Source organism: Schistocerca nitens, chromosome 9 (assembly GCF_023898315.1).
Source record: "Schistocerca nitens isolate TAMUIC-IGC-003100 chromosome 9, iqSchNite1.1, whole genome shotgun sequence".
Lineage (NCBI taxonomy): Eukaryota > Metazoa > Arthropoda > Insecta > Orthoptera > Acrididae > Schistocerca > Schistocerca nitens.
In genome coordinates, this window is record NC_064622.1 from 208,170,438 (window position 1) to 208,458,795 (window position 288,358).

The 288,358-nt window shown below is 40.5% G+C and overlaps 1 protein-coding gene and 1 non-coding gene across 3 annotated transcripts; both read right to left on the reverse strand.

Moving 5' to 3' along the window:
• Nucleotides 1–35,386: 35,386 nt before the first annotated feature.
• Nucleotides 35,387–148,893, reverse strand: LOC126203876 (uncharacterized). 2 transcript variants are annotated; one of them, XR_007540402.1, is made up of 7 exons: nucleotides 148,698–148,893; nucleotides 134,734–134,953; nucleotides 98,138–98,267; nucleotides 77,842–77,977; nucleotides 44,289–44,467; nucleotides 39,008–39,064; nucleotides 35,387–36,291 (listed from the first exon to the last, which is right to left on the reverse strand). XR_007540402.1 is itself a non-coding variant. In XM_049938256.1 (6 exons), the coding sequence occupies exons 1-6, from the start codon at nucleotides 148,698–148,700 to the stop codon at nucleotides 36,142–36,144; spliced, it is 696 nt and encodes a 231-aa protein (XP_049794213.1). In that variant the 5' UTR covers nucleotides 148,701–148,893; the 3' UTR covers nucleotides 35,389–36,141. The 2 variants fall into 2 exon arrangements, 1 of the variants encoding a protein (XP_049794213.1); XM_049938256.1 differs by lacking the exon at nucleotides 44,289–44,467 and having other exon boundaries at nucleotides 35,389–36,291.
• Nucleotides 148,894–176,712: 27,819 nt separating this feature from the next.
• On the reverse strand, nucleotides 176,713–176,787 carry Trnas-uga (transfer RNA serine (anticodon UGA)). The gene has a single exon. It is a non-coding gene; the product is annotated as a tRNA-Ser (tRNA).
• Nucleotides 176,788–288,358: the final 111,571 nt, after the last annotated feature.

Sequence of the window (288,358 nt, forward strand, 5' to 3'; positions counted from 1 at the left end):
TTAGCTATGATTAAGTTATGTTCTGTGCAAAATTCTACAAGGCGGCTTCCTCTTTCATTTCTTACAAGGGAACCTCCCCATCGTACCCCCCTCAGATTTAGTTATAAGTTGGCACAGTGGATAGGCCTGGAAAAACTGAACACAGATCAATTAAGAAAACAGGAAGAAGTTGTGTGGAACTGTGTAAAAATAAGCCAAATTTACAAACTGCGTAGTCCATGGGTTAGATATGTAACATCTATGACACTACCAGCTCAGGAGCGCCGTGGTCTCGTGGTAACGTAAGCAGCTGCAGAACGAGAGGTCCTTGGTTCAAAACTTCCAGCGAGTGAAAAGTTTAATTTTTTATTTTCAGTTTATGTGACAAACTCTTATGTTTTCATCACTTTTTTGGGAGTGATTATCACATCCACAAGAAAACCTAAATCGGGCAAGGTAGAAGAATCTTTTTACCCATTCGCCAAGTGTACAAGTTAGGTGGGTCGACAACATATTCCTGTCATGTGACGCACATGCCGTCACCAATGTCGTATAGAATATATCAGATGTGTTTTCCTGTGGAGGAATCGGTTGACCTATGACCTTGCGATCAAATGTTTTCGGTTCCCATTGGAGAGGCACGTCCTTTCGTCTACTAATGGCACGGTTTTGCGATGCGATCGCAAAACACAGACACTAAAGTTATTACAGTGAACAGAGACGTCAATGAACGAACGGACAGGTCATAACTATGCAAAAATAAAGTAAACTTTTCACTCGAGGGAAGACTTGAACCAAGGACCTCTCGTTCTGTAGCTGCTCACGCTACCACGGGACCACGGCGCTTCTGAGCTTACGCTATCCATGATGTTGCCTATGTTGCCCATGGACTACTCAGTTTGTATATTTTGCTTATTTTTTCACAGTTCCACACAACTTCTTCCTGTTTTCTCAATTGATCTGTGTTCAGTTTTTCAAGGCCTATCCACTGTGCCAACTTATAACTAAATCTGAGGGGGGTGCGATGGGGAGGTTCCCTTGTTAGCCCCAATCCATATTCACCTACTGCTTTTCCTTCTCTTCCTTTTCCTACTGTCGAATTCCAGTCACCCATGACTATTAAATTTTCGTCTCCCTTCACTACCTGAATAATTTCTTTTATCTCATCATACATTTCATCAATTTCTTCATCATCTGCAGAGCTAGTTGGCATATAAACTTGTACTACTGTAGTAGGCGTGGGCTTCGTGTCTATCTTGGCTACAATAATGCGTTCACTATACTGTTTGTAGTAGCTTACCCGCACTCCTATTTTTTTATTCATTATTAAACCTACTCCTGCATTATCCCTATTTGATTTCGTATTTATAACTCTGTATTCACCTGACCAAAAGTCTTGTTCCTCCTGCCACCGAACTTCACTAATTCGCACTATATCTAGCTTTAACCTATCCACTTCCCTTTTTAAATTTTCTAACCTACCTGCCCGATTAAGGGATCTGAAATTCCACGCTCCGATCCGTAGAACGCTAGTTTTCTTTCTCTTGATAACGACGTCCTCTTGAGTAGTGCCCGCCCGGAGATCCGAATGGGGGACTATTTTACCTCCGGAATATTTTACCCAAGAGGACGCCATCATCATTTAATCATACAGTAAAGCTCCATGCCCTTGAGAAAAATTACGGCTGTAGTTTCCCCCAGCCGGCCGAAGTGGCCGCGCGGTTCTGGCGCTGCAGTCTGGATCCGCGAGACCGCTACGGTCGCAGGTTCGAATCCTGCCTCGGGCATGGATGTGTGTGATGTCCTTAGGTTAGTTAGGTTTAACTAGTTCTAAGTTCTAGGGGACTAATGACCTCAGCAGTTGAGTCCCATAGTGCTCAGAGCCATTTTGTAGTTTCCCCTTGCTTTCAGCCGTTAGCAGTACCAACACAGCAAGGCCGTTTCGGTTAGTGTTCCAAGGCCAGATCAGTCAGTCATCCAGACTGTTGTCCCTGCAACTACTGGAAAGGCTGCTGCCCCTCTTCAGGAACCACACATTTGTCTGGCCTCTCAACAGATACTCCGTTGTGGTTGCACGTACGGTACGGCTATCTGTATCGTTGAGGCACGCAAGCCTCCCCACCAACGGCAAGGTCCATGGTTCATGGGGGGGAGGGGGGGGTGAGAGATATATACCACATAAATTAATAAGTGATGGTATTGATCCCCCATGGTGCACAAAACGGGTCAGATCGCTGTTGCAGAAGCAAGGGAAAAAAAGCATGCCAAATGTAAAAAATGCAAAATACCCAAGATTGGCAAAGTTTTGCAGAAGTTCGAAATATGGCGCGTACTTCAATGCGAGATGCTTTTAATAATTTCCGCAACGAAATTCTGTCTCGAAATCTGGCAGAAAACCCAAAGAGATTCTCGTCATACATAAAGCACGCCAGGGGCAAGACGCAATCAATACCTTCACTGGGCGATAACAACGGTCAAGTCACTGATGACAGTGCCACTAAAGCAGAGTTATTAAACACGGTTTTCGGAAACTCCATCACCAAAGAAGACGAACAAGACATTCCTAAATTTCAATCAAGAACAACTGCCAAGATGAGAAACATAGAAGTAGATATCCTCGGAGTAACGAAGCAGCTTAAATCACTTAATAAAGGAAAAAGAAAGGCCTCCGGTCCAGATTGCATACCAGTCAGGTTCCTCTCACAGTATGCTGATAAAATAGCTCCATATTTAACAATTATATACAACCACTCGCTCACAGAAAGATCCGTACCTGAAGACTGGAAAATTGCTCAAGTCACACCAATACCCAAAAAGGGAAGTAGGAGTAATCCGCTGAAATACAGGTCTATATCGCTAACGTCGTTTTGCAGTAGGGTTTTAGAACATATACTGTATTCGAACATTATGAAGTACCTCGAAGAAAACGATTTACTGACATATAGTCAGCACGGATTCAGAAAATATCGTTCTTGTGAAACTCAACTAGCTCATTATACTCAAGAAGTAATAAGTGCTATCGACAGAGGATGTCAAACTGATTCCATATTTTTAGATTTCCATAAGGCTTTCGACACCGTTCCCCACAAGCGTCTTCTAACCAAACTGCGCGCCTACGGAGTATCGCCTCAGTTGTGCGACGGGATTCGTGATTTCCTGTCAGAAAGGTCCCAGTTCGTAGTAATAGACGGAAAGTCATCGAGTAAAACAGAAGTAATATTCGGCTTTCCCCGAGGAAGTGTTATAGGCCATCTATTGTTCCTGATCTATATTAACGACATAGGAGACAATCTGAGTAGTCGTCTTAGATTGTTTGCAGATGATGCTGTCATTTACCGTCTTGTAAAGTCATCAGATGATGAAAACGACTTGTAAAATGATTTAGATAAGATATCTGTATGGTGCGAAAAGTGGCAATTGACCCTGAATAAAGAAAAGTGTGAAGTTATTCACATGAGTACTAATAGAAATCAGCTAAATTTCGATTACGCGATAAGTCACACAAACCTGAGGGCTGTAAATTCAACTAAATACTTAGGGATTACAATTACAAATAACCTAAATTGGGAAAATCATATAGATAATTTTGTGGGTAGAGCAAATCAAGGACTGCGATTAATTGGCTGAACACTTACAAGGTGCAACAGGCCTACCAAGGAGGCTGCTTAAACTACGCTTGTCCGCCCTATTCTGGAGTATTGCTGTGCGGTGTGGGATCTGTATCAGGAGGGACTGATGGGTGACATCGAAAAAGTACAAAGAAAGGGAGTTCGTTTTGTATTATCGCGAAATAGGGATGATAGTGTCACATACATGATACGTGAATTGGAGTGGCAATCATTAAAACAGAGGCGTTTTTCGTTGCGATGGGATCTTCTCATGAAATTTCAATCACCAGTTTTCTCCTCCGATTGCGAAAACATTCTGTTGGCACCCACCTACATAGGGCGAAATGATCATCACGATAAAATAAGAGAAATCGGGGCTCGCACAGAAAAATTTAAGTGCTCGTTTTTCTCCCGTGCCCTTCGAGAGTGGAACGGTAGAGAGACAGCATGAAGGTGGTTCATTGAACCCTCTGCCAGGCACTTTATTGTGAATAGCAACGTAATCACGTAGATGTAGATGTATCATGTTTTGTGGTTTAGATATATATTCAAGATTTCCCTTTTTTGCACGAATGATCATTTTAACAATCTAATTATGAAGGTTGATATATTTGATTTCTAGCGATATTGGTTTTTTAAAAAAAATGTATATGCAAAAATCTCTGTGAAATCTTTTCATTGTACTGGTGAAGAGGGCTAATGACACCACTGTTGGGCACTCCAGATCCAGAAACGCAGATACATATTGTACTGTAGGTTTTTATACTAAAGTAAATCAATTATTATTATCAGATGGTTTTAACTGGGCAAGTTAGGTCAAAAATGTACTGGCACACACCACAAGATTTCTTGAAACGTTATACACCACCCATTTGTCTCATTAAATCCAACATGTTTCCTATATTAATAGAAGGATGAATTTTTACAATATCACCGTCCTGAAGAGCCCTCCAATTATAGTGATGGGTGATCTTTAATACTCAATGTGTTTATAATGTTAGTTGTGCCCCATTCTCCCTATAGCTCATATCATAAGACTTTAAAATAAAACAGTTTTATTAAATATAAATCAGACCTAACATAGATAGGTCTAATTTCTCTAGAGAGAGATTATTTACTGTGAGGATAAAACTATAACTCTCCCATGTACAGTAATCCATCTCCAAAGCTTGGTATTTCCAAGGAATCAATATTCAGATTCCTACATAAGATTCTTCTTTGTCAGTTGTAAGGTTATTATTAACATTTAATATTTAATCATTTAGTGCTGGTGACAGATTCACAGTGTGACCTCAACTGGTATGCAAACTTTTCATGCAAACAAGCTCTGTTGTACATGGAAGTAAAGATTGGACATAGTAAAACTTACAGTATTTAGTCAAATTTCCTATACTCATCACTCGAAAAATACTGGGGTGTGTTACATTTGCAGACTATTGCTGCTGAGGTCAACATTTTTATGTAGCGTAACGGCTTAATATAGAGATCATATTTCATTTAAATATGAAGTTCTGGCAACTGAGACCACATGAAGATTTGAGGAATTCATAGGATTGAGAGGGGAAACAGTGATACCTGGGTAGGATGAATGTGAGGACGGGAATGGTGAGCGGTCAGCATATTTTGTTGTCTTGCCAATCATGGGAATATATACCACGCGCCTTTGAGTTTAATGTATGGTACATCTACCATGTTTAAATTGCAGTTGGCCTGAATCCATCTATACTCTTAATTGAACTGACTTTAAAATTGGACACACACACAAAAACAGTGTAATTTCTACAAGAGGCTAATTAATAGTAACAAGTACGTTTTTGCAAAGAGTAGGGGAAGGCAAGGTAAAAAGACAAACTTAAGCTTCAGAATTTTTCCCACCGTTTAGTAATCGGTTTAAAAACATGAAATTTAAAGGGACATTTATTTTAATCCTTTATGCTCAATAAAAAAAAACATTTAAACACTCTTATCCCTTCTCAAATTATGAAAAATATTTTTCAAAAATATAAGTTTAATTTTCGTCTCTTATCCATCTAGTGGGTAAGATGACGAATGGTGGTGGGTACAATTATGAATATTTAAACGTTTGCATTAAGACAGAAAATTTTTATTTTAAAAATTCAGAGAAACCATTTTTCTTACTACCCCGTGGCATGAGGTTAAAATTCGCAGCTGAAACACCACAAATACAATAACAGATTGCTCATAATGAAATTCAGTTGCGAAATATTAATCACAACAAAAATTTAGAATCGCATTAATTAGGTAGGCAATACACTTTATACACAAAAATCACATTTCCATTGTGTGTCTTTCGCTTCATCATCATCATCCCAGTAATAACAAGCACCATGTGCCTAGATGATTAGTCCAGTTGATACTTTTTAATTTTCTTTTGTTTTTTAGCTGTTTTCGACACTTTGGAACACTTGGATTTCTGTGAAGCCAATGTTTCAGATTTTCTTTTCAGTCTTTCCTCTCTTTTCAGTTCTGGGAATTCTTTTTCTTCCTTCTTGATTTCAAGAACTCGTTTCACAGGACTTCCAGTAATGTGGTAAGAAGGTAGTTCCTTCCTTGGTTTCCTGGTTGTTTTCCTGCTGGCCATTTGAAGAGGAGCTGAGGCAGTGGGGAGCTGTGGAGGGAGTGTCGAAGAATCTGATGGCTGTGGAGAGGAACAGTTGAGGAACTGCTGACATTGTGGGGTCTGGAAGAAGGGCTGAGGAAATGAGTTGCTAATCTGCGGCAGGAGCAACCTGTAGATTGTTTTCAACAAAATCAGTTGTGTATGAGAATTGAAAGCCTTCATTTGAAAAAAATGTGGCTGTCCAGAAGGTCAATGTTAGTAGCTCTGAACCTGATCACAGAAGTCTGGATAGCACTCACTCCGAGGTATGCTTTGTCAAATATTTTAGTTACCTCTCTGACTAATCATGGCTCCTTGGTTAGGCACTAAATATTCTTTGCAGCCTTGACATTAGACAATCTTCAATGGATCATAGACAGACACCATGAGTGGAAAGCCTAATAGGCATTTCCCATTATTCCTATAAAAGTCAATGGACTCCAGAGTGACTGTACATTATAATTAAGACTGGATTTTGCTTGCCTGGATGAGCAAGGTTAGTCAAGTGTTCAAGAGCTTCTGTAAATTTTGAGCAGTCATCCATCAAGATTCATGATCCACTCCAATGGTGCTCAGGCGGTGCCCCACTGAAAAAGTTAGGATTCATCATTGCCCTGGGAAAGATTAGAAAAGGTGGAATGTAAGTCCTGGTAGCACTAATACCGCATAAAGCCGTGAGTATTACTCTTCCTTCAGCAGAAAAAACTTTTATCACATGGCAAGAACCAATAGGTGAGACCACTTTAAGAGTTTTCGTTGACACTGTGGAAAACCCCATTTCATCAATGCTGTAGATGCTCTGGGCTGTCAACGATCACTTCAGTCTGAGTTCTTTAAATGTTTCGTAAAATTTCCCTACTTTAACTGGACTGAAGGCCATGAGTCGAGCTACCGACATTGCCTGTGGCTTTCTCAGAGTTAGATTGCAGATGTTTCAAAAATATATTATTAAGTCTTTTCCAGTGGCTTTCTTATCTTTATCGAACCCATGGCTTAATCCTAGTTTTTCTGGATACGAAAAGCACAGTTTCCCAAACTGTTCGTTATCCTAAACACACTTTTTTCCAAGTCTCTTACACATAATGTCCGCTATTCTGTTTGATGGCAAATGTGTGTTTAAACTCTAAGTTTCGAGGATACTCCTAAAACATAAGCTTTATCCATGAATTTAAGGATTTTTTTTTCGGCACTTTCAATTTTTTTTAATTCAATTGCCCACTTACAACTTCCCCATTGAGGCCACATCTCTGTTTCAAATAACTTAAATTAAAAATTTCCATTGTAAATCTCGGCTTAAATATAGGGGTCTCAGAGACCCCATGCTCGTAGTACATAAGGTGTAGTGAAATTCGCGCACTAGGGCTTCACATAGCAACATGTTACATACCAGCGACAAAAAGAATGTCTCCAAAATTTTCGTCTGGCGAGTACATCCGGCATAAAAAGGACGTTAAAGAGTGACAATCCGGCAACACTGTACCCACATGTATGGTGACTACCCCTGTCAGCACACATTGGTTGTACTGTGCAGTTGGTGCAGAGTATAAAGTTTTGGGTTGGCATGCAGGAGGTCGAGGGTTAGATCCTGGGTTCAGGCACATGTTTTTTTTTTTTTTTTTTTTTTGGTAAATGTAGTCCAGGTGGTACAGTATCTGGCATCTTAATTGTCAACAGCGATTTCAGCGAGTCCTCTACAAAACATATGCACTTACGTACTACAATCGTAGAAATGGAGCACTGGTCAGCTTTGGAAGAAGCCCTTTCCACATCGTGAGTGTGAACTTATTCGCACCCCTTCATCTACTAGGTGCGACACCTGTTTTCCCTTGTACCTTCCTCCAATGGTCCCATAGATTAGTTCCAAATATTATTCTTATCTCGTTCCAGTCCATTACATTTCGTTAGGGCCTTACGTTACCAGTAGGAGTAGCAACATGCTTTGTGAATAATGTCCAAACTGGGTTACTATTTGTATGTGTTATCACCATGGTCTCACTAATTATGCCTTTCAACACTGAGTCCGATAACCGCATGCTGTTTAGTACATATCTAAATGCGTTATTATTACTATATCAATAGGATTGTAGAAACATCAAGTCTATTACCATTAGGAAAACAGTGTAATTCGAAACTGAACATTTCACAATTAGCGGTGTCGGGATAAATCATGCAGAACAATATCTGTCAGAAGGGTAATGTGAATTAAGTGGAAAAGCGCACAGGACTGATGGCGTGTTTATACTGTGTGCGCTGTCCACCAGACAGGGACTGGTTGCGAGCAGAGTAACGCACCCGTGACAGACTCCAATGTACAGTGCGGCAGACATATGGCACAGACAAACGATGTATATGTGGATATGCTTCTGGTCCTTGGTGCATCTGATAACTGGGCTGCTGTTGCCGCTTGTGAATATGCTGCTAGATATCCTCGTCGACGCCATCCAGAAAAAATGCGTTTTGTCATCTGGAGCCGGGCCTTCGGGAGGCAGGTTGTTTCCTTCCACCATCGTGTGACAGAGGTCGTCCATCAGCTGCTGATGAAGCTATTCTGGAGGTCATACACCAAGACCCTCTGCTAAGTACACACAGCATAGCAAGGCAGCTGCGTATCTTGCAAAGCACGGCCGTTAACATGCTGCACGAGCTGCATCCCTATCATCATGCTTTCAGGCAATATCTGCAGCCTGCACAATGCCATCAGAGAATGCGATTCTGTGAATGGTTCCAACAACAACAGGAAGCCAACAATGACTTTGTTAACGCCGTAATTGTGATCAGATGAAACAGCTATAACTCATGAGGGTGTCTTCAATATGCACAATGCCCACCATTGGTGTGATGTTAACGCACACATCACCTGCGACCGTGGATACCGAGTTTGCTTTGGTATCAACATATGGGCCGGAATATTGGGTGACAGGTGGTTGGGTCCTATATGTTGCCTGACCAGTTGACTGCATGAAGGTGTCATGCATTACTCTCGAACTATCTGCCTGATGCACTGGAAGATTTTCCACTACATGTTTGGCAGAGGATATGGTTCCAATGTGATGGTGCAACTCCACACTGTGGAATTAATGTGTGACAGTACTTGGACAGAACATTTCCAAGGAAACGGCTCGGATGAGGAGGTCCAGTTGTATGGCCACCGCTTTCACCTGACCTAAATCACCTGGATTTCTTCCTGTGGGGACACCTGTATGAGCGCATATACTCTATTCCCCAGGCGAATGTGGAAGAATTGGTAGCACTTGTTCATGCTGCTCATGTTACTGCGGATGTACCTTTGGTGTGAAGGGACCGGAACTGTATGATAAAGCGAGTTCTGCAATGTTTGAACGTGGAGGGTGATCACTTTGAGCATCTGTTGTTCTGAGGACAACGTATTCTGTTGTGAAGGTCATGAAGTCATTAATATGCACATTATTATTGTCACTGGTTGCTAATGTGCAACGTCTGAGCTTATATATTACATGTAGTATAAATGACAAGTAGATGTTGTGTTCTTGTACCGTGCTGTCATCTTTAGCATTTCGAAACTGATATTGTTTTTGTAGTTATTGTCCTATGACAGGTTATTTGTTTCAACTGCCTATTTCTTACTTGTCTAACGATGTATTGGTTACGTTCAGCGTTACAAAATGTTGTAAATATAGGATACGCGTGACCTAAGAAATGGTGTATATTACAGAATAAAATGTCAGAATGAAATCAGCGAATAAAAAAAAAAAAAAAAAAATGGAACCTAACACAGGATTGAACCCTCGACTTCCCGCATGCTAACCCAAAACTTTATACACTGCACCAACTGCACAGTACAACCAATATGTACTGACAGAGGTAGTCGCCATACATGTGGTTACAGTGTTGCCAGAATCACTCTTTAACGTCCTTGTCCGCAGCTCGTGGTCGTGCGGTAGCGTTCTCGCTTCCCACGCCCGGGTTCCCGGGTTCGATTCCCGGCAGGGTCAGGGATTTTCTCTGCCTCGTGATGACTGGGTGTTGTGTGCTGTCCTTAGGTTAGTTAGGTTTAAGTAGTTCTAAGTTCTAGGGGACTGATGACCATAGATGTTAAGTCCCATAGTGCTCAGAGCCATTTGAACCATTTAACGTCCTTTTTCTGCCGGATGTACTCGCCAAACGAAATTTTGGGACAGACATTTTTTATCGCTGGCATGTGAGGAGTCACACTGCGAAGCCCGAGTGCGCGAATTTCGCTTCACCCTGTAAATTACAAGAAAGTCACTTTGTGAGTTAAATGTTCATACGAATTGTTACGATTTCTGCCGCTTCAGATGTAGCAGACAACGTATTGTTCTCAATGAATTTTCTTATATTGTGTGCGCTGTAAAAATGCTGTAATTTTGTTGCAATCAGAAATGGATGAAAATACAGCCGTGAACCTGTTCAGAAATATCGATCTACGAGTTAGCGGTTCAGAATTGGTTCACGCTGACAATACAATACTAATTTTAAGTTAATGGCGATTCATGAAGCAAAGGTAACAAACAGCTGCATAACAGGAAGAAAATTTGATGTTACAGCAGTGAATATTAGTAGATGGCATCAGGTGAATAATAAATTAAATAATGTCAGTTCTAGATACCAAACTTTTGCTGGACCAAAGCAGGGATGGTTTCACGAAATGGAGCAGCAGGTTGTTCAGTGTGTGCAAAAGAAGCACAATGAAAGCTCCCCGAATACTCGAGAAATTATCCGAATAAAGGGTAACGAGAAAATTTCCAACAACATGCGTCACGGAATTCAAAGCAGGAACTGGAATAAAAGGTGTGGTTAAGAAGTGGTTTAAGTCCTACCTGCAAAACCGGATGCAGCATGTTAAGATTTCACATACTTCAGGATTTCTAGTAAAACACTTAGCAGATCCAAAAAATATTAATATAGCATCCCGCAAGGTAGTATATTAGGCCCAATCCTTTTTCTTATTTACATTAATGATATTCTACAGAGTATTAGATGTGAGGAGAAAATAGTATTTGCTGATGACAGCAACATGGTGATCACAGCCAAAACTCCAACACAATTGACAGAGAAGTCAAATACTGCCCTCAAAGATGTTCACAAGTGATCACTGAAAAATAAAGTAACTTTAAACGTAAGGAAAACTAACTGTATGTACTTTCAGTTGAATAAAAGACACAGTGATGCTAAATTAACAACTAATGATAATGTAATAGAATCTGTAATGGATACCAGATTTTTGGGGTTGGGGTTCGCAAAACATGTTGCGAATAGAGTTAATAGTAAGGTAATAATAATAACTTTTTTTCCTTTCCTTATTTGGTGTGTGGGGGGGAGATAGTCAATGAAAAAGTGTTTCATGAAACTTTGAATGATTGTTTAAAGTTCATTGGAAGTCGCTAAGTGCTCTCATGTTCAAATACTGGATATATATGTTTCTCATGGAGTAAATTACTACATCATTTTAAATTCGGTCGGAAATTATATGAAGTACTGGAAATCAAATTTTTCTTGTATTTGTAAACCATTCAATACATAACCTCCAACTGCGATGAATGACTTAATTAATTACATGTTCCATAGATTATTTGAACCATTCTTTTGTTGTAATGATGTGCAATTAATCAGTTAATAGGACGTGTATTTGATTAGTGTTAAACTTAATGAACATGTTTTTTAATCCTACTCATGCCATGTTTATACTTAAAAACTAGATTTTTCGCCCAACAACCAGTTTTTAATTAAACATTCGTCCAGAGAAATTATTTTATGTTAGCATTTAAACTTGCTTTGCTGTCAGACATTTTAAGTTGTCAGGTAAATAATCAAAAAAATTTTGTTGTTGGAGCTGCTGAGAACTTTAATAATGGGTAATAAATCTAATTTCTTCCTCTAGTGCTGTAGGTATCACTGGTCTTCTCTGTGATGGATTATTTATGACGAATTTCATTAGCGATCGCATGTACTGTGAGGGTGCAGGTAAAATGTGTAATTCCTTGAAGAGATGCATACACATCTACTGTGAGTAGACGTAAATTATTTTTAGAGTTCGCTTTGGTACAATCAAAACTTTCTTTCTAAGTAATTAGTCTTCCTTATAGCACAATGCTCGCTGAAACGCGGGACTTTGAAATTTTTCGGCCTTCCACTCCCTGTTATAGGGATAGGCCACGACCATTAAAAATTTTCTAAGACTTTTGGTCAGGTGATTACAGGGTTATAATACAAAATCAAATAGGGGTAATGCAGGAGTAGGTTTAATAATGAATAAAAAAATAGGAGTGCGGGTTAGCTACTACAAACAGCATAGTGAACGCACTATTGCGGCCAAGATAGACACAAAGCCCATGCCTACTACAGTAGTACAAGTTTATATGCCAACTAGCTCTGCAGATGATGAAGAAATTGATGAAATGTATGACGAGATAAAAGCAATTATTCAGGTAGTGAAGGGAGACGAAAATTTAATAGTCATGGGTGACTGGAATTCGTCAGTAGGAAAAGGGAGAGAAGGAAACATAGTAGGTGAATATGGATTGGGGGGAAGAAATGAAAGAGGAAGCCGCCTTGTAGAATTTTGCACAGAGCATAACTTAATCACAGCTAACACTTGGTTCAAGAATCATAAAAGAAGGTTGTATACCTGGAAGAATCCTGGAGATACTAAAAGGTATCAGATAGATTATATAATGGTAAGACAGAGATTTAGGAACCAGGTTCTAAATTGTAAGACATTTACAGGGGCAGATGTGGATTCTGACCACAATCTATTGGTTATGAACTGCAGATTGAAACTGAAGAAACTGCAAAAAGGTGGGAATTTAAGGAGATGGGACCTGGATAAAATGACTAAACCAGAGGTTGTACAGAGTTTCAGGGAGACCATAAGGGAACAATTGACAAGAATGGGGGAAAGAAATACAGTAGAAGAAGAATGGGTAGCTCTGAGGGATGAAGTAGTGAAGGCAGCAGAGGATCAAGTAGGTAAAAAGACGAGGGCTAATAGAAATCCTTGGGTAACAGAAGAAATATTGAATTTAATTGATGAAAGGAGAAAATATAAAAATGCAGTAAATGAAGCAGGCAAAAAGGAATACAAACGTCTCAAAAATGAGATCGACAGGAAGTGCAAAATGGCTAAGCAGGCATGGCTAGGGACAAATGTAAGGATGTAGAGACTTGTCTCACTTGGGGTAAGATAGATACTGCCTACAGGAAAATTAAAGAGACCTTTGGAGAGAAGAGAACCACTTGTATGAATATCAAGAGCTCAGATGGCAACCCAGTTTTAAGCAAAGAAGGGAAGGCAGAAAGGTGGAAGGAGTATATAGAGGGTTTATACAAGGGCGATGTACTTGAGGACAATATTATGGAAATGGAAGAGCATGTAGATGAAGATGAAATGGGAGATAAGATACTGCGTGAAGAGTTTGACAGAGCACTGAAAGACCTGAGTCGAAACAAGGCCCCGGGAGTAGACAACATTCCATTAGAACTACTGATGGCCTTGGGAGAGCCAGTCATGACAAAACTCTACCATCTGGTGAGCAAGATGTATGAGACAGGCGAAATACCCTCAGACTTCAAGAAGAATATAATAATTCCAATCCCAAAGAAAGCAGGTGTTGACAGATGTGAAAATTACCGAACTATCAGTTTAAAAAGTCACAGCTGCAAAATACTAACGCGAATTCTTTACAGACGAATGGAAAAACTGGTAGAAGCGGACCTCGGGGAAGATCAGTTTGGATTCCGTAGAAATGTTGGAACACGTGAGGCAATATTAACCTTACGACTTATCTTAGAAGAAAGATTAAGAAAAGGCAAACCTACGTTTCTAGCATTTGTAGACTTAGAGAAAGCTTTTGACAACGTTAACTGGAATACTCTCTTTCAAATTCTGAAGGTGGCAGGGGTAAAATACAAGGAGCGAAAGGCTATTTACAATTTGTACAGAAACCAGATGGCAGTTATAAGAGTCGTGGGGCATGAAAGGGCAGCAGTGGTTGGGAAAGGAGTGAGACAGGGATGTAGCCTCTCCCCGATGTTATTCAATCTGTATATTGAGCAAGCAGTAAAGGAAACAAAAGAAAAATTCGGAGTAGGTATCAAAATTCATGGAGAAGAAGTAAAAACTTTTGAGGTTCGCCGATGACATTGTAATTCTGTCAGAGACAGCAAAGGACTTGGAAGAGCAGTTGAACGGAATGGACAGTGTCTTGAAAGGAGGATATAAGATGAACATCAACAAAAGCAAAACGAGGATAATGGAATGTAGTCAAATTAAATCGGGTGATGCTGAGGGGATTAGATTAGGAAATGAGACACTTAAAGTAGTAAAGGAGTTTTGCTATTTAGGGAGTAAAATAACTGATGATGGTCGAAGTAGAGAGGATATAAAATGTAGACTGGCAATGGCAAGGAAATAGTTTCTGAAGAAGAGAAATTTGTTAACATCTAGTCGTTTCTGAAAGTATTTGTCACTGTCTTCTAGATAAAACAAAACAGGCCTTTCTAATATTGCAGCAATTTTGTAACACACACCAAATAAACGAAACTGTTTTAGCGCAAATGGCCATTCTTATAACACGACGGAATACAATTCACGATGTACCAATATCAAATGCCTATTAGGCCTTCTACAAGCAAAAAGCTTTATGTTAGGAAATAGTTTCACATTCCATTCAAACGCACCTGTTTCTCAAGCATGAGATCGAAAAGCAGTATTACGAAATTTTTATGTAAATTTAGAATCATCTTATTCTTCCATAATTTGCGTGCTGTCCCCGTTTCTTCTCCTTCCTCATTCTAACAAACGATCTTGTCATCACCAATTCTGTAGCTATTCCTACCATTGTCAATATTTGTTCGCCGATTAACTTCACTAACCCTGCCAGAATCACAGGTTCGGTTATTCCGCGATTATTTTCCGGTTAGGCGCTATTACCTGTTCGTACAACTCGTTTTCTGCGTAACTTCCAGAATAGAACTTAAGCGGCTGCTAGCCGTGGACTGTACAACTGGTCCTTACTAGTGTAGCTATCTGGACAAACATTTTCTGTCAAAATTTCATTTTCTTGGATAGACTGAGAAGATAACACGCCATCTTTCTCACCTGTTATTCCTGCCAGTCGTTTATTTCCATTCTGGTAGTCTGAATCTATGGATTTCGCTAGTAATTATAACAATCCTGGTCATTCGCAAACCCAGTCAACCACATAATCAAGATAGCGATTAGGCACTCATCCGTTCGGCTTTACTCCGCTCCGCTCGTATAGTCCCGCCCCCTTTTGTCTGCGGGAAGTTTATTTCTAGATGCGACGAGGATTCTCCTGACAGAGACATCACGTACACTATGCACGCATTCAAAAATCAACTTAAAATGTGTTCAAAAACCAACAAGGAAGCGTTTCAAATTCATGTGAATAAACGATAGGCAAACGCGCGTTGGATGCTACGCAAGAATATGAATTTGGCGCCCCCTTTTCCCGGTGGCATCTAACTGCTTGCACAGCCAACAGTCACATTCCTGTAGCCAGAAGTGGGAGAATCTACTACTTAAACGCGGCTCAACTGCGCATGCGCATGAGCCCGTTCGTAACTGCTAAAACTAATCAAATGTAAGCAGTTATGACTTCACGCTTATCGGAGGAACTTTGTTGTTATGAACAATTGCATAGTCTCCCTAAAGCATTTGACACATTTTGCTGTTGGCAGACGCTTGCATGAGCAGTGTGTGTCGTTGTAGTAAATGGCGCATTTCCTTTGCAACGTAGGTTAGTTTCGTTTTTTCTCTCTTTTATGTTTTATTGTTGAAGTATTATTCTGCAGTAGCGGGATACAGTAATATCCTCTGTTAGAGTATCGATTCTTTACATGTGGCAAGGGCCTTATCGACCATACGCATGCTCTATGAGCCTCTTCCACTTCTGCCTGTCTAATGCGCTGTTTGTCCAGTTGCTGTTCATCCTAGTTGTGTCCTCCCGAATGTTACCCCGTCATCTGATTCTCGGTCGTCCTCTTCCTCTCGTTCTGCTGAATTCCATTCTAGGTAGTCTATTTTCTGTCATTCTTGCTATATGGCCTGCCCAATTCAACCTTCTGCTCTAGAGCACTTCGACGATGTTACGGTGTTTGTACAGCCCTCTTAATTCTTCATTTCTTCTTATTCTCCATTCCATGTTATTTTCGTCGTATACAGGTCCAAAAATTTTCCTTGGTACTTTTCTTTCGAATATTAACAGTTTTTCTTCATCTTTCTTTCTAAATATTAATGTTTCACATCCATATAACACCACAAGTATAATGGTCAATTGATATAAGCAGATTTTGAAGTTACTCTTAAGTGCCTTTTTCTTAGAATTTTGATGAAACTAAAAAGTGTCCTATTTGCTTTTGATAAATGGGCATCTATTTCTATATCTGTTCTGTTATTACTAAAAAGACTTCCTAGGTACTTGAAGTGGTCAACAGTCTTGAAATTGAATCCATCTACTGTCAGAGGTGCATCTTTTCTGGTTTTCTTACTTATGAGCAGGTATTCTGTCTTTTCTTCAAATCCTGTTTTCTCAGCAATTTTGTAGTAATTTTGCATCATTCTGATTAATTCTCTTTTGGAACTACTTATTAGTGCTACAAAATCTGCATAGGCAAGTCTTGTAATGTTCACATCCTGTAGCTGGATCCCTTGTGGACTGGTTTTAGAAAATTCTCTATCGATCTTCTGTAGGACAAGGTTAAATAAAATAGGTGAAATGGCATCCCCTTGTCTCAGTCATGTGTACACCTTAAAATCTTCAGTTTCTCCTACTGGTGTCTTTATGTGACAAAGTTAAAACTATACACATTTTAACTAATCTGATTAATTTTGAAGGTATTTTAAATTCTTTCATTATACTTAGGTGTGTCTGTCGGTGTATGCTATCATAGGCCTTCTTAAAATGTATGAATAATATGTGAACATATACATTGAATTCCCACACCTTCTCAGTTACTTGTCTTAGGGTGAATAAGTGATCTAATGTGGGTCTGCTTCTGCGGAAACTGCATTGGTAGTCCCCAATCAATTCTTCTGATATTGGTATCAGCCTGTTTAATAGGCAGCTCGAAAGATTTTGTAGGTGACATCCAGTAACGCAATTCCTCTGTAGTTATCACAAACAAGTGGATCATTCTTCTTAAATATGGGACACACAATTGCAGTTTTCCAATCTGCGGGAATGGTTTCTGTCTCCCAAATTGTTTCTATTAACGCCTGTATTTCTAATTCCAGTTGTGGGCCTCCATTCTTTAATAATTCAGCGTATATCTTTTCCTCGCCACAAGCCTCAATTCTTTATTGCTTGCTGTATTTCATTTACTGATGGGGTAGTAACTGTATCAGGTTCTTCCAATTTAAAGTGAGAGTGTGGTCATTGCAGTTGAGAAGTTGTGAAAAGTATGTCTTCCACCTTTTTGTATGTCACTTTTGTCTGTCAATATTTTTCCATACTGATCCTTTATAAACTGTTCCCTTTTATCGAATTTACCAAAGGATTTTTTTTTAATATTTTGATACATCTGCCTTGTCCTGTGATGTTTGAGATCATCCTCTGCTTCTCTGATCATATTGTTAGAGTATTCCCTTTTCTCTTGTCTTAGGGTTCTTTGCGTTTCTTGGCAGAGTTTATAGTCTCTTCCCTTCAATGTCATATTGTCCGTTTCTTTAATCCATGCATTCCTCACATTTCTTCTTTCCAGCATTTTTTCATGACACTGTGTTAAACCAATTTTTATTTAGTCGTTTTCTTTCACCTATGATTTTGGAAGCTGCTTCTTGAATACAGCCATTCAGGTGTCTTCATCTGCTTTCGACATCTTGTGGTTCTGCATTGGTCAGTCTCGGTTTTGTTAGATTGCTTTTAATTTCTTTTGTAAAATTTACTTTTATATCTACTTTCGCCATGTTTCCTATGTTATATCTTGTAATTTCTTCTCTATTTCTATTTACTTTCCTTTTGAGTTTCACTTTCATTTTTGATACAGGGTGTTTCAAAAATGACCGGTATATTTGAAACGGCAATAAAAACTAAACGAGCAGCGATAGAAATACACCATTTGTTGCAATATGCTTGGAACAACAGTACATTTTCAGGCGGACAAACTTTCGAAATTACAGTAGTTACAATTTTCAACAACAGATGGCGCTGCAAGTGATGTGAAAGATATAGAAGACAACGCAGTCTGTGGGTGCGCCATTCTGTACGTTGTCTTTCTGCTGTAAGCATATGCTGTTCACAACGTGCAAGTGTGCTGTAGACAACATGGTTTATTCCTTAGAACAGAGGATTTTTCTGGTGTTGGAATTCCACCGCCTAGAACACAGTCTTGTTGCAACAAGACGAAGTTTTCAACGGAGGTTTAATGTAACCAAAGGACCGAAAAGCGATACAATAAAGGATCTGTTTGAAAAATTTCAACGGACTGGGAACGTGTCGGATGAACGTGCTGGAAAGGTAGGGCGACCGCGTACGGCAACCACAGAGGGCAACGCGCAGCTAGTGCAGCAGGTGATCCAACAGCGGCCTCGGGTTTCCGTTCGCCATGTTGCACCTGCGGTCCAAATGACGCCAACGTCCACGTATCGTCTCATGCGCCAGAGTTTACACCTCTATCCATAGAAAATTCAAACACGGCAACCCCTCAGCACCGCTACCATTGCTGCACGAGAGACATTCGCTAACGATATAGTGCACAGGATTGATGACGGCGATATGCATGTGGGCAGCATTTAGTTTACTGACGAAGCTTATTTTTACCTGGACAGCTTCGTCAATAAACAGAACTGGCGCATATGGGGAACCGAAAAGCCCCATGTTGCAGTCCCATCGTCCCTGCATCCTCAAAAAGTACTGGTCTTGGCCGCCATTTCATCCAAAGGAATCATTGGCCCATTTTTCAGATCCGAAACGATTACTGCATCACGCTATCTGGACATTCTTCGTGAATTTGTGGCGGTACAAACTGCCTTAGATGACACTGCGAACACCTCGTGGTTTTTGCAAGATGGTGCCCAGCCACATCGCACGGCCGACATCTTTAATTTCCTGAATGAATATTTCGACGATCGTGTGATTGCTTTGGGCTATCCGAAACATACAGGAGGCGGCGTGCATTGGCCTCCCTATTCGCCAGACATGAACCCCTGTGACTTCTTTCTGTGGGGACACTTGAAAGACCAGGTGTACCGCCAGAATCCAGAAACAATTGAACAGCTGAAGCAGTACATCTCATCTGCATGTGAAGCCATTCCGCCAGACACGTTGTCAAAGGTTTCGGGTAATTTCATTCAGAGACTACGCCATATTATTGCTACGCATGGTGGATATGTGGAAAATATCGTACTATAGAGTTTCCCAGACCGCAGCGCCATCTGTTGTTGAAAATTGTAACAACTGTAATTTCGAAAGTTTGTCTGCCTGAGAATGTACTGTTGTCCCAAGCATATTGCAACAAACGGTGTATTTCTATCGCTGCTCGTTTAGTTTTTATTGCCGTTTGAAATATACCGGTCATTTTTGAAACACCCTGTATGATTAACATGTGGTCTGTGTCACAATCTGCTCCCCTAAAGTTTCTGACATCTTTAATACTGTTTTGGAATTGTTTCTGGATAGCTACATGATCTATTTGATTGACTACCTTTCCATCTGGTGATATCCATGTTCCGAAATGAATGCGTGTATGTTGAGATTTTGTGCTGCTTATTGTGAGACCATTTGACATTGCAAAGCTTATAAGTCAAGCCCCATTATCTGAACTTTCCTCGTGTAAGCTAAAATTGCCAATGGTTGATTTGTAGATTTCTTTCTTTCCTACTTTGGCATTAAAATCTGCTAACACTATTTTCACATTGTGCCTACTTAAGGGGCTCCGGAAAGGCTCAAAATCATAAAAAGTTCAATTTTTACTTTTTTGCGTTTTCTGAATATGCAGACTATTACCTTTTAATAGATATACAATTTATTCAGTTCCGAAGACTACCACTATTTTTAAATTTTTTTTGAAATGTGTTCTACATGGGCGTGACCCACTGTGGCGCTGTTAAACTGCTGTCAAATGGTGTTATTATTAACGTCCGTGTTCATCAGGTACATTTTAGTGATGTGAGATAAAGTATGTGTTGTGGCTAACCTGTGATAGTTCAATATATATCGCTGGTGTGATTGTCGATTGTTTCATGTTTATTTACTCTGTCGTTATCTCGAAGATATTCGTAATTAATTCTGTTTCTTGAGTCTGTTTTGTTGAAGTATAATAATGAGTAAAAGTAAAGTTATTAGAAATCCTCTGAAGGCTTTTAAGAAAAGGAGAAATGTTGGAAAGCCAAAGGTATTTAGAAATATGGGAATGAAGATAGGTTCTAACATGGTACGAGCGATGCTTGCTTTAGACAAGGAACGCCTTCGGGCTGCAGACAGGGCTGTAAAGAGTCTAGAAATACAAGCAAGAGCAAACAGGAGGAGGAACAAGAGGAAGCTGGAGGAGGAGTTTGCAGAGGATGAAGATAATCCATCCTATGGACCTGGAATGCACTAAAAAGTTAATCCAATCTTTGTCGCTCGATTCCCAAAACTTTTATTTTCTCATACTAATTACACGTTTTCTAAGGATCTTCCAAACATATTTGTTTCAAACTTTCAGTAAATGTTACACAGTACCTTCTGCATCATTTAACACAGCCTTTTTCCAAAACAACGTATATTTTTGAATATATAAATAAAAAATTGCAAAAAAAATGTTGTGAATTTTCATTACAATTGAAAAAATCATCTTTAATAACTGAACTAAAATTTTGTAAAATCCCTGTGTTAAGTTGTAGCCCATATTCCAATAAATAATCTGTAAAAAGTTCAACTTCCTACCTCGAATACTTTGTGAGGAAAGATGTAATTTATAAGCGTTATTTTAACATTGCAAGTATAGGGCGTTCCGGAGCCCCTTAATAAGTTGTACATTTGTTCCAGATGGCTGTAGAATTCTTCTTTCGTGTTGTCATTCTTAACTTCTATGGGTGCATGTGAATTTAGAAATGTAATGTCTAACCACTGCGTCTGAATAGTTATATATGATATACGGTTACTAACATGTTTGAACTCCCTTACTGTGTCATCTATTGATTTATGAATGTACAAACCGGTTCCAAATTCGTGGTGCTGACCGCAGTCTCCATGCATTATTGTCCTGTCTGCTATTTTCAGTGAACCTGTTCCCTGCCATCTTGCTTCTTTGAGAGCTACCAGTTGCAATCTATATTTTCTTAATTTGTTTGCTAGTATTTGGGCAGTTCCAGGACGATACAGGATTCTAATATTCCATGCTCTTAGTTTTTGTTCCAGTAAATCCTGTCCTGTTTCTGAGGCTGGCATTGAGTATCCTGACCGTTTCGTATTTTTACATGAGTGGGTTGGTAGCGCTCTGCACAACCCCCAAGCTGAAGGACCAGGAGCCTTGATTTTGGGGTACTCTATCCCTAGGAGGGTTGCCTTCACCGCAGCTGAGCGAGCCTCTCCTGCCCGTGCTAGTTTTGGTCCACCCGGGTATTTTATTTCCCCGGTACCCCTCTATATCTAGAGAGCATTCCCCTATCCGCCACCTGGGGAGGTGCCCGATGGGGGACTAGCAAGCCCCACAAGGGTTTACCAGTCAAAATTAGAAAAATTTAACTGAAAACTAAAACAATGAAAAATTGCTGGAATTCTAAAAAAATTCTCGGGTTTTTCCCGGATGAATATATTCCCGTGTTTTCCCGTGTCGTATACACCCTGTACAATATGAAGAACAAAATTGCACCACACACATTACGAACTGATTCACCACAAACAATCTTATTGTTAACACAGAGAAAACTGTTGCAATGCACCTTCATACCACATACAATAAACATCCACTAACCTCACCATAAATCTATTTCATAATAAATTAGAAACTGTAAACCCAACAAAATTTCTGGCATTATGGATGCAAGACAACATGAAGAGGGACACACGCACGCACGCACGCACGCACGCACGCACACACACACACACACACACACACACACACAAGCACACAAGCACAAGCAAAAAGCTTAGCACAATATGCTATACCATAAAAATACTTGCTAGGTGTACAAGAACAGAAACACTACAAAAGGTGTATTATGCCCAAGCAGAAACACTGCTGCGGTATGGGATAATATTTTGGGAAAATTCACCAATACACAAAAGCTGTTTCGTAGCACAGAAGAGGATCATTAGATGAACTGGAAATGCCACACCCAGAAATCCTTGAAAACCCCTTTTTCAAAGCACTCCAGATACTGCTGCTACCATGCCTGTACATTCTTGAGATAATTACATATATGAAGAAAATTTCTGAAACTAAAAACCACTTAGTGTGTACAAATCAAGCAGTTCACACACAACACCAGGTAAAAATCGGTTTCACAGCAAACCTGCATGCACAACTCTGACAAAATAGCCCACTGCTAACTGGCAAAAAACTTTACAATAAACTTGTCCACCACATCATGGAAATAAAAGAATCACAAAAATTCATCGTGGCTTTGAAAACATATTTGCAAGACGGATGCTATTATACTGTAAATGAATATCTGTTAACATAAATCTAAGTTATTTCCTTTCTTGTATTATGTATCTGAAACTGCTTTTGTTATCTATTGTACTATATATTAGATTGTAGTATTATATTAATTATTGTATTTTAGTGATTTACTGTACTCTATCATTTGCTTAAATTATTTATGTCACTGAATCAATGTTAATGTTACACAGCATGTATTTCAAATTGTGTACTAATTTACAAAGTAAGCTATATCGCATATCAAATGTTTGATGAATGGCTTTGAATTACTCAGCCCAATTTTCTGCATTGTGTCTGTCATATATAAATTAAACCAATCGTGAGTAAAGCCACGAATTCCACAAAACTTTAATTTTTCTAAACCAGTACCTTGATATACACAATTAAACGCTTGTAAAGATTGCAAAAAATGCCAAATGGCAATATTTTATTATTTAATGCTTGTCATATTTCGTGAGAGAATGTGTAAGTAGCATTCCCAGTCTAACAACTCTTCTGGAGTCCTAACTGTTAAGTGGTAAGTAAATTGTTTCTACTTAAATACAAGACTACTTTGAGTACACTACTTTTTTGAATATTTTAGAAAAAGATGCCAGTAAGGAAACTGGGCAGTAATTATTTGTCCTCCTTGTCACTTTTCTTTTAAAGATGTTTGACAGTTGTATATTTTAAACTGTTTGAAAAGGCAGTGATGATATATCACTAAGAACATTACTTATTAAGTTAGAACAAATCTTCAGAATGCTGTCAGAAATTCCATCAACACCACATAAAGCTTTTGTTATTTAGAATTTTTACAATTCTATTAATTTCAATGAAGGATTTTGGTGCTAATTCCAGCTGCTTAAAGTTTTGTCGAACGACATTTGTAATATTTGCTTGTGTTTCTGCAACTGAACCATTTAATGCCATTCTTGCTGCTACATTTAGAAACTGATTATTAAAAGTACTTGCAGCTTGTGAATTATAAGTCACAACACTGTCATTTAGTTTAACGGTTGTGGTGTCTTGTGCTCTGACTGCTTATTCTTCCTCTGATTGTAATATTTAAATCAGTCTTATTATCTGTATTAATTTCTGTAAGAACATGTATATATTTGGACACTTAAAATTCAACATTATTTTTATAGGTAACGAGCAACATCAGATTTTTACTAATTATAGCCCCTTTATAAATTTTCCGCTTCCTCTTCTGCGAAGCTTTCATCCCTTCAGCTACCCATGGCTTGGTTGATTTTTTTAAGATCTTTCTGAGTAATTTTTGGCAGTATGACCTCACAGCTTCAAGTACTAAACTTTTTTAAGGCTCACCTGTGACAGCTTTACAGCAAGTGGCCTCTTCAACAGACCATATACTTATTCTACGAAACAGGTGGTTGGGGAGGGGGAAATGGGAATTACAGAAATTCTCAGTATTCTTGTTAGGCCAGTGGATCCTTACGGCATGGGACAAAACCTCAAGTGAATCTATTATTAAAGGATTCAGAAAGTGTTGCATAGCCAATGCCATGGCTAGTTCAGAATATGACATATGGCAGGAATTTACGCAATTAATTTGCAACTTCAGAATCTTTCTGACATTAGCCATGTTATGTATGAAGGTATTCCCTATTGGTGACATACAGAAATTTGTACCGGACCCAGACTCGAACACAAAATTTCCCACTTGTTGCAAGTGGTTATCTAACCGCTTCAGCTCTCCATGAACACTTCCAGGACTGACCCAGACTTGCATATGTAATACAGTCTATGACCACATCACTCTCAACTTTAAATGAATTCCCACCACAAGGTTTCATGGAATCTAGGAGAGACATATATTCATCATTAGTATTATTATCATCAGGCCTGTATTGCAGGTTCATCTTACAGTAGGATAAATAATGTATTTCCCATCCGTATTTTTGATCCAGACCTTGGACTGCTGTTGTGTACGTTATAAGACTTAACTGAAATGTGTACTTCTGTTTTAAATTATTGCATATTATTCCTTCCACAAGAAAACAAAAACATTATTAATTTCACAAAACGAAGGATAGTAGAAGTTACAACATCTCTAGTCTGGAGAGGAACCATTCAGTGAAGCTCAGTAACAAACAATGATTTTCCATATTAAAGGAGGGGTGGTTTTATTCATTATTACTGATATTCAGTGCAATTTTATATGTGTATTAAATTGTTGGATGATTTATTATAGCTACAATATTATGATTTCATTTCTTTATCAACAGAAATCAATGGAAGAACTGTTAATCTGATTGGCTGGGTTGTATTTTATAACTGAAATGTGTACTTATGAACAGTTATAAAATACTTCTGAACAGTTTAAAAATGTCAGTTTCATGTCTTAGTGAGGCCACACATTTATTGCTCCAACATGTAGAGGGCTTCACTGTGAGAGCACACTTTCACTGCGACAGGCTTCATAGTCAGGAAATACACACTCGTTTATTCATCATACGATGAATTTTGATGTTGAAGGGCATCTGCTGAGTAACTAGGAACTTGAAAAATATGTCTGTCAAACCTACAAAAGTAATATTCATTTACCAGGATTCCAGTGTAATGTTCTTAAGGGAATGTGACAATGTGGGATCTAGAGATGCTAGTAGCCACTTTTCATTTAGTATTAGTCATGTATCTCCCTCTTTGACAAGCTCAAGGCTGTAGCACCCAAAAAGTTGAGTTCCATAAAAGTGAAGTAGGCAGCCAGTGATAAACAGGTTGCCAAATCATACTGTGCAATTAATCATATTGCACGTATAATTGTCTAAACTTCATGGGAAAAAAAAGTGGAAGGTTGTAGAGAAACCTTAAAAAATGGTGCTTCTAATCTACATCTCAAGCTACATCTATACTCTGCAAACCACCCTGAGGTGCATGGCGGAGAGTACTTCCCACTGTCCAGTAATTAGGGCTTCTTCCTGTTCCATTCACATATGCAGCATGGGAAGAACGATTGTCTGAGTGCCTCTGTGTGCACAGTAATTATTCTAATATAATCCTCTAGATTCCTATGTGACCTATATGTAGAGAGTGGTAGTATATTCCTAGAGTAACCATTTAAAGCCGGTTCTTGAAACTTTGATTTAGGCTTTCTTTTGATAGTTTACTTCTATCTTCAAATGTCTTCCAGTTCAGTATCTTTGGTATCTCTGACACACTCCCACAGATTACAGAAACCTGTGACCATTCATGCTACCCATTTCTCTATACATTCAATATCCACTGTTAGTCCTATCTGGTACGAGCTCCACACACTTTAAGAATATTCTAGAACCAGTCGCATGAGTGATCACACTTCCCCAGTATTTTACCAATAAAGCAAAGTCTGCTGCCTGCTTTACCCATGGCTGAACCTATGTGATCATTCCATTGCATATCCCTACGAAGTGTTACACCCAGATATTTGAAGAGTTGGCCGTTTCCAGCAGTGACTCATTGATATTATAGTCATAGGGTACTACTTGTTTCATTTTGTGAAATGCAAAATTTTACATTTATGAACATTTAAAGCAAGATGCCAATCTCTGCACCACTTTGAATTCTTATCACGATCTGATTGACTGTTTATGAACCTTGTTTCGGATAGTACTTGATTATACATAACTGGATCATTAGCAAAAAGCCAGATTTTACTATTTTCTGCAAAATCATTAATATACAACATGAACAGCAATGGTCCCAATACACTTCCTTGGGAAATAACTGAAGTTACCTCTACAACTGACGATGACTCTCCATCCAAGATAACGTGCTGTGTCCTCCCTACCAAGAAGTCCTTAAGCCAGTCACAAATTACACTTGGCACCAGATGTGATCAAACTTTTGTCAATAAGAGTAGGCCTGGTACCCGAGTCAAATGCTTTTTGGAAATCAAGAAGTACAGCATCTACCTAACTGCCTTGATATAAAGCTTTCAGTACATCATGTGAGAATAGTGCAAGTTGGGTTTCACATGATTGATGCTGATTGGCATTGGTTCAAGGATTCTATGAGAAATCGATATCAAGGATAGTGGATGGTAATTTTGTGGATCACTTCCAATAAACTTCCTGTAGACAGATGAGACCTGTGCTTTTTCCAAGAACCGGGCATAGTTTTTTGTTCATGGGTTCTACGATAGATTATATTTAGAAGAGAGGCTAACTCAGCAACAAATTCAGTATAGAATCTGACAGGGACTTCTGGGCCCTGGAGCTTCGTTCGACTTTAATGATTTCAGATGTTTCTCAACACCACTGACACTTATACTTATTTCAGTCATCTTTTCAGTGGTATGAGGGTTAAACTGGGGCAATTTTCCTGAGTTTTCCTCTGTAAAGGAATATTTGTAAATCGAGTTAAGCATTTCAGCTTTTGCTTTGCTACCCTCAATTTCAGTTCCCGTCTCGTTCACTAGGGACTGGACACAAACTTTGGTATCACTAACAGCCTTTACAGATGACCAGAATTTCTTGTGGTTCTGTGGAAGATAACGGTAGTCATTGAACGCATCACACACTGCTCTCTTGACAGACAAATGTATTTCATTCAGCATCTCTTTATCTGTAGCCCTACTCTCTGTTTTACAACTATTGTGCAGTAATCTCCATTTCTTTAGAAGTTTCTTTACAGTAACTGTATACCATGGATGTTCCCTCTCATTGTGAACTGTTCTACTGGGTACATCTCTATCTAGTCCGTGGTCAACTATTCTTTTAAACTTGAGCTAGAGTTCCTCTACATGCTCCTGCCCTGTAACGATAGTTTCAAGTGCCTCACTGACATATGATACTACTGATTTTTTAAAATCTAGTTTACTGAACATATATATCTTTCTGCTTGTTTTATTTGTCCTTTGTACTTTGGTAATCATTGCTGCCACAATGGTCAATGATACCAGTTTTGCTGTGGGCTTCCTCAAAGAGGTGGTTACATCACAAGATGAGTCTTGTGGGTGACGGAAGAATCGAATTATCATTTTTTGCCCACTCGTGATACTGCGTCTTGCCCAAACCCTCTCACATGCAGCTTCAGTTTCTACCTCAGTGGATTCGAGTTTGTCTACTGCAACAACATTCTTAAAAGCAACTTTTTCATGAAGATAATTAAATGAAAGGAGTTGCCAAAGAAATCTTGCATACAGGTATCCAAATATCTTCAAAATGAAAAAGGTATATCTACAAAATAACAATAGTGAGTACTGAGTAATGATTCGTAAGTAATTTTACATCATGAAGAGTGCTACAGCATATTAAGGAAAAGAATTTGATAAGTACCCCATTATATACTATTCGAACAATAGAAACTCCACATAGGAGTATCAACAATGTAGGAAAAGATAGATTGCTAATTACTGTAAAAGAACCGTGTCAAGTTGCAGACAGGCACAATTAAACACATACTTTTTCCTACATTGTTGCCAGCAAATGCTAACTCCACTGTTGCTAACAAATCATAACATAGCTGTTGTAGTACTGGAAATAACAAAACATTTTTGTACACAATTAACTGATGCTTATACTCAATAGTTCTGTATAGCAATAATAATTTATTTTCTAATTGTAAGTTACAGAGGACCAGTACACATACATAGAATATTAAACTTCCTGGCGGATTAAAACTGTGTGCCAGACAGATTCGAACTCAGGACCTCTGCCTTTCTAGGGCAAGTGCTCTACTGACTGAGCATCTAAGCACATCTCATGACCCATCCTCACAGCTCTGCTTCTGTCAGTACCTCACCTCTTACCTTCCAAACTTCACAGAAGTTATTCTACAAGATTAGCACTCCTGGAAGGAAGGGCATTGTGGTAACAGGGCTTAGCTACAGCATGAGGGGCTCTCCAGAACGAATTTTCACTCTGCAGAGGAGTGTACACTGATATCTAACTGAATATTAATTGTTGCAAAAGTGAGTACTACTAAACAATTTAGAACAATCAAGGAAGGAAACTTCTGCCTTCCAGCTTTGTAAACTTGTCGGTAATGATTAATATACATACAGAGGCTTGTATTGTGGTAAAGCATAAATGTATTACCACAGTAAATGCTTATCCAGTACAAACACACCTTTTTAGTTCCAGATTTCGTACTTCCACTGACAGTTACCTGTCTTGCCTTCTGTCACGCATCTTATTAGCTTCCCTACAAACTCCTTGTCCCAATTGCCAAATGCCTTTCTTTTCCTTCCACTCATCAGGCCTAAGCAACCACTCATAAGCAATTAGTGTCAACTGCAGCTGTAAATGTGTGCCTTTGGATGGTGGGTATATGTGCAGAAGTATGCACATACATGGTAGTTTAGAAGCCATGTTTATGAATGCACTGTCACTGTGTTTGTCAACCACATATCAACCAGCTGTGGGTAAGTTGTCACCATCCATCTTTCCTTACTGGACAATTTATATGATTCTTACATCTCAGAAGCAACGTTATATTATAGTTCTCCCTATGACTGGCTCCAGGTTCACAAGTTTAATAAGCACTCTCCAATAAGACTGTGGAGACCAAAACAGTTTTCTAGTTGACAGCAGCTTTACTATTAAGAGAATTATGTATACGCTGTGTTACCTAAAAAGGTGTAATAGTTACTTGTTGATACAATTCTACAGCAAGAAACAGAGAGGTATAAACTGAAACCTTTCAGTGAAATCTGTTACTGTTTCAATCTTTTTCAGATACCAATTAACTGGTTATTCTAAGACGACACTCGGCATGATGGTTGGTGAAAGTAGCTGTTTTGATGTAAGTTTAAAGACTATATGACTGCAGATCACTATCAACATTATATTTCAAAACTGTTTTCTGTTACACTGAAATTGGTATTGCCATGATGTTTCTGTGCAAACATTGCCCTGTGATTAGGATCATGTACAGAGGTTATGCACTTCCTACTATTTGAAACTAATAATATAGTTTAGTTTCATGTATGAATATATACACACACTGAATACAGTGTTGCCCGATATGTAAAGCAAACTAGGTTGGCTGCACCAAGAAAGCTGTGAATTGTAAACAAGGCCATTCTATTAAAACACCTGTCCCACAAGTTTCACAGGAGAGCTTCTGCGAAGTTGGGAAGGTAGGTGATAAGGTACTGGCAGAAGCAAAGCTGTGAGCATGGTTCATGACTTGTTCTCAGGTAGCTCAGATTATTGAACACTTGCCTGTGGGTTCGGGACCCGGTCCAGCTCACAATTTTAATAAGCCTTGAACTTCCATTACAGCTACACCTGTCAAACGCAGAAATTTCAGGAAGCTATTTTTTTGTCATTTCCTGAACTTCTGATAACATTTAAGATTGGATTTGATTGATGGTTTTAAGGGACCAAACTACTAGGTCATCAGTACCTTGATCCTGGGAGTGTTAAAGCAGTAACAGGAATGAAATGGAAACAAAACACTACCAATATTATCAATTGCAGCACTTAAAAAACTGCATTTTGCAAGCTGCAAATGTAAAAGCCATTTTTCTTTTGAACTTCTACGACTGATACACAGCAGTGGTGAAAATGATGACCATAAGAAACTTTACTATTACTATGTTTGTACGGGATGGAAAAAATAGAAGGGAAGTTAAAAACACTTCTAAAGAAAGTATACAGTAACTTGTAGTAGAGGAAGAAAGTCAGCCAAGGTCCCCAGGATATGTGAAGTAGTGACACACACATCTGGCTAACACACTGCCAATCATTTTTAGATTAAGACAATGGGGAATGTAGAAGAATAAATGAATTAAATGGTGGAATACCACCAACCAAAGGTTCTCCGTGACAGACTGTAGCAGTAACTGACTTTCTGCACTAGGTGGACAGTGTGTCCAAGGCATTCAGCCTGACCGGGTTACCTCAATACATGTCTCCTATGATTGTCTGATTGATTGATTGAAGGCATATGCGACCCTCATCGGTGAAGAGAACGTGATGCCAATCACAAGTGGTCCATTAGGTATGTTGTTGGGCCAATCTGTACCACGCTGTATGGTATTGTGGTCGCAAAGGTGGACCTTGCCATGGACATCCGGAGTGAAGTTGCGCATCATGCAGCCTATTGCGCACAGTTTGCGTCTTAAGAAGACATCCTGTGGTTGCACGAAAAGCATTAGTCAACATGGTGGCTTTCCTGTCAGGGTTCCTCCGAGCCATAATCAGTAGGTAGCGGTCATCCACTGCAGTAGTCCCTTGGGTGGCATGAGTGAGGCATGTCATCGACAGATCCTGTCTCTCCTCCATGTCTGAACATCTTCACTCCGAGATGCCTGGAGACTTCCCTTGTTGAGTCCTTCCTGGCACAAAGTAACAATGCGGATGCGATCGAACTGCAGTATTGACCTTCTAGGCATGTTTGAACTACAGACAACACGAGCTGTCTACCTCCTTCCTGGTGGAATGATAAACTGATCAGCTGTCGGACCCCATCTGTCTAACAGGTGCTGCTCAGTCATGGTTGTTTACCTCTTTGGGCAGGTTTAGTGACATCTCTGAACAGTCAAAGGAACTGTGTCTGTGATACAATATCCACAGTCAACATCTATCTTCAGGAGTGCTGGGACCTGGGGTGATGCAAAATTTTTTTGATGTGTGTACTACAATTTCTTGCATAGTAAGAATGGTCTGCAGGATTTACAACACACCAGTACATTAGCAGTTGTATTGTTAACTAAAATGCTAATATACTAAGTTTTGATGATTTTGTTGGTATGACTGAGTGGTGATGGAGTGGGGTAGTTAAGAACAAATGTTCTTGGTTTTACTATAAGTCTGCAGGAGGGGTGGGAGGCAGAAGGTTAACAATGTAATGGCGTGTGACAACTTGTAATGGAAACAAAGATTTCCTAGTAAGTTGTCTGGGAACACGGAGCCACATGAATTTCTATTACTTGAAAACGTTTGCAGGCAGGAAAATTTTGAAATCATTGATTGGCTGTCAAAGGGCTTAGATACTGAACACTTGATCAACCTGGCACGCAGAATCAGGTTTCCTTGGAAAAAAGGTCACTGGGGGAAAAAAGGACATGATGTGGTAGCTCCATACCTGGAAATCAATATGCAGTCTTTGAAAACAGAAAGTGAACTCTTACATCTACGATACAATGAAACACCTGAAGGACATAAAATGCATTTTGGTTTCTATGACAAAAGACATTCAAGAATTATTGGCTAACATTTAAGCTTTGCCAGCTGTGAAGCACAATGCAATATTATTCCTCTACAATGAATGATGAACTGTGTGTGTTTGACAGTGACACAGCAGAGGCCAAATCACATAGCATTTTGCAGAGTGCACAGCTTGCTGTTTGATCAAACAGACTTAATGAATGTTGCTAGAATATTTATATTCAATTTCGACAAAAAAGGAGGAATGTATTAGGATCACTACAGGACGAACTTTGTAAGATTATCTTATGTTGTGCTCTTAACATGTGTTGTTGTGGTCTTCAGTCCAGAGACTGGTTTGAAGCAGCTCTCCATGGTACTCTATCCTGTGCAAGCCTCTTCATCTCCAAGTATTACTGCAACCTACATCCTTCTGAATCTGCTTAGTGTGTCCATCTCTTGGTCTCCCTCTACGGTTTTTACTCTATACCCTTCTGTCTAATACTGAATTGGTGATCCCTTGATGCCTCAGAATGTGGCCTACCAGCTGACCCGTTTTTCTAGTCAGGTTGTGCCACAAGTTCCTTTTCTCCCCAATTCTACTCAGTACCTCTTCATTAGTTTCATGATATAGCCGTCTAATTCTTCTGTAGCACCACATATCCAATGCTTCTATTCTCATCTTGTCTAAACTATTTATCATTGCATGTTTCACTTCCATACATGGCTACACTCCATACAAATACTTTCAGAAAGGACTTCCTGACACTTAAATCTATACTTGATGTTAATAAATTTCTCTTCTTCAGAAACGCTTTCTTTGCCATAGCCAATCTACATTTTATATCCTCTCTACTTTGACCATCATCAGTTATTTTCCTTCCCAAATAGCCAAATTCATCTACTGCTTTAAGTATCACATTTCCTAATCTCATTTTCTCAGCATCATCTGATTTAATTCGACTATGTTCCATTATCCTCGTTTTGCTTTGGTTAATGTTCATCTCATATTCTCCTTCCAAGACACTTTCTGTTCAACTGCTCTTCCAGGTACTTTGCTCTGTCTGACAGAATTACAATGTTGTCAGCAAATGTCAAAGTTTTTATTTCTCCTACATGGATTTTAATTCCTACTCAAAATTTTTCTTTTGTTTTCCTTTACTTCTTGCTCAATATTCTCAGATTGAATAATATCGAAGATAGGCTACAACCCTGTCTCACTCTCTTCTTAACCACTGCTTCCCTTTTGTACCCCTCAACTCATAACTGCCTTATGGTTTCTGTCGAACTTGTAAACAGCCTCTCTCTCCCTGTATTTTACCCCTGCTACCTTCAGAATGTGAGAGTATTCCAGTCACCATTGTCAAAAGCTTTCTCTAAGTCTACAAATGCTACAAACATAGGTTTGCCTTTCCTTAACCTATATTCTAAGGTAAGTTGTAGGGTCAAGTATTGCCTCGCGTGTTCCAATATTTCTAAGGAATCCAAACTGATCTTCCCAGAGGTCAGCTTCTACCAGTTCTTTCATTCGTCTGTAAAGAATTCATGTCAGTATTTTGCAACCTTGACTTATCAAACCAATAGTTCGGTAATTTTCACACCTGTCAACACTTGCTTTTTTTGGGATTGGAATTATTATATTATTATTTAATCTAGGGTATTTCGCCTGTCTCATACATCTTGCTCACCAGATGAAAAAGATTTTTCTTTCAGGGCTATATGTAGCTCTTATGGAATGTTGTCTACACCTGGGGCCTTGTTTTGACTTAGGTCTTTCAGTGTTCTGTCAAATTTTTTACGCAGTATCATATCTCCCATTTCATCTTCATCTGCATCCTCTTCCATTTCCATAAAATTACCCTAAAGTAGATCACCCTTGTATAGATCCTTTATATACTCCTTCCACCTTTCTGCTTAGGACTGGTTTTCCATCTGAGCTCTTGATATTCATGCTAGTGGTTCTCTTAGCTCCAAAGGTCTCTTTAATTTTCCTGTAGGCAGTATCTACAGTTATGCTTCTACATCCTTACATTTGTCCTCTACCCATCCCTGCTTAGCCATTTTGCACTTCCTATCGATCTCATTTTTGAGACGTCTGTATTCCTTTTTGCCTGCTTCATTTACTGCATTTTTATATTTTCTCCTTTCGTCAATTAAGTTCAATATTTCTTCTGTTACCCAAGGAGTTCTACTAGTCCTCGTCTTTTTACCTACTTGATCCTCTGCTACCTTCTCTATTTCCATCTCTCAAAGCTACCCATTCTTCTTCTAACGTATTTCTTTCCCCCATTCCTGTCAATTGCTCCCTAATGCTCTCTCTGAAACTCTCTACAACCTCTAGTTCTTCCAGTTTATCCACGTCCCATCTCCGCAACTTCCTACCTTTTTGCAGTTTCTTCAGTTTTATAATCTACAGTTTATAACCAATAAATCGTGGTCACGGTTAACATCTGCCCCTGGAAAAATCTTACAATTTAAAACCTAGTTCCTAAATCTCTGTCTTACTATTATAAAAGATATCTGAAACCTTCCAATGTCTCCAAGCCTCATCCATGTACACAACCTTCTTTCATGATTCTTAAACCTAATGTTAGCTATGATTAAATTACGTTACGTGCAAAATTCTACCAGGTGGCTTCCTCTCATTCCTTACCCTCTGTTCATATTCACCTATGACTTTTCCTTCTCTGCCTTTTCCTACAATCTAATTCCAGTCCCCCATGACTACTAAATTTTCGTCTCCCGTAACTATCCGAATAATTTCTTTCATTGCACCATATATTTATCCAATTTCTTCATCATCTGCGGAACTTGTTGGTATATAAACTTTTATTACTGTGGAAAGTGTGGGCTTCATGTCTATCTTGGCTACAATAATGTGTTCATTATGCTGTTCATAGTAGCTTATCCCTGTTTCTATTTTTTAATTTCCTTATTAAACCTACTCCTGAATTACCCATATTTGATTTTGTGTTCACCTGACCAGAACTCTTGTTTCTCCTGCCACCAAACTTCACTAATTCCTCATTTATTTTTAACCTATCCACTTCCCTTTTTAAATTTCTATTCTACCTGCCCAATTAAGGGATCTGACATTCCATGCTCCAATCCATAGAATGCCAGTTTTGTTTTTCCTGATAGCAGTGCCCTTATGAGTAGTAGTCTCTTCCTGGAGATCTGATTGGGGGACTATTTTACCTCTGGAATATTTTACCCAAGACAACCCATCATCATTTGGCCATACAGTAAAGCTGCATGTCCTCAGGAAAAATTACGGCTGTAGTTTCCCCTTGATTTCACCTCTGTTAATGTGACAACTGAACAGTTGCACTCTGGCTTGAAATTTACATTAAATTGTATATCTGCCAACAACTGACAGATTAAGTCAATTCAAAGGCTGGAGGAAGGGTACCACTAATAGAACCAATCTTAGTGTAGCACTTTAGTGGTCATATAAGCCTTCAGATAGAGGAAAGCATTTTTAATATCACAACAGGTACAAAAATAAATGTAACTTAACTATGTAAGTACACGGTGAACTATACCATATAGGAACACAAAGCAATGTTTTTACATGAAGTTGTTGGACTTTCATACTGCCAACTAAAGAAATTACATAAATGGTAATATATTAAGTTACAGATGAGTTATGTTTCATCATCTTGCATTTGATCACACTCAGTAATATAACTCACTAATCTGAACAACAGCAAAAGTTAATACTATACAGGTGACATGACCAGTGCATTTCGCATTGTAATTCCTACACAACTGTTGACCTTTGTGGTAGGCTTGCACAAAGTAATACTAACATTTCCAATTTCACAAAAATCAAAGATAACATTGAGTCTTTCCATATGCTGAGCTTTAAAATGAAGGAAAGAACACCTACCATCTTTGTTGAAATCAACTATTGTTTGAACTACTGTGATTTGGCCTCTATTAAAACACAAGATATCTCGTGTCCATAGGGCATTCATTAATTCATTGACATTATACTCTTATTACATCATGAAAGAAAACAGAAGCAGCTACAATCCAAGTACAGATGCACAGTAATCAGCTTATCTTTTCAAAAAAGTGATCACTAATTATGTTTATGAAGAAACCTCACTTCTTTTCTGAGAGGTACACAGTAAACTGTCTTTCACAAAACATGGATGTGATGTGTAAGACCTATTATGGAAACGGCAGGTCGAAATTTTCTTATACCTGTGAACCTTATCAGTGTTTGTCGCTTGCAATTGAATTACTGGCAATAAGACAATCTCACTTTCATTGGATCATATGGATGTCGAGTAATAATTCCAATTTGAAAAAATCTTGAAATTCTGCCATGGTCTTCCTCTGATAATTCAATATATTCGCTTGGGTTATCAATGTACAACTGCATCAAGTTCTGGAAATAATTGAAGAGCACAGCATTAGCAACAGATTACGCAAACTTGTTTTCAAAAACAAAAAAAATACAATAAACATATTGTTAATGTTGCAGTTGTTCTAAATGACAAGCCAAAACATTATGACCACTGCCAAGCACAAGACTAATTGCTATCTAATGGCCATGCAGCGACACAATGCAGTAAGGAAAGTATAAAAACAAAGCTGAGATGAACAGGGAATCATTTTAAAGACTACCGTATTTACTCGAATCTAAGCCGCACTTTTTTTCCGGTTTTTGTAATCCAAAAAACCGCCTGCGGCTTAGAATCGAGTGCAAAGCAAGCGGAAGTTCTGAAAAATGTTGATGGGTGCCGCCACAACTAACTTCTGCCGTCGAATATATGTAGCGCTACACAAGCATGCTTTGTGGGCACAAAGATAAATACTGGCACCAAAACCTCTGCATCAGTAAATAAATTTAAAAAAAGGTAGGAGACGAGCTTTTTTTCTCTCCGCCCCGAGTTTCGACCACTGCATTTTCATACATTATCCAACGAAGTAAATACAAATTCCGTATTGTTCATCTTCGAATGTAGCAGAATTTCAATGTACTACGAAAATCCGACTGGCAAGACTGTTAGGGATGTTTGTCAATATGGCCAACTCTACGTTCCGAGTTTTTTCCTACCTGTGAGAAGAGATGGTTGCTAATAGGAACCTGATGAAATGTGAATCACATGCAGTATTCTCTTCACCATAAGAATAATACGAATATAAACATTTTGCCATGTATTCTTTCGTGTTTGTTGCTATCTCATTTAAATCCTGTCTGTGTAATAAACTACGAAACTAGAGTGAGACAACAGCAAACGCGGAAGAATATACGTATCGTGTCATGTTTACATTTGTATTATTCTTATGCCTAATAATGATACAGTCAGAAATGAAGCACGGCAACTGACTAGATTTTAAATGTAAGATGACTAATTTCTGTGCAGAATTTGATGTACTAAAGAAGCGGCCGCAAAGATTTTCAAACGGAGGAAAATTTTCGCAAAACTCTCGTTCAGAACATGTTCTATCATACGCATGTTCTATCATACGCATTTGGTTCTTGTTGATCATTATCAAAGAAAGCAGCAGTGTAAGTAACAACAAATAGCAGTCTCTTGCCATTGTTTCGCTCATGAGACGATTCCTCTTTTTTTTTTTTTTTTTTTTTTTTAAGCGGCGGTAGCGCGCACAAAAGCAAGTCATGCCGCGAGCGGCGACAGGCCGTAAACACGCACTATCAAAATGCGACAAACAATGCATTACACAGTACAGTAACGCATTTTCAGCTTAGAGTGACGTAAACACCTATAACAAAGAAAACGGCACTTATCAGATCAAAGCAAAATAAGCAATCGATTCAAACCAGACGAAGCACGTGAAAAAGGAAGGGTACCCGTATAAATACGGACGGAGCGCCCGACGCATAGCAATGGCTACCTGGTAAAGCTTAACTACTAAGCTTACGACTCGAACCAAACTACTGTAGCTGTATCGTCTTTCATTCGACCTAAATTGTGTCTCATATTACAATGGACCAACTTTGTTTCGATTTGGAGGTGCGGCCTAAAACTTTTCTCTCCCCTTGAATTTCGAGTCTCAAATTTCAAGTGCGGCTTTGATTCGGGAATTTTTTTTTTCCTTTATTTCGAGTCTCATTTTTCAGATGCGGCTTAGATTTGAGTGCGGCTTAGATTCGAGTAAATACGGTATACAGGCTGCAAGTGGGGAGATCCACTGACTGCACCTAGTAATAAGCTTTTGAGAAATGGCGAAGTCACTTGGCTGTTCACATAGTACTGCAGTCAGCATCTATGGAAAGGTGTTAAAGGACAATGAAACCACAGGTAGGTGACAAAGTGTTGGGCATCCATGCCTCATCACATAATGTGGTGGTTGGAGGCTTGCTTGCTCTGCAAAGCAGTGATTTGGTCATCTGTGGCAGGTCTGATGACACAGTACAGTGTCAGTGAAGGCACAAGTGTCCTGAAACACATCATTCAGCACACTTTCTTCAACATGGGTCTCCAAAGCAGATTACCCCTACACTTTCCCATGCTCACCAGTGACGTTAATTACGACTGCAGTGGGATATGAGAAAAGCTGCTCAAAACATGCATTGCGCCATGGATGCTGGCCAGTGGAGGTAGTATTATGTGATGGCTATCATTCCCCCCTGGACTTCCATGGGACCTGTGGGAATAATCTAATACACCAGTTACATACTATGTTAATGTTACTGTGGAACACCTCCATCTATTCAAACTTTATGTCTTCTCTAATGGTGAGGATGTGTCTTCCAACAGGACAACTGTCCATATCACAAGACCAAAATCATGCTACAGTCACTTTGACGAGGTTTATAATGAACTCACACTGAAGTCTTCGTCACCAAATTTGCGTGATCTGAACCCAACGGAACACATTCGGGACGTTACAGTGTGCCAACTCCATGCCCACAAATGAGCACTCTGTACTTTCAGGGAACTGTCTGACCAGTGCATAGAGAAATGGTGCCACATACCTGTGGAAATCTTCCAAGAACTTCCTGAATCCATGCCATGCAGAGCTGCTGCTGAATGAGGTCCAAAAGTGAACCAACAGGCTATTAAGCAGGTCCTTATAATGTTTTGGCTTATCAGTGTAAATTAACTGAAACTGGTAAAGTGGGAGTCACATACCATTATTATTCGTCGCACGTCCTGATCCCCAGGATAATTTTTGTCAACCATGTACTTCTGAAACAGATTGCACACATACATTGTAATTTATGACTTATAGGGCATGTCTGATGCTTGTATGGAATGTAAACATTCACTTACAAGGAAAAAGATGAATATTTACCAATCACTTCTACTATTATTTATGTCCAGTTTTGCAACATCTTTTTATGGGTGTGCTATCCGCACTTATCACAGTGCCTATTTTATCTCTATCTCTATCTCTCTCTCTCTCTCTCTCTCTCTCTCTCTCTCTCTCTCTCTCTCTCTCTCTCTCTCTCTCTGTGTGTGTGTGTGTGTGTGTGTGTGTGTGTGTGTGTTTTTGCAGCAGACTGATGAGTGAAGCACAGACACATGTAACAGAAAAGTGTTCACTAGCTTTTAGTTCTGGCTCTGTTTCTAGTAGAAAGTAACACATTCACACAGTGCACATTGCAATAGCCATGACTGTGTGTGTTTCGCTGCCTATATGTACTACTTCTAGAAAAAGAAGTCAAACCACAAAATATAGTGAACACTGTAACTCTTCAGGCTTTCCCAGCGATCTAATGACATCTTGGGTTGTCAGGTGTTCTGCCAGATATCAGCGTCGTACTTGCACGATATTTCGGTCACGTAGCTCGTAACCTTCATCAGGTGCGACCTGAGACTGCTCCTCGAGTGGACCTGGTCCAGTATTTATGCCTGTGGCCTTCCCCCCTCCACCAACGGCTGCAGGCGCTTCCTCTGTGGTCCGCACCCATTCCCTGCGACCTGCTGGAGCGTTGCCGCTCCGTTTTTCATCCGCTGCGGCTCTGGATGTTCCCTCTGCGGTCCGCGCCCAGCAGTCCCACTTCTGGGTGTTCCGTCTTCGGTCTGGTGCGCCTGGCAGTCCGTCAGGGGCTCGTTTTCTATCTCCATGTCTCTGGTTCTTCTGTTTGTGTAGTGTTGCAGCTGGCCCCGTTGCTCCTTTAACAAGTCCAGAGCCGGATTCCAGGCTCTGCTTAGCTGGTACCCTGTGTCACGGTTCATAAGATCGTCAGACATTTTAATTTCTATCGATTCTCTTATAACACTGTCCCAAAATCTGGGTGTTTGTGCTAGAATCTTGGTATCCTCATACTTCATGGCATGATCTAGTTCTAGACAGTGTTCAGCAATGGCTGACTTAGTCACCTGTCTTAATCTAGTGTGCCTCTGATGTTCTTTGCACCTGATATCCACAGTTCTTGTCGTCTGGCCACTGTAGGACATGCCACATTGACAAGGGATATTGTAAATCCCTGGTTTTCGTAACCCCAGGTCGTCTTTGACACTCCCCAGCAGTCCCCCGATCTTGTTGGATGGACAGAAAACACACTTGATATTGTGTTTACGGAGGATCCTACTGATTCTGGCAGAAATAGAGCCAGCACAGGGCAGATATGCCACCTTCTTTGCTTCATCTTGGTCTTCTTCGGGAACCTGTGGTATAGTGGCTGGTTGGAGTGCCCTCTCAATTTGTCTGTCCGTGTATCCATTCTTGGAGAAAACTGTTTTGAGACGTTCTATCTCTATAGGCAGATTCTCTTGGTCTGACAGGGCACGTGCTCTGTGGACCAAAGTCTTCAGAACCCCATTCTTCTGTGCAGGGTGGTGACAGCTGCTGGCCTGCAGATATCGTGCAAGTACGACGCTGATATCCGGCAGAACACCCGACAACCCATGATGTCATAGTGAACACTGTTTTGTTATGTGTACCTTTGTGCAACATATCAGTGGGGTACAGGTGGGTTGTTTTCTTTCCCTTGTTTTGCATATTGTTCCAACCAGGAATTTCCATTATTGCTATCCTATTTTCTTTTCTTTAACTCTTTATGTGAACACTTAATAATAAAAAGATCAATATCTACTACTTATATATTCCCGTAATTTTTATATTGTTGTCCTACATTCTGACCACCACAAAAGTGAAGTCTTTATTAGGAAGATTTTTCATTTCTTCTTTCTTTTTAATAAAAGTTTTGGATGAAGGATGTGCAAGGAAGTAACAATGTCTTTCTTAATCATTACTGACGTTTCCCTACCTTCTGTGACTCTGCAGTCATGTGACAGATATCCTTCTTCTAACAACACAGTTAAAAAGCTTCGTAATGCTACCTATTGAGGTTAAAAGAAAGTTTTTAATGTATGCTGAATCCATTCCACCTTACCTTTCTGTTCCTTGTGCGAGTCTGTGGACCAACATAACAGCTTTTCATTAAAGTTTAACACATAATATGTTCAAACTGTTCACATGCAAGAGGACAGAAGATCTGATCAACTGCTGAACAGAAACTATCAACTGTCATAGTAAAATCTGACCAGAAAGGAAGATAGAAAAAGAAATACATTTTGTAGAAAAGAACTTTGTTAATGAAGACAGGATTATCACCAAATTATTCCAAATATAGGGAAAAAATTTTCAATTTAGCCAGAAGGAACCACAACAATAAATCTAGCAAAACAATTTCCTCATCATGTATGGGTTAAAATTAATTGTTTACATTATGAAATAGCAGTAATTGGTTCTAATGTATTAACAGGATACTATAATCTGGCATTCTAACTTTCCCAAGTTGTCATATGTGTTAGAAAACAGTTAAACAATGTGCACAATACCACTGAAATACCAATCACAATTTGATGAGCATTTCCTCTGTCCAATCCATCCCTGTCTTTCCTCACTCCCCCCCCCCCCCCCCCCCCACACTTATCACAGTGCCTATTTTCTCTCTCTCTCTCTCTCTCTCTCTCTCTCTCTCTCTCTCTCTCTCTCTCTCTCTCTCTCTCTCACACACACACACACACACACTCACACACAAATCATTTCATAGTTGACAACACTCACAACGTGAATAAAAACAAACAAATAGGCAGAAACGCTGTGGCAGTGACGAATGAAAAATAGTTAAGAAAGTCAACTGTAAATCTGTAAATAGTGCAGTGTAGGAAATAATGCAAAATGCCAAAAACTGCCAAGGACAGATGTGAAAGAAAGCCTGTTGGCACCAACCACTGCTAGCAAGAAGAGACGGAGCAGATTATGTAAACAAACTCAGTAAGTAACTTACAAACCAACTTTATAAAAGAAAACACTGTTTATGACCTACAACAAGCACAAAATGTACAAATGTGTGTATCCAATTTATACAATACCACAGAAGATGCTTTGTAAAAGTGAAACGCGTCTGCTGTAAATCTTTTTAATTAGACTGCAGCCAGCTCAAGACAGAAACCTATAATATAGGTGTTAACTGCTGCTGTGGAAGATGGCCACACAAGCAAATGTATTATGATGAGAATGAGCTTGTAATCAATAAAGAATGCTAATGTATGGTGTTGGTGATGTTGTCAGTCCAACCCCCCCCCCCCCCCCCAATCCTTCATACACATTGCTGTGACGTGATCAAATATTCCACACTCTCATTAATAATGGCAAAAATTGTCAAACATGTCAAAGATAGCATTTATTCAAACATATCACTGATTAAAAATTTTTCTGTGAACAATTGTAGTGACACTGCATGATTTTCAGATCCCGAGTTCTAACTTTAGGATCTTCTTGCGCAAACTTTAAGCTATGTTCACTGTTACATTTTCTCAGCTCTGCATCACAGTAGCAGGTCAGGATATTGTAACTGTGAGGAAGGGCATCATCCAGAAGCCCAGAAACAATTTCAGCCTAATTTATGCCTTCATGCACTCGAACCCTTAACTACACAATCTGCTGTTACCTTGGCTCACTATTTGTATCCCAGCCAAAAACTTCCACTATTAATTCTGACCAGGAGCAGATACTGAATACAGGGATGTATGGGGATTTTATGAGGTGCTTTGAAGACATGACTGGCCCCGAGAGCTGCGGGTGGGTAAACATGGAGCTGAACTGACTTGGCTGACTCAGACAGCTACAAAATCCCATCAAGTTACTGGGATGCAATAAGAATTTGGGGATATATTTGTCAAGACCTATGTCTCAGTAAGAGGGATGAGCAAAATTTAGATCTGTGTGTCTGGCAAAAAGTATAAAAAGGAGGAAAGGCAAATTCCTGTGCTCATTGGACTATATATAACATCTTTTTGTGGACTAAATTCAAAGTTGTATCAAAGAAAAACTAAATTAAAATCATACAGAAATAGAAGGAAGGATAAAATAGACTTGGTTATTGGAATAATTATGATGATGATGATCATTAAGTTTGAGATTATCTTTCCCTCCATCCCTTTGAAATCTGTTTCCAATTTCGCTAGTATTACCAATTTGGTTAATATGTACATAGGGCATTCAAAAAGTTTTGCACACTTGTCCCTAATTTTTTTTTGCAGGAGGAGAAAGAAAGTTTTTGTGAACATACTTTGAACATTTAGCTATACGTCAAGCCTACTCAATGTAGCCTCCATCAGCTGTGGCACATCTGGCCCAATATTCTTTCCATGATGTAAATGCACTTTGGTAAAATTCTAGGGATTGACTTTTAAACCATCACTTGACACAGGAAATAAGGTCTTTCTCATTATCAAATGTTTTATCGCACAGGTGGGCCTTCAAATTACCAAAGAGGTAAAAATCAGACGGAGGATGAGGAACAATTTTCCAACCCATTTTCCTGATTTTCTCCTGCATCATAAGGGCTGTATGGAGTTTGGCATTGTCATGGTGTAGTCTGATGAGCTGACCCTGAAGCTGTGGCCTGTGAGTATTGATGGCAAGTCGCAGCTTGTCCTATGACAAACCGTAACGGTCCTGGTTAAATGTGGAGGCAGGTTCCAAAAAGTCAATGAAAATGACAACACCGATCCCAGAAGAAGGAGGCCATCATTTTTTGGCCTGCTGTTTGTGAAAGTCTTGGTTTCTTCTTCCGAGGGGTACCTGGATGACACCGCTCCATGCATGGGTTTTGCTCTCAGGTTCGGACAAAAACAACCATGTTTCATCTTGGGTAATGACACCGTCAAAACATGTTTCAACTCTTCAGTAAAAGTCTTCACGAGACCCTCGTACACATTCTTCCTTATAGTTTTCATTTCTCTTGTTAATAATCTAGGCACCCAACATGCACAAATTTTTCTGTACCCTTGTGACTGTACCAGTGATACCACACTAGCCAATGACAAACAAGTCATTTCAGCAAGCTGTCACGTCTGTCATTTTGGATGATTTGATCAGTGGTCTCCTTATTCACATCACTCATTGCTGCCGATGGTCTACCGCATTGTGGATTGTCCAGTAGAGAGAAATCACCTTCTTTAAACCTCTGCAACCACTGCTGGATACTGCTGCGATCCACTGTGTCCTCACCATAAACAGGGAGCAACTTCCTGTGAATGGATGTGGCAGAGTCATTGCTGGTCTTGAAGAGGAACTCCATCACTGACTATTGTCGCAACCTGACATCTACTTCACAGTCCATTATGGCTCACCTGTAAATAAAAGACAATACTTTTATATATTAATTTACGGCTAAATGTTCCAAGTATGTTAAGAAAAAATTTCATTCTCCTCCAGTAAAAATTACAAAAATTAGAGACGACTGAGCAAAACTTTTTGAACGCCCTTTATATCATGTGCCCTTATGTGAGAGAGATGAAGAGGACGAGAGAAATATCTTGCAATAGTGAAGACAGTGGTAGGGTTATAGGACAGAGTGGGGTGGTATGTAAGCATGAAGATTTGTAACTTTACATTCTGTGTTGAGAAGCACACCCTTTGTGCCTGCCTTGCACTGGACATCAGTATATAAAATACCTTGAGAAGTGGTCATGAAACTGCTGTTTAATATGTCAGAAGGGTAAAGACTTGTGTTTTCCTCGATTGATAGCAGTATCAAGGAACTGCCCAATTGTGTTGGCTCAGGGCAAAGTAAATTTGGAGAGCTTTTGGGATCAGGATCACTGTGAAAGGCTGCCTAGGATGATACAGAAACACCATTACATATAAATCGACACTTGTAAAAAGTACAATACAGTCAGCAGCCATTGCACAATCGGGTAGTATTCTGGGTAAAGCTACAGCGAGGTTCAGGTTACACCACAGTTCAGTCAGAGCAATGCACACTCTTTGAAGTTACGATGAATGATGATCACAACAGTTAAAACTACTTTTATTAGTTAATTAGTTCAGAATCTTAAACTGTTAAGTTTTATTGTTGTTTGTAAGAAAGGCCTATGACTGTTTCGTCAGTTCCACAACAACACACTAGCAGCCAACAATCACATCTGCTGCTCATCAACCTACAGCAACGCAGTGCAGCCAGCACAGCAATCCAGTTTCCTGCATCATTGCAATGCATTGAGACACACAAGCATTGTTTGGAGAGCTATGTTAAAGCCAATTTGAATGTCTTTTCTTTTCTTTTGGTTGTCATGACTGTGTTGTGGGGTAATTGAAGTGTATATGTTCAGAAGAATATTTGGTTAATGAAATTACCCACTCTGTGTAATTGTTAGTAATTGGAAAAGTTTAGTTGCTAGTTAATAACTGTAATTGCAGTGTTTGCCAGTGAGAACCACTGAAATGATATAGGTGTGGAAAGCTATTGATAACTTAGCTGTTATATTAGACACTTCTAACAGAAATATAAAGGCTCAAGGTGATGAGCTAAATGCAAAAATAGATGCAAAAGGTGTTTGATTTGAAAAAGTACTACATGAGGTAAATGCTCAGATGATCTCTGAATTAAACAGTAAGACAGATAAAATTAATACTAACATAAAATTAGAATTCAAGGCATCTACAAGCAGTTGATCAGCAATTATATGAACATATAAGATCCATAAATGGAGTAGTTAAAATTAAATAATACGATATGTGAACTACAATCCACTAAAACGACTTTAACAGTGGAGTTAATTTCTGAGATTATTAAACAACGTGACTTCATCAGAAACAAAGTTAACAAAGCGTCCAGAGACTTGAATAAGCATCTACAAGAGAATAAAGATTTTACCGAACAAGAATTTACAGATGTACATAGGTAATTGTTTTAAATGTTTTAGAACAAAATAAGGATTCCAAAGGAACTGCAATCTCGGACTCCACCCTTGAAACTTTTAAAGAGCATATTACTGAATTAACTGAACAAAAAGTACAGGAGAAGATTGAATTATCTGTCAATACACCTCATTCAACAGCTGAGACAGATAGCGCAGAGGATGAATTACAAAGCTCTTGGATGAACTAATCAAAACAAAGAGGGTGGTAAAAAAATAAGACTTATGGATAATAGTTGGTTCCCTGTAGCATTGACAAAGGAAACTCTTCTTGAAAGGGGAACGAACTTCTCCAAACAATTTTCCAAATCTAAACCTGAGGGAGATGTTAATCCTACTTATTTTTTAAGGGCGTTTTCTATATTCCTGCCTACGCACTGGGATGATTCCAAGAAAACTGATGGACGCAGCTGAATGGGTCACAGCTCATTCAGACGATTTGTCTTCTTGGAATGATTTTGAAGACTTTAAAAAGAATTACTGGTCGTCAAGTATGCGTGAGAAGTTAGCAATTGCATTATTCAATCCTAGGTATAACATGTGTAATTAATGTCACTACACAAGATCTAAGTACTTCGACAATTCCCCTGACGAAAATCATTTGGTGACAGCGTTGGTCCATAGGCTACCCTACCATGTAACAAAAGAAATATGTTATCGTGGGTGGTTGTGTGTAAAAGAACTCTGGACTTCCATAAAAAGGATAAGACACACTAAATAAAGAAAAAGGAGATTATAATCATGAGGAAAATCGTAATCTGACAATAACAATGGAAGTATCGTTCTCGTTTCCAATGTAAGACTGAATCAAAATACTGTAAAATATGAAGACAAAATAATAAAAATAGAATGATTAATCATGGAAGAGATAAAAATGTTGTGTACAATTCTAATTAGGAAAATGGAGGTTCTATAGAGCTGGGGAGGATCAATTTGTGTATCGAAGCCCAGAAAACTCTGCATCTTCTGGAGCAGGGGCTAGGCTTCATGACTTCACAACAGAATAATATGTCCATAGGTAGAAAAAGTGGTAGCCCTCACACATTCAATGTCTGCACATGAGTGGCTACTGGAAGTAATACAGAACAAATAAAACATAGTATTTGGTAGGTGTGCTCAACACTCCCTGCAAGCAGAGTTTATGCCATAGGTACAACAGAAAGTAAAGAGAAGCCTCTAAAACGAATAGATGAGATTATCAATAATAATTCATACTCTCACCTTTTATCAGACTTTATTAATTATACTGTATCTTAACTCAGATGAACTTCTAGGTGTAGACTGTATAACTTTTCCTGGTAAAACATGCTTTATAACTATGCAGTTACTAGAATAGAGAATTATGTTATATTTTGTATTTGTAAAGGATTAAATACTGGATTTGTGAAATACGAGGGCAGTTCAATGAGTAATGCAACACATTTTTTTCCTCGGCCAATTTTGGTTGAAAAAACCGGAAATTTCTTGTGGAATATTTTCAAACATTCCTGCTTCGTCTCGTATAGTTTCATTGACTTCCGACAGGTGGCAGCGCTGTACGGAGCTGTTAAAATGGCGTCTGTAACGGATGTGCGTTGCAAACAACAGGCAGTGATCGAGTTTCTTTTGGCGGAAAACCAGGGCATCTCAGATATTCATAGGCGCTCGCAGAATGTCTACGGTGATCTGGCAGTGGACAAAAGCACGGTGAGTCGTTGGGCAAAGCGTGTGTCATCATCGCCGCAAGGTCAAGCAAGACTGACTGATCTCCCGCGTGCGGGCCGGCCGTGCACAGCTGTGACTTCTGCAATGGCGGAGCGTGCGAACACACTCGTTCGAGATGATTGACGGATCACTATCAAACAACTCAGTGCTCAACTTGACATCTCTGTTGGTAGTGCTGTCACAATTGTTCACGAGATGGGATATTCAAAGGTTTGTTCCCGCTGGGTCCCTCGTTGTCTAACCGAACACCATAAAGAGCAAAGGAGAACCATCTGTGCGGAATTGCTTGCTCGTCATGTGGCTGAGGGTGACAATTTCTTGTCAAAGATTGTTACAGGCGATGAAACATGGGTTCATCACTTCGAACCTGAAACAAAACGGCGATCAATGGAGTGGCGCCACACCCACTCCCCTACCAAGAAAAAGTTTAAAGCCATACCCTCAGCCGGTAAAGTCATGGTTACAGTCTTCTGGGACGCTGAAGGGGTTATTCTGTTTGATGTCCTTCCCCATGGTCAAACGATCAACTCTGAAGTGTATTGTGCTACTCTTCAGAAATTGAAGAAACGACTTCAGCGTGTTCGTAGGCACAAAAATCTGAACGAACTTCTCCTTCTTCATGACAACGCAAGACCTCACACAAGCCTTCGCACCCAAGAGGAGCTCACAAAACTTCAGTGGACTGTTCTTCCTCATGCACCCTACAGCCCCGATCTCGCACCGTCGGATTTCCGTATGTTTGGCCCAATGAAGGACGCAATCCGTGGGAGGCACTACGCGGATGATGAAGTTATTGATGCAGTACGACGTTGGCTCCGACATCAACCAGTGGAATGGTACCGTGCAGGCATACAGGCCCTCATTTCAAGGTGGCGTAAGGCCGTAGCATTGAATGGAGATTACGTTGAAAAATAGTGTTGTGTAGCTAAAAGATTGGGGAATAACCTGGTGTATTTCAATGCTGAATAAAACAACCCCTGTTTCAGAGAAAAAATTTGTTACATTACTTATTGAACTGCCCTCGTAATATTTGTGTTGGTGAGTTCTGAAACCGCTACAGAAAAGAATTAGTAAAGAAAAACTCAGAGATTTCATGACACTCAGCCATTGTATAAATAGTAGTGTAAGAATAATAATGTCGCTGTCGTCGTCTTCTTGGAGTCACGTAGAGAGGAGGAACCTGTGATGCTATGTTTAACGCATTGGTAGCTTTCATTTGTCTAGGTTTTAAGCAGGATGTCATTAGTCACAGATTATAAAGAAAGGTGTGTGAACTTCATTATTCTAGTTTTAAATAGAGTTATTTAATGATAACTCACATGTTATTATTAGAAAGCTTACCTGATATTGCACCCATTTATTTAAGACATTTTCAGTTTTTTAAGTAGTGTGCATGGTGCAGAGCTTCGACACGGCGGAACGAGCTGCCGCCGCGGCAGATTCAAATCTGATAATGGCAATCATACCGCAATAAACAATCAGGTAAAAATTGAATTTAAAATTATTTCTTACAGCAGTTTGAGATTGGAGTACAAAGCAGCAGATTTAACATTGTGTTTCACAGGCAGACGCGGGCTGCTAATGTTGTAAACTTTAACAGTGTCAAAGTTAAAATACTTTCATGTTTCAAAAGGAAATCTTGCTAAGCAAAAATTATGGACTGGTAAAAGTTATAGAAAAATCATTTTCTGGTTAATAATGATGGTCTCATGCTCTAGCGTTAGCCGTGGCACTGATTAATAATTAATGCTGACGAAAAATCCACTGCAAGGTTAGAGGTTCTTTAAGCATTGCGTACAGTAACTTCATTATTTTTGATAACAGAAATAATTTCAGAACATTTTTATGATAGTTGTAGCAGAGATGGATATGTTGTGCATTCTACTGAGTTACAGTAACAAAACGATTCATTTAATAAGAAGCCAATTCCAGTACAATAATAATTAATCTCACTTGTTCGCAACATACAACAAACCAAAGTAAATCAGTGTACAGAAAAAATAGTGGAGCGTGAAATTGTTGCCCAAAAGTGTGGGGGCAAGAACGTGCAGTGGCCACGAGAGTTAATAACTATTTAATGTATTTTCTTTAATTTCGTATTGTTGTATGGATATATTTAGTGATAAATGTGTGTATGTGTTGTATAATTTATGCCATGTATTAATGAGTGTAAATAACTTTTTCATGAGAAGATCCTGGCACTACTAAGAAACTGTAACAACTATATAAGCTGGGGGCAGTGGAACCCCAAGTCAAATCAGTTCAAGGTAAGACTATGGTGTAGTTGTCCTGTTTGTAGAAGCTCAACTCCAGTGAAGTGATCTTGTATTGCTAGTGTGCACATGATTTGTTAATAGTATATATAACAGGTCAAGGTTGAACGTAGTTAATCATTTTCATTGTGTAGTATATTGTAGATAAACTATCATATTTTGTGTGCAAATTTCAATTTTCAAAACTGTAGGCATAGCAGATTAGTTATTGGTTTCTGAATATGGTAAAATTGCATAGCCAAAGCACTATCAATATGGATTCTGAATAACAACAATTAGTTAGTGATGTCGATGTAGGAGCAGGAGCTTAAGTACCACCAGTAGCCTCTTTGAGGATGTTGTTGTGGTCTTCAGTCCTGAGACTGGTTTGATGCAGCTCTCCATGCTACCCTATCCTGTGCAAGCTTCTTCATCTCCCAGTACTTACTGCAACCCACATCCTTCTGAATCTGCTTAGTGTATTCATCTCTTGGTCTCCCCCTCTACGATTTTTACCCTCCACGCTGACCTCCAATGCTAAATTTGTGATCCCTTGATGCCTCAGAACATGTCCTACTAACCGGTCCCTTCTTTTTGTCAAGTTGTGCCACATACTCCTCTTCTCCCCAATTCTATTCAATACTTCATCATTGGTTATGTGGTCTACCCATCTGATCTTCAGCATTCTTCTGTAGCACCACATTTCGAAAGGTTCTATTCTCTTCTTGTCTGAACTATTTATCGGACATGTTTCACTTCCATACATGGCTACACTCCATACAAATACTTTCAGAAACGACTTCCTGACACTTAAATCTATACTCAATGTTAACAAATTTCTCTTCTTCAGAAACGCTTTCCTTGCCATTGCCAGTCTACATTTTATATCCTCTACTTCGACCATCATCAGTTATTTTGCTCCCCAAATAGCAAAACTCCTTTACTACTTTAAGTGTCTCATTTCCTAATCTAATACCCTCAGCATCACCCGACTTAATTCGACTACATTCCATTATACTCGTTTTGCTTTTGATGATGCTCATCTTATATCCTCCTTTCAAGACACTGTCCATTCCGTTCAACTGCTCTTCCAAGTCCTTTGCTGTCTCTGACAGAATTACAATGTCATCGGTGAACCTCAACGTTTTTATTTCTTCTCCATGGATTTTAATACCTACTCCAAATTTTTCTTTTGTTTCCTTTACTGCTTGCTCAATATACAGACTGAATAACATCGGGGAGAGGCTACAACCCTGTCTCACTCCCTTCCCAACCACTGCTTCCCTTTCATGCCCCTAGACTCTTCTAACTGCCATCTGGTTTCTGTACAAATTGTAAATCGCCTTTCGCTCCCTGTATTTTACCCCTGCCACCTTTAGAATTTGAAAGAGAGTATTCCAGTCAACATTGTCAAAAGCTTTCTCTAAGTCTACAAATGCTAGAAACTTAGGTTTGCCTTTCCTTAATCTTTCTTCTAAGATAAGTCGTAAGGTCAGTATTGCCTCACGTGTTCCAATATTTCTACGGAATCCAAACTGATCTTCCCCGAGGTGGGTTTCTACCAGTTTTTCCATTCGTCTGTAAAGAATTCGCATTAGTATTTTGCAGCTGTGACTTATTAAACTGATAGTTCGGTAATTTTCACAACTGTCAACACCTGCTTTCTTTGGGATTGGAATTATTATATTCTTCTTGAAGTCTGAGGGTATTTCGCCTGTCTCATACATCTTGCTCACCAGATGGTAGAGTTTTGTCAGGACTGGCTCTCCCAAGGCCATCAGTAGTTCTAATGGAATGTTGTCTACTCCCGGGGCCTAGTTTCGACTCAGGTCTTTCAGTGCTCTGTCAAACTATTCACGCAGTATCATATCTCCCATTTCGTCTTCATCTACATTCTCTTCCATTTACAGAATATTGTCCTCAAGTACATCGCCCTTGTATAGACCCTCTATATACTCCTTCCACCTTTCTGCTTTCCCTTCTTTGCTTACAACTGGGTTTCCATCTGAGCTCTTGATATTCATACTAGTGGTTCTCTTTTCTCCAAAGGTCTCTTTAATTTTCCTGTAGGCAGTATCTATCTTACCCCTAGTGAGATAAGCCTCTACATCCTTACATTTGTCCTCTACCCATCCCTGCTTAGCCATTTTGCACTTCCTATCGATCTCATTTTTGAGACGTCTGAATTCCTTTTTGCCTGCTTCATTTACTGCATTTTTATATTTTCTCCTTTCATCAATTAAGTTCAATATTTCTTCTGTTACCCAAGGATTTCTATTAGCCCTCGTCATTTTACCTACTTGATCCTCTGCTGCCTTCACTACTTCATCCCTCAGAGCTACCCATTCTTCTTCTACTGTACTTCTTTCCCCCATTCCTGTCAATTGTTCCCTTATGCTCTCCGTGAAACTCTGTACAGCCTCTGGTTCTTTCAGTTTATCCAGGTCCCATCTCCTTAAATTCCCACCTTTTTGCAGCTTCTTCAGTTTTAATCTACAGTTCATAACCAATAGATTGTGGTCAGAGTCCACATCTGCCCCTGGAAATGTCTTAGAATTTAAAACCTGGTTCCTAAATCTCTGTCTTACCATTATGTAATCTATCTGATACCTTCTAGTATCTCCAGGATTCTTCCATGTATACAACCTTCTTCCATGATTCTTGAACCAAGTGTTACCTATGATTAAGTTATGCTCGGTGCAAAATTCTACCAGGCAGCTTCCTCTTTCATTTCTTAGCCCCAATCCATATTCACCTACTATGTTTCCTTCTCTCCCTTTTCCTACTCTCGAATTCCAGTCACCCATAACTATTAAATTTTCGTTTCCCTTCACTACCTGAATAATTTCTTTTATCTCATCATACATGTCTTCAATTTCTTCATCATCTGCAAAGCTAGTTGGCATATAAACCTGTACTACTGTAGTAGGCGTGGGCTTCGTATCTATCTTGGCCACAATAATGCGTTCACTATGCTGTTTGTAGTAGCTTACCTGCATTCCTATTTTCCTATTCACTATTAAACCTACTCCTGCATTACCCCTATTTGATTTTGTGTTTATAACCCTGTATTCACCTGACCAAAAGTCTTGTTCCTCCTGCCACCGAACTTCACTAATTCCCACTATATCTAACTTCGACCTATCCATTTCCCTTTTTAAATTTTCTAATCTACCTGCCCGGTTAAGGGATCTGACATTCCACGCTCTGATCCGTAGAACGCCAGTTTTCTTTTTCCTGATAACGACGTCGTCTTGAGTAGTCCCTGCCCGGAGATCCGAATGGGGGACTCTTTTACCTCCGAAATATTTTACCCAAGAGGACGCCATCATCATGTATCCATACAGTAAAGCTGCATGCCCTCGGGAAAAATTACGGCCATAGTTTCCCCTTGCTTTCAGCCGTTCGCAGTACCAGCACAGCAAGGCCGTTTTGGTTAATGTTGCAAGGCCAGGTCAGTCAATCATCCAGACTGTTACCCCTGCAACTACTGAAAAGGCTGCTGCCCCTCTTCAGGAACCACACGTTTGTCTGGCCTCTCAACAGATACCCCTCCGTTGTGGTTGCACCTACAGTACGGCCATCTGTATCGCTGAGGCACGCAAGCCTCCCCACCAACGGCAAGGTCCATGGTTCATGGGGAAGGCTTTGAGGACATACAGTGTGAAAATGCAGGGGCGGCGGCACAAGAAGTAGTGCCACCGTCTACCAATGCTCAACTAGAGGTAGCTAAAGAAAATGTACCACCACCAAAAGGGCATGAACCAGAGAGTGGCAAAGTGCCTGGTGGGTATTCACTGCAAGCAATATTAGAGTGCATGCTTGACTACCAGGCGAAATTTGTGCAACAACAAAAGGAAAGAGACGAGGAAATTAAAAACTTCCTTGTCCAACAAGCTGAACATGAACGTCAGCGAACGGACCGTGACTAGCAACTTATCCAGTCACTATAAATTACGCAGAAAGAGATTGCCTATATAAAGCAAAATCACGAATCACTACCTAAGGCCGCGCAGCAGCTAAGTGTACAGGTCAATAACCTGCAAGTGGCGAATATCAATGTAATAGATGAAATAGGTGTTCTGGCAAACCGACTAGAAAAGCTCGAAATAGATGCTACACAACTGGTAGAACAGAGGTTAAATGAATACGCTACCAAGATCGAAACTGAATTCAACTTCTGGTTAGGGTCAAAAGATAGTGAGATAGACAAAAAGATCGATTCCAGGGTTCAAACAACTATGGCAGAGAGAGACTCTGAATCACTCACTGCCACAACGAGTAGTCAAGTACAAAATGAAATGCAAACTATCAGACAGATACTCAATGACGGTATTTCGCAGTGGCAAGTAAGTGTCAAGAAGTGAATATCTGATTTAGAGGAAGGATTAGCACTGAGCGGCAGGCTGCTGAACATGAAGCGATGTCGCCAACAGCCAATGTTTTTGGCAATGCACAGGCTTTTGCGTGACACAACAATAGTGAATCTTTAGGCGATAATGCAAAGAGCTGCAGTATCAGATCGGAGCACACAGCCTACATGCAAGGAGCAAACAAGTACGTTGTTGTTGTTGTGGTCTTCAGTCCTGAGACTGGTTTGATGCAGCTCTCCATGCTACTCTATCCTGTGCAAGCTTCTTCATCTCCCAGTACCTACTGCAACCTACATCCTTCTGAATCTGCTTAGTGTATGCATCTCTTGGTCTCCCTCTCCGATTTTTACCCTCCACGCTGCCCTCCAATACTAAATTGGTGATCCCTTGATGCCTCAGAACATGTCCTACCAACCGATCCCTTCTTCTGGTCAAGTTGTGCCACAAACTTCTCTTCTCCCCAATCCTATTCAGTACCTCCTCATTAGTTATGTGATCTACCCATCTAATCTTCAGCATTCTTCTGTAGCACCACATTTCGAAAGCTTCTATTCTCTTCTTGTCCAAACTATTTATCGTCCATGTTTCACTTCCATACATGGCTACACTCCATACAAATACTTTCAGAAACGACTTCCTGACACTTAAATCTATACTCGATGTTAACAAATTTCTCTTCTTCAGAAACGCTTTCCTTGCCATTGCCAGTCTACATTTTATATCCTCTCTACTTCGACCATCATCAGTTATTTTGCTCCCCAAATAGCAAAACTCCTTTACTACTTTAAGTGTCTCATTTCCTAATCTAATACCTTCAACATCACCCGACTTAATTCGACTACATTCCATTATCCTCGTTTTGCTTTTGTTGATGTTCATCTTATACCCTCCTTTCAAGACACTGTCCATTCCGTTCAACTGCTCTTCCAAGTCCTTTGCTGTCTCTGACAGAATTACAATGTCATCGGCGAACCTCAAAGTTTTTATTTCTTCTCCATGGATTTTAATACCTACTCCGAATTTTTCTTTTGTTTCCTTTACTGCTTGCTCAATATACAGATTGAATAACATCGGGGAGAGGCTACAACCCTGTCTTACTCCCTTCCCAACCACTGCTTCCCTTTCATGCCCCTCGACTCTTCTAACTGCCATCTGGTTTCTGTACAAATTGTAAATCGCCTTTCGCTCCCTGTATTTTACCCCTGCCACCTTTAGAATTTGAAAGAGAGTATTCCAGTCAACATTGTCAAAAGCTTTCTCTAAGTCTACAAATGCTAGAAACTTAGGTTTGCCTTTCCTTAATCTTTCTTCTAAGATAAGTCGTAAGGTCAGTATTGCCTCACGTGTTCCAATATTTCTACGGAATCCAAACTGATCTTCCCCGAGGTCGGCTTCTACTAGTTTTTCCATTCGTCTGTAAAGAATTCGTGTTAGTATTTTGCAGCTGTGGCTTATTAAACTGATTGTCCGGTAATTCTCACATCTGTCAACACCTGCTTTCTTTGGAATTGGAATTATTATATTCTTCTTGAAGTCTGAGGGTATTTCGCCTGTTTCATACATCTTGCTTACCAGATGGTAGAGTTTCGTCAGGGCTGGCTCTCCCAAAGCCGTCAGTAGTTCCAATGGAATGTTGTCTACTCCGGGGGCCTTGTTTCGACTCAGGTCTTTCAGTGCTCTGTCAAATTCTTCACGCAGTATCGTATCTCCCATTTCATCTTCATCTACATCCTCTTCCATTTCCATAATATTGTCCTCAAGTACATCGCCCTTGTATAGACCCTCTATATACTCCTTCCACCTTTCTGCTTTCCCTTCTTTGCTTAGAACTGGGTTGCCATCTGAGCTCTTGATGTTCATACAAGTGGTTCTCTTATCTCCAAAGGTCTCTTTAATTTTCCTGTAGGCAGTATCTATCTTACCCCTAGTGAGATGAGCCTCTACATCCTTACATTTGTCCTCTAGCCATCCCTGCTTAGCCATTTTGCACTTTTTGTCGATCTCATTTTTGAGACGTTTGTATTCCTTTTTGCCTGCTTCATTTACTGCATTTTTATATTTTCTCCTTTCATCAATTAAATTCAATATTTCTTCTGTTACCCAAGGATTTCTACTAGCCCTCGTCTTTTTACCTACTTGATCCTCTGCTGCCTTCACTACTTCATCCCTCAAAGCTATCCATTCTTCTTCTACTGTATTTCTTTCCCCCATTCCCGTCAATTGTTCCCTTATGCTCTCCCTGAAACTCTGTACAACCTCTGGTTCTTTCAGTTTATCCAGGTCCCATCTCATTAAATTCCCACCTTTTTGCAGTTTCTTCAGTTTTAATCTACAGGTCATAACCAATAGATTGTGGTCAGAGTCCACATCTGCCCCTGGAAATGTCTTAGAATTTAAAACCTGGTTCCTAAATCTCTGTCTTACCATTATATAATCTATCTGATACCTTTTAGTATCTCCAGGGTTCTTCCATGTATACAACCTTCTATCATGATTCTTAAACCAAGTATTAGCTATGATTAAGTTGTGCTCTGTGCAAAATTCTACCAGGCGGCTTCCTCTTTCATTTCTTAGCCCCAATCCATATTCACCTACTACGTTTCCTTCTCTCCCTTTCCCTACACTCGAATTCCAGTCACCCATGACTATTAAATTTTCGTCTCCCTTCACTATCTGAATAATTTCTTTTATTTCATCATACATTTCTTCAATTTCTTCGTCATCTGCAGAGCTAGTTGGCATATAAACTTGTACTACTGTAGTAGGTGTGGGCTTTGTATCTATCTTTGCCACAATAATGCGTTCGCTAAGCTGTTTGTAGTAGCTTACCCGCGTTCCTATTTTCCTATTCATTATTAAACCTACTCCTGCAATACCCCTATTTGACTTTGTGTTTATAACCCTGTAGTCACCTGACCAGAAGTCTTGTTCCTCCTGCCACCGAACTTCACTAATTCCCACTATATCTAACTGTAACCTATCCATTTCCCTTTTCAAATTTTCTAACCTACCTGCCCGATTAAGGGACCTGACATTCCACGCTCCGATCCGTAGAACGCCAGTTTTCTTTCTCCTGATAATGACATCCTCTTGAGTAGTCCCCGCCCGGAGATCCGAATGGGGGACTATTTTACCTCCGGAATATTTTACCCAAGAGGACGCCATCATCATTTAATCATACAGTAAAGCTGCATGCCCTCGGGAAAAATTACGGCCGTAGTTTCCCCTTGCTTTCAGCCGTTCGCAGTACCAGCACAGCAAGGCCGTTTTGGTTATTGTTACAAGGCCAGATCAGTCAATCATCCAGACTGTTGCCCTTGCAACTACTGAAAAGGCTGCTGCCCCTCTTCAGGAACCACACGTTTGTCTGGCCTCTCAACAGATACCCCTCCGTTGTGGTTGTACCTACGGTGCGGCTATCTGTATCGCTGAGGCACGCAAGCCTCCCCACCAACGGCAAGGTCCATGGTTCATGGGGGGGGCAAACAAGTACAATCCAAAAATATTGGTTGAAGAGAGCTTAATTAAAAATAGGCAGTTTCAAACCTTTACTACCGAGTGAAAATCAGTACACTCCGTAGTATTTATAAAAAGCCTCAGAAATATCCTATCTTGTGTGTGGAACGAGGCACGAAAGATCCAATACGTAATGCCGTACATTCAGGGCGATGCATGTGGGCTACAGAAGTAGACGACAGCTGCATTATGTATGATTAGTTTGAGAAGGCATTCTTGTCTAAGTACTGGATGCCGTGCGTACAAGAACGACTAAGAAAGGAAGTGTATAATCCGGAACCGTACTCTGCCCATCTTGGGAACCTGAGGCAGTATTTAGAGAAATATATAAATAAGACTCGTTCCTGTTGAACCGATCTCACCCAGAAATATAATAAGGCTATTAAAATCTCACCTGCCCACCCATATCAAAGAAAAACTGATACACCTACCTGGGAACAATATGGAACACTTCCTATCGGTTCTCAATTCCATAAACTTGATACAGGAAGACGCGAAGGCAGCATTTGATCATGCCCGTAATAATGTGTCAGGATATAAGAATGATAGAAACGATAGTACGCCAAACCACAACCGTGGTAATGGCAGGGGCAATAACAAACGACAAGAGTACGACTATGGTCAGCCATCTAACAATAAATAGCGTAGGTTCGATGACAGGTATGACTCCGGACCGGTAGGGACCAATTGATGGAAAAATCAGAGAGGTCAATGGCATAACAATTACAACAATGGAAATCGCAACTGGAATCAAAATCGCAGACTGAGCCCGGAGAGGCAAGGTAGTGACCATTATGACAATACCAGGCCGCCACCGCAAGAGGCGCCAATCGCGCAGTCGTGGCGACCGGTGAACCAGAATGTGCATACAATTGAGGTCACGGACACAAACCGTCCAAGTACCTCACAGGCAAGCCATCCAACAAACTAGATGCGGCCACGATACGCTCTCTGTCGCTGGCCGAGGGATGGAGTAGGAGCAACATGAACAATAACAACGTACCTGAAATTCATATGCTGCGATGTAATTATGGGATCCGTATGAAGAAAGAATTCCTTACCGAACCACACGTGTGCTCTAAAGTAAATAATGAAAATGTGCAGGCTATAAGAGGGACTAAGATCAGTGATAGTAAGGTGAACATGATTATCGACACAGGTGCTTCAGTAGGTGTTATGAGTATGGAGTTGTTTAAAGCGCTCGGCGACTTTCCCTGTTAATAACTGTAAGGTTTCTGGAGCCGTTAGTGCACAGAGCGGCTGGAGATAAGGAAGGAGGGCGAAGCCATAGTGTGCTCGTTTTTCATTGTGAAAGGATTAAAAGTGGCCTGCATTCTGGGTGTCTATTTTCTACGAGAAAGGGATGCAATAATTGACCTTTCTTCGGGCAAACTGAGTATACTAAATGAAGGTAGAAGAGTTGTATTACCTATGTTGAAATCAAAGGAAGTACTTGTGCTGTATTGCAATAGAATTAATATTAAACGTACAAATCCTCAGGTACTACATTTAGATGATTATTCACCTGTAAAAGATCTCTATTATCCTAATGTTGAAAATGAAGATTTCGATACTAATGTAGAAGCATTACAGACTAAAGTACAGCAATCTGAGACTGAGCAACGCACATAAACAGGAATTAATGCAGCTGCTATCGGATTATGCGAGGGTATTTTCCGATCGTCCAGGGATAATAAAGGGGTACCACTATCACAATGAGGTGATGCTAGTACGGAAATTTCATGAAGTAATTTAGTAAATATAATTGTGTTAGTATTAAGAAACCTGAGAGAGTGTCTATAAATTGAGAGTGATTATGTAGCACACAACAATGACGTATAGCCATGTGGTTACCAGTAGTGATCTGAGCACGACACTGGAGCCGATTTAATTAAAGACGAACCCCATTTCAAGCAACATACACTCTGTATGTGATAAAGCTTCAATTGGAGCCCATGTAATTGGTACACATACCAGTGACTATCCGGGTTAGCAACCAAACTCTCTCCACACGGAAGCTACACTGTAATCCCGTAGGAAAGAATATATATGAGAAATTATAACGCCCAAGTCCGGCCGTCATGCACATAGTAAAATCTGTTTACTAAAGGGTGATAACCGGGCAAGCTACACCAAAAGGAGAGAAGTAAACCATGTATCAATATTCACACACTTTTTTGTATTTGCAGTCATGTTTCAGCTGTAACAGTACTAAATTGGTATAATGAATATTGTAATCCAGTGGACACGGACACAATGTATGAATAAGAATGATTATGCAGTAACAGTTGATATGTATTTAAAAAGGGTAAACTATGGGCATAAACATTTAGGAAAGATGGAATATTGTGTAGCTGGGACAGGAAATGACTGTTGAGACTACATCAACATAGGTCAGGAGCACCCAAGTGTTGAGTGAACAACTGTTTTAGTGCAGTGCTCATCAGATAATAAAGTTACTGTATACAAAAAAAGGGAGAAAAAGTGATCCGTTCAGAGACGATCCAAACAAACAATCATTGCTTGTCAGAATCACTTGCAGTGTGTGTGATTCAAAACATCTTCGCATGTTGAGGGACGCTTTGGAAGCGCATCGGCCGTGGGGATAAATGAAGTGTGTAGTACAGCTTGCGTGTGATGAACTCCACAGTAGTGCCACGGGGCAATATAGTTGTGAAGCCATGGAAAACCTTTTATCACACCAAACCATACTGTGCAGATCGGCTAAACAAAGGCTTACTGAACATAAACACTATAGACCAAGTGCATTCCTTCCACAGCTAATAACCTGTACTAATAAAGGCAGTACATTGTTACGTAATATTTGTTTCATGTATTTGACGAAGTTCCATGCGAAGAGCCATGCTGGAATGCTGTGCCGCCAGTCTGCTGTTCGTGGGAAACATCAGCAACACGATGCTATAGCTGTCAGCTTCTGCGCAGGGCGCAACCGCGCAGGCGCCACACCCCACCGTGCGGCTGCTGTTATGACACACAGGACATTGACCCCAGTGGGCATTCACACACAGCAATCCAGCCGACGCCACGCAACAATTACTTCATGATGCCTGTTGAATCCGCCATTGTCAATGTTCAGCTGGACATTTTTAACTACGTTTCCAATGAACTAACATAAAAACATTTTTCTAAACACGTAAATACATGTAAGACATTTTCTTATGGTTATCTGTAAATTCAGAACATTTATAGTATATGTTGTATATCTCTATTACATTGGTGAAACAAATTGAAATGAATAATGTATTATGATAGAACATTCATAGTGAACAATCTTAAAGCCAGTCATTTTGTGACTATAAAACTATTTAATGAGTGACTTTAGGTTGCAGAAAACACAAACTCAAACGTTATCACTGATATAGTGAAGCGTATAAGGTGCATTTTGACAAAATGACCAAAGTTTCAACATTTCTTAACAAATAATTTTTTTGTGTGACATTTATGAACATCTGACATATATCAGACTTATTTGTATGAAACGATCAGACTGCTTTTAATAACGAACCAGGCGGGATGACCATGGCTCCGGTGCAGTTTTCCCAGGTTTCCTATAATGACCCTGTGAGTAGATTGAGGTCACCTCGCGAAGTGTTAGCGAACATAAACAGTGTAAATCAAACTATTGTGCAAATGAGTGGACAAAGTGAATGATAAATGTTCCCAAAATAAAGTGGAAAACAATTATGTAATGAACGTTGGTGGCAGTATATTGCCGAACATTTCTAAACGTTAGTCAAATGCTGCCAGGGGTATTATACCGTCTCCTGTAAAACATGCTTTATAACTATGCCATTACAATTGTTTATATATGCAGGGTGGTCCACTGATCGTGACCGGGCCAAATATCTCATGAAATAAGTGTCAAAAGAAAGAACTACAAAGAACAAAACTCGTCTAGCTTGAAGGGGGAAACCAGATGGTGCTATGGTTGGCATGCTAGATGGCGCTGCCATAGGTCAAACGGATATCAACTGCATTTTTTAAAATAGGAACCCCCATTTTTATTACATATTTGTGTAGTACATAAAGAAATATGAATGTTTTAGTTGGACCACTTTTTCACTTTGTGATAGATGGCGCTGTAATAGTCGCAAACATATGGCTCACAATTTTAGACGAACTGTTGGTAACAGTTAGGTTTTTTAAATTAAAATACAGAACGTAGGTACGTCTGAACCTTTTTATTTTGGTTTTTCCAATGTGATGCATGTACCTTTGTGAACTTGTCATTTCTGAGAACGCATGCTGTTACAGCGTGATTACCTGTGAATATCACATTAATGCAATAAATGCTCAAAATATTGTCCGTCGACCTCAACGCATTTGGCAACACGTGTAACGACATTCCTCTCAACAGCAAGCAGTTCGCCTTCCGTAATGTTCGCACATGCATTGACAATGCGCTAACGCATATTGTCAGGCGTTGAGAATGAGATTTTCACTCTGCAGCAGAGAGTGCGCTGATATGAAACTTCCTGGCAGATTAAAACTGTGTGCCGGACCGAGACTTTAACTCGGGTAGAGCACTTGCTCACGAAAGGCAAAGGTCCCGAGATCGAGTCTTGGTCCACCACACAGTTTTAATCTGGCAGGAAGTTTCATATCAGCGCACACTCCGCTGCAGAGTGAAAATCTCATTCTGGAAACATCCCCTAGGCTGTGGCTAAGCCATGTTTCTGCAATATCCTTTCTTTCAGGAGTGCTAGTCCTGCATGGTTCACAGGAGAGCCTCTGTAAAGTTTGGAAGGTAGGAGACGAGGTACTGGCAGAAGTAAAGCTGTGAGGACAGGGCATCAGTCATGCTTGGGTAGCTCAGTTGGTAGAGCACTTGCCTGCGAAAGGCATATGTCCCAAGTTAGAGTCTCGGTCCGGCACAAAGTTTTAATCTGCCAGGAAGTTTCATTGTCAGGCGTTGTCGGTGGATCAAGATAACAAATATCCTTCAGCTTTGCCTACAGAAATAAATCCGGGGACGTCAGATCCGGTAAACGTGCGGGCCATGGTATGGTGCTTTGACGACCAATCCACCTGTCATGAAATATTCTATTCAATACCGCTTCAACCGCACGCAAGCTATGTGCTGGACATCCATTATGTTGGAAGTACATCGCCATTCTGTCATGCAGTGAAACATCTTGTAGTAACATTGGTAGAACATTATGTAGGAAATCAGCATACATTGCACCATTTAGATTGCCATCATAAAATGGGGGACAATTACCCTTCCTCCCATAAGGCTGTACCATACATTAACTCGCTAAGGTCGCTGATGTTCCACTCGTCGCAGCCATCGTGGATTTTTCGTTGACCAATAGCGCATATTATGCCGGTTCACGTTACCGCTGTTGGTGAATGATGCTTCATCGCTAGATAGAACGTGTACAAAAAACTGTCATCGTCCCGTAATTTCTCTTGTGCCCAGTGGCAGAACCGTACCCAATGTTCAAAGTCGTCGCCGTGCAATTCCTGATGCATAGAAATATGGTATGTGTGCAATTGATGTTTATGTAGCATTATCAACACCAACGTTTTTGAGATTCCCGATTCTCATGCAATTTGTCTGCTACTGATGTGCACCTACTTGGGCATCATCATTTGTTGCCGGTCGTGGTTGACGTTTCACATGTGGCTGAACACTTCCTGTTTCCTTAAATAACTCAACTATCTGCTGAACGGTCTGGACACTTTGTGATGTTGTCCAGGATACAGAGCAGCATACATAGCACACGCCCGTTGGGCATTTTGATCACAACAGCCATACATCAACACAATATCTACCTTTTCCGCAATTGGTTAACAGTCCATTTTAATAAGGGTAATGTATCATGAAGCAAATACCATCCGCACTGGTGGAACGTTACGTGATACCACGTACTTATACGTTTGTGACTATTACAGCGCCATGTATCACAAAGGGAAAAAAGTTGTCCAACTAAGACAATCAAATTTCTTTACGTACTACATGAATACGTAATAAAAATGGGGGTTCCTATTTAAAAAAAACGTAGTTGATATCCATTTGACCTATGGCAGCGCCATCTAGCGGGCCAACCATAGCGCCATCTGGTTTCCCCCTTCAAGATAGACGAGTTTCGTTCTTTGTAGTTTTTTTCATTTGACACTTATTTCATGAGATATTTGGACCGGCCACTATCAATGGATCATACATTGATTACGTCTGTGGACTCTGAATAATAATAATAATAATAATAATAATAATAATAATAATAGAAGAGAGACAATTGTTATATTTTGTATTTGTAAAGTACTGGATTTGTGAAATAATATCTCTGTCGGCTAGTTCTGAAACCACTACAGAAAAGAATTAGTAAAGAAATACTCAGAGATTTCATGACAATCAGCCATTGTATAAATAGTAGTGTAAGAATAATAATGCCGTTGTCTTCTTGGAGTCACATAGAGAGGAGGAAACTGTGACACTACGTTTAATGCATTGGTAGCTTTCATTTGTCTAGATTGTAAGCAGGACGCCATTAGCCGCTGATGATAAAGAAAGGTGTGTGAACTTGTTATTATTCTAGTTTTAAATATAGTTATTTAATGAGAACTCGCAAGTTATTATTAGAAAGCTTGCCTGGTATTATACCCATTTATTTAAGACATTTTCAGTTTTTTAAGTAGTGTTCATGGTGCAGAGCTTTGACACAGCGGACAATCATACCACAATAAACGGTCAGGTAAAAAGTGAATTTAAAATTATTTCTTACAGCAGTTAGAGATTGGAGTACAAAGCAGCAGATTTTACATTGTGTCACAGGCAGACGTGGGTTGCTAATATTGTAAACTTTAACACTGTCAAAGTTAAAATATTTTCCTGTTTCAAAAGGAGATCTCACTAAGCAAAAATTATGGACTGGTAAAAGCTATAGAAAAATCATTTTCTGGTTAGTAATGATAGTCTCATGCTCTTGTGTTAGCCGTGGCACTGATTAATAATTAATGTTGACGAAAAATCCACTGCAAGGTTACAGGTTCTTTAAGCATTGCATCCAGTAACTTCATTATTTTTGGTAACAGAAATAATTTCAGAACATTTTTACCATAGTTGTAGCAGAGATGGATATGTTGTGCATTCTATTGAGTTACAGTAACAAAACTATTGATTTAATAAGAATTCAATTCTACTATAGTAATAATTAATCTCACTTGTTCTAACATACAACTAACCAAAGTAAACTAGTGTACAGAAAAAAATAGTGACGCGCAAAAACTGACCACTTGACAATAAGTACCACTGGATTTTAATAAGGATAGACTAATACAGAAAAGAGAAGACAATACCCACAGAGTTAAAAATAATGTAATAGTTTTTAAAAAAGAATTTAAAATGGTGAAATGTGAGCATCTAGTGGATACAGCTAATTAGAGAATCAGAATCCAACAAGGAAAATTATTAACACGTATAAAATTAAAATCCCAAAAATCAAATATACTGACAAGAGCACAAGACGTAATTTGCAAAACATCTTACTAACACATAAAGAAGGGGCTTTCTGATAAATCAAGTGTTATTAATGAGTATGTCTGCAAGTTTAAAGTAAAAGAGCGAAAACCTTTCTTCTGTACACTGTATCAAATATCCATAATTCTTTGATCTGCAATACAAGAAGAGATACAAATGATGATCAATAATGGTAACTCAAGCATATAAAATTATCCTTTGTTGTTATTAGTGGTGGAAACACCTGCAAGAAGTGTTTGGGTGGTGTCAGACGAGCAGACTATAATAATCAGATTGAAGTGAAGTGACATAAGCTTGTCAGTATAGAAGAATTCTCAAAATTTGAAGAGTCAAATTTCTTTAGCTGAGTGGGCTTAATCAGACGCTACAGGCAAGTATTCTCACATGAAGAATCCAGACCTTAAACGGTATTCCCATTTGAAGGGAAATATTGTCAGTTTAAAGTAATACCTATTGGGTTGAACATGCCTGCAGCATGTTTTTATCCACACTATGGAAAAGTTTTTAGGTAGTGAATTACTAGACCTACTAATTATAAATGCCGATGATTTACTACTAGTTTCTAAGACCTGTAAGGATGATTGTGTATTATTGATTAGGACTTTAAGAAGGTTGCAAGGAAAACAAATAACAACAAAGCTGGCAGGAAGGCACGAATTCAAAGTTGCTGGAGTATATGGTGGGTATAAAGGAGATTCAACCCAATCCGGAAAGAAACCAAGAAATAAACTAAGTCCCTTATCCATGGAATGAGAAACAATTATATTAGTTTTTGGGTTTAGTCAGTTTCTATACTTGTTATTTAAGTGAAGAAGCCATCAACAATTTGTGACTACTATGCCTACTGAAACTAAGGTCTAAGTGGATTTGGGATAACGCCACAGCGGAAATGGCAAGCCCTATCAATGCCAAGATTTTAACGTGTCTAAAGATGCATTAAGCCTTTAATTTACCCATGGATGCATCAGAATATCAGTTAGGTTATGAATTACTTCAAAGAGAAGGGCCATGAACAAGAACACAGAGCTACAGCTTTTGCCAGTAGAGGCCTTAGCAAACTTTAACTAAATTATACAGCTATTGAAAAGGAATTATTGTCTATAGTTTGGCGTTTGCAAGAATTCCCAATTTTAATCTGCAGTTCAAAGATAATAATATGTACAGATCACCAAGCATTTGCGTTCTTGGTGGAGAATAGGCTACTCTACAGGAGTCTGATGTGATAGGTCTCCTTTCTACAGGATTTTAAGATAGAAATAAATTATGTTAAAGTTTTACTGAACATAGTGCTTGATGCTTTTTCTAAATTATATATAGGCATGAATAAGGAAAGAAGAATGGTAGGCCCTGGAGCTAGATTTAAACCTATTGTCTATTACTTAGACTAATATATGCAAAATAAGGATAGGCAGCCACTCTCCAATACTGAGGTGACAAAAGTCATTGGACAGCCAAGTGCACATGTACAGACTGAGGTAGTATAACATACACAAGGTACAAGAGAACAGTACATTGGTGGAGCTGTCATTTCTCAGGTGATTCATCTGAAAAGGTTGTCGACATGATTATTGCTGCACAGCGGGAATTAACTGACTTGGAACACAGAATGGTAGTTGGAGATAGATGCCTAGGACATTCCATTTTGGAAATCATTAGAGAATTCAAAACTCCAAGATCCACAGTGTCAACATGCCGAGAATATAAAATTTCAGGCGTTACCTCTCACCACAGACAATGCACTGGCCAACACTCTTCGTTTTATGACCAAGTCCAGTGGTGTTTGCATAATTGTCAACGCTAACAGTGTGTGTGCTTTGGGATCTTATGGGTACCCAAAAGTGAGGTTATCAGTGCCGTCAGTGCTAACAGACAAGCAACACTGAGGAAATAACTGCACAAATAAATGTGGGACATACAATGAATGTATCAATTAGGACAGACTGGTGAAATGGAAATGGGCTATGGCAGCAGATGACCAACACGAATGCCTTTGCTGACAGCACGTCACCTGCAGTACCTCTCCTGGGCTTGTGACCCCAATGGTCTGACCCTAGACAACTGGAAAACTGTGGCCTGTTCAAACAAATCCTGATTTCAGTTGGTAAGAGCTGATGGTAGTCTTTGAGTGTGGTGCAGACCCAGAAAAGCCATGGACCCAAGTTGTTAACAAGGCCCTGTGCAAGCTGGTGGTGGCTCCATAGTGGTGTGGGCTATGATTACATGGAACGGACTGGATCCTGCCTATGTTCAGCTTCTTGGAAACCATTTGCAACTGTTTATGGATTTCTTGTTCGAACATAATGATGGAATTTCTACGGATCACACTGCGCCATGTCAGTGGGCAACAATTGTTTGCGATATGTTTGAAGAACATTCTGGAAAATTCTAGCAAATCATTTGGCCACCCAGGTCAACAGACATTAATTCCATTGAACATTTCTGGGACATAACAGAGAGGTCACTTTGTGCACGACATCCTGCAACGACAACATCTTCACAATTTATTATGGTCAGCTATAGAGGCAGCATGGCTCAATGTTTCTGCAAGGGAGTTCCAAAGACTTCTTGAGTCCATGCAATGTCAAGTCGCTGCACTACGCCACGCAAAAGGACGTCCGACACAATATTAGAAGGTAACCCATGGTTTTTGTCACCTCGGTATATAGAGAACTGATGTGTGGAGCACAGAAACATGTAACAGGAAACAGTATTCACAATCGCTTTTTCTAGTAAAAGTACACACATTCAAGCTCACAATCACAATCACAGACACCCACACACACACACACACACACACACACACACACACACACACACACACACACACACACACACACACACGACTGTCAGTTATACTAATAATAATATGAGGGTACTGTCTAGAAATATAAAACAAGGATTGAGTGCTGGTACATATTTTGGAGGTATTATCAGTTTCTATGAATAAGAAATATTATTGGAGACATAAGAAGAGTTGGTTAGTGAGTGAAAATACTTTGTTTCAGAGCGTGAACAAGGAGTCATCTCACTGGAAGTTACATATCCCCAGAATAGTGTCACAGGATGTGTTTTGGTTTTTACATGAGGGATATTGATATTTCAATATACGAAAACATTAAATGTATGATAAAATTTTATAACTTTAAGAATTTAAGTAGAGAAGTAAAGAGAGTTTTAAGAATGCGTGAATTATGTTAGAAGGTTAAAGAAGATAATAGTCAAGAGAGTTCTCAAAGGTGTCCTGTAACACCAAAAGCTTTAAATGATTTAACAGCAACGGATGTATTCAGAGCTTTAGTGAGGGTAGAGGTGGAGTATCATGTATTTTTAGCAGTTGAATGTTGGTCAAAATATGTAAAACTATGTTCTTTAACAGTGGTAAACGCTGCGACTGTAATTAACTGTGTAAGGAATATTTTGTGGATGTAGGCATGCCAAACAGATAGCTGTCTGATAATGGAAAACCATGTCAGTAGTAGTTTTAAAGAGTTTATGGTGGTGGTGGTGGTTAGTGTTTAACGTCCCGTCGACAACGAGGTCATTAGAGACGGAGCGCAAGCTCGGGTTAGGGAAGGATTGGGAAGGAAAGCGGCCGTGCCCTTTCAAAGGAACCATCCCGGCATTGGCCTGAAACGATTTAGGGAAATCACGGAAAACCTAAATCAGGATGGCCGGAGACGGGATTGAACCGTCGTCAAAGAGTTTATGGCATGGGAAAATGTTGGAGAACCTTTACTAAAATTAATAACCTGGCTTATAGCAGAATTAAGAGACAAAGACAGTGTGTGTGTGTGTGTGTGTGTGTGTGTGTGTGTGTGTGTGTGTGTGGAATGAGTTGAAGGAACAAGCACAATTTAGGATGTAATGCTGCTGTAGACAGTGTGTGTGTGTGTGTGTGTGTGTGTGTGTGTGTGTGTGTGGAATGAGTTGAAGGAACAAGCACAATTTAGGATGTAATGCTGCTGTGTCTATTTTCCAAGTGGATGATACGGTTTTCATCAAAGCTTACCATTCTAGTTCCAATATAATGAAAGAGATCAACAACTACTTTCACCAATATGGAAGTCTACAGTAGGTAACAGGTGTCCCACATGCAAATCAGTAGTTCTTATAGACTCACGAAATGGTAAAGAAAAGGGGTTATACACCACGTGATAAAAAGGTATTTAACGTAACCTCGAGACCTCAGAGAGCTCAAAATAAATGTGAATTTTTTTTTGTAGTAAGTATAAGGCCTTAAAGGTTCTTTACATTACTTCTTCTCCTGCTACTCTATCTTCTTTAAATTATACTTTCTTTCACTATCTTAACTAAAATGGTTAATTAAATGGACACTCGTTAACACTCCAGTATGCAAAGCTGTTGTGCCCTCTCTTGCAGATGTTTTTAACGTACTGCACATATCAATATACATATTAAATATCGATGACAATGTCACATTTTGTGTTGGACTAGTGATCATGAATCGAACAGTCTGTAATGATAACTGATGAAGTTATGAACAGAACTGTATTTCTTAAAATATATTAGCACTGTACATGATGAGAATAAATAGTTATAAATAACATTAACTGTTTGAGGTACTTGTATTATACAGGGTGATCAATCTTTCATGCACCCCACCTTTCAGGGATATTTTGCCCCATTGGCAGCTAGCCAGCAGTGGTGCTGGTGGGGAGTAAATTTCCCATTCACTGTGAGGCCTTAATGTAGAACTGTTTCGTAGGTACCATGTGTGTGTTAGGTGATGCAATGCAGTGCACTGAGTGAAAGTTTTTCCAAGTGAATTACGAAGTACACTTATTCTATTCACCAAAGAGTGTTCATGTAGAATTCATACATATGTTACATACCTACATACAGAATCAGTATATGCAGTAAGGAGATTACTTCAAGAGCAATTTCCTGATGCTCAAGTTCCTGATCGTATGATTCATCCATTGATAAATAAATTTCATGAAATTGGAATTTTCTTGACAGGAAACACACAACCACATAAAGTACTCACACAAGAAACTTGGGATAACATTGGGCATTCTCTGAAAGGCTTCCTAGAAAATCAGTTCGACATTTTTGTCACAAAATGGGAATTTCCAATGGCTAAGTTATAGTCCTATAAAATAACAGCAGTGCAAGAACATAAACTGGATGACCATGCAAAAAGGTTATGGAATGGTGAATGAATTTTGAATAGGGTTCATGACGGAGAAATTGACCCGCACCTAACTTTCTTTTCGGAAAAAATCATAGTTCCCTCCAAGTGGAAATGTTAATTCACAAAATAACCATTACTGGAGTTCTGGAAAGCCTAACATAATACACGAGAAACCCTTGCACAGCCAAAAAATGTACGTGTGGTGCACTATTAGCGGTGAGAGAATAATAGTCCCCTTTTTTCCAGGAAAATGAACACTTTGTGGCCTTATTTCGTCTAATTAACAGAGGGAATGCACTTTCATGATCTTTCATAAGGATTCTGTGACAAAAAATATAGCCAATGTCTCATTACAGGAAATTCATGAGATGTTTCACGGTAGAGTTATTACTAACAACTAGGCCTCTTCGTTATCCCTGCGATTTTTATCTCTGGGGGCATTAAAAAAGGAAGTGCACAAATCAGATCCACACACTTAAGATAAATTTAAAACTAACATTTCTGAAGAAACTGCTGCTTTTTAGAGGCAACTACAGAGTGTAAAAAGTAATAACCTAAGCAGGTGACATATGCTGGAGGCAGTTCCAGCATCTCCTCTCTTAATATACTTAAGAAATTTACCTTTCCTTTTTGTGTTTTTGTTACGTACATTAGAAGTAACTTATGCAACAGATCATAATACATTTAGTGCGGAACTCCAGTCACCCGCACCACGGGCACAGCAGTTGGCCTTGCTAGTCAACCACATGCCATGAAAGCAGTTGTATTAACGACTGATTACCCTGTACATACATGTATTACATTGGCAATCAGCTGAATTGGAGCTTAAAATATACCAACAAATATTTATGTCAGGTGAAGAAATTATACATACTGATGCATGTGTAATAACACTTGCACAGTTTGCAATGCTGTTGCAGTTCCCTTGCAACAATGGAAAATTTCAGAGTAACAACAAAATTATTTGGTTTCTGTTTTAAGGTAGTCATACCTATATGAAAGATATTTGCAAATACAGGATGTTACCATATTTCTTACTAAGGACTTAACTGTGTAATACTTGCGGGTAATAACTTTATGAATAATACTTCACTGCATATACTTAAGTAGCAATATAATGAGGATATAAGATCCCACTTACACCTGAGAGACTGTCCTTTCCTCACAGACAATCTCATAATTATCAATCTTAGCGTAAATAGTCTGCAGAATATTAACATCTGCAATCAGTATTTGGACAAATGGGTTGTAAGATATGGGTGGTTAATGTGACTATGAAACCAGAGAAAGTCTACATTAGAAGTAATTTTTCCCCTGGTCCAAATCTAACTACATGGATGATGCATGTTAGTGCTATCATGTTGAAGAGTGGCAGAGAGAAGAGGATGGGTGAAAAGCATCAAATTTAAAGTGTTGAATGACCTGCTTACATCGAGGTGAGATCCACATAGTCATTAAGAACCATAGCAACACAATATGCTTGAAATTGGCAAAAATATGCTTTGTTAACGCTTGTGAAAAGAAGAGGAGCATGAAACACCGAATGTCACGAGGCCACAGCAGAGCCTCACATTTGACAGCAAAGCATCCATCAATACTTATGTGGCATCCAATGTCTTAACAGGCAGCATGTGAGGAATTTAATAATCAGGTATAGATCTTCAATAATGCAGGAGTAAATTAAGTCATAATACAGGAGGAAAGAGGGGGGATAACAGTGAGCAAGACGATGTGCCCTTACACATATACTGTGTAACGCATAGGGTAGGTGCAGAAAGGAAGGAAGACCTACACTTAAATGCAAGTATATATACGGACACTATTGCTGTGAAAAGTGGATAGTTGTTAGGAAGTAGCTTTGTGAGGAAGGAGGTGCAATTGATAGTTTCTACACAAGTAGAATACTGTTCATTTTCGGACTGACTCCAAAGATGCAAAACATTTTGAACCTCTCTGATTTACTAGTGGTTCTGTTTATTTACTAAGTTGTTTGTTGTTGTTGTGGTCTTCAGTCCTGAGACTGGTTTGATGCAGCTCTCCATGCTACTCTATCTTGTGCAACCTTCTTCATCTCCCAGTACCTACTGCAGCCTACATCCTTCTGAATCTGCTTAGTGTATTCATCTCTTGGTCTCCCTCTATGATTTTTACCCTCCATGCTGCCCTCCAATACTAAATTGGTGATCCCTCGATGTCTCAGAACACGTCCTACCAACCGATCTCTTCTTCTAATCAAGTTGTGCAACAAGCTCCTTTCCTCCCCAATTCTATTCAATACCTCCTCATTAGTTATGTGATCTACCCATCTAATCTTCAGCATTCTTCTGTAGCACCACATTTCGAAAGGTTCTGTTCTCTTCTTGTCTAAACCATATATCGTCCATGTTTCACTTCCGTACATGGCCACACTCCATACAAATACTTTCAGAAACGACTTCCTGACAATTAAATCTATACTCGATGTTAACAAATTTCTCTTCTTCAGAAACACTTTCCTTGCCATTGCCACTCTACATTTTATATCCTCTCTACTTCGACCATCGTCAGTTATTTTGTTCCCCAAATAGCAAAACTCCTTTACTACTTTGAGTGTCTCATTTCCTAATCTAATTCCCTCAGCATCACCCAATTTAATTCGACTACATTCCATTATCCTCGTTTTGCTTTTATTGATGTTCATCTTATATCCTCCTTTCAAGACACTGTCCATTCCATTCAACTGCTCTTCCAAGTCCTTTGCTGTCTCTGACAGAATTACAATGTCATCGGTGAACCTCAACGTTTTTATTTCTTCTCCATGGATTTTAATACCTACTCCAAACTTTTCTTTTGTTTCCTTTATTGCTTGCTCAATATACAGATTGAACCACTGCTTCCCTTTCATACCCCTCGACTCTTATACCTGCCATCTGGTTTCTGTACAAATTGTAAATACCCTTTCGCTCCCCGTATTTTACCCCTGCCACCTTCAGAATTTGAAAGAGAGTATTCCAATCAACATTGTCAAAAGCTTTCTCTAAGTCTACAAATGCTAGAAACGTAGGTTTGCCTTTCCATTATCTAGCTTCTAAGGTAAATCGTAGGGTCAGTATTGCCTCACGTGTTCCAATATTTCTACGGAATCCAAACTGATCTTCCCCGAGGTCGGCTTCTACCAGTTTTTCCATTCGTCTGTAAAGAATTCGTGTTAGTATTTTGCAGCTGTGACTTATTAAACTGATAGTTCGGTAATTTTCACAACTGTCAACACCTGCTTTCTTTGGGATTGGAATTATTATATTCTTCTTGAAGTCTGAGGGTATTTCACCTGTCTCATACATTTTGCTCACCAGATGGTAGAGTTTTGTCAGCACTGGCTCTGCAAAGGCTGCCAGTAGTTCTAATGGAATGATGTCTACTCCCGGGGCCTTGTTTCGATTTAGGTCTTTCAGTGCTCTGTCAAACTCTTCAAGCAGCATCGTATCTCCCATTTCATCTTCATCTACATTCTCTTCCATTTCCATAGTATTGTCCTCAAGTACATCGCCCTTGTATAGACCCTCTATACAGGGTGTTACAAAAAGGTACGGCCAAACTTTCAGGAAACATTCCTCACACACAAAGAGAGAAAATACGTTATGTGGACATGTGTCTGGAAACGCTTACTTTCCATGTTAGAGCTCATTTTATTACTTCTCTTCAAATCACATTAATCATGGAATGGAAACACACAGAAACAGAACGTACCAGCATGACTTCAAACACTTTGTTACACGAAATGTTCAAAAAGTCCTCCGTTAGCGAGGATACATGCATCCACCCTCCGTCGCATGGAATCCCTCATGCGCTGATGCAGCCCTGGAGAATGGCGTATCACAGCCGTCCACAATATGAGCACGAAGAGTCTCTACATTTGGTACCGGGGTTGCGTAGACAAGAGCTTTCAAATGCCCCCATAAATGAAAGTCAAGAGGGTTGAGGTCAGGAGAGCGTGGAGGCCATGGAATTGGCCCACCTCTACCAATCCATCGGTCACCGAATCTGTTGTTGAGAAGCGTACGAACACTTCGACTGAAATGTGCAGGAGCTCCATCGTGCATGAATCACATGTTGTGTCGTACTTGTAAAGGCACGTGTTCTAGCAGCACAGGTAGAGTATCCTGCATGAAATCATGATAACGTGCTCCGTTGAGTGTAGGTGGAAGAACATGGGGCCCAATCAAGACATCACTAACAATGCCTGCCCAAACGTTCACAGAAAATCTGTGTTGATGATGTGATTGCACAATTGCGTGTGGGTTCTCGTCAGCCCACACATGTTGATTGTGAAAATTTACAATTTGATCACGTTGGAATGAGGCCTCATCCGTAAAGAGAACATTTGCACTGAAATGAGGATTGACACATTGTTGGATGAACCATTCGCAGAAGTGTACCCATGGAGGCCAACCAGCTGCAGATAGTGCCTGCACACACTGTACATGGTACAGAAACAACTGGTTCTCCCGTAACACTCTCCATACAGTGACGTGATCAACGTTACCTTGTACAGTATCAACTTCTCTGACGCTGACATTAGGGTTATCGTCAACTGCACGAAGAATTGCCTCATCCATTGCAGGTGTCCTCGTCGTTCTAGGTCTTCCCCAGTCGCGAGTCATAGGCTGGAATGTTCCGTGCTCCCTAAGAAGCTGATCAATTGCTTCGAACGTCTTGCTGTCGGGACACCTTCGTTCTGGAAATCTGTCTCGATACAAACATACTGTGCCACGGCTATTGCCTCGTGCTAATCCATACATCAAATGGGCATCTGCCAACTCCGCATATGTAAACACTGCACTGACTGCAAAACCACGTTCGTGATGAACACTAACCTGTTGATACTACATACTGATGTGCTTGATGCTAGTACTGTAGAGCAATGAGTCGCATGACAACACAAGCACCAAAGTCAACATTACCTTCCTTCAATTGGGCCAACTGGCGGTGAATCGAGAAAGTACAGTACATACTGACAAAACTAAAATGAGCTCTAACATGGAAATTAACAGTTTCCGGACACATGTCCACATAACATCTCTTCTTTATTTGTGTGTGAGGAATGTTTCCTGAAAGTTTGGCCATACCTTTTTGTAACACCCTGTATACTCCTTCCACCTTTCTGTTTTCCCTTCTTTGCTTAGAACTGGGTTTCCATCTGAGCTCTTGATGTTCATACAAGTGGTTCTCTTATCTCCAAAGGTCTCTCTAATTTTCCTGTAGGCAGTATCTATCTTACCCCTAGTGAGATAAGCCTCTACATCCTTACATTTGTCCTCTACCCATCCCTGCTTAGCCATTTTGCACTTTCTGTCGATATCATTTTTGAGACGTTTGTATTCCTTTTTGCCTGCTTCATTTACTGCATTTTTATATTTTCTCCTTCATCAATTAAATTCAATATTTCTTCTGTTACCCAAGGGTTTCTACTAGCCCTCATCTTTTTACCTATTTGGTCCTCTGCTGCCTTCACTATTTCACCCCTCAAAGCTACCCATTCTTCTTCTACTGTATTTCTTTCCCGCATTCCTGTCAATTGTTCCCTTATGCTCTTCCTGAAGCTCTGTACAACCTCTGGTTCTTTCAGTTTATCGAAGTCCCCTCTCCTTAAATTCCCACCTTTTTGCAGTTTCTTCAGTTTTAATCTAAAGTTCATAACCATTAGATTGTGGTCAGAGTCTACATCTGCCCCTGGAAATGTCTTAGAATTTAAAACCTGGTTCCTAAATCTCTGTCTTACCATTATATAATCTATCTGATACCTTTTAGTATCTCCAGGGTTCTTCCATGCATATAACCTTCTTTCATGATTCTTAAACCAAGTGTAAGCTACGATTAAGTTATGCTCTGCGCAAAATTCTACCAGGCGGCTTCCTCTTTCATTTCTTAGCCTCAATCCATATTCACCTGTAATGTTTCCGTCTCTCCCTTTTCCTACTCTTGAATTCCAGTCACCCATGACTATTAAATTTTCGTCTCCCTTCACCACCTGAATAATTTCTTTTACCTCATCATACATTTCATCAATTTCTTCGTCATCTACAGAGCTTGTTGGCATATAAACTTGTACTACTGTAGTAGGCGTGGGCTTCGTGTCTATCTTGGCCACAATAATGCGTTCACTATGCTGTTCGTAGTAGCTTACCCTTACTCCTATTTTTTTATTCATTATTAAACCTACTCCTGCATTATTCCCTTTTTAAATTTTCTAACCTACCTGCCCGATTAAGGGATCTGACATTCCAAGCTCCAAACTGTAGAACGCCAGTTTTCTTTCTCCTGATAACGACATCCTCTTGAGTAGTCCCCGGCCGGAGATCCGAATGGGGGACTACTTTGCCTCCGGAATATTTTACCCAAGAGGACGCCATCATCATTTAATCGTACAGTAAAGTTGCATGCCTCGGGAAAAATTAGGCTGTAGTTTCCCCTTGCTTTCAGCTTTCTTACTAGGTTAATAAATGAATAAATAATAAGTATAGGAGTATCCAAATTGAGTGCTGTTCCTAATCTAGATAACAACAAGTAAAGGAGAATGGCAGACAGTGCTGCAAAACGTTACTATTTGGCCTACTATTGTAACTCCTCTTGCTTCAAAGCAGTTACACAATCAGTAAATATGTGCTTTGGTCAAGGAATAAAAAAGCCTGTTGAGCAATATGATAAGATATAACAACAATTGGACCCATCTAAAGAATCATTATGGGTGAAATCAAACAATGGGAAATTCAGGATGGAAATTAACATTGTAATGAAATGGATAATTGCTATTCACCATCCCATAGTGAAGATGCTGAGTTGCAGAAAGCCACAAGACAAAACATGCGCGCGAGTTTTGTGTGTGTGTGTGTGTGTGTGTGTGTGTGTTTTGACAAAGGTGGTGTTGACCGAAAGCTAATGTTCCAAGTGTCTTTTTGTATTGTGTGTATTTTGCAAATTTTCACCCTACATTTCTAGCTCAAATAGGAAATGAGCACCAAGATACCCCCAAATCGTTAATCTGTGCATGGCCCTCTGAAATAGTTTAGCACTTCTGTACAGCAGTGATGATGATGATGATGATGATGATGATGATTTAAAGAGAAAATAGGTATGATACAAAACTGATCATTGTTAATTAATTATAAGTACTGGACAGAATTGAAATCCTCTTTGTCAAGTGACTGCTTAATGAAATTGCTTCTACTCTACTTTTACTCTGCATTCTACACCATATTATCCTTATCTGTAAATAGCTCAGTGCAGATTCAAATAACTAATGAAGTATTTTCAGAATATATTACCAGTGCCTCCCTGTGTTTCTGTAACTCCGAGTTCAGATGTTTTTCAATTTTATCAAGATTCTCTGCCTGTCTCATTTCACCTGATTCAAGCCTTGTAGTCGTGATGGTGTCAAATGATTCCGATAGTGCCTGCAAACTAAAGATAATTTAGATGGCATTATTTTAGTGATGTTAAATTTTAACACTAAAAATAAAATGTCAACTATAATTATTCACATAGTGTCCACAGAGCCAAATTTTATTATAGCCAAAATTCATTTGTGAATAAAAAATTGTTCTCATTGTTTTAGATAGTTAAAAGCTTGCCAACATAGCCAAAGTCTCACTCTGGCAGGGGAGAGAGAAATAAATAAATAAATAAATAAATTTTATTATATACAGGATGATTATAATTTAAGATCTAGTTTTGAAACACTGCAAAATAAAGAAGCTCTGCTCAGAATGATGTCAAAAGTGAACGGAATATTGCTAAAGACTGGAGAACATTATGGGTGAAGGTGTAGATGTAGAAGAAGAAGAAGAAGAAAGAGAGAGAGAGAGAGAGAGAGAGAGAGAGAGAGAGAGAATTTCACACTGAGGTCACTGTTAGTGTCATATTGTAAATGGGTTAGGCAACAAATGACAGATGAATTGCAATACGATGGCTATGGTGTGAATTTCACATTAAACCAACTGTAGTGCGTAATGTGCATAGCAATGATGGCCAGGCAAATGCCCAGTGGAATGGATATTTATTAATGGACATTTCCACAGTAATTTGCCCAAAGCAGTTTTAAATGACCAAAATCTGGTAATTTATGACAAAAGTACTTTTTAAATTTTTTACTGCTAGAATGTGCAATTTACCAATTAAAGTAAGGAATGGGATGATAATCCTGTTATTAAAAATTAGTAAATGCTCACACTTAAACCTACATATATCATTCATTGCCATTAATACTGAGAAATTACTTAAGAACAGATAGAGAGAAGAGAGCAGCAGCTCATTTCCAGCTACAGTTCCAACTTGCTGTTCCAACGAAGGACACATGTTGGTGACATGCTGCTTCTCTCTCTCTCTCTCTCTCTCTCTCTCTCTCTCTCACACACACACACACACACACACACACACACACACACACACACACACACACACACACACACACACACGTGCACACCATTTAATTCCACTGTTATTGATAATCCGGTATAAAAACAGTGTCCTTATGCCATCACTTTGTAACACTTTATGGTCCTTGTCAAGTCTCTAAATATTATTAAAGAATCCGTATTGATAAAATGATTACTGAATGTAGGACTATCAAACACCTGGCATGTGTTTCTTGATGATTAACATATTTTTAAATGTTAAACTGTTTTCGCAAGGAGGTGGTTTTATCATCAGCTGAAGCGATATGGGACAGCTTGTAGTTTTCTATTTTGCCCCTTTCTTTACATACTTCTGCATGACTGCATTGCTGTGAAGATAAATGAGAAAAAAAAAAAAAAAAAAGATTTAACAACAAAGAATCAATGCCCAAGATGCTGGAATTGTTCAATTCCGATACTAGTTGATTCCCAGAGAATCTGTGATTCTTGGAATCATGGAATCTGAATCAGCACACGAAACATCCCCAATTAAAATAATCATGGATAAACTTTTTTTACTGTAATTCCAATTACTACAAATAAACAGTGCTATTGTTGTAACTGCAAATAATAGATGGAATTTTGAGTAAGTGGCTGGTAATTACACGTAATTCATGCAATTGTGTGTGTTAATTAGTTAATTGGAATTTGCAACACTGGTTGGTTGGTTGAGTCAGGGGAGGGGAACAAACAGTTAGGTCATCAGTCCCATTGGATTAGAAAAGGCTGGGGAAGGAAGTTGATCTTGCCCTTTCAAAGGAACCATTCTGGCTTTTGCCTGGTGTTATTTAGAGAAATTACAGGAAACTTAACTCAGGATGACCAGACATGGGTTGGCAACACTGGTCTGACTGTCCAACAGCCGTTCAAGTCTGTGATTGAGTGAGGAGCAACGTAACCTTGTCTTTGAGTTATTTAAAGTGTTGTAGACAATAGGCTATTGACCAATTGCAAGATTGTTAAGAAACAAAGGACCTGACTGGAATTTTTCAGTTTAAAAGGGAAAGGAGTATCCTGAAAATATTGCTTTAAGGAATGCAAACACTCACATTCCAACAAAATGGGAAAGCATATGAAAAAGTGTTTCGAGAGCTCTCTGTATTTGAAAAAGTGTGTAAGTTTGTTGGTAGAACTGTCTTGCGTTGCCATACATTGGATTATATCGATTAAAATTCCTATTGTTCCTAAAATAGCCCCTCGCTGCACCATTACTAAAGTTCCCATTATGGTAATAATTATTGTTTGCATTTTGTCCATTTCTAAGTCTCCTGGTACAGGGGCTGAAAAACCTATTCAGAGAAACAGCACTTACAAACTCTTGTTGGCTGAAATGGAAGATTTTAACATGTCAGGGCCAAGCTCAGTAACATCATTTATATCAAGTTCATCTAGTGAGCTCGTCCATAACATGCTTCACCCTCAACTCCAAAGAGAATCTCATCCTATGTTCACTGCACTAGAAGAAATGTAAGTACAAATATTTAAAACACACTAATATTAGTAGGCTAGGGTGGAGTTTTAAGAAATTAGGCTACTTTAGCCTCATTAGGCCTACTACTATCCATCCAAATGATTTTTTGAGTTTAAAATAGCAAAATATGAGGTTTACTTTAAACAGATAATTTTTAATTAATACTGCAGATTAAACATTATATTTTTTTTCTGGTATTCTCAAAAATAATGTTGACCTTGCGATACTTTTATTTTCTTTTCCAGACAGCTGTAATTTTTTTAATATTAGTTTTTTGGGGTGGTGTACAGGCAAGATTTTTAGCGAATTGTTTGATTTTTCAGCTGTATGCTTTTTAGTTTTAGCTTGACAGTTTACTTAGCTATATGGCATTTTACATATTTTTTTCCAGGATATAATAAGTCAAAGCCTCACCAAGGCCATACTTGTCATTGGATCTCTCTTATCTATGGTGGAACATCCACTTTGGGTAGATTTTTTCGAAAGAATCAGACTTTCCTCCCAGTTACCTCCAAGATACTGGCTATTCTCTACTTACTTAGAGGCGCAGAAATGCACTGTCATATAAATAAGCAACTAGAGGAGCAAGAAATCTTGATCTGCAGTATGATCATTGGAGCAATCTCAAAAATAAATCTATTAAGTAGTTCATACTTTCAAAGCCTGAAACACTTTGTGAGAGTTTGTAACTGGCTAAAAGCGACAGCAACAAGGGCGAGTACCTTGCTCAACTTATCACAAATGTTTTGGAGAAGTATGGACCAGAGAAGTTTCTGGTGGTGAAAGGTGACAATGCTGTAAATATTAAAGTTATATTTAATTTGGTAAAGGGTAAGTTCCCTCACATTGCTCCACTTGGGTGCCTAGCAGCTATTAAACTTGTTGTGTTTAGAATTTTAGACTGTCAAAACAATCAAAACTTTCATGGTAAATGTTAAAGAAGTTGTGAAAACAGCAAAAAATAGCCACAGTTAACAAGTGGTGTTTGATGAAATATCAGCTGAAAAAAATATTCAAAGATAGGATTTCACTGTAGTTTCCAGGAAAGACAAGCTGGAGTGCCATCTTTTTGGTCTGGAAAGTTTGCACTCAAACGAAGTTGACTTACAAACCTTAGCTGAAAACAAAAAGGCACAGTCACACCTGCAGCCGAAATAAAGAAGAGTGTTCTGATGATGATGATTTCTGGGTGAGAGTAGAGAAGTGACAGAGCTCATTAACCTAATCATTCATTTGATTACAGCTTTACAGTTAATGAAGCCCCAAGTTAAAAAAATAGTCACGCAGTTCAACAAGTTTGAAGAAGTACTCATTGAGGAACTACCAACCTCTGCATTGCAATCTGCAGAAGAGAAGTCAGTGTTATCTAAATTTCAAGCTAGGACGGAATTCATTGTGTCTTCTATTCACCTTTCAGCTAATCATCTTGATCCAGTAGTACAAGGCAGTAAACTGAACCCTACTGAGATGCTTGATCCAACAAGTTTTGTTTGTGGCACGGCTAAGAACACTGGACTAAATGTTATTCAGGTTAGAGAGAACATGGCTGATTATAGATAAACAAGGAATTTGGTCCAGACAATGTGTGAGAAGGAGTGGGGGGGACACACCCTCAGGGAGACTAAAGTCATTGTGTAAATCCTTTTTGTGGCGGAAAAGTTTAAGAGTAACATGAATTTGCACAAGTTGCCATAAAAATTCTGGGCACGCCACTTATATCTTCTGCTACAGAGCATTCCTTCAGTATTTTTGGATGCGTCCACAGTAAAGAAAGAAATGATGTGAATCAGAGAGAAATGCAAACCTAAGCTGTTGATCCCAAAGAAAAACCCATAGTGAACAGTCCAATCAAAGACAAAATGGAAAGGAACTCAGTAGTCAGCAAGGAGTTGTAAGGCAGAGTTGGAACTTCATAATTCTTCTTCATCTTACGAAGATCAAGAATCTAATCGAGAACATTTTTTTTAATTTGCAGTAGTATAGTATAATAATACTACCTACCTACAGGCTAACTACTTACAATAAAATATAATTTATTTCAAAAATTAGTTTTAAACTTGAGCGTTTTCTTTTTTCATTATGTACTAACCCAAGAACTGACCTTATTGAAGATGTAAAAGGTTATGTTTACAGTCAAATTTATTTCACCTAATAACTATCCCTTAACCCTCAAAGCAGCTTTTTCAACTTGGTTACACAACCACTAACGAAGAAGTGTTACAAAACACCTTTTTCGATACAAAATATCAGCATTATATATATATATATATATATATATATATATATATATATATATATATATATATATATATATATATATATATATATATAATAGAGGGAAACATTCCACATGGGAAAAATATATCTAAAAACAAAGATGATGTGACTTACCGAACGAAAGCGCTGGCAGGTCGATAGACACACAAACAAACACAAACACACACAAAATTCAAGCTTTCGCAACAAACTGTTGCCTCATCAGGAAAGAGGGAAGGAGAGGGAAAGACGAAAGGATATGGGTTTTAGGGGAGAGGGTAAGGAGTCTTTCCAATCCCAGGAGCGGAAAGACTTACCTTAGGGGGAAAAAAGGACGGGTATACACTCGCACACACACACATATCCATCCACACATATACAGACACAAGCAGACATCTCACAAGCAGACATATTTAAAGACAAAGAGTTTGGGCAGAGATGTCAGTCAAGGCAGAAGTGAAGAGGCAAAGATGATGTTGAATGACAGGTGAGGTATGAGTGGCGGCAACTTGAAATTAGCGGAGATTGAGGCCTGGTGGGTAACGGGAAGAGAGGATATATTGAAGAGCAAGTTCCCATCTCCGGAGTTCGGATAGGTTGGTGTTGGTGGGAAGTATCCAGATAACCCGGACGGTGTAACACTGTGCCAAGATGTGCTGGCCATGCACCAAGGCATGTTTAGCCACAGGGTGATCCTCATTACCAACAAACACTGTCTGCCTGTGTCCATTCATGCGAATGGACAGTTTGTTGCTGGTCATTCCCACATAGAATGCATCACAGTGTAGGCAGGTCAGTTGGTAAATCACGTGGGTGCTTTCACATGTGGCTCTGCCTTTGATCGTGTACACCTTCCGGGTTACAGGACTGGAGTAGGTGGTGGTGGGAGGGTGCATGGGACAGGTTTTACACCGGGGGCAGTTACAAGGATAGGAGCCAGAGGGTAGGGAAGGTGGTTTGGGGATTTCATAGGGATGAACTAACAGGTTACGAAGGTTAGGTGGACGGCGGAAAGACACTCTTGGTGGAGTGGGGAGGATTTCATGAAGGATGGATCTCATTTCAGGGCGGGATTTGAGGAAGTCGTATCCCTGCTGGAGAGCCACATTCAGAGTCTGGTCCAGTCCCGGAAAGTATCCTGTCACAAGTGGGGCACTTTTGTGGTTCTTCTGTGGGGGATTCTGGGTTCGAGGGGATGAGGAGGTGGCTCTGGTTATTTGCTTCTGTACCAGGTCGGGAGGGTAGTTGCGAGATGCGAAAGCTGTTGTCAGGTTGTGGGTGTAATGGTTCAGGGATTCCGGACTGGAGCAGATTCGTTTGCCACGAAGACCTAGGCTGTAGGGAAGGGACCGTTTGATGTGGAATGGGTGGCAGCTGTCATAATGGAGGTACTGTTGCTTGTTGGTGGGTTTGATGTGGACGGACGTGTGAAGCTGGCCATTGGACAGGTGGAGGTCAACGTCAAGGAAAGTGGCATGGGATTTGGAGTAGGACCAGGTGAATCTGATGGAACCAAAGGAGTTGAGGTTGGAGAGGAAATTCTGGAGTTGTTCTTCACTGTGAGTCCAGATCATGAAGATGTCATCAATAAATCTGTACCAAACTTTGGGTTGGCAGGCCTGGGTAACCAAGAAGGCTTCCTCTAAGCGACCCATGAATAGGTTGGCGTACGAGGGGGCCATCCTGGTACCCATGGCTGTTCCCTTTAATTGTTGGTGTGTCTGGCCTTCAAAAGTGAAGAAGTTGTGGGTCAGGATGAAGCTGGCTAAGGTGATGAGGAAAGAGGTTTTAGGTAGGGTGGCAGGTGATCGGCGTGAAAGGAAATGCTCCATCGCAGCGAGGCCCTGGACGTGCGGGATATTTGTGTATAAGGAAGTGGCATCAATGGTGACAAGGATGGTTTCCGGGGGTAACAGATTGGGTAAGGATTCCAGGCGTTCGAGAAAGTGGTTGGTCTCTTTGATGAAGGATGGGAGACTGCACGTAATGGGTTGAAGGTGTTGATCTACGTAGGCAGAGATACATTCTGTGGGGGCTTGGTAACCAGCTACAATGGGGCGGCCGGGATGATTGGGTTTGTGGATTTTAGGAAGAAGGTAGAAGGTAGGGGTGCGGGGTGTCGGTGGGTTCAGGAGGTTGATGGAGTCCGGTGAAAGGTTTTGCAGGGGGCCTAAGGTTCTGAGGATTCCTTGAAGCTCCGCCTGGACATCGGGAATGGGGTTACCTTGGCAAACTTTGTATGTGGTGTTGTCTGAAAGCTGACGCAGTCCCTCAGCCACATACTCCCGACGATCAAGTACCACGGTCGTGGAACCCTTGTCCGCCGGAAGAATGACGATGGATCGGTCAGCCTTCAGATCACGGATAGGATGGGCTTCAGCAGTGGTGATGTTGGGAGTAGGATTAAGGTTTTTTAAAGGTTTTTTAAAGGTTTTTTTTAAGGTTTTTTTTACGCTCCCATATTCTATTTTCTCAGGCTTGTCTGACATTTGGCATTACCCCCAAAGGCCTCACACTTAAAGTTCCCATCTCTGGCTGCAACCCCTCTTTCCATCAGTCCCTATACTAGTTCCAAAACGAACAATCCATTGCCCTCACCCACCTAATCCTTCACCTACACATCAACTCAGCCAATCAACACACCCGTCAACTCCTATCCTTAATAAAAGTCCTTAATCTTTCCTCTCCCACATCCACACCGGCTGTTCAGAGCATCCTCCTACAGGCCAACCGTAAATTAGAACAGCATGCCACCCTCCACCTCAAAAAACTATCCAATCTCCTGGTTTCCCACCTCCGGAAAGGCAACTCACTCACCCTTCACAACCTTTCCAGCAAACCTCAACCTCCTCTCATTGCACACAAACCCAGTCTCTCCCATCTACTCAATCTCCCACTTCCAGCTCCACTCCCTCCAAAACCTCAAAATTCCAATCAACACAATCTGGAACCACAACACCCTAATTCAGTAGTTAACCTTTCCTCCAAACCTCTCTCCCAATCCGAAACCTCTGTCCTATCCAAAGGCCTCACCTTCAGCCCCACTCCCAGATTCAACCAAACAGCCCTCGTCAAAGATTTACTGTCCTACACTCGTACTCTCTGCTGGAAGTATCACTTTGCCACGGAGAAAAATGATCCTAATCCTACTCCTAATGATCCAACTCCCCAAGACACCATCCAAATTGAACCCTGCCTGGAACAGTTCCGTCCTCCGTCGCAGCGGGACCCACCTCCTCTTCCTCAAAATCACCCTCTCCAAACCTTCCAGGAATTTCTGACTTCCAGCCTTGCATCTCAATCCTTCTTAAAAAACCTTAATCCTACTCCCAATATCACCACTGCTGAAGCCCAGGCTATCCGTGATCTGAAGGCTGACCGATCCATCGTCATTCTTCCGGCGGACAAGGGTTCCACGACCGTGGTACTTGATCGTCGGGAGTATGTGGCTGAGGGACTGCGTCAGCTTTCAGACAACACCACATACAAAGTTTGCCAAGGTAACCCCATTCCCGATGTCCAGGCGGAGCTTCAAGGAATCCTCAGAACCTTAGGCCCCCTGCAAAACCTTTCACCGGACTCCATCAACCTCCTGAACCCACCGACACCCCGCACCCCTACCTTCTACCTTCTTCCTAAAATCCACAAACCCAATCATCCCGGCCGCCCCATTGTAGCTGGTTACCAAGCCCCCACAGAATGTATCTCTGCCTACGTAGATCAACACCTTCAACCCATTACGTGCAGTCTCCCATCCTTCATCAAAGAGACCAACCACTTTCTCGAACGCCTGGAATCCTTACCCAATCTGTTACCCCCGGAAACCATCCTTGTCACCATTGATGCCACTTCCTTATACACAAATATCCCGCACGTCCAGGGCCTCGCTGCGATGGAGCATTTCCTTTCACGCCGATCACCTGCCACCCTACCTAAAACCTCTTTCCTCATCACCTTAGCCAGCTTCATCCTGACCCACAACTTCTTCACTTTTGAAGGCCAGACACACCAACAATTAAAGGGAACAGCCATGGGTACCAGGATGGCCCCCTCGTACGCCAACCTATTCATGGGTCGCTTAGAGGAAGCCTTCTTGGTTACCCAGGCCTGCCAACCCAAAGTTTGGTACAGATTTATTGATGACATCTTCATGATCTGGACTCACAGTGAAGAACAACTCCAGAATTTCCTCTCCAACCTCAACTCCTTTGGTTCCATCAGATTCACCTGGTCCTACTCCAAATCCCATGCCACTTTCCTTGACGTTGACCTCCACCTGTCCAATGGCCAGCTTCACACGTCCGTCCACATCAAACCCACCAACAAGCAACAGTACCTCCATTATGACAGCTGCCACCCATTCCACATCAAACGGTCCCTTCCCTACAGCCTAGGTCTTCGTGGCAAACGAATCTGCTCCAGTCCGGAATCCCTGAACCATTACACCCACAACCTGACAACAGCTTTCGCATCTCGCAACTACCCTCCTGACCTGGTACAGAAGCAAATAACCAGAGCCACCTCCTCATCCCCTCGAACCCAGAATCCCCCACAGAAGAACCACAAAAGTGCCCCACTTGTGACAGGATACTTTCCGGGACTGGACCAGACTCTGAATGTGGCTCTCCAGCAGGGATACGACTTCCTCAAATCCTGCCCTGAAATGAGATCCATCCTTCATGAAATCCTCCCCACTCCACCAAGAGTGTCTTTCCGCCGTCCACCTAACCTTCGTAACCTGTTAGTTCATCCCTATGAAATCCCCAAACCACCTTCCCTACCCTCTGGCTCCTATCCTTGTAACCGCCCCCGGTGTAAAACCTGTCCCATGCACCCTCCCACCACCACCTACTCCAGTCCTGTAACCCGGAAGGTGTACACGATCAAAGGCAGAGCCACATGTGAAAGCACCCACGTGATTTACCAACTGACCTGCCTACACTGTGATGCATTCTATGTGGGAATGACCAGCAACAAACTGTCCATTCACATGAATGGACACAGGCAGACAGTGTTTGTTGGTAATGAGGATCACCCTGTAGCTAAACATGCCTTGGTGCACGGCCAGCACATCTTGGCACAGTGTTACACTGTCCGGGTTATCTGGATACTTCCCACCAACACCAACCTATCCGAACTCCGGAGATGGGAACTTGCTCTTCAATATATCCTCTCTTCCCGTTACCCACCAGGCCTCAATCTCCGCTAATTTCAAGTTGCCGCCACTCATACCTCACCTGTCATTCAACATCATCTTTGCCTCTGCACTTCTGCCTCGACTGACATCTCTGCCCAAACTCTTTGTCTCTAAATATGTCTGCTTGTGTCTGTATATATATATGTGCGTGTGCGTGTGCGCGCGAGCGAGTGTGTATACCCATCCTTTTTCCCCCTAAGGTAAGTCTTTCCGCTCCCGGGATTGGAATGACTCCTTACCCTCTCCCTTAAAACCTACATCCTTTCATCTTTCCCTCTCCTTCCCTCTTTCCTGACGAGGCAACCGCTGGTTGCGAAAGCTTGAATTTTGTGTGTATGTTTGTGTTTGTTTGTGTGTCTGTCGACCTGCCAGCACTTTCATTTGGTAAGTCACATCATCTTAGTTTTTAGATATATTTTTCCTACCTGGAATGTTTCCCTATAAGTGCCACTTATCAATTAATCTTTAAAATGCATAAATGCCCAGGCATTTATGAATGTCGAGCATTTAACCAGGCGTTTATCCTGCTTGCCTTCAATTTGGCTACAATTGTAATTGGAGCACTGAACACAGCATCTTCCAAATAACCATCTCAACCAGAAGTCACATATATTAAAATCATGTCATCTGTATGGCCAGGATGTATGGAAGTAATAGCTGGTAATTCTAGCATTTCTGAAATGCCTCTGCAGCTGCTGCTTCACTGGTTCTGCGATGTTCCGAGCACCATCTTGCATAAAAATAATGCTACCCACACATCCACACTGTTGAAAGGTTGGGATGACTGGTGTGCGATACTCTTAGCATTTACCAGTGTTGGTACAGGTAACTGGACCTACCTCCTTTAAAAAAAGAAAAAACACACACACATGGCTCTGCAATAAATGATGCTGTCAACCTACACCTTTGCAGAATGAAGCAGTACCAGTTGATGTGCAAGTGAATTTTCTGTTACCCTTACTCTGCAGTTATATGTATTGACATGTCATTGGAGATGGAAATGGGCTTCACCAGTCCATAGAACATTCCATCGGCATTCACTGTCCACTTCCATGCAAGCAGGAAATTAATGAGCAAATGTTTGTCTTACTGGCCGGTCTGCATGAAGCAACTCTTGAACGAGAGTAATTTTGTGGGGTCTGCAATGTAGGATGTTTATAGAATTTTATGAACCATGTTCACAATCATGTCCAAAGTTCGGGCAGTTCTGTGAGAACTGCCTGTTTACACACCACCGCATGATCCTTCATATAATGCTGCAGGGTCAGGGCATCTTATACTGACATCGGATCAACTGTTTTCCTCATCCTGCCACATTGCACGTCAAAAGACCTGCCATTCTGAGTTTCATAATCTTTTCTCCTGACACTTGACAGACACTGGAACAATGCCTTCTTTCACACCATGGAGTGTCCAAAGCCTCTGCAGAGCTACTGGTATACAGTCACTGCTCATTTAAAGAGCTTTACCAGCAGCACATTATCACACATTGAGACAGTCGTGCCAAGTGTCAAAGCAAACTGAGAAACTGCCATGTACCGCATGTCTTATTTTGAATATTCTGCCACTTACAGCACCATTTAGTGGTAAAATTTTTGTTAATTTTTTTCCATTACATTCCCCCCCTCCTCTGACAATATTCCATTCAAATTTGACACCATTCTGAGTAGTGGTCCATATCTTCTTTCAGCTTTTTAAAACTGGGCTTTAGTTCTACATATGCACATGGCCAATGTAATTTGCTAAGCTGATTTATCATGCCTAACAGCTGAAGATGAAAAGGTTGAACTGTTCAGACAATGAACTTGTGCAGAGTACTGTGGATGCTTGTCCTATATTTCCTGTCTTCTGAGAAGCAACAGGTGCGTGTGGTCCTCATGACAGCAGATCGACTCTTATGATTGTGTTTTGTTGTTTGTGCCACCAGAAAAGGTTAAAATTATAAAACAAAGTGAGACGAATTGATATGCAGGTAGCACTATTGTAAAAATATGAATACAAAATAAGCTGAGGACAATGGTTTCTGAGCCAAGCGGGAAATGAAGAAAAACAACTGTACAAGAAACGCTGCTGGATTCTAGACAGATCAATCATCATCACTAGTATAGCAGTGTGTGGTGAACTCTGTGTAGTGGTAGAAATGTATTTGAAGAAATGGATGAAGCCCATAAGCCCATTACAAGGTACGTCCTGAAGTATCCATCCCAGCTTCATTCAGCTGCTCATTTATAATTAAGTGGAATTTAGCTCTTAGATCTCTTTTACACCTGTCATAATGTTTCCTGAAATCAGGAGGTATAGACTGAAAAACATCCAGTCAGCATCATCAGCTCCCGACGTCTTTTCATTTCAGTGTTTCTCCCCCCCCCCCCCCCCCCCAAAAAAAAAAGATTAAGTGAGGTGTGCAATCTGACAGAGTCTCAATAAGAAGAATGCTTGTCCCTGACCTTTGTTGTAAACTAGCAAGCACTTTACTTGTATTACAATTATGTTATTTACTTATTACTTATAAAAAAGTATGAAGAAAATTTACACAATAGTTTATTATCCTTTCCCAAATGCACAAAAATTAGTGTTTCTATATGTTGGGAGAATATACACTGCCTAGGTTCACATCCTCTTCTTTGGGTAACATTACCATCAATAGGTGTGAAGTGATTACTGTTTTACAGGTGCTTGTTGTGTGGCGCATGGTTGATTCGCCAGACCATCTGCACGTTGTAGTGCAGTCTCACATCAGTGATATCACACTACTGTGCTATAGTACATTTGAAGACCCTAAACTAAGGTAATATATTTTCTGCGTAACACTCCATCTGGGTGTGGGAAGGAGCAAACTATGCCATGAATATATCTGTATTCATATATTTATACGGTTGTTTACTTGCAACAAAAGAGCAAAAAGAAAAAGAAAACTGTTCAAATAATTCACAGATGTCCGGTGCGTATGTAGTACAGTCTCTGATAAGAAGAAAGGTGTGCACCTTTCTGAGTAATATTCTCTTAGGTTCCATGATAGAATTTTAAAACAACAGTTAAATGTGAACTGTAGCCTCAGCTGCTCATCGAAATAGCTGTTGACGAATTTCTTGTCAACCAACATGTTCATTGTACTGAAACTGGAGCTTGCTCATTTTGCACACACCCGATTAATGGAAATAAGGAATTAAAAACAAAGGTACAGATCCCACAGCATGCACTTATGGTTTCTTTTCCATCAGTATGTTCCTATGTTCCTCCACACCAAGCTGATCACATCTGCCCTGGAATACGATGTCATCAATCAGTCCTCCCATGTGAACGACATTTTGGCTACATGCAGCACAGTAGTTGTGAAAGGCACAGGAACAGGCATCTTTTCAGCTTGAAAGCCCATATGGATGGGAATGCTTCAGCTTGTATCAGCAGCATACACAAAGAAAAACACAAGGCAGCACTGCATAAGCAGGCAATATTAGCCTCACGTGGGGCACATCACTATCAACTGTGTTGCAGACGACCCCCAACATATTTCACCCATTACTTGAGACTTAAAAAGGTGTGGCTCTCTTTCCATCTTCACAATTCCATTATGTTAGCTGCACTTCACATGAAGAAAAGTGTGATCTAAAGTGTGTCCAACATTAAATGGTTGGATACTATATTTTTTCACTGACTTTCCAAAATATGCACAGTGGGTTACTTAACTTTGAAGTATTGCAATAACTACGGTCAACAGTGAAAAGAAAACCATTTCATTATGATGATGATTATGATGATGATATGATGATGATATGAGACTAAAAGATGTAAAAAAATCTGTATTTTTACCTAATAGTTTCCTTAATTTTTTATGCACAAAACACAAGCTTTAATGAGAAATTAAATATGGAGGTAGATGTAGCTTCCCTTCATTTACTAAAGCAATTTTTTTCGAGGTACATCAGGTGACACTAAATTTGGCTTTCTCCTGCCATTCCATGTACCATATGACATTTTTATGTGAAGCAACCAGCACTCTGCATTGCACTGGGTGGTATGACATAGATAGGTGTCAGTATTGTATTGCTATGATTCCTGTGTGAACCTGATGATTCGCTTAAACTACTTTACCATGCACTCCAATATTGCAGGTTGCTCCTTGTCATGTAAATGATTTGCATCGCTTATTGTCTTGCATATCATGCTGACTCAGTGGGAACCATGTCCTATAGTGCTTCTGATTGTATCTGATAAATTGTTTGTGTTTATTGAAAACATTAAAGGTACTATTACGCTTCTTTGGGCAGACCCAATAGTATTTTTGTTCCTGCGGAGCATTCATCATCCAGTGTATCACACTGGGATCAATTCATCAAATTTTGCCTTCAGCAAACCACACACTTACCCATTACTCTGTATGACTATCTTTATTATTAACTGATGATGTGGTGCAGAGCAGAACACCCATAGGAAATCTAGCAACATACAACCTATCAGTTCAAATGCATCTATTGTTTGCGAGATGTCCTGTACAAATAAAGCAAGCTGTGTTTCGCAGAAGTGCTGGTTTTTCTTTGTGAATCTGTGCAGATTGTAAACTGCAATGACCTGTGCTCTTTTCCCTCACACGACTGCTTGTCACATAAGTGATTCTTGATCATATTCAGAGCTCGAATTCTGTCAGAGCCTGGTGCCTTGTTCACTATATATAGCTTTGGAAAAAAAAAAAAAAAAATTATGTTAGGGGTGTTAATATCAATATTGCTCATTTGTGAATCTGTGTGGGTCTCGAACATTGGTACAGAAGTATTCACTTTCATGAATACATTTTTAAATGCAGAACTAAAATATGTCTTCAGTTTCGAACCAAAACAAGTTCATGAGAAACTGAACAGAAATTTTGTATCTGTTCACTGACTTTATGACCAGAACTTCCTAGGTTTTTCTGGTAATATCCAGGATATGACTGAAAATTATTGTAGGCTTCACAAATGGTCTTCTTAACAAGCTTTTCTCTATCAGCATCCCTGAAATCTCTCTTGTAGAGACAGTGTTGCAGTCGCTGTTTTCATTGTTCTACAGATTACCACTACGCCATTCATCTTATTACATTATTTGGAACATACAGTAATTATACACATTACAATTTGTAACATCTCAACTTTAACACTGTCTTTCTGAGTTTGCAAAGTGTGGAGTAAATATTCTCAGTTCATCTTGTACGATAGTTGATGGTGACTATCCCTTTGACAAAACACAGACACTCTCACAGCTTTCTTGATGACCTGTTTGCCTTTGAAAACAACTGTTCCTGTCAAAGCATAAGGATCACTAATTCCTCTCACTGGTGAAAACAGATTGGTCTTTTTGTAATTAGGTCCAGAATATTTCTTTCACTTGTGGGTTGTTGGACTATCTGTTTGAGGCATCTGTCAAAGTTTGCAGTATTACTTTGTGAAACTGTTTGTCCTTACCGCTATTAACATATGCATAGTTTTCTCAACAGATTTTGGGCACGTTAAAATCACCAACTTCTTCTAGCACCATAAGCTTGGTATTTTTTCATGCTATCACATTTAGGTTATCTTTGAATGATTATGACCAATGTGTCTGTATCTGGTAGTCAGAAGAAACACTAATTATTAATCTTAGTCCAAGTCCTTTACTACTTTAAGTGTCTCATTTCCTAATCTAATCCCCTCAGCATCACCCGATTTAATTTGACTACATTCCATTATCCTCGTTTTGCTTTTGTTGATGTTCATCTTATATCCTCCTTTCAAGACACTGTCCATTCCGTTCAACTGCTCTTCCAAGTCCTTTGCTGTCTCTGACAGAATTACAATGTCATCGGCAAACCTCAAAGTTTTTATTTCTTCTCCATGGATTTTAATACCTAGTCCAAATTTTTCTTTTGTTTCCTTTACTGCTTCCTCAATATACAGATTGAATAACATCGGGGAGAGGCTACAACCCTGTCTCACTCCCTCCCCAACCACTGCTTCCATTTCATGTTCCTCAACTCTTGTAACTGCCATCTGGTTTCTGTACAAATTGTAAATAGCCTTTTGCTCCCTGTATTTTACCCCTGCCATCTTCAGAATTTGAAAGAGAGTATTTCAGTCAAAATTGTCAAAAGCTTTCTCCAAGTCAACAAATGTTAGAGACGTAGGTTTGCCTTTTCTTAACCTTTTTCTAACATGAGTCGTAGGGTCAGTATCGCCTCACGTGTTCCAACATTTCTTCGGAATCCAAAGTGATCTTCCCCGAGGTCGGCTTTTACTAGTTTTTCCATTCGTCTGTAAAGAATTCACGTTAGTATTTTGCAGCTATGACTTATTAGACTGATAGTTCGGCAATTTTCAATTTTCACATCTGTCAACACCTGCTTTCTTTGGGATTTGAATTATTATATTCTTCTTGAAGTCTGAGGGTATTTCACCTGTCTCATAGATTTTGCTCACTAGATGGTAGAGTTTTGTCAGGACTGGCTCTCCCAAGGCTGTAAGTAGTTCTAATGGAATGTTGTCAACTCCGGGGGCATTGTTTCGACTCAGGTTTTTCAGTGCTCTATCAAACTCTTCACACAGTATCATATCTCCCATTTCATCTTCATCCTATTTCCTTTCTATAACATTGCCCTCAAGTACATCGCCCTTGTATAGTCCCTCTATATACTCCTTCCACCTTTCTGCTTTCCCTTCTTTGCTTACAACTGGGTTTCCATCTGAGCTCTTGATATTCATACAAGTGGTTCTCTTTTCTCCAAAGGTCTCTCTAATCTTTCTGTAGGCAGTATCTATCTTACCCCTAGTGAGATAAGCCTCTACATCCTTATATTTGTCCTCTAGCCATGCCTGCTTAGCCATTTTGTACTTCCTGTCGATCTCATTTTTGAGACGTTTGTATTCCTTTTTGCCTGCTTCATTTACTGCATTTTTATATTTTATCCTCTCATCAATTAAATTCAGTATTTCTTCTGTCACCCAAGGATTTCTACTAGCCCCCCGTCTTTTTACCTACTTGATCCTCTGCTGCCTTCACTACTTCATCCCTCAAAGCTACCCATTCTTCTTCTACTGTATTTCTTTCCCCCATTCCTGTCAATTGTTCCCTTATGCTATCCCTGAAGCTCTGTACAACATCTGGTTTAGCCAGTTTATCCAAGTCCCATCTCCTTAAATTCCCACCTTTTTGTAGGTTCTTCAGTTTTAATCTACAATTCATAACCAATAGATTGTGGTCAGAGTCCACATCTGCCCCTGGAAATGTCTTAGAATTTAAAACCCGGTTCCTAAATCTCTGTCTTACCATTGTATAATCTATCCAAAACCTGTCAGTATCTCCCGGCTTCTTCCATGTATACCACCTTCTTTTATGATTCTTGAACCAAGTGTTAGCTATGATTAAGTTGTGCTCTGTGCAAAATTCTACGAGGCAGCTTCCTCATTGATTTCTTACCTCCAATCCATATTCACCTGGTACGTTTCCTTCTCTTCCTTTTCCTACTCTCGAATTCCAGTCACCCATGACTATTAAATTTTCATCTCCCTTCACTATCTGAGTAATTTCTTTTATCTTATCATACATTTTTTCAATTTCTTCGTAATCTGCAGAGCTAGTTGGCATATAGACTTTTACTATTGTCATAAGCGTGGGCTTCGTGTCTATCTTGGCCACAATAATGCGTTCACTATGTTGTTTGTAGTAGCTTACCCGCACTCCTATTTTTTAATTCATTATTAAACCTACTCCTGCATTACCCCTATTTGATTTTGTATTTATAACCCTGTATTTACCTGAGCAGAAGTCTTGTTCCTCCTGCCACCGAACTTCGCTAATTCCCACTATATCTATCTTTAACCTAGCCATTTCCCTTTTTAAATTTTCTAACCTACCTGTGCAATTAAGGGATCTGACATTCCACGCTCCGATCCGTAGAATGCCAGTTTTCTTTTCTTCAGTTTTCAGTGCCCAACATAGTCTATGGCAATAAGATCAGCTGATTTAGCTGGCTGGTCAATGTGTGATGTGGTGCCTCCAGGAATGCATAAATGCAACCCTGCAAAAACAACTGTGTCTCAGAAGACAGATGTGTCCACAGCATTTTCATCATGGATAGTTTAAAGAACTGGTAACATTTGGTCACTGAGAATAAAGTAATAAACATGCTCGTTCATATCCGCATTACTCTGATTTTGTATTTTGTGTTATTGTTTTGTTTTAGCGCACAAAAACAGCTAGGCCATACACACCGAAGTCAAAACTGTAGAACACGAAGACAAAGAGAGGAGTTAAAGGCAAATACTTGTTAATCCGAAACGATGGAAGAGAAGACAGCTAAAAACAGGGATGTGGAAGAAGGTCTGTAAAATATCCACAGAGAAACTGAGGTCCTGAGCTAAAGATTAAATGTCCTTCACCATATTGCTATGACGGATAAAAAGTAAAATGCCGTCGATAGCCAGCACGTCGTTTCCTAAAATGGCTGATAACTCCAATGGCAAATGCAAATGAGAATGTAAGTGGTTAAAAAGGGTATCCCGTCAGAAAATCGCGGACCACCAATGGTTGAGCGCAATGAGCACAAAATGGTGGGGGAGCACCACTTAACAAATGGTGATGATTAGAAAAAACAGTGCCCAATATGTAACCTAGCTAAAATGATCTCGTGAAGAGAGGGCCAAGAGGAGTTCGTCCAAGCTACTGGGAGAGGCTTAATAACCTGGAGCTTGTTCCCATGAAGGGAGGACCAGTGGTGATGCCAAACCAAAGTGACACCAAAGTGACACCACAGTGACGGATGGAAACACAGGGATCATCAGAGGGAATGTAAGAACTAGGGGGCTTAGGTACAAGGACTGCATCTTCTGCAGATGAAAGGTTGTTTGTGTTTATTTCAAAAGCTGATCCCTATACGTTACGGCAGCAAAATCCCTTTAAGTATTTTATCCCAATTTGATTCATGTGATGTGCTTTGCTCATGGAGTACATCGCCTTGCTGAAGAAGTACATTCCAAGTTTGTGAATGTAAATGAACTGATTTCATCCACAGAGAAAGTGTTTCTAAAGGCTCATATTCGCATCAACACTACAAAGATAAACTACAAAATGCATGTTTAACTCCTGAATCAGTAGTCACTTATTGGGGTATGTGGGCCAAAGCTGTGTTGTTTTAAAATGAACATTTTGAGGCCATTAGGGCGGTACTAAACGACTTTGATAGTGCAGAGACTTTGGCAGTTTGCCAGTGCAAAGAAGCGTTTAATGATTCTGGTATTAAAAAAAGACGTTGCTGTGATTAGCACTCATTTATCCCATATTCCTGCAAGTGTTAAAAAGCTTGAAACTCAAAGTCTGGCATCGAATGTATCTAATCAATTAGTGAATAAAATTATTCTAGTGAACTACTCATTTCCAGAAGTATTCCTAACAAAGCTGAAAGAAAAGTTTGGAAACATTTTAAACAATAACCCAGGCTTTGAGCCCTTATGCCAGATTGATAGTTTTATTAATGGGACAGGTGAACTTTTACCTGAAGTAATAAGTGCCAACATAGCACCCAAACTCAAATACTGCCTAGTTACCTCAGTTAATGTAGAATGGTCCTTTTCTGCTTATAAAAATGTTCTGAGTGATCTAACACACAATCTTACTACCGAACATTTGGAACAGTTTTGCGTTGTTTATGTTTACAATAGTAGAAAAATGTAAAATAATTTGTAAATGATACTTTGGTTCAATAGTATTAATAAAAAGTCAATGCTGTTCAAAAAATTCATGATTGTATGTTGCCTTTTAAATAAAATATTACGGAGTTTCTTAGCATGCCGCTCTGCCTGTGATAAATCTCGAAGTTCGTCCTGTACGTATAGAGTATTTCGTTGCGACTCCCTCGCATCGCATCTGCTTGTTACCAACACAAACATGCATATTTTAAGGTTTTTATGATGCATATAATCTTGTCTCAAGTTATGACATTTCCTGAATTACAAACTGTTGCAACGTAACAGTAAAAATGCAAAAAAGACTGACATTTAAACCAAAAACATGTGACATGTTTCTTTTATATGTGATAAATTGAAATCTACTCTGTTGCTATACACGTAAGATTGCAAAGTAAGGACATTATACACAGCCAAACCACAACAGCACTGAACAATGGATTCAGCTGTATTAAGAACAAACAGAAAGATGGCAATAATAAAAGAGTGAAATAACATAAAGCATAATTACACTCAGGTAGCATGGAGTTAATCCTCTAATATGTGACAACCAAATACCTTTGTAGTTTTTTATTTAATTTATTCAATGCTCTCTTCTCACTGTCAATCATCCTGGTAGTTTCTTTTAGTTGGATTTCCAATTTTTCAAGTACTGCTTTAAACATAAGTTCTCCAGTTCTGAAAAAATCTGAGAAATGGGAAATATGCATTACATACCAGTGAGGTTCGTACCATGAGTAACACAATGAACAGTGGCAGAGTTCACATACAGAAGAGAAGGAATCGTAGGGACATTGCATTTAGATAAAGAATTTAAAATCCCTCACAACAGAACACGATACAAAATTTACCTCATATCCAATTATGTTTGAAGAATCTTTAGTAGATTAATAATCTGAAACCTCACACAGTTATTTCTGGAAAGATAGTTTTTGGACTAGCAACTGATAAAATATGTGGGGTAATTTGTAGTGGTGAGTACGCGTACTAATTTGCGGGCAATGTTACCACAAATTGTACCATTCTCTTACGTAAGTGAATCCGCAATGTGTGACATGCTTTAGCAACAGAAGTAAATGGCACGACATTAATGAAGAGAGGAGAACAAAGACATTCAAAGTACAAACATATATACTTTTAAATTGTTCTTAGTTTCAATTTTGTATATCCATATTGAGATCTTGCCAGAGACCTCCCCACCCCTCCCCCTTTAAGTGTTGAGCACAGGGGATAGGACAGGTTTGGGTCACTACTGCTGAACATAATATCATAGGAAAGAGTAATTGGGGGGCAGGGGGGGGACAAAAGTTAGGTCTTAGCAAGAATAGCGTGGTCTGCCATTGGCGATATGTGGCGATTGTGACAGGGTGTCGAAGTCGAATTCTTCTCAGAGGGGAGAACAGTCAGACCAAAGACCCATGTCAGTTGTAGTACATGCAGATGTAGAATCTTCTAGTGATGGCAAGTTGCCCTCCTCTTCCTGGTATTGCAGCTTTCAAGTTAGCTTGAGGTGCTGGATGGAGACTGTTGTTGGTTTACCATTAAATAGGGTAGAGGATGTTTGTTCCCCCCATCTGAGCACCTTGTGGAGGCCTGAATATGATTGTTGAAACTCTGCTCAAATGGTGTCATCAAGGAGCAACTACACTGGTACAGTCACTTAATGCTTTGTCCAAAACATAAACTCTTTCTTGGAAAATTCATGTTGCCACATAAAACTTTCACAAAGCTCAGACATACATGACAGGCAACTGGTTCATCAACGGAAGATCGTACTGTACTGTAATTAATGTTTCCCAGCCCCTAAGATGCATAAGAATATAGTATTTACAGTAGAGCATGAGTGCCATAACTTTTTAAATAATCTTGATTTGATGATCAGGAACAAGAATAACATACTTGAAATAGGAGTAGCAAACCTCCACTTACAAGTGCAGTAACTTGTAAGATGACATCCACACCCATAGACATAGAACAACTAATGCCTAAGAACAAGGACAAAGAAATGAAAACATTTAAACAGAGTGGTAGAAAACAGGTTTGGTGAGCATGTGATAGATAGGTTTGAGGCAGCGGTAGGACACAAATCAACAAAACGAGGCAAGTCTACAGAAATATAGTGATGCCATATTAGGAAGTTATCTCATACATTTAACAACAAAGCAGTTAATATTGCATTCAGGACTGACAACCAACTACAGCTGAGGTTGAAGCATCAGACTGGCACAAGTGGGAACTAGATTGGGAAAGCACTTTACAAAATAAATTGTCAGGACTGTGAGATGAAGTATGTGGGTCAAGGTTGGTTGGTTGTTTGAGGTTTAAGGGACCAAACAGCAAGGTCATCAGTCCCTTGTTTCAAATATGGTCAATTCCGCTAATGGGACATCTCAGAAAAGTCAGAACAATAAAATGGAAAAAGGTAAAAACGTAAAAGGGCAGTCATGTTGTCAATGGTAAAAAACAAAATGAGGGAAGTCGGCAAGAGAACGAACCCAACGCTATGCTGAAGCAGCATAGGCAAGACCACCTGTGACTTAAAAGGTGCAACCGCTAGAATGTAGAAATACGTATGGGAAAAGGAGACTAACCAGTACTAAAAAAAAAAGGTAAAAACAGAGTAAAATGGGAAGAAAAGAGGATCTCAGTCAGGGAGGTGAATCAGGAATCTCCAAACACGGCTTACAGTGGGAGACACCCTAACACTCACCGCCCTGCCCCAACACCAGAGAGAAATTAAAAACCTTAAAACTGAGAATAAAAACCACTTTCCCGGAAGAAACCGAGAACCAGAGAGACCATCCGGGAATCGTCAGCCAACATCAAAGGTAAAGTGTGGGGGAGTCTGTACTTAGCACGCAGAGCCAAAAGAAGGGGGCATTCAACCAAAATGTAGGCTACTGACTGGAAGGCTCCACAACCACAAAGTGGGGGTGGCTCATCACGCAAAATAAAACCATGTGTCAGCCTGGTATGGCCAATGCAGAGACAACACAGTGTGGTTGAGTCCTTTCGGGAGAGGCAAAAGGAAGAACGCCACGGGCCTGGTGTCACCTTAATCGCACGAAGTTTATTAGACAGGGGAGTAGCCTCCCAAGAATTGGCCCATGACTGTGAGAAGTGGGATTTGATGTGAAGCCGTAAATCCGCTGCAGGAGGGGTTACAAAAAACGGGGAGTAAGTGACTGCTCCCCCAGCCAAACGATCAGCGAGCTCATTACCCGGGATACCCACATGGCCAGGGACCCAAAGGAAGTCAATGGAACAAGCAGCATGGTGAATATCAGCGAGATGGTCATGGATGGCAAAGACCAAGGGATGGCGCGAAAAACACCGGTCAATAGCAAGAAGGCCACTCATCGAGTCCGTACATAACAAAACGCGGTTGTGTTGGGACTGTTTAATAAAGATAAGGGCCTGGGAAATTGCCATCAATTCCGCAGAAAACACCCCACATGTAGGTGGCAGCAGATGATTTTCCGTTCCAACAGAGGACGTGAAGGCATACCCAACATGACCAGCAGATTTAGAGCCATCAGTGTAAAAAACCAACAGAATCCCGAAACTCCCATAAAATTTGGCGGAAAAAGGAACGGAACACCACCGGGGGGATGGAATCTTTCGGACCTCGGTGGAGATCCATCCGAATTCGTGGCCGAGGAACTAACCAAGGGGGGGTGGAGGGGAGGGAGCGAGGAAGACAGGACAAAGAAGGAAGCTGAAAATCACGGCAAAGAGAGACAAGGCGGAGCCCAACCGGAAAACCCGCCCGTGGGCGGGAGTCGGGTGGGCGATGTCCATGGTCTAGGAACAGGATAGAATAGGAAGGATGAGTGGGAGAGGAACGGATAGCGAGTGCATAAGACACCAGAAGCTGGGATCGCCGAACAGAAAGGGGGGGGGGGGGATCCCAGCTTCAACCAGGAGACTATCAACAGGGCTAGTAGGGAAGGCACCGGTGGCCAAACGGATACCACAATGGTGGACTGGATCCAGCATGTGCAGTGTGGAAGGAGCAGCTGAACCATAAACTTGACAACCATAGTCCAAACGAGACAGAACTAGAGCACGATAAAGACGGAGGGAACAGTCCGCACCCCAACAGGAGTGGGCAAGGAAGCGAAGGACATTGAGTTTACGGAAACATCCTACCTTCAGGAGTCTGATATGGGGGAGCCAAGTGAGCTTGCTGTCGAAAAGAAGACCCAGGAAACGAAACTGTGGGATCACAGGCAATCGTTGTGCAGCGAGATAGAGCTCTGGATCAGGGTGGATCGTAGTACGGCGACAGAAGTGGACCACCCACGATTTTAAAGGAGAGAATTGCAACCCGTGTGAGAGGGTCCATGCAGAGGCACGCCGTATAGCTACCTGGAGCTGCCGTTTTGCAGATGCCATCGAGGAGGAACTAACCCAAATGCAGGAATCATCCACATACAGGGCAGGGGCGACCAAGGGACCGACAGAGGCCACAAGTCCATCGATAGCAATGAGGGAAAGAAGGACACTCAAGACAGAACCCTGTGGGATGCCCGTCTCCTGGGTCCGTGGAGAACTAAAAACAGTACCAACTCGAACTCTGAATGACCGATGGAACAGGAACTGGCGGATAAAAATCGGGAGTGGGCCCCGAAGACCCCACTGATGAAGGCTAAGTGAGATGTGATGGCACCAGGCCATGTCATAGGCCTTGCGAAGGTCAAAAAACACTGCAACCAAATGGCGGCGCTGGGAAAAAGCCTGCCAAACTGCGGATTCCAAGCGAAGTAAATGATCGATTGAAGACCGCCCCTCGCGAAAGCCACACTGGTAAGGGGACAATAGATCCCGAGATTCGAGGACTCAATTGAGCCGACGGGCTACCATCCGTTCAAGTAACTTACAAACAACATTGGTCAAACTAATTGGCCGATAGCTGTCAACAGATAGGGGGTTCTTACCAGGCTTAAGGACAGGAACCACGATGCTATCCCTCCACTGAGAAGGGAAGTCACCCTGGAACCAGATACGATTAAACACCCGAAGAAGATGTTGCCATTGTGGAGCACCGAGATGTTGAAGCAGTTGGTTATGAATGGAATCTGGGCCAGGGGCCGTATCATGAGAAGAAGATAGAGCAGAAAGAAATTCCCATTCAGTAAAAGGTTCGTTGTAAGATTCTGACTCACAAGGGGTGAAACATAAGGTGGAAGCTTCAGCCCGCTGTTTTTGGGGAAGGAAAGCAGCTGGATAGGAGGCTGACGCTGATGCCACTGCAAAATGGTTCGCAAGATGTTCTGCACGAACTAATGGGTCCGTACAAAGGCCATCTGGGAGGTGAAGGCCTGGGAGGGTGGACTGCCGGCATGTGGGTCAAACAGAAAGAACTTAAACTAAGGTTTAAAGAGCATAATGTTTGGATTCATCAGCAGTGGTGAAGCACCCCAAGAATTGAACAGCATTCATTAGGAAGCATCACAGACAGCCTCAATGCAATACACTTCGAAGAAAAAATGTGATTGCTGTCTAATTTTGAGAAAATACAGTGCTTGCATTTTATGAGAGGAGTGAATCAGCATGTTAAATTAAGTGACTGAAGTGTGCAAGGTCCATTTCTGAGCCCATTTTAGTGACCACCTCATTGAGAAGCAGGCACCAACCTAATCTGCTAAGTCGACGTAAGTCTTTAAGGCACAATATTCATTTTTAAGACTGGTAGGGCTTCACATAAAAACAGTCAAAGATTTTACTGAAAACAGTAGCATCAGTGACAGATGGGATACATACATTCCAGTACCATATGGGATTAAACTAGATGGAAACTACCCCCTCTGTTATGTTTTATACCCCCAACGAATAACAACTTTTTCCCTGATTTTTCGTTCTATGAGGGGCAGTAAGTAAATAATGCAACACTTTCTTCTTGGCCAATTCTGATTGAAAAAATGTAGAATTTCTTGTGGAACATTGTGGAATACTTCAGCTCCTACAGTTTCATGAAGTTCCAATAGACAGCGGCACTATACGTAGCCTTCAAAATGGATTCTGTGGTGGAGATGCGTTCCTAGCAGAGAGCTGTCACTGAGATCCTTTTGGCGTAAAACCAGAGCATCATAGATATTAACAGGTTCTTCCAGAACGTTTACAGAGACCCGGCAGTGAAAAAATAAAACATGGTGAGGCATCCGACATCAATGCAACAAGGTCATACAAACCTGTCAAATCTCCTATGTGCCGGCCAGCAGCGCACAGCAGAAACTCCTGCAAGGACACACTCATTCAAGATGGTCCATGGATCACAATCAAACACCTCTGTTGGTGGTGCTGACACACTTGTCCACCAGTTGGGATATTCAAAGGTGTGTGACCACTGGGTTCCTCACCGCCTAATGGAAGGCCATAAGGAGCTTCCACCTTTTGGCCCAACAAAGGATGCACTCCACAGGGAGCAATACATGGATCGTAGGGAGCTTATTGATGCAGCTAGACATTGGCACCGTCATCAACCATTAGAGTGGTACCATGCAGGTATGCACGCCCTCCCAGTAAGGTAGCATAAGGCCGTCATACTGAATGGAAATTATGTTGAAAAATAGAAATTTGTAGCCAAAAGAATGGGGAATAACATGGTGAACTGGAATCCTAAATAAAACCAACCTGCTTTCAGAAAAAAATTGTTACATTGTGTATTGAATACCCCTCATATTTGCAATACAGGTGTATATGTGGCAAGAAAAGTATAGGAATATGTCAAGATGTTATTGAAGTAAAGGTCCATTTAAATTTATTATCCGGTTGATTATAATGGACTTACTGATTTCAATAATGCAATTAAATTTTACTATGAACTTAAGTAAAAGTTATGGCTAACTAAAAAATCATGCTATAGTATGTAAAGGAAAAACATTTCTAGTTAACAGGAAAAATATGATGTGTTATCATTCATTTGAAAGTAGACATTTTACTCGTTCTGAGAACATACTTTACATTACCTGGAGCTTACTAACTTATTTCATAACTGACTTGAAAGTTTGGACCCTCAATTTCTGTTGCATTTTTTTGCCTCAGTGCTTCCTAGATTCTGAACTAACTCTGTACTTTTGTTACCATATTTTTTTTACAAATCTGATAATACCCATTATTAATTAATTAGGCCATTAGTTAAGATGTTGCATAATTTATCATAACATAAAATTATTTTAAAGATAGATGTCATCCTTGTAGTTAAGTTATTCCCAACACAGAAGCAAAACAGTGTTCCATATACTTTTATAATTTACTTACCTTCAACATTTTTCATAAATCAGAAAACAGTTAAGTAACATAGTCCACTCAAAACAGCAAAATCTAAACTAGCCAAATATCAAAACATTATGTATTTTCCAAGATCACATTACGGTCTTGCGCAAGGCTGTAACTAGTCCATCTCACTCTAAAATTGTCAGTCCCGGGCGCAGTATTGAATAAGTAACATCTATGTATTTAAGAATTTTGGGTGAGCTAGTAATGATGCAACAAAATCTTAAACATAGCTGCAAATCAGCAACTGTATAAATCTGAAGAGGCTGAAAGAAAAAAATTCAGCCAACTAGTTGCAAAACAAAGGTTTATTAGCCCTTGATCTAGGTTTCCATACTTCTAAAAATATCTTTGTCAGAAGGAATGGGCCTTGTTACATTACACAGTGGTAAATTACGTTAGCTGAAGCCGAGCAGCTCGTCACACGTAAAATTGATATAAAAACCAGAAACATCACATGCCATGGCTTAAGACAGCAGCCAGATTACATTCAGCACATGCCAGAACAAATGCACAATTGTATTTGCCCACTGCTAATGACTCTTGTCAAACTAATATTATAACAGGAGTCAAACAATACTTGCATAATTTAATTATACACCATGCCAGAGACAGAGGCTGTTGTCTCTGGCATGGTGTATACTTAAGTTATGCAAATACTTCATCCTTTTGATGCTTTTTATGATTTTATGTTGGCAAGAGCCTTGACCAGTGGGCAAACAGATTTGTGCATTTGTTCTGATGTACGTTGAATCTGGCTGTTGTCTTAAGCCATGGCATGTGATGTCATTTGGTCTATGTACGCAGTGCAAAAAAAAACAACAGCATCCCGAAACTCCCATAAAATTTGGCGGAAAAAGGAACGGAACACCACCGGGGGGATGCAATCTTTCGGACCTCGGCGGAGATCCATCCGAATTCGAGGCCGAGGAACTAACCAAGGAGGGGTGGAGGGGAGGGAGCGAGGAAGACAGGACAAAGAAGGAAGCTGAAAATCACGGATAAGAGACGCAAGGCGCAGCCCAACCGGTAAACCCGCCCGAGGGCGGGAGTCGGGTGGGCGACGTCCTTGGTCTGGGAACAGGATAGAATAGGAAGGATGAGTGGGAGAAGAACGGATAGTGAGGGCATAAGACACCAGCAGCTGGGACCGCCGAACAGAAAGGGGGGGGATCCCAGCTTCAACCAGGAGACTATCAACAGGGCTAGTAGGGAAGGCACCGGTGGCCAAACGGATACCACGATGGTGGACTGGATCCAGCACGTGCAGTGTGGAGGGAGCAGCTGAACCATAAACTTGACAACCATAGTCCAACCGCGACAGAACGAGAGCACGGTAAAGACGGAGGAGGAGGGAACGGTCCGCACCCCAAGAGGAGTGGGCAAGGAAGCGAAGGACATTGAGTTTACGGAAACATCCTACCTTCAGGAGTCTGATATGGGGCAGCCAAGTGAGCTTGTTGTCGAAAAGAAGACCCAGGAAACGAAACCGTGGAACCACAGGCAATTGTTGTGCAGTGAGATAGAGCTCTGGATCAGGGTGGACCGTAGTACGGCGACAGAAGTGGACCACCCGCGATTTTAAAGGAGAGAATTGAAACCCGTGTGAGAGGGTCCATGCAGAGGCACGCCGTATAGCTCATAAACCTTTGTTTTGCAATTGTTTGGCTTTCTTTTCCCTTCCCAACCTCTAATGACACAACATTTCATATAAAACGTCTGCAGTTAGTATTCACACATGCAACCAATGTCGGTTGATATGGGAAAGTTTGCCGTAGCTAGTCCACTAGAGACTGTGTTAATGAGTGCAAACTTACTTCCACTGTACAATCTTAATTAACTGTGGTGTTTTTTGCTCAGTCTAAAAAATAGTCTGTTGCTGTGGTGAAATTATTCTGCCACCCAATGTACGTTCTGCAATAATACTGCAATTGTTATGTCAATTGTCCTTTTGCCATACTAAACATTTGCTCATTTTCTCAGCGAATGTAGGTCTACTGCTATAAAACTGGATAGAAAGAACTGCAACCAAGTGCAGAATGTAATGTTTAATCACCTGCCATCAGAATTTAATTATGAAACCTACACTGGCCATCAACTGCTATTATCTCAAAAGCAATATTGAAAGTGAGTACAGTAATATGGGACATTATGTACTATGTGGGCCACATTATTACTATCCTTCTGCCACCTGCTGTTTTCAGCCCATTACAGTGATCGAGAGAAGAGACACCAGCTACAAGAGGAAAATTCAGGTGAAGGGAATTAGTTAAAATTACTGTCTTTGGCACATGAAGGCGATTACCTTTAGTGTATAAGTGAATTTTCTTAAGTGTTATGTGCCAACACAAGATGTTCAAGGAAGCATGTTGCATTTTTGACAAGCAATGTTTGATGCTGGATTTTTACTTTTGATGATGCCTAGTGATAAAGTAACTTTAGACTATCTTATAAATAATACCAGAGGACAATATATACAGATTCACTTGACTGTCAATATATGGAGTATAGCGGAGAGACGATTTGTTTCCTTGTTTTACAGCCTTGTTAATGGGATAATGTAGTCCCAAAATGTGCTGTTGTACATACGTCACATTTTCAAAAAATGGGCGTATTCACAAGTACTGGCCTTTATTTCTGTGACCCCTACACTGTTGACACTTCCTGTATGTCACTCTTTCACACTATGCTCTATGACATGACAGCTTCTCATTACATCCTTAAAGAAATAGTTTAAGAGCGATTGACTGACTGGAGGAATTGGGAGTAATCATCTGAGTAAATCTCAATTTGTTGATTGCTGCACAAGATCAATGTAGCATAATGCTTTTCACTCAGCCATCAGAAAGACTTCTTTATGGCAGTGATGTCATCTGCATAATGATTAAACAGACTTCGAATCAGCGAGTATTGTGAAAGCCAAGAAAGCGTGTTTTGAGAGCTGCGAGGCCATGCTGGGCCGACTGAGCTCTGTGGCAGTGACAGTAGGTGGCAGCACCTTCGTGGTGTGATGACCTCAATGTGTTAGAAATCTTGAGTGCACGTGAGCTAGCTGGAGGCTCTGAACACACGGTGGGAAAGCTAGGCAATTTGAATGGAGCTAAAAGGGTAGCTACCATGGCTGAACTGAGTGAATGTAGTAGTAGTAGTAGTAGTAGTAGTAGTAGTAGTAGTAGTAGTTGTTGTTGTTGTTGTTGTGGTCCTCAGTCCTGTGACTGGTTTGATGTAGCTCTCCATGCTACTCTATCCTGTGCAAGCTTCTTCATCTCCCAGTACCTACTGCAACCTACATCCTTCTGAATCTGCTTAGTGTATGCATCTCTTGGTCTCCCTCTACGATTTTTACCCTCCACACTGACCTCCAATGCTGAATTTGTGATCCCTTGATGCCTCAAAACATGTCCTACCAACCGATCCCTTCTTCGAGTCAAGTTGTGCCACAAACTTCTCTTCTCCCCAATCCTATTCAATACCTCCTCATTAGTTACGTGATCTACCCACCTTATCTTCAGCATTCTTCTGTAGCACCACATTTCGAAAGCTTCTATTCTCTTCTTGTCCAAACTGGTTATCGTCCATGTTTCACTTCCATACATGACTACACTCCATACAAATACTTACAGAAACGACTTCCTGACACTTAAATCTATATTCGATGTTAACAAATTTCTCTTCTTCAGAAACGATTTCCTTGCCATTGCCAGTCTACATTTTATATCCTCTCTACTTCGACCATCATCAGTTATTTTGCTCCACAAATAGCAAAACTCCTTTACTACTTTAAGTGTCTCATTTCCTAATCTAATCCCCTCAGCATCACCCGATTTAATTCGACTACATTCCATTATCCTCGTTTTGCTTTTGTTGATGTTCATCTTATATCCTCCTTTCAAGACACTGTCCATTCCATTCAACTGCTCTTCCAAGTCCTTTGCTGTCTCTGACAGAATTACAATGTCATCGGCAAACCTCAAAGTTCTTACTTCTTCTCCATGAATTTTAATACCTACTCCGAATTTTTCTTTTGTTTCCTTTACTGCTTGCTCAATATACAGATTGAATAACATCGGGGAGAGGCTACAACCCTGTCTCACTCCTTTCCCAACCAGTGCTTCCCTTTCATGCCCCTCGACTCTTATAACTGCCATCTGGTTTCTGTACAAATTGTAAATAGCCTTTTGCTCCTTGTATTTTACCCCTGCCACCTTCAGAATTTGAAAGAGAGTATTCCAGTTAACGTTGTCAAAAGCTTTCTCTAAGTCTACAAATGCTAGAAACGTAGGTTTGCCTTTCCTTAATCTTTCTTCTAAGATAAGTCGTAAGGTTAGTATTGCCTCACGTGTTCCAACGTTTCTACGGAATCCAAACTGATCTTCCCCGAGGTCCGCTTCTAGCAGTTTTTCCATTCGTCTGTAAAGAATTCGCGTTAGTATTTTACAGCTGTGACTTATTAAACTGATAGTTCGGTAATTTTCACATCTGTCAACACCTGCTTTCTTTGGGATTGGAATTATTATATTCTTCTTGAAGTCTGAGGGTATTTCGCCTGTCTCATACATCTTGCTCACCAGATGGTAGAGTTTTGTCATGACTGGCTCTCCCAAGGCCATCAGTAGTTCTAATGGAATGTTGTCTACTCCCGGGGCCTTGTTTCGACTCAGGTCTTTCAGTGCTCTGTCAAACTCTTCACGCAGTATCTTATCTCCCATTTCATCTTCATCTACATCCTCTTCCATTTCCATAATATTGTCCTCAAGTACATTGCCCTTGTATAAACCCTCTATATACTCCTTCCACCTTTCTGCCTTCCCTTCTTTGCTTAGAACTGGGTTGCCATCTGAGCTCTTGATATTCATACAAGTGGTTCTCTTCTCTCCAAAGGTCTCTTTAATTTTCCTGTAGGCCGTATCTATCTTACCCCTAGTGAGACAAGCCTCTACATCCTTACATTTGTCCTCTAGTCATCCCTGCTTAGCCATTTTGCACTTCCTGTCGATCTCATTTTTGAGACGTTTGTATTCCTTTTTGCCTGCTTCATTTACTGCATTTTTATATTTTCTCCTTTCATCAATTAAATTCAATATTTCTTCTGTTACCCAAGGATTTCTACTAGCCCTCGTCTTTTTACCTATTTGATCGTCTGCTGCCTTCACTACTTCATCCCTCAGAGCTACCCATTCTTCTTCTACTGTACTTCTTTCCCCCATTCCTGTCAGTTGTTCCCTTATGCTCTCCCTGAAACTCTCTACAACCTCTGGTTCTTTCAGTTTATCCAGGTCCCATCTCCTTAAATTCCCACCTTTTTGCAGTTTCTTCAGTTTCAATCTGCAGTTCATAACCAATAGATTGTGGTCAGAATCCACATCTGCCCCTGGAAATGTCTTAGAATTTAAAACCTGGTTCCTAAATCTCTGTCTTACCGTTATATAATCTATCTGATACCTTTTAGTATCTCCAGGATTCTTCCAGGTATACAACCTTCTTTTATGATTCTTGAACCAAGTGTTAGCTATGATTACGTTATGCTCGGTGCAAAATTCTACAAGGCGGCTTCCTCTTTCATTTCTCCCCCCTCCCCCCCCCCCCCCCCTCCAATCCATATTCACCTACTATGTTTCCTTCTCTCCCTTTTCCTACTGACGAATGAAGTAAATATTAAAAAATGTAAACTCTAAACAAAAACTAAATGAAACAGGCTGCATGAGTAAAGAAGTGCCCTCGAATGTTTTAGACACAAAAGATTTTTAAAAGGTAATAAGCCCGTAACACCTTGATCAATTCATTCATAGTGTCAATGGACAGATTCAGTGAGTACTGCCAAATTGTTATGGTTTTGTGAATACTTAGTATTTTAAGTAACAATTCAGTATATATATCAAACATATGAAAAACTGATTTTTTCATAAATAAAACATGAAATGTGAAAGCAGTGGTATCAATAGTAAATATATGTAATTAGGAATGTACGACTGTAATTAATTTGCTTGTCTTATATGCATTAATGACGTAATACAAAATAGCATCCGTGTCCACTAATACACTATTTGTGACCAAACCATTGAAGTCACAGAAAATTATGAGCAGCATTGGAAAGCAGATGAAATTTGTGTCTAGATCCATGCATAATATGTATATAAAAAATTAAACTTATATATGCGTTTGGAAGCATGAAGCATGCAATTTTTGGCTCACGTCAGAGCGAGGATGTAGGTTTTGAAATTTTTGCTAATTGACAGCAGCATATGTTTTTGTCTGCAGTTTTATATCTTGTTTCAATTAAGGCCAAATGAAATGCTGTCAGATCAGGTCTACCATAACTTTGATGCCACAGTGTGCCAAGACATGTAGTCATGGAAGACTTCTTGTTGGTAGGACAGAGGAACATATGGCCTGAGTCTAGGTGTAGAATTATCATGAGGTAGTTGTGATTCATCTGGCAACATTACTGTTACAAACATTAAGGAACAGAAGTCCGAATTTTTCACTTTGGTCAGTTCCTGGGTTTCTGCTTTGCATCTATGCAATATCTTCATGCAAAATTCTCGCTGGTAACAATGTCCACCACTCTGAAACACATATCAGCAGCCATGTTCTGTCCTCCAGGAAGGTATTGAATATCTGTGGTGAACAGACTGAGAAATTCCAGATGGCACAGTTGATAGGGCATTACCTTTTCTGGGTACTGTTTAAAGGCAAATGTTAATGACTTGTGGTCTGAGAATATTTAAATTTTCTGCCTTCCAAAACATAATGGTAACGTTTGAATGCCGAATATGTTGCCAACAACTCACGGTCATAGGTACTACAGTTATGTTTTGTGTCACTGAGAGACCTGCAGGAAAACTGACATGGTTCAGATGTTCTTTCTTGCGACTAGTGTAAAGAAGCACCTGTAGAATAATCCAAATCATCAACCATCATTACTATGGGAAGATCTGTTGAGGGATGTGTAAGCCGCATTGCATTAGCTTGTTCTTTAAACTTCTTGAATTATTATCTGCTTCATCATTCCACGTAACAGCGTGATTATCCTTCCTCTTGGTCTTTTTGCTCAAATTAAATAAATGTGATTGGATTCCTGCTATATATGTGACAGCATATGTCTGTAGAAATTCACCACTCCTAAAAAATGACAGTTCTGCTGCTGTTTTAGAATGTGGGAAGTCCTTGACTATTTTCACTTTTTCTATCAATGGCGAAATTCCTTGAAGTGACACACCGTAACTCCAGAATGATCGCTCGATCTCTCTCTCTCTCTCTCTCTCTCTCTCTCTCTCTCTCTCTCTCTCTCTCTCTCTCTCCCCCCCTCCCTCCAAAAACACATTTTCCCACATTAATGATTATCCACCTGTTGGAGATGTGTTATATGTCGTCGTTCTGACGCTGAAGCAACAAGAATATCATCCAAATAGGAGTACACAAAAGGAAAATCATTCGAAACGCTATGAATAAATCATTGGAATGTTTGCACTGCGTGCATCGACTAAATGGCATCTTCAAACATTTGAAAAATCCAAACACTGTGAAACAGCTGTTTTAGGCATATCTTGTGTCAGAACAGGAATGAATGGTAATCTCAGATAAAGTCAATATTAGAGAATATCTTTCTGTCGAAGAGTTGAAAGCTGAAATCTTTTAACTGCAGAATTGGATAGAGGTCTGGCACTGTGACAGCATTTAAAGCTCTATAGTCTTCACAGGGAAGCCAAGCTCAATCTTTCTTTGGAACGAAATGCAGAGAACTAGACCAACGCCTTTTAACAGGACAACGTATGCCAAAGTTGATCATCTCTTGAAATTAAAATTTTGTTTCCGCGAATTTTTCTGGTGACGAGCATCTGGCACATGCATGTATTGGAAGTCTCACTGTAACTGTGTGCTTCACATTAATTTCAGGAAAAACATAATTAGGTTTCTCTGTAAGAATGTTATATCTTTTTAGCAAGTGTCTATATTTATGCTGTGGATCAACAACAAAAACTAAATTGTCAGTAGATACATCTGAAGAGTCTGTACTAGTGGCTGAAGTTTCTCGATTGAGTAACTTTGACTTAACGTCAAAAAACAGACCATAATGTCTCAAGAAATTGGCACCAATACGTGGGTGGCGAACACCTATAAAAACAAATGGCCTTGGACTGCTTCATCGAAGGCCTCAAAGCCTATTTCTAAGTTCAGTGGTTGTTCATGATACACTTGTATTATGGAACCATTTGCAGCGTAGAGTTGCTGTTTCTGAAAGTTTCTTTGGCCTGATACTGTTGCTGATAGCACAGAAAGATCTACTTCAGAATATACCAAAAATCAAAGATGTGTGCCATAATTTATTGTGAATAGGAAGCCAGCTGATTCAGCCTCCTCATCCTGTACTGTGCCAAGTGAATTGTGTAATGGTTTTCAGTTTGACCATTAGTGGTATCTTCAGAAATAAATGAGTAATGTGATGTTCTTTTCTTCACATGCTGTTTTAATTTATAATGATACCAGAACATAGAATTTTCTGTGCATGTCACAGTAATTTTGATCTGCTTCTTGACTGTGTCCCTCCCAGTTTTTACTTCCTGAATCTGGATCATTAATTAAGAAAGCTGTCTTTTCAGATGGGGAAAGTCTGTCATAGTGAGATGCAGAGGAAACAGTTTCTATACTATACATAAATTGACAGGGTGTCATAATCTCTACGATTCTGCCGCCTATAAAAGCCACTGCTCAAGATTTACATCTTGAGTAGCTGCTAGTGTACAATGTGCATTGGTTGGTAGTAGTTGTTGAAATACAGTTCTTAAAAAATCATTGGTTAACAATTCTTTAACATCGCATGACTGATTCTTCAAATTCTGTGGTGAGACATGTCTTTAATGTGGTGAGGCATGTCTGTATACAGGGAAGCTGATAATGGCTTGGGCAGGTAATCTGAAATTAGCTCAGCAACTTAGTTATCCAGCAATTCCAAAACAATGATACTTTGTCATCTCATTGCTAATATTTGCGGTAATAAATTGGGATTCCACTTGCAAAACACCATATGTTTACATTTCTACACATGATATATCATTATCAATGTTGTCTAATGCTGCATTTGCCATAAAAAATAAGATAGCAAAATTAAATTGCTGCAGTAAAATTCTTGTGTACTCACTATCATGTCGGGCTCACCAGTGTGGGTTCTACAATGATTGATTGATTGATTGATTGATTGATTGATTGATTGATTGATTGAGAGACTATGGGGCCAAATGGCGAGGTCATCAGTCCCGCCATTCCGAAGTGGATTACGTAAGAAAGAGGGCCTGCTAAAAGTGGACGGATTCAGTCAGACGAGTCAAGTTGTAAAAGAATGAACATTAAACATACACAGTAAAAACATAAAAGAAGAGATCAAATATAAAAACTGGGGGGAAAAAAAGGGGGTGGTCATGGGGTCACAGACCGTAAAGACTGCAAAAGGAGACCCAACCACAACCAACCCGCCCTTGCTCCAAGACTAAAGGAGAACCTTATACTTGGAAATAAAAACCACTTTCACGGAGGAAACCATCTGTGGATCATCTGCTAATATTAAATTTAAGGAAGCAGGAAGACTATACTTAGCACAAAGGGGCGAAAGAAGGGGACATGCCACCAAAACGTGAGATATCACCAGTCTAGCGCCACAGCTACATTGTAGGGGTGGGTCGTTGCATAGGAGGAAACAATGGGTGAGCCGGGTATGGCCAATGCATTAACGGCATAAAACAGTGAACTCCCGAAAGTGGCAGAAAGAAGTGCCCCAAACTGCAGTAGACTTCTGATTGTGTGGAGTTTATTATTATGAGCCATAGCACTCCAGATGGCATTCCACAGTTGGGCAAAGAGAGATTTGACATAGATCTGCATATCCGCAGCTGGAATCGTGAAAGGAAATGGGGGTAAGTATCTGCTTCTCTAGCCAAACAATCAGCCAATTCATTCCCAGGGATTCCCACATGACTTGGGACCCAGAGAAAGATGACTGAACAGGCAGCACACTCAAGGGTAGAGAGGTGGTCATGGATGGCATAGACCAAGGGGTGACGAGAGTAGCATCGATCGATAGCCTGCAGGCTATTCATGGAGTCGGAACAAATTAAAACACTATGGAGGGAGGCCTGAGAAACAAAAAGGAGGGCCCTGTGAATGACTAGAAGCTCTGCTGTAAATGCACTACAAGATCCTGGCAACAAATGGTGCTCATAGGCGGTAGGAGACTTTAAAGCATATTCCACATCTACATCTACGTGATTACTCTGCTATTCAAAATAAAATGCCTGGCAGAGGGTTCAATGAACCACCTTCAAGCTGTCTCTCTACCGTTCCACTCTCGAACGGCACACGGGAAAAACGAGCACTTAAATTTTTCCGTGCGAGCCCTGATTTCTCTTATTTTATTGTGATGATTATTTCTCCCTATGTAGGTGGGTGGCAACAGAATGTTTTCGCAATCAGTAGTCTTAGAACCATCAGTGTAAAAGATGGTGGCACCCCAGAATACAAACTAATTAAGAAAACTGTTGCCTTCGACAGTTTTTAGAGACCTTCATAAGTGGTCACTGAAAGCAGTAACACACCAGCATCTGAAGAAATTGCAACAACACATTCCAGAAGTGAAAGGGTGTGTACAGGAGTGACATTTTCAAAACAAAACCACAAATGTTGCAGTTATAAGTGATGACACGGAACATTACTCAGCACATGCTTTGCTAGCAAAGTGGAAAATTCTTCAACAGCAAACAGGGACAGAGAAGATCATCATTTCTAATGGCACTTCTAGTAATTTTAAAAATTGTTGCCAGCTGTTTGAATTGAGTAAGTCGCTTGTGCCAACTAACTGAGTATACAGTGCTACTGGTCTCAGGAAGGGACCTTGTGATGGTGTGGGAGGCCTGCTGAAGCACCATGCTACAAAACAATCTTTCCAGACCAAATACAGATGTCATTCAGAATGCTGAGGATTTTATGAGAGTTGTGAAATCTTACACATCCACAGCCCTCATTCTTTTGTCCAAAGAGGAAATCGAAGAATTCCGTGAGCAGAAAAAAGAAGAATGGTTGAAACAAACTACTCCTGTGAAAGGGTTCCAGAAGACACATTTTTGGATTCAAAGAGATGGGCAAACTCATATTGCATGCACTTTAAAGAGCAAGAAAGAAGAAATTTCGTTCGTTCGGCCAACACCTAGAAACAGCACGATAATATTAAGATTCACAACCTGAGATGAGGGATGTTTGTGGCATGTGTGTATGACTTACTGGTGGATTTCAGAGATTATAGACACCAGTTATGAGTTAAACGAAATTGTAGTGAACTTTATGCTACCACATGGACCAGCTGCTGGATATAGGTTTCCAGCTGCAGGACAGAAACAAAGCCATCAGTGCTCACTTCCTGTTCACAATGTTTTGAAGATTACAAGTGCTCTAGTTCCTGCTGGTTCAACAGGACGGAAGATACTGAAGCAGTAAAACAAGTTTTTAGTTCATTGACTGTCTAATTTCAGTACAAAACAGAGTGCACAGAAATCGTATAAATGGAAACCTTCAAGTCTTTGGACCTTTCACAAACAATTTGGAACCATTTAAAATGCTTGAAAAATAGTCTCTTAGTCATCTTTCAAAACTAAAATTATGTTAAATAAGACTAGGTTTTGATTTTTATGAGCCTGGTATGTGATAATGTGGTAATAAAACAGGTTTTATGTATGACAAAAATTTCGGTCATTTATAAAACCTGATCAACCTAAAAGTAGAACTATATAGTACTAATCAACAGAAAAAAAATCAAAATTATATGGATTGGCATTTTAAAAAAAAATCCATAAATTATAAAAAGTTCACAACACTATATTAAAATCTTTGACAGGCAAGTCCAAACGAAGGATTTCTTTGTAATCATAAAGCAATTATCTTTATGTGTGATTACTAGTGCTGTCACTTTGTGAGTAGACTTTATCTATACAATTACATTATACTTCCAAAAAATGATTATTTTCATTGTTATAACATATCCTATGCTACACATATAATAAGAAGTTCCAGAAAATGGCTGTAAGTGTCACTTGATGTGACTTCAGCCAATCGAGAAATGCAGATGGCAGCATGCAAAGGTGAATAGTACGACCATACTTTCCCCATATGAAGATTCACTAGAAAAGAACACCTGACAAATGGGAGGCAGAGGCAGTAGGCGTACAGGATAGGAATGTGGCACTGGTGAAGTGGTCATATGCAGGGGGATTTGTGTTCAATGCACAATGGCATGAAGGAGTGGATTCTAAGTAGGAGATAGAACAGAGGAAGAGAGAGACTGCGAGAGGTGGGTCTGAGTACAGAGTGAAAAGTTAGGATCATATGATAGGGGTAGAGATGAGTGTCTGCCTTTGACAGAAGTGAAGTAGGATGTGATGTGTGGGTGGACTGGACAAGTCTATCACTGGGTCATCCATAGAATGTGTGTCACTGTATGGCCACTTTGGGCAGAGTGAGGAGGATTATGGATACAGTCAGAGCCCAGGTAAGTTATTTCACTTTGGGATGATATGAGCTGATAAGGTAGGAAAAATGGGGAATGTTGATGTCTAGGTAGTTGTGCTAACAGTGACACAGTGATTCAGGTGGTAATGGGATGGGGATGGTTGAGAGACAGTGAAAGAAATGGTCTGTGTCCTTGAAATGTCTGAGTCCATCCTTACACCTCACATTTCCTTCTCCTTGCGACATGGGTGGCACACCTGTGGAAGACTCAGGTCCAAGTCATGTCCAATACAACCATGCAAAACATCCTACGCTAGTCCCATCACAGGCACAGCCTTTCTTATTAGTGGCAGGCCACCTCTGAAAGCAGTCTTATCATGTAACAGTTGCTGTTACTACTGCACAGCATTGTATGTGAACATGATGATCACCAACTGCCCACTCAAGTGAAAGATCAGTACCAAACTTTGACTAAAAGCAGAGTGACCATCCAGTGCCGGAACATGCTGCTGGGTATAATCTTCTGAATTTTAATGGCTGTTTAACAACTAACGTCACCTACTGCCCCCCTCCCCCCATACACTATTATATTTAAATTAAATAAACTGAAATTATATCCTTTGCTCCCGTAATCATCCTGGTCTCTTTCTGCTAGTTCCTATCCATCACCACTCTGGCCCCAAGAAACCTAACTTCACTCATCCTGGACACATCGTCTACTCTCAGTAGTCTTCCTCTTGCTAGGTTTTATTTCATTCTCCCAATTCACTCTGCCACATCCTTGTGCGATGCATACAACTCCCACTACTTCTAGCTACTGCAATCTTCCCTCTAGACCCCACCTCCTTCCTTCCTCCACACAATACAGACCCTCACCAGGAGAGATGCAGTACCGGCACAAGGTCATCAGGAATTACAATGTTACCGTGCTGCTGTATGTGTATTCAATTCATCTACTCCTAAACCTACATCATACTCCGCAAGTCATCTCATGGTGTGTGGCGGAGGATACTTTTGGTACCACTATCTGATCCCTCCAACCCTGATCCACTCACAAATAGTGTGCGGGAAGAATGAGTGTCGGTAAGCCTCTGTATTGGCTCTAATCTCTCGAATTTTCTCCTCATGGTCAATATGCAAGATGTATGTGGGGGGAAGTAATATGTTGTCTGACTACTCCTCAAAAGTGCTGTCCTGAAATTTCATAAGTAAATCTCTCTGTGATGCACAATGTCTCTCTTGTAACGGCTGCCAGTGGAGTTTGTTCAGCATCTCCATATTGCTCCCTCACCAGTTAAACAATCCCATGATGAAACGCACTAATCTTCGTTGGATCTTCTCTGTCTCCTCTATCAGTCCTACCTGATAGGAATCCCAGATAGATGTCCAATACTCAAGAATCGGACGAACAAGCGCCTTATAAGCCATTTCTTTTGTGGATGGGTTACATTTCCTTAGGATTCTTCCAATGAATCTGAGTTTCGTGTCTGCTTTTCCCACTGTTTTATATTGTCATTCCACTTAAGGTCATTCTGGATAGTTACGCCTACATATTTTTCGGCAGACACTGTCTCCAGCTGTTTGTCATCAATAGTGTAGCTGTACAGTAGTGGATTTATTTTCCTATGTATTCGCAATATGTTGCATTAATTTACACTCAAGGTCAACTGCCAGAGTCTGCACCATTCATCAATTCTCTGCAGGTCGTTCTGCAAATTCTTACTATCTTCTGGTGTTGCGACTTTGGTATAAACAACTGCATCATCAGTGACTAGCCTTAAAAAGCATCCAACACTTTCTACTAGATCATTTAAATATATTGTGAACAGCAACGGTCCTACAACACTTCCCTGTGATACTCCGGATACTACCTTTGCATCTGTTGATTTAGTTCCGTAAAGAGCAACGTGTTGAGTTCTATTTGCAATAAAGTCTTAAATCCAATGGCAGGTCTGCTCCAATACACCGCAAGCATGTATTTTTTTGATTAAACGGCAATGCAGGATGGTGTCAACTGCCTTACTGAAATCAAGGAACACGGCATCAACCTGAGCGCCATTGTCCACTACGCAGTGGATCTCGTGGAGGAACAGAGCGAGCCGAGTTTTGCAGGATCTCTGTTTGTGGAATCCATGTTGATTTTCATAGAGGAGCTGTTCATTTTCCAAGAACGTCATAATTATTGAACACAAAACCTGTTCCATAATTCTACAACAGATTGACGTCAACAATATAGGTCTATAATTGTGTGGATCTGTCTTAGGGCCTTTCTAAAAACAAGAATGACCTGCACTTTTTTCCAGCTGTCAGGTACTTTTCATTGCTCAAGCGATCTACGATAAATTACTGCTAGATGGGGAGCAAGTTCTTTTGCACATCTTTACAGACTCTTACAGGTATCTCATCTGGTCCTGAAGCCTTTCCAATACTAGCAATTATAGCTGCTTTTCAATTCCATGATCAGTTATCTCAATATCTGCCATTTTGACATTCACAAGGTGACAGCGAATTCAGTGTTTCGGTCTTCTCTGTGTTATCTTACATTTCGGTGCTGGTGTGGTCGCTGAGAGAATGAATAGATGACTGACACACTTACTGATATTACACAAGGCCAAAATCTGTTAGGGTTTTTACTCAGGTCGGTTAACAACGTCTTACTTTCCAAATCACTGAACGCTTCTCTCATTGCTCTCCTTACGCTCATTTTCACTTCGTTCAGCCTTTCTTTGTCAGCTAGGTTTTTACTTCCCTTGGATCTGAGATGCAGTGCTCTTTGTTTACGTAGAGCTTTACTAACATGGCTATTAAACCACGGTGGATCTTTCCCATCCCTTAAAGCCTTACTCAAAACATACTTGTCTAGGGCATATTGAATGATGTCTTGACTTTTTTCCATTTGTTCTCCACATATTTGTCGTCACTGAATATTTAATGCTGATTGCTGAAATAGTCTGAAATTTGTATCCTGTCACCCTTTATGAGGAAATACCTTTCTAACATTCCTCGTAGGACCCATCATCATAGATGCTGTCACAGCCTTATGAACACTGATACCTTCCTATACATTAACTGATTCGATAAGTTCAGGTCTGTCTGATGCCATGAGGTCTAAGATGTTACCCTCACGAGTTGATTCTCTACGTATCTGCTCAAAGTAATTTTTGGACAAGACATCCAGAACAATGCCACACGATTCCCTGTCTCTGGCACCAGTTTTGATGGCATAACACTCCGAATCTATACCTGGTAGGTTGAAGTCACCCCCTATCACAACGGCGTGATCAGGAAGATTAACAACGATATTCTGCAAGCTCTGTCTGAAGCACTCTACAACTACAGATCCTGATTCAGGTGGTCTATAAATGCATCTGATCACCATTTTTAACCGTTATATGGTACTCTATTTCACGTAGATTAATTCACATTCAGAATTCATGATAACCTTGCTAGATTTTATAGAATTTTTTACTGCAATAAACACGCTGCCACCACTGGCGACTAACCTATCCTTACGATAAACATTCCAGTCTGAACTTTGGATTTCATTGTCGCTGACGTCTGGCTTCAACCAGCTTTCTGTTCCGAATACTATCTGTGCATTATAACCTTCAATAAGCGATATTAATTCTGGGAGCTCTCCTTGGATGCTCCTGCAATTTACTAAAATCACATTAATCTTTCCTATTTTTGATATGGGAGGATCAAGATACTCTGAGGTCGCTGTGGCTGATATAACAGGCAAATCGTGTTTGCTCCCAAGAGAGGGGTCCTCTAACCTAAAGAAACCCCATGTGCACACCACACACACTCCACTACCATAGTAGCCGCTTACTGCATGTAGTGTACACCTGACCTATTAAGGGGAACCCTACAATTCTGCTCCCAACACAACTTCCAGCTGATTACGGACTGCAGCCAACTCTCCTTGTGTCCGCTCACAACAAGCACAGTTCCTAGCCATATTGTACTGTGTATAAGATAGATACGAGGTCTCTTATGGCGTTACTGAGTTTCAAAATATGCCAAAGGAGAATAAAGTAACACTAAAAATTGGTGTGCAGATTTCTCGCTTAACTCTGAGACCAAAAGCTATTAAACAGAAATAAGTTTCTCTGCAAGGAAAATTTAAACTACGAAGCCGCCCTATACAATGATATTCACAAGACTTACACAAAAACAAAAACTACAATTAATTTTCTAACCACTAGTCTACACAGTAAAATACACACGTACAGTTCACTTCTTTGCAGAAGCACATGAACAAAAAACAAATACTAAATTAATTTACAGTGTAACACACAAGTGCTGCTGCTGCTGCTGCTCTGCTGCGTGTCCTCTCGGTTCAGCAGGTGCTGAGTTCTGAAGAAGAATTTGTTCGAAAGCTAGCAATGTTCTCACTCCTGTTTACATTCCAGTCAATGACTCAACAGCTAAACTATATGGTGAGTTGTTACCTTTCTGCTTTAATTATTAACAACACGCTATTTTTTAATAGATGGAAATATGTCCAAATAATGAAACAACTGAGGAAGGCAATATTATTCGTATAGTTGAACTATGGCCATGAAACTATCACTGTTGACGACAAAATGTAACATTTCTTTGAGAGTACACAACTGCTACAGTCTAGCTTTAAAAGTAAAATTATCTTGTTGATGTATAAGGTGTACAACTTTGCTTCCACCATTTGCCGATAGGTGGCGATGACGGTAAGCAGAGGTCAAAAGAAACAGATTGCAGATGCCAGGCAGTTAGCTTGGACCTCAGTCAACATAACTTCATTCAAACATTAGTCGATTTGAGTCTGCATCATAAAGTTGTTCTTGATTGAGAACGTCAGTTTACGGGCCTAATTCTCATCATTTGCGGGAGGTGTTACGGTTTTGTTTCAATATGAAGAAAACAGCGGCTGAGTCAAATCGAATGCTGTCAAGTATGTATGGTAAGGACGCTATTAGTGAAAGAACATGTCATGAGTGGTTTCAACGCTTCAAGAATGGTGATTTTAACGTCTTAGACCGGCATAGTAGTAGAAGATAGAATTGGAGACATTGCTGTGTGAAGACTCGCGTCAAACTCAAGAAGAACTGGCGCAATTAGTGGGAGTGACACAGTAAGTCATTTAAAAATGTCTCAAGGCTATGGGCGTGAGACAGAAAGAAGGATCTTGGGTCCCGTGTGAGCTGAAACCAAGAGACATTGAACAGCATTCGCTTGTTTGTGAACAGTTGCTTCAGTGGCAAAAACGGAAGGGATTTCTGCATCGCATTGTGACCGGGGACGAAAAATGGGATCATTACGATAACCCTAAATGCAAAAAATCATAGGGATATCCCGGCCATGCTTCCACGTCGACAGCCAAACCGAATATTCACGGCTCTGAGATCATGTTCTGCATTTGGTGGGATCAGTTTGGCGTCGTGTACTATGAGGTGTTAAAACCAAGTGAAACAATCACAGGTGCTCATTATCGAATGCAATTAATGCATATGAGCAGAGCATTAAAAGACAAACGGCCGCAATACAGCGAGAGGCACGATAAAATGATTTTGCAGCACGACGACACTCGACCCCAAGGTGCAAAAGAGGTCAAAACATACTTGGAAACATTAAAATGGGAAGTCCTACCCTACCCGCCACATTATCCAGACATTGCTCCCTCTGATTATCACCTGTTTTGATCAATGGCGCATGGCCTGGCAGACCAACACTTCCGATCTCATGAAGAAGTCACAAATTGGCTAGATTCAAAAGATGAACAATTTTTTTGACGCAGGATTCGTACACTGCCTGAAAGATGAGAGAAAGTAGTGGCCAGCGATGAAAAATACTTTGAATGATACATGTGTAATCAATTTGTTTCATTAAAGCCTCAAATGTTGGGGAAAAAAACGGCAGAAGCAAAGTTTTACACCTTGTAAAATATGGTATTTCTCTTAAGACTACTAAATTAAACATAATTGTCTTTATAGCTACACCCATTCTTACAAATAAATATTTTTCTTTATACGAATTATGAATAGGTGGGATGACTAGTTTAATTATCCTGCAATTGTGCTTACAGCAATGCAAAAAGAGGTAATGAAGCACAAGGTCAAATTTCCTGGGGGGGAAAAACTGCTGAGTGACTGAGGATTGTTGGCACTCACCATATAGCAGAGATTTTGAGCTGCAGATAGGCACAACAGAAAGACTATCAGAAACTGAACTTTCGGCTAATTAGGCCTTCGTTAGAAATAGACAAAGAGTTTGGGCAGAGATGTTGCCTTTACAAATGTCTGCTTGTGTGTGTGTGTGTGTGTGTGTGTGTGTGTGTGTGTGTGTGTGTATAGCTGTCCTTTTTTTCCCCTAAGGTAAGTCTTTCCACTCCCGGGATTGGAATGACTCCTTACCCTCTCCCTTAAAACCCACATCCTTTCGTCTTTCCCTCTCCTTCCCTCTTTCCTGATGAAGCAACCGTTGGTTGCGAAAGCTTGAATTTTGTGTGTATGTTTGTGTTTGTTTGTGTGTCTATCTACCTGCCAGCACTTTCGTTTGGTAAGTCACATCATCTTTGTTTTTAGATATATTTTTCCCACGTGGAATGTTTCCCTCTATTATATTCATATCATTAATTTGAACCCAACAATTACGTTTGTTATTGTCACTGTTGCATTTCGAAATCTTTCCTATCATCTTATTTTCTCTTTCTGTTTTTGCAAATAGTTTCACTTTGTATTCACCTTCTCCTCTTTACCGAATCTACCATACAATTTTATCCCGCCTTTATATACTCAATAACTTCCAAACCATAACAAAAAAAAAAATTTTCCGCTTTCAACACTACCGCTGCTATAAAATCTACCGTTTCCAGTTCACAAACAGTTCCTTTCAGCTATTAAACAGCCATTTTGGCTAGTTCTAATAACTTTCGCTTTTTTTCCATTTCCGTTTTTCCCACATCACTGATCTTTTTTAGCCGCTTCCCACAGGTTTTAACGTCATTATTTCTTTGTCAGACAATTGTTAGCCTCATTTTCACTATCTGCCACCACAAAACCACTCCTTTTAATACATTTACACGCAGTTTTTTCGAAATTTTCCCGAATTGCTCCACCCTTTAACGTGTTTTGGCGGCAACACAACCACCTAACCTTTGTGCACATCGTTGTCTACCAACCCAAGTTCACCACAGGATCAACATAGCCCAGCTATAACCAACACTTTTTCGCCTTTTTTCACACCAGATCTCCAGTTGCTTTCTAGTTCACCTTTATCTCTCCCCATATATTTTTATTTTCATTTTCATTTCAGCCTCATTTTACACTTTCCACCTTCTAATACCATGTCACCCTCACAACATCCCCACAACGACCTCATTAAGTTTTATTTACATTCTCTCCGCAAACATGCCTTCGCCCTAGCCAGATTACACTCCCATATTTTATTTTCTCAGGCTTGTCTGACATTTGGCATTATCCCCAAAGGCCTCACACTTGAAGTTCCCATCTCTGGCTGTAACCCTTCTTTCCATCAGTCCCTATACCAGTTCCAAACTGAACAATCCATTGCCCTCACCCACCTAATCCTTCACCTACACATCAACTCAGCCAATGAACACAACCGTCAACTCCTACCCTTAATAAAAGTCCTCAATCTTTCCTCCCCCACATCCACACTGGCTGTTCAGAGCATCCTCCTACAGGTCAACCGCAAATTAGAACAGCATGCCACCCTCCACCTCAAAAAACTATCCAATCTCCTGGTTTCCCACCTCTGGAAAGGCAACTCACTCACCCTTCACAACCTTTCCAGCAAACCTCAACCTCCTCTCATTGCACACAGACTCAGTCTCTCCCATCTACTTAATCTCCCACTTCCATCTCCACTCCCCCCCAAAACCTCAAAATTCCAATCAACACAATCTGGAACCACAACACCCTAATTCAGTAGTTAACCTTTCCTCCAAACCTCTCTCCCAATCCGAAACCTCTGTCCTATCCAAAGGCCTCACCTTCAGTCCCACTCCCAGATTCAACCAAACAGCCCTTGTCAAAGATTTACTGTCCTACACTCGTACTCTCTGCTGGAAATATCACTTTGCCACGAAGAAAAATGATCCTAATCCTACTCCTAATGATCCAACTCCCCAAGACACTATCCAAATTGAACCCTGCCTGGAACAGTTCTGTCCTCCGTCACAGCAGGACCCACCTCCTCCTCCTCAAAATCACCCTCTTCAAACCTTCCAGGAATTTCTGACTTCCAGCCTTGCCTCTCAATCCTTCTTAAAAACCTTAATCCTACTCCCAACATCACCACTGCTGAAGCCCAGGCTATCCGTGATCTGAAGGCTGACCGATCCATCGTCATTCTTCCGGCGGACAAGGGTTCCACGACTGTGGTACCTGATCGTCGGGAGTATTTGGCTGAGGGACTGCGTCAGCTTTCAGACAACACTACATACAAAGTTTGCCAAGGTAACCCCATTCCCGATGTCCAGGCGGAGCTTCAAGGAATCCTCAGAACCTTAGGCCCCCTGCAAAACCTTTCACCTGACTCCATCAACCTCCTGACCCCACCAACACCCCGCACCCCTACCTTCTACTTTCTTCCTAAAATTCACAAACCCAATCATCCCGGCCGTCCCATTGTAGCTGGTTACCAAGCCCCCACAGAACGTATCTCTGCCTACGTAGATCAACACCTTCAACCCATTACATGCAGTCTCCCATCCTTCATCAAAGACACCAACCACTTTCTCGAACGCCTGGAATCCTTACCCCCCCCCCTCCCACACACACACACACACACACACACACACACACACACACACACACACACAGTCTCTGGCTACTGAAGTCAGTCTGGTTTCAATAGTCAGAGACTGTGGTCATGTGTGTGCGGGCTGCATTTGCATTTGTGGATGTGTATGTGAAGTCTACATTCACCATCACCTATTTATGAACACCGATTTTTCTCATTTTGGTATCCTTTTCAGATAGCTGGCGCAGCAGCCACTCTTAACATATTGAACATCACAACTCGCTTCTTGGCAAAACACTCAACATTGGTATGCACATTCAGTCCTCTGAACTAGCCCACAGTTTACCTCAACAGCAGCAATTTTCCATTTAGTCAAAACACTGCTACACTTGTCCAATGCTGACCAAGGAAGCTTCCTAGCTGTTATAATGTGGAAAGCATGTTGGCAAGCTCTCTCTGAAAGCGACTCACCAGCCACGCACAATAGTAAATCTCATTGTCATTGGCTCTCAGGTGATAAGTACTGGTAAGTGCCTGTATATCCACCATACTTAAGATAATGCCCTTATACATTTGAGAACCACGACAAACAGTTATGCAGTTGGGCAGGCCAAAAATTTGGCCATATGAAAAAAATCAATTTAAAGTGATGATGATGACTGTGATGATTTGGGGTTGAGGGGATGCTCGACATCATGGTCATCAGCACCCTGACGAAAAGTAAACATGCTAATCTCATGGGTGGGGACAAAGGCTGTCCCCACATGCGAAGCAGTTTATAATGTGTTAAAGTCTGCCGCCCTTCCCTACCAGTTTAGGGATGAGGCCTGACAGTTCACAAAATTTCATCACTCTTGTAACACTGAATTGGTACCTTCAAGGATGGTGGGCACATCTCCAGCGAGACCGAGGGCTGCCCTAATACCATTATACAGGACACAAGGAGCCACAATATGCTGAACTGAAAGCGGCATGCCACGAACTTCACAGAATGGTGGATCCTCCCACTGGAAGAGGAAGCCATATGTGAAAGGGCTATGCCCAATGTGCAATCTGGTAAGCAAACCTCCTTCCAGCGGTGAGGCTAACATGAAGTCCACCAAGCCTTTGTGGTCGATTAGAGCGACTACAGTTTTTTGTCTGTCACATGCAACCATTCAGTCTCCCACTGACGCATAATGCATCTTTCAGAAAATGAGATAATGGCATGCAATGGGATGGGACACTGATGGACAGCACCATCCCAACATGCTTCCTTGGCAGCTTTGTCAGCCACGTTGTTACCCTGTATCCCAATGTGGCCAGGTACCAAGCAAAAGATCACCTCCTTGCCACGGTGTTGGAGCAGCTGTAAGGAGTCGTGGATGAGCTGAATCAGCGGGTCTACCGGATACATTTGGTGAAGTGCCTGCAGCACACTAAGAGATCAGAAACAGACAAGAAAACTCATATGGTGATGTCTGTGAACCCTCTCCAGTACCATCAGAATAACTCTGCACCATAATTTGTAAATTGTTTTGGAAGACGCACTTAAAAATCCTATCAGGGAAAACTGCAGAACAACCGACAGCATTCCCCTGCTTGGATCCATCTGTATAAGTAACGATAAACCACCCCTGAGACAGTCTGTAGCATGTATACCAAATGGCTGGGTCGCTTAGGGCCAATTCCTGACAAGTCGTTCGAAGGTGGGTGGGATCACTGAACTAAATGTCAATGACTGAGGTGACGCTGTGATTTTCACCACCTGTCGAGCCAAAAGGATACACAGCTGAATCCAGAGTGGTGGTTCACCAGCCTCTGCACACAGACTCTGAACTGGGCTGGTCCAAAAGGCTCTAGCTGATATCCGAATTCCCTCGTGGTGGACAGCATCTAACATCCAGAGGTAGGAACGATGGACCTATCTGTAGGGCACGCTGCCATAGTCTAAGTGGGATCGAACAAATGTCCCATAAAACTGCAGGAGGTGGGACCTAAGAGCTCCCCATGTTTTTCCACAAAGGCATTTCAAAATGTTCAACAACTGGAAGCCCTTTGGTTGTAGGTCTTTCAGGTGTGGGATCCATGTTAATTTCAAGTCAAACAAGACACTAAGGACACCGCCCTGGGGTACACCATTCTCCTGAACATAGCAATCAGACATGGCATCGCCAATGCAATAACGAAAACGCCAGTACTCGAGAAAGGATTGGATCAGAAGTGGCAGGCATACATGTAGTTCCCATTCATGAAGTTGGCGAAGGGTGTTGTACCTCCAAGTAGTGTCATATGCTGTTTCGAGGTCAAAAAACACATGAACTAAATGTGTTTCTACGTAAGGAGGACTCCTGTATCACCATATCCAGTAGAATTAAGTTGTCAAGAGTGGAACAGTAGCGCCTGAAACTGCACTGGGAGTGGCTCAGGTGACCTCGGGACACGAGCAGCCAGATGAGGCAGCGGTTGACCATGCGTTCAAGACTCTTACCCATACAACTGGCTAGGCCAACACTCCAATAACTGTTAGGGTTGCTACGGTTTCCAGAATGGAATTAATATTGCCTCCTTCCAAGTCATGGGGTGCTGTCCATCAAACCAGATCTGACTGAACAAGATGAGCTGACCTTCTGCTTCAGCGTACAGATGACAAAGCATGGTATAATGGATCTCATCAGACCAAGTCCTAGCACAGTGTGTCTGGCTGCAGATAAAGCTGATTCCAGTTCCCACATGGAGAATGGAAGGTTGTAGGCTTCCTCATTACATGAGAAGAAATTGAGCTTCCTCATCTCTGCTGAACAGCAGGAGCTTGTCTGGATGACTTAGTAACAGTAAAGAAGCATCCAGCTGAAACATGAACCATGTCTTCTTGCGTGTCCACCAAGACCCCATTATTTGACAAGTCCATAAGGCAATGTGGATTACCCTTGCCTGAAATCTGTCTTATGGATTCCCAAATGTGCACAGCAGAAATGGATCGATTAATGGAAGTTGTGCATTCCCTCCAGGAAGCCCTCTTCCATTCTTTGATTACTCGCCTTGCATGTGATCTCACAACCTGAAGACATGACGATTGTCTGTAGTCTAACACTGAAGTTCCACAGAGCTGTCCGTTTGGCCCTAATGGTCAATCAACAGTCGTCATTCCACCAAGGTACAGGCTGTCGTCTGAGGTGGTTACTAGACCTTGGGATGGACTCTGTGGCAGCCCTTTTGATCTCAAGAGTGATAATGGGCCTCCTGTGCACAATCCTTTTGTTCAAAAATAGCCTGTCAATTGAACTGTAACCAATTTGCCCTTTGTACCATCCATATGCATGAACTCCTGTTGGCCACCATCCTAGTCAGCAGACGTATCCACACTGGGAAGTGGTCCCTAGAATGTAAATCTGGAGCCACTTCCCACTGAACTGTGTCTGCAATAGCTGGGGAACAAACACAATGATCAATAGCTGAAAAAGACCCTATAGCTGTGGAAAACTGAGCCGTCTGACCCGTGTTCAGAAGGCAGATATTCTCAGAATGGACGAGTCGCTCCTCATCCGGCCTATGGAGTAAGTAGTAGCCGAGCCCCACAGCACATTGTGGGCATTGAAGTCCCCATAAGGACAAATGAGTGTGGGAGTGCCTGGAAGAGGTCTGCATCCAAAGCTTCATTGGGGGGCAGGTACAAAGAACACACTGTGATAGTAAAGGGTGCCAGAACTTTCACAGCAATTTCTTGTGTGGACGTGGTAAGAGGGACAGAACAGGAGTGGCATCTGTCATCCACCTTTTGCCCTGTCTCCGGTAGTATCGTCCTTCCTGTATATGTGGTTGCCCTGTAATGCAGGTGTGTCTGTGACTAAGATGCGTTTCTTGTATCCTGGACCAGCAGCTGCAATTCTTCCACATGTGAGCGATATCCATTCAAATTCCACTGCAACCCAGAAGTCCCTGTGGAAGACACTGGTTAGCGAGAAGTGGTGATTTACCGGGGGATCAGGGGTAATATTAGCTGGTTCCATGCTCTCTGGTTCCTCCGATTGGAAGTCCATATCTACAAGAGCATAGTCTCCATCAGAAGATGAGAGTTCATCGATCCAAAAGTTTAGCTACCGTTTTCTTGGACTTAGAACTACTTTTCGAAGGACGTTTTTCTTTACTGACAGGAGGAGGCGGTTGTCTGGTTTGCAGGGATGGCTTACTTGGTTTCTGATGTTGGGGAATGGTGTGTGGCGTAGGTAGTAAGCCTACTGCTGATTGCTTCCGAACGAAGTCAGTTGCAAGTGGAGTGTTTTCCCCACAGGTACATCGACAAGTGCATGTGCTCGTACTTGAATCTGTGGACCGAGTTTGCGTGGAGGCATCACACTTAGTGACTGGTGCCTTAAGGGCTGATGCAAAAGTCGCAGCAAAAGCCGGTGGTTGCATGGCATTGAAAGCCTTTTTAGCTTCACCATAGGGTATGCATCTCTTTACTTTCAACTCTTGAATTTTCCTTTCCTTGTTGTAAACCCCACACTTTCTGCTCCACACTGGGTGATCCCCAGAGCAGTTTACATATTTCGGAGGAAGTGTACAAAAAGTCCCTGACTCTTGAGCGGAGCCTCCACAATTGCCACATGCAGCCTTCCCGTTACATCCCATAGTGGTATGGCCAAATCTTTGACATTTATAGCATAAAATGGGATTAAGAACAAAAGGGCAAACCTTAAGGTGGATATAGCCTGCAAGGATATGTTACGGTAATTCTGGAGTACTAAACATTACAATAAATGTTGCTGATTTTTCCAATTTGCCATTGACTCTTCTCATATAATTTTGCACCTCCGTGACGCCCACATTCTTCCACTCTTCACATAACTCCGCAGGATCCACCTCCATTATATCACAGCAGGTAACCATGCCCTTACTAAAGTTAAGGCTGTTATGAAACTCAGGCTCTACAGGGTAGTCACTTAAGGCCTAATATCCCAGAATCTTAGCTATTTGGTTGGAATGAACAGTTTCAACTAAAAGCTTTCCATTACAAAGCCATTTGACACTTTTCAGAGACCCAGCAATACCTTCCAAAGATTTGTGAATATCAGAAAGGGATATCTTCTCAAAGCTTCCCCCATTTCGCTTGATAACAATGGAAGTGTTCTGGCACACTAATGCCCTGTCACTATTACTCTGACGTTTCTTTTCGGGAGGACTCACCAACCAAGTTCTCTTTGAGGAGTGGGTGTAGGTGCTGCCTTATGGTACACCTGTCCCATTAGGAGTAGTAATTTCATGAGACATATCCATAGGGATCCCACGAGACGCTAGGGAAACAACCGTCAACCCAGGCAGAGCTGTACATGCCTGGGCAAGCCTTACAAAACTGCGGGGAGGGGGGGCGCCGCAGGTGCCCCAGAGGTTGCCTGCTAAAGACTGTTTTACCTCAACAGCCATTCACGTCCTCAGCACGTAGCACAACTTGAGGTTGAGGTTTTTTTATAGAGGTGTGAACCTTCCTCACGGTCCAGGGGGTGAAGCCAAGACCTCCGTTCTCTGAAACACACAACATTCCACCACTGCGCTGCACGATGGTCACTGAATTATGACCAGAGCTTACGGTGACAGAGGACTGGTGGCACTTATCAGTCCCCAGCTCAGTAACCCCGGGGTCACCAAACCTGTACTCAGCAAACAAATGCTGAGGTTCTGAGGGGAATTTAAAGTGAAGTCCAAAAGAAAAGTAAAGATAAAGACCAAAATTTGGGAAATAAGTAACTGATAACATCTGAACAGATTTGCAAACATACACTGCTTGGATAGACGGACGTCCAGCAAATAGTGTCTATGATGATGCTGAAACAATGTTCTAGGCAAATGAGTAAAGAAAATTACTTTCAGCATAAAAAGGCATTTTACAGACATAAAATGTGTTGGTTACCATTAAGTATTTGAAACTACTTATTTCAAACAATATCTATTTTCCCCCAGGCTGTGGCTAAGCCATGTCTCCGCAATATCCTTTCTTTCAGGAGTGCTAGTTCTGCAGGGTTCGCAGGAGAGCTTCTGTAAAGTTTGGAAGGTAGAAGACGAGGAACTAGCAGAAGTAAAGCTGTGAGGACGGGGCGTGAATCATGCTTGGGTAGCTCAGTTGGTAGAGCACTTGCCCGCGAAAGGCAAAGGTCCCGAGTTCGAGTCTCGGTCCGGCACACAGTTTTAATCTGCCAGGAAGTTTAATATCTATTTTCATGTCTTACAACATAATTCAAGGATTATGCCCACCATTCAGGACCTACGAGGGTATTTCGGAAAGTAAAGATACACCGTACGTCAGAGGAACAGAAGAGTTTTGGCGAGCAAGTTGGCTACACTGATGTTAACCTTGAACCGTTAGCTTTCTCCTCGCGGTCGTTCGGCAGTTGAACGTTGCTTCTGGTTGGAGTAGGTCGTGTTTAAAATGGCTGCGCCGATTCAGAATCCCGCCAAATGCGAAGTGCGCTCAGTCATACGTTTTCTTCAAGCAAAAGGTCAGCAACCAGCGGATATTCACAAAGAAATTGTTTCTGTTTATGGGAACATTATGAATCAACAAAATGTAATGAAATGGTGTCATCATTTCTCTGAAAGTAGGACCAATGTTCATGACAAACAAAGAACAGGTCGGCCATCTGTGATCTCTGATGCCCTTCTTCAGAGAACGGAGGAAGCACTTCGTGCGAATAGACGTCTCACATTGAAAGAATTGCTTCAGATCATACCGGACGTCTCAATGACAAGTCTTTATGATGTTGTGATGGTCAAGTTATGGTACAGGAAATTGTGTGTGCACTGGGTTCCAAAACTGTTAACGGAAGAACACAAAAAGAAGAGGATGGGCTTTGCACTCTACTTCCTCACATGCTATGCTGAAGCAGGTGAGGAGTTTCTTGATCACATTGTGACAAGAGACGAGACGTGGGTTTATCACCATACACCTGAATCCAAGCAACAACCGATGCAATGGCGCCATTCAAATTCACCAAAAGCCAAGAAATGCAAAACATCGATTTCAGCGAAGAAAATCATGGCTTCTGTTTTTTTGGGACAGACAAGGCATTCTTCTGTTGGAATTTATGCCTCCTGGAAAGACAATTAATGCTGCTGCATATTGCCAGACTTTGAAACGTCTTCGAAGGGCAATTCAAAACAAACGCATGGGAATGCTGACAAGTGGAGTCCGCTTGCTTCATGAAAACACTTGGCCTCACACAGCACTCGTAACCAAAGCACTACTCAAACAATTCAAACGGGACGTATTGGACCATCCGCCATACAGCCCGGAACTTGCACCCACCGGCTTCCATGTCTTCCGTTACTTGAAGTCACATCTTGGTGGAAAATCATTCCACGACAATGAAGAGATCAAAGATGAAGTAGAAATGTGGTTCCGACAACAGGCGGCAACCTTCTATGACTGTGGGATACAAAAGCTTGTGCACCGACTTAACAAATGTTTGGATAACGGGGATCGAAAAATAACAAATAATCCAGTTAATAAGATGTAACTGACGTTTTCTAAATAAATGTTCTATTTAAGGACTGCGAGCCATTGTATCTTTACTTTTCAAAATGCCCTCGTACATAATAATACAAAATATTAACCAAACGATGGCAAACCCAGACTGGTGTAACTATGTTGTCCTATGTTCTCCACACCGATATAACACCCTTGCCCATGGTTCACAAACCTAAAAAAAGACCTAGACACAATAACTATCCCATGCATCCCCCTGCTCCCACATACTCTAATCTTACCACAGGTGTTTCCTACTTGTGAAAATCACCCATGTGGTCTACAAACCTATCTGCAACCACTGTGTGGCATTCCACATGGGCATGACCACCAACAAGTTGTCCACCTGAATGAATGGCCCGCACTAAACCGTGGCCAAAGAGAGATTTGCACCACCCAATTGCTATGCATGCTGCCCAAAATGGTGTGCCTGACATCAATTACTGCTTCATAGCCTGGCCCTTCTAAATTCTTGCAATCCACACCAGTTTTTCTGAATTGCACAGGTGGGAAATCGCTTCTAACCTTTCAGTCCTTGATATTCACTAATCCCCGTCCTCCACCTGCTTCTATACTATTCTGTGCTCCCACTCCAGCCTCACCTATTATCCTCTAGCATAACTGCAAGGACTTTTCCCCTTTCTGCTCTCTCTCTCTCTCTCTCTCTCTCTCTCTCTCTCTCTCTCTCTCTCTCTCTCCCTCCCCCCCCCCTCCCCTATTTTCCCTGGCTAGCAGACCACCATAATGTCCCCACCATGTCGCTACATATTCCCACAGACAGAAAACCACATCTTACCTCCCCCTACTCTGCCAACCCTCCCCCATCCAACCCATGTCTCTTTTGTATCTCCCACTACTTACTCCAGACAAGATTGCTACTCACAGCAGCTGTGCCTCAGCAGTTCAGGCTACTTTTAAATGTGCCTGTCTGTTGCACAATCCCTCTGCTGTCGTAAATAGGATGCTAACTAAAGTAAGGTGTTAACAGATTAGTTTGCAAATCAAGAATCAGATTACATTTAGCATAAATACTGTCTTTCAAAACACATCTTAGCAAAACTGTACTACATTTCACATAAATAAGCAGCATTTCAATTATTAAGGAGTTTTGGTCACACTAGTGCCATAATAAGCTATATTTTACCTGGAGATTGAGGTGTTAGTCTCTCTATCAAATATTGAATCAAAAGCTTCTTAGTCTGCTCTAAATTTTTACTTGGCAGCCGGCCAAGTCGATTATTATCTTCAGTGTCACGAAGTTGCTGGAGCTCTGTTCGTATATCTGAGAGCTTTGATTCAAGTAATACTTTTATTTCCTCCAATTCTTGTTGAGAGGTCTGTGGAACACTGGGATTCCATGCAGCCTGGAAAAAAATCATTGATGTACACGTAATGAGACAAGAAGTACAAGCTAGTTACTAATGATAATCAAGTAAATCTATCAGCATTCCTTTGGCTATGGCAGTACTAACAGATTTAATGGGGGCTGAAACAACGGTCCTCACTCAGAAGGACAAAGTACAGTCGAAACCTCTGAAATGTGATTTCTTCCGTTAAGTTGTAAAGGTGACAAAGTGAGACAGGAAGAGCAATGAAGAGAAACAACAGAAAACTTAAGAGACAGCATAAATGACAAAATCTCAGCTTCTTCTTGTTGATTATGATGATGTTTTGGTTGTTGGTTTTGTTTTATTTTAGGGCGCAAAAACAATTGGGGTCATATGCACCCAAGTCAAAACTGTAGAACATGAACACAGAGGGGTGAAACGACTACATGCCATTCCCAATTGACAGAACAGAAGACAGCTAAAAACAGGCATGTGGAAAAAGGGTTAAAGACACCGTACAGAAACAGAAGTACAAAACGAAAAATTAAATGGCCTTCGTCATATTGCTTTGGCAGATAAAAAGTAAGATGCGATCGACAGCCCACACGTTATTTGCTAAAACAGCCGATAATTCAGACGGCCCAGGAATGTAAAAGGTTAAATACTGGACATTCTGACAGGAAGTGGCAGACAGTTAAAACTTGAATGTAATGTGGACAAAGTGGTGGGGTAGCTCCACTTACCAAATGACGATGGCTAAAAAGGCAGTGCCTAATATGCAGCCGAGTTAAAATAACACCTCCCCCGCCCCCTCCTCGGTGGGACGGCCGAAAGGAGGTCGTCCATGCTGCTGGGAGAGGCTTAATAAGCCTGAGCTTATTCCCGTGAAGGGATGACCACTGGCGATGCCAAAGGGACACCACCTCTTGACAGACGGCAACACAGACCATTCGAGGGAATACAGGTACTCGCGGGCTGAGGTATGAAGACTGCAACTCTGGCAGCAGTGTCAGCAGCCTCATTTCCTGGCAGGCTGACATGACCAGGAACCCACAGAAACATGACAATGGCTCCACCAAGAGCGAGCAGTTGACAGTTTTCCTGGACCCCACTGCACTATCGGATGGACGGTGTACAGCGCACATAGACTTTGAAGGGCACTAAGTGAGTCTGAGCAGAGGACACAATTGAAAAGGCTCTGTCGCCGGATGTACTCCATGGTCTGATACAAGGCGAAGACTCAGCTGTAAATAATGAGGAGTGTGCCGGAAGCTGACAGCGAAAGACACAGGTGCCAATGACAAAGGCACACCCGACCCCACTGTCAGTCCGAGGCTGGAGTAGTGTCCTTAGGAAGCAAATGAAGGCCAAGGTCAACATTGGCCACTTCACAAAGCCAAGGTGATGACGTTCACACCCGCCGGGAAAGGTGCAGGTAGTATCAAGTGCTGAAAGCGGACTCCAGGAGGTAACAGAGAAGAAGGACAAGCCCCATACTGATGATCAAAGGAATCATCAAAGGAGGCGGCATAGAATGGGTGGCCACGCATGGCAGACAAACAGCATGCATACCTGCTGAGGAGAAAGTCACGGCAGTGGGACAGTGGTAGTTCAGCAGCTTCAGCATACAGACTCTCAACCGGGCTAGAGTAAAAAATGCCAGTGGCCTAACGGATGCCACAATGGTGGATAGTGCTGAGACGGCATAAGAGAGTTAGACATACAGACGTACAAATGAAGCACCCATGGTCGTGTTTCAAATGGACAAGCAACTGGTACAAACAGAGGAGGGTGGTCCTGTCCACTCCCCAGGAAGTACCGCTGAGGACACGTAGGACACTGAGGAGCCACGTACAGCGGGATGCCAGGTAAGATACATGGGAGGACCAAGAGTTTCCTATCGAGCATGAGCCCCAGGAATTTTGTAGTTTCAACATAAGGGCAACAGGCCCAAGATGTAAAGATGGTGGAAGAAACCACCTGCATCACCAAAAATTCATACAGACGGTTTTGCCAGTCGAAAAGTGAAAGCTACTATCGATGCTCCAGGAGTAAAGGCAATCAAGACACCGCTGCAGACGCCGCTCAGTGAGGCAGGTCCATGGAGAACTGCAATAGATGGCAAAATCGTCAACAAAAATGGAAACGGAGGTGCCTGGTAGGAGACAGGCCATGACAGGGTTAATGGAGATAGCAAAGAGTACGACACACAGGATGGAACCCTGAAGCACACCGTTTACCTGGATAAAGGTGTCCAACAAGGCAGAACCCACACGCACCTTGAAAACTCAATCTTGTAAAAATGCCTGGAAGAAACAGGGCAGGCAACCACGGAAGCCCCACGTGTAAAGAGTACAGAGGATACCACTTCTCCAGCAGGTGTCATAGGCCTTCTCCTAATCGAAAAACACGGCCACACACTGATTTCTGCAGAAAACCATTCATGACATGGGTGGACAAAGTAACAGAATGGTCAACTGCAGAACGCCGTGCTCAAAATCCACACTGTGCATTTGTCAGTACACTGCGACTCTCGAGCCACCATACCAGCTTGGCATGAATCATACGTTCCATCACCTTGCATACGCAACTGATAAGAGAGATGGGGTGGCAGCTAGAAGGAAGGTTCCTGTCCTTACTGGGATTAGGTGTGGGTATGACGGTGGCTTCACGCCAGCTTCCAGGAAATTTGCCCTCTGCCCAGATGCGGTTGTACGCGTTAAGCAGAAAGTGCTTGCCTGCATGAGAAAGGTGCTGCTACACCTGAATGTGGATGGCGTCTGGCCCTGGAGAGGAGGATCAGGATGAAGTGAGAGTATGATCTAGCTCTCTCCTAGTTAAGGCAGCATTGTAGCACTCATGATTCAGAGAAGAAAAGGGTATCACCCAGGCCTCCTCCACTCGTTAACGATTGAGAAAGGCAGGGTGATAGTGGGAAGAGCTCGAAGCTTCTGCAAAATGGTGGCCCAAGGTGTTGAAGATAGCAATAGGGTCCACGAGAACATTGTCTGCGACTGAGGCCGGAAATGGAAGAATGGATCTTGGTCCCAGAGAGCCGTCATAGGTTGGCCCAAAAGACAGAGAAAGGGGTGGAACTGTTAAAAGAACTAGTGACTGAAATCCAGCTAGTCCTTTTGTATCCCGAAGACTGTGACGACACTTTGCGTGCATCTGTTTATAATGAATGTAGTTTGCCATCGTAGGATGACAGTCAAAAATGCGGAAAGCATATCTCTGTGCAGGAATTGCACCACGGCATGTCTCAGTCCACCAAGGAACTAGGACACAACGTGGTAAAGAGGAAATGCGAGGAATGAAATGTTCTGCGGCAGTAAGGATAACATTGGTGAGATAGTACACTTGGTCATCACACTTGAGGAAATCTTGTTCTTCGAAGGTCGCCATGGAGGAGTAAAGCTGCCAGTCAGCCTTAGTAAGCTACCATTTGGGCGTGCACACAGATGGTTGGTTGGTTTGTTTGTTTGTTTGTTTAAAAGAGAGGAGGAAGGGACCGAACTGCTAAGTCATTGGTCCCTTGTTCCGAATAAAACAATGCCACAAGAGTGAGAATAAAACAAGCGAGCCTGACAACACAAAACGGGGAGAAGGAAAAACCACAAGAACGACTCAAGGGCAACAAACACTTAAATGGACAAAAGGGGAGAAGAAGTCCACAGAAACGCAAGAAACATGTACAGGAGATTTGAACAAGAGAGCAGATTACCATGGCTGGCTGACCATGAGAATAAAAAGGAGAAGCCAGCTGCTCTGCAACACATTAAAACCTCCACCCTAAAAGCACTAGGGTGAAGGACACAGAGGGACAAAGGACATGCACTAAAACTTGCAAACGATAAAACCCACCCTCACAAATAAAACTTAGAACTAAATCAGCCGATGAAGCATTGTCAGATAAAATTAGTGACAATGGGTCAACTAACCGAAGATTTTGTAGCAGGACAGTGAAAGTGGGACAGTGCACCAGAATATGGGCCACTGTCAACTGGGTGCCGCATCAACACTGAGGGGCGTCTTCACAGCGCAGGAAGTAGCAGTGGGTTGCCCAAGGGTGGCCAATGCGGAGCTGGAGAACCACAAGAGTCCCTGCGAGAGGCCTGCCACACATTCATAGGCTCCTTAATTGCACGCAGTTTGTTGTGCTTACTGAGACCATGCCATTCCTTCTCCCAAAGCCAAAAACCCTGGCGGCGTAAAAACTAATGCAGGTCCGTTATTGGAATGCTGATCTCCATAAGCGGTTTCCGTGTAGCCTGCTTGGCCAGCCTGTCAGCAAGTTCGTTGCCTGGGATTGCGACATGTCCTGGGCCCAGACAAACACCACTGAAAGACCGGACTGCTCCAGAGCATAGATGGACTCCTGGATGGTCGCTACCAAAGGATGATGAGGGTAGCACTGGTTGATAGCTTGTAGGTTACTCAAGAAGTCAGTACACAAAAGAAACTGCATCAACAGATGTGCTCAAGAGCATGAGATATAGCCACCCCATGAACATACGCAAAGCCGTCATGACCATCAGCCATTGAGCTGTCGGTGTAAACCACTTCGTGGCCTCGGTACATGTCATCAAGAGGAAGTGGCAGCGGAGAGCCGTGGGGTTAGCTGAGTGCTTAGGGACATGTGAAAGGTCTAGACGAAGCCACGGACAAGGTGTACATCATGGAGTTGTATGTGAATGGACCTCAAGTATAGGTCGTAAAGGCAAGGACTCCAGTTTGGAAAGAAAGGATAAGACACGAACTGCAATTGGAAGCCCAGACCTGGGCCGCCGATGCAGAAGATGAACCACCATGGATGGGGAAAAGGAGACTGTGATTCATATGCGCAGGAGAACAATGAACGTGTGCAACTTAACTGGCAAGGAGTTGTGCACACATAACCTGCAATAGAGGGACTCCGGTGTCCGCAAGGACACTGGACTCGTCCTAAAAGCTCCTGTTGCTAAGCGAACACAACAGTGGTGCACTGGATCAAGTACATGCAACACTGAGGGCGCCACTGAACGATAAACAAGACTCCCACAGTCAAGGCAGGATTGAACAAGGGCTCTGTAGAGCTACAGCAGTGTAGAGCGATCTGCCCAGGTGGTGTTGCTCAGGCAGTGGAGGGCAGTGAGGTGCTGCCAGCACTTCCGCTTAAGCTGACGAAGGTGCAGAAGCGGAGTCAATCGGGCTTCGAAAACCAGTCCTAAAAATTGATACGCCTCCACTACAGTGAGGGGATCATCATTAAGGTAAAGTTCTGGCTCTGGATGAACGGTACAATGCCGACAGATGTGCATAAAAGACTTTGCAGCCAAAAACTGAAAGCTATGGGCTACAGCCCATGACTGCGCCTTGTGGATGGCTCCCTGTAGGCAACGCTCAGGATCACCAGTACTGGTGGAGCAGTATGAAATGCAGAAGTTGTCTGGATACAGAGAGGGTGAGACAGATGGCCCTACAGCTGCTGCTAGACCATTAATGGCCACTAAAAATAGAGACAGTCAATACAGAGCCCTGCGGGACCCCATTCTCCTGGATATGGGGGGGAACTATGGAGGCACCAACTTGGACATGGAAAGTAAGGCGCGACAGGAAATTTTGGATAGAAATCGGCAGCGGGCCTCTGAGACCCCACTCGTATAATGTGGCAAGGATATGATGTCACCAGGTCATGTCATATGCTTTTCGTGAATAAAAAAAGACGGCAACCAGGTGTTGCATCTGGAAAAGACTGTTCAGATGGCAGACTCGAGGGACAAGATTATCAGTGGTAGAGTAACCCTGGCGGAAGCTGCCCCGACATGGAGCTAGTATGCCACGTGACCAAGACCCAACCCAACCTCCGACAGACCATACATTCCAGCAGCTTACAAAGAATGTTGGTGAGGCTGATGGGCTTATAGCTACCCACATCAAGCGGGCTTTTACGGGGTTTGAGCACTGGAATGATGGTACTCTCCTGCCATTGCGATGGGAAGACGCCATTGCACCAGGTCCGGTCGAAGATGATGAAGAGATGTTGCTTGTAGTCAGATGAGATATGTTTGGTCATCTGACTGGATCCCATCTGGCCCAGGAGCTGTGTCGGGGCAATGTGCAAGGGCACTGAGGAGCTCCCACTCTGTAAATGGGGCGTTATAGGATTCACTGCGGCATGTAGTGAATGATAGGACTTTCCCATCCAGCCGCCGTTTGATAGTGCGAAAGGGTGGAGGAGGGGGGATCATTCTCTGATGCAGAGGCTCGAGCATAGTGCTCAGCAAAGTGCTCGGAAATCACGTTTGGGTCGGCAGATAACACGCCATTTATGTTAACACCGGGAACGCCTGTTGGGGTCTGGTACCCGAAAACACGTTTGATCTCTGCCCAGACTTGGGAAGGTGGTGTAGGGCACCCAATGGTCGAGACTTATCTCTCACAACACTCATGCTTCCATTGTTTGATAAGTTGGTGAACGCGGGCACGGAGCCGTTTAAAGGGTATGAGGTGCTCCAGGGAAGGGTGCCGCTTAGAGCTCACTGATGATCCTCAATTGCTTCAGTGACTTCCGGCGACCACCAAGCGACTGCCTTTCGCCAGGGGCACCCTAGAGAGGGAGGGATCGTGTTTTCTGCCACAGAAACTATTGTTGTAGTCACCTGCTCAACCATTACATCGATGTTACCATGTGGAGGAGATTCAACGGTGACAGCAGAGGTGAAAGTTTGCCAGTCCACCTTGTTTAAAGCCCATCTGGGCAGGCGCCCTTGGGCCTGAAGCCGGGGCAGCGACAGAAAGATGGGGAAATGGTCACTGCCACACAGTTCGTCATGTGCTCTCCAGTGGATAGATGGGAGAAGTTCTGGGCTGAAAATTGATAAATCAATGGCCGAGTAGCTACCATGGCCCACAGTGGAATGTGTTGCGGACCCAGTAATTAAGAGGCTGAGGTCGAGCTGAGACAGTAAATTTTCGACATCTCTGCCTCTGCCAGCAAGCACGGTGCCACCCCACAAGGGGGGGATGAGGGTTAAAATCTTCCAAAAGTAGGTAAGGTTTAGGGAGTTGATCAATCAGTGCAGTTAATACATTCAGGGATACAGCACCATTTGGAGGAAGATACACATTGCAGACAGTTATTTACTGTGTCATCCTTATCCTGACAGCCCTTCAAGAAGGGTTTGAAGTGGCACAGGTTTACTGCACACTGGGTTCAAGACATAGGCACAAACTCCACTCGACTATAGTCGCAACAGTTCCCGTAATATTCCTTATAGCTGCAGAGGGCAGGGGCTCGCATTGCCAGGAACCAGGTTTCCTGGAGAGCAATGCAGAAGGCAGGGGCGAAGCTTAACAGTCGTAGCTCAGATAGGCGGTGGAAAAAACCACCGCAATTCCACTGGACAATGACATCATCGTGAGACTGGGAAGGCATGGAACATTCAATAAGGCAGTTTATGCCTCAGTGTCACCTGCTGCCACCGACATTTTGCTTGAGCAGTCTATATCCATTGTGTCTGTGGGTCCAGTGAGATCTATGTCCTCATTGGACACCAGAATCTCCACCTCATCTGCAGGTGCAGAGCTTGTAGGTAGCAGTGGTGTGGGTGCCACTTCCATTCCCTTGGTCTTAGGTACCTTCTTTTTGGATTTCTCTCACTGCTCCTTGGGTTACCCTGGCTGGGAGGACTTTACTGATTCAGTCTCCGGGACTGCGGATAAGCTTGAAGCCCTACGACCAGCTACTTTTGGGCTCTTCAGCCTATAGCGGGTGTCATCTTTCCCACTACAGAAACCTGGGAAGGGAATGACCTAAGGGACCCCTTCCCAGTGAGAGGAGCTGAAAAAGATTAACGCTTCTCCGGCTCAGAAGTGGGGACTGATATCCCCTATGGTTGAGGGGGTGTTGCTCCTGAAGTAGGTGGTGTGGGGGCAACAGTGATGGAAGTACCTACGTCATCTGCGTTGTCAAAACAAAGACTTACCGGCGACCACAAGGAAACACGACATCACCAGGTCTCCACCAACAATGGCCAGGGACTGCTACCAGTTAGTGGAGCCTGCAGAACAGCTTCAGAGGACGCAGCTAACATAGGAACTACTCTGCTGTGCAACACACGTGATCGCGAATAGTTCTGGCACATACATCTGCCAACGGGCTTTATAAGGTGGTGCACTGATGGCGAAAGGCTGTTCAACACTCCGCTCAGAAGGATACAGAGCCTCTTCTAGCTGGCCGATCTTTTGGTATAGTTGACAAACCTCTTGACCTTGTAGAACTGTATGTTCACTCCCCGTGAAGAGTCAGGTCTTTTTTATTATTATTATTTGTTATTTTGTATTTGTGTTGATCCACAGTTTGGATAGAGTCGGTTGTTCTTTCATTTTTTTTCATTTTGGTGAGTCCAATAAATTGTTTGTGTTTTCAGCATTTCTATTCTATTAGTGTAGATACTTCAGTCCGCATTACACCTTTTGGTTACAATGGAGGTGGCAGCAGCAAGGACACACCAGTTCAAAACCAGAAATAACTGAATTCCTTGAGGCTATCCAGAATCACACACACCGGTATAGTGTGTGTAGTAAACATAGAAATAGTCACAGAAATGTTGGTTGACCATTCAGTAACTTCCAGCTGCTTTAATAAGTCTTTTAGTGTAACAACAGGAAAGTTCTGTTCTGTAGCCCAGAAGATGGGCAAACAAATATCGATACAAAGAACTGACCTGTAGGAATACAGCAAAATTAGTTACGTAGGATTGAAATAAATAAGAACTGAAGTGAAGCTAAAGCAAAACGGTTGCAGAGAAAATGCAAAGAAATGGGAGGAGGAGTGGTCATCGGTAAGACTGATTCAGTTAGGTTAGAAGTATATTATCCAGGACCCTTGGAATTTCAGTCATTTATTTTAGATTCTCAAGAAAAAAATTAAAACATATTATTTTTACAAAAACAAACAATAAAAAAAGGAACAGAAACCCCACTGATTTTATTTCCCCAAGTGACGACCTATACTTAGAATATTACTTTGCACAGATTTCAATGAAGTTCACACAGACTCTCCACCGTCACTGAATTCCATTTACTTTTGGATTACTGTAATGAATTTAAACATGGTCAGGCAAGCACCAAAGACAAACTGCGCTCCAGTCGTCCAACTGAGGTCACCACAAATGAAACCCTTGACAAAATCAGTGATATAGTAATGCAAGACTGCCCAATTAAAATTCAAGAGACTCCTGAGACTACAGGCATCTCAAAACAGGCAGTGCACAATATCCTGCATGGAGAGCTCGCTACGAAGAAGCTGTGTGCAAGGTGGGTGCCGCGACTGCTCACAGTTGACCAAAAGCGCATCCAGCATAACCTTTTAATACAATTTCTGGAGATGTTTAATCACAATCTGGAAAACTGTTGCGCTGATTTGTGACTGTTGTTGAAACTTGGATCCATCATTACACATCAGAGTCAATACACTTTAAAAAGCCGGAAAATGCTCTGAAGAAAGCAAAGACCATATTGTCAACATGTGAGATGATGGCCACTATTTTACGTGATTCCTATGGCATAATCCTCACAGGCCACATAGAATAGGCTGGACCATAACTAGACCCTATTATGCTTCAGAGTTGAATCATTTAAAATTTGTGCTGGCTGGAAAATGAGTAAGGCTGGCACACAAAAACGTGCTCTTCCACCAAGCTAACACATCATCCCACAAATCAGCAATGACAATGGTGAAGTGTATGAATTGGGATTTGAATTGATTTCTCATCCACCATAATCACTAGACTTAGCACCAAGTGACTTCTTCCTGTGCCCTAACTTGAAACTTTGGCTGTCTGGGAAGAAATGTTCATCAAATGAGGAAGTGGTAGTTGCAGTCAACGAATACTTAGCAGAATTTGACAGAATCTATTTTTCCAATGGGATGAAAAAGCAGGAAGATCACTGCAACCAGGCGTATATCCCTCAGAGGAGACTACATCTAGAAGTAAGGCGTGTTGTTTATGAAACAAACACTTTTTGTTGCTTTTTTATCTGAGTTATCAAATCACCCTTGTACTTTGGAAAGGAAACCGAAATTTGTTTGAAGTTTCAATGATTATGAAAAACCAATTCTGGAAACTCATACAAATTTGAAATCTGATGATGAATCACTACTATGCCTGTATCACAAGGTTTTGCATTTGACAATGATTACGTTTCTCGAAGACACTTATTACAATTCCCTTCTGAAACCAGATCAAGTTTCAAAAAATTTTAGGCTAACTACCCAGCACACAGTTGATAAGTTTTGCATATTTTCAGATACCATATGGTTGATTCTGGCTTGAAGTTGTGCACCATCTGTGGCAAAAAAGTCAACAGAAAACTAGTGACTGTTTGTAATCTTTGTCTGGCTGTGATGATAATGTCTAAATGAAAACCAGTACACAAACATTTAATGCTGGCTCAATTTATTTTGGTGCCTCGCCAATGAAGTTTCAGGAAGTATACATTCCAGATTCAAAAAAGTATGCAAATTACAAACTCAGACATGTGGACAAATCAATGAGAGAAATGTTTTCAGTTGGTGGCTGAAATCCTTCTGAGCTGCACAGTTACAAAAACTGGAGGGTTTCTCAGATTGGCTTGGAGAATTGAAGGAAAAAGTTGAGGATTTTAAATAAATGTTCGAAGCCGCAGATTTTTTCTTTGATTTCACTAAGCTGATCTGTCAACAAGATGTGAAGCAAGTTCAGTGTCTCAGAAAGAATAGGCCTACACAAAAAGTTAAAAATTACACAGACTTTCTGGCATAGCCAGATAATAAAAAAGGTGGGTGCTCTTTCTGAGGTAATTAAGAATCCAGTCATCAGTTTTTTAAGGATGACAAATTCTGTCAACTTTTCCACAACATGAAAGACTGTCATAACTGGTAGCAAAGAAATTCAGAAGCAGAAGAGGCTAGGCCTACTCTTGGCCAATATAATGGAACTGTCATATGCACAAGTTTGGTGCAGAAATAACTTTTTCAAAATTTTGTTACGTTAGAATGGTAACGGGACAAGCGTAGGCATATGGGCTTGGTACCATAAAGTGAGGCACTTATGGCAATACGCTGACCCACTGTTGTGCCACACTACTGACTGTATCACTGTCTACTTGCAGGTCAGCTACCACAACCTAGGACAATTTGGCATGCAGCTGCAAAACAATAAAAATACCATTTGGGTGTGAATAAGTAGGCTACTGGCTGTCTGACCAGGCTGGGCATGTGTGGAAGTGGAGAGTTGTCAAGCAGTAACCATCAGTGTCAGCCTTTGCTGTATGGTTGCCACCACTCTGCCTCCTTTCTGATGCAGCTACCTGCCACGGGGGTCCAGCTGCGGCCTGATGAGTCAAAGGTCAAACTGTGGCCCACCAAGCCACTGAAATGCTGCCAGCCATCCATGCTCCTTGGACTCCTGCACTCATTACTTGCCATTGTGAGATGGGACTCAGCAGGCCACACCAGTCTGCAGTGTCAGCCCCAACACTGCTCAGGCATGACTGGGACCACTGACTATGCAAGGTCATGTAAAGCCTGGGTCATGCTAAGCATAATAGCAGCCACAATCCTACTTCCATGATACACTGTCAGGGCAGGTGAGCCGAAGTTCACCTCCCAGCATTACCTAATGTGTGCCCCGTTGCTTCTGCCTCACCCCGACCTGCCACCAACCACAAGAGTGTACCCCAACCCTCTATAGAACAAAATGGTGTTTCACTGCTGGCTCTGCCAGGATGTATTCAGTTTGTGTGTGCAACAGTCACCAAAATGTAGAACGATACTATCTAGTATCATTGACAAAACAGACCATAAATTTTAGTGGGTCTTTCAGCACTTGCAATGTAGAATGCTCCAGTGCTGTGACAAATGCCCAGGGGAAGTATGAGTAGAAATTTACCTTCCTTCAGTGTGTGGGGATGTAGATCCTGGGGAATCACTGAATTTAAACTCTGGATTAAAATAATTGAGTTACACTAATAGTACAGCAGCTCTCTAATGAAGATATGTTGACAAATTGTCAGGAAGAGTTGCAGATATTACAACCCAATATTTTGTGCCAGAGTTCTAAACTTAATACCTGAAAGTGATGAAAGAAAACCTGGAACCTGGTGAAATAGTGGCACAACTCTTACTGTATCCGCCACTACCAGAAAGTTGTCAGTGCAGTTTTTTTAGATGCTGCTGTACAATAGTCGGTAACCAGCTTAATTTGTTGTAATAATCATTTTCATATCAGGTTGTGGCCATGCAGGCTTGGGAACCAGTAAGATACCCACCAGAGGCTAAAACTCCTCACTTAAGCCATCCATTGCATGCTTGGGAGCCTGAGTATAGTGCCCCATCCATAACTGAACACGTCTGGATAATAGGTGTGGCCTTTGGGAATGGGAATGCAAAGCTTTTTTTTTTAAAAAAAAAGTTTGAGTGGAGAATGACATGACACACCAACTTTATTTTCTATCCACACAATAACTTAAATACAAGTCTACCTTGGAAAGCAATATGAAACAGTCTTGAAAAAAGTTCATATACCACTGTAAGTCAGATCTTGACTCTCAAATACATTTCTGCAAGCATTACTGTCATTTAAGGACTATTCCCAAAGCTCCCACTTTAAACAAATTACACATTCTTGTATAAAAAAGGAGCTGCTTAAAACTGACATTAACAGATGTTCCTATTGAGATACAGGACTTCAAAAGGAAGTAAAATTTGATGTGAATGTTTTTGGAACCCTTCTGACCTTAAATAGGCCTAGTTTTGAAACTATGTTACTGTAATGTCTAGAGCGCTGTGTTTTGTTAACAGCGAAGTAATTTGCATTTATACCTATCACTTTTTGTTTACAAAAATTAAAGACGGAAATTTGGAAGCTATAGGATCTGACCAATCTTTACTCAGCTTTGAGTGGCTGAGGTAACCAGGCTACTCAACCTCGAATTGCGCAATTTTTTTTTACAGATAATTACTAAATCAAATGATGCAAAATGTTTCACAGGGAAATAATCCTCAAATACAATGGGCTCTTTCATCAAAAATAACAAAGAAAAAAAATCAGTGTTGTGCACGCCATTCTGACGACCATAACTTGAGTGCAACTGCTCAAGTATTACATATCAATAGCTAAAAAAATTGTGAAATTACATCCAATGGTAAGTATTGAACTCTTTACTACCCCGAATTTCAACAAAATCTGACAAGTTAAATAGGGGAGGCTAGACCAGTTGGCATGTACGCATATAAATGAAATTGTGTGTGTTTTAACTACATGCATTTAATTAAGATTTTTATCCACAATACTTCGGATACTGAGTTCCTAGTTTACGGCAAGTGATGCTCGACACAACAGGCGAAAAAAGCAAAGCTTGATGCAATATGCGTACACTGCTTTCAATCTATCACACCACGAAAACCACAAAATTAAAAATCTAACGTATACATTTCTCATCTATCATTACGATGATATGCAAAAGGACATCACATCAATGTAGGATAAGTCGTTAATGAAAATGCAGAATTTCTCACTCGTTTACACACAAATACATCTGGAAGCAATATATAACAGTTGCTTCTACTGACCAATGTACAAATATTGTATGCATAATCGAATTCATATGCTTTACATGTAATCAAATTCATATCTGTTAACGTCTACAGTAAAAAAGTTCTTGAGGCATGTATTACTAAGTAACTAGCAACACACTTCCCGAAAGCTGTACGTTAGATGCACTTTTCTGCACAAAATATATTTATATAACTCACCATATTCAAAACTGTCAATATCTAGCAGACACTACGAACACGAACAGCAACACCCGCGAAATATTTGAAATTACGACAGTCGACACGTGATGAAGGTGTTTTTGCAAAGAGTTCTGATCAAGGATATTTCCTTCCTTAGTTCTGATTATCATTGGAAAACTTTGCATCCCATCACATGTCACAATTTTTTTCTTGACAGCTACTCTTTACACTCATATGTTGCTAACTAATAATCTACGTTTTTAAGGGAAGTATCTGACTACCAATAATTAGACTTTTCTACCGTATATACAACACGCTGTGCTCAGATGCTTGATGGATAACTAACGAAGACGTACTGCATTGAATTGGAGAGGAAAGACCTTTATTGCACAACTTGGCTAAAAGAAGGGGTGTGTTTTAAGTGTGGGAATGGAGCATTCTAGAGGGAGACAAGGCTTCACCTTAGTGAGAACGATGCAGCAGTTACCCTATACAGAAATTAGAGGTTTGCGTAGGGTAGACTAGCGCGGATAACATAATCAAACTAATTTGACGGAAGACTTCAACAACAACAAACTGCTGATGATAGAAAAATTAATCTTAAAATCATCACAATTTGTCATTTAATTTTTTGTATATATTGCATATCGAGGGAACCTCAACTAATCTGATGTATATTTATCTCTCTCATTTGTTTTCCATCTGCAATATTCTAAGCTGACTGCAGTATGCAATGAAAACTTGCATGCACACTTCCATCCCTTCATTGCCCAAGAGGTACAACATTTTGTTAACACCAAGATGGCGGTGTCGCGTAGAGACATACTACACCACAGATCCGCGGAAAATTACGAGTTTTTACATACTTTGTGTGTAAAATGTAGTAAGACGATGCGAAATGGTGTTAAATTATGCCCATGGTCGCAAAAATGGATCCATCGACAGTGTTTAAATACTTTAGAAGAAAGAAACATGACTCGTGACTGTGGAAATGTGCACTGTTGTTACTGTGGTATATTGTGTTTACAAAAGGAATATCTAGAAGACTCTGTGACTGCTTCATTAAAATACGACCTTATGTTAGCCAAACTGTATGTACAGAACCTTGAAAAAGTGATAGAAGTCAATTCAGGGTGTAGTGAAACTGTTGTAAATGGGCAAAACGATAACTTCATGTGGCCTATAAAGTTCCATCGTATTATCCATAACGAGAACAACTTCAGTCTCCCAGTAGCAAATAATTTTGAACTTTTAACCTGTGATGAGTCTAAAGCTGGTACTATAATTAGCAGGGAACATACGTATCATCAGAACATGACAATCACAAGTTAGAAGAACAAAGAAGATATTTACATGCTCTCAGACAGTCATGGAAAGGGCTTAGCTGGTATCATGTGTAACATGCAAACTATGTTTAAGGTTAGTGGAATAACGAAACCAGGCGCACCCTTGAGTGAAATTCTAAAAAACTGGGAACATTTTTTTGGAGCCTGGAAGAAACTGTTTAATAATCGGGGGTGCTAATGACATTTATAGGAATGAGGGTAAACTCGCCACAAGAGCGCTAAGAAGCACACTACAGAAAATTACAAATGTGAACTTCTATGTTGCAAGTATACCACAAAGACATGATCTGATGGAAAAATCTTGTGTCAAAAAAGAAATCACTGTTACTAACAGAAAATTTGAAAAAATATCCAGAAGCTTCCTGAATGCCACATATGTGAATGTACCATCTTCAGAAAGAAATCATTTTACCAGGCATGGGTTACACAGAAATAAACTTGGAAAAGCCTTCATTAGTCGAGAAATACTTAATGCAGTGTTAGTAGTTGAAGACAAGAATTGCCATACCATACCACTACCCCCACCCATCACAGGAACTGAAATTCTCCCAAATAAAAATGAAACTGATTCACCGGCAACAGATCCAACAGTAGAATCTTCACTTGCCACAAAAGTAGCTGAAGCAAATGAAGCCTCCACAACAGCTCCAACAGTATCAGAAGCAGCAGACTATGCAGCGGCATCATTAGCAAGAAATGTGCTTATGGCCAGCGAGTCATCAAATACAACAGGAATTCCAAAATCAAAAGTTGCAGCACATCCAGAAGAAAGAAATACAATATGCAGGAAACCTGTGTCCCTAAAGGATTTTTGGTACCCAGCCTCAACACGAAGAAACCATTGACACCAGACAATACAAGTAAGAGTTCCTCTCAACCGAGCTGCAACAGCTTAAAATTACTTAGCCTTAATATACAGTGTCTCAAAAATAAAATTCTAGATCTCGAGATAGAGGTCACTGAATATTGTGTTGATTTTATTTGTATTCAAGAGCATTGGTGGAAAAATTATGAATTAGAAAACATAAATATTTCCCCATATACCTTGGTTATTCATTTTTCTAGGAAGGAAGCCAAGAATGGGGGTGTCTGCATTTATGTAAAATCAGATATCAAAGTTAAAAACAGACCTGAAGCTGAACTCCTGAGTATAGAAAAACATTTTGAGGCAACAGCATCGCAAACGAATGTAAAAAATAGGAACATAACAGTCATGTCAGAGTATAGACACAGAATTTTTTAAAAATAAGATTGAAGAACTACTGAGCATCTTACGTGATGAGAATTCATCAATAATTGTATGTGGGGACTTTATTGTCAATATGTTGGTAGATAGTTCATTTAAAATTAAATTCCTCAATACTCTACACAGTTTCAACCTATATTCTAATATAAACAGTCCTACAAGGGTAACAAACACTTCAAAAAGTTTAATAAATAAAATATTTTCAAATATAGAAAGCCCAGATACAGAAGTTTTGAATATTGATCTAGGTAAATCTGATCATAATGCATTTATTATTAAAGTGCTCACAGTTCCAATACATACAAAAACAGTGCATCATATGTATAAGCGAATTTTCTCTCCCGAAAACTGCAACTAGTTTGGTATCACACTGACTAACCAATCTTGGGCAGAAGTATTGTCACAAACTGATACAGATGCTGCATACAAACTCTTTTCATGATGAATTTTAAAATATGCTTTCCAAAAAGATTAGTTAAAGTCAACTCATCTAGCCATAGACACACAGATTCTTGGATCACATCTGCCATTAAAAACTCTTCCTAGACTATGAAAAGACTAAACTCTGAAATGAAAACTAATACTGACCCTAATTTCAAAAATATGTTAGTAACTACAAAAAGGTATATAGAGGGGTAATTAATCTAGCAAAAGTATTAAGTAACGATAGACTAATAAGGAAGTCAGACAATATACCAAGGACCACATGGGAAATTGTTAAAAGAGAAATAGCAAAAAGCTCTAAGGACTAGGATATTGTACTTAAATCTAGTGATAACATTGGAATAAAGAAGGAAGTCTTGCCCAATTACATTAACAACTACTTTCTAAGTGTACCTGATAAATTAAGCAAGAGCTTTACTGAAGAAGAGAAAACAACACTACCAAAAGTACTCACTAGCATGATAATAAGTTCCACTAATAAATATGAAATACTGAAAGTAATTAACAGTATGAAACTCAAAATGTCTGCAGGACTGGGTGAAGTGCCAGTGAAAATAATAAAAAAATTCGCCTGACAAGTTTTGAAACCACTGGTACATATTGCCAATTTATCATTCAATGAAGGTGTCTTCCCCCAAAGGCTGAAAATTTCTAAGGTTAAACCATTATCAAAAAATAGTGATATACATAAGGTAGAAAACTATAGACCTATATCCCACCTTTCATCTTTATCAAAAAGTTTTGAAAAACTCATGAAAATTGGACTCATAAGCTACCTTGACACCTTCAATCTTTTAAATTCTAATCAACATGGTTTTCTACAGATCACAGCACAGAAACAGGTATACAGGCCTATACAGAAGAAATTATTAGAAATTTAGACAATAACAAATGTGTGGTAGGAATCAACGTAGATCTTTCTAAGGCCTTTGATACAGTAGATCATCAAATTCTCCTTGACAAACTGGAAGCAATAGGCATCAGAGGAATTGGGATGAAATGGTTTGAACCCTATCTCCAAGATAGAACTCATGTTGTGGAACTCACCTTATCTCAGAATAAGCAAAAACTAAAGTGAGTATCTGATGCTAAGAAAGTAGCTGTAGGTGTCCCTCAGGGTAGTGTTCTTGGCCCCCTATTATTCCTAATCTATATAAATGACACTTAAAGGCCCAACAGATCATCAAAAAATTATGTTATTTGCAAATGATACAAACATAATTATAAGTAATGACAGCAAATCCTTATTCACTACAGCTGAAAAGGTTCTGAAGAGTGTGCAACAGTGGTTTTACCATAATAAGTTAACACTCAATTTAAAATAAAACAAATTACATACAGTATGGTAAAGTAAATGAGAAAGATGATCACCATTTGTCATTGAGTGACCATGAAATAGAGGAAGTCTGGTCTACAAAATTTTTGGGCATGCACAGTGATCAACACTTGAGCTGTAGAGACCATGTCACATACATATCCAAAAAACTCAATTCAGCATGTTTGGCACTGAGAATAATTTCTAGAGTCTGCAGTGCAGAGTTTACAAGATTAGTTCATATGACTTATTTCGATTCTATTATATCCTATGGAATAACATTCTGGGGTGCAATTAAATGTCGCTTGAGAGAGGTTTTTAAATTACAGAAAAGGGCCATTAGAACTATTACACACAGCTCTCCACAAACACACTGCAAGCCCTTGTTCATGCAGCTAAACATACTTACAGTACCATCTTTGTACATATTAAAAAGCATGCTGCATTCAAGAACACACTTGGGTAGTTTACATGTAAATTCAGATCTTCATGACTAAAATACACATGTCAGTAAGAATCCGCATGTAGACAGAACAAACAAACAAAAACTCAAAAACCTGTGAGCCTCTATGGAATAAAGCTTTATAATTCTCCGCCACTCTGCATCAGGGGAACAGAAGATGAAGAAAATTTAAGTCAGAATTAAAAAAGTTTCTGATAAATAAATGTTTTTATAGCATAGAGGAATAATCTGAATCCTTAAATCACTAATTGATAGTTGTATTGCCAATATCATGTTGTTCTCATTGTCAGTTCTATGCCTCATTTATAATCTTTTAACTCTAAATTATGTGTAATATGTTTTTCCAAAATGTGCTAAATATATATAAATCCATCACATATGATACATGTTAAAAGAGCATGTAAAATAACAACCCATTAATTCTATATTTTAATTTTCAACATATTATATAATGTTAATTTTATGTGTTTTAATTCACTGATTTAATTCACCGTTTTAATTTTCAATGTAACGTAAATTATATGCATTTGATAGAAATTTGTAATATTCTGCTGTGCATATTCTGGACAGTATTAAGACAATTCCTATATCATGTAAATGATGCAAAGGATAATAATAAATGAAATGAGAAAGTAGTGTGTGCAAATACAGTCTTGTCATTTGTTTCACTATGTCTTTATTAAGTTAAAAATCTTCGATTTGTCTGTGCAGTGCCCTTAGTCTGCAAGTATTCAGCCATACAGCTCATATGAGAATATTCTATGTCTTTAGATCAGAGAATAAAGTTCTACCATGATACAAATCAAAGAGAGAAAAGTCACAGGAGTATGTGTCTGCCTTGTATGATATTTTTTGCCAGATTGTTTAACACACACTAATTAGCAGGGGAAAGGTTAAACTGACGAAAAACCTATGGATTAAAATTTGTAAGACACAAAATATTGGTCTTTCAGAATAATTTGCTGGGGTCCATATTTTCGTGACCATGAAGATTTGGAGCATCCCAACTGCACTAATTTGATCTGCACTGGGCAATAAGACTTTTTTTGATCAAATGATATGCGGGCTCTAACGAATTACTGCAGTTCATAGTTATCTCCGTGAGATGGCTGCAATGAAGGCTTAACAAATATCATCCAAGCCAGTTATTCGCTCACATGCAACAAGAGTCACCCACATTTCCACTTGCGAACCTGTCAGCAACATACTAAAGAAATTACTGTCAAGAAATGATAAAACAAGAGTCATTAATTGAACAAAATAAATAATTATTCCCACTTACATGTGTTTACAGAGACGAAGGTCAGTAGGAGGAAAGATAATGAAGGAAGTGACAGAAGGAGAAAGGCAGAGGTCATATCACAAAGACATCGTAATTTAAATGCACTCCTCAAGATTTTGGAATTCTATGGATTCTTATTTTATAGATAAGACACATTTCTTTGTGACTAATGGCTCAGTGCACAATGAATTCATTATATTAGTAATTTTACTAGCACAAGAAAGACAAGAAAAAATACTGATATATCATTACACTGCACCCTCTGACTGAGGCAAGGAAATTATGTTTAATTTGTCCAGGACTGATAAATATTTAGTACATTAAACAAACAAAAAGTTCAAGTGAATGCATATCCATGGGCAGAAATTAAGTTTTTGATTATTTTTGTTATCAAATCCACACATGGTTAAGATGCATTTAGGTATAAGGAAAGACTACTTTTACTACATTGCATCATTATGTTCAATATTCTTATTTCGTAAAGTCACAACAGCCAGGCAACTGGACAAACAACAGTTATACATTAGACTCACTTCTTTTGATTAGTTAACATGTAAGACCAAAATACAACAGGACAGACATGGGTCAGTCACATCGTTTAGTAAAATTTTAATTACGAGTTTCAAATGAGTAGGACTGGCGACAAGGTCACTGCAGGTGATGGACCAAGTCCATAGGACTGCAGACATGACGTCATGATGTCCCAGAACTGGTCATCAAAGCCAGGATCATCCAGACAGAGTACTCGAAACAAGTGGAAAACTTACCTCAAGGTCTTCAGGTTTTTAAAGCTTCTTTATTAGTTGTGGACCATCCTAGGAATAATTGAACACAGGGACAGTATACAATGTGTCTGGGCATTGTTTGCATTATTTTATCAGCTTTAAAAACTCTTCTTATCAGTCTGTGGAATGTTGAGAATGTAGGAATCAGATGCAGCATACCAGTGAAAATGGGCATGCACAGTTTGAATGGTGCAGTGCTGCCAGAGTGACTGTGACTGGTGCTCACATATAGCATCAGTTCAGTGAATATTCTGGATATGTGTGTGTGTGTGTGTGGGTGGGTGGGTTGGTGGGTGAGTGGGTGGGTATCAGGGATTTTACAGCATTTGTCACAATTCTCTGGATGGCGTGACGACTCCTATTGTGACTGGAATTGCCATCCATCTCCATAACACATCAGCACTGGTAAGTGGAACGCACTTTTGCTATCATGTAGTTTATTCAGTATACAACACAGTTACTTTGCATCACCAACTATTACTGTTTCACCTTTTATTCACCACGGACTGTCCTAGGCACACTTACCACAAATAACTGTTTAGAATGGGTAAAATAAGTTAATTCTTTCCTCCTTGCCATACTTACAGAACACTTTATTTGCATTAGACCTCACGCATTTTTAGTTTAATTTAATATTTGTCTAAGGATTCATACGATGACTTTACACTTAGTTGCAAATTTTTCGTTTAATTATTACTTTCTTTCTCTGTGTGGGAGATGATTCGATTAATTTAAGTAATGATTTTTGTGTCTCACTTCACGCAGACAGGAGCACAACTTAATACATTCTTCCCAACCACACATAGCAAGAAATGCCACTAATTCATTTATTGAGAGGCAGAAAAAGTAAGTAAGAGATTGATAATGTGTGAAACAACTCATGAACAGCACCAATGAATGCAGAAATCAGTCTCACCAAAGGAGATGAGAAATGAAAATTCTAACCATGGACTTAACAGAAAGATAAAATAGAAGTAAGATTTATTTATTTGAGACTTCTCTGCAGAATTCTGTAGCTCTTCTTGTTCACTTATTTGTCCATATAAATAAGTCTGAGACATTACTGTAAATACACAATTCTTATTTTCCTAGTTATCTCCAGCTGACGTTTTAATGCGATAACTTTGTTCCTTCACTTACTAACATATCAGATGTCTTAATAACTACTTTGGTGTGAGAATACTCTCTTACTACTGCAAATAGGTATTCACATATTTATAAAAATTCATGGAAATAAGAAAAATAGTCCAGTTATCATTTCCTATTCAAAACACCACACTTTCTTTAAATGTCATTCAGAAGCATACATGCAATATACCAAACATCTTATTTTATTTACTGAATAACACGAACTGACCATTTCTTATCACCTCCTATATATAAGACTCAAGGCAAGATTACCCGTCTAAGGAATCTCTGCTGTATTTCATCAGCCCATTCTGTGGCCAAGATTTTCACTAGAATGTGATCATTTTAAGTTCGTGGTATAGAGTTCTGTTGTTATATTATCCTTCTACAAAGCGTACAGCTCATTTTCAGTAATTTTGATGACTAAAAATCTATTTACATTTTAATTATATTACTGATACAAATAGTCTGTTGTGAAATTTCTTTATTATTGCCTTTACAGGTTCCATTCGTTAACCTGAGGTAGCTACTTGATTAGAAATAAACCCCCAAATACCTCATTTGATTGTATTTTGTAAGTTAAACGTTACCCACAGTGCTTAGTTCTATTCCCTTACTATTATTAGGGGCAAATTAACTATAGAATATCAATGGAATATTTTCACACAAGAAATATGACTAAACTTTGCTCCAATGTTTATAACTAAGGCTTCAGGCAAGAGTATACATACTTATTCTTTTACTTAACACAGTTAATTTCCTATTTTCATAGGCATTTGCCACTGCATTTCTCATTCATTCAGATATCTAGGAACGCTGCTACTTATTTTTTAGCTAATGTAGATAATATTACTCTTCTCTCTCTTTTTTAAGATAATGTGGCATCCACTCCACCAATTAAATTCCATTTCTTATGGAGGGTTGACACTTTCATCTCCTCCAAAAATTCCATACCTTCGACCAAACTGCATCTAATTACTTACTTGGGCCATGTCGTTTGACTCCAATTCCCTTTCATGAATCTACCCTGAAACTACAGCGGTTGCAATATAAATCTTTGCTTACCACAACAAGTGAGTACCTCCTGAATAGCAGTAACTAGCCACTATGTGCCCTAGTTACTTATAAAATAATATAATTACTAACATACCCCAACTATAACCAGAGTATCTCAGAGAAAAATAAGAGATTGTTCATTTTATACCAGTTACACATTTGCTGTTCACGTTTATTTTACCTTACTTGTCATAGTTCAAAACCTATTTAATGCTGAGTAAGTGAACCGATAGAGCACAATCCTGAACCTATCATTTGCTTTCCACCTTTTGGTGGCTTACATATACTAAAGGAAAGTATTTTTTTAAGGTTTCAGTATGAGTAAAGACTTTTAATCCTTTTGCTAGTGTGATACAAATAACTGTTATCATGTGGAATCTGCACTATGTGAAAAGGTTCTGTATACATCTTCTATAATTTTTTGTCCTTCTTTAGAAATAGTGAAGATTTGTAAAGAGTTTTCAATAACAAACTTTCTCCTGCAGAGTAACTATGTATTCCTTCTAGTTTCATATCATACTGGTTTTTCTCTTAATTCCGCACTTTTCACAATACAGGTTAACACTTTTTTCACTTTCTCTTCCCAGGTGATTTTAGCTTGAGGCAAATGTGGTATGAGATCTAGCCATTAATTTCTTTCTTTTTCTTTACCCCTCACATCACGAGAGGTATATGGTACACAATGTAAGGGTAGGTGGTTTACTATCTCTTCAAAAATTCCCAGGAATTCTATCCACTTTGTATGTTTATTGGGTGCATACATCTCCATGAACTGATTAAACTATCGAAAGGTTTTGGCTAAAGGATTTCTTGGGGGTTAAATTTTGATATTAAAATCTGCTTAACCTGTTAATCTCTGAAAACTTACTTCCATTTTTTACCCGTAAAATTTGACACAGTGCCTGAGAATATAACTGTAGGTTTTTCCACCATGGAAATATAGTCATTTGTTATACTTAATTATTGGTGTAGCAACAGTGTATTTTACTGCATAGAATTTGATATAATTAGAAAACATATAATTCACCCAATCTATATATTTGATACCTCTATGAGCAGAGGCCAAGGATTCTGCAAGGTCAATACAAACTATTTTTAGTGGGCCTGTAAGTTCTATTGGATGGAGTTCTGTTCTACTACCTTGATTTGAGGGTTTGACCTTTTGACAGATGAAATAAGTTTTTGGTACCTTAATGTCGCTATGGACAAACTTTGATTTTGGTAGGTTGGAAGTGAGGCTAGCAAACCAACAATACAAGGTGTTTCTCCCAAGTAGGCATGGCTATGAGGATGTCATCAACACAGACTGCAATTTTATTCAATAGGTCAGGTCCAAACACTGTATCAAGTGCAGTAATAAAACCCCAGAACTAACATTAAGGCCAAATGTTAGTATACAATACTGATAGGATCTTACACCAAATATGATGGCGGTATCCTTCAGGAAATATTTTGAAAGTGGACTCTGCCAGTATGAAGATCGCATATCTATGCTAGATGAAAACTTAACACCATGAAATTTCTCTAGATTTTCCTCAAGCTTTCTGGTCACCTCTGTACAGGGATAGCAATTTGGTTAATTCTACTAGCATCTAGGATTAAGTGTACCTTTCACCTGACTTATCTACTGTGAAAAGTGGGCTACAATAGGGAGAGAGTGAAGGTTCAATGACTTGCCACTCTGACATGTGTCTAATTTTCTTGTTTACTGCCTCCCCCTTTGACACTGGGATAGAATAATTGTTTTTACAAAATGTTTCATGTGGATTAACTTCCATAAGATATTCATAAATGTTAATCACACCTGCTTTTTGTTAATCAAACACTCATGCATATTTCAGCACAATTCTTTAAGTTGCTATTGCTGTTGTGAAATTTCACTGGATTCTAAAACTTAATTGTAAATTGCATTATCATTTTCCCATGCTGACACATTAGACTCAGAAAAATTGTTGGTTACGTTCTGTTTTGTCAGAGTAATCTTTAACTGTGTACATCAACAAAATTTGTTATGACATCCGGCTCTTTCAATCAGATCTGCAGTAATTCTTCCATCTATTTGTGGCATGTTCCTGACTGTAAGTCAGTCTTGGGATTTTGCTCTCCAAGAAATTGAAGTCCAAAGATACACGTTTCTATTTAATCCTTAACCACAATAAAGATACATTTCATCATAACATTTCCAATTCTCACATCAGCCTGTATTTCTATCTTTACTGGCTTTGATTTACCACTTGCTGCACTAACCACTCTACAATATTGCACAGGGTAGGTGGGTAATTTCTACACTAATTATTTCATTAAATAAAGTTAGAGATATCACAGCCATAATTCCTGCCTCTATTAAAATAATAGTAGGAATAGTTCTCACAACACAAACAAATGTAGGCTTGCACCAACTTATCTAATTTGCAGAACGTCTATGACAAGTACCTGTCAATACTTTTTGGTTAACTATGTCATCACTGTATCTTAATAGGTTATTCAATGGGCTGACTTTACCCTCACTCCATTCCAAGGGCATTATTGGGGGGCTAAATGAGGCCAAGTCTAGTTTGTTGGGCTTATAGTCACAGGAAAGATCTCCTCTGTGATCTCACAACAATAATTGCTGGATTCTGATTTCGCCAGAGCATATCAACATTGTGAATGACCCAGTATTTGGTTGTTGGTAAATGTCATTTACATTAATAGGTGACTGTCTTCTCTGACTAGGATGCCACTGGTTGCTTGAATTTTTGTGACTTACAGAAACCATTATTGATTATATGCACCAGAACACCACTGATTATTGCTATTGCGCTTATTCCAGGGATCGTTATTCTGATAGCCAGGATGATATCTATCATCAGATCGCTTCCTCTGTATATTATTTGGAAAATTTCCGTTCACCCATCCATCTGACACTTGAGATTGGAGCAGAGTGACAAAGTGAGTGTGACTGTCAGCTACTCTCCCACAGTTGTTGGTGTACTGCTGTCACGAAGGTGTGGCATGACTCATGCCATTTCCTTTTCAATAATTATTATTGTTGTTACTGATAGATCTAACAATTTCATTTATTAAATCAGTCGAGTATAGCACAGACAAGAAATATTTGCAAGGTCGTGGGCTAGATTTTCTCTGATGCTGATCGGTGATTTACCTTTCAAAATATGCAACACATCTTGGTGGGATATTGCTTCATTCCAGAAGCAAGTTTTATTTAGGTATTTCATTACCTCCCTAGGCTTCCTTGTTTGGCATTACATGGTTCTAGATCGAATAATTCTTTTTGCAGTCTCTCCTGAATACATTTAGACCAATATTTCGACGAGAAACGCATTTTCAAACTGTTCATATGAGTTAAAGTATTCTGCACTTGCAACTGCCTGGGGGATGGCTTCACCCTGCACAAAACCTGTGATAGATTGATTGTATGTTTCGGTGCTTGGAGCACGACTTGGGCAATAAATATTTAAAAGATTTAATAAAAGTAACAGGTTGTAAAGTTTTCTTTTCCACTATGAACACCTGAAATTGCCTGTGTTTAGGGCGACTCTCTTCCAGCAAATCAGAAGAAAGAGTGGGCTTTACCGCCATACTCCTACTGCATGGGTCTTTGGCGACAGATTACTAGAGTGCAGTTTATCAAAGTAAGTACTTTCATTGGGCTGTGGACTACGACAATCATCATAGACCTGTGTTACCTTACCTACCTGGGATGTGTCATCCCTAACCTGTTGCTTCACTGCATTTAATGCTTTCTCTATGTTCCTTGTCTGATCATTAAGGTGAATTTGAACGTCTTCTTGCCATTTAAGAAAATCTTATGTCAAAGTCTTTGTATTAATCCTAATTCATCTTTAATTGCCTCTGTATTTCTGATCCTAATCTTTCCACAATATGTTTGCCCTTTTCCTTTAAAAATTCATCTAATTTTCTTTCATTATTAATGGAAGGAGCCTCTGTTTGGGTTACTACCTGCTGAAGCGTTGATTTTAAAGTTTCTTCCTCTAATTACAAAGTAGTAAAGTTTTAAGTCAGTTTCTCTAGAGATTCAGGAATACCTCTACAGGTGGTTATAATGTCTGAGATCGTGTTAGTTGTGGTCTCTAGATCATCTCGCAACTCTTGTATCATGTGACTGGCAACCTCGGTTTTTAACTGCGCAGACTGATTTTTGACCTGATCAGCAATTTGTGCAAGCTGACTTTTAGATAAGCTAGAAACCAAATCGCAGTTATAAGAATCGAGGGGTGCAAAAGGGAAGCTGTGGTGGGAAAGGGAGCAAGATAGGGTTGAAGCCTATCCCTGATGTTATTCAATCTGTATTTTGAGCAACCAGTAAAGGCAACCAATTTGTAGTAGGAATTAAAGTCCAGGGAGAAAAAATAAAATCTTGGAGATTTGCTGATGACTTTGTAATTCTGTCAGGGACAGCAAAGGACTTGGAAGGACAGCTGAACAGAATGAGCAGTATCTTGAAGGGAGCATATAACATGAATGTCAACAAAAGTAGAAAGACGATAATGGAATGTAGTCGAATTAAATCAGGTGATGTTGAGGGAATTAGATTAGGAAATGAGACACTTAAAGTAGTAAATGAGTTTTGTTATTTGGGAAGCAAAATAACTGACGATGGTTGAAGTAGGGAGGATATAAAATGTAGACTGGCAATGAAAAGAAAGCGTTAAATTTTTTAACATAGAGTATAGATATAAGTGTCAGGAACTCCTTTTTAAAAGACTTTGTATGGAGTGTAGCCATGTATGGAAGTGAAACATAGACAATAAACCGTTTAGAAAAGAAAATGATAGAAGCTTTGAGAATGTGGTGCTACAGAAGAATGCTGAAGATTAGGTGGGTAGTTCATGTAACTGATGACAAGGTACTGAACAGAATTGGGGAGAAGAGGAATTTGTGATACAATCTGACTAGAAGACATGATCAGTTGATAGGAGGCATCAAGGGATCACTAATTTAGTACCATGGAGCGGGGGGGGGGGGTGTAAAAATCGTAGATGGAGACCAATAGATGAATAAAGTAAACAGATTCAGAAGAATGTAGGTTGCACTAATTATTCAGAGATGAAGAGGCTTGCACAGGACACGGTATCATGGAGAACTGCATCAAACCAGTCTTTGGACTGAAGAACACAACAACAACAACAACAACAACATCTCGTTGTTGTTTCAGTGGCCATTTCATCATGCACAGTCCCTGGTTTTTGTGAAATTAATGTAATAGGACCTGTTGTCTATGGCCAGCGACACAATTTCACTCATCACAACTATCATGTTATTTAACCTCTTAGTCGTGATTTCGCACTCTGGCATCTGATTATACCCAGTGAAAAATCCATACCCTGAAATGCTGATGGGATATCACCATATTACCATACTACACAATTTATAAATCTTTTACTTATCATAATGCAGCTAACATACAGATAAAACACAGATGGAATAAAATACCTCTTTGCAAGATAAATACTAATCGCTACTACAAACTGCACATGCCTAATGACCAATATCTGTCATCCTGTCGTCTTCTTTTACGAAATGTGCAGTGGTTATGTAATAATTATTTTGCCATTGACTAAATTTTCTACTCTTGAGCTTCAAACTAATGAATGTTATTTCTACATTAAGCTGAACTATGGGTTATGGTTGCTATGGGCTCTGCCTAAGAGCCACTGCTGCACTTTCTGTTGGCTTTGCCCAAAACCTGCTGCTTTGTGTCATTCCAGCAATTGGTACACCATCGTCTCTTCTGGCTTGTGTGTAGTACAGTTCCAGACTTCCACTTAGCTGCCCATCTCCAAGCACAACCTGAGCCACCAAGTTCATCCATTGCCACAGACTCCCATGCCCATCACAGATTACTACTGATGCACCACATGTTATGACCATGGACCTGGCACAGGGTTCTGGAAGATGGTACTACTTTTAATTTCTCCAGCTGACCGACTAGCACCTTGAATAGAAGTTCCCGTCTTGGCCATGGCAGTGCTCACTTCCCTTTACCCTCTCACATTATGAGTGACACACTATACTGGTTGCCCTGGGGTGAACAATATTTATTCATATGGAATTACGAACCGTGCAATGAATTAAGAGTTTTATGATTCTTGAAAGACGTTCATAAAAATGTACACAAAAAGTTTATCATTCAACCTAATTATATTTAAAAACAATATCGATATATTATGTATATCCTTCTATGTTCTATGTTAAAAATATTAATAACTGAAACAGTCGAATGATTTTGTGTTAATTATTACTCTGGCCTTTGTCTTGGATGAGGATAGACGTGAGAGGCATTATAAGTGTACTTATACCGCATTGAATACATGTGTTTACTTGCCGTTAAAAGCTTTATTTATGTGTCTTTAGCATCCCTATATATTAGGGGACTAATAACTTACTTTTTCAGAGTATCAAAATCCGCAATACAGTGTGAGTCTATGACTGATTGTTGTCGGCTATTTGCATGGCTGCAACGTCTGATCTGAATGTTGCTGATATTAAATGGCACAGAGCTGCAGAAATTACTAGAAAAATTTGCATTTCAGTCATACTATGTAACTTCAGTGTCATTTTAATTTATTGGCAGACACTAATAGTAGTTTTTGTTAAATTATTGTGGTCGCCACATAATGGGTATCTTATATCTCAGCTACGTAAATTGACAGAAATCAACTTACTCTGAAATGATCAGTGATAAATACGCTACACAATAATATTTCTCTATGTGAACCCTTGATATGAAAACACTCTTAATTTCAATTAAACTGCAATGCAAAAAGTACCTGAAAGGTTTTGTTAATAGACAAGCTAGTATAGTGCTTCACACTGCTCTTTATGTGTTCATATTGCAGGCACTAAACCTCCAAATAACATTTCCATAAAAAAGAAGACTGTGTAACTTACCCATGACAAGTTGCATTGTCGCTTTAGTGTGTGTGGCGTCATTTGCTGTGTAGCTGTTCGTATATGTGCCTACAAATCATATGCACACAATTAAAGCACACCACTTGACACGCAGAATGGAACACAACATACGTAATAAAAGAAAACACATTGGCACTCAACGTTGGGGTCGAAATATTTTTGTGGTTAGATTATATAATCTTTGTACTTTATTGTAATGTTATTGTACTTTCTTTCATGTATCTGGTCAACTATAACAACGAGATAAATACTGATTGGCAAGGATTATACAAGAGAGTGGAGACATTGCTAATCCAGATTCTGAGCAAATTTGCTACCCAGCAGCTCAAGGTAAGGAGAAAGTTGTATGCCCACCAAGCTTCAAGGATATATGCAGCTAGTGCGTTGGTGAGCATGCAATAAGTGATTTGTGTTTATACGTTTTTCCTAAAAGCATTTCTTGTTGCTGCAAATAGTGCAGTATGTGGGAGTGGGTTTAGAAAGGGGGAAAAGTTTTTTATTCAATTTATTGCAACAATTCCAGTGTCACACTATTTTTTGTGTTTTCTGTATTATGTTTGTGCATATGTACTGTGTACTTTGTACTTAGTCATCAAAGACGAGTAGGCGAAAGGGAAAGGGTAGAGTGGAAGGTGACAATACTACAGATTTAGAGGAGAGTGAGAGTATCAGGGAGTTACCACGTACTGATACAGATGATATTAGCCTGAAATTCCAAGTTTTGGAAACTGAAGTGTCTGAATTAGGGAACTGAAAGTCTGTCTGTTTCTAAAGTGGAGACTTCAGAAACACAGAGAGGCGCCAGGTCAATGCCGAACACACAGTATTGGCAGGAAATGTGATACCGCCTGCCATTGTACAAAACGACTTCTTCTCCAAGTTAATCCATTCTCTAAAGGAAATGCTAATTGATAAAGAGCTAGCATGCGAGGAGAAAGAGAAGGCGAATGAAAAGAAAAGAGAATAGAGGGAAAGGATTAAGGAGCTAGAAAGCGAATAAAACGAAAGGTTAAGAGAAATGGAAAGAGACAAGAGGTTAGCAGTACAGATCAATAAGGAACTCGATGCGCGAGATATGCGGATCTCTGACCATATTAAAGATGAAATAGATAAAATGGGCATCCAGGTCAAAGAACATGTTACACAAAACAAAGATTTGCCTAACGAAGTTAGCGAACTAGACTTACTAGTCATTACCTTAGGGGGAAAGCATCAAACGCTTGAAGAACAGGTAAAATATATTATGACGACTGTACATGATTTGTCTACCACCCTAGACAGAAAAATTGAAATCGAAGTAGCCGCGACTCTGCAACATACGAATACTGCAGCGAGTTGCGAGGAAAACGAACATAGTACACGACTGCCACATGATGGGCATGAAATACCGCAGCTTATGCCTGGGGAAGAGCGTGAGAACAATGACAGTAGATATCGAGAAATTACTGACACTCCACATAGGAGTGATCAGTGTGGAAATAGTCCGATCAATGTTACGTGTTGCGAGAATTTGAATCTTAATGCTGCTGTTAGGTACAACCTGTTGTGGCGTAACAAGCTAGTCACGCCACACTGAGGACGAAGCCGAAAGGCACGCGTACACACACGCCGACTGGCGTCAAGTCTGGAACAGGATAAGTTATGACTGCTATAAAGAAAATACGTAGCTTTGGAATATACTTAACTTTTAATGCTTCCTTTGGTACATCTCTCTTGACTATACAAATGAGACTCGTAAGATACATGCACTGTTACAATTGGCGCCTTGCTTGGTTGTAGCCATTAACTTAGCTGAAGGCTATTCTAACTGTCTCTCGGCAAATGAGAGAAAGGCTTCGTCAGTGTAGTCGCTAGCAACGTCGTCGTACAACTGGGGCGAGTGCTAGTACGTCTCTCGAGACCTGCCGTGTGGTGGCGCTCGGTCTGCGATCACTGCCAGTGGCGACATGCGGGTCCGACATGTACTAATGGACCGCGGTCGATTTAAGCTACCACCTAGCAAGTGTGGTGTCTGGCAGTGACACCACATTCCTCCCCCGCAAATCGGCGAACGGTCGTGTTATAAGGCTTCCGCCCGCCGTGGGGAGGACCCCATGTTGACGTATGCGATGAGGTGGGGAGCCTAACAACAGGCGAGGCCGTGCCACCCGCACCCTGCCATTCGGTCCGAGGGGAGCTAGGAAACGCCTGAAAACCTAGTCAAGGGTGCACGTCAACATGCGGTGTATGCGCCTGTAGAGATACCAGAGGGGCCGAAGGGTCGACCTCCATTGCGTCGGGGGATCCGACGCGCGATGACGACATTTGGGCCGGAGCGGGCAAGAGTTCCATGGCGGAGGACAGCTGGTCACGGGAAGCGATCGGCGGCGCGTGACCCAGGGAGGCGCTGGGCGGCTGCAGCGAAGCGGCCACTGCGGGCGGCGCCGGCGGGAGAACAGGCGGCGGCGGCGGCGGCATGTCGCCATGAGGCAATAGGGAAGGCAGCGTCGGTAACACCTGGGGATGAGGCGAGCCAGTAGATGGGTCCCCAGGGCGCTGACCGGACGGCACCGTCGCTGAAAGCAGACGGGGAGCGGCAGAACCCGTACGACGACAGAGGCGCAGCTGATTGAGATGCCGACGCACCTCACCAGAGGCCCCCAAAACCAAATACATCGCGCGGCCGAGGCAGCGAAGAATGCGCCCTGCGAGCCAACGCCGTGAACCGCGATAGTTGCGATAGAAAACAACGTCGCCAGGAGCAAAAGCAGTAGTCTGCCGCTGCACTGGAACCTGATGCGGCGGATGCAGCAAAGACATCAAGGTTCGATGAGGACGACCATGGAGCAACTCAGCCGGCGAGCGACCATCGCGGGGCTGAGAGCGATACGAAGACAAAAAGAGCAACAATGCGTCCTCCCTAGAATGCGACTCTTTCAACTTCAACATCTGTGACTTGAAAGTCCGGACCAATCGTTCAGCGGCACCGTTTGACTGAGGCGAAAACGGCGCGGATGTCAGATGTTGAATACCATTGGCCGTGCAGAACGACTGAAATTCTGCGGACATGAATTGTGGGCCATTGTCTGAAACAATAGTCTGTGGAAGACCTTCAATGCAAAAGATAGCGGATAACGCTTGGATGGTGGCAGATGACGTCGTGGAAGACATCCGGACAACAAAAGGAAAATTACTGAAAGAATCGACCACAACCAACCATCGAGCATTCCAGAATGGACCGGCAAAATCTATGTGCAAGCGTTGCCAAGGGGAAGTGGCTTCCGGCCATGCAAAGAATTTCCGCGGCGGTGCGGATTGCTGTTCGGCACACGCCATGCAAGAAGAGCACATATTCGTAATCGCAGCATCGATTCCGAACCAAGTACAGTGCTGACGAGCAAGTTGTTTCGTGCGCACTATACCCCAATGTCCTTGGTGAAGGAGCCGTAAGACAGAGGACTGTAACGAACGCGGGACCACTACTCTGGACTGATCATTATCAGAACGCAACAACAAAACACCACGTCGGACAAAAAGTCTCTCCTTGTGAGCAAAAAATCGGCGAACTAACGGATCCTCGATCCGCGACGTTGACAAGGGCCATTGCGTAGCAACAAAACGCAAAACGGTAGCAAGGACAGGGTCAGCAGCTGTGGCAGTAGCTACACGACGAAAATCAATCGGAAACGAGTCGACCACATCATCGGTTTCCGAATCAATGAACATGCAAGCAAGTTCGGAAGAATCGAATGCTTTATCCTCAGCAACAGGCAAACGGGACAACGCATCACCGTTGCCGTGCTTAGCAGTGGACCAATACAAGATATCGTAGTGGTTGGCGACCTCAGAACGCAATGCGTGGGGAACATTGCGCGCTCTGAAAAATTTTGGTTGCGCGTTTACTTTCAGTTCCGCATGTGCTGCATAGGTCTTAGCGCAACCAGGGCCCGGTACAAAAATGTCTGCAAATTCGTCACATAGACTAGAAACACTGGCTGAAGGCACAGTCTGATTCACTGATAGGACCTGATTGACTATAGACAAGTTAAACAACTGAAATAAATCTAAACCAAACAAGTTCACTGCAGTAGAAGAACGAAGAACATAAAAAGACACAAGTTTTGTTTGTCCCTTGTATGTGGCAAGGAGAGTGCACTGTCCTAACACAGGGATGTTGTGAGCCGAATAGCTATTTAACTTAACAGTTGCAGCACGCAACGGAGGTGCGCCCAGTTGTTTGTACGTGGCGTGATTGATCAATGAAACTGCAGCTCCGGTATCGAGCTGGAACGGTATCACTTGTCCGGCAAAGTCCAAATCTACAAAAAGTTTATTGTCCTGCTGACGACAAGAGAGACTGTTTTGTGCAACGTGAACAGACACTGGTACAGAATCACGTGCGACGTGACGGGATTTGCGTCGACGTCGACGCACACATTTCGTGGGACGAACACAGTCACTGTTAGCGAGAGGAACACTGGACGGGGTGGAATGAACTACATGAATGTCCATGGGCGAAGGTTCACGAGCCCGATTGGCCTTGGTTCGATTCCGGCGCGAAGCAAAGGGCCTGGAATGGTTTTGATTGTCTGATCTTAGCTTTCTCTGGCAAACACTTTGAACATGTCCTTTCTTATGACAGTAAAAGCAAATAGCTTGGCGTGACGGGCAATTGTCACGCGAATGTCTAGTTGCACACCGCGGGCATGATTTTAGAACTGCAACGGCAGGCTTACGCGGCACACGTGTTTGCGAGCTAGGCTGCAGCTGCGTGGATGTGCGCGAGGGCCGTTTAGCGTCCCGAGCTGCGCGCCTGGCGGGCCGGTCAATGCGACACACTGCTGGCGAAGTTTCAATTGATTCCTGAGCAAAGGCAAGTGTGTCTTGCCTATCCAATATGTCTATCACTTGTTGAAGGGAGGGATTAACGAGTTTCAAAATCTGTTCCTGTATGCGAACATCAGAAACGTTCTGTGCTATTGCATCACGCACCATAGTATCTGAATACGGAAGTCCACATTCACATGCAAAATCACAATCCCTAGTAAGTCCTTGCAATGTTGCAACCCACTCCCTATTAGTCTGACCGGCCGTACGTTTGGTACGAAAGAACGTATACCTTTTGGCAACTACATTAACTGTTTCTTTGAAATAGGCATCTAAAGCAGACAAAATTTCTTCGTAGACAGAGTTGCTATGTCGCGTCGGGGAAACAATTTCACTATCACACGGTAGGTGGACACACCGACACAAGAAAGCAAAAACGGCTGCCGCTCATTACCTTGAATTCTGTAGGCGGCTAGATGGAATCCGAATTGTCGGGACCATTCAGTCCATGACTCTTGGGTTGAATCAAAATGACGGAAGGACGGTGCAACTGCTTGGTGTGGCTGCGGTAGTGATGAAGCGGCGGCGGCCGCCTCGGGGTGCAGCGCACGTTGACCCTGGACGAGCTGTGCAAGGGCATCCAATAAGGCCTGCGTCTGCTGATTCTGCAAGCGATAAAATTCGGACAGTACATCTGGAGAATGTGGCGAAGCCATGACACAAATAATTCAGAGCAAAGCAAGTAGAAAGAACCCGATCCTTTAATCCTCGTCGTCAATCTGTTGTGGCGTAACAAGCTAGTCACGCCACACTGAGGAGGAAGCCGAAAGGCACGCGTACACACACGCCGACTGGCGTCAAGTGCCGGCCGCGGTGGTCTAGCGGTTCTGGCGCTGCAGTCCGGAACCGCGGGACTGCTACGGTCGCAGGTTCGAATCCTGCCTCGGGCTTGGGTGTGTGTGATGTCCTTAGGTTAGTTAGGTTTAAGTAGTTCTAAGTTCTAGGGGACTTATGACCTAAGATGTTGAGTCCCATAGTGCTCAGAGCCATTTGTACCATTTTGGCGTCAAGTCTGGAAGAGGATAAGTTATGACTGCTATAAAGAAAATACGTAGCTTTGGAATATACTTAACTTTTAATGCTTCCTTTGGTACATCTCTCTTGACTATACAAATGAGACTCGTAAGATACATGCACTGTTACAATTGGCGCCTTGCTTGGTTGTAGCCATTAACTTAGCTGAAGGCTATTCTAACTGTCTCTCGGCAAATGAGAGAAAGGCTTCGTCAGTGTAGTCGCTAGCAACGTCGTCGTACAACTGGGGCGAGTGCTAGTACGTCTCTCGAGACCTGCCGTGTGGTGGCGCTCGGTCTGCGATCACTGCCAGTGGCGACACGCGGGTCCGACATGTACTAATGGACCGCGGCCGATTTAAGCTACCACCTAGCAAGTGTGGTGTCTGGCAGTGACACCACACAACCTGTGTAGCGAAGAACGCATTGTTGGCGCTTCGAGCGCTAGAGCTGTGGTGCCAACATATAAGAAACAGGAGGAATCTTTAACAAAACAACGCCAGTTCCAAATCTTCTTGGAAGAGAAGACAGCTGTGCATCCCATGATATTTATTAAGAGTTTCTGGAATGTACTGCCTGCATCACAGACTGAAAGGTAAATGATCCAGTTCGTGATCTCATTTATAACTGACGACGGAGCTCTGTCGGCTATGGAGATCACTGATAGCTGCCAAACATTTTTAGAATTTGAGAAGGAATTTTTGGGTCACTTCTGGAAGAAGTGTGCACAAGATTGCTTAAGAAAATAAGTTTATAATACTGAGCCGTACAACCCAAAGCAGGGAAACCTGTGCAAGAACTCTGAAAAGTACTTGAACGAAACACGGTACTGGGATGACCCCATGTCTTTGCGTGACGTTTTAAGAATTTTAAAAGGGAGATTACCGATTGCTATATGCGAGAAACTATTCTACTTCCCTGATACGAATCTGGAATTGTTTATGGCCACTGTTGACTTGGTCGATCTTATCCAAGAGGAAGCGAAACAGTGAATAATGGTCAAAACTACTAGAATAAAAACAAAAACCAGAATGGCAACAGTGCACATGAGAACAGTCAAAAGAGAGGTAATGATTACTGTACATGGAACGGCAGTCAACCAAACAGGCATGTAAATCAACCTCACTATATCAACAATCATAACAACCGATTGAACTGTAATCAGTTTCGCAATGGAAACGGTAATACTGACAGAAAAAGGTGGAATTAAGATGGTTATAATGCCCAATACCAACCTAAAAACATGTGTGAGATGAATGACCCCAGACAGAGAACCGATACCGTAAACTGGTTGTCGAATCCACCATAGGACAGAAAAACATCCTGTAAATAATGTCAGTGTAATAACTGTAGCGTCTAGGAAGCCTGCATACTCGAATCGCTAGACAATCAATCAAATCAGTCGTATTAATGAGTTTTATTACAAAAAGAAAATTACAACACTTAACTTTAGCAATGAAACAGATGTGTCGCAAGCGAAGGGCGATATCGAAAATAACCAGTCTTCTTCAGTATAGAAGATCCCAAGTCTGTGCTACATAGAGAGTACAAGCAAGTGACTGGTGTTGACGCTGCTCTCAAAGTCGCTAATCTTGAAGCTGCTACTGAGCTGGGCTGCCACCAGTCGGTCGCGGCACTTATATCCTCTTCACACAGGGGCTGCTGCTGTCACGTTCTCATCCTGGATGAAGGTCCTCTCAGTGTGCTATTGTCTAATCTCGCCTGGTCGACGCTTGACCTTTACACAATAACATTCCTACTCTCCCCCCCCCCTCCCCCCCCAAGTGACGGACGGTCGTCTTATATGGGGCACGAAAACGGGAGGGGGGTAGGAGCGTGGACACTCTGATGGATCGGAAGCTGTGGCTGCAGGGGATGTCAGACTTCCGGTCGTACCCCGCCATCCGGCCTGTACTCTGGTGGAAACGTCCCACGTAAAACGCCCAGAAGGGTATGTGTCCACCTACTGAGTTCCATACGAAGATGTAGAAGGTGTCGGCCGCTGCGGCGTGGGCGGATCCGGATCCATCGGTAGGACGAGAGGAGGCGGAGGAAACGAAGGGTCTGTTTCCATGGGGTCGTCCCGCGGTGTCGTGACGACACCCTCTGGCGGCTGCTGTGGCCACGCTGTCCTTGGGATCCGTGAATCTGGCGGAAGAGTTACAGTAGGGCAAATTACATTGGCGAATTTGATTGTGATGTCGGCGCTGAAATCCGTCTCGGCCTAAAATGATATACGTGAAAGCACTAAGTCGATGAAGGATCTCGTCTCGCGCCCACCGTCTGCTGCTGCTGAAAAACACTGAGAACACAATATCATGCGGCGCGAAGCGATACTTGCGGCCCTCCTTCGGCGCTGATGAGGAGGAGGGTGGAGGAGTGGAGCAGTGTCCGATGGTGTCGGCTGTGAAGCAATTCCGCCGGCGGTGGTCCATTTCGTGGATCCGAGCGATAGGAGACGAGAAATAGTTGCAATGCTTGATCCCTGGTGTGTCTGGAGCGAAATTTGGTCATCTGCTGCTCGAAGGTTCTGTCAAAACGTTCCGCTTCGCCGTTAGACTGTGGATGGAACAGTGCACTAGTCAGATGCTGTATGCCATTGCGTTCACCGAATGTTTCAGGTTCACTTGGCGTGAACCGAGGGCCGTTGCCTGACGCTATGACTTCAGGCAAACCTTCGAGGCAAAAAATAGAATACAACACCTGAACTGTGCTACGTGTCGTTGTCGAGTTAATTGACACAGCAAAAGGAAACTTGATATAAGAGTCTACTATAATCAACCAACGAGTGTTCAAAAAAGGTCCTGCAAAGTCTACGTGCACACGTTGCCGTAGTGATTGCGACTTAAGCCAAGCAGAGAATTTTTGTGGCGGAGTGGACTGATTGGCCGCACATACCTGACCCTGGAACGTCACCTGTTCTTTTTCGGTATCCATAACCTGACAAGAACAGTGTCGACGTGCTAACGGTTTCGGACGAACAATCCCCCAGTGTCCTTGGTGAAGTAACTGCAACACTTCTTTTTCAAAGACTTGGGGATCCACACATGCGACTGTCCACTGACATTTTGAACAAGAATCACGCCTTGCTGCATAGGAGGCTATGCCGACGTGCAAAGTGTCGGCGCACTACAGAGTTCTTTATGCTACGCAGTGAGCGAGGCCAAGATGTGCGAATATATTTTAGCAAAATGTTCAGATCTGAATCAGCTTCCGTGGCCTGCGCAATTTTCCAATAGTTCAGAGGAAAGGAGTGAAGCAGTTCAGAATCGTGAGTATCGATGTGATAATAAGATGCAGCAGAAGCATCGAAGTCCGTATCAGGGCCAATCGGAAGACGTGAAAGTACGTCTGCATTACCATACTGAGCGTCAGACGATACACAATCTCGTACTGGTATTGAGACAACAATAAAGCCCATCTTTGCAATTTTTGGGCTATTCGTACAGGAACCGGCTTCTTCGGATAAAACAAGGACTGCAATGGCTTGTGGTCCGTTACTAACTAGGATTTTGTGCCATACAAATAGTGGTGGAATCTGATGATACCATACACAGTAGTTAATGCCTCTTTCTCTATTTCTGAATAGTTACACCCGGCCGCTATGGCCGAGCGGCTCTAGGCGCTTCAGTCTGGAACCGCGCTGCTGCTACGGTCGCAGGTTCGAATCCTGCCTTGGGCATGGATGTGTATGTTGTCCTTAGGTTACTTAGGTTTAAGTCTATGGGACGGATGACCTCAGATGTTAAGTCCCATAGTACTTAGAGCCATTTGAACCATTTTGAATAGTTACACTGAGCTTTGGACAACGATTTTGATGTGAAAGCAACAGGCCTGTTTTTATCGCCAATTCTGTGCGAAACCACTGCACCGATTCAATAAGAGGAAGCGTCAACTTGCAACACAACTAGTTTGTCAGGATCAAAGTGAACCAAGCATCGAACACTGAGCAATGAATCTTTAAGGTTTTGAAAAGCTTCTTGGCACTCATCTGTCCAAACAGAGGGGACGTTCTTGCGATGCAAGCGATGCAATGGAGCTGCGATTTGTGAAGCACTCGGTATGAACGAATATAATAGTTCATTTTCCTTAAGACTGACTGCAATTCTGTGACATTGCGAGGAACTGGCATGTCACGTAGGGCTAACAAATGTGACTAAAGGGGATTTACTTCTTGATTGTTTATGACAGACCGAGATATTGCAACCCAGGTTTAAAAAATCACACTATTCCATTCTACACTTTAGTCGTGCATCAGATAACGCACAAAACAAAGCACGCAAATTTGCAATGTGTTCTACAGGTGTACGACCTGCCACGACGATATCGTCCAAATAGCTTGAACAGTTTGGTACTTGAGCAGACAGCTGTTCCAAATACCGTTGGAAAATAGTGGGTGCGGAAGCACTGCCAAAAGGCAAACACAAATATTTAAACAAGCCCGAATGAATGTTCACAACTCACACTTTTTGAGATTCTTCGTCGAGCGGTATTTGAAGATATGCGTCTCATAAATGAATTTTAGGAAAGTAGCGTCCAGCGCCTAATCTGTCCATGAGATCCTCTGGGCACGGCAATGGATAAGTGTCAGTCACAGTTTCCAGATTGACTGTAGACTTAAAGTCAACACAGAGGCGAATGCGAACTGAAGGTTTGGGGAGCAAAACGCGTGGACTTGCCCATTGACTAGCTTGTATGGGCGCAATAACTCCGTTATCTTGCAATTCTTTAAATTCTGCAACTACATTTTCCTGTAATGCATTAGGAACAGTTCTGGCCCGGAAAAATTTCGGCTGAGCATTTTCTTTCATAGTAATATGTGCAACAAAACTGTTAGCCTTGCGTAAACCTTCAGAAAAGAGTTCAGGGAATTCTTTCAGCAAGCCAGCTACACTGTCTTTGGCATTGAGTGCAGTCACTGACAACACATTTTCCTGAATTTGAAAGCCAAACAAATTAAACGAATGAACCCCAAATTTGTTCCCACAATCGCGTAACTGTACACAAGGTTAAAATGGCTCTGAGCACTTTGGGACTTAACTTCTGAGGTCATCAGTCCCCTAAAACTTAGAACTACTTAAACCTAACTAACCTAAGGACATCACACACACCCATGCCCGAGGCAGGATTCGAATCTGCGACCGTAGCGGTCGCGCGGTTCCAGACTGTAGCGCCTAGAACCGCTCGGCCATCCCGGCCGGCGTAGCACGAGGAAAGTCACAAACCGCATATGAGAGCGATACATGGCAGGCAAAGTACATTTTACAAGAACTAGAATGTCTTGTACATTATAAGCCATCAGAGAATGCTAGTTTTACACAGGCTTGGGGACCCTAACAGTTCATATGTGTTAAGATTTAGCAATTCAGCAGAGGCACCCATGTCAAACTGAAATTTCACACGTTTTGCACTAATATGCAAATGAACAAAAAGTCTGTTGGACTGGTATAGCACTGAAGAAACTGTTTGCTTGCTAGTTTTGCTAATGACAGCAGTAGCTTTTGAATGCACTGCATTGATTACATGGGCCTTGTGAGTAGATTTTTGTGAGTGGGTAGATACTTACATTTTACATTTGCTCCATTGCAAACATATGGATTGCATGTGACCTTTCTTTCCACAAGTATAACACTGTGCTTGTCTGAACAGGCAGTCTTGGCGTTTGAGCCATGATTATTACCAAGGGCATGACTTAATTCTGTTATCCCATTTAGAGAATTGTTTATGCGGTGTGGTGCGCATGAGTTGTTGTTTCCCACTGGGCCGGTCGTGAGCAAGGGACAACTCAACCTGACAAATTGGTGGCTGCTCAAATATATCGGCTGCTATGGCACCTAAATCATACTGATCGAGGATTTGCACATGCTGAAATGATGGATGTGACTGTTTCAAAATCTGTTCTCCAAGTTTGACATCAGGTACATAGTTCATGATCGCATCATGCAACATCACATCTGAATATAAAGCACCACACGTACATTTGAATTCGCGTTTCCTAGTCATACCCTGCAAATCTGTTATCCACTCACAAAAAGTTTGTTCTGACCTTTGCTTGCAATGGAAGAATTGGTACCTAGCTGGCACCACATTCGCTTGTTGGTCATAATAGTTAGAAAATCTACAACCTGAAACTTCCTGGCAGATTAAAATTGTGTGCCGGACTGAGACTCGAACTCAGGACCTCTGCCTTTCATGGGCAAGTGCTCTACCAACTGAGCTATCCAAGCACGAGTCAGGACTTGTTCTCACAGTTTCAGTTCTGCCAGTACCTCATCTCCTACCCTCCAAACTTCACAGAAGCTCTTCTGTGTACCTTGCAGAACTAGCAATCCCAAAAGAAAGGATATTTCGGAGACATGGTGTAGCCACAGCCTGGGGGATGTTTCCAGAATGAGATTTTCAGTCTGCAGCACACACTTTGCTGCAAAGGTTCTGAGTTTGGGTCTCGGTCTGACAAACAGTTTTAATGTGCCAGGAAGTTTCATACCAGTTCACTCCGAGGGGCGTTAGGGAACAATTTCTGAATGAGGCGTAAGACCGCACATCCTACCGTTGACAAAAAGTAATGTACTTTCACAGCACTTTGTGAGCAATGATGTGGGTTTCATACCGCTGCAACCACTCGAGCCATTACTCTTCTTTTTCATTAAGATGGCGAAAAAGTCAGTATGGCACTCGGAGCTACAGTTGCATGTTGCGCAGTGTTAGTGGTTTGGTTCGTCAGTAACTACTGTACTATGTTAAGAAGGGATGCGATCTGCTGCATCTGAAACTGAAACATCTACACTCCTGGAAATTGAAATAAGAACACCGTGAATTCATTGTCACAGGAAGGGGAAACTTTATTGACACATTCCTGGGGTCAGATACATCACATGATCACACTGACAGAACCACAGGCACATAGACACAGGCAACAGAGCATGCACAATGTCGGCACTAGTACAGTGTATATCCACCTTTCGCAGCAATGCAGGCTGCTATTCTCCCATGGAGACGATCGTAGAGATGCTGGATGTAGTCCTGTGGAACGGCTTGCCAAGCCATTTCCACCTGGCGCCTCAGTTGGACCAGCGTTCGTGCTGGACGTGCAGACCGCGTGAGACGACGCTTCATCCAGTCCCAAACATGCTCAATGGGGGACAGATCCGGAGATCTTGCTGGCCAGGGTAGTTGACTTACACCTTCTAGAGCACGTTGGGTGGCACGGGATACATGCGGACGTGCATTGTCCTGTTGGAACAGCAAGTTCCCTTGCCGGTCTAGGAATGGTAGAACGATGGGTTCGATGACGGTTTGGATGTACCGTGCACTATTCAGTGTCCCCTCGACGATCACCAGTGGTGTACGGCCAGTGTAGGAGATCGCTCCCCACACCATGATGCCGGGTGTTGGCCCTGTGTGCCTCGGTCGTATGCAGTCCTGATTGTGGCGCTCACCTGCACGGCGCCAAACACGCATACGACCATCATTGGCACCAAGGCAGAAGCGACTCTCATCGCTGAAGACGACACGTCTCCATTCGTCCCTCCATTCACGCCTGTCGCGACACCACTGGAGGCGGGCTCCACGATGTTGGGGCGTGAGCGGAAGATGGCCTAACGGTGTGCGGGACCGTAGCCCAGCTTCATGGAGACGGATGCGAATGGTCCTCGCCGATACCCCAGGAGCAAGTGTCCCTAATTTGCTGGGAAGTGGCGGTGCGGTCCCCTACAGCACTGCGTAGGATCCTACGGTCTTGGCGTGCATCCGTGCGTCGCTGCGGTCCGGTCCCAGGTCGACGGGCACGTGCACCTTCCGCCGACCACTGGCGACAACATCGATGTACTGTGGAGACCTCACGCCCCACGTGTTGAGCAATTCGGCGGTACGTCCACCCGGCCCCCCGCATGCCCACTATACGCCCTCGCTCAAAGTCCGTCAACTGCACATACGGTTCACGTCCACGCTGTCGCGGCATGCTACCAGTGTTAAAGACTGCGATGGAGCTCCGTATGCCACGGCAAACTGGCTGACACTGACGGCGGCGGTGCACAAATGCTGCGCAGCTAGCGCCATTCGACGGCCAACACCGCGGTTCCTGGTGTGTCCGCTGTGCCGTGCGTGTGATCATTGCTTGTACAGCCCTCTCGCAGTGCCCGGAGCAAGTATGGTGGGTCTGACACACCGGTGTCAATGTGTTCTTTTTTCCATTTCCAGGAGTGTATGTTAGCTGCGTTACATCTATCGCTTGCAGCTGAGGCGCCTGAGCAAGGAGTGGGAGAGGTGGGTTTCTCATTTTGGAATAGACAAATGCTATAAACAGACAATGCAAGCAATAAAAATAAGCACACAAGCAAAGAAATTTCTGCAACACCTACCTGAAAACTGTAACTAGAAAAAACACTGTAAGAGACACTGTTAAAACAGGTAAACACACCCCTGCAGAGGAAGACAAGGTAGAATTAAGGCGCCAGAGAACACAAAAGCCCATGACAAAACAAAAGAGTATCTGTGGCGGCCTTCGGCTCTGGTAACAGGTTGTCACTATGGTGTTCGTTCACCTCGTTACCAAATATGCAGTGTCTAGGAAGCCTGCATACTCGGATCGCTAGACAAACAGTCAAACCAGTCATATTAATGAGTTTTATTACAAAAAGAAAATTACAATACTTAAATTTGGCAACTATGCAGATGTGTTGCAGGCAAAGTGCGACATACAAAATAATCAATCTTCTTCAGTACTTATGGAAAATCCGAAGTCTGTGCCACACGGACAGTACAAGCAAGTGACGAGAGTCGACACGCTCTTGAGGTCCTTAATATTGAAGCTGCTGTTGAACTGGGCCGCCCCAGTCGGGCTTGATCCTTATGACCTCTTCAGATAGATGCAGCGGCTGTCGTGTAGCTGTTCTGGAGGGAGGTCTGGTCAGCTTGCAATTGGCTTATCTCTTGTCACAGCTGTCTCCTCTCTTTTGTTCCCGACTGCCATGTCGGCACTTGACTTTATGCTGTAACTATACCAATGCCATCTCCTAACCAGAAACGAGATGCCACTGCACATGCAGCAGCGATCTCATAGTGTTAAGATTGTTGATGTTGTTGAAGAACACCAACGCAACACATCACAAGTGTCAAGCAATTGTCGAATAAATGTGTCTATGCCCAGGTACAACTAGGAGTTGGACATGAAGGAGGAATTGCGTACTGATACATGCAACTGTAGTAAGTGAATACGAACTGGTGCTATATATAACGAAGGAAACTATTAATGGAATGACCATGAATATCATTATCGACACTGGTGCAAGTGTATCCGTGATGGATTATGACTTATTCAGGTGCATAAACCAGGTACATAAGTTACCATCATTGCTGGTGCAGAACTGCAAAATTGTCCGACCCATACATGGACGAATGCAACGAATCCAGAAACAGGTGTAGCTGTTATACAAGAGGAAATGAAGCAATCAAACGCTCGCTCCTAATTGTAAAGAATTTGGAGGTTCACTGTATCTTGGGATGGGAATTTTTGAGAGAAACAGATGCAAAAATAGAACTATCTTGTGCTGTCTGTTCACTAAAGAATGAAGGATGCATTGTAGTACTGGCAATGATACAGACAACCACCTTGCAACGACAGTATTTAAAGGGGTTATAGGTTACTTATGCCCATCGCCTATGAATATATGCAGGATTACCAAGAACGGCGAGAATCAGATAGACGTCATAAAAGAGGATATCGATTCTAAGGTCACTGAGTAGAATTATCTCGACCAAAGTCAGTGACACCAACTCACACAACTACTAAAACATTATGCAGCAGCGTTATTCTCGGATAAACCGTGAAAAATAAACGGATACATTTATGACATGCAAGTTAAACCACATGAGGCATATTTTCGAGTTACCTGTTCTGTCCCTTGGAGCAAGAAAGAGGTTATATCCAAAGAGGTACAATGGATGATAAAGTGGTGGATAACAGAGATCTCCTTATCCCCTTGTAGCAGCCTGTTGCTCGCAGTCCCCAAGTCAAAAGCCTCTAGCCTAAAAAGAGTCAACAAAAAGTGGGAGATGTTATACACAGGGCCATGCTTGATTGTAAAGATACCACATGAAGCTTGCTACCTTCTTGCAAACTCAAGAACTGTAATGGTGAAAGGATTATACCTGCATTGTGATTTGAAACCTTTCATTACTGCTTAAGAAATGAACATCAATATGCCATGTCGTTTTACAGAAGAAGCAAAATTTTTACTCATTTAAATAGTAGTAGTATGATTTCTGTGTTTTATTAATTAGTATCTATGTATATTCGTCAGTGGTTTTAAGTTTTTTCTATGTTTATGTGATTGTATATGTGTAATGTTTAGTTTAACTTTGAGGTGGTAATTAAAGCCACAGATATCTCAATGTTTTTGACACAGGAGTCACAATGGTATGGGAACCATATCAACAATTTTAAGCCAATATGAGCCCTGGGTAAGCAACTATCACATGGTCTGAGGACATTTTTTTGTTTATGATTTAGACTTACTAATCACACTGTTCTGATTTTCAGTTTGCTTATAATTATGTTTCATCCAGGATGAGACTTGACCTGATTGTGAACATTTGTATGCTTTGTATGTATATTCTTAACTGTTCATTCAGGCTCAAGACTTTTCTGTACATTATAGCGAAGCTTTGCAGGATGTAGCCATGTCCTGTATGTGATAGTATTTTGCAGAATAAATCAGTACAAATGAGTGTAAAAGAATGAGAATTAGACCAGAATAAGCAAATGCTCAAGTTTTCGGTGTAAAGGGTTGCTACATTACTACTCATGTGATCATAGATAACAAAAGCTCAAAGCATTGTAAATGAAAAAATGTAACAAGGCAGTGTATGTCATATTTTGTGTATATGTTCACGTATGCAGAAATTTATATACTTATTGCAAGAACAATCCATTCAAGTGCTAGACTGAGTGTGACGGAAACAGACAAAAACTGCGTATCCACAGGAATCAAGTGACTGATATAATTATCAGTGATTTCAATTATCCAGCTAAGTGTTTAGTTGAGTAATGATTCATCTTACATGTCTATACCTGTAGAATTATGCATGACGGAAAAGTGACTGGAAATGTGTCATGCAAGTGGAAACCAACTGTATTTACTCGAGAGGTCGACAATGTCAGTTAAAAATAATGCATCTGAACGCTGCAACGACAGGTTCACCTACCATGAAAACCTAACGCACTACAACCCTACAAGTCTGCTACGAACCATCACCACAGTGTCTCCAGACGATGTGGAATGTTAGAAGTGCTGTGCCAAAAGAAAACGTGATGCTTTGTGTAGGTTCTTGAAAACAATGAGTTCCTATGACCTAAACATGTGCGAAACTTGGACTGAAGTACATCTTCATGTTATATACGAAAACATTTATTTACACACAAGAATAACTGTTGAATGAATGCAGACTAACCAAACTTATTTACTGTTAAACCACTATTCCTGATAAAATGTCAATCCTGTATTTGTTGGTTTGGTGCTAATTTGTGTACTCACAGCAACAATCACAGCAAAAGATGAAGCGTGTGGAACCAGACAGGCCGATCATCTCTGGAGGCAGAGCCATCCTCAACAGCTGATTGCCGAGGGAGTGCATGCTCCTGTTGTCCAGCCATCTCACTGCACTGACCAAACACATGTCAAACCATGGACTTCTGTTGCACTGAACTGTACTCACACACAACTAACGAAGAATTATTTATGTATTCAGGAACTAAGATTGAAAAACTTCGTACTCCCATAAACATTTTCAGTATGAACTGTTTACCAAACCTTTTTTTGGAAAAGATTTTTGAATTCATTCATGTATCTGGTATACAAAAGACAATTTTGCAAACAAATGTTGCAATGTTCTGGATGTAACAAATGTGTTTTCGTAACCAGAATGGAACAATGTTGATTTCTTAACTCATTTGTAATAACTGGAGTAACATAATCTGTAAAGGACTTGGTAATTATTATTTAAAGTTCAGTCTGAAGACTCCAGGCAGGGTTTTTAGTAGCAACCGGTATTTACCATTGCTTGTAACCTGAATGGGGGAGTCAGTCAATATCTTTCTGTGGCATGTAAATTTGCCAAACTGTTTTCGATAGTTGTAATGTATAAGGGAGTCAGAAGTCAAGAATATAGTGACCATATAAACAAAATAACTCTGCAAAGAATGTATATAATCAATAATATCCAATGTCATCTGATATCTAAAAAATTTCAAAAACTTTGGACACTCGATTAATATAATCAGTTTTGGCCAATCATCAATGATCTGAAAAGGAGACAATACAAACTGCAATAATGAAATCAGGCTAATGTAAAGTGCCTTTCCCAGTGCAAAAAAGGTGATCAATTGTGACAGAGCAGAACCAGTACTAGTGAAATTACTGTCCACAAAAACGATGTGCACTTGTGCAAGAATAATTCCAAGGGGGTCATTGAACTAATTGCCCTGGGGAGAACAATATTTATTCATATACAACTACAGATAGTGCAAGGAATTAATACTTCTATGGTTCTTAAAAGACATTTACGTTAAAATGTATATAAAAAATTTATCATTGAACGTAATTGTATGTAAAAACAATATCGATTTATTATGTATATCATTACTTTGTTCTATGTTAAAAATATTAATAACTGTGAAACAGTCGAATGGTTTTATGCAATTACTTACTCTGGTCTTACATTGCATATGTGTTTATTTGCTCTTAAAATCTTTATTTGTGTATCTTTAGCACCCCTACATGTTAGGAGGCTAATAATTTATTTTTCCAGAATATCAGAACATGCAATACAGCATGAGCCTAAGGTTGATTGTTGTCAGGCATTTGCAGAGATGCAACGACTTACTTGAATACTGCCAATACTAAATAGCACTGAGCTGCAGCAATAACTCAAAACGTTTGCGTTTTAATCATATTATTTAACTCCAGCATCATTTTAATTTATTTGCAAAGATTAATAGCAGTTTTTTATTGAGTTCTTGCACCTGCCACATAATGGCTATCTTTTATTTCTGCTATATAAATTCACAGAGATTAACTTATTCTGAAACGATCAGTGATAAATATGCCACACAATAAGACTTCTTACTCGAACCCATGACATCAAAGTAGAACTAATTTCAAAGAAATTGCAGTGCAATAAGAACATGAGATGTTTGGTTAACATACACACTAGCACGGTGCTTCAAACCGCTCTTTATAAACCTTCAAATAATATTTTGATAAAAAAATTGTAATTTGCCCATGATAAGATGTGTTGTCACTTTGGTGTCATTTGATGTGTAACTTCATGTGTGCCTACAAATCATTCATAAAAACAACACAACACTCAGCTTGAAAGAATCTCTGGTGTTGGGGGAATCAACCATGCTGTTCGACAAGGCACCACATTCCACCCAAAACTCTTGTCCCCTGCTGTGCTGGCAAATGAGGGCAATATACAACATATCTGAAAACAAAAATAATCAGTATCACACATGGTCACAGCAATCCATGCTATGTTGCAACCTTATCGAGTTAGGCACCTTTAAATTAGATTCATACACAGTTAGGCACAGTTGATCCAAAAACCTACATTACAATGCCCAGTAAGACATGCCAAGGTGACAAATAGCCCAATGTAATACATATTTTGAAATCTGGTGCTACAGCAGAGTAGCAAATGAAGAAGTACTGAATAGAACTGAGGGGAAAAGAAATCTGTGGCATAACTTGATTAAAGGAGGGATAGGTTGATGAGACACATTCTGATACATTAAGGCAATTGGTGAAAGCGTGAGTGTGTGTGTGGGGGGGGGGGAGGTTCTAACAGAACAGCGTAGTGTGTAGAGCTGCATCAAACTAGTCTTTGGATTGAAGACCATAACAGCAACAACACAAACTAAAATATTACTCAATGGTCCTGCTGCCTACACTGTCTAGCTCATGACCAGGCAACACCCTGTCCTGTGTCAACGGAAGGAGATATGACCTGAACCCTGAGAAACTGGCCCTGAGTACTGTGCTGTGTATAGGACGAAAACAGTACAGTTAAAACAAATACCAGACTGGTATCTGTGTCTATCCTCATGGAAAATGCAGTAAGTCTCCTCAGATAAAACAAGTCTTCCATGCTGTACGGTCTAGGTGGATGATGTGGTTACTGGTCCTACGCTTCCATGTGTTTGTTTGTGTGGTGCCCAATGTCTGACTGTCCCAACTGCCTCACATTCATGTTTTATTAATTGTTTGGTAGCATCTGAATATGAAGTTTAAACCTTAGAAACCGGTAGTGGAATAAATTAAGAAAATTACAAACAAATGAAGAGTTTTTTGGTCTATAAATTTGTTGGTTAGTTGTGGATGTAAACCTGATCAAATATTTTATAGTAGTGGATTTGGTACTTTTTCTTCTTCCCGGTCTATTTTATTCTTTTCTTTGTTTTCGCGGTAAAATGCAAATATTCCATAACAATTTTCAGAGTTTTTTCACTGAGTGTTCATCCACAGGGTAGGCCAGATATCTGAAAGCGAAAAATGATTTCGGTTTTATAATAACTGAACAGAATATAAATTGATGAAGCCATTTTCCTTAAATAACCTTTGATTAAGTGAAAAAGTGCTCTCTTTTGAAGGCGAAAAATACAGTAGTTTTCTTATGTTACTTGCTAAGCAGAAAAATATAATGGATAAAGTAAACAAGCTCTTTAAATTTTAAAATAAATTTTGTTTGATGTGTTCAAATGTTAATATTTTCGCTAGCAAATAAATGTACATCTTCTGAAATATTGTTTCATTTTTCAGAAATTTTTCTTACAAAACTGATCAAGTAGATGTATTGTGAAGTTTGCTCTGGCTATTAATAAACTTCATTTGTTGTTAGTTTCTTAAGTTCAACATTGTACTCCCACTTTTTATCATTTTTTGTAGTGTAACTTCACTTTCACCATTCAGTACTGGGCTAGGTGAACTGAAGTTTTCTTGTCTGTTCTGTCCAGTGTGAACCCTCCACCATTGCATTCCATTTCATTAATACATGTTCCATAGATCATGGATACAACATTGTTTTCTTTACACAATTTACATAATATAATTAATTTTTTTTGTAGTTGGTACTTAATATCTAAAAATTCATCTGTTGAGTAGAAGGAGTTGTTATTGAGAAATTCTTTTAATTTGCTTTTAAATGTTGTTTGGCTATTTGACAGACTTTTAATGAAATTTGGTAAATGTCCAAAGATTTTTGTGGCAGCATTTTCCATGCCAAAATTAGATTTAACACAGAATAGTGAATATCATCAATTCTTCTAGTAATCTACCTATGCACTTCGCTGTTTTTTTAACTGGGATGGGTTATTAATAACTAATTTCGTAAGTGAATACATGTATTGGAAAGATACTGTGAATATCCTGAGTTCCTTAAATAAATGTCTGCTAGGTGATCTTGGGTGGGCTCCAGCTATTATTCCGATTCCACGCTTTTGTGCAATGAATACTTGCTCTCTTAATGACGAAATGCCCCAAAATATGATGCCATATGAAAGCAGCGATTGAAAGTAGGCATAGTAGGCTAATTTATTGATATGTTTACCACCAAAATTTAGCATAAGTAGCTGGACCTAACCATTTCAGCAGATCATGAATGTGTTTCTCCCAATTCAATTTCTCATCAGTGCACATATCCAGAAATTTTAAATATTCAACCTTAGCTACAGACCCTGTTCAAAGTCTATATTTATCGATGATGTTATGCCATTTACTGTTCAGAATTTATATAACGTGTATTCCCGACATTCAATGAGAGTCCATTTGCAGAGACCCATTTAATAATTTTCTAAAAGATATTATTTACAATATCCTCAGCTGAGTCCTGTTTGTTGGGTGTGATTACTATAGCTCGCATCACGTAAGCCAGCGCTACCAAGCACGGGGGTGGTGCAGCAGAGGGATGAGAACTACGAATTTGTGGTAGCAGAGAGTGGGCAAACAAAGTCCACCATTACTGAACTGCATTGCAGCGGACAACAGTCAGGCTTATCTGCCTACGGTGCATAGTATTATACATTCAAATCTATAAGGGAAATAGTAAATTTGAAAACCAATTTCGATCAGCTGTCACAAGAGGAATATTAAATAACATCTTGATGATGCTGCGTCCACTGCTCTCTAGATTTACTCCATGTGAGATCGGGAGGAGAGAACTGGCGCAGCTTTGTCAGCATGTGAATTACAGTCTTTCTCAACATGACAATTATCTAACGACAAGATCATTGAAACTGGTTGCAGTAATTATCATTTTTGCGATTTGAACTGTATTATAAGTAAAAATTTAATACACAAGAAAATTAACTTCAAGCACAAACCGAAATAATTATATTTGCTTGGCAACTGCTTCTACTCAATAGAATTTTTAAAAATGAGTCTAAGGTGTGTGTGTTGATGTGTTTGAGTGTAGTTAAGTGTAATTACTGTGCATAAAAAAGAATTAGCTGTAGAAAAGACAAATGAAAAGACTGGCATAGAAATGGTCAGTAAGTTTTCATATTTTTCGCGGTTAATCGGTATTATGATTGTAAACTAACTCGTTCGACATTATAGTTTGAGACTGCATTTCTGATCCATTGAACAAACAAACAACTAACCATCATCTGCTAATAACTCCAGGGAATGGCCACCGATAACATCGGAAACGACTGATAGCTCCACAGGTTACAGTTACTATCATTTTTAGGGCCTTATCTAATTCGTGCCTTGAAAATGGCAGGAGTTTACATGTGGAAATATGGGACTTTTGACGAATTTATTCAGCTACATTCTCTGCGTGTTATTAGAACATACAACATGGTTGGAGAAGTTTAACTTCTCCTTGGGAAATATGTTGAACGTTATAGCCTGCATAATTCAAAGGACACAAAGTCCTAATTAAAAAGGTTAGGAAGATCTCATCACTATATACGCAACTGATATGATGACAAACACATTTTTTGGACCACAAGTCTTTAAGAAATATTGTTACTTTGTTCTAAAGTCTACATAGGAATACCACTGTCACTTCTATCTGAATCTGTTTCCAAACAACCTAATTGTAAATTTATGATGATAGGTTCAAGGCTTATATCCATCATCACACTCCTGTCAAATGTTTCTTTCTGAAGCTTTTCAGCATGCCACACAGACTTTGCCCATTCTACAGGTGGGATGATGTATCTTGCCTCATGCACAAGCAATTCAGTGAATGTTATCTTGAATGTGTTTTTTCTCCCACATAGCTTTATCCTTTGCCCAAATTAATTCCATAGGGCTACACTGACAGTGACATGGTGGTAAGCGTAAAACTGTGTGCCCCCATTCACGTGCAAAGAAGTCAAGTTTGTACATTCTGTCACATGACTTGTATAAATTAACGAGCTGCAGGAGAGTGGCAATAGTCTGGTTTATACTGTGCTTAATATTTTTATCTTTAAGCCAGGGAAAAATATCCCCTTTTCTGGTGTTTATCCTTTGTGTTTTCTCCATGACAGTTGAATTATAATTGCAAATGGTCGACTTCGAAGCAAGGTATGAATCACGTCACGAAACTGATAGCGTTCATTTCCGAATGGTAGTCACTGCTGTTTTTCTTACACGAAAATACAAGTTTACTCAGACAAAGAGTCAGCATGCAGAATAGTTATACGAGAACCTATTCCTATGAAAACTTTAAGACCGCCAGTACCATCACTCATTTTCCAGCAGGTCTTTCTGGAATGATTCTAATTCACCCATGTTTCATCAAGGTAATACACTGTCGAACTACCTCCTTCTTCTATATTGTGAACCTTTATATGGGATATAATTTGTGCTGCACCTGTGTCACTTCTTCGAACTAAAAAATCTCTTCTTAACACATCAGGAACCAACGTCTTTTAAAATTATTTATATTGACGAAGCACTTACCATTGAAGCTAATTTTCTACTGCATAGCTGCAACACGTTTTTGTGATGTCGGGCATTCATCAGTCACAAGGAGCACTTTAAAACATCGTTTTTAAAGCTATCCATTTGTGTTACAGGTTCCTTGCTATTTCGTTGTTTTGCAGGCGACACGAAACCAACTTTTTCTATGGTTCCTACAGCTTTGACACTTTAGTTTGCAATACTCTTTACAGTTCTCTTGCTAACACCACGTGATTCTGGAGTCCATTCTTTTGCTTTCAAACGCCAATAGTAGGACACTATCTTTTAAATTCATATTTGAAAAAATTATAAATGCGGTAAGTAATCCTCCACGCCTGCTTGAAAAGGACTTCACATTTATTGCCATCACCTCGCTCTTTTTAAAAATCGAACTTAATGTTACAGTTACAGAAACACATTCACGCTTGTACTGCTACAAGAAATAAACGAATACAAAAAAACTAACAAATGAATGAATAATTTAGCTGTCGCCAAGTACGGCAACAGTGTGGCATGCAGGAGCGAGATTATCGCTGTCTAGCTATAACTCGCTGCTACCAGCTCGGAAAGAGAATGAATATTATTGGCTGCCAGTGGCTAGTAGAGATGGATACGCAGAATGACTGAAAATTGGGTCGCCTTCCAACATGATGCAGACTATATACTTCTATCATGAGCAAAAAGATCTAGCTTTGCATCTTCATGAACACAAAGTGGCAAGTCATTAATATTGATAATGATGATCTTGACAATCGATGACGATGATGATGACTGATGGTCTGTTCTGTTCTATTGATGCATAATGTGAATCGGCCTCTATGATTAATTCTGTGTGTATTCTCGAACTGTAATAACAGGGGTCCAACATACATCACTAGTCTTAACACACATGGCTCACAGTCAAATACTTACCCATGTATTGCTGAAGCACAATCCGATCAACACATAAAGCTGGGACGTTTTATGTGAAATTCGTTGAAATTTGACATTTCTGTTTTCTATTCCATGATGTACTTTTGTCTTTCCTGAACATTTTGGTATATAATACGTTAAAATCAGACACTTGTGAGACCATGAAATAATGTTTTAAATGTTAGCATGTGACTGTCAAATTTCGCAGCTTCGCATATACTGCCGCAGTTGAGCAGTCATATCTTGAGAAGTACACGGCGTAGAAGGCCGCGAATTGCTTTGTTTTGTGCCTACTGCTATGTCTCAGAAGTTGGTGTTAAGAATAAACAAATCAGTCTTTTGTGTCTGATACTAGCTTTAGTTGAATGTAGTGTGATTATCGGCTATTTTTGTGGTAAGCTAACTTCTACTGATTTTTATAGGTAAATAAAATGACTAAGTGTAAGAGAAACTTCAAGAAACGCAAATTTGCGGGTAACAGATACCCTGCATTTTCTTCTGAAGTACTTGAAAACATGTGTACTAGCAGTGATGGAAACCACGATAATGTTTCTGAAGTGACCGCGCCCCCTAGTGCATTGAAAAGGACAGTAACTTTAGAAATCGGTGAAAGTGGTAAGAGTAATGATATTATGGACAACGTCATTTTTGATCTGCAAATCCTTGCACAAGTTCTTTTTGAAAATGCCTCTTGCTGTCTTTGTGGTGGTGAAGTTAAACTTTGTGTGGTGCCGTGTGCCTAAAAAGGTATTTGTTGTCCTTATGACTAAAGTTAGCAGTGTCTGATGCTGTAATAATTTTTAATGGTGGGAACTATGGAGGACTTAAGGTTCTGGAGAAGTTAGGGGTAAGGTCTGGACATAACACAGCTAAAGGACTGCGGGAACTAAATGAGCTTCGTGTACGTGATGCAGAATTAGCTGTTTGGCGAATGAAAAGAGAAGCAAGAAAGAAAAGCGGAGGCAAGCATTGGGCTGTTGTGACTCTGAAGAAGACACAGACTATGTGCCAAGGCAATTCTAGTGCATAAAAGATGCCGAAATGTAAGTCTGTATTACAATTTCTAATAAAAAAGGTTTTAACCTCAGTATCACTGAACTACATTTTTTGCAATAAATGACCCGTTTTCTAAAAAAGTACTGATGGTAGAGACATGAAATTTTCACAGCATGCCAAGTGTGAGATTCAACACATATGGAACTAGAATAATTAAAGTATACTGAGTCGTTCTCTTTTATGATCATTTGTTTACAAAATTCTGTCAAAAAATTGAGTGTTTGAAAAAAAATAACATGCCCCATAATACAATTTTAGTAATAATTTTAGTTCAGTGTCTAGAAAGGTGGATTCAATAATTATGGAAAATTGTAAGTTGGTGTATCAAAAAGTTTCCAAGATAATGGGTCACAAAATTCGATAATTTAACAGTGGTGGCATAGGACATACAAAGTCCCCTTAAGTTACTGCAAATAGGCGAAACAGAAACTGATATGCAACAAACATCAGACAATATGGGAAAATGTGGAGAAGTTAGAATGTCCACATGGGTCTGCAAAAAAATTAAAATATCGTTATGTAGGTTTCATTACAAATGTCTGGCATGGGGTCACTACTTAACTATAAGAGCCAAACTAATAATTTGGAAAGATTAAGAATTAAGTATTATGTAAAACAGTAACAGCACACAACTTCGTAACACAACCAACACGCTCACCAAGAAGGAAAAATTAGGTTACAGGTAACATGTCACAAGTATTTTAAAGCCCAGTGCATGTCTTAGCCAAGTGATAGAGGATGTAGGATCATTGTGCAAGGGTTTTACAAAGCAGGATCATTTGTGGTAGTGGATAGAGAGGGAAACAGTATTGATTGGGATCAGGGCTACAATATTGAGTGTGACCTGATAAAAATAGCATCTGCAACGAATCATACAAATTTTGGCTTGGTTCCTGCTTTCATGTGGTATGACTAGCCCCAATTGAACAGCTCTGTCAGGAGGGTCAATATAGAGCTAGATCAATTGCTTTGGGTGGCTACTTCTTCAAGGCCAGGTTTGGTTCTTATTGATGGTATTGGTAGGTGGGACTTCACAAAACATGGCCTTCATCTCAAAAGGAAAGGGAAGGGTAAACTGATTGGTATGATAGCAAAATCTTTAAGGGGTGGCACTGAAAGTCATGGGAGTACTTGTTTAGGCTAAGATCAGTGTCCAGTCATCCTACATTGATTGAAATTAAGCTTAATGAGTAGTTCAGACAGGCAGGTACTAGAGATGTGATAACATCACAAGATTCTCATAACGGTATGGCGAAAAATAATGTTAGTATGTCACAAGATTTGCATAAAAGCACAGTGAAACATAACGTTAATGTATTGCATCAGAATATTGGGGGATTAAAAACCAAAGTAGATGAGCTTATTGTTTATTTAGAAGATTAGAAACTGAGGGTGGAATAGATGTACTATGCCTGTCTGAACATCAATTAGTCTCAGGTATGGAAATGGAAAAAGTAGGTGGATATAAGCTTTCAGCACATGTAAGTAGAGCACTGTGGAGAGAGGAGGAGTTGCCATATTTGTTAAAATTAGTCATAGTGTGAAAAATTTGGAAACTAAAAAATTTTCCGTGGAGCAATGTATAGAAGCATGTTCATGTGAGCTTAAACTAAATAATGACACCTTTATAGGTGTAGTCATGTACAAGTCCCTATTGGATTCTTTGTTGTGCTGCCTGTCAGACAAAGGAAAGCAAATTATTGTTTGTGGGAAGTCCAACGTAGATTTTCTGGAAGAGACCAATAGAAAGCTTGACCTTGAAGTATTACTTTGTTCTTTCAATTTAACATCAGTTATTGATTTGCCTACTCGTGTGGTACAGGAAAGCAGCACACTAATATATAACGTTTTCATAGACCAAGATAAATTTGGTCATAGAAAAGCTTTTCCTCTTAAGAATGATCTGTCTGATCATGATGCACAGCTAGTTACAGTATATGATATAGCTCCATACACTAATTAAAAACTGTCCTCCAAAATAGTGCATTCCATTAATGATTGAACAATTCAAAATTTTAGGGAAAGCTTGCAACAGTTGCACTGGGATGAGGTACGCAGGGAACATGATGCTAATTTGAAATTTAACCTATTTCATGATATTTTTGTGAGTATGTTTGAAAACAATTTCCCTAACAAAACAGTGAAATATAACTGTAAGAAACCATATAAACAGCCAGGGCTTACTAAAGGGAACAAAATATGTTGTAAACAGAAAAGGGAAATGTATCTTATAGCTAGGAGGAGCAATGATCCCAAAACAGTGAAACATTGTAAAAACTACTGCACTGTATTAAGAAGAGTTATTAAGAAGTCCAGAAGTATGTGCATTATGTCTGAGATTAGCACATCTGATAATGAAATTAAAACAATTTGGAATATTGTTTAAAGGGAAACAGGGCAACAGAGAGCACAGGAAGACTGTATTTCTATCAAACTCAATGAAAAGTTTGTTAACAAGTAGTCAAAAGTAGAAAACACTTTGTCATTTTTCAAATGTTGTAGAGAAAATAGGTTCTAGCTTTTCATTAGAAAACGCAAGGCAGTGTATGGAAGAGGCAGTACCTATGCAATTTGATAAAACTGAAACTCAACCCATGTATCCTACTGCAATTAGGAAAATATAAATTCACACAAAAGTAAAAACTCATACAGGATTGATGGCATTTGCAACAGAGTACTAAAAGCTTGTTTCCAACAAATAAGTAGGTTTCTCACTCACATATGTAGCAGCTCACTGAAACAGGGTATTTTTCCAGATAGACTGAAATACACTATTGCCAAACCATTGCATAAAAAGGGGATGGATCTGATGCTAACAACTACCACCAAATCTCACTTCTGACAGCTTTATCCAAAATTCTTGAAAAGGTAATGTATTTAGGAGTAGCATCACATATTTGTATAAAATGCAGTACTAACAAAATGTCAGTTTGGTTTTCAGAAAGGCTTTTCAACAGAAAATGCTATATATGCTTTCACTGATCAAATATTAAATGCATTGAAGAACCGAACATCACCTATTAGGATATTTTGTGATCTCTCAAGGACTTTTGATTACGTGAATCATGAAATTCTTCTAGATAAGTTTAAGTGTTGTGGTATGAGGGGGACAGTGCACAAATGGTTTAATTCATACTTACTGGAAGAATGCAGAAGGTTGAAATTAACAGTACAAATAGTCTGCAAAAACCTGCAGAGTCCTCAAACTGGGGAGGTATCAAGAATGGTGTTGCAGGGGGTTCAGTGTTGGGTCCCTTGTTCTTGTTGTTGTGGTCTTCAGTCCTGAGACTGGTTTGATGCAGCTCTCCATGCTACTCTATCCTGTGCAAGCTTCTTTATCTCCCAGTACCTACTGCAGCCTACATCCTTCTGAATCTGCTTAGTGTATTCATCTCTTGGTCTCCCCCTACGATTTTTACCCTCCATGCTGCCCTCCAATACTAAATTGGTGATCCCTTGATGCCTCAGAACATGTCCTACCAACCGATCCCTTCTTCTGGTCAAGTTGTGCCACAAACTCCTCTTCTCCCCAATCCTATTCAGTACCTCCTCATTAGTTATGTGATCTACCCATCTAATTTTCAGCATTCTTTTGTAGCACCACATTTCGAAAGCTTTTATTCTCTTCTTGTCCAAACTATTTACCATCCATGTTTCACCTCCATACATGGCTACACCCCATACAAATACTTTCAGAAATGACTTCCTGACACTTAAACCAATACTCGATGTTAACAAATTTCTCTTCTTCACAAACGCTTTCCTTGCCATTGCCAGTCTACATTTTATATCCGCTCTACTTCGACCATCATCAGTTATTTTGCTCCACAAATAGCAAAACTCCTTTACTACTTTAAGTGTCTCATTTCCTAATCTAATACCCTCAACATCACCCGACTTATTCTCGTTTTGCTTTTGTTGATGTTCATCTTATATTCTCCCTTCAAGACACCATCCATTCCGTTCAACTGCTCTTCCAAGTCCTTTGCTGTCTCTGACAGAATTACAATGTCATCGGTGAACCTCAACGTTTTTATTTCTTCTCCATGGATTTTAATACCTACTCCGAATTTTTCTTTTGTTTCCTTTACTGCTTGCTCAATATACAGATTGAATAACATTGGGGAGAGGCTACAACCCTGTCTTACTCCCTTCCCAACCACTGCTTCCCTTTCATGCCCCTCGACTCTTATAACTGTCATCTGGTTTCTGTTCAAATTGTAAATAGCCTTTCGCTCCCTGTATTTTACCTCTGCCACCTTTAGAATTTGAAAGAGAGTATTCCAGTCAACATTGTCAAAAGCTTTCTCTAAGTCCACAAATACTAGAAACGTAGGTTTGCCTTTCCTTAATCTTTCTTCTAAGATAAGTCGTAAGGTCAGTATTGCCTCACGTGTTCCAGTATTTCTACGGAATCCAAACTGATCTTCCGCGAGGTCGGCTTCTACTAGTTTTTCCATTCGTCTGTAAAGAATTCGTGTTAGTATTTTGCAGCTGTGGCTTATTAAACTGATCGTTCGGTAATTCTCACATCTGTCAACACCTGCTTTCTTTGGGATTGGAATTACTATATTCTTCTTGAAGTCTGAGGGTATTTCGCCTGTTTCATACATCTTGCTCACCAGATGGTAGAGTTTTGTCAGGACTGGCTCTCCCAAGGTCGTCAGTAGTTCCAATGGAATGTTGTCTACTCCCGGGGCCTTGTTTCGACTCAGGTCTTTCAGTGCTCTGTCAAACTCTTCACGCAGTATTGTATCTCCCATTTCATCTTCATCTACATCCTCTTCCATTTCCATAAAATTGTCCTCAAGTACATCGCCCTTGTATAGACCCTCTATATACTCCTTCCACCTTTCTGCCTGCTTCATTTACTGCATTTTTATATTTTCTCCTTTCATCAATTAAATTCAATATTTCTTCTGTTACCCACGGATTTCTACTAGCCCTCGTCTTTTTACCTACTTGATCCTCTGCTGCCTTAACTACTTCATCCCTCAAAGCTACCCATTCTTCTTCTACTGTATTTCTTTCCCCCATTCCTGTCAATTGTTCCCTTATGCTCTCCCTGAAAATCTGTACAACCTCTGGTTCTTTCAGTTTATCCAGGTCCCATCTCCTTAAATTCCCACCTTTTTGCAGTTTCTTCAGTTTTAATCTACAGGTCATAACTAATAGATTGTGGTCAGAGTCCACATCTGCCCCTGGAAATGTCTTACAATTTAAAACCTGGTTCCTAAATCTCTGCCTTACCATTATATAATCTATCTGATACCTTTTAGTATCTCCAGGGTTCTTCCATGTATACAACCTTCTATCATGATTCTTAAACCAAGTGTTAGCTATGATTAAGTTGTGCTCTGTGCAAAATTCTACCAGGCGGCTTCCTCTTTCATTTCTTAGCCTCAATCCATATTCACCTACTACGTTTCCTTCTCTCCCTTTTCCTACACTCGAATTCCAGTCACCCATGACTATTAAATTTTCGTCTCCCTTCACTATCTGAATAATTTCTTTTATTTCCTCATACATTTCTTCAATTTCTTCGTCATCTGCAGAGCTAGTTGGCATATAAACGTGTACTACTGTAGTAGGTGTGGGCTTCGTATCTATCTTGGCCACAATAATGCGTTCACTATGCTGTTTGTAGTAGCTTACCCGCATTCCTATTTTCCTATTCATTATTAAACCTACTCCTGCATTACCCCTATTTGACTTTGTGTTTATCACCCTGTAGTCACCTGACCAGAAGTCTTGTTCCTCCTGCCACCGAACTTCACTAATTCCCACTATATCTAACTTTAACCTATCCATTTCCCTTTTCAAATTTTCTAACCTACCTGCCCAATTAAGGGACCTGACATTCCACGCTCCGATCCGTAGAACGCCAGTTTTCTTTCTCCTGATAACGACATCCTCTTGGGTAGTCCCCACCCGGAGATCCGAATGGGGGACTGTTTTACCTCCGGAATATTTTACCCAAGAGGACACCATCATCATTTACTCATGCAGTAAAGCTGCATGCCCTCGGGAAAAATTACGGCCGTAGTTTCCCCTTGCTTTCAGCCGTTCGCAGTACCAGCACAGCAAGGCCGTTTTGGTTATTGTTACAAGGCCAGATCAGTCAATCATCCAGGCTGTTGCCCTTGCAACTACTGAAAAGGCTGCTGCCCCTCTTCAGGAACCACACGTTTGTCTGGCCTCTCGACAGATACCCCTCCGTTGTGGTTGTAGCTATGGTACGGCTATCTGTATCGCTGAGGCCCGCAAGCCTCCCCACCAACGGCAAGGTCCATGTTTCATGGGGGGGGGGTTGGGTCCCTTATATTAACGACTTGCCACTCTATATTCATGAAGATGCAAAGCTAGTTCTGTTTGCTGATTATACAAGTATAGTAGTCACACCTAAGAAGCAAAAATCAGCTGAGGAAATTGTAAATAATGTCTTTCAGAAAATTATTAAGTGGTTTTCTCCAAATGAACCATCACTAAATTTTGAGAAAACACAGTTTATACTATGCTGTACAGTAAATGGCAAAACATCGTTGATAAATACAGGCTATGAACGAAAATCTGTTGCTAAGGCAGAATACTCAAAATTTCTGGGTGTGTGCATTGATGAGAAATTGAATTTCAAGAAACACATCGATGATCTGCTGAAATGGTTAAGTTCAGCTACTTACACTATTAGGTTATTGCAAATTTTGGTGATGAACATATCAGTAAATTACCCTACTATGCCTGTTTTCATTCACTGCTTTCATATGGCAAAATATTTTGGGACATTTCATCATTAAGACGGAAAGTATTCATTGCACAGAAGTCTGTAATCAGAATAATTGCTGGAGCACACCCAAGATCACCTTGCAGATATTTATCTAAGGAACTCAGGATATTCACAGTACCTCCGCAATACATATATTCACTCACGAAATTTGTTATTAATAACCCATCCCAATTAAAAAATAACAGTGAAGTGCATAGCTACAACATTAAAACGAAGGATGATATTCACTATTCTGGATTAAATCTCACTTTGGCACAGAAGGGGGTGAATTATGCTTCCACAAAAGTCTTTGGTTATTCGCCAAATAGTATTAAAAGTCTGACAGATAGCCAACCCACATTTAAAAACAAATTAAAAGAATTCCTGAATGTCAACTCCTTCTACTCAACAGATGAATTCTTAGATATGAAATAGTAAAAAAATTAATTAATTATTTTGTGTAAAGAAAACTTATTTAAAGTGACATGTTCCACATCATTAGGAAATGTTGTATTCATGATCTATGGAACAAGGATTAATTGTGTATGTATGTGGTGCACACTAAGCATTCGCACTAGCAAGATAACATGAAAAGTCATCACAGTATTATATTCCCATCAGCTCAAATGCATAACAAGATGAAAGCATTTAGCTGCCCTCATTTAGAGGATGCTGATGTCACGACACTGACTTCCATAACAAATAAACGAGATTACATGTAGCCCCTGACAGCCATCTATGACTCAATGGACCCTATCTCTCATAGGAAGGGATACAGGTGTTGGCCACAGCAGACGAAAAACACACAGTGTTTAGTAGCTCGATGTCTAACATTTTGTATCAAGTATGTGGTTTTCGTTGACCTATAACGAATTTTTTTGTATTGTGGTTAAAGAGAGAAGTTTTTCTCCTTCCTGAATCCAAAGTGGAACCATACAATCACAAATACGACGAATGAAAGTGAAAATAGAAAAATGCATGTTCAGAGTGTAGAGAAAGCTATGACCACAACAAGAGACACACCCAGCATTCACAATTAAGGGTGCAAATATTCTACAAATACTTGAGTAGTTTATATGGCAAACAGTTTAAGCAGGATCATAATGTAATGTACTACAAAGAAAATGCATAAGCATTACAGAATGATTATTGTAAGAAAATAAAATATCTACTGTGCAGTCTTTCAGTCGTTTCTAAGAAGTACTGTTTTGATCACTGGGCACTGACACATAATGTGCTGATTGTACCAGAGGAGATGAATACGAATTTTTTTAGAAATGCAACGACTGGAAGCAGTAGACTGAAAGATATTCTTAATGCAAAAAAAAAAAGTGGGGTGCATAATGCTTCAGATCATATCACATGACGTTTCTTTGTAGGCCATCGTTCACAGCATTATGTATTTTAAAGTATGGAAATACACCACATGAAAACGCCAGGGAATAACGAAATATAAGGTGTTCATTTTGCCAACAATGAAGTAATCAGTACTGCAGATGGTAGTTGCAAAATGAAATACGTGACCATTATTTATTTTATTTTTGTTTTATTGTAAGACTAGTATCGCATCACAGAAGAAAACTTTTTTTTGCAGTATGTATACACATCTTTAACACACAGAAGAAAATCATGATTCTTAGTTAAATTTGCAGTATTTACAAAGCACAGAAGGTCACAGACATGTATCCAACTGATGAATATATTCAATTGATGTCTCTGTGGCCACCAGAAACATCTCTGGATCGCCAGGCAATGATCATTTTGGGTACACATGTATGATATGCTGAACATTTTGTTGTTCTGCACCACAGTCATATCTGAACGACGTTGTTAATCTCCATATGTACAGTGAGTCAGCACACCTTCTATTCTGTTGAACACAGACAAGATCTTGCAGTGCTCTTTAAAACCTGCTGACATGGACGAGATGCAAAGCATCTTAAGCTGCTCTTAGGCAGCATTGTTCTGTCGAATTTCTGCTCATCGGTCTTTTCTTGTTGTTCCATTGACCATTAGAAATTTTGAACCTTGTAGAGGTGGGTGACACCAGGGAAATCTGTTTTTATTCAGTGCACATATGTCCTCATGTGCACGAAAGTAAGGATCACCAGCTATTTTTGTAAACTTTCACTTGAGAGCATATTTTCACAGTGAAAATGGCTGAGCTATGTGACAGAATAAGCAACCAGAAAGTAGAAGTGTTTTTAATTACATCAGTGATGTGCATAGTCTTGTTGAGCTGTGTATCGATGGGTCCAAGTTTATGGGCCACTGATCCAGACTACAGTGCAATATTCCCCACAGGGTACACCAGTCCAAGAACGAAAGTTGTTAGTGTTGTAGCTAATGAATCTTATGTTGTACCACAAAGTTTCTAAGAGATTTTATTTCCTTTCCTCATCTTAGCTGTCGTTTCCAGCATGTGCTTTTTAAAGCTGAGTGTCCTGTCAAGCGTGACTCGTGGATAACATTGACGTCCATTATGCCTCAGCTGTTTCCCTTCAAAATATACTTTTATGTTCTTTTTGATGAGATTATTGTTAAGATCGAAACTGGTGACCCCTGTTTTGGCAGCACTTGGCTGTAACCTCCAATTATGGAAGTATTTGACAACAATCTATAGGTTTTCTGTCAATACCTAGATCTTGTGGCTTGGAGCAAAAGGTCAGTCATCACATATCCAAACTCTCTTGATGTTAACTTAGGCATGTCTGTTACATGCAAGGAAAATGTAGCAGGGGCTAGCACTGATCCTTGCGTAAGTCATTATTAAATTTCATTACATGGCTTATCTTATTGCCTATTAGAGCTTTGAAGCTTCTGTTGCTTAATATGGTGCTGTTGAGGTTTCCAATTTTGAGATATGTAAAAGTTTAATATTTCCCCTAGCTTCAATCTTCTGTGCATTATCATAAGCTGCTGTTAGATCTGTAATACAGTTGAGATCTTTTGCTTATTTTTAAATACTGTTCGAAGAAAGGTTGTCAGTGAGAAAACCTGGGAGGAATCCTGCCTGTTCAGCAAGACGAATCTGTTAACAGTATTCTGTTAACACTGTTCGATCCAAAAGTTTGCTTACTGTGCTAAGAAAAACTATGGGTCAGTAGTTTTGCAGTTTGTCATTTGATTTACCTGTTTTTAAGATGTCTATGGTTTTGTACTCTTTTCAAATCGTGTGGTATGTTACCAGTTTGGAGAATATCAGTAAAGAACTGTGCTACCCATTTTATTTACATGCTTTCCACTGTGGGTCAAGAATTATAAATGGATGCCATCAAAGGCAGATGCCTTCCTTGCTTTCATTTCTTTGAGAGCTGTCATTATTTCCTCACTGCAGAAAGGGCCGAGTACTCTGAGTCAGATTCATAGGCTAGTTTGAAAGCCTTCAATTACTTTTTGACATTAATTGTATGTTATCGAATCTGAGGGGTTCTAGTGGTGGACACAATGCTATTTGCTATTTGCTTTGGAGTAAGAACTTCCTTGATGCGGTTAGGTGGGTTCATCTCCAAGTTTTCTCAGCAAGAACCAAGCTTTTCTGTTTCAGGTGTAGAGGGCTAAGGTCTCAACTGTTTCATTCCACTGCAGACAGCGAGCTGCGTCGACTGTGTGCAGGAGTTCATCAACTGTTCCACATTTATTGCTGTCACAAAACTTTTTGTATAGAATTTTGCTCTTTACCATCCATTCAGCTATATGTAGGCTGCAGAAGCCTCTTGGGATAAATTTTGTTTCCTAGTTGTACCACAGCTTCAATAAAACTCTTATAGTTCTTACTTACTGATGTGATCCATTCCATACATCTATCCAAATTTTCAGGAAATGCAGACCAGTGAGATCTTTTACAATTCCATCTTGGCCTGGGAAATGATGTTATGACAGGTATGCTTGTACCTATTTTGAGAAGTACTAGGCGGTGTTAACTATGTGGTGAGTTATCTAGGGCTTTCCTTGACATTAGAATGGCAAGCCATTGTTGTTGTGTAACAAAAAACTTAAATCAGGGCTGAAATCTGTTTTCCAGCTACCAAAACAGAATGTACATCGATGTTTAGCATCGACAACCTGATGGAGAATGTTTTATTCAGCTCTGTCAATCAGCATGTTCCTATTTTCATCTTTATGTTTGTGTTTCCGTAGTCCATGAAAGCTGTTGAAGTCTCCCAAGTATGATGTAGGCTGGTCATGAAGTTTTAGTGCATGTACAGGACACCTGGTGCCTGGTGCTTATAGATATTCACAAACAGTTATTTCACCAGTTCTGACGATAGCTTTCTGGTACTGGTAAAGACAGTGCAGGTTTTTTTATATCTTTCTGGATGTGCCTTGCTACATCATAAACCTTGTCATATGTAGCACCAAGTATATCAAATCCAGGTATTTTAGCTCTGCAGTAAAGTTACTCATCCATTTCTACATGAGTTTCCTGCATAGCTACCTAATAAATTTTGTTCTCATGTAGGATTTGTAGAATTTGGCATATGGCTCTACTAATGCCTTTAGTGTTCAATTGGCACGTTTTAACATTGGTACAAAATTTTTTGGTCCTGAAGAGGACCGTTTCTCTAATTAGTAATATAAACTTTGTGTCCAAGGATATACTAGAGTTATTTGGACCAATATTGTGTAGAACCACCCAGGGGTCACGTACAGATTCAGATTTGCAGCAGATGCGAGTAACATCTCCTCTATGTGGCTACTTATGTAGGTCATCAGAGAGCTGTATGGGCCTGTTGCACAATCGTGGGATGAATCCAGGATTAGCTAACCGAGAAATAGGCTAACCACAGGTTAACTAGCAGTGCACGTTGTACGACGTCATTTTATTCGTTGGTTAGTTATTCACAGGACAGTTTTCCCATCCAATTCAGTTGACAACAACTGAAGAGCATGCTGGGTATTTACATGTGCATCATTTCATATTTACTTTGTCGTCAGCTGCTGAAGTAACATGTCTAATTTGAGCAGTAAGCTTCCCAGATCGCAAAACATTTGATTGGGAATACTTTGAAGCTAGTAGATACTGTAAATGAGTTCAAGAGTGTAGTTGTAAACAAGAAAACGGCTACAATCTCATTCAATGAAAAGATTAGTTCTACACACTTAACTAATTTTTTAGTGTACTTGTATGTGTCACAGATAACGATCTGTCTTGAAATTAGATAAAGGATCAGATATTTATTGTTTGACCAGTCAGAGATCTTTCTAGATTTGCAATTAATGTTCCTTATGGGAAATATATGCAACAGTTTCCATTAACAGACAACTTTACATGGATCGACAGAGGTACAACAACCATACTTTCTTTTTCAAGAAGGAAGAATGTAAATATTATGCCAATAAAAAGTAGTGAAGGGTACAGAATTGTGACACCAGATACATGGGATGTAAGTTCCAAGTTGTGTGCAATGAAATACGTGATTTGATAAAGTTATCAACAGGAGGGTGTCACAGTGAGTTCGATTCAGGTGTGACATTTCTAGACACAATAGTATTCCATCAAATGTAGCTGTATGGTAGACGGTGAATTATAAGTCGGCATGTAATATGGTAGCAACTGTGAAATAGTTGGTCTTTTCACTCTCCAACAAACTGTGACAACACAGACATAATGGAGATTAATTTGACTGACAATTCTGAGAGGTGTTCCTGGCTAGCTTGCTGTTAGAATGATTAATTCATTACAGTATATTGGTGTACTGAGGAAAGTATCTTTCCTGAATTATTCAACACTAATGGGCATCCACTTTTGCAGTTCAAGGACATTTATAAATTCTTTTTCTGTGTTGTGATTATTAATAATTTTCTTGATGGTGCATATGAAGAATAAGATTCCAGCATTTACAATAAACAACCATTATCTATTTTGTAATACTGGGGCAGAAATGAAATGGCATAGGACAATCTGTGTGACAATTAAGAGAAACTTAAAAATATATCTTGCCAGCCACTCCTTCCACTGTTATAATTATGTAGATTCAATAACAAAAGACTCATGTTAGCTGATGGACAAGTACCTATGTTCTTAAAACACACAGGTAACAATCATTTTATGGTAAATATTAACGTGTCTATGTGGCTGTTACTAAGAAACAACAGACATATCATATAACTATCTTTCTAAAACTTATTTTTCTGTTAATTTTGCTTTGTTAAACTTAGCTTGAGTAAGCAAACATAATTTACGTATTTGTGGGAATAATGCTAGGTGGTGGACAATTTTTTTGCTCTGAAGCATTGTGGAAACAGACACAACAGATATGTAGATGTGATTCAGTTATCATAAATAGTCAAACAGTTTTTAAAATAATCTCATGCTTCTATGAAGTGGATATTGACTATCTGCTAAACAATGCTTGTGAAGATGACAAATTAATTTGTCAAAACTGGTATGGATGATAAAAAATTTATTTGCAACTGATGACTGTAAATTATCCTGAAGAAGTATTTCAGTTTAAGTTACCTTCAACTAACTACAGTTTGACATAAAGGATGACACCGGAAATAGCTTGACATTCAAGGAAAGTTAAGAACATAGCATTAGACATGAAGACATGGTACAAATGTATAAGGATAGATTTACAAGATCAACACTGACAATAATCCCAGTATATCTTTCTTAAGGGAATCACTCTTGTGGGAAGAAAACTGTCTACTCATTATTACAAATAGTGCTGAAGATGAAATGCTGAAAGAGTATTGCTGTGATTGTATTTACATCTAAGCATCCAAAAGTTGAATCACTGATTGCAGAAACAGCATCAGTCCATGCATGTTGATTTAGAGAAAAACGGAAAAATAAGTTTGTGGGCCTGAGTATTCTATTTTCTTTGACAGCTCTATTTTACTTTGAATGGCACAGTTTCTGGTGATTTCTAGACACTATTTTCAGTGATGTAATGATTAGATTATATAATGATTTAAATACGCAAAGTTCGTGGTCATGTGCTATTTCTGAATCAATTATTTGCCAGATATCTAAGTCTGTGTTATTTAGCAGTTTATTTGTAAATTTATTATGTTCAATACAACAATTGTTATTATTAGGCTGCATAATAGTTTCTGAAGATCAGCTATATTATTTCTCATTAACAAAATTCTTATTTTATGTGTACATAACAGATTCTGAACAACTACTTTAACTACAAATTACTATCAGGTAATTAGCAAGCTTGGTGAAATATTGCTTGTACCCATGTCTATTATTCACTGTCTACCCTCTGCTGTCTACTGAAGGCCAGTTGTAGAGAGCTCTGTAAAAGGATAGGTGCTCTTCAGGGATATATGGCTCCTGTTTCTTGAGGTCAGCTATTTTCTTCTCACTTAGTGGTACACATTTTTCGTATGCTGCATCCATCGCTAGAGTTACTGTTGTTTTTAAATCAAGAAGTAAACGAAAAGTGTGTAACACCAGACTTCCAATGTATGGTTTTGCAATGACGTTCCCACTACACTCACTGTTGTATTCAAATTCCATGAATTCTGAAACGGTGAAGGATTGCTTCTCATTCCTTGTGAGCACTTTGCTGTTCATTGTTTCTAAACACAAGACATTGCATTTGTAAAATTTAGGCCACCATTGTTTGAAAGCCAGTCCCAACTCTGTTGAAACAACTTTAACCTGGTAATTGTTAAAGGTACTTGGAGCAACAATAAGTTCTACAAACTGCATGATGCTACAAATCCTATCGACAACTCGAATTTTCCTCTTAATCACTGCAAATTCCCTGTCACAGGTAAGAATGAATGGTCTCTGACCGGGAAATAATGATAAATTCTGAGTAAACGCTGAGATGCTGCAACTCCCATGAGGATCCTGTCCAAAGTATTATTCTTATTCTGCCCTGGGCAGCCATCTGAAAATATATACAGGTATTTTATGTTTGGTGGCAACTCGTTTCGTATGTAATCCAGCAGAAATGTATAGACTTCATTGGGACCCTTCTTTGCTACACCTTCGTGATAAATGTAGGATGTTGCATATCCTGTCTTCAGGTTGTGGATATTAAATACATTAACATTGAGTTGTCGAAAGTAGAAAACTTCCTGAAGTGGAATGGTAGGAAGGGACAGATTTTGCATAAAATCTGTGGCAATACCTGCAATGTTCTCGTCTTTTTGACACAATACTTGTACTTCACAAATATGAGCAGAAAACTTTGCAGACCTGCGTTTAGGAACCATCATTTCTGCAGCGGCAACCCTATTAGCCTTTTCATTCAGTGGTTTGTTTCGTAACTTATTTTGAAGCGCTTCACAAGTACCACATGTGTCAACTTGTGGTCGACCAAATGTAAGTGAAAGACATTCTTTGAATATTTTTAAATAAAATTCGTACTTAATATTACTTGCTTCAGGCTGTCGTAATCTGAACTGCTCATGCATGATTTTAACATTAAGTTGGCTATTTAAATAACGCTATTCTCTTGTGCCAGAGTTAGCAATTTTTTGGGGATAGAAATTTCTGTGATCAATTATCAAACTTATTTCTGCACCACCGATTTGATTTCCCGATGCATTTTTACCCCTCTGGTCACTAGGCGACTTTCCACAAGCAAGCAGATTGCTTATCCTCCTTACCCTTTGGTTTTTGACGCCATGGATACTTAAGATAGCTTTCTTGCATACCTCTGATCGTCCAGTGCTGGAATTAATAAAATACTGAAAACTGTAGCATCTTGGTTTGCAGTTGCCTCCTTCTGGTACTCTTCTTCGTCTTCTGGAAATACTGCCTACAGTAATCAGCGCTTGGAGATAAGAATATTGTGCATCGTTTGATGTCATGTAGAAGAAAAGTGAAAATACTTCATTTTTTTCCTCTTCAGGAATTCTTCCAAAGCAGTTTCTATAACATCTACAAAATTACACAGATATTTCAGTCACACAATAAATCATTAGTTTACTATTTTACTGACATATAACCTCTCCCATATTAGAACATTACTTACTTCCAGTCCACACCAATCCTTTTCTTTGAAACTAACTTTCCACTGTAGTTTTTGTACTCTAAACCTTTAATTCGCGACCTTTTTATGATTTCACGCTGATACTCAACATTCTTTTCATCTTTTTTCCTCTTTCTACTTTCACCACCATCATGTAGATGATATTACACAACAGGCTAGTCAATGTTGGCTGCAGAAACAGCACTAGTCCTGAACAAGTGTTCTTTCTCCTCTCACTTATAACATCGGAATCTTATTTGTCTCATTAAGAATGATGGACAAATGTTGTTTCTGTATTCATTTGGAAGAGGGAGAGCCATAACATGGAAATCAGTTCTTAACTCAATGTAAGCAAAAAGTGGACAAGTGTTGTTTCTGCAATCAGCGATTCAGTGATGGTTTCGAATTAATTATGATGCTTGTGCTTGATGACATGAGACAAGGTATTCTTTGTCCTTTTCTTATTTCAAGCACAGCAGATCAAGATGTGCTGTCATTGCTTTCACTGAAAAAGACTGCAGTAAACTATTGCTTTGAATTTTATGTCAGATTCACCTGAATCTTTTCGTAATGCTCGTCTTTCACAGGTGAAGGAACCACTGAGAAGACTGTATTGACAATTTTGTAAGCACGAAAACTAAATTGGAATAAAGATAAGTTGAAATGTATAAGATAGCAAGAAGTCTGGTGCTAGAGGAAAGTCATTTCTTTTGAATAACCTGAATTTATGCTCTAGCAAAGTACTGCCTTTTTTTCTGTTCCCTGAAAGCTGTTTTTTCTGTTACTCTCAAAATGAAATCAGTCAAAAATGGATTTCTGTGGCTTGAGTGCCAGTGCCATGTAAGAAGCAAAGACTCTGTGTAGCGCAATTTTGGGATTACCTACTGTCACCTGGAGAGAGCGAGAACATAATATGATAATATGTAGAATAAAACAGTTCCATTTGCAAAAAATTTTAATTTCAGAGTGTAATATGACCTTCCAGTGATAATACATTGTACTTTTTTGGTTGACTTTCTATTGTGTGCCATGAAAAAACCATTGAAACTGTTATTTCCTGCATGAGTTTGGTATGTTTCGTAAACTTGGTGCTGTCGTTTATGTCAGCAGGTACAGATAAGCTGTAAATGAAAATAGAATGCGCTCGCTGTCCAGGTTCAAAAACATTCCAACCTGAAAAACCTTGACATTGGAATAAGCAAAGATCTCTTTATATATCCACTTCAATATTCTAAAGATGTAGGAGGAGTGACGCCTCTGTATCAATGGTGCAAATCTTTTGTGTCAGGGCAAATATTAGTGTGTGAATGGTTTGTAAATATACAGCCACGTTTTAACTAGATATTTAAACACACTACCCACTTAATGAATTTGTTGTGAATTACTATTTTGAGTCAACTGGTCATTTCCACTGAATGGACCTAACTTTCATCTTAAGTAATAAGAATTTAAAATTTTCTCTATAGGTATTTTGTTTAACTGATTTACTGCTAGCTGAAGATGATCTTCACTTTTCACTGATACCTGAACTGCTATATTAATTATTTCAGTTGATCGTGTGTAGAAAACTGCCACAGTAGCAATTTTGATCACAGTGTGCAGAAACAATAAGTTTTGTCCTGGAGTGTTTAGAATTTGTAGAGGCATGAGAACTCTAAATCAGTAGTTGCAAGATGTGTCACACTACATTAATTAATTTTCAGGTGAGTGAAAAGTTTATAATACACTAGAGGTTTGATAATTAACCACTGCACTCAATATATTTTATAGTTAGACTACTTTGATATCTAAGAGATATGTATGGATTTATGACCACATACATAATATATGTTTATCAAATTACCATAATGATGGTGGATAAGACACATTTTTAACTGGTTTTTCAAAATTAGATTTTCACATAATTAACTTCAGTATTTATCAAATGAAATGGTCACCAAATCAGGAAATGCACTCAAAAATATTCACTGAAAATATTTTTTATTCATATAGTGATAATTTTTGATTCCCTGAGAAATATAAATGTGGAGTTGGCAAATAATCTGAAAATCCAAGGAAATCTTGTACTATTACAGTAAACTGTTAGTAATATTTCTCAGAAGTGAGGCTACAGAAAATATACTTAAAAACATCTTTCCAATCTTAATGTCGCAACATTTCTTTTTTTTTCTTTTTTTGCAAGTAACAGCAAAATCTGATCACATCTTACATCACAAACAGGAAGGCATTCTATGGTGCTTCATGTACTAAAAGAAATTGCAATCTATGCTAATTTGAAAAGTAATTATGAGAACTCCCTTACTGTGAAAAGTGAATGTGCACTGTGATTAGTTCAATATTTTTAAAGACTTACTGTAACAGACTGGTCACAAAAATTGACAACAGCCAGGAGACCAAAGTGTTGGCCATATGTCCTGGATCCACATTTGGGGCTGAGGGCAGAGAATGACACGGCAGGTGGTGAGTACCATTGGGCCTCCAAGGCCTGTCTGGACAGTGTTTGTCTTTTATAATAATAGACTACAATTTGATGGTATCTAGCCACTCTATGAGCTGCTTTCCAGTGATGATAACATCTACCCCACCAATATCAACATGAGCCGGTGGCTCTCAGTACACTAAAACTGATGATCTGCATACACCACTGTCCATTCTTCAGTTACTGAAGGGTTATGGAGTGCACACAGTAGACAACTGTTGGTGTCGTCTTGTACATACACCTCCACACCACTGTATATATTTTGGTTCTTATCCTTTGTCCTTTTAGGCATATTTTACATTACTACTACCCTTGTAAATATCCATATATTTTTCAAATAATTAATTTGTACTCTTTTATGTTCAGAAATTAACGATTCTACTACAGTTTTTGTGTCAGTATACTAAAACGATTGTTATACAAAACTGGCAAATAGTTGGACTTATTTTTCGACTAGGTTTCCTAATATTTAATTATGTGTAGTAAATGTTTGCTTTCTAAACTGTGTCACTGTCTCTTTAACCAGCACCAAGCTAAGTTGCTGTGACCCATTATTTAAATATGACATACTTTGTTAGTCATGTCTGTTAACTACAGTGTGTCTTCTGTGTCGCTGTTTTGTACGGTAAGAAACTTACTTTGTCTTCTGCTTATATGTAATAGGTTCATGTTCATATTTAACACATACTCACATATTTTATTTTCATTTTCCTGTCATCATTCTGACGATAGTTGTAAATTTAAACTGGTTAAATTTACTAACAAATTAATATGTAACCAAATCGTAGAATTATATGATTTATTCAGATTGTATTCAGTGATAAATTGCACTATTTTCATGTATTCTATGTTGTAACACTGATTGGCATGAATATAAGGTGGAGAGAAAAAAATCCGATAGTATGATCAAAGCAGAGGATAGGACATTAAATCAAAAAGAATTTTCTAAATGACCCTGGTTGTACAATGTCCAGTTAGCAGCCGGTTAAGCTCTATTCTCGAAATAGTGTGAGAAACGCATTGTACGAATGTGAAACAAAGCCTAACCTGAAAATAAACTTGGGACAAATTAACTGCCGACTTTTGGCCAGTTAGCGAGCTTAAACGGGGAATAAGTTTTCGAGATGGCAGGAATAGTGACAGGTTCAGACAGCGATGACGAGATTTTGGCTGAACTCATCGTGACAATAAGAAATGAGATGAAAGTGAGACAATACTGATTCCGAATTTTTACCCGGATTTCACTTATCAAAGGAAGCCTACATCGTATTTTCAATTTTGTATGTGAGAAACTGGAGTATAAAATGGGCACTTGAGACTGTTTCTCTGTTTTCTTAGATAATACTGTTTATATGAAGTAATATGCATTTGATGTCAGAACTTTGTGAATTCCATCATGTTATTTATGTAAATCAGGTACATTAAAATGACGATTTGTGCAAAAAATGTCTTGTTTATCTTGTGTGTGCTACAATTGCTGCAGTAGTGGAAAGGATTGTTTCGATATCTTTTGCAGACTGTGCCAGAATAGACTTAACCAAACAGAAAAACCACACCATATATGTGTACTATTTGTAGTAACAGTTATTTCTGTTTCGTTGTGTTTCCCAATTTCACTTAGCCACATTATGTCAACAGGAGAAAATATAGTTCCACTCTCTTTTTATTGGGAACGCCTCTTTTCGTAAAAACCACAGCCATGTCAGAACAAATTCCCGCCTTTTATTGAAAATATTAGGATGACAGGCCCATTAATGCTTCAGAGCAACAACATTGTCTTCCACCTAACGTTATTCACCGAAGCCTTTGAACTATTTGTGCTTACCTAGCCTAAATTTAACACAGTGAAATTAAGAGGTTCAGATGACTCTAAGCACTATGGGACTTAACATCTTAGATCATCAGTCTTCTTGACTTAGAAATACTTAAACCTAACTAACCTAAGGACATCACACACATCCATGCCCAGGGCAGAATTCGAACCTGCGACCATAGCAGCAGCATGGTTCTGGACTGAAGCGCCTAGAACCGCTCAGCGGTCGGCAGATTAAGAGGAAAGTTAACATTTCTTTTCTTCTTTAAAAGAAGAGATAATGTTTCCCCCACATAGCTGTTGCATTTTTCATAAGCTCACCCATATTTATCATAAAATAAAGCTATAATGTATGCTATAAGAGCAGAATAGGAATCTAGTTATTGAATATGATTACTTGTAGCATGTGGAAGGAGTGCTTGGAATACTATGTTTTTAACTTTAGTTGACTATCAAGTTTTTTTCAGTGTCCTCCTTTATATCACATTGTAGCTACTGAAGGTAACTTAAACTGAAGTACCTTGTATTTGTGTCAAGTACCATATTTCTGAAATTGATCGCTTATTATGACTGTGTAATGCAACAAAAAGTTTGACAATACACTAATGTCATGAGTTCGCTCAACCCCATCCTTAGCAGTAAATATTGTTCACTCTCATCTCCAACTGGGACAACAACTTTCCATTCTTTAATGACTGTGAGAGGTTCCATGCCCTCTTTTGGAGCTCAAAATACTTTTCAGTTGATTCCTATGCATGCTGTGTTACTTCCCTGGGTGGCCTGTGCAAGGTGAGCACCAGAGGACACGGCACTCAGATGTCTCTCAGGTCGTTTCACCCTGCATACAATAGGCGAAACTCGACCTTCGTCAGTCGTCCCGCCAAGCGCTTAAGCCCACTGATGCACGACCCTCTCAGTATTCGCAGAAGTGCAGCCCCCTACTGGAAACGCAGTGTGCTGCATCCTCTGGTGCTCGCCTCGCACAGGGCACCCAGGGAAGTAACGCAGCATGCATAGGAATCAAGTGAAAAGTATTTTGAGCTCTCAGTACAAATATTTGCACTACAATAACCTTATTTGGCCTGTTACCACTGCGCAATAACATAAAACACTATTAAAATTGATGAAAATGAGAGGTGACATGCAAAAGAGGGCATGGAACCTCTCATTACCTCCCAGTCACTTTAGATTATTTTTGGTAGTGGTTGACTCACTTGACAGAGGTAGTGTGTCAATCACCACCCCCCCAAAAAACTGTCCAAACAGTTTCCAAGATGTCAAAACAAATTGGCAGATTAAATTGAAAATTGATGATAAAATGAAAGGTGGAATTTTTCTTATGACTTTGCCAACATCTTACTCACATTGACAAGTAAGTCACACCCAACACAGATTCAGCCACAGGGAACCCACTGTCAGTGATAGACATACTCGCAGTCATACAAATGTTGAACACATGCCAGAAGGCCAAGTTCGAAGTTGCAATAAAATGTTGACCTATTGGATTTGCAGGCTTCTCATTAAGGTAACATTTAAGAATTATCTACTGGTGCCCAACTCAAACACACACATACTTCTGCATGAAGCCAAAGAGACAAATAGTATTTCTATGGTTCATGGTTGAAACATTTAACCACATTCACGCTATTTCCCTGAACAAAAAGGATGATAATTTTTTTACAGTGATTGATTGACTGATGGTCCATTCACCACTAACCAGAATTGTAACCGCAGATATCCCACTCACATACACAAACAAAAATACTCTCATGTCACTTTGGCATATTATTGTGTGTAACATTTTGTAACTATTGGCACATACACAAGAATTTTGTACACATAGTGACAATTGACAGGTATCAACATAAGTAAATAAATATAAATGTCACATGTTTAGGGCCTCCTGTCGGGTAAACCGTTCGCCGGGTGCAAGTCTTTCGATTTGATGCCACATCGGCGACTTGCACGTCAATGGGGATGAAATGATGATGATTAGGACAACACAACACCCAGTCCTGAGTGGAGAAAATCTCTGACTCAGCCGGGAATCGAACCCGGGCCCTTAGAATTGACATTCTGTCACGCTGACCACTCAGCTACTGGGGGAGGACATCAACATAAGAGAGATAGAGAGATGTAGTGAACACAAAAAAAGATAGAAATTTTGTAAGTATACCTGTGTGATCAAAGATTATGTAGCATAGTGTGCATCACAAAGAAGAACTTGTTCGAAACTGACATGGTGATAGGGAACCAGGATATCTTGAACATGGACATTTATATAAAAAAAGAAGACTGGAAGCTATAAAACAAAACAATATACATGAAGTTGACATTGTATTTCCAGTTTCTAATCTCTTAAATACTGTGTTCACGCAGTTGTCTGAGCGAAAAAAAAAGCAGTTGACCATAAGATCCTTCACACGCTAACATCAACAATGAATCACTGAACACACGGACATCGCTGCACTCGTCTGTTGAGCGGGGTGGTGGTTCCTGGCATGGAGAAAGGGGCACGTGATGGGAGGAGTGCGACTAGTGTTTTGGGCCACCAATCTAATGTTTCTCGGAACCAGGACGGGAATGGCATCCGGAAGTATCTCCAGTCATCCTTCCCTCTTTGTAGAGGCGTTGTCAGTCGACAGGAAGCTCGTAGGGTGGTAGGACAGCCTATTGTTGATTTGGAGTACTGTGTGGTATGATGGCAAGCACAAGTACTGGCTCTGATTGTCATTGAGGACCGCAAGATTCGGGACAGATCCTTAGGACAGGTAGTTGGCCGTCTGAAGTCAGGAACACTTGGTCTCATCTACAGCGAAAAATTTCAATACCGGATTCTACTCTTAGAGTGACTCCAACACTCGTGGAGTCATCTGATGGAGGTTGAAACAAGGATAGCACATCGATCAACGTGTCCGATTGCTTGGAACTGCTCTGTGTAGGAGAGGAGATTGAAAATGGAAATGCTGTGTGGCTAGGGCCTTCCGTCGGGTAGACCGGTCTCCCGGTGCAAGTCTTTTGAGTTGACACCACTTTGGCGACTTGCGTGTCGATGGGGATGAAATGACAATGATAAGGACAACACAACTCCCAGCGCTGAGCGCAGAAAATCTCCAACTCAGCCAGGAATCTAACCCAGGCCGTTAGGTACGACAATCTGTCATGCTGACCACTCAGATACCAGGGGGAGACAGAGAGGAGATAATCACAACAAAGTGCAGTCCAGCATACCCAGCACGGAACTGCTTTGGGCATGCAGTCTGGCCTATATAGTGAGTTATGCGAACTCGTGCAGGAACTATAAACGGCGTCCGTCATAAGTGCGGCTCAAGAGATGTTCTCTCCGACACTTCGTCCCACCATTATTAGAGCACGCCTTCGTCGCCTGGCACCTCATCTGCAGTGGAATCCCCATTTCTGCATCACCGCTGAATGGCGCCATACTGTCTCCTTGGCCAGCCGCTAACGGGTTTACCCATCCTGGTGGGATTCCGAGGGTTGTGTCTGCCCTCAGCTGACCCAGAGCTGTCGTCCAGGTGAGCCACCGCCTTACTTTCACTGTGCTGAACAGCTAGGTGGCACGCGCCTCTGAGCCCTCGGCTGGAGGGGGCATGTGTCGTGACTGACAGCTGCCTCCCTCCCCTGCCACTCGGCCCCATTTACTCCACACCGACCACCTTGTAGCGTCAATTCTTATCCAGCAGTCATTCGCTGTTCCCAGTACCTGTGCGATACTTAAATCCTTTTATAAAGTGTGTGTGTGCATGGGGTCTTCCTCCCGTGGTGCCACATTGGAGTGTGAATGTATAGTACGAGAGGACTTACTCTCCTCCCCTTGTTTCCACCCACAATAACTAGACAGTACAAGTTATCTGGTATAAGTGTTTATTACATTAAACTTTACAACTTGCACAGGCAGTGCGCCAACTGCGGCTCCTGGCTTAGCTGGAAGACATACACGCCCGTCCGCTACAAGGTCTTGCAGCTACCTGCTCGGCCATTACAATGGCTAATCCTACCTGCGCGCACAAAGGACCTGGGAGATCCAATTCCGCATGTAGGTTGCAAATTCTTCCGACAGGGAGCAGACTACACTGAACAGTCTGACCTGTACAATTTGAAGCTGCCACTAGATAGCAGTTGGAGTGAGTAGCAGAGTCAAAACATACTCCCACTCTAAAATGAGTTTTCTCATTTTACAAATACCAAAATTTTAACAAACAACAAAACCATAACAAGTAAACAATAAAAATATAACTAGGCACAATATCAATGCACATAAAACATAAATACACTAACATTTGGGATGCCCACATCACCAAAACACCAGTGTCATGCTGCATGTGAAACACGGTGGGTACTAACATGCAGGAACAAAACAATAAAGTATTAATACTATTATTATTATTATTATTATTAAGCATTACAATCCATGAAGGCTTTTTGCTGCAGAATGGACAATGTTGAACCACTTTGCTCTGTCTTTACAAGTAATTTGCCACTGTCTGTCATGTCCTAGTTTTCTGAGATCGTCTTGAATATTGTCCAAGTATCTCATGCGTGGGCGTCCAAGAGGTCGTCTTCCGGTGGGAATCTCTTCAGTCACTTTCTTGATGGTCCTGTTTGGTGGTGCTCTGATGACATGCCCTATCCATTTCAGTCTTTTGGCTTTAATTTTGGCCACTATATCGGAGTCTTTATATAATTTGTAAATTTCATTGTTATTTAGCAATCTCCATTCATCACTGATCCTATCTCTTATGGGTCCAAATATTTTTCTCAGAATTTTTCGTTCAAATACTCTTAATCTGTTTTCCTCTTTTTTTGTGAGAGTCCAGGTTTCAGATCCATAGGTGAGTACTGGTATAATCAATGATTTGTATACTTGTAGTTTGGTGTTCCTAGAAATTAACTTGCTTTTGAAAACTGTCAAGAGACTATAGTAGCATTTGTTAGCCTTCTGAATTCGTGATTCTATTTCAATTTTTATGGAGTTGTCAGAGGTTACTATTGTACCAAGGTAATTAAATTCATTTGTCTTTGTGAAAGCTGTGTTATTAATTTGCAGTACATTATTATTTGATGGATAGCGGGATAAGATAAAGTACATTGTTTTGTCTGTATTCAGCTGGAGGCCTGTGCCATTTGTGGCTTTAATTAATTGTGCTGTAAGAAGCTTCAAATCATTCTCACTGTCAGATAATAATGCAATGTCATCAGCGTATGCTACAATATTAATTTTGCTTTCCAGTTGTGCTCCAATTTGTAGTAGCTTTACTTTTTGAATTATTCTATTGATTACTATGTTAAAAAGAACTGGTGAGAGTGAATCCCCTTGTTTGACTCCAGTTTTAACCTCAAAGTCTTCAGAAAGTTTGCTGGCTACTTTTATTTTGTATTTTGAGTTTAAAGTGCAAGATTTTATTAAATTTATCAATTTGTTAGGGATGCCAATCTGCCTCATGCACTTCCATAAATATTCCCTGTTGATACTGTCAAAAGCTTTTTTAAAATCAATGAAAAGCATATGTACATTTTGATTGAATTCATATTTCTTTTCACCCAACATCCTTAGGACATATATATTGTCAATAGTCGATCTGTTAGGTCTAAATCCACATTGGGCATCATCTAGGGAGTCTTCAACGTAAGGGCTTATCCTTGCTAACAGTATTAATACTATACTGCATAAAAACATGAAATCAATACTAACAGTAGTTAGTCCATAAGAAATATCCACAGCATCCCAAGCTGATCTTATGTATTATGAGGTTATTCCTGTAAATGGCGATTTGGCAGTGGCTCTGTACCATATACCACTACACAGAGGGAACACTTAACTGATTCACTGCTTGGGTAGGGGACACAACTTTGCTATAGGCTTCTTAATCTGCCCATTAGCAGTTTTTACCATCACCATACGCACACACTTATCAGGACCTGGAAACAGCTGGTCAATGACACCTGGCCTCCACACCAAGGGAGGCAAATTATCATCCTTGACCAGCACATGATGTCCGATCTGAGGTTGCCATGCATCTTCTGATGTCCATTTTTTGCGTTGCTGCAGATCATGTATGTACTCTGTGGACCACCTCTTCCAAAAGGAGTGATGCAACTGCTGTACAAGTTGCCATCTGTGCAACCTGTTGGCAGGAACCTCAAGGACAGAGGGTTCAGGATGAGCACAAAGGGGCTATCCAATTAGGAAATGACCAGGAGTGAGAGCAGCAGGAGAATATAGGTCATCAGAGAGAAGACACAATGGCCTTGAATTCAAGCATGCTTCTATCTGAATTAACACAGTAGTCAGTTCTTCAAATGTCAGTACTGCATTGCCAATGACGCATTTGAGATGTGACTTCATGCATTTGATTCCTGCCTCCCAGAGACCACCAAAGTGAGGTGCAGGAGGTGGAGTGGACCTCCAACTGATTCTCTCTGAGGTCGAAAAATTCACCACACCTTCAACAGTAGCATCATTTGAGAGAAAACGTTTAAGCTCATTGTCTGCACCTACAAATGTGGTGCCATTGTCACTGTACATGTGAGAAGATTTCCCTCTTCTTGCAATGAATCTCCTGAGGGCGGCCAAAAATGAAGTCACTAACTAATTCTAAGTGGATGGCCTTGGTTGCCATGCAAACGAAAAAAGCAATATAAGCCTTGGTGGTAACTTTACTCCGCCTTCCACCATGCTTTACAGCAATAGGGCCTGCATAATCTACTCCACAGTGCTGGAATGGATGAGACTGGTTTACTCTAGCTGCAGGTAGCTGACCCATGAGTTAAACTACTGTCTTTGACTTAAGCATAAAGCATTTTAAACATTTTCTGATAACTCCCTTGACTGTGTTACACCCATTGGGGATCCAAAACCTCCTACGCAACATAGCCAACAAAAGTTGTGACCCAGCGTGCAACAGATTTTCATGTTCATCTGTGATGATAATTTTTGTCAAATGATGCTTAGGCGGTACGGTAATAGGATGGCGTTCATCATATGGTACACTATCATTCACTAATCTCCCTCCCACTCGTAAAATACCTTTGGCTCAACAAACGGGTGCAAATCCCTTAATTTGCTATTATGTGGAATAGGGAAGCTGGCCTTCAACAAAGCGATCTCATTACCATATTCACTGTGTTGAGCTGCGCCAAATTCCCTTTTGATAGCGTTGTGGCATTCCTGTGGAGTGAGTGGCCCAGTTATCCTGTCTAACTGTTGAAGCCTAGTGTTATTAGCAAACCTCAGTGCATGGGCCAAAACTCTGTAAGTTTTCTTGAATGATGAATATTTACACAGCAGTTCATCATCAAGATTGATGACCGACACCAAGGATACTTGTGTACACCTTCTGTCGGGCACTTCTTCTACACTAAGTGGAGTGCAGGTGTTGTAGTCTAGGTCGCAAGTGGATAGCCATGACGGGCCAGACCACCACTGAACAAGTGAACTCAAGGCAGCTGGATTAATACCACGTGATAAGTGGTCAGCAGGATTATCCTCTGATTTGACATGTCTCCAGTTGGCAACTGAACTCAGTTCCTGGATTTCAGAGACTGTTGGCAACAAAAGTTTTTCAGTGACAAGGGCTACGCTGCAGCCAACAGAGAACTATTGTGGAGTCTGTCCACAAATGAATGTCGCCACTATCTATGATGCCTAAGGCATTGGACACCTTGTGAATGAGTTGGGCAAGAAGCAGCGCACCACATAATTCCAGTCGTGGAAGAGACTGTTGTTTTACAGGGGCAACCCGAGATTTGGCTGCAGCCAATGAGACCAACACACTGTTATTGGGAAGAACACATCTGACATATGCACACGCACCATATGCCAACTGTGAAGCGTCAAAAAACCCATGAATTTCTAATTTAATATGCTGGGGGCAAGGAATGATCTTCCTGTTAATGAAAATACCATTTAGGGAAGGCAGTTGCACACAAACAGCATGCCATTCATCAGTGAGGTTGGATGGAAGAATTTCATCCCAATCAAGGCTTAGTTGCCACAAGCGCTGCAAGAATAATTTACATCTTATGACTGCTGGACCTTGAAGCCCCAGTGGGTCATAGATTGATGCTATTGTAGACAGGACATTGCGTTTGGTAACCTTTGAGAGTCGATGACCTTTCAGCTGTACATGGCACTGGAATGTGTCGAAGCCAGGGTGCCATAATATTCCTAACGTTTTTATGGCTTGTTCACCAGTGAGATGACAAGGCAAAGACGTTTCTCTGTCCTGCACAGGAACCTTTTCCATGACCTTGTGACTATTGGAACACCATTTCCTCAGTGCAAACCACCCAGAAGCAAGTAGTTGAGTCAGTTGGATTTGAAGTTCCTGGGATTCAGCTTCCATATCTGAGCTACCTAAGAAGTCATCCACATAAAAGCTAGACATCAAGGCTTGCGATGCCATTGGAAATCTATTTTGATTCTCTAAAGCCAACTGTTGAAGACATCTGGTAGCAAGAAAGGCAGCAGGAGCGGTTCCATAAGTGAGTGTACAGAGTCTATATTCTTGCATCGGTTCAGACGGTGATTCTCGCCACAGAATTCTCTGGAAGTTCCTATCATCAGGATGGAGCGACACTTGGCGATACATTTTTGCTATGTCAGCTGACAGAGCAACATTGAAGGAGCGAAATTTCATCATAATGGAAAATAAATCTTGCTGGACAGTGGGACCAACCATCAAGATATCATTGAGAGATACTCCATTAGAAGTGGCAGCAGAGCCATCAAATACTACCCTCAACTTAGCAATGGAGCTGCATTCTTTGAAAACAGCATGATGTGGAAGGTAACACCTTGGACCAATAATACCTTGAGGATTAGAGATCTCCATGTGCCCCAATTCGACATATTCATGCATGAATGCAGCATATTCCTTCTGCAGATTCGGTTGCCTTTTAAACCTCCTCTCAAGATGCGCCAGTCTCCGAGATGCTTGTTGTGATTCGCCTAATGATTTACAGTCAGGTTTCACTGGTAGTCGAACCACAAATCTCCCTTCTTCATCTCATGCGGTGTGGCGCTGAAAGTGAGCGTCACATATTTTATCCTGCCTACTCATCGTTTTCGTAGACAGTTCCTCTAACTCCCAAAACCTTTGCAGTTTGGCATCTAAATTGTCACCTCTAACAAAGCACGAGGTCACTGTAGAACGAGGCATGTTGCATGCTGCTGAAGGCATCCTACCAGACAAAATCCAGCCAAATCTTGTTTCGATCAGTGAAGGATGACTTGGTTTCACCAGCCTTTCCTTACAAACAACGTCAAAGAAAACCTCAGCACCAAGAATTAAATCTACTGTGGCAGGCTTGTTGAATTCTGGATCAGCGAGCAGAAGATTACATGGGACACTCCAGGACCTTGTGTCTATCTTGCTCGCCGGTAGATCACTGGTTACATGATCTACGATAGCACAAGTGGTTCTGATATGAAAGTCGTTGATCCTAGACGACAGTTCAACATCACAAGTGTAAGACACTGAGGCTGCAAAGGCATTGTTTATACCCTTCACAGGAAACGAATGTTTACTTCGTTTCAGTTTTAATTTCTCTACCATGCCCTTAGATATAAAGGATAGCTGACTCGCACTATCTAGCAGAACTCTGCAAACCTGTTGTCTACCCATGCTGTTTTTAATGTTGACAACAGCTGTTGCTAACAAAACATTACAATGGATGTTTGCCTTCCCGTTCGTAGCTTCATGGGCCAAGGAATGGCCCCCTGGTTCACTATTCTGCCCACTCCTTGGTTCAGCGGGCTTGTGGAGCAGTATGTTGTGCCTTCCTTTACAGGTCCTACAAGGAGAAATCCAGCATTTAGTCGAGAAATGACCAGAGTGGATGCACAAAAAACAAAGCTTATTTTTTGTCACATATGCCCGCCGCTCATCGACATTTAGTGCCTGAAACCCTTTGCATTTAGTGATAGTATGAGGTTCACTACAAAAATTACACGATTCCTCAGCATCAGCATTAGCGGGATGAGCCCTCCTCACATGTCTTGGTTGATTTAAATTATTGGCATTTCCTTGCAAATCCCTTGAGGTGTTATCCCTGAACCTGATCAACTCAAGGGCCTGAAATTTTGTTTCCAAAAAGTCTATTAGTTGATTTAATGTGGTGAATGTTGACCCAGACATCTTTACCTCCCACTCATGACGATCTGTGGGTCACATATTAGACAGAATCTCTTCCGAAAAAATAACTTCATGAAGTGGAACATCAGGTTTGAGAGCTTCTAAGGCCTTCAAATGGCTGCATATGTGATTAATTAGTTGCCTATAATCGCTCGCTGCGCCATGGCCGACTGTAGGCAAGGCCAACAAAGCCTTAGCATGTCTGGCTGCAATTATTTTTGGGTTATTATACCTCTGCGGTAATAAGTCCCCAGGCCATCGTTAGATTTCCTGCTGTGACAGGTATATGTTTCAAAAGGTCTTTAGCTTCACCTCGCAAAGACGAATTAAGGTAGTGAAGTTTCTGAACGTCATCAGTTGAATTGTTATTCATAATGAGACTCAAAAACGTATCCCTGTATGACGACCACTTAAGGTAGTCACCTTCAAATTTTGTCAAGTTAATAGCAGGTAGTTTCAAAGAACTGACACTGCCTGATGGATTCGAGCCCAAAGGCTGCGGAAGCTGGGTGTACCTCTTCATTGAGCCCTTGATAGTGGATCCAACAAAGTCCCACGAATCCTTGAATTCTGCCCTGTCCTTACTATGATCTGCTGATTCGTCTTCAATTTCCAGCCTTGTATGAGACGACTCAAAATCAGTCTGAATACGAGTCAATCGACTTAATTTTGATTCCAACATTTCGATGCTGGCACTGACTGCAGACTGCAAAAAGCTCGCTAAGCGCGCGAGAGCGGCCTTTGCTACACCTCCCTGCTTGACTAATTTTGTTTTCTCTGAGGGCTCCATTTTAGGACCAGGAAGATGATAGTAGGAAGCCAACAGTTGCACTTACCAGGGTGCAGCGGCAATACGAGGCAGTGTGGACTGGAACAGCAGCGGCGTCACGGGCACGGGCAGCTGGCGTGGCAGGCGCTGCAGTCTCCGGCGGCGCGAGGTTTCGGCGGGAGCAGGAGGTGACGTCACCGATGATGCTGGCACCGACACGTTTCTGTGCCTCTCGTGTTTGAATTAGAGACACATTAAATGTTCACAAATATGTCCCCGATCGCCGTTGTTAAGGCTGTTTTTGTCGAAGTCCCGAACAGACCTTGGGACACTCGATAGCAGTAAACAACGAAACCGATAAGGTGTGCAGCTCACACGTGCTTTTATAGAAGTTCACAAATACCGGAAAATAAATCCGCGCGTGGTCACTGTATCCGGCCCGGAGGACCAAAAAATGTGCGCACGGGGTCTTCCTCCCGTGGTGACACATTGGAACGTGAATGTATAGTACGAGAGGACTTACTGTCCTCCCCTTGTTTCCACTCACAATAACTAGACAGTACAAGTTATCTGGTATAAGTGTTTATTACATTAAACTTTGCAACTTGCACAGACAGCGCGCCAACTGCGGCTCCTGGCTTAGCTGGAAGACATACACGCCCGTCCGCTACGGGGTCTCGCAGCTACCTGCTCGGCCGTTACAACGGCTAATCCTACCTGCGCGCACAAAGGACCTGGGATATCCACTTCCGCATGTAGGTTGCAATTTTCTTCCGACAGGGAGCAGACTATACTGAACAGTCTGACTTGTCCAGTTTGAAGCTGCTACTAGATAGCAGTTGGAGTGAGTAGCAGAGTCCAAACAGTGTGCCTCCCCAAAACTTTTTACAAATACAGCATTAAGAATTTCTCACAATCGTACATTCAATAAAAAATTAATAGAAATGAATATTTACATGAATAGTACTGTTACACTAAATTAATATAAAATGTCTTATACTCTGCTGACAATATTTACCATAGTATTACATACAAGGAATAGTGACTTAACTTATGAGCCCATTGTTAATTCTAGTGTGTGTGTGTGTAATTATTGACTCATTAAGATAAAGAAAAGCTGAAGTACGCTACCCATAACTTTTAACTACTATATGTAATCCCAACTATGACCTACTACTGGTGACTATTTAACTTAGCGATGGAGCCCTGAAACTGCTCAAGACGTAGTGGTCGCACACAAATACACGATGAACACATATTAGACGAGATAAAATTAGCTGCAATTGCCTTAGTAATGGAAATTAATAAAAATACTATATTTAACTTATCCTGCCCCGCTGAGACGACTCGATGGATGTTGCTGCTCTGGCGTGGCCGATACGCTGAGTCAGTCGCTGTTCATCTGAGATGGAACTGGATATACTGAAACTTTTGCTCGAAAATTTACACAAAAAAACACGGCAGACTTGGCAAGTTACAATGCAAAGACTCTACGTCTGTAAACAAGTTCTTCTAAATATCGTCCTTTCAGACTTCTCTTGGGTACTAGGTCTGACACCAGGACACCAATTACCGGACTTGTTGAGGAATTCGATACCTTCTGTATTACACCGCTCATACGATAAATCCCGACGACCGCACGCATTCAGAAACGTGACGTACTATCGTACAAGAAACTCGTCACACTCCAGAAAGGTTACGCCCAGCAGCAGTGGCATGGGCGGGCACAATGGCCGCCTTTATATATCCGCTTCCAAACACTAAGAGTGTGTTGCAACGCGCTGTGGCGTGCCAACAGGCCAACGAAAAAAACTCACTGAAAACAATTTCAACTCTACAATTGTGTGCCCATAACACCAGTGACAAATATCGCGAAAACAAACAAATGGTGCAGCGCTGTAAGGCATGCCCAGAACACTGTCGATATGCATACTGTAGCTCTTCCTCAACTAAGACACAGTAATAGGTATGGTGTAAAGACAAAACACACATGAAGATCGAGTCTGTGTTACCACTGACTCGGAAGAGTGATGGCTCCCCCATGTAATGGAAAGTCCGGAAGAGTGAGTTAGACCGACACTGCGCTTTCAGAATTAACCAAGATCGCGCAAGATCATATGTCCTTTCATAGCCCCTACCAGTTACACATGTACATGTTAAACAATATAAAAAAACAAATTACCGCAATTAATGTCTAATATGTACACAACAGAAAGATGTTTTCTAACCCAGAATATTTTACAAATTTTACCACTTTTGTTTTACACACAAAACTAATTCCACAAATGGCTTGATGTGGGATATGTGATGAATAGGAATGGATGTTTTGCCCTTCAGTGTCTGCAGTTCGTACGCTTTGTGGTGGGCTATTCTTTTAACCCTCTAGGGCCCACTGTACACTGAGAAAAGCTTTCAGCACTTCTGTTCTTTTTTTTTGTATTTGAAAGCCGAAAAGATTTCACCAACACTTTTTCCCCTGCACAAATATTGCATTCTCGCACTCCTTATATTTCAACATCTGTACAGGGCTCCGTCCGAGTATTTGTGCGGACTTTCTGCGAGCCGATTCGGCACGGTCCTTGCTTCAACTCGCCCTCCACTTCTGTTTCGCCAATTGGAATTCGGATCAGGACCACGTATTTCTAGTGACTCATCCCGCTGCTCATCTGAATATCTGCGCCTCGAGTTCGTGTCGTACTGGCGGGTATCGTTTTGTCTCTGCAAGTTACTCTGCCGTCCTGAATTTTGTCTCCCATAGTCCTGCCTCTCAGATGTTCCATCACCGTCATTCCTCCTGTCAATGTTGTTGTTATTGCGCGGTGCTCCACGAAAGTCGCCATTGTAATGGTTATATTGCCCTTTTCTTCGAACATGCGCTGCTTCTTTTTCAAAAATTATCTCCAACTCGCGCGGAAGACTTTTGAATGTTTCAATATTCGATCCGTACTTTCATACAGACAGTGTCTTGAAAAGAGGGTATAAGATGATCATCAACAAAAGCAAAACGAGGATAATGGAATGTAATCGAATTAAGTCGGTTGATGCTGAGGGAATTAGATTAGGAAATGAGACACTTAAAGTAGTAAAGGAGTTTTGCTATTTGGGGAGCAAAATAACTGATGATGGTCGAAGTAGAGAGGATATAAAATGTAGACTGGCAATGGCAAGGAAAGCGTTTCTGAAGAAGAAAAATTTGTTAACATCGAGTATAGATTTAAATGTCAGGAAGTCGTTTCTGAAAATATTTGTATGGAGTGTAGCCATGTATGGAAGTGAAACGTGGACGATAAATAGTTTAGACAAGAAGAGAATAGAAGCTTTCGAAATGTGGTGCTACAGAAGAATGCTGAAGATTAGATGGGCAGATCACATAAGTAATGAGGAAGTACTGAATAGGATTGGGGAGAAGAGAAGTCTGTGGCACAACTTGACTTGAAGAAGGGATCGGTTGGTAGGACATGTTCTGAGACATCGAGGGATCACCAATTTAGTATTGGAGGGCAGTGTGGAGGGTAAAAATCGTAGAGGGAGACCAAGAGATCAATACACTAAGCAGATTCAGAAGGATGTAGGCTGCAGTAGGTACTGGGAGATGAAGAAGCTTGCACAGGATAGAGTAGCATGGAGAGCTGCATCAAACCAGTCTCAGGACTGAAGACCACAACAACAACAACTTTCATACAAGCGCTTGCTGGTAGTTGCTTGGCAGTTTCGCGAAACAGAACTTAATTATTTCACCATCACTATGTGGCACATAAAGAAACTGATTCTTTTTAATTAAAGCCTCAAAGAGCTTTGTTGGGACACAAAATGACTTCTTGTTTTATTCGGTCTTGCATTTCGCGCGACCAATAGTTCCGAGAAACGCGTCGGTGCATTCTCGGTACGTTGGGCATGTACCCGCAAAACCGCTCATTTTCTCAGCTGCCATGCCCTCGATGTGCCTGCGGATAAATTCTAATTTTGCTGTCCTTGGCCAAAATATTGGTAAAGTGTTAGACGATTGTGCAGTCAAATTTTTGGGTGATGTGAGTCTCCATTTTCCCAAAAATTTTGGAATTTGAGGACCGATAAAAAGTGTTTGTAATCAAACTCTGGTCTCTCTTGCACATTTCTATTGGTTCTAGTATCAAACGCGACCGTCTGTTCGAGGCGAGCTGACATCTCCTGGTGCGTGCTGTGACCACATAGTTCTGCCCCATAATGATACTGGAAGTGAGACTTAGTTGTTCCGATCGGGCTGTAATTTTGCGTTCGTTCACTCTCTGGGCTGCTTTGCGCGCTTCGTAATCCACTACCTTGCGCCGAGTCGGTGCACGGTAGACATCCCTCAGGCGCCACACTTCCATGCCCACCAGTCGTCGCCTCTGGGCTCGATGTACCAATTTGTACTTGGCTTTCCACGCGCGCTACACGTTGTTCTACGCTTTCGCATCTTTGGGTAGTATGCGCAACGCGTTCTTCAATTGTATCCACTCTTTGCGTCGTACTCGCAAGTGCTTCCTTCCCATGGGCTTTTATTGTAGCAGTTCCTACCTCATTGACGTCTAGCGATTCCTGCACGGTTATTTGCGATTTTTCCAATTTTTTGGCGCCAGCTGCCTCTACAGTTGCTAGCTCCACAGTACTCTTAACTTCGATGGCCCTTTTCTTCGCCTCGACACTCCTCTTACCGACCACAGCTATTTCAACTCTTGACTTCGTTCACAATTACAAGTACCTTATTCTCTACTTCATTCATTCTCTTTTCTAGGTTCTGCTTTATATCCTTTACCACCACCAAAATCACTAATAATAAATCCTTCGGCTGACTAGGCCCATCTTCACCAATTGGTGATGTTACTCTAGACACTTGAGCGCTGTTATACTTCCTCCGGGTGTTCTCATCAGTGGTCTTATTTATATAAACTTGAGCCTCCAAATGCCTATTCACTTCTACCTACCCTTCGTTCTTATCAATAAACAGCTGAAAAGAGGATCATGTCTGGAACCAGTCAGCAGTTATTTTAGAAAGAAAGGAAAGCTTCTGAAGGACCAGAGGCGGCTCTGAAGAGGTGAACGTGAGGGAAATATGTCGCGAATACTCGATTTTGTTCGAGGTACTGTCAAACAAGAGTAGCATAGAGAATATTATACTGAATTTCTAGAAATATTTGTGATCTATCTTGTTAGAGCATCGCCTCGTGTGGTTTGTAATATTTGTACTTACTTTGCAACTGTATGAATATATGTGTGTCCTCTTGAAACCAATATTCTTTCAGAACTAAATAAATTTCTGCATGTCGATTAGGATAACACATGTGGGTATTGTAGTGCTATGAACATATTTGCGATACTTACGTTTTGCAACAGCTAATTTAATGAAGTTTGACACATCTTATTTAAGTTTCATTATGTTTCGAATTAAATGTATGTTTCTTTTGTAAGTTATGCTTTTTTGTATAATGGCTGATCAGAAGGAGAAAAGTGATGCATCTGAAGATGAAACAAGACTGACTGCATGACTGCCTGTTGGAAAGCACTGAAGGTCATCGCTCCTGAGAGATGTATTCACATATTGTCGCTGTAATCTCCAGTCACTAGCGCATCATGAGAAATTTTATTGCTAACAGCAAAGTTTTATAATTCCTTGTTCTCTACTGTATGAATTTTATTTAGTTATGACTGAGATGTTATAGAGCTATGGTCAAATTTACATTGAAGTGAATAAAAGGTTAATGTGAACCTCAAATAGCAGTTGCTTATTTATGTGCATTTAAACAGTATCTTAGGGTAGCTGTCTGTCACTATCATGCTACACATTATTCCCTTCATGTTGTGAGTTAGTGGATGACGTTTTTCCGTTTTACGTTTTCCCTGTGTGCTGTATAAATTTTTAATATGCTGCCTCTTGCAAAAGCAAACACTTCGACTCTGTTGGTTACAGAAGCGCCTACCACACAAGCACCAATAATTTGTCCATGTTAGAATTCGCTTAGCTCCAACATAATGCACTTACTAGTACACAGAATGCTGTTATGCCCATGACTGACACTCTCAACACATTGGGGACATTGAGCAAGGGCTGTTTGTGGTCAAACACAACAGCGCAACCACAAGCTTTTCTAGCATCTGCATTTATGTTAAAGTGTGCATTTCTCATAGAATTTCCATATTTTTCTCCGGTCTCTGTAAGTAAAATAGTGTAAGTCTCACTAATCTTTCTTTATGGTATTTTATTTTATGGACACTGAGAAAAACGTATTCATCCTATTCTGCTATATCTCTAAACTGAGATATGGTGACAAGAAAAGTAACTAGACCCATACAAAAGGTGTATAAATCGAGGTGTCTCTCTATCCTTCCAGGAATAATGCCAGATCTGTATGATTGTTTCATGTGTACTGGTTCCAAATAATCACATTTAACAGAAAAAGGGCCAGTAACTGTTTTCATTCATTGTAAATATATTCCTTTCAGGCTCCTGTAGTCAGTTAATTGAAAATCTCTTATTAAGTCATTTTGTAACATTGACAGTCATGAATAGGTTTATAGCTGTTAATGCAAAAAAGTAGGAAAGTAAACTGTTTTTGTTTAAAAATGAACTTGTTCTATGAAGAAGTGATGGAAGAATCCATAAATGAAATGCAGAAAATTTATTTTTGTTCTTATGAAACTGTTGTTGGTAATTTTTTTATACATTGTGAATTTGCGGACTGATACCATTAGCAGCTTACATAATACAATTTAGTGACATGTTTAATTTGAATGTAATCTAAATCTAGCATTCCAGTGCAGGATGATTTTTCTTTGGACAATACCAATACATGATTCGTTACTCCTTGTAAAAATAGATGTAAGTGGATGAAAGTAATCATAGATTTCCTCCTACACTCACTTATGTGGTAAACGTATGTTTGCAGATTTGTCTTTGAAATGGAGAAGTTGAGCTAACAAAATTATTGTATAGTTGATTATTCACCCAATTTTAACTCCATTGTTGAAGTTAAAATTAACATTGCTTCTTTACAGGTCTATGAATCTATGTGGTGCATGTGAAAACTGAAGATATAAGGTTTTCTTAACACTATTTTAAATTAATTTTCATGCTTTGTAAATCTTCCAGTTATTCTCTTTCTTCACTCTGCTGTCCATTGGTCATACAGACCTACTACTATTATGTTATGCTCAAAGAATTTCACATTTTCAATTCAAATAGCTTTTCTGTCAGCACTCCATGAGCTCTGAGAACAACTTTTCTCCGTGAGATATTCCCTAGCGCTGCTCACAACGCGTTATCGCTTAGAACTCCTTGGTCTGAGTTCTAACAAAGAACTAGTCACAATGAGCTCTCTTTCACAACTTCTGACAATGAGTTCTCCCTTAGAACTAACTCTTGGAGACAGAATCCTCCAAAATATTGATGTCAATACAAAGAAAATAAATAAAACGACTGAATTAATACACTATTAATTATTCAGAGTCACAGAGTTGCAATGTAATTGTGCTTTCTGTTTAGAAGAACTAAATTTCAGATAATTACTAAAATTACTTTTACAAGAAATATCTGTGGTTACGTTTTATGGGATTTTAATTTCGTTTATGCTATAATTGTAATGGGCCATAACTACTTTCAGTTTCAATATAATTATAAAATTTCTAGTTTGACATTATAAGGCTTATTAGTCTATTTTACTGATTAAGGAATAACAAAATTATTATTACTTCTCACTGACATTTCATTGCAAAACTTTATTTTTCATACACTTAAATACTGTGCACAGGAAAAATAATTTCTCTTTATTACAGTGCAAGGCCAAATTCTTCAATATAATTCACAAACCACTAATCTGTTAACCCTGCTAATAATGGCTTCAAAGTATGATCCTTTGAGTCTCAACAACGTTGGGTAAACAACTTGTTCTGCTCAATTCTGTTATATGGTTTAACATTGTGAAAGAGCGACTGACTTCTCTTACAAATTTAATTGCGAAGGTTTTCATCTTACAAGAAACTGAAATAGCAGAATCATTTGAAAAGACAATGAAATCCATATAACATTGTGAAAGAGCGACTGACTTCTCTTACGAATTTAATTGCAAAAGTTTTCATCTTACAAGAAACTGAAATAGCAGAATCATTTGCAAAGACAATTAAATCTATATAACTTAAACAACAAAAAAATGTGCAGTTTATCAGGTTTCTTTGTCAGTGTTATCTTTGTGCTGTGTGTGAAAAATGTAGTTTTTTTGTATGTCAGCATATGAGTAACTCCAGGGAAATATAGGATATATTTTACTATGATGATTCAAAGGCTTTTGAATGCTGTTAAAAAGGTATATCACTGCATATCATTCCATTTAAAAAATCACATTTTCTTCAGCATCTCCACTGATACTTGAGTTAAGAAGCTTAAATACAGAAAAAATTATATGCCCCACCATATGCCAAAAATTTCATTTTGGTATCTTGAACCATTCATGAAATAAAATGGGTGCTGTCTTACATGACTCACCAAGTGTGGAACTAGAACTGGCCTCAAGAAGAATTACAAAACATATACTGAATTTCATTCTAATAAGTATCTGGCAATGAGTGAGCTTCTCTACAGCAGTGAATATGGACTAGAAAATAGCAAATCATGATATACCAAACTCATCATATTCATGCAGGAGACACAAGGAGCTATGGATAGAGGTAATCAGCTGGGCACAGTGATTGCAAAATGCGATTGTTACAGAAAATTCGTTAACATGTAAATCTAACTCAGTTTATGAATGGATTTGGGATGATTAGATAATTGGAACCAAAATGTTAGCTTGGATAGGGAGTCTCCCATAAAAACTGGAATTATTTTTGTGGATGCCACAGGCAAATGTGACAGGGTCATTACCTTCTGTATTGCATTTGAATGATTTACAGACTGTCATCTCCTTTTTATGGACAAGATGGAGTGTAATTACATACTGAAACTAATAAACCTGTTGACTGTCTTGTGTACTGTCAGTTGACGTATCACCTACCATAGGTTTGGTATAAATAAACTTTCGTTAGGAGCTGGTCATAGTTCATCCTTTGTAGATATGAGGATCGTTTCTTCTCGCAACTTAGTATTTCATAAACTGTCTTGTCAGTTCCCACTTCAGTCAAGGGACATCATTTTCGGTACACCTGTCCCAGTATGACTCCTGTGGCATGTTTTAAGATTCTCATGTTTAATATTTTTAGTCTTCTCTTACTTGCCTCTATAAATAGTCATTTTTGTGTTCTTGTTGGTAATTATTTCCAGATTATATGTAGTTAGCACTTAACTATATTGCATTCTTTTGCAGACAAATATGTCCTGATCACATGTAAATAGGATTATTGCAATAAATTAATGTTTTCCAAAGATATTACTTTTGGAGTTGTCTTACTGTACAAGTAATATTCACTATATCCACATGAAACAGTACAACTGACAGACCACAAGTCTGTCTTCACATTTAATTTGCTACTAAAGATTCATTCTTTATATTGCATGAAAACATTACATTTATGTGAATAGTATTCACAGTTGTAAACACGAACAACCATCAACTGTATGATGGAATGATGACCACGAAAATTTGCTCCAGATAGGGACTTGAGCTCGCATTTGCCACTTATCCCGAGAGGTCGCGTTACTGTTAGGCTATTTGAGCACACCTCATGGCTAGTTCCAAAGTGCCCTGTGTCATCAACTGTGTGTCTATCACCTACACTTGTACATCCATTATGTGTATTCCTGTACAAAGGAGATACTTTCATTGACCATTGCTTGCTTGGTGTCAAGGGATAAATACGATATTGCAGTGTCTGTATTCTTCAAAATAATGATGCATTGTTCTTGCCTTGTACTTATGAACAACAAATGCACACCAATATCGTATCATAATATTACATTTGTCGAGTCATATAGGGATTCGATAAAATTGATTACATCTGTACTAATACTACGATAAAACTGTTTGAACACACTAATCTTCTAAATCTACCAGACGAGTTTTCATGATGTTTTCACACATAACTTGCACACAGCTTGGGGAAACATACAGGATTTATTTAAATAAAATGTAACAAAGGAAAAAAAAGACATTGTAATTTAAAGTTGTATCTAAAAAGAACCAATAGAGGGCACTGACTGTTTTGTAGTACATCAAAGAACCAATATATGGCGCTGTTAGATTTTTAACTCTGACAAGTTTATTTTCGGAGGTTTACATCAGTGACAGAAATAAGCACTGGAATATTATTTTTACGAATACAAACTAACAATGAATTTACTTCACTAAGGTATATGGATTTACTAATTCCACTTTTTGTATTGGAAACTTACCAACCTTGCTTTCTTTCTTTCGATAGGTTTTATTTATATTTGATTTCTTTTCAAGGCATGTCATCTTATGTCAGTGACAGAAGTATTTTTGGAAGTTTATATTAGTGACAGAATTTGGAGCTGTAATCTTATCTTTACGAACATTAACTAAGATTGAATTTACTTAGGTAGGATATACAGCTTTACTGATTTCACTTTGTGTATTCAAAACTGAATGATGTTGCTTTGCTTCTTTCTACAGGTATTATTTATATTCATTACTAGGAAAAACGAATTTATCAAGTATGTTTTGTGATTACTAATGGCATTCTGATTTTGTTTTGTTTATGAATAAAATGCCTAGAAAACAGTATTTCTGAATACAGAATTGCTTAAATACTGAGAACTATGCAATCTCAAGAATCCATTGAAGATCATTATGCAAGACTTGCTGTGCCTTAAGAAGATCAGGCTTTAATGTGATCATTGATAAATCTTTCCAAAACCTAGGTGCAATGTAACTCTGATCAAGAGTGTCATCCACTATCGTGCTCATCAGAACCCCTCACTCACAGAGGCTTAAAGCTACTTCTCTACAACAAAGCATCATAGGAGCGGAATTTTGATAGGAAGTGATGCAGGAGAGTGACTTTGAATATCCTGAATCTCCCTTGTTCCTAACAATTTGTCATTTCGCTTTAGATGTGTACACTACAAAGTGAGATTATGCCATGACCATAAACAAAGCACAAACCAGACAGTGCATGTTGTATGCATGGACCATAGTGTCAGCTGCTTTTCACATGGCGAGCTCTAAGTGGCTCTCTTCTGTGCTAATGAAGCAAGCAGGCTCTGTATTCATGTGCTCAGTCACAGTACTGCAAATGTTGTTTAGAAATGAGCTTTATATTCAAAATTAAATTGAATGTGTGTGAAGTCATGGACACAGTCTAAATAAATATCAACCCAATGCCATATTTGTCAGCTAGTTAATATTTTATTTAGGAACATAAGTTTACATTTATCTGAAACAGCAGGAAATTTTGTTTATTGATATGACTGTTTATAACTGTAAGCACAATTATTCTAAGCATTTCTCAACTTTTCAAAAGCTAGGCTATACAATGTATTTTTTGGAAGCTGCTTCTAGTAAAAACTTCACAAAGACAACTATTGTGAATAATAAAACAGTTTCTTATTTAAAGGAAAGAAACTAGGTTTTATTTTTCGTTGATGATGAACTATTGAGTGATGGACTTATTTAAAAAAAAAGCGAACTTAGGGATACATAGAAATTAACATGAGGGAAGTTCATAAGGACTCTATCCTAAGAACAAGTGTCATTTATAACCGGTTAAATGAATTTCAACTCAGAGTATATTTGCAAGTTCCAAATGACTGGATGTTGGCTTAAAAATGCTTAATTTATGAAATTCATCAAGAAAGCCTGAATTTCCATTTGAGTGAAATTCTGCGTACTAAAAGACTAAGTGTGCATTGGGAGCCCCATTCTTGATGAGAAACACTAGTGGAAGAAATTTCGAAATAGTTATTGGAATTGATGAAGCTTTAACTATATGGAATCGTTATGGGATTGTTGATGAAATAAGGAAAAACTACAGTGAAAATAGTGGACTGGTGGTGTTTAAATTCAGCGAAATATGTGAATGTTTCTGTTGACATGTAAAGTGATGGTCATTAGCTTCCAGAATCCATGAGTATTGTTATCAAGAATGACTCTTTTACTCTGCAGAGGAATGTGCACTGTTTTAAAACTTCTTAACACATTCTGGCTCCTGGACTGCCACTCAAAACCCGAACCTTGCCTTTCACAGAAAAGCTTTCATCGACTGATCTAATCAGGGAAAACTAAAATCTAGATGGAAAGTCAGGGAGCTGAACAACAGTCTTTCCAAATATGAGCCCACTGGCTTACCTACATTGAAGTGAATCAGTGATAGTCCCTTCATAGTAACATAGCATGTAGTGATAATGAGTAGATATCCTTCATTATCTTATAGTCAAATATAGACTCTGACTGCCAGAGCAATAGCTGATCCATGAATACCAGGTCATAATTCTTTTGTAAAACACAACATCTACTCAAAGTCAAAATGCATTAATCTGTAATTTAGTTTTAAGGGGTTACATGGTGTGTCTGTAGGCTAGATAATACGATCTGTAAGAACTGGCTGGCTCTGAGCACTATGGGACTTAACATCTATGGTCATCAGTCCCCTAGAACTTAGAACTACTTAAACGTAACTAACCTAAGGACATCACATAACACCCAGTCATCACGAGGCAGCTGTAAGAACTCTTGATAACGATTTTATGAATGCATTGTTTTAATTATTGTTATAAATTCCATTTCTATTGTACAACATGCAAGTTTAGTTTGTTTTAGAAATAAATAAATACATGAATAGTGAGTTTAAGCATAGCTCACAAAAGGGTCCTTGAATGAGAGTAATGTGTCGTCTTAGATATGGGCTGTAATGATGGTAATGGGCTCAAGCTAGGATTCGAAATTGTTCCTCATCCACACTGTTCCCTGTACTCAGCCGAATGTGACGTTTCTTGGTTTTATTCAAGAGTAAACAAGACCATCTTCAAAGGAAGAAATTTTTGTCAACTGTAAAGGTTATCCATGTTGCAAACAAATATTATAACAAGTAGGAAAAGCTGTGGTTTTTACTACACTTATCTGTCCAGCCTGACATTTTATGTACTTAGTGTCACGTAATGGATGAGGTGTGGTGAAATATGTTTGGATAAAAGAATAGAAAATATCATATTTCTGGAAACAAAACAAGTGAATTACATTGCTCGTTTTATGGTCCTTGGTTTTGGTTATCTGACTCTGTTATAAGTAGGAACAGAAAAATAACTCCTAAATAATAACGTGAAAAATAAAGCAAAGTCATAAGTTTTTTTTGTAAATTTTGCGAAATTTGGTAATTTCATCATTCCCATTGCAAGGTTACTCCTAGAGATACATCATTGTGCTTCAAATAAATTGAGAATTAATTTCAGAGATGATTCAACCGATTAAGTCTTCGCTGTATTTAAAAATTGATTTCTTCGTCACAATATATTAAATTGCTTAAATTCAACTGAAATCTTTAGACATTAATCTGTGTTATGAAGCGTTTGTCACAGATATCATAGCAAACGCAGATTAGAACATTCGCAATTTATAGAACGTGCAGTAGAGACGGTCTTGCCCGCTGGCAATAGTCCTCGATTGCAGGGCCTTCATGGACTCTGGTTTATGTGATAAGCTGGGTTTCCACGTGCAACGAAAGTGATGGCACTTTTTGGTTGTTACCTGAGTGGAGTCACCAAAGTTGCATGTGGAAACCCAAATTCTTGTGAAGCTACTAGAGTGACGCCAATTTTAGCCATGCCAAGAAAGTTAAAGTTGTTTTAATTTTATTACTCCACTTTGCTTCCCCACCATCGATTAGCGTCTTTTGACACAGGCAGTTATCATCATTGAGCTACGCTTCCAATATCCATTGCTAACCAACGTCCTGGAAGCCCATCGTACTCGAGAGCCCACTTCAAGTGGAAGGATGGATCCTACTATCGATTGTCCTCAGCCTCTTCTTCTGTGCCACCTACTATGACTCATGTGCTTCATTACGTAGGTGCATCCCAGGCAACGTCTAAAAGTGATATTTTCTGTTGGTACTCTAGTATCTGTGTTCTGTTTCTTATAACAATAATAAAAAGTTGTCGCACTTGCCCATTTGTTTAGTAGTTGTAGCACCCCTTGACTACAGGCAAAACACTGGTGAAGAGTCTGTGCCTCACATGAGCTAAAGTGCATTTAGTGTAAACCGTGTACTGTTTTTGTCTCCTACCTTCATACACCAGACTCCACTGGCGTCGAAACTGTTCTTTGCAATACTTTATGGTAGTTGTCTTGTTTGTTGGAGCAGAGCTAGTTTTGTTTGTTTGTTACGGTTTGCAGAGTAAACTGATCATGAAGATTATGTTCGTTTCTCATCTCCACACGGTTGCGTCTGCCATATGCGAAACAGGCAGTGTGGTTACCTGTTTCTGTAACTGTGTGGGTCGAGGATGTGTCATCGATTTTGGTGTATTGATTTTACAGCTTCTCCTGTTATAGTCGATGCAGTGCACTGCCGAGTTTCTCTTGCAGTGTCTCACTGACATGGTCGCTGCCCCATTCCGGCCATGCCTGCACCGTTGTACGCTGTTACATGTCTTCGTTGATGTCATGGAGCTGAGGTCAGCTTTCCTTGCCCAGCTGGAACAGTATTTCTAATCATCTGTGATCCATGAAGACTCTCGTCGTCGATCGTTTCTCCTCTTCTGATTCGGCACTTAAGGATACAGCATCCTTCAATACCTTGACGGTGAGATCGAGATTTCCTCTGTTACTAAGTGCACCTGTGGAACCAGTTCACAGCCTACCATGCTCCAACCGCCGCAGTCGCCTCCGCGGTCATCGCTGCCGCTGCTGCCACCGCCGCGGCGTCACCTTCATCGCCTGCTGTCCCTTCGTACCACCCCCCCCCCCTCCTCCCTCTTCTGTTGTTGAGCTGGCGTCAGCCTATATGATTGCAGAGACATTTAGCTTCACTGTCTCTAATGCCTCTAATGCCAATACGCCACTTGTCACTGGCCCCTTCACAGTCGTCGCTATCGCTGTGTTGTTACTGACACAGCCGCTCGTGGATACGTCTTTACCTCCGCCGCCGCTGCCGTCGCTCGACGCTGGTTCATTCACCTGTTACCTCTGTTACTTTGCTGATGTCAGCCTGAGTGTCTGCTAACGCCCCTTCATCTCTGCCATGGCTGTCACCACCCACTGCCATATCTTTTGCAGCCCCCACAGTCGCTGAGCCTTTGTCGGCTGGAGAGACAATTTACTCTCTGCTGGACCCAACACCAGCAGTGGGTACCGATGACACTCCACCCATCACCACCACCACCACCACTACCACTGCTTCTTCGGCCACAGCCCTCTTATGGCCAGCCCAGTCGATACTGGCCACGTTTTAGCTATCCCTGTTGATGCCAACGTCATTATTCTACTGGCAGCCTCGTCACTGCCAATCCTATCCCAGACAGCCTTGGGGCCACTGCCACCAATTTGACTGCCATCGTCCCTACTGTCATTGCAGTCAGCCTGACAGGTGATCCTACTGCTGCAGCTAGACTAGCGGCTGATCCCGCCATAGCTGACATGGCACCCAGTCTCACTAGCTGTGGGTTGCTCCTCTCTATTGACATGATTTGGTCTTGTTACTCATCGAAATTTCACCGAAAACCTCAGGAGATGGTTTACTCTGCCCTGTGGCCCCTCCAGCCAATGGATGTTCTTTCACTATTCTGACCCTGTCAGTCTACGACTTTTTATGTCCCTGGTCTTGCTGGCCTTTTATTGACTGCTTCAGATGCCTAGCCAGCCTGTTGGCACCATCGACCCACAGCCACCCACTGGTGATTCAGTGCCACTCTCGTAGGCCGCTGATGCCTACCAAGGCCTTCGACAGCTCTCCACTCCTGGGGCACCTCCCCCTGGCGACAGCCATTTCGCATTGATGCTGGCTATACCACCTATTTTAAGAGTGGAGGGATATTGTATCCACCTGGAATTGTACTGCTGCGCATATTAGGTTTGAACTATGGGCTGCCGCTTCTCTGGGAGGAAGAGACTAAACAGCTTTCATCAGAACAAGTCACCAAGTTGTTTACAAGCCTAGCCCCACATGGCTCAGGCTGTTTATGTCAGAGCTTAACATAGCCTCCACGACGATTGGTGGTGCCAATCCCATTGATAGGTAGCGTGACTACACAGCAGAAAGCACTGTAGTCTGGGCACCATTTTCTTACGCCATGCTACATGCTCACTCAGCACCATGCTGGTATCCCTCCACTGGTGAGTATTTAGGTGAATGCAGGACCATGCTACAGCAGCAACACTCTGGGCTTCATGCTGGCCACACCATCAGCTGATCAACTGGAGTGCTCGTCCTCACCTTGAGCACCTGTTGCTCTCTGCTCCCAAGTGCCACACCTCACAGCATATCATCCCTCCAGCAGCTGGCATCATGAAGCTATTGCCTCCAACTTCCACTGATGTCCAGCGTCTTGGAAGTATCGCTACTCTGTCAGCAGCTATCGTTCTCAAGCCATCGCCTTTGACATCTGTCCAGGAAACAAATTATTCTATCAGCTGCTATCATCAGCTCTGATATCTACTCTCGCCCAATATCCCAGAAGTATCATCATCCCACTGGAAACTATTGGCATTAAGATATGGCTCTGACACCTGCCAGTAGCCGACATCCCAGAAGCTAGTCACACTCGAGGGCCTACTCCGACTTCCAGATTGGATCCTCAGTCCGTTCTGCTCTGCTGTCTTCTACAACTAATGGAATCCATCGGGTGGTTGCATCACAGGGAACGTCTAGGAATGACATTTTCTGTTTGTACTTTATTAGTGTTGTCAGTCGCCTATAGATATTGTATTTGATTTCCGTTTCTTATATCGACAGGAAACAGTTGCTGTGACGTTTGCGAATTTCATTGGTAGCCCATAGCACCCCTATTTTATTCCCTACTGCTCTAATTTTATACCCATTTTGATATCTAAACCACCATTTTGACTTTTCATTTTATTCTCTAACCCTAACAAGTGATTCTCTACATTACCCGTCTGTGAAGATAATGCCATTATTGATTGCATTGCAACTACTAGTGGCTCAATTGCTTCACTCACGTATCCTGATTTAGGACTGCTCGGTTCCTCACTCCGACCCAGAATCACTTGGTGATTGTTTAATCCACCACCTGACATCTATGAGTGTAGGCAACTCTGAAAAGCAAGTGACATTTATACCATCAACGGCGGTGCTTATCTATTTTGTCATCGTGGCTGCCTCCACAAAATGTGACATTTGTTGGCAGCTGCTGTCGGTTGCTCACAGCAGCTCGCTATCACACTCTTCCACGTTTTTCTCTCATCCTAGCGCACGCCACATGACTTCTGCTGTTCACTATGCTACTGCTGCACAATTTGCTGATGCTTGTGAGCCCCAAGCAAAATGTTTTATCCGACTCTCAAAGTCAACAATCGATACTGCTCTGTGGAACAACTCTATCTCAGACCAGAGACCTCAGATGCACACTTACTCTCATCTGTGATACGTATCTAGATGTGTGGTGTCAATGTTCTCAAAGTGATTATAGGAATTTATCAGGACTCGGGCTGCAGACCGACCCAGAAAAATACAGCTCTTCATAAGAGCACTAGCCGCCTGAAACAGGTTCTATCAGGCAAGCATCGATTACACACGTAAGGTTTGACATACACTGCATAAATAAATGAATAAATAAAATAAATAAGTTATATTAAAAATAAAACAGTTACGATTGCAAACGTATTTTTTATTTAAAAGTAACTCGTTTCGCCGTGGTCAGGCATCATTAAATTATCTAAAAATATTGCACTGATTAACCTATACTTAATAAGAAAGAATAAATTAAATTAAAATTAATATATAGAACAAAGGGGCAGAATGTTTAAGAAAAAATTTCGTGAGTATTTAATGAATAAAAAGGGGCAGGTTAAACACCACACAGCGTTTGTGGAGCATCTAAAAGCTAGTGGCCATCAACTGCCGACGCTAAGCAATTTAGAGATTATCCATTTGGCCAAAAAGGGAGAAAAGCTGAGATTATTAAAAGAGATCGAAATTGCTGTATGCTCATGTGAACATAGTGGTGTTCTTAATGATCGGTTGGTTAGAACGAATCAGACATTTTATGACTTAATGATACCTGTCATAATGTCCCTCCGTTGACTTAGCACTATTATTACAATAATTGTTTTCTAACCTAGAATCTATCCTGCGCGTATTATTGGTTTTGGGCTTCTTATTTTTCGTCTTCATGTATGGTGTATAACTTGTTTTAATCTCATGACCACCAAGTAGGCACTTGGATGTTTGGGTTTTTATTGCCCTGTATGACGACTCACAGTGATTGTGTGGTTTTTAAGCGAGCGTGCATTTAGTAGTGCGGTGTCGCAGCATTCTGCTCCTCACAGTCATGTAATTTTTTAATGGTGTTAACATTTGCAAAAATTTAATTTTAATTTTATAGCTGGTTTATTTATTTAATTGTTCGTGGACGCTGCTTTTGTATGCTTTACTCATATGGTACTTGCTGGCTAACTTTTAATATTACTGTCATTTACCACATTACTGTGTACCTAGTAGGTACAGCAAACACCACTGAATTGCATGTCATTTGGATTGCCAATATTACCTGTTCAATAATTTTAATGTTCATTACATTTTAACCTTAATTTTAGTCTAATTTATTCTTTCTTATTAAGTGTAGGTTAATCAGCGCCATATTAGCCTTCTAAGTAAGTTACTAACGTCATTTACTGTGCATTAGTCGTATTAGCGTGGCTATATATGGCCATCCGCCGTTTAGTAATCCTAGCGCCGCCGTCAATTAGACCGCTCAGCTGTTTGGCATCCAGGCCAACACTTACGCGTGGGTCTATGCTGTGCTCTACTTGTTACCGTAACAGTTTAAAGGTATTTATAACACTTCGTTGGTTTCCTTCATTAGTTTGTTGGCCTCGTTTGCGTTGGTGGCTGTGGGTTGATTTCCGAAATTTCCTGTCTAGGTTCTTTTTCGTTGTCCAGACGGTTTTATGTATATGTGACTGACGTGGAACAATGAACCTCATATGACGGTTTTACGTAGGAGTTGTTTGAGGTTTTAATTAAGATTTTGGTGCAGCTTACAAGGGAAACTGCGCATCCCATCCCCCTCAGGTTTAGTGGTAAGTTGGCACAGTGGATAGCGGGTCAGAAATTGAACACAGATCAAGCAAGAAAACAGGAGGAAGGTGTACTGAAGTGTGAAAAAAAGCAAAATAAAAATAGTGAACGGTCCAAGCTTAACGAGTGCAGTATAGAGGGAAGACAAACCAACCACGGCATCGTAATCACGCGGTCACGGTGTTGGACTGTAATGAGGCCGAGCCGTGTTCAGAACAGCGAGCTACTTATTTATGAATTTTTTCACATCATTGTGAACTGTCCGTCCGGTCGTTGAAATGTTTGGTCTCTTGACAGTTATCACGCTATACACTGGTTATAGAGTATGAATCATTTGGTGATAATACGGTACCGTCGCAAGTAAACTTGAGTAGTGAGAGCAGACGTCTCACAGAAATGAAAACAACAACGAAACGGTTGTGAATTATGTTACAACAAAGGAATTCAAGAGTCAAAACTTTCAAAACGTAACCCAACTTCAAAACGTTAAAAACATTTGTTTTGGCTCAGCACAGAGAAACTGTGTGATTGTGAAGCTGTTGCGTTCATTTGTTGCAGCTTATGAGACAAAGTATCACGTTTTCATCTTTTTTTTTTGGAAGTGATCACTTTCACATTCATACGAACACGTAAATTGGGCAAGGACGCAAATCTCACCCACTTACCAGGCGTACAAATTAGGTGCTTTGGTAAGAGATGCCTATCATATGGTATGTCACACGTAGTGTCACTAATGCCGGTTGTTTTCCGATGGAGGATTCGGTTGACTTGTCGCCTTGTCATCGAACGTTTGTGGTTCCCATTCGAAAGCCACTTCCTTTCGGCTGCTAATAGAGTAGTTGTGCATAATCAACTGTCATTAAAGGTCCATTACTTACACCTTGCTGTTACAAACGGACGTTACGCCACGACAAAAATTTGAATACATCGAACAGCGAAAAAAAAAAAAAAAATTGACGCAAGGGTGGTTTGAAGACGGTTCGCCCGTTTGGCAGTCCAACACTGACCGCTTAACCACAATGCCGTCGCTCTTTCAGGCTGCTGTATATTGCATTTCTTGTCCTTCGACCGTTTATTGTTTCTATGTTGCTTCTTTTTTCACAGTTCAGTACACCTCCTTCCTGAGTTTGTGCTTGTTCTGTGTCCAGTTTCTGCGGGCTGTCTACAGCGCCTTCTTACCACTAAATCTGAGGGGGGTGCGACGAGGAGTTTCCCTTGTTAGAATGATGCCTCCTAAATTTTACTGGCAAGATTTTTAATTTAGCCTCCTTTTTCCTTTTAGAGACTCTGATGATGCCTAACCACGGCGAAACGCGTTATTTTTACATGAAAATAACTTTGCAACCGTGACCGTTTTGAACACCGCTTCAGTTGTGAATTACTTTATTTTCATACTCTGCGCTCATAGGCAGCACATCGCGCCTGGTACACGCGGCGCTCGAGGACCACAGCACAGCTACGACACCTGAGGATGGGCTTGTAACAGTCCGAAACCGGTCGTGTGAAAATAAAGTAATTTGCAAATGAAGCCGGTAATTTCAACCTCTGCGTGACCGTTTTGTTTTCAATATAACCACGAAAACCGATTGCTACATCAGTCAACCAACGATGGAATGAAATGAATACCAGAATAAATAAGATCCCATACCCCCCCCCCCTCCCCATGAACCATGGACCTTGCCGTTGGTGGGGAGGCTTGCTTGTCTCAGCAATACAGATAGCCGTACCGTAGGTGCAACCACAACGGAGGGCTATCTGTTGAGAGGCCAGACAAACGTGTGGTTCCTGAAGAGGGGCAGCAGCCTTTTCAGTAGTTGCAGGAGCAACAGTCTGGATGATTGACTGATCTGGCCTTGTAACACTAACCAAAACGGCCTTGCTGTGCTGGTACTGCGAACGGCTGAAAGCAAGGGGAAACTACAGCCGTAATTTTTCCCGAGGGCATGCAGCTTTACTGTATGGTTAAATGATGATGGCGTCCTCTTGGGTAACATATTCCGGAGGTAAAATAGTCCCCCATTCGGATCTCCGGGCGGGGACTACTCCAGAGGATGTCATTATCAGGAGAAAGAAAGCTGGCGTTTTACGGATAGGAGCGTGGAATGCCAGATCCCTTAATCGGGCAGGTAGGTTAGAAAATTTAAAAAGGGAAATGGATAGGTTGAAGTTAGATATAGTGGGAATTAGTGAAGTTCGGTGGCAGGAGGAACAAGACTTCTGGTCAGGTGACTACAGGGTTATAAACACAAAATCAAATAGGGGTAATGCAGGAGTAGGTTTTGTAATGAATAGGAAAATAGGAATGCGGGTAAGCTACTACAAACAGCATAGTGAACGCATTATTATGGCCAAGATAGATACGAAGCTCACGCCTACGACAGTAGTATAAGTTTATATGCCGACTAGCTCTGCAGATGACGAAGAAATTGAAGAAATGTATGATTCAGATAGTGAAGGGAGACGAAAATTTAATAGTCATGGGTGACTGGAATTCGTCAGTAGGAAAAGGGAGAGAAGGAAACGTAGTAGGTGAATATGGATTGGGGCTAAGAAATGAACGAGGAAGCCGCCTGGTAGAATTTTGCACAGAGCATAACTTAATCATAGCTAACACATAGTTCAAGAATCATGAAATAAGGCTGTATACATGGAAGAAGCCTGGAGATACTGAAAGGTTTCAGATAGAATATATAATGGTAAGACAGAGATTTAGGAACCAGGTTTTAAATTGTAAGACATTTCCAGGGGCAGATGTGGACTCTGACCACAATCTGTTGGTTATGAACTGTAGATTAAAACTGAAGAAACTACAAAGAGGTGGTAATTTAAGGAGATGGGACCTGGATAAACTGACTAAACCAGAGGTTGTACAGAGTTTCATGGAGAGCATAAGGGAACAATTGACAAGAATGGAGGAAAGAAATACAGTAGAAGAAGAATGGGTAGCTTTGAGGGATGAAGTAGTGAAGGCAGCAGAGGATAAAGTAGGTAAAAAGACGAGGGCTAGTAGAAATCCTTGGGTAACAGAAGAAATATTGAATTTAATTGATGAAAGGAGAAAATATAAAAATGCAGTAAATGAAGCAGGCAAAAAGGAATACAAACGTATCAAAAAGGAGATCGACAGGAATTGCAAAATGGCTAAGCAGGGATGACTAGAGGAAGAATGTAAGGATGTTGAGGCTTATCTCACTAGGGGTAAGATAGATACTGCCTGCAGGAAAATTAAATAGACCTTTGGAGAAAAGAGAACCACTTGCATGAATATCAAGAGCTCATATGGAAACCCAGTTCTAAGCAAAGAAGGGAAAGCAGAAAGGTGGAAGGAGTATATAGAGGGTCAATACAAGGGCGATGTACTTGAGGACAATATTATGGAAATGGAAGAGGATGTAGATGAAGATGAAATGGGAGATATGATACTGCGTGAAGAGTTTGACAGAGCACTGAAAGACCTGAGTCGAAACAAGGCCCCGGGAGTAGACAACATTCCATTAGAACTACTGACAGCCTTGGGAGAGCCAGTCCTGACAAAACTCTACCATCTGGTGAGCAAGATGTATGAGACAGGCGAAATACCCTCAGACTTCCAATCCCAAAGAAAGCAGGTGTTGACAGATGTGAAAATTACCGAACTATAAGTTTAATAAGTCAGAGCTGCAAAATACTAACGCGAATTCTTTACAGACGGATGGAAAAACTGGTAGAAGCCGACCTCGGGGAAGATCAGTTTGGATTCCGTGAGGCAATACTGACCCTACGACTTATCTTAGAAGCTAGATTAAGGAAAGACAAACCTATGTTTCTAGCATTTGTAGACTTAGAGAAAGCTTTTGACAATGTTGACTGGAATTCTATCAAATCTTGAAGGTGGCAGGGGTAAAATACAGGGAGCGAAAAGCTATTTACAATTTGTACAGGAACCAGATGGCAGTTATAAGAGTCGAGGGACATCAAAGAGAAGCAGTGGTTGGGAAGGGAGTGAGACAGGGTTGTAGCCTCTCTCCGATGTTATTCAATCTCTATACTGAGCAAGCAGTGAAGGAATCAAAAGAAATATTCGGAATAGGTATTAAAATCCATGGAGAAGAAATAAAAACTTTGAGGTCCGCCGATGACATTGTAATTCTGTCAGAGACAGCAAAGGACTTGGGAGAGCAGCTGAACGGAATGGACAGTGTCTTGAAAGGAGGGTATAAGATGAACATCAACAAAAGCAAAACGAGGGTAATGGAATGTAGTCGAATTAAGTCGGGTGATGCTGAGGGAATTAGATTAGGAAATGAGACACTTGAAGTAGTAAAGGAGTTTTGCTATTTGGGGAGCAAAATAACTGATGATGGTCGAAGCAGAAAGGATATAAAATGTAGACTGGCAATGGCAAGGAAAGCATTTCTGAAGAAGAGAAATTTGTTAACATCGATTATAGATTTAAGTGTCAGGGAGTCGTTTCTGAAAGTATTTGCATGGAGTGTAGCCATGTATGGAAGTGAAACATGGACGATAAATAGTTTGGACAAGGAGAGAGTAGAAGCTTTTGAAATGTGGTGCTACAGAAGAATGCTGAAGATTAGATGGGCAGATCACATAAGTAATGAGGAAGTACTGAATAGGATTGGGGAGAAGAGAAGTCTGTGGCACAACTTGACTAGAAGAAGGGATCGGTTGGTAGGACATGTTCTGAGGCATCAAGGGATCACCAATTTGGTATTGGAGGGCAGCGTGGAGGGTAAAAATCGTAGAGGGAGACCAAGAGATGAATACACCAAACAGATACAGAAGGATGTAGGTTGCAGTAGGTACTGGGAGATGAAGAAGCTTGTACAGGATAGAGTAGCATGGAGGGCTGCATCAAACCAGTCTTAGGACTGAAGACCACAACAAAAACATAAATAAGTTAAAGAAAACATATGGTAAATAAGGGGAAACAAATAAAGAAACGTGTCTGTTTAAATATATTAGTATTGAAATGGACGGGTGGAGGACAGATAAAATATTCAGTTTGGAAAGAGCTTCTTTTTTAAGGTTTAACTGTAGACCCACTACTTGCTTGCATCTGGTACCATTTAAAAAGAAAGCCCAATGGATAACTATCTCTTACATCTAACATTTTAACCAAGGGGACAGAAAAGGACGTCTAATAACTGAGATTTTGAATTCATTATTCCACAAATATACTATCGTAAAGAGATGGGTTTGGAATATAGAAATCGTGAATTACTTGCCAACATATGATCCGAATGGTTCATTAAACAATTGCATGGACCAAGTACAGACAAAACAACAGTATGTACCAAAAATGGTTGGTGTGATCCACTACACGAAGATTCAAAGGAATACATCAATGCACCAAGTCGAAACAATGATTTTTGGGTAGCTGGAATAACCAATAGGAACAGAAATCAGGAACACCCGCTCAAACCACAACACACCGAAGTCAGCACCTGATTATTACTACCGAAACTCCCACAAAGCTCAATGGCTACTCACCGGAGAGTATCTTGGCTAGACGTGTGAGATAGAACGTGGGGTGATTAACACATGACCGCACATTGCACAATACATTCGAGGGCAAACCCTTGTTATAGCTTCGACAAGATTTACGGAAATACAGTAATGCGTACAAACGATCCACAAATGCTGAAGACGTGAGCACTTGTGGAAAATTAATAAAAGGATGAGATAGATCTGATCAGGTTTCACAAACCGCGAAAGTGCTCTAAACTGCTCAGTTCTTGAATCACAAAAATAATTTGGCTGAGGAAATACATATTCCACACTACAGAGTAAGATCTTTCTACTAAATTACTGTGAAGAAGCAATACTTTACTCTAGACACACATGGTTGAGAAACCCTGATTCCAACTGTGGAAAAACATCGATTTGTCATAGATAAATTCAAAAGGAATTTAGAATGCATTTCATACAATACTATACTCACCCACTGAAGACGTACACATTTACCGTAGGTTAACAAAGAATGGGCTTAATTCTACCACTGACCACGTGGCACTGGGTGCACAAGCCCACCAACTCTCAAGCTCCAAAAAACACTTGAATTGTCTAAAATTCAATGGCTCGTAATTCAGTTTAATAAATGTAGCCTACACATTGACAATGGATGTAGGAGAAACATTGAGGCTGCTGTTGCCTTGTACGCCGAGCGTTTCCCAGAAAAAAGGTCGCTCTCGTTTGTTCTTCTATAAGGTTGTGAAAGCCTTTATGTCTGATAGCAGTGTAAAGACGAGCAAAAAGAAACGTAGCAAATGTGTTACAGGAGAAGCTAGTGAAATTAGCGGTACTAGCGGCAGTGCACCACAACCGCGACAATTACACCACCATTCCGGTATGTTCGTAGGTAGTATTGTCACAATACTGCACCATTGTAAGTATCATCCGTACCACGTGTCACAGCATCAAGAACTTCATGGTGCCGATTTCCATAACCGGGTAGTGTTTTGTGAATGGCCACGTCAACAAATGCAAACGATGCCCATGATCTTTGCCGAGGACTGTTTTCCGATGACCCTACATTTAAAGACCATGACAACGTTAACCGACATAATATGCATTACTGGAATGTAGACAATCCCCTCTGGTTACGGAATGTTGACCATCAACGTTCTTGGTCGGTTAAAGTAAGGTGTGGCACTTGGGCAACTAACTCATCGGTCCGTATTTTAGCGAGAGCTACGTTGAATGGACGCAAATATCGAACTTCTTAGAACAGGAACTACCGGTACTTCTGAGAAATATTGCCCTGGTCGTTAGACAACTTATATGGTTTCAGCAAGACCCTTGCCCAGTGCGTTATGGAATTCAAGCACGGGAGGTATTACACCGTGTTTACACTCGTCCGTGGATCGGCAGAAATCGACCTAGTAATTGGTCCACTAGGTCGAAGGATTTGAAGTCTCCAGATTTCTTTCTGTAGAGATATTTGAAAGATAAGATGTACCAGCAACCGAAGGCCTTGAAGACATGGTCGACCGCATCAGAAACGCCTGTGCTGACATTCCCGCAGATATGCTTCTGTCCTGTGTACGGTCATTTGAAAAGCGGATCACTAAGTGTATTGAAGTTGGCGGTACTACATTTGAACACTTACTATGACTGGAAAAGTAGAGTAGTGTTCGCCTCGAGACACGGTCACTGTGGCGCCCCGAGTAGTTATCTGTTCGGTACGTCCGAGGAATACAACGTTGCGAATAGAGTTTCCAATTAAAAGTTATGAAATACTGGCCTGTCGTACTCTCGCAGCATGGAGGTGGGATCTCACGTACCACTCGATATTCAAGGGCCGTGAGTAGCATATCGTAAATTACGATTGTGTACCCATTTCCATTCCTCCGATTACAGCGCCATCTGGGGCGAAACAAAGAAAATGCTTCAGACAAAACGTAAAGAGATTTTGCCGTCGAATTGTAATCTTAAATAAAAAATGGGTGTTCCCATTTAAGATTTCAAATTTGCGGTGGTGGGTGGGGGTTCGTGTGTGGTTTCATTGGAAACCGAGACAATCATATTGGAATCATAACTTTTCTTGATCCGATGTGCAGTTTTCGAGATATTTCAATGTCTTCAGTTAAATTGAACACCCCATATATGACGTAACACACGCACCAAACAAACTGGCCAACGACTGCATTCTTCACTGCAAATTTTTCGACATATGCACAATGTTTTACTTTACTTCAGAATATCACAGTAACTATGGGAAATAATGAAAAGCAAACCAGTTCGTTATCAAGCGGTGACGTCAGACTATAAGATGCAAAAAATCATTTTTTTTACTGAATAGCTTAGTCAAAGTCGAATGAGAGAATCCCAAAAATTTACTTACTTTTGTCTCTTTTTCGTTTGACTGCACCTTATAAACCAGTATTTACGTTATTTGCAGACAAATATTTACAGCTGTTACAAGTCGTATACTTTTAGGTTGGTTAGTGCTTCCAAGTATTTGTGACAAGGGCAAGCCGTTAATGCTTATTTTCCTCTGGGCAGCACGACAGGTGATGAAGTGTGGACGCGAGGACATAGAAAGTGTAGTCTGTACTGCCAGGTGTCGTTCACTTCGCTGCCGAGATACGGCCATGCAAGAAACATCAGGTGCTAAAGTTTATGACGTGTTTGTGGCGAGACTGTTAGACGCAGAGCAGAAAACAACCAACAGATCAACGTGCGTATATGTTGAGGTATCACATAACAAAAATCTGCACATATACCCATTACACCCTGTATACATTAGGAAGCAAACATGGAAAGAAAGTGTGTCAGTCACAAGACGATTATAAAATATTGCATTTGATATTTGTTTTATGGTATATACAAGTGTAACACCGCTTTGAACAAGAAGTTGTACTGGAAATGACCTCTTATGGAAACCGATCATACAGTTAAAAATAAATTATACAGCTGCTTCACATGTTACAGTATATGATTTCTACGAGTTATCAGAGCTGTGATACAGAATCAACAAAAGCTATTTTACAATTTTAAATACGTTCTTGAAATAACAAGCGCGGAAAATGCACCACGAAATAATTCAGTAACTATTTACAAAACTTTTCACTAAGCAATCTGGCCTGCCGTGATCCAAAATCATTACGTTAGTGTGATAATTATACAAAGCTGAGACTCTCGTGTACATAGCGCACTTCAATTTTCCATAAGGTTGTCTTGGGCTCCGAACGTTCCAAGTGTGGAGAGATGGGTAGTGAGAAATGAATGAACATGGTACCAATAGTCTTTTACAGTATTAAATAACTTTTCTGTAAAACAGTATGCACCAGGCATAAACTAAATAAGGAAGCACTGTTATAAACAGACTGGCCATATATTCAGCGGGTTGGGGCTTCGAACCTTCCGGGCACTGATTTAGATTTTCAACGGTTTCCCTAAATTACTTCAGGCTAGTGACGGAATGGTTCCCTCTATAAGGCCGCTGCCAACTAGGTATCCCACCATTTTTTAAACCAATCCTTCAAGTACGTAAATTCTTGTATACATGCAGTACGTTATTTTTGCTGTTCTTAAACTGTATTGCCAAGACATGTCCAATAACCTTCTAAAATATTGTACGAACGAATACTAGAGCTGCTAATGTTAGTATTCCCATTGAAATACTGCCGTCGCCAAGTACGCTGCTACGGCCAGGTACTGGGTCTGCCAGTAAGACGGATTACTGCGTGGAGCCGTATTATACCTTGCATGGGGGCTTAATTAAAATATAATGCAAATAATTTTAATTTTTTGCTTCAGTAGCTGTCTGTTCGGTTACGAAGTCTCGTAACGGTTGGCCCTGACTAGTATTATTACGCTATCTGACTGCATAGAACAACAACAAAGAATGAAATGGAAATTTTCATTAACAGAATTAATTAATTAAGTCCCCAGCAACTATAAAACCTACGAAACCAAAGCACAAGTGTAACTGTTCTGTGTGTGGGAGTATGACTCAACGTACGCATCTGGCACGGTTCTTCTTCAACAACACAAGAAATTTTAAATATCATTTATACTGAATTAATTAAAGGAAATAGAAATACCATAATTACTCAAGAAAACCAGGATTACACTCTAATCCCAGAACACAAGCCAGATGCTTTGTTGACTGAACCTGTAATGAAGCATTATTTACGACATTAAATAATGAAAAATAAATCAAGTTTCGTTACCTTCATATATTGACCAAAATCACTCTAATCATTACAATATATCTCCACACCGACTCGCTATTACCACATCTCAACAAGTACTTTTCAGTATCACATCTCAGCAAGCACTCCCTACTAGCACATCTCAACACGAACTGACTACTACGAGTCCTCGACAAGCACTGCCCACTACGACATCTCAATAATCACTGCCAGTGGAGGCGGCGGAACAATACTCTCTAGCGCGATCTCTGGCGCTGTGGCTCAGTGTAGCCACCTTTCAACCTGTAACAGTATATATCAGAAAGATAAGTACAACTTTATACCTCACTTGTACCTTAATTCCGCCGGTCAGAAGCGTTGTTCTCTGGACAATCAAGTCACATTAATGTGACCACCGTCTATGTTCAACGTCAGTTTGCAATAACCACTCATGAACGTCAAGTGGAAGGTTTATGAAGCACGTCAGGGGATCCTTTAACAGTGCAGTCCTAGTCGTAAAGCGGAAACGGAGCTATTTATCTGGCGTCCAAAAAGGCACGATCATTGGCTTTCGGGTCAAGAGTGGAAGCATTTTCGAGGCAGCTAAGGCTGTGAACTGTTCGTGTGCCGCCGTGGTTGAGGTAGACCGTGAATGACAAATGGCGCTCTCTACAACGAACACCATGCAGCTGCGGTCACGACGGGCCGTAGATGACACGTGAACGATGGCTGCGGAGATATGCACTGGTGAACAGACGTGCAGCTGTTGAGGAACTGAGCGCTCAGATGAACTAAGTGCTACCAACAGTGTCTCCTCAAAGACTGTTCACCGAAGGTCGGTGCATATTGACCTCCGCAGCAGGCGTGTGGTTCACGCACTCATGCTGACTGCTGTTCATCGGCGACGAAGGCTGGAATTCGCACGCCAATACCGCAACTGGGCGTCCACAGAGTGGCGACAGGTGGTCTTTTCAGACGAATCACGTTTTGTGCTGCATTGTACAGATGGTCGTTGGCGTATATGGCCCTGTAACAATACTCAGATGGGCCAGAGGAGGGAGGGTTGTAGTCTGGGGAACGCTGTTGTGGCATTCGCTGAGTGATCTCATCATTCTGGAAGGCACGATGATTCAATACAAGTATGTACACTATGTGATCAAAAGTATGCGGACACCCTCAAAAACATACGGTTTTCATTTTAGGTTGTTTGTGTTGCCACCTACTGCCAGCTATTCGACATCAGCGACCTCAGTAGTCATTAGACATCCTGGGAGAGCAGAACTGGGCGCTCCGCGGAACTCACGTACTTCGAACGTGGTCAGTTGATTGGGTGTCACTTGTGTCATAGGTCTGTATGCGGGATTTCCACACTCCTAAACATCCCTACGTCCACTGTTTTCAATGTGATAGTGAAGTGGAAACGTTAAGGGACACGTACAGCACAAAAGCGTAGAGGCTGACCTCGTCTGTTGACTGACAGAGAAAGCCGACAGTTGAAGAGGGTTGTAATGTGTAATAGGCAGACACATATCCAGTCCATCACACAGGAATTCCAAACTGTATCAAGATCCACTGCAAGTATTATGACAGTTAGGCGGGAGGTGAGAAAATTTGGATTTCATGGTCGAGCGGTTCATAAACCACACATCACGCCGCTAAGATGCCAAATGACGCCTCGCCTCGTGTAAGGAGCGTAAACATTGGACGATTGAACAGTGGACAAACGTTGTGTGGACTGACGAATCGCGCTACAGAATGGGGCGAACCGATGGCAGGGTGTACGTGTGGCGAATGCCCGGTGAACGTCACCTGCCAGCGTATGTAGTGCCAAGAGTAAAATTCTGAGGCGGTGATGTGGTTTGGCCGTGTTTTTCATGAAGGGGGATTGTACCCATTGTTGTTTTGCGTGGCACTATCACAGCACAGCCCTGCATTGATGTTTTAAGCACATTCTTCTTTCCCACTGTTGAAGATCAATTCGGGGATGGCGACTGCATCTTTCAACACGATCGAGCACCTGTTCATAATGCACGGCCTGTGGCGGAGTGGTTACACGACAGTAACATGCCTGTAATGGATTGTACCGCACAGAGTCCTGACCTGAATGCTGTAGAACTCCTCTGGGATGTTTTGGAACGCCAACTTCGTGCGAGGCCTCAGCGACATCGATACCTCTCCTCAGTGCAGCACCCCATGAAGAATGGGCTGTCATTCCGCAAGAAACCTTCCAGTACCTCACTGAACGTATGCCTGCGAGGGTGGGAACTATCATGAAAGCTAAGGGTGGGCCAACACCATATTGAATTCCATCACTACCGATGGAGGGCGCAACGAACTTGAAAGCCATTTTCAGCTAGGTGTCTGGATACTTTTGATCACATAGTGTATCTATTCTTGCTGACCACATTCATTTTTTCCTTGGCACGACGGCATCTACCAGCAGGACAATACAAGTCACATAGCTCGAAATGAACGTGCGTGGTTTGAAAAGCACCAGGAAGAATTTACCGTACTACGCTAGCCTAATCACCTGTCCACCAGTCTCCACGGATTTAAACCCAGTGGAGAATCCGTGGGACCACCTCCATCGGGCTATTCGTGCCATGGATCCTCAACTGGATAACCTAGCGCAGCTGACCATGGCACTGGAGTCGGCATGGGTGCACATCCCTGTCAGAACCTTCCAGAACCTCGCCGAGTCTCCTCCTGCACGTCCTCGCTGCAAAATGTGGTTATTCAGGCTTCTGACAGGTGGTCATGTTAATGTGACTGAACCGTGCAACATAGTACTGGAAATAAAAAAGAGACATACGCAGGGCTAATATAGCGAGGTTTCTACGGCTGCCGCCACCTCTTGCATCCCTATCTCCATCATTCACGGTCGTTCCAGTCTCCTTCATTAAGACCTCTCGCCGCCATTGCTTCGTTGGCGTCGGCTTTCCAGTATCTCGCAGGTCTACCGCGCTTTCTTCTTTGATGTGGTTCCCATAACCGTTTTGGCCATCTTCTGTCTGGCATACGCTGTAAGTGACCATACCAGAGTAGGCGCTTCCTTTCTATGTAGTCTAGGATTGTGCTTTTGACATTCATAACCTCTCTGATCCTATCATTTCTAATATGGTCAAGTCTGGAGTATCCACAACTCCGTCTCCAGAAATCCATCTCGACAGCCAGCAGGCGATCTTTCTGCCTCTGAGTTAGTTCCCACAACTCTGCACCATATGTCGTGATACTGTCAATAATTGTGTGGTAGATGGTATGTTTTGTTCTGCGCATTATGTTTTTGTTCCAGACAATACCATTTAGTTGTTTTATGGCTCGCTTGCCCTGGCCTATTTTATTGTTTACATCATCCATACTTCTACCATTGGACGTCAGTGTCACTCCCAAGTACTTAAAATTGTGACACCCTTTAACAGTATCAGAACCGAGCTGTAAGTCGTTAACAGTATTTTCTCCCACTTTCAGATATTCTGTTTTAGATACGTTTATGACAAGACCCCATGACAAAATTAAATGATATAAAAAGCGAATATTTCAGCTTGTCCTACAATATTCTGCTAAAGTGTCTATCGTGGCACAAGAGTCTTAAAAAATTCTCAAAATATATATTTATCAGTTCAAAATCACTAAAAATCAAGCACAAGCGGGTTTTTTCACACCATATGATTGCAAGCAGAAACCTTCACTGTTCATACAAGTTCAGGAACTCAAATTTAAATTAGTGATTTGGGAAAAATTATTGGAGAACGAAGATTTCCCGCACTTTCACGTGTGAGATGTGAATAAATCTTGATCAAAAAGACACCGAAAGAACTGTAATGATGTTAACTGAATTTGAAATCTCGTTTACAGATTTAGAATTTTGGTAAAGTTTCTTTGTTTCCTTAAAGTCTTTTCAATATATATTGACTTACAAGGGACCGGTGCTATCCGTCACAGTCGATTTTGGCCGGATTTATGGTGTAAACAGCGCTTGGCCTCAAATTAAAATGGCAGAGGTAGGTGCTCCAGATAGCTAAGCGTCTACAGAAAATAGTATTTCTGGCGCAGGTAAGGCGAGACATGAGCCTTATATCGTATGTTACCGCTGGTTTCAGGTCGCTTTTGGCGCAGCGGAAAGAATGCAAAACGGTAAACTAATGATCGTTGTCTCGAGTCCTGTGCGAAAATTTTTATTTTGTTTTCCGTTTTTACGTTACTCTGCAAATATATCATATTTATTAATATTTTCATAAAAGACATGAAAAGGAAGGGCAAAGGAAAATTTGAAACTGCAAATGAATTTTCAAAAAGAGACTGTAAAGCTTACTGTAAAACTTCGAATATAAAATTAAATACTTTTATTATTTTACAGTTGATGATTTACACCTGTTGGGGCGATACTCATCGTAAAAAGAGAGGAGGAAGTAGTTTTATCGGCATCTTGCACACGTTTACATGTTACAAACGTCACTTTTTTACAATGACGCGATTGTTTCACAGTTTCTATAGAAAAAAACGGGGTTTACATTCATAAAAACGCACAGCGTGGCAGCAAACCACTCGTAACGCATCTTTTCGCCAAATACTGGCAGGGGTAGCTGATGATGCACAGTGGAACATATTTTGAGGCAGTCTTCTCTGGATGTGATTTCCTTTTCTGTACCTATGAGATGTGAGGAGTTCCGAAGCTCTGCCATCAGATTCTTTACCTATCTATAAAAATAGAGAACGGAAGGTTGCACTAGCTGAGTGTATTGGGACAAATACTGCAGCACGACAGTCCTTCACCATCTCAAAAAAAAAATCACGTCGAATAATAGTGCATTTGTTTGTATTCCCACGTGTCAGTTAACAGAAGAAATTTGTTCTCCTGCACGTACGGCTTCATAAGAGCAGTTAAAAATGGTTAGTGTAAAGCTGTTGTAAGTTTCCCTGATTTTGATGAAGTAATGACGTTGTTCCTGTATTTTGCCGGGTACTCAAACGCCGGTTTTTGAATCTCGGTCGAAAGTTTTCTATTGTCTTTTATTTTCAAGCCTTTAGAAAATTTTTAGTAAATACATTATGTTAAGCATTATTTCGGTTTATTCTACAGTGTAAGTAGCGTAAAAAATGAAGTCTTCGCATAGGGACTCGAACCCACGACCCCCTGACTACTGTTCTGCACTCTTTTCGTTGCGTCGGGCGATGCCTGGAAATTACGCTAACATAAACTGCTCATGCCTCGCCTAAGCCGCCCCAAACAATGTTATTTTTTTCCAAAAGTTTGGCCATGTAGCGCTCCCACTTCGTTCACTTTCATTTCTAGCCATGTGCTGCATTTACCATCAATTTGGAGGGACTCGGTGGTGACGAATAGGTGAAATCCCCTTGACAATGCCTAACCAAATGCAAATTGACGTGACTGACATCAGTGCGATACAGCTTTGGAGGGATAAGTCAGTGAAGTGGGTGAGCCTTGATATTTACCTGCTAGGTTTGAAAACACCAGAAGAAATTATTTTCGTCTTGGGAATTAATAACCGCTTCAGCTGTACTTCAGTCCTTTATTACTGTACCACTACCGTTTTCGTGACGTTGAAGCCACATCTTCAGGTGACATTTGATTAAAACATTAGAGAGGAAAAACTCGGAATCTTTTTTCCAACATTCATTGTCCGTCAAATACAAAACACAGCTACAAGGCGATGTGTCATGGATTAAAAACTACCATATTCCTATATAGTGGATGGGTCCAAAACAAATAGACATCGCTTCTCCAATCTGTACGCAACTGCGTGCACGGGCATGATACGATTTGTTTTGGACCCATCCACTATACTGGAATCTGGCAGTTTTGAATCCATGACATACCGTCTTTTAGCGATGTTTTTGTATTTGACGGACAACAAATGTTGTGAAAAAAGATTGCTAGCTTTTCCGCTCTAATGTTTTAATCATATGTCACCTGAAGATGTGGCTTTAACGCCACGAAACCGGTAGTGGTACAGTAATAAAGGAACAAAATACAGCTGAAGCTGTTATTAATATCCACGATCAGTACTCATAGCAGTGGTTGCCCCACCTACAAGTTTGTCTGCAGAATTATTTTCATGTCTGGGAAGTACCAGCCAGCCGAAGTGGCCGTGCGGTTAAGGGCGCTGCAGTCTGGAACCGCAAGACCGCTACGGTCTCAGGTTCGAATCCTGCCTCGGGCATGGATGTTTGTGATGTCCTTAGGTTAGTTAGGTTTAACTAGTTCTTAGTTCTAGGGGACTAATGACCTCAGCAGTTGAGTCCCATAGTGCTCAGAGCCATTTGAACCATTTGGGAAGTACCTATCAGTGACAAAGAATATGTCTCCCCAGAATTACTGAGGTTCATCTTGGATCAGTACGGAAACTTTCCGTGAAGTAGAAAACATTGTATCAAAGATGAAATGTCAAGTGTTGAAAGAAGCTTTTTTTTTTTGTACTGCACATTCAAAGACAACCTGCATGTCTATGTATCTGTTCAAAATGTTCAAATGGCTCTAAGCACTATGGGACGTAACATCTGAGGTCATCAGTCCCCTAGACTAAGAACTACTTAAACCTAAATAACCTAAGGACATCACACACATCCATGCCCGAGGCAGGATTCGAACCTGCGACCGTAGCAGCCTCGTGGTTCCGGACTGAAGCGCCTAGAACCGCACGGCCACAGCGGCCGGCTATGTATCTGTAAGGGGCTTAAGGTATCTCCGTGACTTTAAGGAAACAAACTTATATTTAAAGAATGGATCTGAAATGGAGAGTGTCCGCAGCTCGTGGTCGTGCGGTAGCGTTCTCGCTTCCCACGCCCGGGTTCCCGGGTTCGATTCCCGGCGGGGTCAGGGATTTTCTCTGCCTCGTGATGACTGGGTGTTGTGTGCTGTCCTTAGGTTAGTTAGGTTTAAGTAGTTCTAAGTTCTAGGGGACTGATGACCATAGATGTTAAGTCCCATAGTGCTCAGAGCCATTAGAACCATTTTGAAATGGAGTGTGCGGCGTCGTGAAACTGTGTGCCAGACTGGGACTCGAACCCGGTTACTTCCCTTTATTGTACTATTATATTAACTAATATTACACTGTATTTGTTCTTACGTCTTTTATATGTTGCAGTTTTAAAATAAACTTGTATTTCTATGAAAATTCAAGGTGCCCCACCTTACGTTACTGTAAGTCTACTTGGCCGGGATTATTATTTTGAGTTTGACATGTTTAGACTACAATATGTGTAAAAGTTGACCTCACCTAGCGTAGTATCAAGCCCCATCGAGGCATAAGTCTCATGAACAATCAAATGCAATCGAGACAGACTGAAAGAAGTTGGTAAACTGTTTACTGTTTCAAAAGAAATTGCCGTAAATGTTAATACACTTAACCCACTGCGGGACAAGACGATCCATTGCCTTTATGTAAAAATGTTTGCTGTTGCCTACGATGTGCACTTTTCGTCCGAAGCAAATCGACGGTCACGGACGTCTTTTTACAGAGTTCCAAACACAAGGAAATCGCATGGGGAGAGATCGGAACCGTATGGAGAATGTGTGGGGGCTTCCAGGTGATACTTCTGCACCGTAGTCGAAACAACTTTGGCAACAAGTGAGCCCACCCACGTGTTTCGACTACGCTGTAGAAGTTGTGCTGGGCAGACCTTAAACATCCAAACAGTTCTGATCTCTCCCCATGCGATTTCCATATTTTTGGAGCACAGAAGAAAGACATTCGTGGCTGTCGATTTGCTTCGGATGAAAAAGTGCACGCCTGGATACAATCATAACCGCGAACATTTTTACATGAAAGCACTGGACCGTCTTGTCTCACAGTAGGATAAGTGTATTAAACACATAAGGCGATTTCTTTTGAAATAATAAACAGTTTACTAACCTTTTCCCATCTGTTTCGTTTTCATTTGATTACCCCTTGTAGTTACAAAGAGCATGAGTGGAAATAATGTCAAATGACTGATATTCCTGATAAATGAACAGAAGTAGGGAGTAAATCAATAATAATAGTACTAACAAGGGGAGGCCACGATGTTTGTAACGCGGATTTACTTCAAACTTCGTACGCTCATACTACTTCATTAGGGCAACAAAATTTGTAAGCAGTAGCACGTACTTCTCAAGCGTTATTGAGAAAATCGCAAGATAATTTCGGTCGTCCAATATATACCTGAGCGTGGCCATTCTTACAAGGAAGCGGCGGCAGCCGAGTGGATTGCCGTTACGGAAGCTCAGCGTGTTCAGTCAGACAGCCGGTTGGCCTCTGTAATAAAAAACTGAGAGGAAGGATCAACCACCGAACTCGAACAGGATGTCTTGCGACGTCTGCAAAGACCAAACACAACGACCAAAAAAAAAAAAAAAAAAAAAAAAAAAAAGTGGGTAGCGTTCAACCCCGTAATCGCGCTGGATCGACTCCCGTTCGTCAGTTTTTTTATTTCTAACACAGTCATTTTCTTTGCTGTTTACATTACAATTGGTATAATGGGAAAAATACGTGTAATCGGATGAACTTTTATTAAATTTACAATGTTATTTGGCAGTCTACAAATTTTTATTATCACAAATAATATAATATTCATAACTATCGACTAGTAAACGACCAAACGCATATAGTGACACTGAAAAATTTATGCTTGTCCGTGTCTTCAAAATTGTTCGTATTTGATCGAAAAAGAACGAGAAATTGCTTCTCGTGAAGATGCTATTGAAATACACTCGATACTGCATGATCAATTATCAGCGCCGGTATTTGAGGAAATGCTGCGTTATGCATGGTTTGCTTCCAAATTATCGGCTGAAAGAGAGGTTTTTGAAAATGTTAGCGAGGTTTGTTTTTCCACGTAAAACCTCAAGAGACCTTGCGTATGCGGAAACAGCATTTATTCAATACAGCTGGTGCCGATTAACTTTATGTTTTCCATTTTTTACGAAAAACACCATGCTGCCATCGTACTTGTAATGTCGAAAGCGACGATTAATTGTACATCTTTCGAAAGCCGTCTGTGCCGGTCAAAACTTGGAGGTAAGAAGTACCGGATGATCAAAAAATCAGTATAAATTTGAAAAGTTAATAAACCACGGAATAATGTAGATAGAGAGGTAAAAATTGACACATGCTTGGAATGACATGGGGTTTTACTCGTATTAGAACCAGGCGCTCCACCCCATATTGCTAGACGCGTGAAAGACCTCTTGCGCGCGTCGTTTAGTGATGATCGTGTGCTCAGCCGCCACTTTCGTCATGCTTGGGCTCCCAGGTCCCCAGACCTCAGTCCGTGCGATTATTGGCTTTGGGGTTACCTGAAGTCGCAAGTGTATCGTGATCGACCGACATCTCTAGGGATGCTGAAAGACAACATCCGACGCCAACGCCTCACCATAACTCCGAACATGCTTTACAGTGCTGTTCACAACATTATTCCAAGACTACAGCTATTGTTCAGGAATGATGGTGGACATATTGAGCATTTCCTGTAAAGAACATCATCTTTGCTTTGTCTTACTTTGTTATGCTGATTATTGCTATTCTGATCAAATGAAGCGCCATCTGTCGGACATTTTGTGAACTTTTGTATTTTTTTGGTTCTAATAAAACCCCACGTCATTCCAAGCATGTGTGTCAATTTGTACCTCTCTATCTACATTATTCCGTGACTTATTCAGTTTTCAAATTTATACTGACTTTTTGATCACCCGGTAGTTTGAAAAAAATGGTTCAAATGGCTCTGAGGACTATGGGACTTAACTTCTGTGGTCATCAGTCCCCTAGAACTTAGAGCTACTTAAACCTAACTAACCTAAGGACATCACACACATCCATGCCGGAGGCAGGATTCGAACCTGCGACCGTAGCGGCCGTGCGATTCCAGACTGTAGCGCCTAGAACCGCTCGGCCACTCCGGCCGGTCGGTAGTTTCAGGCTCCTTCCACGTATAAGGAATTTCTCAAATCACGGAAAAGCATACATTTTCAGTATCACTTCATGCGTTTGGTCTTTTACTGGCCGATAGTTATGGATATTGTATTATTTGTGATAAAAAATTTGTAGACTGCCAAATAACATTGTAAATTTAATAAAAGTTCATCCGATTATACGTATTTTTCCCATTATATCAATTGTAATGTAAATAGTAAAGACAATGACTGTGTTAAAAAAAAACAACTGACGAACGGTACTCGATCCAGCGATTCAGCGATTACTGCGCTTGAACGCTACCCACATTGTTTATGTTTTTTTAAATCTCATTTTTGTTTTGTGTTTTTGTTAGTTCGTAGCATCTGCTCGGGGTGGACGTCGCAAGGCAACCGTTTCAGTTCGTCGTTGATCCATTAACTCAGTTTTTTTATTACAGAGGGCAGTTAACCCTCTGACCGAACACGCTAAGCTACCCTTCTGGCGCCACTCGGATGCCGCCCCTTCCTGGTAAAAACGAAATTATCTTGCGATTTTCTCAATAACGCTTGAGAAGTACGCACTATTGCTTACACATTTTGTTGTCCTAATGGAGTACTACGATTGTACGAATTTTGCAGTCAATCCGCGTTCCAAACGTCGTGGTCTCCACTTGTAAGTTATACAGCGTGTTGTGTGAAAGCGTTACAAAAACTTTTTGTACAGAAAGATTTACCTAAAGTGTTGCAACTGTAACGTTCTTTAAAATTTTTATTGGAATGCTTGAATGAATGTTTGAACTCGGAATGCATACAAAACTGGAGTTACCGTGTAGCGTGTTGTTACCGCTATATGTAAGTGTACCCCAGTAGACTCCTTTCACAACCAATGCCAGTCGCCCTAAAGGTCGACGTGTTTCAACACTCAGGAATCAATGTGCGTCGTTGTGTTCGTCATGAAGTGCCCCTCTCTGTGGAGATCCTGGGCATTAATTTATTCTGCAAAGTTTTGTTGAATGATATTTAAATACGTTCCTTTGGCGCCTTCTTTTCTCTTACTTATCCTTCACCTTATACGTAGCGTACTCCTTTCCTCTTGTCATTATTCTGGTGAACTGTTGACAGAGAAAATAATGTATCTGGAAAAAGTCTATTCCCGGAAATTTTATAGCTCAGTCTTGTTACTGTCTGTGATGAAATGCCAGAGTGGATTCTTTCTTAGGTTATCAGTGTCGTTAATCTTGGTACTCTGAAATAGCTGAAGTGTAAGTGACTATTTTCTCTACTGGTGAAAACCAACGCCACTCTATACACGGATATTGATTAGGATGACAGACTCGTGATCGGGAACTGAGCTTTTCTCATCCTAATCGCTTAATCCCGATTTTAGTTTTTCATTATTTTTCAAACTTAAGACAAACATGAACGAAGCAGTAATTGTATTGACATTGGCACGACCTGTATTTATACCAATAAATAACACAGTCTTTTTTTCATGGAGCCTTTTCAGTGTCAGCTTTGGTACTCCGAATGTGCAACTGAAGTAAGTTTTCTGCTAAACGTTTACGTTATGGAAACTGGACATGAACAGAAATACACAGTACCGGGCACCTTGCTGGTAAAACGAGAGACGTAGCGCAGTGATTAAGAACGCTAGACTCCCACGGAAGAAAAGTAGAGTTCAAACCCCCGCACAGAAACCTAAATTTTTATCTTCCGTGGTTTACATAATTTTTTTTAATGCAAACATGAAGGGGTTGGTACATTAAAATCCAGTTACTTCCTCATCGTTGTCTGTTGAGAGGTTCACTTGCGCTTCCAATGACCTGTCATTTGCCTTACGCCAAACCCTAATTTTTCTTCATTTTTTCCTTCTTGTCGCCGGCCGGAGTGACCGTGCGGTTCTAGGCGCTACAATCTTGAACCGCGCGACCGCTACGGTCGCAAGTTCGAATCCTGCCTCGGGCATAGATGTGTGTGATGTCCTTAGGTTAGTTAGGTTTAAGTAGTTCTAAGTTCTAGGGGACTGATGACCACAGAAGTTAAGTCCCATAGTGGTCAGAGCCATTTGAACCATTTGAATCCTTCTTCTCGCAATCTCAGGCGAGAAAACAAATATGAGGCAGGAACTAAAGATATTCACACGACAGTGGTTTGTTTCAGCTGGCAAAATCCCGTGTACTATCTGAATTCATATTTTCTTTCGCATGCCTGTGAAGCTAACTTTTCCTTTTTTTCTTTTTCGATAAGAATGACGTTTGAAGAACATCGGTCAGTTGCTTCCCAAGCCGCTGAAGAAAGAAGCTTTTCTACGTTTCCACTGACAACGACATCGACGGTACGTTACATTTAAGCAAAACTGGAAATGAGCGTCAGTTGCTACAGGTGACCGAGCATCGGCCACCGCTAGTGACCTAATTTTATCTGGACGCGCGTTATAAAATTCAGCTGGAGTTAGAGAGATGAAAGAGAATTGTAAATCACGGAAATATCCTGCAGAAATTCAGTAGATAAGTTATTCAACTACTTTGGGAGTAACAGAAGTGTTCTTTTCTCCGTCGATCGGTAAATAATAGATCAGTCGCGCCGCCTTGCGGCGCAGTGGAGTTACGTAAAGCTAGCTCGGTTCGTCGATGAAAATAAGTAATTAAATGTCAGGGTACTGCAAAGGGCACTCTGGTGGAAGCCAAGCTTTAATTCTGCCCCGTCGGCCTCCTCTCCCAGCGCCCACCCCGCTTTCTCGCCCTGTTCTGCGTAATCAGGCGGTTTGAGCGTTAATTCGAGTGTTAAGTCGCCGACGCTACAGCTTTGCATCCCGGAACAAAAGAGATTACGCGCAGATATAATAGCACTAAACACGTGACATTGTAAGCTTCCTTCAAGGCAATGCCGAAAAAACTTTCAAATTCTTATAAAGTTTGGAATATGCCAACAACGTTCTCAGCAGTCCGTCACGATTTGCTCTCCTGTACCAACTTCTTCAACTTAAGTACAACCCGTTTCACACGACTGAATTTCTAGTCAAAATGGACTGTTCGAAGTTCGTGCGCCTTTCATGCCGGCATGTAAATCAGTAGCCAACCTCACGTCGCAAACTTTGCATATGACGTCAATGACTATAGATTTTAACGAGTGTGGAGTTATAAATTGCCGAATATGCTTCACGCTGCACATGCGCAGAAGAAGGGAGCGGAAAACGGCTGCTTCATCTAACATCAGGATTTTGTGCTTTCGCGTCTCCTTAATCTCCATTGTTTTGGTTACTTTGTTTGCATGACACAATGAAAAGCATGCAGCGGGCCCTGGTATTTTTCGTAGTTGTATTATCCTACAAGAGAGAAGAATGTTTGAAAGCAAAAAGATATTTACGTTTTGCAGCGAAAAAACCTCCAACACGCGCATATACAAGAACGATAGATAATGAAAATTATATCAAGAATGAAAAAAAATCAGAATTTTTTGAGAAGAAAAATGATTTTAGATTTTTAAACTTAGCAAGAAAACAAGCTACAAAGAAGAAAGTAAAAAGGTGCTATTTACTGCCTTCTAGATATCGATTAGCAAGTGTTTTGAAATATTTGGATGACGCTTTTCCTATGCTTTGGTCATTAATAACTGTATTATGATTGCTTGTTACTGCCTTTTGTTGCAGTATTTAGATTTCTTCGTAAAAAGGATAGTCCTCCATAACCTCACTTTCACCGTTTGGATGCCACACTGCATGGCAAACAGCTTTCATAGCACACGCAATTTTGGTGTTCACGTGTAAACGAAAATGAACGCTCGAAACAGACGAGATTCAATACAGGAATAAGCCGCCAGGGATGCTACAGTATACTTGCTTGCACCGTGGAGTCAATTGAGACCAGAAAGACAATCATGCAAAAGCAGCTTCACAGTTATTTGTTGGACATATTTCAGTTTCTGCCTTTCTGTACACTTTGTACCTCTACGGTTCCTTATGGAAGTTATTCCCTGATATTCCAACACATACCCTATCACTCTGACCCTTCATGTAGTCAGTGATTTCCGCATCTTCCTATCTGTGCCGATTCTGCAATGGGTCTCATCACTTCTTATCTTATCAGTCAACTAAACTTTTAGGATGTTTCTGTAACACAACATCTCAGTCTTTTCGGTTCTCTTCTTGTTTGGTTTTCTCCACATTCTATGATTCACATCCATACAGTCCTGTGCACCAGAAGTACATTGCCAGAAGTTTCTTTCTCGATTTAAGACCCATGTTTGATACGAGTGAACTTCTTTTAGCAAGGCTGCTTCTTATGTTCATGCAAAACAAATATGTAAACAAAAATTGGAGACCACTGGAATGCAGCTGCACAGATTGAGCTGATTGGAATTAGAATTCTGTTCGCAGATGTACACACAACTGTGCTGACGTGGTCTACACAGGCTGGTAAGCGCTGTTCCAAAAACATTTTCATGAATGCCGCCAGGTGAAAATTGTAGCTGCAACTGACTAGAAGAGGTTCGATAGAAGTGCATATCGAAAATATGTTAAACCATCTCTTGTCTTCAGTGCGTTGCTATTTGTGAAATAATGTCTGTCAAATTATCTGTCTACATGTTATTAGTGACTGCTGTTAGCCGGCCGATGTGGACGAGCGGTTCTAGGCGCTTTAGTCCGGAACCGCGCTGCTGTTACGGTCGCAGGTTCGAATCCTGCCTCGGGCATGGATGTGTGTGATGTCCGTAGGTTAGTTAGGTTTACGTAGTTCTAAGTTCTAGGGGACTGATGACCTCAGATGTTAAGTCTCATAGTGCTTAGAGCCATTTGAACCATTTGAACTGCTGTTACCAATAAATTATTAATATTCGTATTGTATGTTCAACTACTGAAATGTGAATTTTCCTTACAATGCACATTTAGTTACACAATTAAAACTTTGGTAGTCGTTGGATTTCCTCTTTTTTCGTTTTTTATATATTTTTTAAAAATATGGGTATGTTGCCTGCGTTCACGTTTCCCGTGAGTTTTCCACTTTGTCAGTGGAACTGTAAATAAAAAAAAAATGAAAGAAACTATGAGACCGCAACAAGCGAACACACAAGGCAACATTTTTCAGACGGCCAATAACACTGTCGATAGGCAGGCGCGGGACGGAAACGAGCGAGGAGGATAACCGCTTCGCTGATCCCCGTCTCAGATCTTGCAGGCACTCCACCCGGGTGACTACTTACGAAAAATAGGCTCCATATTAAAAAATTTTTACCACACTGGAGAAACAAATCTCCAAAATTCTAATTAAAGGAAGTCTTCTTATATTCTTCCGATGTGAACTACCTGTTCTCATCACTTTAATTAATAATGTCCTTTCCGAGGCCCGAGTTCGCTAACATTGTGTGTAGATAATAATAATGAGGGTAACATTTATCCGAATTCACCCATTTTGGTATCCAGTTATAATTCTGCTTTAGTCGATTTTATTTTAACAAAGCTGAGTTTCACAGTACAATTCTTGTTGGAAATTTCACAACTTCACAGAACGGAAAGCAGAAATACCACAGACATCATTGTAGGCAAAGCAAGACTGCTCGAAGTGCCTATTTAAAGACTCGCGTAATATGGTTTTAACAAAATCTTATAATACATAGCTATTACAAATTCCATATCGACGCGCAAGCCACCGAAGTGGCGTCAAATCGAAGGACTTGCACCCGCCGAAGGGTCTACCCGACGGGAGGCCCTAGTCACACGACATTCCATAGCAAAATAATGCACAAAATTGTAAACAGTAACTTTATACATAAGGTCATGAAATTATTTTAACCTACTGTAGTATATGCCTTAAAAGGCTTACCTTGCACATTAGATCGTGATGTTATTTTGATTAAGGAGACGTTCAGGTCGTGACCGTTGAAAAAATGGATTTTTTACATAATTTGCATCCCTGAAGTGTATAGATTATGCCTGCAAAAGGATTTCTTTTTTATTCCGAAAGTATTTTAGTAGTTACAGCGTGTTGAATGGAACCAAGCGCCGGCCGAAATACAGGTAGCTGTACGTACTCGACGACATAGTACAAGAAAAGATTGGACCAGTATACGAATTTCTGTCCAATGAAGATTTGCTTGAAAGATGTACCGTTGCCAATACGCAAAATGACAACAAGAGCTTGAGGGAAGCACTTGAAAACTGGTACCGAAACATTTTCATTATGGGGCGGAATCTGTGAAATAGCAGCACGTATAGCTGCAGGTACATTCAGTGAAGGTTATTCATCTATTCTGAAGACCATGAACGTGTTGGGAATCGCTATAGGGACGAACAGCAGAAGTTTCTGTTAGCTATCTCAGAGAAAAGGCGTGGTCACCTTGGAACAAGAAATGTCTCAGTTTGCTAAAAGAACCCGGATTGAGAAAAATACAGCACCAGATTCAAGAGAGCACGTTTGAGGAAGAATAAGGATCCCTCTATAGTCCTGGGATCGCAGACTGACCGTTCTTTTTTTTTGAGCGAGTGAAGCCCTCTAGAGACTCGATAGATCAATCGATTCATTTGACTTCTTTTTAAATTAAAATTAATTAAATTTACAGGTCCTCAGCGAGAGCTTTTGTTTTACTTCGAATATTAAATATTTAAAAAAACACGTTTTTTAAAAACATGTGAACTTATAATAAAGTGCTAAACGATATTTAATAAAAACAAAAATTTGTATCAAAAAAATCCTAAGCTTTGCCCATTTTTCGTGCCTAGGAACCAGAATCTCCCCTTGACCAATGGCAGCATATTCTTGAAATTGTTTTTACGGGTCGTACACTTTTCATCCGGTTTGTTATTAAAACCCTTCCAAGAAATTTCCAAAAACACAAATTCTATTTTTGATATATTTCACTGGCATGTTTTCGTGCTAAAAGAATGTAGTTTTGAATACAGTAAAATTAGATTGCGAGCAAAAAGAGCACGATGTAGTCTTACAAACATTACAGCTACGAGGCAAATACTGGATTTTTCAACGCTTTACATTTTAAGATTCGAACATTCTGCCATAACATTAGCTTTGAATTGCGTAAGTTTCCAGGAAGACAAGATGTTCTTCATAAAGAGGGAAATGGGGGATTTCAAATAAGCTATAACTATTAAAAGATAATTATTTAGCGAGATCGTACTTTCAAGTGTTCAGGGTTTCCAGTTATGAATATTTCCTTAGATGGAATATTTCTAGATGCGCTACTTTCTTTCAAGTATCAGGTGCACCATGAATAATTAAGAATGACATTTAACACATTATTGTCGCTATCACTTACATGGCTGTACCTATTTTAGATAAGAAGATTTGTTCACTTTCATATTAGAATGAAGCGGTTGTCAGATCCTGTGCATTGTATAAACACTTATGTGTTCTTGTTTAAGGGCCTTTCTCTGGCATTTTTTGGAAAAACTTTGTTTTACAAAAAGTAACACAATCTCTGTGATAACACTACAACTTGTAACTGGAAGAAGTGGGTTCAAATCCTCGCCTGGTCCTCTAGCGTTAGGTAACCTCTGGTTGTCTGACATCACTTCACTGCATGTTTTTAAGCAACCATTGTGACTATCTGAAAAAAAAAACAATATGTATCAGAGTCTTTGCGTCTTTCTTTTCTTTCGTAAATAAAGTGCTTCTCACATATGATTTGCGATCTTACTATTTGAATGACTCTCTCCATTACTGTCACTTCTAAGAACAGCTGTTTTTACTATACATAATTTTCATTTTGTACCCCAAAGGTTAGAGTGGGGTAGTTGATATCCGACACATAGTAGAGCGGCTGCTTTATTTTCTTAATATGTTTCATTCTCTACCCAGTGCGATGTGTGTACTGCCGAGAATGACTTCTTCTTGGACTGCGTCTTAATGTTCCATTAAGAGTGGGTAGCAGGGTTTCTTTGGTTTGTATTCCAATAAAGTCATAGGCGATGAAAGGAACATAAGAGCCTTTTCATTCACTGAAATGTATGTGTGTTACAGTATTAATAATAATCAACTAATGCCTTTGATATTGGTTAATAATGTCAATCACTTTAATTACAGTTTCATTCAGGTAAATCACTCACAAAGACATAAACGAGTGTTTCTCTACTTAATCAATATATCCATTTCGTTTCCGTGTTCAACCACTATATTCACTTCCATTTCTGCCCACCCATTTTTCTTCCCCGTCAACGAAACATGGCCTTGACGAGGAAGGCTTGCGTGCCAAGGCGAAGCAGATAGTCGTTCTGAAGGTGCAACGAAGTCGAAAGGGTCTGTCGAGAGGCCTTGTAGCCTTCCTTTATCATGCGATAAACATTGTAATCAACCGTGATTAAGTGTACCTAATTTGTCGGAAAGGCATCGATTATGAAGAAAATTGGCTGAAACGCTTTAGTAAAGTGTACACCTAATCACCAGCAAGGCAAATGTGTACACTAGATAGTAAAACCCGAGTGTAACGAAATTTAACAACACAGTTTAGGTTAGATTGGTAAGTTGAATCTATGATTATATTTATATTCTTAGTAAAATTCCAGTCATATAATAGGACAATTCCGTCACCATTCCCCAAAGCATACAATTTTTTTCTGAAATCAATTGGTTATAACTGAGCTTAAGTTCGTGTAACCGTCAGGTACAAGTGTCTTGATGATGCCAGTAATTGCTTGCAAGAAAGTAACTTCTCATACCCAGTGGATCACCAAATTCTTAGTTAAGACAAATTTCCTACTCAAAACTTTGGCATTATTTAAAATAATGACAAACAAAATGAATATTGTATGGATCACAACAGTACACGATATGGTAATAATCATGTAGCATAAACCCACTCAAATCTTTGTTGTCACAGATTTTGATTGAGAAACGTTTTTGTATACTTCATATTCACTCTCAGTATTACTTCATTTAAACGTTAATCACTACAAAACAACGGTAAAACATAATAGCAAAACTGGAATACGACAGCCAAGACATCGATACAAGATATTAAGAAGATCACCGGAGATTAATTAATATAGTTACATTAGAAGTAAAATTTAGCATAGTTTCACAAATTCAGTAGTTTAAACAGTCTGTTTAAACGTTAACTGCAACAGTTAGTCGATATTATTGTTTCTGAAACTTTTGTTAATTTCTTTAGTTAATTAGAAACAACATCAATTTTCTAATCCATGAAAAATATTATTTTTAGTATGTGGGAAAGTGATTGTCCTAAGTGTTAATCAAATTTAGCATTCATAATATGATACTCAGAATACAGAATAATAGCGCAAGAATCCTTTTCCAGATAATGATGTTTTAGGTTAATAATGACTGTGAAATTATGATCAAAATTCACTGACGTATTATGTTGTCAAATCACTCAAAACACTTGCAAGGTTTTTACAAAGCTAAAAATCTGAAGTGGTTCGTTGTTGTCTCACAACGTTTAACTATATGTAATGTTTTTATATGGAGCAATAATGTTTCTAAATAACTTATGTCTCACAATTTTTATCTACACGTAACGAAAAATGTATAAATATGTGAATATACACAAACTGACAATATATATATATATATATATATATATATATATATATATATATATATTAAAATGTCTACGGATGAATAAATAAATAAATAAAGGTTTTGTTGCTGCAGGGGTGTAGTAGTGGCCCGGAAGCAACAGTTTCAGGGCCGGTTCGAGAACACTTTTCCATTCACCACCTTTTTTCTCCCACTGGTAATGGTTAAAATCAGTTTTCGCTATGTATTGTGATACACACTGTATACAAATCTTGCACATGGGCGCTCCTGGCACCCCCAGTACATGATGGACCAAGCGGCCGACACTAATTGTGATACTTTCTGTGTAGAAATCCTACAGTTGTGGCACGCATGGCGCCCACCTCAGCTTAGTGCTGCAAGCAGTGGCTTGTGTCGCTTGGGCCTTAAACCGACCCTTTCTACAATTCCCAATTACAGGGTAACACACTAATTTTTTTAGATTATCGGTTGTTATTATGTGTTATGTTGGCAGAAGTGAGAGTAGCTCGTGGAGATTTGTTTCTTTTATTTCCGAGTGCACTGTTTGTGTATCGTTCCAAGATGGCTGAAAAGGAAAACTGACTGTTGAACAGCGCGTTAAAACTGCGCTATTTTTTCATGAAGCGAAGAATGTGGTGCCTTTACATGGACGGTTTCGTGCACATTTTAAAACTCTATGGTCACCCTCATTTAAAAAAATTTAATATTGATGGTTCATGCTCGAGAGGAAGCGCGAACGGCGTGCCCTCCAGATCTTGTCGAAGTTGTCGGACCAGCGTTACTGAAAAGCTCAGGCAAATCGACAAGAAAACAGCAGGATAGCTTGGGGTTTCTAGACGATACGTACAGCGGATTTTAAAAACTGATTTGTAGTTGTATCCATACGAAATAATAGTGTTCGATAAACTAAAGACGGATAACAAACGTCGACGAATGACGTTCGCTGAATGGGTAGTGAACCAAGGAGTTTTCTTGAACAACGCATCATGAAAACGTGCAGCACTCTCCAAGATTTATTGTATGGGCTGCTGTCTCAAGTCATGAGTTAATAGGGCCATTCTTTTTTGAACACATAGTGAGTGATATCTAAACAAGCTGCGCAGAAATTTTGTTCCTCAACTTCTTGCAAAAGGGTTTCAATTAGAAAACCAGTGGTTCATGCTGAGTGGAGTCAAACCACGGTGGGCTAATGTTGTCTTAGACTTCCTGCATGAAACTTTTAAAGTAAATGTCGTTTCAGACAATTTCCTAATCATTTCTCGTGTGGACAAATCTGGCCCCCAAACATCCCTGATTTGGATCCGAGAGATCTTTTTTCTCTGGGAATTTCTGAATGAAAAGATTTTCCCTAAATATTCTCGTTCAGTGATATAACATCGAGTGCTGATATGTGGGATGTGCAACGAGATAACCGAAGATATGTGTAGGGGAGTAATTCAACAGATAAAAGTTAGTGTTGAAAACGTTGGTAGAGGTAATGGTGATCATACTGAACGCATCATAAGTGGAAGATAATCCTCAGGCGTATTGTTAACACGTTGTTTTTCACTTTTTTTTTTTTTTTTTTTTTTTTTTTACAGAAACAAATGGTGGATCGTTTCATGCAGCAGCTTGTGTAGTAGCTTGTCTCCAGTTCCAAGTATTCCTTATACGAGCTATGTATAAACAGTGCTCTTTCCCTTATTCCTCTTGAAGCATCATTATAGGTGGCCAGTGTACTATGGCCCGTGGTACTTGCAGTACCTCTTGCATCTGCGAGTAATCGCTGGACACATATTCACTGCGCCAGAGTCACTTACATTTGCGCCGTCCCTGACTCACAACTACACTTCAGGAGAAGCTCCTTTCACCCAAAGCTTACTGGGAAGTGACTTCGAAATGATGTGTCCTCCATAAAATTTGGTGTAGGACGAAACTCGATTACAGTCGGTAAATTAAAAGCTTTGGATGCACCAAATTACATTTCATCGTCGATATTTTCATATTATAATTTTTGTGTTATATGTCGTCTCGAGGCAATGGCTCGTTAAAGATTTATCACAAACACGTTACCCTTCGTGCGTTTCTCTATAATTAATAATTAAATGTGAATTAATGGCATATCGTCCGGCTAATTCTAAGATGAAAGATATTCGCCGCGCGGAGTGGCCGCGCGGTTTGAGGCGCCCTGTCACGGACTGTGCGGCCCCTCCCTCGGGCATGGGTGTGTGTGTTGTTATTAGCATAAGTTAGTTTAAGTAGTGTGTAAGTCTAGGGACCGATGACCTAAGCAATTTGGTCCCTTAGGAATTCACACACATTTGAACAAAGATATTCTCAGAAATTATTTGAGATAACTGGGAACGGTGCCCCGTTAGACAACAATCTGCACACTCCAAGCATCCATATACGCACTCGCCACACCACGCCCAAGTGCTTTAAGGTCGAGCGAGTATCCGCAATCTTAAAATGGCAGCACTCATTCTACTGATGTAACATGTTCGCTGAATTGATGAAGTTTAATAAACTCACCATAAACAGAGACATGCAGTTACGAATTAGAGATTGTGTCTTTCTTATTAATTTAACAGATTTTTTTCCCTGCAATTCGATGTTATACATATATAGGGTAAATGTACCAAAGAATGCGCAGTTCGAAAGAGAGCGCAGCTTGCGTTCCTGACAGTGACGAAACTGATCAGCTCACCACTGACGTAGTTGTGTTCAGGATGGTACAGAAACATCTCGTAGAAGTTATGTGAAAAAATCCTGTGTTTCCGCAATGAAACGGGTAACAATCACTTTTTCTGGTACTCTGTTGCATAAGCTATATACAGAATACACGAGCAATAGCCTTTAATTCTTGACTGAAATTTGAAAGGCGGACTTGCAACCTACCATGCTGCATTCACATGTTTTGCAAATGTGACGCGTGCTGCCATCTGTTGACTTCGCATGGAATCATTGTTTCTGCACGAAAGAGCGTGAATGTAATGTCCCCAAAGAGTGCGTGCGTTCTCTTTAGGGTTCATTGGTTGGTTGATTTGGGGGAGGGGGCCACACAGCTAGGACATCTGTCCCATCGGGTTAGGGAAGGATGGGGAAGGAAGCCGGCCGTGGCCTTTCAAAGGAACCATCTGAGCATTTGCCTAAAGCGATTTAGGGAAATCAGGGAAAATCTAAATCAGATTGACTGGACGAGGGTTTGAACCGTCGTCCTTCCAAATGCGAGTCCAGTGTGCTAACCACTGCGCCACCTCGCTCGGTCCCTAGTTATGGCACAATTGCAAATTTGTATCTCTTGAGTGCGTTGTGGAGTCCGAAGGATAGGTTTTGTCTCTGAATGACTTATTAACTACGAAAATCGCACGCAAGACAACGAATTGGAAATGGAGAAAGCAAAAAACGGCTGCCGCTGCTCTTGGTACGAAGGAGTTTGCTTTAAGGAAAAGACGGAAAGCTGTGAGTAGAGAACGTTGAAGTTTCCAGAGGACTGAATCTAGTGAATTAACTGTGAGAGATGGTGGCACGAACAGTGCTCTTGATTTGTGGGTGATATTGTGTTCATTTGTTACATTTGCTAAATGCGTACTCTCTGGGCATGTTTTGCATACTCTTAAGGGCAGGTGAACGAAAGAGTGCGCATTTCCCGTTTTTTGTATTTCTGAAAATTTCAATAAAAGTATTACCTCTCTGCTGCTGTAGTTTTCTGAACATGTAGATTTTTTGTTAATGAATATAAACCTAGAATGATTTTGTTTCCTGTTGATAATAATTCAAATATTTAAGCTTTGAGCCGTGCTGCGGCTCGCGTTGGTGCTGTTGGTAGGTTTCCGCCCTCTGTATGTAGTAAGTGTTGCCCTATCTTTGGGGCGACGTGGTTGATTGTCCGTGTCGTGAGAGTGTGGCAGTTCGGTTGGGGACTCAGGAGGAGACGTCCGCGCAGTGTAAGAACGCTCCAGGTCCGCTGGCGGCGCGCATAGGCAGCCGCATGGAAGGGTTGTAGTCACGAGGGTTCACGACCTCGTGGTAATCCGGATCCAGCAAGCTTTAAGATGAGTGCATTTCAATCCAAGAACAGAAACCTCCACTATTGTGATATCTCGCGATTCTCCAGTGACTTGGTTTCGTGTTGCTGCTCGTAGTGTTGCTGAGGCGAAGAGCAGCGAGTGGAGCGCTTTTGGCGTATTGTTCCGTCGTTGCATTTGGTTTATCTGACGTCGGGTAGCCTCAGTAAGATTATCATTAGTCATTCGTAGACTGCCACTAGTCTTGAGTTTCCATCTTGTGAAGTGAATGCAACTTTTGGCTGCCTATCTCACCGCTCGTGAAAAAGTTTGTTGCCAGATCCTCTCAGAGGTCGATTCCTGTAGCACCGTCTGTGGCCCCTTGGTTGTTGTGTTTTATAATTTTATTATCTTATTTCTCCCCCGCGGTGATCAGTTGCTTGTTTTTTAATTAACCTTTGCTATTGTATTTCCTGTTTTAAGCAGATTTCTAAACTTTTTAAATATTATTTTCGTTTCTGGCGTGTGGTGATCAGTTGCTTGTCCTTTTAAATTAACCTTTGATATTGTATTGGCTGTTTTACAGTAGGTTTTTTTGAATTTTTGTATATATTTGTCCTTCCTGGCGTGTAGGGCCTTCAGCCGTAATTGTGCTCATTTGCTTAAAAAAATAATTCGATATTTGTATATTATCAGGAAGCCTTAAAACCTTATTTACTGCAATTCCTGGCCTCTGATACCTTCTGCTTTGTTTGTGGCCACTTACCTTTTAATATTTCAATACCTGTAAGTTGTAAACTGCAGCGAGTTCTTAAACATTCTTAATTTATTGCCATTCTTAGCTTGTAAGGCCTTCAGCCGTGATCACAGTTGCTTGTTTTTTTAAAAACATTATTTATATCTGTATTTTATGGTGATTCGCTAAATTGTAACGCACTGAAAACACTATTATTTACACAGTTGTTTTAATAAATTGTGGTACTTTTTTATTTATTGTTGAGTCTGGAATTATTGTTTTTAAAAAATAAATGTGTGTAACTGTAAAAGGCAACCAGTAGTAACTGATTACGGCCGCGTGCACAATCGTAACCGAATCCTACCTTCCTTAACTACCAGGTTTCAAGGTTATTAATTGACTGCACACTCTTAAATATAGTTACCCTAAGAGCGCTCTTTCTCATAGGTGACTTTGTTTAATTTTGTGAACAATCCAGTCAATATGTTGTAAGAATAGTCTTCTGAACCACATCCACATTAACGCAAAACATGAGGGGGTAACATCGTAGTGGATGTTATGAAGGTCGTGCTGATGTCCGTAGTTTCACGTATTCTCTAGCAAATATAGATGAAGTACAAGAGTTGTTTGATAGCTTCCGTTTCTTAATCAGACTGAAGTCCACACTTTCCTTCTGTCTTTTTCTGCCAATGCAACTACACGCTTTTTTGCATTCTAGCTTCACTGTTTGTGGAGTGCATGTACTAATGCTGCATTTCATTAGTCAAGGTATAGACGACACGTAATACAGACATATAGAATGGAGGTAGTATCACGAATGAATCAGTAGTATAATTAATTGGAAGAAGACACCAGAAGACGTTATGATTTATTCTCATATCAAGTACATGCTTTTCTTTCTTGACTTCAAATTGAAACGCGTATAATTGCTGTGTCACAAAGTGCGCCGTCTCCAACTCATGTAGCTGAAATTTGATCATTACACAGAATAGCACCTTTTCTGTAGGTACCCTTCGTAGTCTCTATCCTGAGCTATTTAATTTAACGAGAAGAATGTTTTGTGTCCCAACAACAAGTCCGGCTAGCGGAAGATATTTCAGTCGGCAGGGACTTTCATGTCAGACAGACTAAGCAGACCTTATACGAAACGTTGACATCCTGACAATTCTTTACGATTACAACATTAACAGACAACATATTGGAGCAATTTCGTCCTTGTTAAATTTCGATAAGGTCTTAAAATTCACATATGTAAATATGAATCAATAAAGTAGATAGCATTATAAGAAAGTGCAATGTGATTGTTCGTTCCGAGACCGATCATGATGACAAAATTTTGGTGTTTCCAAATTTTCGTTACTGGGTAAAGCAAGCTATTTCCCTTATGAATCATAATGATCTCTCCATTAGACACTACCTTCCTGGAATATACGAGGGGCGCTCAATAGGTAATACAACACTTTTTTTACTCGGCCAATTTCGGTTGAAAAAATGCGGAATTTGTTGTGAAACATCGTGGGGTATTCCCACTTAAACCACTGTAGTTTCATAAAGTTCTGATAGGCGGCGGCGCTGTACGTAGCCTTCAAAATGACGTCTGTAAGGCGCTGCGTTCCGAGCAGAGAGCTGTCGTTGAGTTTCTTTGGCAGAAACCAGAGCATTGCAAGTATTCATACACGCTTCCAGAACAGACACAGCGACCTGACAATGAAGAAAGCGCGGTGAGTCGCTGGGCAAGACGATTGTCATCATCGCAACAGGTTCGCGCAAATCTGTCCGATACCCGCGTGCCCACCGGCCGCGCACAGCAATGTTGGAACGTACGGACACTCTCATTCCAGGTGATCGACAGATTGCAATGAAGCACCTCGGTGCACAACTGGACCTCTTTTTTGGTAGTACTGACACACTCGTCCACAAGTTGCAGTACTCAAGGGTGTGTGCCAGCTGGTTTCATCGCCGCCGAACAGAAGACCATAAAGAGTAACGAAGGCCCATCCATGCGGAATTGCTTGCACGTTACGAGGCTGATTGTAACAATTTTCTGTTCGTCACAGGCGATGAGTTCACCACTTCGAACCGCATATGAAACGGCAGGCCATGTTCTGGCGCCACACCGTCTCTCCTCCGAAGATGAAGTTCAGAGCTGCACCTTCAGCTGGTAAAGCTGGGACACTGAAAGAGTTACTCTGTTTGATGTCATCCCTCGTGGTCAAACGATCAACTCTGGTGTGTACTTTCCTACCATTAGGAGATTGAAGAAACGACTTCAGCGTGTTAGTTGCCGCAAAGATGCAAATGAACTTCTCCTTCTCCATGAAAATGCAGGGACACAGGTCTACTAACCAAAGAGCTCACAAAACTTCATTGGACTCCTCTTCCTAATCCTCCCCACACCCCTATCACCTTCCATCCGTTTGACCCAATGAAGGATTCACTTCACGGGAAGCGTATGATTGGGAGGTTATTGATGCAGCAAGAAGTTGGCTTCGACGTCGACCAGTAGAGTAGTACCTCGCAGGAATACAGCCCCCTGCCCCAAGTAACGTGGTATAAGGCTGTCACACTGAACGGAGATATGTTGAAAAATAGTGTTTTGCAGCCAAAAGAGTGCGGAATAATATGGTGTATTGGAGACCTCAATAAAACCAACCTGCTTTTAGAAAAACAAAGTGTTGCTTTTCTTATTGAATGCTTCTCGTAAATCTAAGCGAACTGACTGAGTGTAGTTTCATCAGTTGTTGAGAGTGCATCAGAAATACATCAGTCTGCAACACTCCTAGTTGGTACTATAACTGTCACAACGGCAAGGCGGCGAGCGAAAGAGACCGGGCAGTCTCTGGCCACGCCGCGGTGCCTTTGAAACTACCTCTTTAATTATTTTTTATTTGTTAAACACTGACCAATAGAATTTTCCCTGACACACTTACCCTACTTATATCTGTTCATTTCCTCTTACAAAATAATTGTTCCTCATTATACAATACTCTTTGGTCAGACCTTTTCCTTGTTGTTGTTGTTGTTGTGGTCTTCAGTCCAGAGACTGGTTTGATGCGGCTTTCCATGCTACTCTATCCTGTGCAAGCTTCTTCATCTCCCAGTACCTACTGCAACCTACATCCTTCTGCATCTGTTTAGTGTATTCATCTCTTGGTCTCTCTCTCTCTACGATTTTCACCCTCCACGCTGCCCTCCAATACTAATTTGGTGACCCCTGGATGCCTCAGAATATGTCCTACCAACCAATCCCTTCTTCTAGTCAAGTTGTGCCACAAATTTCTCTTCTCTCCAAGTCTGTTGAATACCTCCTCATTAGTTATGTGATCTACCCATCTAATCTTTAGCATTCTTCTGCAGCACCACATTTCGAAAGCTTCTATTCTCTTTTTGTCTAAACTATTTATCATCCACTTTCCACTTCAATACATGGCTACACTCCATACAAATACTTTCAGAACAGAATTCCTGACACTTAAATCTATACTCGATGCTAACAAATTTCTCTTCTTCAGAAACGCTTTCCCTGCCATTGCCAGTCTACATTTTATATCCTCTCTGCTTCGACAATCATCAGTTATTTTGCCCCCCAAATAGCAAAACTCATTTACTACTTCAAGCGTCTCATTTCCTAATCTAATACTCCAGCATCACCCGATTTATTTCGACTACATTCCATTAACCCCGTTTTGCTTTTGTTGATGTTTATCTTATATCCTCCTTTCAAGACACTGTCCATTCCGTTCAGCTGCACTTCCAAGGTCCTCTGCTGTCTCTGACAGAATTACAATGTCATCGGCGAACCACGAAGTTTTAATTTCTTCTCCATGGTTTTTAATTCCTACTCCAAATTTTTCTTTTGTTTCCTTTACTGCTTGATCAATGTAGATATTGAATAACATTGGGGATAGGCTACAACCCTGTCTCACTCCCTTTTGAACCACTGCCTCACTTTCATGCCCTTCGACTCTTATAACTGCCATCTGGTTTCTGTACAAATTGTAAATAGCCTTTCGCTCCCTGTGTTTTACCCCTGCCACCTTCAGAATTTGAAAGAGAGTATTCCAGTCATCATTGTCAAAAGCTTTCTCTAAGTCTACAAATGCTAGAAATGTAGGTTTGCCTTTCCTTAATCTATTTTCTAAGATAAGTCGTAGGGTCTGTATTGCCTCACGTGTTCCAACATTCCTACGGAATCCAAACTGATCTTCCCCGAGGGCAGCTTCTACCAGTTTTTTCATTCGTCTGTAAAGAATTCGCGTTAGTATTTTGCAGCCGTGGCTGCACCTTTTCCTTATAGCTTCTTGATGCATTTCTTCCCAACTCATCACAACTCATTTTCTTGTATAGCACATTCCCTCTTAAGCTAACTTAAATCTATGGAGCTCAGATACACAAACTAGAGAATGAGGCACTGCAGCAGCACAAAAGAATTAACCCAAACAACAATGACAAAAATGCAGATTGGCAAAGCAAGCAGTAGCATATCTAAATTAGCCAAGCAAATGCAACATTACAGCTAGCATAAGGCAATATGCAACAAATAAGAAATATAAATCAGTGGTAGAACTGGCATAGCACAGTAATACAAAGTAAAATTCATTAGGACATTGCCTGAAAAATAGCAGCAGCAAATGCAATAACATGTACCTAAACGTGACAAACCGCAAGCAGAAAAAATATTACAGTAAAGACAGCAATGCAGATAAGGGAAATATATATGTAAGCATACAGTAGCATGTGTGCTTCTGTGATCATCAAAATTGTGCAAAGCACCAGTACAAAGAACAAGATCTATACTATCTCTCATGTGAAATGCAGTAATTCTATGTCACATCCTAACACTAAAGTGGTGCATCACAACAGTTTATTTTACCAAAAAAATTACCAAGTTCTTGAAAAGAAAATTATGTATGAGGTTCCAGTTACTAGCCCCTTCTCCTTCTTATTGTTCTTTCCTTTCCAAATGCTCTTTTTTAAGAATGTGGATCATAAAATTATTGTTTAATGGATTTGTTGACAGAAAGTGTTCACATTGGCATATGTATCAAATTTTATTTGTAAAACCAATGCTGCAGCGCAGTTGGAAACCAGATATCAAATAAAATAAGCAAATACGTACAAAGCAAAGAATAATAACATCATTCAATAGCTATGTAGCATTTCAAAAGTCAGTAGGTATTCTCTCAACTCTCATAGTGAGACACTTGTCATAATCAGGTGAGTAAACATAGGAATATTCCTCGTCAGTTCATAAGCATTTCAGTAAGTAGCACAAAGTTCAAACTCCAAAGTGTAATCATACTTTTACAAGTAGTAGTTTATGTCGTGTGTGTTCTGTGGTGTGTTCTGCAAAAAATGCCAATATCAAGGTCAATGGCGTCTCTTTTCTACCATTATGCGAGCACCTGCGGGAGTGTGGCGAGCTTCAAAGTGGCTGAAGTGGCACCAGTAAAGTTGAAAGGCAAACCAACAATAAGTATATTTGAAGGAGGCTAGCGCGCAGCCCATCACAGCAGCGCATTACGTGAAGGTCACATGTACTTTTTACCAAAATATTTACAACAGTTTTGGCTGCAGCGACAGTTCCATGCAAATAAAAAAAATTCACAGGTTGGAAAATTACGGGAGAAGTGTGTAGAAAAGATATCTCATCAATAACAGTGTCTAAAAATTTCCTTCAGCATTCTGGTACTCACGTTCACATATATATTCACTTTTCATATTGATAATAACCATATCTTGACGTCATAATACATATCATCGTCGTAATAATATCATCATAACAGGTCAATCAAAGCTCAAAATCGTCGTACCTTCCTTCAGTAATATCAAAACCTCCAAAAAATGGTCTCTGGTCGTTTCAATAGTGTAATCTACGTCAAACATATTTCAAAATTATGATCCCATACAATATACATCACAACAGCTCCTTTAATATATGTGAACAGTTCACAAAATGCAGGAAAAGTAAAATTTCATAAATGCAAAGTAATCCAACTGTGTAATTACATAGACATGTGTCAGAGATGTAATAAAAATATTCATTGCTCTCTGTTTGGCCAGATAGCTGTGTAATTCTGTGTACGAGAAATATGATACCGATGTACTGTATAAAACTGTATAAGCAAATACCATATTAGCTAGGACTCCTTGCGCTTGCCACATCCATGATACAGAAAGTAGGTGTACCTGCTTGAGGGATAATGTAATTATACCTCAGATCTTACAGATTGGCGTGTGACGAGGGCCTCCCTTTGGGTAGACCGCTCGCCTGGTGCAAGTCTTTTGATTTGACGCCACTTCGGCGACTTGCGCGTCGATGGGGATGAAATGATGATGATTAGGACAACACAACACCCAGTCCCTGAGCGGAGAAAATCTCCGACCCAGCCAGGAATCGAACCCGGGCCCGTAGGATTGACAGTCTGTCGCGCTGACCACTCAGCTACCGGGGGCGGACATCTTACAGATTAAAACTGCGGAATGAAATGTATCACCGAAAACCTTCTCTGTATCACTGCAGTTTAAAAATATTTCTAATAATGTTTCAACTACAAAAAGTAATCACTCAAATGCGTGCCATGTAGCGCTAACCTGTACTTGTTGCAGTAAGAAAATTATTTGTCATTGCTTAGCAGTAAAAATGTGCCAACTGTCATAGTTATCGTCGTTCATAAGCAAAGTTCTCCAAAATTACTGTAGTAATACAGGGTGATTCAAAAAGAATACCACAACTTTAGGAATTTAAAACTCTGCAACGACAAAAGGCAGAGCTAAGCACTATCTGTCGGCGAATTAAGGGAGCTATAAAGTTTCATTTAGTTGTACATTTGTTCGCTTGAGGCGCTGTTGACTAGGCGTCAGCGTCAGTTGATGCTAAGATGGCGACCGCTCAACAGAAAGCTTTTTGTGTTATTGAGTACGGCAGAAGTGAATCGACGACAGTTGTTCAGCGTGCATTTCGAACGAAGTATGGTGTTAAACCTCCTGATAGGTGGTGTATTAAACGTTGGTATAAACAGTTTACAGTGGATGGGTGTTTGTGCAAAGGGAAAAGTTCTGGACGGCCGAGAACGAGTGATGAAAATGTAGCACGCATCCAGCAAGCATTTGTTCGCAGCCCAGGAAAATCGACTCGCAGAGCAAGCAGAGAGCTGCAAATTCCACAATCAACTGTATGGAGAGTCCTACGAAAAAGGTTAGTTATGAAACCTTATCGTCTGAAATTGGTTCAAGCACTGTCTGCAGCTGATAAGATTAAAAGAATCGATTTCTGTGATTTTATCCTTGCTCAAATGGAAACAGATGAATCTTTCATTTCAAAGATTGTGTTTAGTGATGAAGCAACTTTCCACACTAACGGGAAAGTCAACCATCACAATGTCTGTATATGGGGCACTGAGAATCCGCGGGAAGCAACTCAGTATGAACGTGACTCGCCTAAGGTGAACATTTTCTGTGCCATTTCAGCCAATAAAGTTTTTGGTCCCTTTTTCTTCGAAGGTGCTAGTGTAACTGGACTACAGTATCTGGAGATGTTAGAGAGTTGGCTGTTCCCTCAGCTCGAACAAGAAGCACAACAATTCATATTTCAGCAGGATGGAGCGCCACCACATTGGCACTTATCTGTCCGTAACTACCTGAACGTCAACTACCCGAGGCGATGGATCGGCCGCCAGGCAGCCCGTGACAGAGCACTTCATCACTGGCCTCCAAGAAGCCCTGATCTTACCCCCTGCGATTTTTTCTTATGGGGGTATGTTAAGGATATGGTGTTTCGGCCACCTCTCCCAGCCACCATTGATGATTTGAAACGAGAAATAACATCAGCTATCCAAACTGTTACGCCTGATATGCTACAGAGAGTGTGGAACGAGTTGGAGTATCGGGTTGATATTGCTCGAGTGTCTGGAGGGGGCCATATTGAACATCTGTGAACTTGTTTTTGAGTGAAAAAAAACCTTTTTAAATACTCTTTGTAATGATGTACAACAGCAGCTTATACTCGTATTATGTTTCTTTCATTTTTAAAGTTGTGGTATTCTTTTTGAATCACCCTGTATATTCCATAGATTCTTGACTGGATAGTTAACTTCAAAACATCGCTGCATGTTAACAGTTTTTAAATGTGACAAAGCATAATAGTAGCTTGAAGAGAAAAATTTTATTACAAAGACTAGGTCAGAAAGCAAATTATTTCTCAATAAACGGTTTTACATGAGAAATGCTGTATAATCCTTTACTTTTATTAGTACACAGAGTTTCAACTTCATACAATTATCATGCGGTATACGTTGGATTCTGTAAGGTCCATTGCAAATCAGACAGAATTTGCGACTCAAATGTTTCTTCTTATGTGACAGTGAATGGGCTGTAATGAGAACTTTTTGACCAATGTGTGGGTTTTTTTCATTTGTCTTACCGTGCCTGCAGCAGAATTTATATTTTTAATAGCCAAATGAAATATTTCTTTATGTCAAAGTTTACGTGTACTTGGAAAAGGTACGAGCTCTCAGATTCTGTTGGGCGGTTTCTCATTCTTCAGTACAAGAAAAGGTGGTAAAGCAGTGGAGTCAAGAGGCATTTCATTCAATACATTTTGAAATAAGTGTAAGTATCTGTCCCAGTACTGATGCTTCCTGTGACAATATAGTCTGCAAAGCTTATTAACGCGTTCAGACGAGTTACAATGTCGAGAGTACAATTAAATAAAAACAGGTTTGATTTGACGATTCCGTAGCATGCGTGATAAAATAGCAGATCAGAATTGTAGTCCGTTATCTGAAATGACCTTGAAACGTCCCCTTAGAAAATTTTATGAATGACTGTGCTGATAAACCTCTTACATTACTTGCTTTTCAAACAGCTGAGCAAAACTGAACGTAATCAGACATTACTCTCTTTACTTATTCTGATCAACACTAAACTGACACACAATATTTTTAGCGCAACGCAGTCTGACTTTCAAACATCCCTACAAAAGAATGGCCCTGACTAACAATAACCTATACCTTTCATGAATCACTTACCTCACAAAAATCTTCGTTACTCAAACTACTGCAATACAGCGAGCGCCAATACTGCCAGCTAAATAAAAGATTCTAACTGCTGAAGTCACTAACTACTGATAGACATACTTAGCAAATGAAAGATTTTGATAGAGAACAAACAATGTATTTACCTTATAGTGTTCAAAAGTCATAATATATATATCAGTTCATGACATCCAGTCTTATAAACTTACTCTTTTTGGCGGACACACGTCCAGATCGTCCGCTCTTAAAATTCTGCCATCTCTCTCCACACATCCACCACTGCTGGCGGCTCACCTCCAACAGCGCAACGCTATGCGCCGTTAACAGCCAACTGCCCAACACTACAATAGCATATATTACAACAATGACAACCAGCCACAGACTGCACACAGCACAGCCAGTGATTTTCATACAGAGCGCTACGTGGCGTTACCAATATAAAACGCTAAACAGCCTACTTACAACCTTGTCAACATGTCCAACTTCACGTCAGAAATTTTTAACAAAGCCTTGGGATGCAGAACGTCCTGTGGTTTTGTGTAACGGTGTGAAAGAAACAAATTTTGAAGTAAGTTTAACAGTGACGAAAACATAAGAAAATGCATTCAGTGTTTTAACAAGGGACCCAGACGACAAGTGCAACTAATTCTTTTAATCTAGTAGGAATAATAGGAAACAATGGAGGACGATGAAAGTTGGTAGACTGTTTATCTTTCTGACAAAGTTTGCAAATAGATAGAACTCTCCTAATTCATTTTTCCATGTTGTTAAAATAACAAGTCGTCCAGAGTATATGATGGAATTTTCGTGGATCAAAATGTGCGTAGCTGAAATGAATGTACCAGATGAGCTTATTAACAAAATAGTCAGGAATATAAAGTACAGAATGGAGTCATTAATTTTTTAGATCTAACCATTAGAAGGGAAAATGGAAAACATACATTTGACATTTACAGAAAATCAACATTTACAGATATCATTTTAGATTATGGTTCACAACACCCTGACCAACACAAAAAAGAAAGAGAAGGGGCTAGTAACTGGAACCTCATACATAATTTTCTTTTCAAGAACTTGGTAATCTTTTTGGTAGAATAAGTTGTTGTGATGCACCACTTTAGTGTTAGGATGTGACATAGAATTATTGCATTTCACATGGGAGATAGTATAGATTTTGTTCCTTGTGCTGGTGCTTTGCACAATTTTGATGATCACAGAAGCACACATGCTATTGTAAGCTTACATATATATTTCCCTTATCTGCATTGCTGTCTTTACTGTAATATTTTTTCTGCTTGCGGTTTGTCACGTTTAGGTACATGTTACTGCATTTGCTGCTGCTATTTTTCAGGCAATGTCCTAATGAATTTTACTTTGTATTACTGTACTATGCCAGTTCTACCACTGATTTATTTTTCTTCTTTGTTGCATATTGTCTTATACTATATGTAATGTTGCATTTGCTTGGCTAATTTAGATATGCTGCTGCTTGCTTTGCCAATATGCATTTATTCCATTTTGTATTTCATCGTATGTTCCGAGTACCATTATCCACTAAAAACCATAAGAAAGAGCTAAACATAGTCAAACAAATTGCAAGAAATAATAATTACCCGTTAAAATACGCCATGGACATTTATGAGATGGTATCCAAAAAATGTAGTAAAGATAATTTAAGTCAGAATAAGACAAGCGTAACTAAAAGTCAAAAATTTATCACTTTGTCTTTCTATGGTCCCATTAGCAATAAAATTGCCAAAGTATTCAAGAAGAGGAATATTAATGTAGGTTTCTCAACGACAAACAGACTACGCAATGTCTTGCGTGAATCAGGTGTTAACAAACTTATGTGTGCCACGTGTAATGCAGGTTACATAGGGCAAACCGAAAGAAAATTAGAAACGAGGTTCCGTGAGCACGTTGCACTTGAGAGGAAAGATATTGCGGAAAAATCGAATTTCGCAGCCCATCTGATTGATACTGGTCATACAACACCAGATTTGACATCGCAATTGAAGTTGTTGCACAAGGATAAAAAAGGACGCTTTCTCGACCTTATGGGAAGAGATGGAGATCTTTTTCCATCAGAAATCTCCAGATATCACGCTACTTAACGAGCAAGCCATGTCGAGAAGCACACATTTTTGGGAATGCTTCTCCGATTTCCTATGAAAAAAAATTAACAACTTGTTGCCAATTATGACAATTAGCAATTCGTAGTCAGTTGCTTGTTATCCCTTATATACAACGCCTCAGTCATAGTTGCTACGAGAACACTTACAATGGCCACTATTCCAACTATCTCAACACATAGACACATATGTTTCGGTTTGTTCTAGTAACATTACTAATATCGGTTTTTAAAAAGTATGCTCCCTTTTGTTCCTTAATTTTCAGAACTTATGGACGCCTATTGAACATAATTTTACTACAGTCGACATCTCTTAGGCGTTGACACAAAGTGATATGAACCGGTTTTCACTTTTATGTAATTATTTTTAATGTACGTTTACAATTTTTTTTCTATTTGAATAAGTGCTGGATATCGTGCATAGCCTATTTTTAATTTCTCTTAAGTACGATGTATATTTCTGGTATAAGTGGCACTATTACCTGTCCTTCCTCATGATGGTCTCTCGATGTATGATGTATACTACTTGTTCACACCTTGTATTTTAAATTTACTTCAATAACACAATTAGAATTATAGGTACTTCTTAAGTCTGCTTTTATTACATTTGGGTCCCACTGCTACTATAAGTTATGTAAAATCAAATTATTTTTATTAGTTTTCAAAACCGGTTGCTTGGCAATTTTATTACTGTTTTATCAACCTGTGAGTGTATGTATGGGTTCTGACCCAGTGCTTATGTGGAAGCGTACAACCAGTGTTATAAAAAATGATAGCTTGTCCAAATGGGGCGATTGATATGTAAATTATCGCGTCGTTAAATATGATAACAAAATTGTTAGTCTACACCCTCAAACTTTTGTCGTTGTTGTAATGAATATTGTTTAATGGTATTTGAATTGTTACTTAGTGGCATTTTTCGTACTATTACGTTTTTTATATATTTGACTTCTCTGTTTTAACGTAATATTTACGTAAATCAAGAACGATATACTTCTAGCTTCCCACGGCAAATGGTGGGTGCTATGTTTTACAGTAAGCAACCGTGTATATTTGATGTCATGTATGTATGGGTTCTGACGCAGTGCTTATGCGGAAGCGTATAACCATTGTTATAATAATACTAGCTTGTCCAAAGCGACAAACGAGATGTACATCATCAAGACGGTTAAATAAGATAATATAATTATTTATCCACACCTACAAACTTTTTTGTAACGAACATTGTGTTTCACGGCATTTTAATTATTACGTAATGGCATTTTCGTACTATTACTATTTTTTATATATTTGACTCCTTAGTGTTAACGGAACATTTTACGTAAATCACGAACGTTGTACTTCTAACTTCCCACGCCAGATGGTGGGTATTATGTTTTTTAAAAACCAGTATTATACCTCATTTCATGTTATTCATATATTACTCTTTTTCGCTGTCTTTTTCTCTTTTACTTGTCTTGCACTCTGACAACTTATTATCGAACTGTTTTAGGTTTTGTAAGTTGGTTTGTTTAAAAACAATACGCCAATGTATTTTAGATGTTTCCTTCCCCCTTCGTCTGCTATGTGTTTTATGTACATTTTAAATTTGAATTACTTCATGATTCACAAATGCACAAGAGTTATTTTGTGTTAATATCTTGCAAAACCAGTAATATTAAGTCTTCACGTGACACATGTCACATAGAGGGCGTTCCAAGCCCTGTCACACCGAGGTCTGCTGAACAGGTGCATGTAAACAGCGGCCTCAGTTTATGTGATCACTCTAAGCTTGTTGATACCAGTGCCTACCAATTTTAATTGTATATTACAGGTATGTTTCTACCAACTGTTATGTTCATACGCAGGTGTACTTGTGATTTTCTGTTTTATACTCTCTGATCGTTATGTAAAATTTTTAACTTCTAGCACTGAGGATGGTCACTAAGTGACCGAAAATAGATTTTGCGGATAATAAAAAAAAAAAAAATACGACCAATGCTGATTTTCCTTCCAATTATATCTTTTCAAGCCGTTTACTTTTAATATCTTTCCAAATCGGATCCTTGCCTTGCTTATGAGCAATGTCCTTTAAAGATCTACTGACGAAGTTTACAAAAGCCACTTTTTGAATGTAAAGAATGCCCAACGTTCCAACCTGTCATGATTTAATTTTGAAGACATAAGAAATTGCAATGCTCGATGATCGGTATAAACTTCTACATGTTTTCCAGAAAGAAAGAAACGAAATTTTTCAAATGCCTAAACGATAGCTAAAGCTTCCAATTCATTAACAGAATAATTTTTATCAGATTTTGATAGCACGCAGCTAGAAAAAGCGATGGTTTCGTGAACAATAATGTCATTTTCTATAACTCCTTGAAATAAATGAACACCAAGACCAACCTTAGAAGAGTCCGTGCCATGACAGAAATCCTGTGACAGATCTGGCTGAGGAGGTTCGTACGTTAATTAGTGCTTCTTTCAAAGAAACAAACTCCAAACGTACCTGTTCGTCCAAGTTCCAAATAGTGTTTTTGCCAGTGAGATGAAAAAGTTTCGGAGTTACTAGAATTTTCATACGCAGGAAACGATGGTAGAAATTCATGAGACGTAGGAAACTGCGAACATGTCTTTCTGATTGCTTCCAACTTTTCAGGATCTGGCTGAATCCTTTCAGGAGGAATAATGTGACCCAAAAACTTTACCTTTGTCCTACCGAATTCAGATTTTTCTACGTTAACTGTAATTTCAGATTCAGAAAAAATACGTAACGAACTGTTGGGGATATGATTATGTTGTTCCCAAGAGGCTTCTGCTACTAAAATATCGTCCATATACGAGGTGAAGTGTCGTTTTAACAACTCAGGTAATATGGAATTTAGTCCACGAATGAATG

Coding starts and splice junctions, on each gene's coding strand:
- LOC126203876 (XM_049938256.1), bottom strand. Junction 98,268..134,733: donor ACTAACACCTCAATCTCCAG/GTAAAATATAGC, acceptor CCCATTTCTCAG/ATTTTTTCAGAACTGGAGAA. Junction 39,065..77,841: donor AGAAACACAGGGAGGCACTG/GTAATATATTCT, acceptor AATCTGTTTCAG/AAGTACATGGTTGACAAAAA.